A 226,371-nucleotide genomic window follows, 5' to 3' on the forward strand; every position below is an offset into this window, starting at 1 on the left:
TGACTTCTTGAGCCTCTAGAGGGCGCAATTCTTATCCGATTGGGATGACGACGTGTTTTGTTACGATATCCAACAACTGTGCCAACTATGGTTCAAATCGGTTTATAACCTGATATAGCTGCCATATAAACCGATCTTGGGTCTTGACATCTTGAGCCTCTAGAGTGCGCAATTCTTATCCGATTGGAATGAAATTTTGCACGACGTGTTTTGTTACGATATCCAACAACTGTGCCAAGTATGGTTCAAATCGGTGCATAACCTTATATAGCTGTCATATAAACAGATCTGGGGACTTGACTTCTTGAGCCTCTAGAGGGCTCAATTTCTGTCCGATTTGGCTGAAATTTCGCAAGACGTTTTTTATTGTTACTTTCAACAACTATGTCAAATAAAGTACATGTCGGTTCATAACCTGATATAGCTGCCATATAAACCGATCTGGGATCTTGACTTCTTGAGCCTCTAGAGGTCGCAATTATTATCCGATTTGCCTGAAATTTGTACGACGGATTCTCTCATGACCATTAACATACGTGTTTATTATGGTCTGAATGGGTCTATAGGCCGATACAGCTCCCATATAAATCGATCTCTCTATTTTACTTCTTGAGCCCACAAAGGGCGCAATTCTTATTCGAATTGGCTGACATTTTACACAAGTCTCCAACATATAATTTAATTGTGGCCCAAACCGGACCATATCTTGATATCGCTCTAATAGCAGAGCAAATCTTTTCTTATATCCTTTTTTTGCCTAAGAAGAGATGCCGGGAAAAGAACTCGACAAATGAGATCCATGGTGGAGGGTATAAGACTCGGCCCGGCCGAACTTAGCACGCTTTTACTTGTATTGTCTAATGTTATAGCCAGGATTCGAAGCCAGACATCATGGGCGGACACACTGGGCTTTGCTGCACCAAGGACTCCAAAACTTGACCTTGTTGGATTATTTCTGTTATAAAGGAAAAATTGCTTGCCATGGCACCCTAATATACACTCATGTTAAATATTATCAAATGAACAGGCATAAATGCAATTATTTACATAAATATTGGGTTGCCCAAAAAGTAATTGCGGATTTTTTAAAAGAAAGTAAATGCATTTTTAATAAAACTTAGAATGAACTTTAATCAAATATACTTTTTTTTACACTTTTTTTCTAAAGCAAGCTAAAAGTAACAGCTGATAACTGACAGAAGAAAGAATGCAAATACAGAGTCACAAGCTGTGAAAAAATTTTTCAGCAATTACAATTACCGCAATTACTTTTTGGGCAACCCAATATTAATGTCCATATACATACCCAGCGTATTTAGAGGTAAATAAGTATTATGGCCATTTGATACTTGAATTTAGACAAACGTTTGTCTGGTAAAAAATGAATGAAGCGCCTACACTCAGGTAAATAAGAAATCATAACAAAATAAAGGATATAACTTATGAATCAACTGCGTATATGGTGACCTTGGCGCTTAAAGCTTAACCTTCAAATTGATTAATCTAATTGGTATGCATAAGTTCTTTGACGTTTTCATTTTTTTCTTGGGGGGGAAACGAAATACATTAAAAACTCCAAGTCTCCAAAAATATTGGAAAATAAATTACAAATAAAAATATGGCAAATCCCAGCAAGACCAATAGGCCAATAATCAATAAATATTTCCATAAACTGGGTGCAACAATCTGTTTGAAACCTTTCCAAGGGCTTGTAAAGGGATTGAAAGAACTCGTGGGACGGCTGCAAACAAAAACTTTCAATGATCATAACTGCATCATCACTCACTTATCAACCTACCTGGGTTCTGGCAAAGCATTTGGAGGATTTCGTCCCAAGCCCACAGGATACAAAGAAGCCTCCTTCTCCGTCACCACCTCCAATTCCAATTCGATTTTTCCCGCCAAACCAATCTTATTGCCCATTTCAGGTATATGACCTCGAACTGGAAACCAGCCACGTACCTTTTTTTGCCGAAAAATATTCATCAACTTCACTGGGGAGTAGTTGTTGTTGTTGTTGCTGACATTTGCAGGTCTCCTACTCATTTGTGGCCCATGCGCCAACAGGGAACTCATTAAATTCTCATGTGGAGTTAATTGACATTTCTTGGCTGTCTCAAAAGGCTGTGGGAAATTGGAGAGGTTAATTTCCAACGAACCCAGAAAGTCATCCTGTGATATGATATCGTCATCCCAGATTTGTAGAAACAAAATTGGTGGCTGTTTGCTTTGGTATTCATCCATTAGGCCTGCTCTGCGTTTAACAACCATCTGTAGGGGAATGTAAATAACAGACGAAAAGAGATCAGGAGGGGAAGGGGATAAATCATCTCTTAATCATAGCTCCTTTATTTAGATGCACATGTCATTGCAAAACATTGAAAGCCGCAAATCACACACAGAAAGAAGGCATTAAGTACGGCCGGGCCGAACTTTGGATATCCCCCACTTTGGGTATATATCCCTAAAACCCCATTTCGTCACAATCCGGTGAAAATTGGATAACGTAAGCACCCAAATTCGGCAAGGACATTGAGACATTGTAGAACAAAATATTGGTCTTTTTGGCAGATATATCCTATTATAAACCGATCTGAACCATATTAAGGTCGGTAATAACGTGAGGCTCAGAAAAACTCAATGTTTTTAGCGAAATCGAGTAATAAATAAACCTTTTATAGGCTTTAGTCCCCTTATCGGCAGATCGATCTATATGGCAACTATATCTAAATATAGTCCGATCAGAACCATATTTAGAACGGATGTTGGGAGGTCTTAACCTACTCACTGTTGCAAATTTTAGCAAAATCGGGTAATAAATAAAGCTTTTATGGGCTTCAGACCCTTTGTCGGCAGATCGGTCTATATGGCAGCTATATCTAAATATAGTCCGATCTGAACCATATTTAGAACGGATGTTGGGAGGTCTTAACCTACTCACTGTTTCAAATTTTAGCGAAATCGGTTAAAAAATAAAGCTTTTTTGGGCTTCAGACCCATTGTCGGCAGATCGGTCTATATGACAGCTATATCTAAATATAGGCCAATAAGAACCATATTTAGGTCGATTATTGGCAGGTCTTAACCTACTCACTGTTTCAAATTTCATCGAAATCAGGTAATAAATAAAGCTTTTATGGATTCAGACCTCTTAGCAACAGATCGGTCTATATGGCAGCTATATCTAAATACAGTCCGATCTTTACCATACTTGGGTCAGATAGCGGGTGGCCTAAAATTACTTACTGTTTAAAATTTCAGCGAAATCGGATGAAAAATAAAGCTTTTATGGGTTTCATACTCTTCGAAAACGGCTGAATCGATTTCTTTGAAAATTACACATATTGTGGGGAGTGGTTCAAAAGGAGCAATAGGCTATATAATTTTTTGAAATCGGAAGAGGGGCAGACCTTCTCCGTTACCCGAAAAGCATTACCCAAAAATAAAAGTGTACCAATCGGCACAATGTGGGACTCAAATGAAGGATATTCAGGAGTAGAGTACAAATTTTAGATTAAAAATTGGGTCCAAGTAATTGGGGGACCGCCCCAAACCCAAAACCCCCTAAAATAGATTTATTGGATGATCATGACAATATGGTATTCAAATGAAAGGTATTCGAGAGAAATACCTTTCATTTAGGGCAGGCAGTAGGGAGGAACAGGCTTTATAATGTTTTCATATCGGAAGGGGGCGGACCCTCCCCCGATACCCCAAAATTAAAAGTGGACCGATAATGGCAATATCAGTCTCAAATGAAAGGTATTGAAGAGTAGTAGGTATTCGGGAGTAATATCTTTCATTTAGGGCAGGCAGTAGGGAGGAACAGGCTTTATAATGTTTTGATATTGGAAGGGGCGGACCCTCCCTCGATACCCCAAAATTAAAAGTGGACCGATAATGGCAATATCAGTCTCAAATAAAAGGTATTGAAGAGTAGAATGTGAATATTGTATAAAAAATTGGATCCAAGTACCCAGGAAGGCGCCCTAACCCCAAAACTCCTGCAAGCAGACAAATTGAACATTCATATCAATATGGAGCTCAAATGATAAGTATTCGGGAGTAGATTACGAATCAGGCATGCAAAATCAGGAGTCACATCAACTTCCCGAAAACGCCCCAAATGGGCACATTAACCAATTATGACTTTACGGGACTCGTTTGTTCCGTAGAATCAAAAACGTCCCTTCCCCATATCCCAAAAAAAGCACCCAAAATCAAAAGTGGGCCAACAGGCACAGTATGGGTATCAAATGACAGGTATTAGAGACTAGAAACAAATATCGTATTAAAATTTTGGCTTCAAGTACCCAGCGGGCCGCCCCAACACAGCCATGATATAGCTACTATCTTATAAATATATAAAAATGGACTTGTGTTTGTTTGTCGGTTTCTTTGTTTGTTCCATATGTAGGTGTGTGTGTAGGCGGGTCTGGAAGGAAACATAGGCTATATGATTTTTTGATATCAAGAGGGGACGGACCCTCCCCCTTACCCCAAAAGTACTACCGAAAAATAAAAGTGGAGCGATAAAGACAATATGGGATTCAAATGAAAGGTATTCAAGAGTGGAGTACGAATTTCATAACAAAAGTGGGGTCCAAGTACCTGGAGAGCCGCTCCAGCCCCAAAAACCCCTTAAAATAGGTTTATTTGACGATTATGACAATTCGGTACTCAAATGAAAGGTACTCGGGAGTAGATTACGAATATGGTCAGGGAGAAAAAATATGCTTTATAATTTGTTGATATTGGAAGGGGGCGGACCCTCCACCGTTACCCCAAAAAATACCACCCAAAATCACAAGTGGACCGATGAAGACAATATGGATATCAAATGACAGATATTGAAGAGTAGAATACGAATATGGCATTAAAAATTGGGTCCAAGTACCCAGGAAGTCGCCTTAACCCCAAAATATCTAAAAGGAGACAAATTGGTCGTCCATATCAAGCTGGGGCTTAAATGAAAGGTATTCGGCAATAGATTACGAATCTGGCATACAAAATCAGATCGAAGTGTAGGAGGTCACCCCACCCCTCAAAAACTCTTCAAATGGGTATATGACCCATCATGACTGTATAATACTAGGTTTGTTTGTTTGTTCCCTAGAATCAAAAAAAGGAAACATAGGTTATATAATTTTTATATATCGGATGGTGGCGGACCCTCCCCCTTACACCAAAAAAGCCAACCAAAAGAGAACTGATGGGCACAATGTGGGTGTCAAATGAAAGGTATTGGAGACTAGAAAATGAATATCGTATTAAATTTTGGGTCCAAGTACCCAGCGGGCCGCCCCAACCCAAAAACACCTTTAAACAGAATTATTCGACATTCCCATCAATATGGGACTTAAAGAAAAGTATCGGGCAGTAGATTACAAATATGACAAAAAAAATTAGGTCCAAGTAATGGGAGGTCGCCTCACCCCCAAATGGCCATATCAGCCGACCATGGCTATATAGGATTCAAATGAAAGATCTTTGGGAGTAGATTAAAAATATGACACTATAATTTGCGTTCAAGTCAAGGTGGCTCTTTTCCTCCTAAAAAAACGTCGAATATATTGATTGACCCATTATGGCAATATGGGACTCAAATGAAAGGTATTTGAGAGTAGAAAACGAATTTGATATACAATTTAGGGGGTACGCCCTCAATCACCCCTTAAACTCAACTTTATTTCCTACTATAGCAATATTGAGCTCAAATCAACGGTATTTGGGAGTAAAGAACGAATTTCATATCTATTTTCAGGTCAAAGTGCCGGTGGCCTCCCCAGCCCCAAAAAAACACCCTCCAAATGGTTCATACTTACCGACCATGACAAAATGGGGTTCAAAGTAAAGGGATTTGGGAGTGGACATGAATTTGATATCCATATTTGGGTCGACAAATCTCTCCTAAAAAGCACTTCTCAGAGAAGATTGGTAATGCGATTAGTTCGAAATTTGTTGCACTCTATTAATGGGGACGGGTACCTCAGGTGCCGCGGAGACCGCCCAATGCCCACTAAATGGATACATAGACCAATCACGACAATATAGAGTCATGTGTTTGGGGAGCCGTCCCACCCTAAAATACCTCCCTATTATATAAAAGCCATTTGGGGTGGAAATTTATTGATTTTCGGGAAATTTATGTTAATTTTCGGCACAAAGACCTTTATTGACCAAGTGACCACCCTTTGAATACCCCCTAAACCCGAAATATTTACCAATACGGTAATATGGGACTTAAAAAAAAGGAAATAGGGAGGAGAGTAAAAAATTGCCCTTGAACCGAACAGGGGCAAACTTTTCATACATCAATGAGCACTTCCCGATTCAAGTTGAGTTTATCAACGATAAGGGGCCTTTTTTATAGCCGAGTCCGTACGATGTGCCGCAGTGCGAAACCTCTTTGGAGAGAATTTTTTACATGACCATGCATGGCATGGTATCTCGCAAATGTCGCCAGCATTAAGAGGGGATAATCACCGCTTCAAATTTTGTCCGAAGTTCCGCCAGGATTCGAACGCAGGCGTTCAGCGTCATAGGCGGACATAGGCTACAGTAGCACGATATCCACATTGAGGGCGAAGTGTCCCCACCCTTAAAAGATATTAGAGAGTTAAAGAAGGCGCAGCGGGGCGGGCCCTGTCCAGCTAGTATAATATAAAAGAGTCATTCAAAAGAACATGTCACATGCGGTGCATGGTGGATAAGCTTCGATCCGACCGAACTTAACTTTAATTAACACTAAACGATATTTGATCCTTCCTCCCATATTCCATCATCATTATCACCCAAGATTTAATTTAATTCTTATTTTTGCGTTGCGTTAAGAATTTAGTCACCCACCAAATGACCGATTCCCCCTCGAAAACCCAAACATGGCGTTTAAGTCACAATTAAATTTAATTAGATCTCATTATTTATTGTAATTTTATCACCGCCAAGTAACCGCAAACTGTAGAAATGCCCTAAAAGCGAAAACAGGTTGCGGAATTTTCAGTTCGCACTCACCATATCTTCAATGCTGGAATACTTGAATGGAAATACCATGCGCCAATTAAATTTACCCTCGCCATCAAGGGATCGGTAATGGATATCTGTGGTTTGGGCTGCATCGGGATTAGAGCACCAACTAAGGTAGTCAATAGAAATGCGGTGGTGGGACGGGATAAAAAAAATGGGAAAACAAAATCAATCATTAAAGAAAATCAAATACGAACATTAAATAAAAATGCGTAGATTATTAAATAAGTATTTATGCAAGACATATGGGTGTTTCCGTGATAAAAAAAAGAGGAAAAGAGGAGGAGGATGCCCGTCCGTCCGTCTGTCTGTCGAAAGCACGCTAACTTACGAAGGAGTAAAGCTAGTAAAGCCCCTCGAAATATTTCTGCAATATGGCACAGATCGGTCCAGATTTGGATATAGCTGACACATAGACCGATCTCTCGATTTAAGGTTTTGGGCCCATAAAAGACGCATTTATTGTCCGATGTCGCCCAAATTTGGGACAGTGAGTTGTGTTGGGCCCTTCGAAATCCTTCTTCAATTTGGCTCAGATCGGTCCAGATTTTGATATAGCTGCCATATAGACCGATCTCTCGATTTAAAGTTTTGGGGCCATAAAAGGCACATTTATTGTCCGATTTCGCCCAAATTTGGGACAGTGCTTAGTGTTAGGCACTTCGACATTTTTCTGAAACTTGCCCAAATCGGTCCAGATTTAGATATAGCTGTCATGTAGACCGATATCTCGATTTAAAGTCTTGGCCCCATAAAAGGTGCAATTGAACAATGACTTGTACATATAAGTATTTGGTTTAAATCGGATCATATGTCTGTATAGCTGCTATGGGGCATAAAGTATGCATTTCGCACCGGATTTTGACGAAAGAATTCGGCACGGCCAAACTTAACGCCTTTTTACTTGTTTTTGCTCTATTCATGACCCTAAAAAATTTGAGTCTTTGAAACAGCAGCTATACACCCCAAGTAACATACCCGTGCATTTGTTCTAGATTTATTGAAAAATTTCGGTGAGAGCATCACAGGAAAACAAGGAAACAAGGGTCCTAATGAACATTCTCTGGATTTCTAGCGAATAGATTTTTTATAACGACAATATATTCCAGTCCTTATGAGTCGGAGCCGAAAATCCTTTGGGCGATAAAAAGTTTCGACTTCTTTAAGTCGCCAGGCCCTGATGATGTATCACCGGTTGAATTACAAGCTGTGTCTGATAGACTGGTTCCATGGCTTAGGGAGATATACGCTGCTTGTATCAGAATGTCCTATATACCTGTGGGATGGAGGGACACGAAGGTCATTTTTATTCCGAAAGCAGGAAAACCCTACCACACGAAGGCGAAAGATTTTCGTCCTATTAGTCTGTCATCCTTTATGCTGAAGACTCTTGAGAGGTTGATAGAAACATGTCTAAGGGCAAAGATCCCTGGAAATTGCCTTTCGCGGCAGCAGCATGCATATAATAAAGGCAAATCCACTTCTTATCCAACATTCGTTATGAGGCTCTGTTTTCTCTTATTCTTACTCTTACTCTTACTCTTACTCTTACTCTTACTCTTACTCTTACTCTTACTCTTACTCTTACTCTTACTCTTACTCTTACTCTTACTCTTACTCTTACTCTTACTCTTACTCTTACTCTTACTCTTACTCTTACTCTTACTCTTACTCTTACTCTTACTCTTACTCTTACTCTTACTCTTACTCTTACTCTTACTCTTACTCTTACTCTTACTCTTACTCTTACTCTTACTCTTACTCTTACTCTTACTCTTACTCTTACTCTTACTCTTACTCTTACTCTTACTCTTACTCTTACTCTTACTCTTACTCTTACTCTTTCTCTTACTCTTACTCTTACTCTTACTCTTACTCTTACTCTTACTCTTACTCTTACTCTTACTCTTACTCTTACTCTTACTCTTACTCTTACTCTTACTCTTACTCTTACTCTTACTCTTACTCTTACTCTTACTCTTACTCTTACTCTTACTCTTACTCTTACTCTTACTCTTACTCTTACTCTTACTCTTACTCTTACTCTTACTCTTACTCTTACTCTTACTCTTACTCTTACTCTTACTCTTACTCTTACTCTTACTCTTACTCTTACTCTTACTCTTACTCTTACTCTTACTCTTACTCTTACTCTTACTCTTACTCTTACTCTTACTCTTACTCTTACTCTTACTCTTACTCTTACTCTTACTCTTACTCTTGCAAATTACAAATTTTGCCCATGAACATTCCACTAAGGAACTGGGGCAAACTTCTCACATATCAATGAGTGCAGTCTGATTATTCAAGTTTAAGCTCAATGATAAGTGGCCTCCTTTTTACAGCCGAGTCCGAACGGCATGCCGCAGAGCGACACCTCTTTGGAGAAAAGCTTTACATGGCATAGTACCTCACAAATGTTGCCAGTATTAGGAGGGGAAAACCAACGCTGAACATTTTTTTCTGATGGTCTCGCCAGTATTCGAACCCAGGTGTTCATCGTCATAGGCGGACATGCCAACCTTTGTGCTACGCTGGCCTCCTGACTCTATGGAAATACCCATAATATCATCGATCAAGTGAACTAGACAAACCATTAGAAGATACTTAGTTCATAATATCTTTCTGACATAGTCAGGGTTCACATTTTTTGGAGCACCTGCAGTTGTAGCTAATATTCTGCCTCATTTTTCATTTCAATGTGCCACGTATCCCATTTCCATTCTTCAAGCACTCACCCCTTCACATAGATATCGCTCATGGCAGTGCCAAAAATGTTTCGCTCATCCAGTAGCACATCACTGACACCGAAAATAACGAGGCGTAATTCATACAATTCTGGAGGTTGTGGTGTAATATCGATGACCGGCGGCAAGTTGATGTTGTTGCCTTCGTACAATTCCAGCCACAATTGGATTTTGCCCTTTTGGGAGTTTTGATTTGATTTTTCATGCAAAGACGAAGATAGAAAGAGTAGGGGAAATGTTGACTTTATTAATTGATAATTGGTATCGATTTCCAAGGCAATGAGATGGATATTGGACAAGGTTTCCCATTACCTGTTCAATGCCAGGGCATTCAGTGCGATATAAAGACCGCGTTTCCACATGTTCGGGTACTAATTTGTAACCAAATGAAGGCAAATCTTGCAGCCTTTTGAGGGCTGTAAGACTCAAACGCTGGTGGAGATCTTCCTCTGAAGAAAAAAAACGAAATGATAGAAAACGTCCATATAAAGGAATTTGGAATTAGATTACATTATTTCTTATCACTAATTAATTGATTAATTAAATTATCGTTTATTAATTAAATTATTTATTAATATTGGGTTGCCCAAAAAGTAATTGCGGATTTTTTAAAAGAAACTAAATGCATTTTTAATAAAACTTAGAATAAACTTTAATCAAATATACTTTTTAACGCTTTTTTTCTAAAGCAAGCTAAAAGTAACAGCAACGCCGACTACATGAAAAATCCGCAATTACTTTTTGGGCAACCCAATATTACCAATATTAGTATTAAGTATTACTCAACAATCAATTTACCCAGCCAGGTGATTCGAACTTCTTTGATCATTAGTTTCGACTTAATTTCTTACCTGTTGCTATTTCCGTCTCATCTTCTATAGCCATGCCATCAATTTCGATTACATCATCGTCGAAGCGAGGCATTTTTACTCCATTTCGATGACATATTTCCTCTAAAATCTCCTTTGGCTTCCGAGAATCTCTCCATTTGTTATAGCCACAGCTAAAATAGTTCTAGTGTGAGCTTTGGTGATGATATTTTTAACTTAAGCGAATACCTGGAGAATTCCTGGGCTATACCCACTGTGGCTCTATGCTGGCTGCGCCATCTATCTTCCAAGTCAATGTAGGTGGAGCCAATTGCCTCATCACGTAAACTATGCCGATTGAATAGAGAAATCTCCAAAATATGCTCTCTAAAAGGACAATGGAAGTTGTTTATAACAATTAATCAATTTAATCGATCTGTTTCAGACCGAAATTCAATACCCGATTCCGGGAAACTTGATCTGAACCATGGGTACCTAAGAGGAAACTATGCCAATTGAAGCTCAATATCTTAATTAAAGTTTGCTCTTAAAAGGAAAATTTACATTTGCGTATTAATTTTAATAAGTAAAAGAGTGTTAAGTTCGGCTGTAGACCACCGTGGCGCAGAGGTTGGCATGTCCGCCTAACGCCTGGGTTCAAATCCCGGCACGAATATCATAAAAAAAATGTTCAGCGGTGGTTATCTCCTTACCAATGCTGGCTACATTTGTGAGGTATCATGCGGCTCGACGTTCGGACTCGCCATAAAAAAGGAGGCCCCATATCACTGAGCTTTAAACTTTATTCAGACTACACTCATTGATATGAGAGAAGTATCCCCTGTTCCTTAATGGAATGTTCATGGGAAATTTAGTAAGTTCGACCGGGCCAAATCTTGAGAACCCACTACCATGGATTCTGCTAATCGAAGGGCATAATTTTATTCTATTGACTTGCCCAAAAAGTAATTGCGGATTTTTTAAAAGAAATTTAATGCATTTTTAATAAAACTTAGAATGAACTTTAATCAAATATACTTTTTGTAAAAAATTCCGTAATTACTTTTTGGGCAACCCAATATATACCAAACTTCTGTCAAACCAGCAAATTTCTGCGAACCGAACAGGATAATCGAGAGACCGGTTTATGTGGTAACCATATCAGGTTATAGACTGATTTGTACCGTAATGGGTACAGCTGTTGGAAGTCGCAAAAGAACTCTGCATTTCAGCCCAATCGGAAAAATTGCTGCTAGCAAGGACTCAATCGGGAGATCGGTAAATATGAAAGCTATATTAGGAAGGCTAGGGTTAGCATGTCCGCCTATGACGCTCAACGACTGGGTTCGAATCCTGGTGAGATCATCAGAAGAAATATTCATCGGTGGTTTTCCCCTCCTAATGCTGCCAACATTTGTGAGGTAAAGGGTGATTTTTTTGAGGTTAGGATTTTCATGCATTAGTATTTGACAGATCACGTGGGATTTCAGACATGGTGTCAAAGAGAAAGATGCTCAGTATGCTTTGACATTTCATCATGAATAGACTTACTAACGAGCAACGCTTGCAAATCATTGAATTTTATTACCAAAATCAGTGTTCGGTTCGAAATGTGTTCATCCACCGTAACGTTGCGTCCAACAGCATCTTTGAAAAAATACGGTCCAATGATTCCACCAGCGTACAAACCACACCAAACAGTGCATTTTTCGGGATGCATGGGCAGTTCTTGAACGGCTTCTGGTTGCTCTTCACTCCAAATGCGGCAATTTTGCTTATTTACGTAGCCATTCAACCAGAAATGAGCCTCATCGCTGAACAAAATTTGTCAAAATTTGAACACATTTCGAACCGAACACTGATTTTGGTAATAAAATTCAATGATTTGCAAGCGTTGCTCGTTAGTAAGTCTATTCATGATGAAATGTCAAAGCATACTGAGCATCTTTTTCTTTGACACCATGTCTGAAATCCCACGTGATCTGTCAAATACTAATGCATGAAAATCCTAACCTCAAAAAAATCACCCTTTACTTAATGTCTGAGTTCGAACAATGCCAATCCTTACATGAATGTACAGCTCGGCTGTCGACCATAAATACCGCTGGCATTATTATCTTCGGAAGATATAACTGGAAGCACAAGCGGGTGGGAAGTGTTGGATGACCACAGCTTCTCTGATAATCGTTATATTAGTTTTAACCTTGGAGAAAATTCTGAAGTAGTGGCCCCTCAGCTAAACAGAAAAAAGGCGGAATGGGATAAATTTAGGCACAAATTCTGCACCACTTTACGTTCTAGACTAGAAAAGGAAGTGGAAACTACGGAGGATATAGACATAGTGGTCAAGCGGATCACAAAGGCCCTGAATGACTCGCGTGTGTCAGCATGCCCTAGTGCCAAGCCAAGGGGCAAACAGCGACCGCCATGGTGGACCCCAGAGCTGGTTGGTCCAAGGAAGGACTGCAGAAAACTCTTCAACAGAGCAAAAGCCACAGGAGCACCACACGATTGGGACATCTTAAAGCCTGAGCTAAGAAAATATAAGGGAGAGCTGAGAAAGGCTCAGAACAAATACTGGGTAGAATTCTGCAGCTCCGTGGAGGATACATCTGAGGCCTCTAGGCTAAGGGAGATTCTGTTCTCGAGACCTATTACGGTGGGCTATATCCAGAAGTCAGAGAATGTATGGACAATGTCTAGTGGGGAAACACTAGAACTACTCGTTGATATACATTTCCCGGGAAATTCTCCAACGGACAATGTGGCGCCAGAAGAGATTGTCACTGATATGCATTCATCGGAGGCCATTAGGGAAATTGTGTCAGAGCCAAAAATCCTTTGGGCGATAAGAAGTTTCGACTCCTTTAAGTCGCCAGGCCCTGATGATGTATCACCGGTTGAATTACAAGCTGTGTCTGATAGACTGGTTCCATGGCTTAGGAAGATATATTCTGATTGTATCAGAATGTCCTATATACCTGTGGGATGGAGGGACACAAAGGCAAATTTCATTCCGAAAGCAGGAAAACCATACCACTCGAAGGCGAAAGATTTTCGTCCTATTAATCTTTATGCTGAAGACTCTTGAGAGGTTGATAGAAACATGTTTTAGGGCAAAGATCCCTGGAAATCGCTTTTCGCGGCAGCAGCATGCATATAGGAAAGGCAAATCCACTTCTTATCCAACATTTTGGCAAGAAAGGCCACTCTTGCCCTATACACCTACAAAAGAGCCATTGCCAAAAGTTGGGGGCTTAGACCGCGTGTTATGCATTGGGTATATATGCTATATGGTGTTGTGGTCTGGTGAACGGCGCTTCAAAAATCCATCTACCGTTCAATACTTAACCGGATCCATGGGATGGCTGCCCTATACACCTACAAGAGAGCCATTGCCAAAAGTTGGGGGCTTAGACAGCGTGCTATGCATTCGGTATATATGCTATATGGTGTTGTGGTCTGGTGGACGGCGCTTCAAAAATCCATCTACCGTTCAATACTTAACCGGATCCAAAGGATGGCTTGTTTGAGCATCACAGCCGCACTGAAGACGACACCATCTGATGCACGAAATTTAATGCTACATCCTATGCCTCTGGACATTGTGGCTACCCAAATTGCAGCGACTACTGCCGTGAAGTTAAGGTAGCTTTCCCAATGGTCATGTGGCGGCTACAGACACTGTGTTATCCTTGATACAATAACCGATGTTCCAGGCAGTGTGGATTACACCCTACCTGAGCAGCTTTTTGATAAAATTACTGCACCACTATTCCTGATAGAACCGATTGGAACTACGATATCCCTGGTGACAAAAGTTACATAGACTTCTATGCGTATGGTTCCAAACTAAACGACCAGGTGGGCTTTGGGTTGTACTCTAAACATCTAGAACTGGTCATATCGAAAAGGTTACCCGACCACTGCAGTGTGTATCAAGCGGAGATCCTTGCAATAAAGGAAGTGGTGGAATGGCTACGAAACCGAAACCAAGTAGCCTCATCTAGACTTGAAGAGGTCTATTGCTTTGCTGTCATTGGTTAGAACAGATGTCTCAGTCATTGTGTCCGTCATGACAGGTCACTGTCTCATGGGAAAACATGCTGACAGACTGAAGGTTGCCAGCAACGACTTTTACAGAAGCTGTGAGGACATCGAGGAAGAAGAGACTATAGAACATCTGCTGTGTTTGTGTCCCACAGTAGCAGTTAGAAGGAGAGCCACTTAAGGTTTTCATTTCTTTGAGAACCTGTTTTAGCGGATGTGAACATTAGCAAGTTATTGGGCTTTTTAAAGCGATTTGGATGGTTCAACGTTAGGAACTAGAAGGCATCTTCCTTCTTCTTTTCCAGTGGTATCACAATGGACGAGAACGTCTAAGTGAGTCTTATGGCGGACTGCCACTTAAACCTAGCCTAACCTAACCTACGTTGAAAAGAGGGTGTATGTATAAATCCGCCCCATTTCACTATGGACATACACGTAAGCCAGTAGTCGGCTTGTTGTGAGCTCTAGAAACTAAAAAAAATTAACTTCGAAAAAGAAAATTTTAAGTTAAGAATTCCGTGCTATTGGGTTGCCCAAAAAGTAATTGCGGATTTTTCATATAGTCGGTGTTGACAAATTTTTTCACAGCTTGTGACTCTGTAATTGCATTCTTTCTTCTGTCAGTTATCAGCTGTTACTTTTAGCTTGCTTTAGAAAAAAACGTGTAAAAAAAGTATATTTGATTAAAGTTCATTCTAAGTTTTATTAAAAATGCATTTACTTTCTTTTAAAAAATCCGCAATTACTTTTTGGGCAACCCTACTTACAAAATCCTTGATTGTTTTCCATACCATTCCCCAAAGTTGGTTCATGTCTGGTATTGTGTCCCCACCTAAGTACCGGTGTCTTTTAGTCGCGAAAGCGGAGTTGATGTATTTAAATTGTGAATCTTTTGGCATACATTTGTATTGGAATTAAGTGGAGTGAAGTATTAACCGATTTTTATATCCTCCATCATAGGATGGGGGTAAACTAATTTCGTCATTCTATTTGTAACTACTCGAAATATACGTCTGAGACCCCATAAAGTATATATATTCTTGATCTAGCCATGTCCGTCCGTCTGTTCGTCCGTCCGTAGGTCCGTCCGTCCGTCCGCAGGTCCGTCCGTCTGTCTGTTGAAAGCACACTAACTCCGAAGGAGTAAAGCTAGCCGCTTGAAATTTTGCACAAATACTTCTTATAGGTGTAGATCGATTGGTATTGTAAATGGGTCATATCGGTCCATGTTTTGATACTGCTGCCATATAAACCGATCTTGGGCCTTGACTTCTTGAGGGTCTAGAGTGCGCAATTCCTATCCGATTGGAATGAAACTTTGCGCGACGTGTTTTATTATGACTTCCAACACCTGTGCTGAGTATGGTTGAAATCGGTTCATAACCTGATATAGCTGCCATATAAACCGATCTTGGGTCTTGACTTCTAGAGGGTCTAGAGTGCGCAATTCCTGTCCGATTTGGCTAAAATTTTGCACGACGTGTTTTGTTATGACTTCCAACAACTGTGTTAAGAATGGTTCAAATCGGGCCATATCCTGATATAGCTGCCATATAAACCGATCTGGGGTCTTGACTTCTTGAGCCTCTAGAGGGCACAATTCTTATCCGATTTGGCTGAAATTTAGCATTAGGTGTTTTATTATGACTTCCAACACCTGTGCTGAGTATGGTTGAAATCGGTTCATAACCTGATATAGCTGTCATATAAACCGCTCCTGGGTCTAGACTTCTTGAGCCTCTAGAGGGCGCAATTCTTATCCGATTTGGCTGAAATTTTGCATGAGGTGTTTCATTATGACTTCCAACACCTGTGCTGAGTATGGTTGAAATCGGTTCATAACCTGATATAGCTGCCATATAAACCGATCTGGGGTCTTGACTTCTTGATCCTCTAGAAGGCGCGATTATTATCCGATTTGGCTGAAATTTATCATGAGGTGGTTTGTTATAACTTCCAACAACTGTGTTAAGAATAGTTCAAATCGGTCCATAACCTGATATAGCTGCCTTATAAACCGATATGGGATCTTGACTTCTTGAGCCTGTTAAGGGCGCAATTATTATCCGATTTGGCTGAAATTTTGTACAACGGCTTCTCTCATGACTTTTAACATACGTGTCGAATATGGCATGAATCGGCTTATAGCCTAATACAGCTCCCCTATAAACCGATCTCCCTATTTTACTTCTTCAGCCCCTAAAGTGCGCAATTCTTACTAGAATTGGCTGAAATTTTACACAATGACCTCTACTATGGTCCCCAATATTCAGTTCAATTATGGTCCGAAATGAACCATAACTTGATATTGTCCAATAACATTGCAATTCTTCTCTTTTATCCTTTGTTTGCCTAAAAAGAGATACCGTGGCAAGAGCTCAACAAATGCGATCCATGGTGGAGGGTATATAAGACTCGGCCCGGCCGAACTTAGCACGCTCTTACTCGTTTCAATTAAAAGGCGTTCCATTAACCGGATTTTACTGCAATATCAATCTCTTGAAAAACTTACCTTGGCAATACCCCCTCCAATTCAAAACATTTACCAAACACCGGATTACTTTCATTGGCCACATATTCAGCACGATTCATGACTTGTTGCTGGCCCAATTGTACACGAACATAAGAGTCCGCTTGGGCATGTTTTTGGCTAGGACGCAATTGCAGACCCTGTACAACATAAACTCTAACCACCAATTTAGTCATTTCCCCCAAGCATTTCAACTCAGCCTGATAGAGAGGATTCAAAGCTGTGGCCATGGGTCTTAACAGGGATCCATCCACATTTGCACTATGATCCCATTGACAGGCAGTGATTTTTATTTTCATTTTTAAAATGGCATAAATCTCCTCCTTTGGCAGAGAGCTTCTCTTACTCCTAACCCCATGAACCATATGCAATGGCTCTGCCCAGTCATTGAGATGACTAAATTCGGCCTGTTTCTCCAATTCATTGTGATAAATGCAAAGTTTATGTTTGAAACGTGATAGTGGATGGCCAGAGGCTATCAAACCAGAGTTGTAAAACTTGGTCCACCAAGTAAAGGCCTTTTCGTCTAGAACATCACTAAGGCCATAGGGATCATTGTTAACGGGCGGTTTGGCAATGACATTTTTGGTTAATCTGCTCCAAAAGCTGGGAATATTTTCAGTGTTTTTCAACAGAGGCTCAGATTCAGAGTCCTCTTCAGGGTTTATATTGAGAGCTGTGTTGATTTCCCCATCGGATTCCTCACTCGACCCTAAGGCAATACATTTGAGTTCTTTGTGTTGCTGTAAATATTTTTTGCTATTTGCAATGAGCACAGCTCCCAGGGTGACTTCCTGATCCTTTGAGGAGGTTATAACCACATCAGTGGCTATGATAGCCGGCCAATAATCCAATTGATCAGGCAAACTCTGAATAGGAAGATATGAAAGGTTATATCACAGTTTTATAGCTGAGTTTATGATAAAGACCCACCACAACTCCTGAAGCGTAGGGTATAAGGAAATTTATGCTGTCCTTCAAACGGGTGGCTGATAAACCACTGGTCAGCAATAGATCGGCCAACATAAGTTTTACCCGATGTCTTCCCGAAAATACCGAAGATTTGGTATAATTTCGAAAGCCAGCGAAAATAACCTCCACACTAGATGATAAAAAAATGAAATTTTTTTAAATCCAAAAATTTGAAAAAAATCGTCCACTATAGGAGTTAACTCTTATACAAATTTATTTGAAAACAAGTAAAAGCGTGCTAAGTTCGGCCGGGTCGAATCTTATATACCCTGCACCATGAATCGCATATGGCGAGTTCTTTGCGCAGTATTTCTTTTAAGGCAAACAAAGAATAATGAATAAGGACGGAGAAGAAGGGGAAGGAGGAGAAGCTATATCAAGTTATAGTCTGAATCGGGGCTCAACAAGCAAAATCGGGAGATCGGTTTATATGGGAGCTGTATCAAGCTATAGATCGATTCAGACTATATTGCACACGTATGTTGAAGGCCATGGGAGAACCCGTTCTACAAAATTTGTGCCAAATCGGATGAGAATTACGCTCTCTAGAGGCTCAAGAAGTCAAGATGCCATATCGGTTTATATGGCAGCTATATCAGGTTATGAACCGATTTGCATCATACTCATCCCGATTTTTGGAAGTAATTTCAAAACACCCCATGCAAAATTTTAGCCAAATCCAATGAGAATTGTGCCCTCTAGCGGCTCAATAAGTTAAGATCCAAGATCGGTTTATATAGCACCTATATCAGGTTATGGACCGATTTGGACCATACTTCGAACAAATGTTGGAAGTGATACCAAAACATCACGTGCGAAATTACAGCCAAATCGGATAAGAATTGCGGCTTCTAACAGCTCAAGAAGTCAAGACCCATGATCGGTTTATATGACAGCTATATCAGGTTATGAACCGATTTGGACCATACTTGACACAATTGTTGGAGGAGATATCAAAGCACTACGTGCAAAATTTCAGTCAAATCGGACGAGAAATGCGCCCTCTAGAAGCTCAAGAAGTCAAGACCCAATCCCACCGGCCTACACTAATAAGGAGTATTGGTGCAAAATTTCAAGCTTCTAGCTTTACCCCTTCAAAAGTTAGCGTGCCTTCGACAGACAGACGGACGGACATTGCTAGTTCGACTTAAAACGTCACGACGATCCAGATATATATACTTTATGGGGTCTTAGACGCATATCACGAAGTCAAATCGGGAGATCGGATTATATGGAAGCTATATCTAGTTAGAGATCGGTTTGAACCGTACTTGACACAGTTGTTGGAAGTCATAACAGAACACTGCAAATCAGCCAAATCGAACAAAAATTGTGGCTTCCAGGTGCTCAAGAAGTCAAATCGGCAGATCGGTTTATATGTGAGCTAATCAAGTTATGGACCGATTTGTACCGTACTTGGGACAATTATTAGAAGTCATAACAGAACACTGTGTGCAAAATATCAACCAAATCGGACAAAAATTGTGGCTTCCATGGGCTCAAGAAGTCAAATCGGGACATCGATTTATATGGGAGCTATATCAGGTTATAGACCGATTTGAACCGTACTTGGCACAGTTGTTGGAAGTCATAATGGAACACCAAATTCAAAATTTCAGGCAAATCGAAAGAAAATTGCGACTTGTAAGGGCTCAAGAATTCACATCGGGAAATCGGCTTATATGGGAGCTATATCAAGTTATGGACCGATTTGGACCCTACTTGGCATAGTTATTAGAAGTCCTTGCAGAACACTATGTGCAAAATTTAACCAAAATTGGACAAAAATTGCGGCTTCCAAAGACTAAAAAAATCAAATCGGAAGATCGATTTATATGGGAGCTATATCTAAGACTGAGAGAAAAAGCAGGAAATCTGGTAACTGACACAGATAACATGCTGACGATATAGAGAGAACATTTTACCCAACTGCTAGTGTCCGACGTTGGCGGCGAAGAGGATACCGCAGAACCAATCCCTGATGATGGTATAGAATGTTTACCTCTTAGACAGAATGAGGTCCAAGTAGCAGTGACCCGACTAAAGAACAACAAGGCAGCAGGAGCCGATGGGTTACCCGCTGAACTATTTAAGACCGGAGGCGACACGCTGATAAGGCGTATGCATCAGCTTATCTATGCAATCTGGCTTAAAGAATGCATACCTGATGATTGGAACCTCAACATACTATGTCCCGCACACAAGAAAGGAGACAAGACGGAATGTGCCAACTACAGAGGAATAAGTCTCCTCCCCATCGCATACAAGATACTCTTGGGCGTATTGTGTGAAAGATTAAAACCTAAAGTCAATGAGATAATTGGGCCCTATCAATGCGGCTTTAGACCTGGTAAATCCACCCTGGACCAGATATTTACAATGCGCCAAATCCTGGAAAAGACCCGAGATGGATAAATCAACACCTACCATATTTTTGTTGACTACAAAGCCGCTTTCTATACCCCTTTACACTCAAAGGTATTTTAAGCCATTTCTGAGTTTGGTATCCCTGCAAAATTAATAAGACTATGCAGGATGACACTTGCTTAGGAGAGGGGGGCGGACCCTCCCCCTTACCCGAAAAGTACTACCCAAAAATAAAAGTGGACTGATCGGGACAATATGGGACTCAAATGAAAGGTATTTAAGAGTAGAGTACGAATTTCGTAATAAAAATTGGGTCCAAGTACCTGGGGGGCCGCTCCAGCCTCAAAACCCCTTAAAATAGGTTTATTTGACAATCATGACAATATGGGACTCAAATGAAAGGTATTCGGGAGTAGATTACGAATAAGGTCAGGAAGTAGGAAGAGGCTTTACAATTTATTGATATCGGAAGGGGGCAGACCCTCCCGCGTTACCCCAAAAACCACCACCCAAAATCTAAAGTTGAACGATAAGAACAATATGGGTATCAAATGAAAGGTATGCAGGAGTAGATAACGAATTTGACATACAAATTCATGTCGAAGTATAGGGGGTCACGCTACCCCCACAAAAACGCTCAAAATGGGCACATTAGCCAATAACGGATATATGGGACTCGGATTGTTTGTTCCGCATAGACTGAAAAACGGCAGAATCGATTTTCTCGAAATTTTCGCTTATTGTGTAGGTTGGTGATCTGGAAGGAAACATAGGCTATATAATTTTTCGGTATCGGAAAGGTGAAGGACCCTCCCCCTTATGCCAAAAACATAACCCAAAATCAAAAGTGGACCGATCGGGGCAATATAGGTATCAAATGAAAGGTATTGGAGAGTAGAATACGAATATGGTATTACAATTTGAGTCTAAGTACCCATCGGGCCGCCCCAACCCCAAAACTCCGCCAAAAAGACATACTGGACGTTCATTTCAATATGGGGCTCAAATGAAAGGTATTCGGGTGTAGATTTCGAATCTCGAAGTATTGGTGGTCACGCCAACCCTCAAAAACGCCAAAAGATCCATTATATGATACTTGGCTGAACCGATTTTCTTAAAATGTTCATAGATTGTGTACGTTTGTCTGCAAGGAAACATAGGCTATATAATTTTTAGATATCGGGTGAAGGCGGACCCTCCCCCTAAACCCAAAAACGTCACCCATATCCGAAAGTGGTCCGATGGGCACGAAAACGAATATGGTATTCGAATTTGGGTGCAAGTACCCAGCGGGCCCCACTCCCCCCAACCCCAAAACTCCTCTAAACAGACATTTTCAAAGTTCATGTCAATATGGGTCTCAAATGAAAAGTATTAGGCAGTAGATTACAAATATGACATAAAACATTAGGTCCAAGTAATGGAAGGTCGCCCAACCCCAAATACCCCCAAATAGTCATTTTAACCAACCATGACAATATGGGACTCTAATTAAAGGTATTAGAGAGTAGATTACGAATATGACATTAAAATTTGCGTTCAATTCTAGGTGGCGCTTTTCCTCCTAAAGATACGTCAAATGGGTTATTTGACCCATTATGACAATATGGGACTCAAATGAAAGGTATTGGGTTGCCCAAAAAGTAATTGCGGATTTTTTAAAAGAAATAAATGCATTTTTAATAAAACTTAGAATAAACTTTTATCAAATATACTTTTTTTACACTTTTTTTCTAAAGCAAGCTAAAAGTAGCAGCTGATAACTGACAGAAGAAAGAATCCAATTACAGAGTCACAAGCTGTGAACAAATTTGTCAACGCCGACTATATGAAAAATCCGCAATTACTTTTTGGGCAACCCAATATTTGAGAGTAGAAAACTAATTTGATATCCAATTTTGGAGCCAAGTGTTTTGGGGTACGTCCTAAAGCACCAACATTAAGAGGGGATAAACACCGCTTTGTCCGTTGTTTTTGCCAAAATACGAACGCGTTCAGCGTCATAGGCTATAATGGCACAAATTCGATATCCGCATTCAGGTCGAAGTGTCCCCACCCTAAAAAGATTTTAGAGAGTTAAAGAAGGCGCAGCGGAGCGGGCCCGGTTCGGCTAGTAGTATATCTTAATCTGAACCCATATGGCTCATTTACTATCCCCAAAGCACTACATCCATAGAAAGTATCTGTGCAAAATTTCAAGCGGCTAGCTTCACGAGTTCGACCGCTATCATGATTTCGACAGACGAACGGATGGACGGACGGACATGGCTAGATCGACCCAGAACGTTGAGGCGAAAATTTTAAGGTGTTACTAACGAAATGAGGAGATTAATATACCCCCATCCTATGGTGGTGGGTATAAAAAGTGAAATCTTGACAAATGCATTCCATGATGGAAGGTATTGGGTTGCCCAAAAAGTAATTGCGGATTTTTCATATAGTCGACGTTGACAAATTTTTTCACAGCTTGTGACTCTGTAATTGCATTCTTTCTTCTGTCAGTTATCAGCTGTTACTTTCAGCTTGCTTTAGAAAAAAAGTGTAAAAAAAGTATATTTGATTAAAGTTCATTCTAAGTTTTATTAAAAATGCATTTACTTTCTTTTAAAAAATCCGCAATTACTTTTTGGGCAACCCTATATAATTTCCGGCCCGAACGAACTTCATACGCTTTGGCTTGTAACTTGTTGCTCTTTGTTAATACTCACACATAATTCTTCATGACCGGCTTAATAGCAGCTGGTATACCCTCTGAAACCTGTGGTTCTGTCATCACCTTTACCATTTTATTATCATCTAACACCAACTCTACCATTTCGGCGGACATAAGAACTTCAGCTTTAGTTACACCATTCAAAGCTATAGGCACCCATTTTAAAGGAGGCGGTGACAAATTTGGCAAAGCCTTAAATGTTTCCCAAGCATTTTGAGCATCAATCCCCTTTTCCGCTGTTGGTGCATTATCCTCATACAAGCTTTGAGCTTCCAAGGAAATAACAGCAATCGCCAATGTGCCACAACCCAAATAATCATCTGCTGTTCTTCTATCGGTGTCATATAATTCTATAGCCACCAAGGGTGCATTGTACGCATCATACCATTGAATGCTGCCAGGCAGGGTGACACAATCCATAGAGATCACTGAATTCCAAATGGGTGATAGTGTGGCATAGAGCACCGGAGTTTCCGCTGAATGAGACGCGATCATTACTCTTACATAGGGATCACATAGGCCACTGCGATCAGCACCGGGACGCACCTTGGCTTGATGAATAAATATGCGACATTTGAAGGCAGTGTTTGTTGCCTTCGATATGGGACGCCAATAAAAGGGTTCAGGATTTAACCATTGAGATTTAATTTTATTTAAAAAGTCGGTATATTCTCTCTCAATGACAATACTGAGAGAGCCTAGAACTATGGCTACTATGCAACCACAATTAGGGCAAGTGTGTTGGCATTGAGTGTCCTGGAGGAGATAAACTTTAGAGACCATATTCTCACCGTTGGTTTTCGAAAACTCTCCTATCCCCTTATCTCTTACCTTAAAGATAAAATTCCGTATTCTCCCACACTGATCTGTGGGACATTCCTGGCTTCCTGTACCAAGATATTGAAAACTCTTGGCATTCAAACGACAATAGCCGATATCTTTGTTGCCAGCGCTTACAACTAAAATCAAATCGGGCCATTCATCTTGCACCCGATTCCGAGTTCCTAAGGCCTGTAATTTATGCACCATGCGTATGAGGTCTTGTAAAACGTCATCAATTGTTCGAACATTCGCCGATTTAAGGCAAGAGCGTAAATCGTTTAATTCATCCCAAAATTTTACCTAAAGGAAAGAGAGTTGTATGAGTTTTAAAGAATGAAATAAAGGGTGATTTTTTAAGTGTAGAGTTTTTGTTATTTTAAATCAATTAAATTAGTTGTAACAAAACAACATGTGCAAAATGTCAATCAAATCGGATAAGAATTGCGTCCTCTAGGGGTCAAGAATTCAAAATTTGAGATAGGTTTAAATGGCAATTATATCTGGTTATGAAGCGATTTGAACCATTATTGGCACAAAACACTTCATGCAAAACTTCAGGTAAATCCCATAAGAATTGCGCCCTCTTGAGGCTCAAGAAGTCAAGGTGCGAAATCGGTTCATATGACAGGTATATGAGGCTATGAATCGATTTAAACCATTCTTGGCATAGTGTTGGAAGTAAAAAAAAATCCTCATGCAAAATTTCAGCTAAATTGGATAGGAATTTTGCCTTCTTGAGACTCAAGAAGTCAAAATCCGGGATTGAGTTTATATGGCAACCATATCAAAACATGGATTGATATGGCCCATTTACAATCCCAACCGACTTACACTAATACATATTATTAAAAGGGTCAAGGATTTTATAAATGCGATTTTGTGGTAAATACTACTGTCAAACGACTGAATGGATTTTAATGAAATTGCCATCAATCGAAAGCGATGTGCATAATATAAATAATAATTAATTTTCCTAAAAGAAAATCCATTAAAATGAGGAAATAATTTTCAATAAAAAAAACGAAGCAAAAACACAGCAAATTGTTGTTGCTTTTTACTTGAGCATCCGTTGAAAAGCCATGGGTGGGAGTATTTGTGGTATATGTGCGAGAGAGAAAAAATATGCTTAAAGAGGTCACTATGCGTGCGGGTGTGTAATGCGTGTCGCCCTATTTGGTGTTCTTTTTGTATGAAGGCCAGTCGGCTATGGACAATGACGTTTGCGGTTTAATATGTTGGCAATGGATTGACCCGATAGAAACCTCATCGGCAAGGGCTGCCGCCTCAGTGCACGTGTTCGTCTCTTTTCGTCATGGGAGAGGCACATCCCGGAGTGCCTTTTCCGCACAATTCTGGTCCGTACCGGGATTAAAAAGAACCCCGAGCCCTGGTTCAGTTCGGTTTGCCAGAACCGCCTTCATCATCGGTCGGTGTCGGTGAGGTGTAACCGATGCAAGGAGTGAGTACATTTCCGATCTTGATCTGGACTCATTTCACTACGGGAGTATAGTCATACTGGATACGTCGCAAGTTGCTGTGCGAACATAGCCAGCAGTGGCACACAAGCGTCGTCGTCATAGCCTTCTGCGTCCTCATCGTCGGATTATGTAGCCGTCATAGGAGAAGCCGTTGTACAAAATTTCTGCCACATCGGATGAGAATTGCGCCCTCTAGAGGCTTAAGAAGTCAGGATGCCAGATCGGTTTATATGGCAGCTATATCAGGTTATGCACCTATTTGTGCCATACATACCACAGCTGTGGTAAGTCATAACGAAACATTCAATGCAAAATTTCAGCCAAATCGGATAAGAACTACGCCCTCTAGCAGCTCAAGAAGCCAGTTTCCAAGATTGGTTAATAAGGCAGCTATATCAGTTTATGAACCGATTTGAACCATACATACTTAGCACAGTTATTGAAAGTGGTCTCAAAACACCACGTGCGAAATTACAGCCAAATCGGATAATAATTGCGCACTATAAAACTTGAAGAAGTCAAGAACCAAGATCGGTTTATATGGCAGTTATATCAGGTTATGCACCGATTTCAACCTTAGCACAGTTGTTGGAAGTGATACCAAAACACCACGTGCAAAATTTCAGTCAAATCGGACGAGAATTGCGCCCCCTAGAGGCTCAAGAAGTCAATACCCAAGATCGGTTTATATAGCAGCTATATTTGTTTTTGATGGTGTCACGAATTAAGGCCCATTTCCCTCTAGGACGTATAGTTTAGGAGGTGCAGCCATTTTAAGTTTTCCAACTGAAATTTCCATTAACTTAACGCACTGTCCCAAATTACGGTGACATCGGACAATAAATGCGTCATTTATGACCCCAAAACATAAAACCGAGAAATCGGTCTATATGGCAGCTATATCCAAATCTGAACCGATCTGTGCCATATGGCAGAAGTATGCCAAGGGGCTTAATTTAACTCACTGCCCCAAATTTCGGCAACATCGGACAATAAACCAGCCTTTTATGGGCCCAAAATCTTACAACCGAAAGATCGGTCTATATGACAGCTATATCCAAATCTGCACCGATCTGGACCAAATTAACGCAGGATGTCGAGTGGCCTAACACAACTCACTGTCCCAAATTTCAGCAAAATCGAATAATAAATATACACTTTTATGGGCCTAAGACCCTAAATCGGCGGATCGGTCTATATGGGGACTATATCAAGATATAGTCCAATATAGCCCATTTTCGAATTTAACCTGTTTATGAACAAAAAAAGAATCTGTGCAAAGTTTCAGCACAATATCTCTATTTTTAAAGACTGTAGCGTGATCTCAACAGACAGACGGAGGGACATATCTAGATCGTCTTAGATTTTTTCGCTGATCAAGAACATATATATTCTTTATAGGGTCGGAAATGGATATTTCGATGTGTTGCAAACGGAATGACAAAATTAATATACCCCCATCCTTGGGTGGTGGGTATAAAAACGTTGTAACACACTATGTACTTTTATCACAGAGCACAAATTTTGTTAATAAATTTCATCGATTTGCAGTTTTTCCTCGTTTGTTGAGTTCCTCCATTATGAAATGGCAGAATATATTGAACACTCTTCACTTTCACAGATGACGTTTGAATACAATTATCAAACAGTGTTGCCACACCAAAAATCCTAACTCAAAATACTGCATTATGCTACGTTACCCTACGTTGCGTTATAGAATGCTGATTTTCGTTTAGTTGAGTAATCGCAGGCTGCAAAACTTGAGAAGTTCGTGCAACGCAAAGTTTTTTCTTTAATACTCACCAAATTATCCTGCATGTGTAGTAAACGCTTAATATCCCATTGTGTAGGCTCTTTGGGTCCCCTATACTCAAGGCGATGGGTGGTCAAGGCATTTTTCACTTCATTCATTATGCCAGAGATAATGTCACGAAAAACTTTCTGTTGTACCTGTACGTGCCCTCCTTTAAGCAACAGACGAAATTGTTGAAAATTGGCTAATTGTTGTTTTATAAATTCTCCAATTTCCCCTAAAAAGCGTTCAATCTCATATTTGTGGCTATGATCTGGCAAGGAGACACGCAATGCTATGGCCTTATAGGGAGCTTCTTGGCGAAAATATTTTAAGCTTTTGGCAATGGTGTCATGCTTTTGTGTGGGATAGGTTTTTAGAAGACATTCCAAATTATTGGATATATGTTCTAGAAAGGAACAGACTTTTAAGGTAGGGAGATTAAAATGTGATGTGGGGGGAACTTACCTGCAAATTTTATTTGAATTTTCAAATTGCTTATATTGCCATGTATGAAATCTCCCTGCAGGCTTAAGAATTCCACCACAAAGGTTTCCTCCTGCCAATAGCGTGTCTCATCTAGAGCAGTTATGGCCTTTACATACAATTGACGTTTGGGTAGAGTTTCCAGACAATCCGAAAGGATTTCTAGCAACACGCGACCCACATATTTGGTGGGATTGAGATTGTCATAGAGATGGATGAATGTGGGGCCCAAAGAAGGTTTATCTGAAAGGAAAATTTTAGAAAATTCCATTCGTTATGGTTGCCTACCATGGTCGCTGTAGGCAACCTTCAGTCTGTCAGCAAGTTTTTCCATAAGACAGTGACCTGTCATGACGGACACAATGACTGAGACGTCTTTTCTGGCCAATGACAGCAAAGCAGTAGACCTCTTCAAGTCTAGATGAGGCCACTTGGTTTTGGAATACTCACAAACCCCATCTTTGTGACCATCTATCATTCGTTGTCCTTCGGGCCTGGTCTTGAAAACTTAGCTTACATGTCGCTAGAGGCATACCCACAGATTCCAGTGTCCCTGGGGTGTGTAGAGGGTAGTTCCTAGTCTTGCAAGCTCTTCCGCTTTACAATTCCCTGGGATATCTTTGTGGCCCGGCACCCAGAACAGGCGCATTTTGAACTGTTCAGCCATCTCGTTAAGAGATCTGCGATATTCGAGGGCGGTTTTTGTGTTCAGAAATACGTTCTCCAGGGATTAAATGGCTGGCTGGCTGTCTGCCATTCCACCACTTCCAGGGATTTCTGCTTGATACACACAGCAGTGGTCGGGTAACCTTTTCGATATGATCAGTTCCAGATCTTTAGAGTACACCCCAAAGCCCACCTGGCCGTTTAGTTTGAAACCATCCGTATAGAAGTCTATGTAACTTGTGTTACCAGGAATATTGTAGTTCCAATCGGTTCTATCAGGAATAGTGGTACAGTAATTTTTATCAAAAAGCGGCTTAGGTAGGGTATAATCCACACTGCCTGGAACATCCGATATTGTATCAAGTATAACACAGTGGAGGCCACCGTAGCGCAGAGGTTAGCATGTCTGCCTATGACGCTGAACGCACGGGTTTGAATCCTGGCGAGACCATCAGAAAAATTTTCTGCGATGGTTTTCCCCTCCTAATGCTGGCAACATTTGTGAGGCACTGTGCCATGTAAAAATTTTTTCCAAAGAGGTGTCGCACTGCGGACTCGGCTATAAAGAGGACTCGGCTATAAAGAGGACTCGGCTATAAAGAGGACTCGGCTATAAAGAGGAGGCCCCTTATCATTGAGCTTAAACTTGAATCGGACTGCACTCATTGATATGTGAAAAGTTAGCCCCTGTTCCTTAGTGGAATGTTCATAGGCAAAATTTACAATAACACAGTGTCCGTAGCCGCCACGTGACCAATGAGAAAGCTCCCTTAACCTCACGCTGCAATTTGAGTAGCCACAATGTCCAGAGGCGTAGGATGTAGCATTAAATTCCGTGCATCAGATGGTGTCGTCCTCAGTGTGGCTGTGATGCACAAACAAGCCATCCTTTGAATCCGGTTAAGTATTGAACGGTAGATGGATTTTTGAAACGCCGTCCACCAGACCACAACACCATATAGCATAATAGGTCTGACAACTGCAGTATATACCCAATGCATGACACGAGGTCTAAGCCCCCAACTTTTGGCAATGGCTCTCTTGTAGGTGTATAGGGCAAGAGGGGCCTTCTTGCCCTTTCCAAAATGTTGCATAAGAAGTGGATTTGTCTTTACTATATGCATGCTGCTGCCGCGAAAAGCGATTTCCAGGAATCTTTGCCCTAAGACATGTTTCTATCAACCTCTCAAAAGTCTTCAGCATAAAGGATGACAGAGTAATAGGATGAAAATCTTTCGCCTTCGTGTGGTAGGGTTTTCCTGCTTTCGGAATGAAAATTACCTTCATGTCCCTCCATCCCACCGGTATATAGGACATTCTGATACAAGCAGAATATATCTCCCTGAGCCAGGGAACCAGTCTATCAGACACAGCTTGTAGTACAACCGGTGATACGACTGGCGACTTAAAGGAGTCGAAACTGCAGAATTCTACCCAGCATTTGTTCTGAGCCTTTCTAAGCTCGCCCTTATATTTTCTTAGCTCAGCCCTATAGATGTCCCAATCGTGTAGTACTTCTGTGGCTTTTGCTCTGTTGAAGAGTTTTCTGCAGTCCTTCCTTGGACCAACCCGCTCTGGGGTCCACCATGGCGGTCGCTGTTTGCCCCTTGGCTTGGCACTGGGGCTTTCTGACACTAGCGAGTGTCGAAATTTATCCCAATCCGCCTTTCTTCTGTTTAGCCGAGGGGCCACTACTTCAGAATTTTCTCCAAGGTTAAAACTAATATAACGATGATCAGAGAAGCTGTGGTCCTCCAACACTTCCCAGCCGCATGTGCTTCCAGTTATATCTTCCGAAGATAATAATGCTATCGATACTTATGGTCGACAGCCGAGCTGTACATTCATGTTCGATGGTTCGAACTCACACATTAAATACAAAATACAAATTTTGCCCATGAACATTCCACTAAGGAACAGGGGCAAACTTCTCACATATCAATGAGTGCAGTCCGATTCAAGTTTAAGCTCAATGATAAGGGGCCTCCTTTTTATAGCCGAGTCCGAACGGCATGCCACAGTGCGACACCTCTTTGGAGAGAAGTTTTACCTGGCATAGTACCTCACAAATGTTGCCAGCATTAGGAGGGGAAAACCACCGCTGAAAATTTTTCTGATAGTCTCGCCAGGATTCGAACCCAGGCGTTCAGCGTCATAGGCGGACATGCTAACCTCTGCGCTACGGTGGCCCCAATTTATTATTAAGCGTAGGGGACATCGATGAGTTAGTCCAAACAATGGAGAAAGGAATGATATTCGCCTACGAAATGACATCCGTATACAAGAAGAAGCACAAGATGAAGGGGTAAGGATCTTAAAAGTCTCCAGAAAAGGGCCAGTGGGTTTGGTAACAAGGAGTTATGGGAGTGCCAAAAGACAAGCTGAGATTCTTAAAGAAGGAATTAAGGAGATCCAGGAGGACTATTTTTTTAAGTTGCTCAAGGAGTTGTCGAGTGTAAGGAATACCTCAAGTTAAGAAAGGTTGATGGCCAATGACTCTCCTTATAGGGTATTTTGCAGAGGCAAGACGAGATTGTACGAAGTCACCTGACGACACATTTGTTCATCTGTTGCAGGCACACTTTCCCGTTTGGATCTAACGGGAAATTGAGGAAGGCGCTGCCATGGACGCCTTGGCGGAGGATTTGGTGATAGGGGAAATTTTTTTTTGGGTAATACACACCTTTAAGCCTTGTGAGTTTCCTAGCATCTACCACAAGATGCTGCAGGATGGCTTCGATTGCCTGGCTGACCCCAAGATATTATAAGAGTGCTTTGACTGTCTGACCGGTACGTCGCAGCATTGCATCAAGCTTGTATTAGGTACTTTTATATACCCTGATTGTGGAGGAGGGTGAAGGTTGTCTTCATACAGAAGGCAGGGAAGCTGCAATAGCGGACAGACTCTATTCTTTGCCAGAACACAAACAACAACACACACAGAGGCAACATCATTGAAACAGAGTTGATTGGTGCCCATTTCGCGAGCATTTAATTACATTGGCAACTATAATAATTGAAGCGAAGTTTGTATTGGCGCAGCGACATGTCGCTAGTATTTTGCTCATAGAAATTAGTGCCACTTCTGCGGGATGAGTTAGTATTGTCTTCGTCGCCATTTTTATACCCACCACCGAAGGATGGGGTGGGTACAAAACACATTGAAATATCCATTTACGACCCCATAAATACATATATTCTTGATGACCGTAAAAATCTAAGTCCATCTAAGATCTAGCCAAGTCCGTCCGTCTGTCCGTCTGTTTGTTGAAATCACGCTACAGTCTTTAAAAATAGAGATATTGAGCTGAAACTTTTGCAGAGATTCTTTTTTTGACCATAAGCAGGTTAAGTTCGAAGATGGATTATATCGGACTATATCTTGATTTAGCCCCCATATAGACCGATCCACCGATTGAGGGTCTTAGGCCCATAAAAGCCACATTTATTATCCGATTTTGCTGAAATTTGGGACAGTGAGTTATGTTAGTCCAATCGACATATTTCTTCAATTTGGTCCAGATTTGGATATAGCTGTCATATAGACCAATCCGCCGATTTAGGGTCTTAACCCCATAGTTGTGTGGGACAGTGAGTTGTGTTGGGCCAGTCGATATCCTTCTTTAATTTGACCCAGATCGGTACAGACTTGGATATAGCTGCCATATAGACCGGACTCTCGATTTAAGGTCTTGAGGCCATAAAAGGCGCATTTATTACCCGATGTCGCCGAAATTTGAGACCGTGAGTAATGTTAGGCCCTTCGACATCCTTTTTTGAATTTGGCCCAAATCGGTCCAGATTTAGTTATAGCTGCCATATAGACCGATCTATCGATTTAAGGTCTTGGGCCCATAAAAGGCGCATTTATTATCCGATTTTGCCAAAATTTGGGACAGTGAGTTGTGTTGAGCCAGTCGATATCCTTCTTCAATTTGGCCCAGATCGGTCAAGATTTGGATGTAGCAGCCATATAGACCGATCTCTCGATTTAAGGTTTTGGGCCCATTAAAGGCGCATTTATTATCCGTTGTCGCTGAAATTTGAGACCTTGAATTATTTTAGGCCTTTCGACATCCTTTTTTGAATATGGCCCAGATCGGTCCAGATTTGGATTTAGCTGCCATATAGACCGATCTCTCGATTTAAGGTTTTAGGCCCATAAAATCCACATTTATTATCCGATCTTGCTGAAATTTGGGACAGTGAGTTGTGTTAGGCCCTTGGTCATTCTTCTTCAATTTGGCCCAGGTTGGCCAAGATTTGGATGTAGCAGCCATATAGACCTATATCTCGATTTAAGGTTTTGAGCCCATAAAATCCACATTTATTATCCGATCTTGCCGAAATTTGGGACAGTGAGTTGTGTTAGGCCCTTGGACATCCTTCTTCGATTTGGCTCAGATCGGTCCAGATTTGGATATAGCTGTCATGTACACCTATCTCTCGATTTAAGGTTTTGGACCCATAAAAAGCGCATTTATTGTCCGATTTCGCCGAAATTTGGGACAGTGTTTGGCTCAGATCGGTTCGGATTTCGATATAGCTGCCATATAGACCAATCTATCGATTTAAGGTCTTGGGCCCATAAAAGGAGCATTTATTGTCCGATTTTGCAAAAATTTGGGACAGTGAGTTGTGTTAGGCCAGTCGACATCCTTCTTCAATTCGGCCCAGAGCGGGACAGATTTGGATACAGCTGCCATGTAGACCGATCTCTCGATTTAAAGTCTTGGACCCATAAAAGGCGCATTTATTATCCGATTTTGTTGAAATTTTGGACAGTGAGTTGTGTTGGGCCAGTCGATATCCTTCTTTAATTTGACCCAGATCGGTACAGACTTGGATATAGCTGTCATATAGACCGGACTCTCGATTTAAGGTCTTGAAGCCATAAAAGGCGCATTTATTACCCGATGTCGCTGAAATTTGGGACAGTGAGTTATGTTAGCGCCTTCGACATCTTTCTTCAATTTGGCCCAGATCGGGACAGATTTGGATATAGCTGCCATATAGTCGGATATCTCGATTTAAAGATTTGGCCCCATAAAAGGCGCATTTATTGTCCAATGTCGCCGAAATTTAAGACCATGAGTTGTGTTAGGCTCTTCGACATTTTTCTGCAACTTGCCCCAAATCGGTTCAGATTTGGATATAGCTGACATATAGACCGATAAATCGATTTAAGGTTTTGGGCCCATAAAAGGCGCATTTATTGTCCAATGTCGTTGAAATTTGGGACGGTGAGTTGTGTTAGGCTCTTCGACATCCCTTTTTAATTAAGCCCAGATCGGTTCAGATTTAGATGTAGATATAGCTGCCATATAGTCGGATCTCTCGATTTAAAGTCTTGACCCCATAAAAGGCACATTTATGATCAGATTTCGCTGAAATCTGATACAATGACTTATGTCGATACAATTTTCCTGTCGAATTCGGTCCAAATCGGATCCTATTTCGATAAAGCTGCTATGAGGGCATAAATCATGCGTTTTCACCGGATTATGACGAAAGGTGGTTTACGTATATACCCGAGGTGGTGGGTATCCAAAGTTCGGCCCGGCCGAACTTGACACTTTTTTAGTTTTTTTTTTTTTGTTAGCGTTTGGGAAGTTGTTCGGCAGAAAAGTCGCACAGTACTAGGCTTTAACGCGAAAGCTGAGGTGGATTTGACTTTCAGTGGTGAAAAGGTGGGTAGGTATGGCGGAACTATTACCCCAACATAACACGACTTATGTGCATGCATGTTCCCATGCATGCATGTTCCCCCAAATCTTCCTTATCATTAAGAGAATCATCGAATCAGGACACATTATTTGTTGAAGACAATTTTGATCAGATAGGTGATTTTGGAAGTGCTGTCCACCAGAACACAACACCATATAGCATCGAAGGTCTGACAACTGCTGTTTACAAGCAATGTATGACAAGCGGTTAAAACCCCAACTTTTGCCTTTGGTCTAGGGCAAGAGTTGTCTTTTTTCGCCCGTTCCAAAATCTCCTTTGAGTAGGCAAAACTTGTCCCGTCATAACAGACCTCAGCACGACAAATAAGATTAGATTTTGCGTTACGCAACGATACGGAATATCTTGGTATGGATATGAAGGGTCGTTAAAAAATTATCGAAGCTATCAAATGATGCTTAAGGCCGATATCGATTTTTTGGATTTGATTGGGCTTTCTGAAATTACCTACCATTGAAGGCGATTTCCTCAAAGTGTACCTCATGCTCGGCCACACATTTCCATTGGAAATGTTCATGACTCAGCAATTGTATGAGACAAGTTTGCGCCAATGAGGGGTATATCCAGGCAAATTGGATTTCCTGATTCCAAACAGGATGCTGGGTATTTTTGGCCACCAAGGTCTTGCCCCTAAAAGGATGAAATCTGAACTTGAAATAGAAAGAAAGAGGAGTGTTAAGCAAAAAATACATTTCCATAACGAAAATTAAGCAAAAAAATTTACTTGTATTAAATAATCCGATTTCTTGGCCATGACCCCCCTATAAAAGACCAAAGTGTAGCGTATATTACATCTAATATCGGAGTTAATGTTTTCCAAAAGATTTCTAGAAAAAAAGAAACATCACAACAAAGAAATTGACATTCATTACCATCTCACTTTTCAATATCATCATAGTCATGGTTAATTTGCCAAACATTTGCCATGGACTTTGACTCGTCCTTCTCTTCCGTCTCACCCCGGTAAGGACTCAATAACGTTTGTGTATTTGTAGCCTGTGAGACAATGGCCAAATCAATTTGCAAATAGCCTCGAGAATCATTGACATCTTCCCCTAGTGTCTGCTGTTCAATGGTGGCTTCCAATCTTCCCCATTTTTTAAAGTAACAACGATTCCGTTGATACCAAACGCTTTGCATGTCGATAAGTAGTTCGCCCAAAGTGGGATTTCTTTTGCATGTTGTACGTCTCTTGACCTCATACAAAATGGTCAAGCGCAACAGTTCGCCCAGAGTGCATTTGATTTCAAAAACGAAATACTGGAAAAGTGAAGGGGAAAAATAAAAGAAAATTCCCAAATCCCTTAGGACCTTTTTTGAAGAAAAAACAATACCTCATTGAAATAGGGATTTTCAGAATTTGCAAATACTTTAGTTTGTCTTGTCATCTTATCCAAAGTTACTCGCACAAATGTCTCACCTTGAAACACACCCAATTGACGGGCTTTGTGTATGGTGGTACAGACAAGAAAATCTTGAGAAATATTAGCAAAACAATTCTCATTTGGGGACAACATGTTTGCTAAAAATATTTAATATTTGAAAGTTTGGCAGTGACAGTTAAAATTTGAAAAAAAATAAAGCTTTCGATTTCAGTGGTGGTTAACGTTATTGGTGAAAGCCTGTTTGACAGCAAAAAGCTTTTTGCAAAGATGGGAAGTGCAACCACAGTCGCACAACAAATGTTTTAGGGAAAATGAGTATTTGTCACGGCCAAAAAAGAAATTTTTTAATTTTCCCGATGATGATATGATAATTAATGCTACGGCAAATGTGTGTGGTGATGTCATGCAAGGCAGTTGTTGCGCCATGCAGTCTTCGAAATCCCTGTTGATGCTCGGCGAATGGAAATTCTCCTACAAGGCTCGGGAGGAGTAATGCCTCAAATGTCTTTGCTGCTGGTGAGAGAAGGGAGATCGGTCTGTACGACTCCGCCAAACTCGAGTCCTTTCCAGCCTTTAGTAGCGGGATCACTCTGCCCATTTTCCAGACATCGGGAACTATAAGAGTGTTCAAAGACAGGTTGACGACAGTAGTGAGGTACTCAACTCCAGGTAAATCCAGATTCTTCAACATCAATGTAGAGATTCCGTTGGGGCACAAAGCCTTGGATGATTTGGCGCCACGGATGACATTCATAATTCCGCCCACGGTAAATTGTGATGGCTGTCAACAGGCTCGCAGACCACGCATACGACGAATGGCTCTTCTCCTTAACCTTTCACTATCGGGATGCACAATAAATTGACGGTTGAACAACGTAGCGCATCTCTTCGAATCACGGTTACTTCGCCAAAAGTGAGGGGTTCGAGAGTGACTTAACAGTAGACAAGAGCTTGCCTAAACCGGTCCCTAAGTTACATTGCTCCAAGTGTTCCAGCCACAAACTCCGCTGATGTTCATAGTCAATGAACTCTGTTTATTTCCAGATACCGCTCACTGATTCTGGGGTTAGTGGGGTCCCAACAACGAATCCCATCACGATCGTCTGCGAGTACCACTGCCTGCGCCGGGAAAATGGGTCGCACTTGGGGTATTCGACCGGCTGGTATAAGGCGAGCGGTTGCTATGTTAATGAAGTCTCGGAATTTCCTCTCGGCAACTAGCACATCCGAGGGGGGTGGCAGTTCATTGAAGCGGCGATTGGTATACTCTCTGGTGCCAGTCCAATCGGCCTACTTCTGATTGATAAACGTCCGCACGATTGCATTGCCAACAGTATCGATAGGAAGAATATCAATGGATATTAAAAAAAATAAAAAATCGATAGTGCCATCGAGGCCACCGTAGCGCAGAGGTTAGCAAGTCCGCCTATGACGCTGAACACTTGGGTTCGAATCCTGGCGAGACCATCAAAGAAAATTGTAAGCGGTGGTTTTCCTTCGTGGAGCGAATATAGATTCACATCATTACCTTGTTGCAGCAAAAGTTCGCACCCGTTTGAACATGGCGAGGAAAGTACGATCTGACACTGCACGGAAGCTGGACATTGAAAAGCTGCAAACAACACAAACACTCGACTGACCCAACTGCTTGATGAAAGCCCTACTTTTTCCGATGACATAATGGCGCAGTGGCAAACTATTGCCCACTTCATGGAAAATGCCGCGAAATCCGTACTTGGGGACCGGAAGCCTCCCCCAAAAAACCCATGATACGACCAAGAGTGTCGAGATGCTACTTAAGCCAAGAATGCGGCATATAGAGCAACCCTGCGTACTTGGGTACCGGAAGCCTCCTCCAAAAAACCCATGATACGGCCAAGAGTGTCGAGATGCTACTGAAGCCAAGAATGCGGTAAATAGGGCAACCCTGCAATCAGTAGCAACGCGCCAGATGAAGGAGAGGTATCGGGAGAAAAGGAGAGATGCGAAACGTTTTTTCCGCAGAAAGAAAAAGGAAATGGAAAGACGTGAGTGTGAGCGAATTAAGATGTCCAGGAATCAGAATGAAGTCCGGAAATTCTACCAAAGAATCAAACATCAAACTGATGGCTCTGGTGCAGGCTCATGCTCCTGCAGAGACAAAGAAGGAAATCTGGTAACTGACACAGATAACATGCTGAGGATATGGAAAGAGCATTTTACCCAACTGCTAGTGTCTGACGTTGGCGGCGAAGAGGATACTGCAGAACCAATCCCTGATGATGGTATAGAATGTCAGAATGAGGTCCAAGTAGCAGTGGCACGACTAAAGAACAACAAGGCAGCAGAAGCCGACGGATTACTCGCTGAACTATTTAAGACCGGAGACGACACGCTGATGAGGCGTATGCATCAGCTGATTGGAACCTCAGCATACTATGTCCCGTGAACAAGAAAGGAGACAAAACGGAATGTGCCAACTACAGAGGAATAAGTCACCTCCCCATCCCATACAAGATACTCTCGAGCGTACTGTGTGAAAGATTGAAACCTAATGTCAATGAGATAATTGGGCCCTATCAATGCGGCTTTAGACCTGGTAAATCCACCCTGGACCAGATATTCACACTGCGCCAAATCCTGGAAAAGAACCGAGAAGGAGAAATCAACACCTACCATCCCTTTGTTGACTACAAAGCCGCTTTCGACATCCCTTTACGTTCAAAGGTATTTCATGTCTGAGTTTGGTATCCCTGCAAAATTAATAAGACTCTGCAGGATGACATTTGCTGATATGCGTTCTTCAATAAGAATAGGACAGAATCTCTCCGAACCATTCAATACCAAACGAGGTTTCAGACAAGGAGACAGCCTATCGTGTGATCTCTTTAATATCCTGTTGGAGAAGATTATACGAGATGCAGATGTGAATAGATATGGCACACTAATCACACATGTTACAAGACACTGATTCTACCCGTGCTGTTATATGGTTTTGAAGCATGGGTACTTGTGAAAGCAGATGAGGTAGTGCTTGGAGTATTTGAGAGAAAGATTCTTCGTAAAATATATGGACCAGTTTGCGTTAACGAAGAATATAGGCGACGTATGAACCACGAGCTGTATGACGACGATAGCATAGTTACTCGCATCAAAATACAACGGCCGCGTTGGCTAGGTCATGTTGTCAGAATGGATGAAGAATCTCCAGCAAAGAAGCCTTTTGAAGACAGACACGGTGGTTCATACAAACCGGGAAGACCAAAAACCCGATGGAAAGATCAAGTGGTGGAAAACACCTCAAAACTTGGTGTCAGAGATTTTAGAATGAGAGCAGAAGATCGAAGCGCTTGGAACGCTATTCTACGTTCGACTAATGGAACAAATATTCTGTCATAGCCAATTAAAGTAAAAGTAAAGATTTTTCCCTCCTAATGCTGGCAACATTTGTGAGATTCTATGCCATGTAAAAACTTCTCACCCAAGAGGTGTCGTACTGCGGCACGCCGTTCGGACTCGGCTTTAAAAAGAAGGTCCCTTATCATTGAGCTTAAAATTTGAGTCGGACTTCACTCATTATTATGTGGGAGGTTTGCCCCTGTTCCTTAGTGGAATGTTCATGGGCAAAATTTGCATATTTACCATCGATATATTGCCAGCTCTATTATTAAAGGCCCAGTGTCCCGAGAACCGTCCTATCACATGGCGGCCCAGGCTGCTTCAAGCCAAGGCAAATGTGTGTGGTGATGGCCTGCAAAGCAGTTGTTGTGCTATGCGGTCTTCGAAGTCCATACTGATGCTCGGCGCATTGAAACTCTTCAACGAGGCTCGGGAGGAGTAGTCCCTCGAGCGTCTTGCCTATTGGTGAGAGACGGGAAATGGGACTGTACGTTTCCCCCTTACTCGGGTTCTTTCTGTGCTTCAGGAGCGTGATCGCTCTGCACATCGGCCAGACATCGGATACTTTAGGAGTATTCATAGACAGTTGAGGACAGTTGTAAAATATTTGACTCCAAGTTGAACCAGATTTTTCAGCATCAGTAAATTATGGGCCCAATGACCGGTTTTAGAGGCAAATATTTTTTCCAACTCATGGAGTTAAAAGGGTTCTTAAAAATCTGGACGTAAATAAATAAATCCCCGGGCCTAGATGACATATCAACACTTGTCTTACGCAAGTGTTCTTCGAAGCTCGCTCGTCCGTTAGGCAACCTTTTCAACCTTGCCTACCGTGCGGGAGTCTTCCCGGCGCGTTGAAAGGTTGCGAACGTTCAGCCAATACCCAAGAAGGGTGAGCAAACAACACTGCGAATTATCGCCCAATTGCGATATGCTCCGCTCTCTCCAAGGTCATGGAGAGCATGGTTAATCACCATATTGTGAGGTATTTAGAGTCTAATAGTCTTCTTAGCGACCAACAGTATGGGTTCGGCAGAAATCGCTCTACGGGTGACCTCATGCCACTTCTGTTGGAGTCGCTCAATCCACCAGTTTGGTGAGAGTAAGATTGTGGCTCTGGATATCTCCAAGGCATTTGATAGGGTCTGGCACGGTGCACTATTATCAAAGCTTGTCGGATTTGGTGTCGGTAATGGCTTCGTTCAATTTATTTCGAGCTTTCTCAGAGATCGCACTATTCGAGTCGTTATAGATGGGTTCTCATCCAATGAGCATAAATTGACCGCAGGTGTAACCCAGGGCTCTGTCCTTTCTCCTACTCAGTTTTGTGTGTTTTACGGGCTGGTGGCATCATGGGTCCATTTTTCTTCAAAGACGACCGAGAAAGAAACGTTACCCTCAACTGCAGTGGTGCAAAATTTGACCTTTCGATTGGACCATTTGAACCGTTGCCGCGGACTTTTAATGAAAATTTGAATATATGATGTAAATCTGATTGTTTTATTTGATTGCCAATCATCCTTCAAAAAGTATTTCAAAATCCTCAAATATCACAAAATCCTCAAATAACTGAGCTACCTTAGCAATCAGTGCAAGCCATTAAAGGAACAAGAATCGGTTCGAATTATTTAACCGCCATCGTTTAGGTTGCTCGAAGTAAGCTTTTTCGCTAATCACAGCCAATTGGAAACACTATTACCTACCTCATCGTTAATGTCAACAGCTACTTTTAACTCTCTGTTGTTAACATTTAAATGAAAGCTTTACAAAAGTTTCCATCATTTACACCACACATATGCAATTGGCTCGCTCTGCAGAAACCAAATGGAAATGAAACACAAACAAAACCAGTTACCTTATGAAGTAAAAACAACAACAAATGGACCAAACACATGGATGGCACACCTCGCATGAAATTAGCATTTCAGATGCATAAACAACCAATTGTTGCTTCATTAAATTGCCTCAATCGAATGGAATTGTGAAAATATTTGTTTTGCGTTACATTCTCTGTTCCGGTTTCAATGAGAGGGAGCAAGAGAGAGACTTTGAAATAAAATGTAATAAGATATTGAAATAAAATGTTTTTTTTTATAAATTTGGTTTTTAAATTGAATCTTCTATTTTTTTATAAATTTGATTTTGTAAATAAATCTTCTAACAAAAATTAAATGAACATAAAAATAGTTGAGCAATATTTTATTTTAATTGAAATTCCATTGAGGGTTTTGAAAAATGTACTTGGAATTAGCTTAAAAATTTTATTATTTTTCGCCAGAAATCAAATTTATGATTTTTTTTACAGAAAATTTCGCTTAACTTTTTTCTTTTAGAAAATGTCAAAACCATTTTGTCAAATAAAAAAAAATTTTGAAAAAGATTTTTTACGGAAGTTTCGCCAGATTTCGAAGTTTCGCAAAAATTTAATTAAAGCTTAACCATTTGGTAATATTTTAATATTAAACAAGTAAAAGCGTCCTAAGTTCGGCCGGACCGAATCCTATACACCCTTAACCATGGATCGCATCTGTTGAGTTCTTTGCGTCGTATCTCTTTTTAGGCAAACAAAGAATAATGAATAACGGCGGAGGAGAAGGAGCTATATCAAGTTATAGTCCGATTCGGGCTCCAGAAGCAAAATTGGGAAATCGGTTTATATGGGAGCTATATCAGTATATGAACCGATTTGAAGCACAAATGTTGGAAGTGATATCAAAACACTACGTGCAAAATTAAATAAGCCAAATCGGACGAGAATTGCGCTCTCTAGAGACTCAAGAAGTCAAGATCCCACATTAGTTTATATGGCAGCTATATCAGGTTATGTACCTATTTGCGCCCTACTCATCACAGTTTTTGAAAGTCACATCAAAACACCTCATGCAAAATTCTAGCCAAATCGGATGAGAATTGGGTCCTCTAGCGGCTCAATAAATTAAGATCCAAGATTGGTTTATATGGCACCTTTACCAGGTTATGGACCGATTTGGACCATACTTTGCACAAATGTTGGAAGTGATACCAATACACCACGTGCATAATTACAACCAAATCGGATAAGAATTGCGCCTTCAAAAAGCTCAAGAAGTCATGACCCCAGATCGGTTTATATGCAAGCTATATCAGGTAATGAACCGATTAGTATCATACTAAGCACAGTTGTTGGAAGTCATATCAACACACTATGTGCAAAATTTCAGTCAAATCGGACGAGAGTTGCGCCCTCTAGAGGCTCAAGAAGTCAAGACCCAAGATCAGTTTATATGGCAGCTATATCAAAACATGGACCGATTTGGCCCATTTACAATCCCAACCGACCTACACTAATAAGAAGTGAATGTGCAAAATTTCAAACAGCTAGCTTTACTCCTTCAAAAGTTAACGTGCTTTCGACAGACAGACGGACGGATGGATGGACGGACATGGCTAGTTCGACTTAAAATGTCACAAAGATCCAGAATATACATATGTACTTTATGGGGTCTTAGACGCATATTTCGAGGTGTTACAAACATCCCCCATCCTATGGTGGAGGGTAAAAAAAGGCATTAAGTTCGGTCGGGCCGAACTTTGGATGCCAACCACCTCGGGTAAATATGTAAACCCTCTTTCGTAACAATTCGGTGAAAATTGGATAACTTATGCACCCAAATTCGGCACGGACATTGAGTGGTCTAATAAATATAAGTCACTGTTGAATTTTGTATTTAAAATTTCAACAAAATCGGGTAATAAATAAAGCTTTATATATATATATATACGAGAGATATATCTTAATACAGTCCGATCTTTACCATATTTGGGTCAGATGGAGGGGGGCCTAAAACTGCCCACTGTTTCAAATTTCAGCGAAATCGGATAAAAAATAATGCTTTTATGGCCTTTAGACCCTTTATCGGTAGATTGGTCGATATGACAGCTATATCTAGACATAGTCCGATCTGAACCATATTTGGGTCCTATGTTGGGAGGCCTAAATCTACTCACTAATTCAAATTTCAGCTAAATCGGTTAAAAAATAATGCTTTTATGAGCTTCAGACCTTTTATCGGCAGATCGGCCGATAAGGCAGCTATAATTAAAAATAGTGTGATCTGAACCACATTTGGGTCTTATGTTGGGAGGCCTAAAGCTACTCACTATTTCAAATTTCAGGGAAATCGGTTAAAAAATAATGCTTTTATGGGCTTCAGACACTTTTTTTTGGAGATCGGTCTATATGGCAGCTATATCCATATATAGTCCAATTTAATCCATATTTAGGTCAGATATCGGGAGGGCTAAAACTACTTACCGTTTCAAATTTCAGTGAAATCGGTAAAAAAAAATAAAGCTTTTATGGGCTTAATCTATATGACAGCTATATCTAGACATAGTCCGATCTGAAATATATTTGGGTCAGCTATAGGGAGGCTTAAATTAACTCACTTTTAAAAATTTCAGCGAAATCGGGTGATAAATAAAGCTTTTATGGGCTTCAGACCCTTCATCGGCAGGTCGGTCTATATGGCAGCTATATCTAAATAGAGTCCGATCTGGACCACATTTGGGTCAGATGATGGGAGGCCTTAAGCTACTCACTGTTTCAAATTTCAGCGAAATCGGATAAAAATTAAAAGCATTTATGGGCATTAGACCCTTTATGGTCAGATCGGTCTATATAGCAGCTGTACCCAAATATGGTTCGATTTGGCTCGTTCAAGAACTTAACCAGCGTGTGCCAAATTTCAGTCAAATATCTCAATTTTTAAATCGTCTTAGAATTTTACGACAATCCGAAATATATATACTTTGTCGGGTCGGAAATTGATATTTCGATGCGTCGCAAACTAAATGACTAAATGAATATATCCCCTATCCTATCCTACCCACCACCGGGTATAAAAAATTGATGCAAATAGTTTTTGGTCGGTCCATATTTTGATATAGCTGCCAAATAAACCGATCTTGGGTCTTGACTTCTTGAGTGCGCAATTATAATCTGATTTGCATTTGGTGTTTTGGTATCACTTCCAACAATTGTGCTAACTATGGTTCAAATCGGTTCATAACCTGATATAGCTGTCATATAAACCGATCTCCCTAATTTACTTCATGAGCTTATAGTGAGCGCAACTCTTATCCGATTTGGCTGAAATTTTGCACATATCGACTTCCAACAACTGTGCCAAATAAATCAGTCCATAACCTGATATATCTTCCATATAAACCGATCTCCCTATTAAACTTCTTGGGTTTCTAGAGGGCTCAATTCTTATCCAATTTGGTTGACATTTTGCATGTGTCGTTTTAGTACGACTTCCAACAACTGTTGGTCTAAATGGTTGACAACCTGATGTAGCGGTCAAATAAACCGATCTCCCAATTTAGTTTTCTGAGCCTCTGGAGTGCGCAAATATTACTCGATTTGCCTGAAATTTGAAGGTGGTGTTTTTCTATGACTTAAGTACGGTTCATATTGGTTAATAACTTGATATAGCTCATACTTATATATATGAAAAAGTCATTCAAAAAGCTTGACAAATGCGATCCATATTGGAGGTTATATAAGATTCGGCCCGGCCGTACTTAGCGCGCTCATACTTCTTCGATTTCTTCTTACACTTCAGGCAATCACACAATCAGTCAATTCACTGTCCTACGTCGCTCAAGTGGGACAGTCGCCTTATGACCAGTTTTGCCGAAGAAACAGGACACCATTTGCTTCGAAGTGCTTCTTTCGCTAACAAATTACGTTGGATTTGGCTCGACTTCGAAGACCAACGCCATCGATTGTTGTTTTGTTTCGGGCTCGTATGCACAGATCTACGATTGACCACCTGTGATGATCTTATAAACGCATTGTGATCGTATTTTTTCAACATTTCTTCGCACTAATCGACACGAGTCTTTTTTTTTTGAGCGATTGTCAAATTGTGCAGAATCCAACGATAACCAACCCTTTTTTACGACAAGGTTCACACCACTAATTGAGCAAAGTATCGCCCAAATTTGAAATTATTTTACAATATTTTCGATTTAATTCTTAAAATATTCCCTCCTGCAAGTTCATTGGAATAGTTGTGTTCTCTTTTTCTCCTACTTATTGTAGAACTCACAAATTTTGTTGGGTGTAAACTTCGAATGCTAACTAAACATGCATGAATGTTTGCTAACGTGTGTTTGTATGGTTCACGCATGGCGTTGTCTTTTCGTTTCATTTCCATATAGTTCCTCATATGAATAGTTGGCACAACATAGCTCCGGACTCGGCGTCAACGTTGACGGCAACATTGTTTGCAGTAGCGGCATTTGTGAGGCTCTATGCTGCTGTGTGAAAGATGACTCCAAAACTACAGATAACACGAGCTTACATTCAATACGATTTCGTTGCTGGTAGACGTTGGATGTTTTAACGGGTTTACGGGTTTTTTCTGGTTTTGTTTTTCTCTTGTACGCGAACGTAATCAAACGAGTTTAGAAGACGGCGAATACTCGGTGTGTTAAATAAGCAAAACGAAAAAAGGACGTGTGAAACACGTACGAAAGTGTGAATTGTTGCAAACTTTAAAAAAATAAGGTTTCAAAAGAAGCACACATAGTGCGAGTGAAGTGAATTGCAAAGAAAAAAGAAACAAAGATCATATCAATTAAGAAATAAAGGCATTTTAAATTGAACAGCTTTGTTTTTAAAGTTCTTCAAGCGCCTGAGTGTGTAGCATAATTAAAAACAAGTGAACAAAGAACGGTTTTGCGCTTAACTAACCCATTCGCAGTAATCAAAGTGAAGTTTCAGTTGAAGCCAAATTCATTTCATCGAAACCCAACAACCCACCACCCTTCTCAGCGAGAGTAACAACATCGTCCACATTAGTTAAGGTAAAAAAATCGTCAATAAAAAAGTGAACGAGTTTTATTTGCGATATTGTTTTTGTTGTTGGCTGTATTGTGACTGCTGCTGCTGCTTTGGTTTGTTGTTGTTTCTCTCTTTTTTTTTAACGGCAACAAGTAATCATTCTTCATTTATTGTTGAGTTTTGGGTGGGTGTTGGGAGACTGAGCGGGGCTTTGTGCATGCACATTTTGCTATATGTGTGTGAATGTGTGCATTGTGGGCACTTTTTGTTAAGGCTGTCTGCCTTTTGGGTCCATTGGTTTTATAAGAATTGAGCATTCCAACAACAACAACAACAACGGTGTATTATTACCTTTGATGCTGAAGCCGAGTTGAGGTGGAGAGTTCAAAACAAGACAAAACCAAAGTCAACTCCCAAACAGAGTTGCCAAAAACTTTTTTGATATAGGAAATTGCCAAAGAAAAGGCAAAGCAAATAAAAATGTATTATGTAAAAAAATCAGCGTAAAAAGGCCCAGTTATATCGAAATATTATTTGGGTTGAACTGTATATTACGGGGTTGTTCGCAAAAAAATCTAATTTTTTGCATACCCCCTAACTTTGACTCCAGGAACCCGAATATGAAGTCCGTTTTTGAGGTTTGGACCCATGCCCTTAGGGGCCAAAAAACCCCCCTTGGGGGTTAGTAATCCAACCTATGCAATATGGGTATCAATTGAAAGATAAACTGATAAGTAGACTACTAATATGTAAACAAAGGTCCGAAATTTTTACCCGGGCCTTCCCTACGGGGTCTTGATAATATGGAACCCTCTTAAACCTAGGCAATATGAGTATCATATTAAAGGTATAAACGAGTAGATTACGAATATGCTCTAGAAGGACTATAAATAAATACAAATATATATTTACAAAAGAATTCAAAAATTTTCAAAAAAATCGCGCTTTTTTACAAAAATCTTTGGAAGGAAAATAGTTTTATATAAAATGCTTTTGTCTATTTCCCCACTGTTGGACATATGGAGAAGGAAAAAATGTCAGTCCCGACCGAAGGCCGCCAAATTTTTCCAACCTTGAAAGGCAAATAGAGTTTTATTTAAGATAACAATAACAATTTCGGAAATTTTCCAATAATGGTTCAATGTTCTCAAGATGGTTGCATATTCGTAATCTACTAATCAATACGATTCATTTGATACCCATATTGCCTAGGTTGGACTACTTCCCCCTAAGGGGGGTTTTTGACCCCTAGGGGGATCCACGGGCTCGAGCCTCAAACACGCACTTTCAAAATTAGGGGGACAGACGAAGTTTTTCTATAACCGAATTGACTTTAACATCAAAATATGGCAAAGTCACTGCTAACGTTCAACGGTGGAAGGAAAAGTTGGACAAGTACTCTAAAAATAAATTGAGTAGTTTTTTAACTTATGTTAGAAAAAGTACGTCTTATGCATAGTGTGATTATTTATAGGCCTGATGGCTTCGCATTGCATGAAATGAAATAAATAAATAAAATAAAATAGTACTTCCCCAATAAAACAGATTTGTTCGGCGCTAAGATATTCCAAACATTTAATTTTTTTGCGTGTAGTCATTCCTTAAAGTAAGATATCACATTCGTACTCTATACCAGTATATCGGGAGATCGGTCTATATGGCAGCTACATCCAAACATGGTCCAATCTGGACGATGTTCGAAACAAAGGTCTAGAGGTCTATCAAAACGCATGGTTTGAAATTTCATCCAAATCGGATGAATAATGCTGATTTTATGGGCTCTATACTCTATATTGGGAGATCGGTTTATATGGCAGCTATAACCAAATATTGTCCGATCTGGACGGTATTCAACAAAAGAGTTTAGAGGGATACCAGAACTCTTTGTGCCTAATTTCATCGAAATAGGATGAAAACTGCTCCTTTTATTGGTTCATTACACTATATCGGTAGATCGGTCTATATGTCAGCTATATCCAAATATGGTCCGATCTGGACCACATTTAACAGAAACGGGTACCAGAACACACTGCGCCGAATTTCATCGAATTGGGTAATAAATGGATCTTTTATGGCCTCAATACCCTACGTCGGGAGATCGGGCGGTCGGTCTATAGCAGCTATATCCAAGTATAGTTCTACCAGAACTCACTATGCCAAATTTCATCAAAATCGGATGAAAAATTACTAATTTATTGCCTCGAGACTTTGAGTCTAGAGATCGGTCCATTTAGCGGCTATATATAACTAAAATTCGATTTTATGAGATCAGAAGATCAGGTTTATATACAAAGAATGCGAAATCATCAAAAATTGTTTGCAAACTGTTTTTATATCCAAGATATCTGCAAAATTATAAATACCCAGATTTTGGGTATAAATGGGTAAATACCCGTGTATTTATCCAATTAACCGGGTGAATAGCTTTTGGGTATTTACCCAGCGCCCATCTTTAAACATGATATAATAACACTTTTTTTATACCCTAAACCATAGGATGGGGGTATACTAATTTCGTCATTCTGTTTGTAACTACTCGAAATATTCGTCTGAGATCCCATAAAGTATATATATTCTTGATCGTCGTGACATTTTATGTCGATCTAGCCATGTCCGTCCATCCGTCTGTCTGTCGAAATCACGCAAACTTTCGAAGGAGTAAAGCTAGCCGCTTGAAAATTTTGCACAAATACTTTTTATTAGTGTAGGTCGGTTAGAATTGTAAATGGGCCAAATCGGTTAATGTTTTGATATAGCTGCAATATAAACCGATCTTGGGTCTTGACTTCTTGAGCCTCTAGGGGGCTCAATTCTTATTCGATTGGAATGAAATTTTGCACGACGTGTTTACTTATGGTATCCAACAACGGTGCTAAGTTAGGTTCAAATCGGTCAATAACCTGATATAGCTGTCATATAAACCTATCTTGAATCTAGTCTTCTTGAGCCACTAGAGGGCGCAATTCTTATCTGATTTGAATGAAATTGTGCGCGGTGTGTTTTGTTATGATGTCCAACAACTGTGCATAGCATGGTTCAAATCGGTAAATAACCTGATATAGCTGTCATATAAACCGATCTGGTAACATGACTTCTTGAGCTACTAGAGGACGCAATTCTTATCCGATTTGGCTGAAATTTAGCATGACGTATTTTGTTATCACTTTCAACAACAAATAAGGTTCAAATCGGTTCATAACCTGATATAGCTGCCATATAAACCGTTCTGGGATCTTGACTTCTTGAGCCTCTAGAGATCGCAATTATTATCCGATTTGCCTGAAATTTTGTACGACAGATGCTCTTATGAACATCAACGTACGTTTTTATTATGGTCTAAATCGGTCTATAGCCTGATACAGCTCCCAAACAAATCGATCTCTCTTATTTACTTCTTGAGCGCCTAAATTGCGCTATTCTTATTCGAATTGGCTTACATATTACACAGGTCTCCAACATATAATTTAATTGTGGTCCGAAACGGACCATATCTTGTTTAAATTTTACAATCGGTAATATGGGAATGTCCTGCTGCATGAAATCAACGATTGGCGAATTGAGGAAAAATATCGCCTTAAAGCTAGCAAACTAGTTTTCATTGATAAAAAACAAAATTCGGCAACCCTATTGCACCACCAAAGACACACTTAAAATTGTTATTGTTATGCTTGATTAGTTATTTAGAAAATAAAAATATGCGAGACGAGAATTTTGTGGATGACTTTGTCAAAGAAATACTTTTGAGCGGTTGACTTGTAACTCGTTGCTCTCCCTTCATGAGATGCTAATGCTCTAGCATTTCTCTTGGCTCCCACACCTCACACCCCTTCATCAACAACTGTCACTTGTATTTGTTTTTGCTTCTCAAATATTAACTGCCACGTTGTTTTGTGCAATCTCTGAATGAGTGAGTATAGGTATGTACGTCGTCCATAGGAATGATCACGGCATACAGTAGGTATGTAGATAGATATGGTTAAATTGTAACAAAATTAAGATAAAATAAGACAATCAGCCAGGCAATCAAACAAACAGAAAAGATAATAAACAAATAAACTTCAGAATGAAATATATTTTATATGCAAATATAAAAAAAAAAATAAAATTGCTGAAATAAAGCCCAAAACACAAACAAATATGTAATTACATGTCTGTTTATGAAGGCATACAAAGATAACACATGCAAGTGCATTGAAGTGTATTAGAAGAGCAATTGCATATACACAAATACCTGTGTAACAACAACAACAACAATAATACAATGTGCAGCAAAAATTAAAAAAAAAAAAACAATATTAAACACGCAACTTTTTAAAAAGGAATAAATCAAACTACTTTTACTTTAAATTATTAATTCACTAGTTTTATACATTTGTTATGTTGGGGGATTATTTGTAAAAGAAAAATTACTTCAACTGTTGCAGATTAACATCATCATCATCATCATCATAGCCATTGGCAGCTGCTAGCAGACTTTCTTGACAGCATTTAAAAAGGATTACCAGAGTTGCCAGGTGGGTTGATAATGTGGTTACCCAAATATGTGTAATGGCTGGTCTATGTTCGTTTTTCACCGTTGAAAACCTTTGATTTTCGCGATTCATTTTTGAATTTCTACACAAATAAGAATGATAAATTACAATTTTATTATAGTTTTACCGTAAGCAAAATTTATTATCTAAAATAAGTAGAAGCGTGCCAAGTTCGGCCGGGCCGAATTTTATATACCCGTCATTATGGATGGCATTTGCCAATTTCTTTAAATGACTTTTTCGAATAGAAAAACACCAGTCATAAAAAAACACCACTTTCAAAATTTCATGCAAATCGAGTTAAAAGTGGGCCCTCCAGAGGCTCAAAAAGTCAAACTGGGAGATCGGTTTATATGACAGCTATATCAGGTTATATACCGATTTAGACCATACTTAGAACCGATGTTGGAAGTCATACCAAAACGTCATATGCAAAATTTCAACCATATTGGATGAGAGTTGCACCCTCTAGAAGCCCAAGAGGTCTAATCGGGAGATCGGTATATATGGCGGCTATTCTGGGATATGGACTGATTTAGACCATACTTAACACAATTGTTGGAAGTACGAATAAAACATTTCATGCAAAATTTTGGACTAATCGGATAATAAGTGCGCCCTTGAGAAGCTCAAGAAATCAAAACCCAAGATCGGTTTATATGGCAGTTATATTAGTTTATAGACCGATTTGAACCATACTTGAACACAGTTGTTGGAAGTCATAACGAAATACGTCATGCTAAATTTCAGCCAAATCGGATAGGAATTGCGCCCTCTAGAGGCTCAAGAAGTCTATTCGGGAGATCGGTGGAATGTTCATGGGCAAAAAAAAAATATATCAAATTTTGGACTGATTTATACTGTATTTGTCACATTTGTTAGGAATCATACCAGAACACTTTATGCAAAATTACAGCCGAATTGGATCGGAATTACGCCCTCTAGAGGCTCAAGAAGTCAAGACCCATGATTGGTTATGTGGCAGTTATATCATATTACCAACCGATTTAGACCATACCTGCCATAGTTGTCGGATGTGATATTAAAACACCACATGCAAAATTTCAGCTAAATCGGATAAGAATTGCGCCCTCTAGAGGCTCAAGATATCTATTCGGGAGATTGATTTATATGGCGGCTATGTCGGAATATGTGCTGATTTAAACCATACCTAACACAATTGTTGGAAATCCAAATAAAACATTTCATGCTAAATTTCGAACAAATCGGATGGGAATTGCGCTCTCTAGTGGCTCAAGAAGTCAAGATTCAAGATCGGTTTATATGGCGGCTATATAAAGTTTTGGACTGATTTATATTATACTTGGCACATTTGTTAGGAGTCATAACAGAATACTTTATGCAAAATTTCACCAAAATCGGATAGGAATTGCGCCCTCTAGAGGCTCAAGAAGTCTATTCGGGAAATCGGTTTATATGGCGGTTTGGACTGATTTATACAGGTTTTGGACTGATTTAAACAATACTTGGTACAGTTGTTAGGAGTTATACCAGAACACTTTATGCAAAATTTCAGCCGAATTGGTTCGGAATTGCGCCCTCTAGAGGCTCAAGAAGTCAAGACCGAAGATCGGTTCATATAGCAGCTATTTATATCATGTTATCAACCGATTTAGATCAAATCGAATAAGAATTGCGCCCTGTAGAAGCTCAAGACCCAAGATCGGTTTATATGACAGCTATATCAAAACATGGACTGATTTGGCCCATTTACAATCCCAACTGGCCTACACTAATAAGAAGTATTTGTGCAAAATTTCAAGCGCCTAGCCTTTCTCGTTTGAAAGTTTGCGTGCTTTCGACAGACGGACGGACAGACATGGCTAGATCGACTTAACTTAAAATGTCAAGACGATCAAGAATATACATACTTTATGGGGTCTTAGGCCACCGTAGAGCAGAGGTTAGCATGTCCGCCTATGACGCTGAACGCCTGGGTTCGAATCCTGGCGAGACTATGAGAAAAAAAATTCCACGGTGGTTTTCCCCTCCTAATGCTGGCAACATTTGTGAGGTATTATGCCATGTAAAACTTCTCTCCAAAGAGGTGTTGCTCTGCGGCACGCCGTTCAGACTCGGCTATAAAAAGAAGGCCCCTTATCAATGAGCTTGAATCGGACTGCACTCATAGATATGTGAGAAGTTTGCCCCCTGTTGCTTAGTGAAATGTTCATGGGCAAAATTTGTATTTGTTGTTGTATGGGGTCTTGACACATATTTCGAGGTGTTACAAACGGAATGACGAAATAAGTACACCTCCCATGCTATGGTGGGGGGTATAAAAAGTTATTGGCGAAAAATATCGCGAAAAGCGAATATAGTCCAGCCTTAGGTAGTAAACATTTTTTTTAAAGACAAAAAATTTTCTTTTTTTTCGAAGTTATTTCTCTCAAAGGGGAGAGAGTCGAGCAGGATTTTGTTGATAATTGAATAGAAATTGCAAATTTTTTTCTGAGACATTTTCATAGATGACAATGAGTCAAACTGGCCCCTGAAGGTGGTTTCGCTATTCCTCCTAAATCTACTATAGAGGTTATTGCCTTAGTCACTCCCCTTGCCAGCCTAGTATAGGAAAGGCTTTTGCATGTATTAAATCATCTTTTTTAAGGAATTTGCTATCAGCGTCGATCAATTAAAAACTATCTTCTATTAATTGGAATTTAAATGCCGCACATGCTTCTAGGAGTTCATAGCTAATGGCTCATAAACTAAAAACTTTATGTGGCATGGAAATGAAATGCAAAGTAATGACATGAAATAATTTATATTTGAAACTGCCACCACTCAGCGACATCTTAATGAAAGTCCGCCTGTCTGTCCGCGCTGCCATCCGTCACTCTCGCTTTTGCATTCACTTTCAAAGCAGTGGTTAAATGTCAAGCCCACGCACGCATGAGCGACGAATGAAAATGGACAGTACAACAAACATTGTCCGCATGATGAAGAGCGATGAACATGATGATGATATGGCATTGAATTAAAGCCAAACACCACAAAACCTCAGACCATGGGAAGTGTACAAACAGGAAACCACTGTAGATGTTATTACAGTGTAATCCAAATCCTTTGAAAATCTACAAATGGCAAAAGTAATTTCCCTACCCCTTTCATTTCTTGGCCCCATACCTTATGGCATGCCCATTGGCTTGCATTAATTTCTGCTCTCTGCATGCCTGCCGCAATAAAATGAAACAGGTAGGGAACGGTTGTTATCATTAATTTGCACTAACCTGTTAACTGGCAAAGTCCCGCTGCGATATGATCTTAGCATCGAAGCCGCTTTCATAGATTCTCCATAGGTATGTAAATACTTGCATCAATGGAACAAAACCTCCAGAGAAATGTTTAAGTTCCATGCAGCCATCAAAGGAAAATTAAAGTCAGTTGGGGAAATGGAATAAAAGAATAACAGACTTGAAGTCACGCATGATTTTGTAATGAGGGTACTTAGGGGGGTATAAAAAGAGTAAAAGAAGTAAAACAAGTAAAAAGGCATTAAGTTCGGCCGGGTCGAACTTTGGATACCCACCATCTAGGGTATATTTGTAAACCCCCTTTCGTCACAAAAATAAAGCTTTTATGAGCTTTAAACCCTTAATTGGGAGATCGGTCTATATGGCAGCTATATCTAAATATAGTCCGATCTGAACCATATTTGGGTCAGATGGCGGGTGACTTAAAAAAACTCACTGTTTAAAATTTCAGCGATATCGGGTTATAAATAAAGCTTTAATGGGCTTTAAACCCTTAATGGGGAGATCGGTCTATATGGCAGCTATATCTAAATATAATCCGATCTGAACCATATTTGGGTCAGATGGCGGGAAGCCTTAAACTACTCACTGTTTAAATTTCAACGCAAACGGTTAAAAAATAAAGCTTTTATGGGCTTCAGGCCCTTTATCGGGAGATCGACTTTATCTTAGTATAGTCCGATCTGAACTATATTTTGGTCAGATGCCGGGAGGTCTAAAATAACGCAGTGTTTAAAATTTCAGCGAAATCGGTTAAAAAATAAAGCTTTTATGGGCTTCAGACCCTTTATCGGCAGATCGGTCTATATGGCAGCTATATCTAAATATAGTCCGATCTGAACCATATTTGGGTCAATTGTCGGGAAGCCTTTAACTACTCACTGTTTCAAATTTCAGCGAAATCGTATAAAAAGTAAGGCTTTTAAGGGCTTCAGACCCTTTACCGTGAGATCGGCTATATCTTAGTATAGTCCGATCTGAACTATATTTTGGTCGGATGCCGGGAGGTCTAAAATAACGCAGTTATTAAAATTTCAGCGACATCGGATTAAAAATAAAGCTTTTATGGGCTTCAGACCCTTTATCGGCAGATCGGTCTATATGGCAGCTATATCTAAATATAGTCCGATCCAAACCATTTTTGGGACGGATGTCGGAAGACCTTAAATTGCTCACTGTTTCAAATTTCAACGAAATCGGTTAAAAAATAAAGCTTTTATGGGCTTCAGACCCTTTATCTGGAGATCGGTCTATATGACAGCTATATCTAAATATAGTCCGATGTGAACCATACTTGGGTCGGGTCGGTTGGAATTATAAATGGGCCATATCGGTCCATGTTTTGATATAGCTGCCATATAAACCGATCTTGAATCTTGACTTCTTGAGCTTCTAGAGGGCACAAATCATATCCGATTGGAATGAAATTTTGCATGACTTGTTTTGTTATGATATCCAACAACTGGGCCATGGTTCAAATCGGCCTAAACCTGATATAGCTGCCATATAAACCGATCTTGGGTCTTGACTTCTTGAGCCTCTAGGGGGCGCAATGTTTATCCGATTGGAATGACATTTTGCACGATGTATCTTGTTATGCTATCCAACAACTGTGCCAATTATGGTTCAAATCGGTCCATAACCTCATATAGCTGCCATATAAACCGATCTTGGGTCTTGACTTCTCAAGCCTCTAGAGGGCGCGCTATAAATCCGATTGGAATGAGCTTTTACACGACGTGTTTCACTATGAGTTCCGACAACTGTGCTAAGTGAAGCTCAAATCGGTCCATAACCTGATATAGCTGCCATATAAATCGATCTTGAATCTTGACTTCTTCAGCCACTAGAGGGCGCAATTCTTATCTGATTTGAATGAAATTTTGCACGATGTATCTTGTTATGATATCAAACAACTGTGCCAAGTATGCTTAAATCGGTGCATAACCTGATATAGCTGTCATATAAACCGATCTGGTAACTTGACTTATTGAGCCACTAGAGGGCGCAATTCTTATCTGATTTGAATGAAATTTTGCATGATGTATCGTGTTATGATATCAAAAAACTGTGCCAAGTATGCTTAAAATCGGTCAATAACCCGATATAGCTGCCATATAAACCGATCTGGTAACTTGTCTTCTTAAGCCACTAGAGGGCGCAATTCCTATCGGATGTGGCTGAAATTTTGCACGTAGTGTTTTGTTATGACTTCCAACATTTGTGCTAAGTAAGGTTGAAATCGGCCCATAACCTGATATAGCTGTCATATAAACCGATCTGGAATCCTAACTTCTTGAGCCTCTAGAGGTCGTAATTAGTATCCGATTTGCCTGAAATGTTGTACGACGGATCCCTTCATGACATGTTTATTATGGTCTGAATTAGTCTCTATAGCCTTATACAGCTCCCATATAAATCGATCTCTCTATTTTACTTCTTGAGCCCCCAAAGGGCGCAATGCTTATTCGAATTGGGTGACATTTTACACAGGTCTCCAAGATATAATTTAATTGTGGTATGAACCGGACCATGTCTTGATATCGCTCTAATATCAGAACAAATCTTTTCTTTAATCCTTTTTTTTTTTGCCTAAGAAGAGATGTCGGGAAAAGTACTTGACAAATGCGATCCATGGTGGGAGGGTATATAAGATTCGGCCCGGCCGAACTTAGCACGCTTTTACTTGTTTTTTTTATCATTCGGGCCCTATTTGGGTACATATTCTTTCGATTCCGTTTTGTTTTATTAGACACATTAAACGATAAATCTGAATTAATCTGAATTTCCAAATAAACACTTAATCGAATAGTCCAAAGATACAAATAAATTTACACCCTAGTAAGGCCCCATCCTATGGTGAGTAGAGTACAAAAACACACTTTGACTTCAAAACGCTAATTTTATTACCTCTCAATCCTGTCAAAAACTCTAACTGCCATGGTTGTAGTAACATCAACTCTCTCATTCAGCCATATTGGAGAAGAAGGAGAAGAAGGAAAAGAAGAACGAAGACGAAAAAGTGTCTGAGACATTACAAATCAGACGAGATCCCCTTTATTTCAGCACTCATTGATTGGTAATGTTGCTGTTTTTGCGTTACAAAAAAAAAAAAAGCGTTGTAACAGAGTTGCAACCGGCAAGACGCGAGCAAGCCAAGCAAGTCAAACAGCCAGTCAATCAGCCAGTCAATCAGCCATTGAGTAAGTCAACCTGGTCTGCCGGATCACCACACAAAAAACGCCAAACGGAGGCAAGGTAAAACAAGCCATATAAAGTAAAAGTAAACAATAAATGTAAAGGAAGAAGAAGCAGAAGAGAAAGAAGAAGAGGCATGGAAACAAGAAGAACATGAAACACAAACATGTAATACAGCCAAATGTACGGACAGACAGACAAAATGATACGACTGCCCCAAGAGCCAATGCAATAACAGACTTTATAGCTGTACATACACACACACACACACACACACACACTCACAAAATAAGACATCTTACAAATTCGTGTCACAAGATCAAGAATGTGACTTGATCTCTTTCTTTTCGATTACGGCTGCAAACCGTGTTTTTTGTTCAACTTGTCTCGACAGCCAACGCTCCGTATGAATGTCGAAAAAAAAGGGAAAAGTTCGCTATTAAAAATGTTTGGGAAAACAGAAAAAAGAGAAAACTGTCATGTTTACATTTAATTTTATGAACTTTTGCTGAATAAGATCTTTAACAAAATTTGGGTTAACCTGCTGTGGTGGTAATTGAATGGAGGCCAATTTTCAATTAAATGAGGTAATTGACAAGTGTTTTGTTACTCAGTGTGAAACAGCTATAATCATCGATAAAAAACTTTTATTGATATTGGTAATGGAGTTTTGATTTCCGCAGAAAATATAAACGAGGAAATAGAGTAAATTTGGGAGAAAAAAAAAGACATTTATTGATATAAAATTAAAACGTGACAGAGCATTGAAATTGGGTGGGTGGGCAGATTCTTGAGCACCCTCCACCATAGATGGCATTTGTCATAGTGTTGGACGAGTTGCCTTTACAGTCAGTAACTAAACATGGATTATGGAAGGTTATAGCAATCTCAAAGTTTTTTTTTTATAAAATTGTATGAGAATTGCTTCCTGCAGGTTTCCAAGAAGTCATAGTGTGAAATTTCAAATTGCGCCCTCTAGAGGCTCAAAAAGTAAAGCCGGGAAAACGGTTTATTTGACATCTCTATCAGCTTAGGTTGAAAAGATAGTGCAGATATTAATCCGCCCCATGGACATACACCTTAGCCAGTGATCGGCTTGTTGTGCGCTCTAAAAACCATAAAGTCACCTCTAACAAGTAAGAGCGTGCTAAGTTCGGACGGGCCGAATCTTATATACCCTCCACCATGGATCGCATTTGTCGAGTTCTTTGCGCAGTATCTTTTTTTTTGGGCAAACAAAGAATAAGGACAGAGGAGGAGCTTTATCATGTTATAATCCGATTCGGGGCTCAAGAAGCAAAATCGGGAGATCGGTTTATATGGAAGCTGTATCAAGCTATAGATCGATTCAGAACATATTGCACACGTATGTTGAAGGCCATGGTAGAAGCCGTTGGAGAAAATTTCTGCCAAATCGGATGAAAATTGCGCCCTCTAGAGGCTTAAAAAGTCAAGACCCAAGATCGGTTTATATGACAGCTATATCCGGTTATGAGCCGATTTGAACCATACTAAGCACAATTGTTGGAAGTGATGTCAAAACAATACGTGCAAGATTTCAGTCAAATCTGACGAGAATTGTGCCCTCTAGAGGCTCAAGAAGTCAAGATCCAAGATCGGTTTATAAGACAGCTATATCAACACATGGACCGATTTGGCCCATTTACAATCCCAACCAATCTACACTAATAAGAAGTATTTGTGCAAAATTTCAAGCGGCTAGCTTTACTCCTTCAAAAGTTAGCGTGCTTTCGACAGACAGACGGACGGACAGACATACGGACGGACAGACATACGGACGGACAGACAGACAGACAGACGGACAGACAGACGGACGGACGGACAGACAGACAGACGGACGGACAGACAGACGGACGGACTGACAGACGGACAGTCGGACGGACATGGCTATTTCGACATAAAATGTCACAACGATCAAGAATATATATATTGGGTAGCCCAAAAAGTAATTGCGGATTTTTTAAAAGAAAGTAAATGCATTTTTAATAAAACTTAGAATGAACTTTAATCAAATATACTTTTTTTAGACTTTTTTTTCTAAAGCAAGCTAAAAGTAACAGCTGATAACTGACAGAAGAATGAATGCGATCACAGAGTCACAAGCTGTGAAAAAAATTTTCAACGATGACTATATGAAAAATCCGCAATTACTTTTTGGGCAACCCAATACTTTTTGGGGACTTAGACGCATATTTCGAGGTGTTACAAACAGAGTGACGAAATTAGTATACCCCCATCCTATGGTGTAGGGTATAAAAAGAAAATTTTAAGTTAGGAATTCCGAGCTACTTACAAAATCCTTAATTGTTTTCAATACCACTCCCCTAAGTTGGTTCATGTCTGATATTGTGTCTCCACCTAAGTGCCAGTATCTGTACGCGAAAGCCGGGCAATGACAAAGGAAATGCTGCAACGTCTCATCATCTTCCCCGCATGCGCCCTACACACTCTATCACTTGCCCGCACCGATTTTACATAAGTGAGCTCGTAGTCCTATGTGTCTCGTTATGATACCAATAGCTATACTGACCTCCTTCTTGCTTCCTTTCAGTAATAGCCTCGTCTTCTCACGATCTGGATCCCCCCATAGGATTTTCGCCGTCCTACCGACCGTTTCCCTTTACTCGGACTGCGTCGACCCGAAAGGCTTCGGGTTAACCAAGCTTATTGACGGCAGTCCTCTGGCCTTCACCGCCGAATCGTCTGCCCTTTCATTTTCCCTCACTCCGCTATGGTCCAGCAACCAAACGAAGCGGATTTTGCCATCCTCAGAGAAGGCGGTAATCTCCTTCTTACACTGCAAGACTGTTCGTTTCCTTACCGTCCTGGTTGTTATTCCCCTTATGGCAATTTTACTGTCGGTAAAAATGTTCACACTCGACGTCCTCGCGTTAGCATCACACCACTTCACGCATTCCGTGATCGCTCGGATCTCCGCCTGCAGGACCGTATTATGGTCAGGCAGTCTAAAATAGATCTCAGTCCCTGGGTTTTCAATGTATACCCCCAGGCTAATTCTGTGCTCTAGCATGTGTAGGGCATGTGGGAAAGATGATGAGACGTTGGAGCATTTCCTTTGATATCCAAAAACGTCTATGTTTCCTTCCACAAAAACCTACACAATCTGTGACAATTTTAAGTAAATCGGTTCATCCGTTTTTGATTCTACGGAACAAGCAAACAAACCGAGTCTCATATAGCCGTAATTGGTCATGTGCCCATTTGGGAAGTTTTTGCGCGGTGGGGTGACTTCCAACACTTTGATCTGTTTTTGTATGTCAGATTCGTAATCTACTCCCGAATATCTTTCATTTGAGCACCATGTTGATATGGACGCTAAATTTGCCTGATTTTAGAAGTATTGGGGTTAGTTGGGGAGTTCCTGTACTTGGACCCAATTTTTAATGCCACATTCGTATTCTACTCTTCAATACCTTTCATTTGATATCCATATTGTCCTTATCGTTCAACTTTTGATTTTGGGTGGTGTTTTTGGGGTAACGGGGGAGGATCCGCCCCCCTTCCAATATCAACAATTTATAAAGCCTTTGCCATTCTCCTGTCTATATTTGGAATCTACTCCCGAATACCTTTCATTTGAGTCCCATGTTGTCATGCTCATCGAATAAGCCTATTTTAGGGTGTTTTGGGGTTGAGTCCCATATCGTCATGCTCGGCCAATAAACCTATTTTAGGGGTTGGGGCCGCCCCCAGTTACTTGGACTCAATTTTTAATATGAAATTCGTACTCTACTGCTAAATACCTTTCATTTGAGTACCATATTGTCCTAATCGGTAAACTTTTATTTTTGGGTACTTTTGGGGAAAGGGAAGGGTCCGCCCCTCTTCCGATATCAACAAATTATGTGGCCTATGTTTCCTTCCACACAATCGTGTACAAATTTCAAGGTAATCGGTTCAGCCGTTTTTGAGTCTATACGGAATAAACAAACAAACACAAATTCTTTTTTATAATACCGACCGCCCAATCATGGGGGTATATTCGAAGATGGGCTATATCGTCTATATCGTAATATAGCCCCCATATAGACCGATCCGCCGATTTAGGGTCTTGGGCCCATAAAAGCCACATTTATTATCCGATTTTACTGAAATTTGGGACATTGAGCTGTGTTGGGCCCTTCGAAATTTTTCTTCAATTTGGAACAGATCGGTCCAGATTTGGATTTAGCTGACATATAGACCGCTCTCGATTTAAGGTTTTGGGCCCATAAAAGGCGCATTTATTATCCGATTTTGCTGAAATTTGTGTTATACCCCTCGACATATTTCTGCAGCATGGCACAGATCGGTCCAGATTTGCATATAGCTGCCTTATAAACCCATCTCTCGATTTAAGGTTTTGGGCTCATAAAAAACGCATTTATTGTCCGATATCGCCGAAATTTAGGACATTGAGTTGTGTTGGGCCATTCGACATCCTTCTTCAATTTGGCCCAGATCGGTTCAGATTTAGATATAGCTGCCATATAGACCGATCTCTCGATTTAAGGTTTTGAGCCCATAAAAGAGGCATTTATTGTCCGATGTCGCCGAAATTGGGGACAGTGAGTTGTATTAGGTCCCTCGACATTTTTCTTGAATTTGGAACAGATCGGTCCAGATTTGGATATAGCTGCCACATAGACCGATCTCTCGATGTAAGGTTTTGGGCCCATAAAAGAGACATTTATTGTCCAATGTTGCCAAAATTTGGGACAATGAGTTGTGTTATACCCCTCGACATATTTCTGCAACATGGCACAGATCGGTCCAGATTTGCATATAGCTGCCTTATAAACCCATCTCTCGATTTAAGGTTTTGGGCCCATAAAAGGCATATGTATGATTCGATTTTGCTGAAATATGGGACAATGAGTTGTGTTATACCCCTCAACATATTTCTGCAACATGGCACAGATCGGTTCAGATTTGCATATAGCTGCCATATAGACCGATCTCTCGATTTAAGGTTTTGAGTCCATAAAATGGGGCATTTATTGTCCGATGTCGCCGAAATTTAGGACATTGAGTTGTGTTGGGCCATTCGACATCCTTCTTCAATTTGGACCAGATCGGTTCAGATTTAGATATAGCTGCCATATAGACCGATCTCTCGATTTAAGGTTTTGAGCCCATAAAAGAGGCATTTATTGTCCGATGTCGCAGAAATTGGGGACAGTGAGTTGTATTAGGTCCCTCGACATTTTTCTTCAATTTGGACCAGATCGGTTCAGATTTAGATATAGCTGCCACATAGACCGATCTTTCGATTTAAAGTTTTGGACCCATAAAAGAGACATTTATTGTCCGATGTCGCTGGAATTAGGGACAGTGAGATATGTAAATCCCTTCGACATTTTTCTGCAACTTGACCTAAATCGGTCCAGATTTGCCATATAGACCGATCTCTCGATTTAATGTCTTGGGCAATAAAAGGAGCATTTATTGTCCAATTTTGTCAAAATTTGGGACAGTGAGTTGTATTAGGTCCCTCGATATCCTTCTTCAATTTGGCCCATATCGGTCCAGATTTTTATATAGCTGCCATATAGACCGATCTCTCGATTTAAGGTTTTGAGCCCATAAAATTGGCATTTATTGTCCAATTTCGCCGAAATTTGGGACAGTGAGTTGTGTTGGGCCCTTCGACATTCTTCGTCAATCCCTCCCTCCCTCCCTCGTCAGGTCCCTCGATATCCTTCTTCAATTTGGCCCATATCGGTCAAGATTTGGATATAGCTGCCATATAGACCGATCTCTCGATTCAAGGTTTTGGGCCCATAAAAGGCGCATTTATTGTCCGATTTCGCCGGACAGTGAGTTGTGTTAGGACCTTCGCCATCCTTCTTGAATTTGACCCCGATCGGTCCAGATTTGGATATAGCTGCCATATAGACCGATATCTCGATTTAAAGTCTTGTCACCATAAAAGGCGCATTTATAATCCGATTTCACTGAAATTTGAGACAGTGACTTTTGTTAAGCTTTTCGGCATCCGCGTCGTATATGCGGTCAATAAAACCGTAAATAGGTATCCCACATCCCCTACGTCAGCCGCTACATGACATGACTTCTAAAAAAAGTACTCAGAAATTTTCCAATGAAGTTGACCCACTGCATTATATTCTTACTTTGCCTTTTACTTTAAATTTGTGACTTTTCCCATTTTTAAATTCTCCAAAGTCATGTCATAATTTCCCCACGGAATGCTGTTTTGCAATGTATTTTGTCAGCAATGCAAATTACAACTGCACTCTGTCATCTTGGGTCTCTGTGTGGCAACCATGTTAGCCATTGTTAGAGATTAGTCTGTAATTAAACACCGGCCAATGTTCGACATGCAGCCAATCTGCAAAGCCAAGGCATTGCCTTAAAGGTTTTTTTTTTGTTTTGCGAAAAACGCCAATGCTACTCCACTTGGGTGAATGAAAGCCAAAGTGGTGCCATTTACTAAAGCAAATGGAAAGGAAAACTTGGGCGAGTGCGAACTAATCTTTGAAAGATACGATTAGACAACTGATACGACACTGAGACACCAACACAAATGCAGTAAAAAACACCAATAGTCGACTCATTAGCACCACACCAGAGAAGTTAAAGGCCAAATTAGTTTGGCCCTTTGAACGTATGCGAATAGAATGTGTAGCTGGGAAAGGGGAAATGAAGTTAGTTTTTGCTACTTTAAAATTCATAAAACTTGGAGTTTATGGGTCTTCATCTTTAAGTGGAGCTACTTTAGCTTTTATGTGAATTTGGTCTTTACGAGAAGTTTTTTTTTCGTACATTGGAGTCTATTTGCCCTCCTCCACTTGGCATGCTATCAACGAAAATTAGCATAATTGTTTGCCAGGGCACACGAACTCAGCCAGCCATACAGCCATTTTTAAAGAAGGGGTTAACAGGCATACACTTTGGGCTTCTTCTGTATGTTTGGGTGTTTTTTTTTCTTTAAAGTTTTTCCATTCAAGTTGTTTGCAAAGCATTAACTTTTATTTGTTACAAAATTAGGCTGGGTTGTTGGCCTATATTTTTTTTGAGCTAATCTTGCTGTCTTGTTTATCTGCAAGTCTGTCTACTAGGTACGCTGGACATTAAGATAAATTATTTTCATAAAAGTGAAGAGTTCAGTATTAAGGCAGCAAGACATAAATAAAAGAAAATTAAAATTTGTAGCAAAATCAAATTTGGGCCAAAATTTCTACAGCTTTATTCAAATTCAAATCAAATTCCTAAATTGATATACCCTCCACCATAGGATGGGGGGTATACTAATTTCATCATTCCATTTGTAACACCTCGAAATATGCGATATATATATTCTGGAACGTCATGACATTTTAGCCATCTAGCCATGTCCGTCCGTCTGTCTGTCCGTCCGTCCGTCCGTGTGACGAAAGCACGCTAACTTTCGAAGGAGTAAAGCTAGGCGCTTGAAATTTTGCACAAATACTTCTTTTTACTGTAGGTCGGTTGGGTTTGTAAATGGGCCAAATCGGTCCATGTTTTGATATAGCTGCCATATAAACCGATCTTGGGTCTTGACTTCTTGAGCCTATAGAGGGCGCAATTCTCGTCCGATTTAACTGAAATTTTGCATGAAGTGTTCTGGTATGACTTCCAACATTTGTGCTAAGTACAGTCTATATCAGCCCATAACCTGATATAGCTGCCATATAAACCGATCTCCCGACTGGACTTCTTGAGCCTCTAGAGGGCGCAATACTTATCCGATTTGGCTGAAATTTGGCATAAAGTGTTTTAATTTGACTTCCAACAACTGTGCCAAGTATAGTCTATATCAGTTCATAAGCTGATATAGCCGCCATATAAACCGATCTCCCGAATAGACTTCTTGAGCCTCTAGAGGGCGCAATTCTTATCCGATTTGGCCGAAATTTTGCATGAAGTGTTTTATTTCGACTTTCAACAACTGTGCTTAGTATGGTTCAAATCGGTCTATGTTTTGATATAGCTGCCATATAAACCGATCTCCCGAATAGACTTCTTGAGCCTCTAGAGGGCGCAATTCTTATCCGATTTGGCTGAAATTTGGCATGAAGTGTTCTGATATGACTTCCAACATTTGTGCCAAGTATAGTCTATATCAGTCCATAACCTGATATAGCCGCCATATAAACCGATCTCCCGAATAGACTTCTTGAGCCTCTAGAGGGCGCAATTCTTATCCGATTTGGCCGAAATTTTGCATGAAGTGTTTTATTTCGACTTTCAACAACTGTGCTAAGTATGGTTCAAATCGGTCCATGTTTTGATATAGCTGCCATATAAACCGATCTCCCGAATAGACTTCTTGAGCCTCTAGAGGGCGCAATTCTTATCCGATTTGGCTGAAATTTGGCATGAAGTGTTTTGGTATGACTTTCAACATTTTTGTGCCAAGTTTAGTCTATATCAGTCCATAAACTGATATAGCCGCCATATAAACCGATCTCCCGACTGGACTTCTTGAGCCTCTAGAGGGCGCAATACTTATCCGATTTGGCTGAAATTTGGCATGAAGTGTTTTGGTATGACTTACAACAGGTGTTCTAAGTATGGTCTAAATCGGTATATAACCTGATATAGCCGCCTTATAAACCGATCTCCTGAATAGACTTCTTGAGCCTCTAGAGGGCGCAATTCTTATCCGATTTGGCTGAAATTTGGCATGAAGTGTTTTGGTATGACTTTCAACATTTTTGTGCCAAGTTTAGTCTATATCAGTCCATAAACTGATATAGCCGCCATATAAACCGATCTCCCGAATAGACTTCTAGAGCCTCTAAGGGGCAATTCTTATCCGATTTGTGCGAAATTTTGCATGAAATGTTTTATTTCGACTTCCAACAACTGTGCTAAATATGGTTCAAATCGGTCTATGTTTTGATATAGCTGCCATATAAACCGATCTTGGGTCTTGACTTCTTGAGCCTCTAGAGGGCGCAATTCTAGTCCGATTTAACTAAAATTTTGCATGAAGTGTTCTGGTATGACTTCCAACATTTGTGCCAAGTACAGTCTATATCAGTCCATAACCTGATATAGGCGCCGTATAAACCGATCTCCCGAATAGACTTCTAGAGCCTCTAGAGGGCGCAATTCTTATCAGATTTGGCCGAAATTTTGCATGAAGTGTTTTATTTCGACTTCCAACAACTGTGCTAAGTATGGTTCAAATCGGTCCAAATTTTGATATAGCTGCTATATAAACCGCTCTTGGGTCTTGACTTCTTGAGCCTCTAGAGGGCGCAATTGTTATCCAATATGGTTGAAATTTGGCATATGTCGTTTTGGTATGACTTACAACAACTGTTCTTAGTATGGTCTAAATCGGTATATAACCTGATATAGCTGCCATATGAACCGATCTCCCAGTTTGATTTTTTGAGCCTCTAGAGGCCTTAATTATTACGCGATTTGCCTGAAATTTTGGAGATGGTGTTTTTCTTTGACTAATTGCGCTTAGAGAAGAAAGCAACGTTTTGAGTCTTGTCCTCTCTTTTTGTTTTTTTGGTAGATGCGGTAATTGGTTTGTTGAAGTCCAGTGACGATGTAAACAAATTGAAATTTATATAAAGAAGAAGAAGAAGATGTATTTTTGCTTAAAATACTAGCCAGCTGTAGAATCGCGTGGAACAGCTGGCTAGTATTTTAAGCAAAAACACATCTTCTTCTTTATATATTAAATTCAATTTGTGTTTGTTTGTCGGTTTGTACCGTATAGACCCAAAAACAGAAACCTATTACCTTGAAATTTTCAACGATTGTGTAGTTTGGCTATATCATTTTTTGATGTCGGAAGGGGGCGGACCCTTTCCCTTACTCGAAAGGTACTACCCAAAAATAAAAGTGGAACGATGGGGACAATATGCGATTCAAATGAAAGGTAATCAAGAGTAGACTAGGAATTTCATAATAAAAGTTGGGTCCAAGTATGGTACCTCGCAAATGTCGCCGCTTTAAATTTTCGATTCGAACGCAGGCGTTCAGCGTCATAGGCTACAGTAGCACGATATCCACATTCAGGGCGAAGTGTCGCCATCCTAAAAAGATATTGTAGAGTTAAAGAAGGTGCAGCGGAGCGGGCCCTGTCTAGTTAGTTTGGTCTAAAAGACAATACAATTTAAATAAAATTTCCTTAACTACTTTAACATACATAGTACAGTCACTTCCTTTCTTGTTTCTTCCTACCTTTCCTAATCATTTGTTTCCCTATTGTCTTTTTACAAACTCCAGGGTTCCATAACCCCTACTAGTTAGCTGGCCACCAGACCTTCTCGGGCTTCTTTTGTTTTTTTGTTTTATTTTCATTAAAAGTTGCATGCATTGGATGCATGACTCGAATGACTTTCATTTAAGTGGTTGCACTTTTGTTATGGCCGCCATCACCTGTTGGCAAGGTTTCTTTTGCAACCTGATGCTTGTTTTTTTCCACTTCTGCCCCTTTCAAGTTGATAATTGAAGGAAATGACATTAGGTTTTTGGACTTTTTGTTTCAACAGACCATAACTGCATATTTTATCATAATAATAAGCATGCAATTTGGTAGGGAAGAAAAACTGACGAAGTTATGAAACTTGGTTTTTGGAGGAGTTTACTCATTTAAATAGAATTTATGCAATTAAATATTGCCAACAAGTTGTTGTACATTTTGACTTGCCCTTTAAAAGTTCTGCAAGCAAACTTCATCTAGGGCTTCGTCATAAATAGCTTCAAGAATTGTTTAATATATAAAATATTTTAATATAAGCGTTATAGGTAAATAGCTCAAAATGATCTAAGTCTTATGGTGATATCGATTGTGCAAAAAGTGCAACATTTATTCGACATGCAAATGCAATATGCAAATTTTGTCCATGAACATTGCACTAAGGAACGACATGTTGCACTGAAGTCGAAATTTTGTGTTCACTTTTCCAAAAAAAAAATGTAACCCCACCACCGGGTGTAGTGTTCGTCTGTAATGGCGTTGCCTACAGAGAGTGGGGAAAATTGTTGCATTTCTGACACCGTGCCAAGTCTACGGTGGAGAATCTTGAACTTGAAATCAGCGGCTATCATTTAAGCAAATTTTGTTTGAAATGAAGCAGAAGAAGACAAAATTTATTGAAAGTTTGGAAAAAATAAATAAATAAAAATTCATATATAAAAATGGAAAAAGTGAACGTGAACGTGAACGTTTTATTTAGCCAACGGCATATTAGATGTATTACTAGAAAGCTCTTCATCCTTCAAGATTATTATTTGATTGGAATGACTACACATGAACTTTTCAATTGAAAATGCAAAAAATGCAACACTATGAGAGGGTTGGGGCGACATTTGCAAAATGTTGGCCCGTATAACTGCAACATTAGTGTAATTTTTTTTTTCTGATTCAAAATCAACATTAGTCATGAGCTATGAACCCATGTACTTAAAAGAATTCTTTTAACGCTTTTTATTTATTTTTTCTTTTTTAGGGTTCCGGATTTATTCTTCAAACTTGGTAAGTTATGTAAATAAAAACTAAAATTTTTTAAGGAAAAGGCACCCGTTTATAAAGGAAAGGGAACAAAAGCTAACCTTTTTTAAAGGAATGAATACTAAAAGGCCACCGTAGCGCAGATGTTAGCATGTAAAAAAGAAAACAGTACTAAAACTAACCTTTCCTGAAGAAAGGGTATTTTCCTCAAGGAAATAGTTCTAAATCTAATCTTTCCTTAGGGAAAGGATACTAAATCTAACCTATCCTAAGGGAAAGGATACTAAATCTAATTTTCAGAAGAAAAGGGTAGTAAAACTACACTTTCCTGAAGATAAGCTACTAAAACTATGGTTTTATGAAGGAAAGGGTACTAAAACTACCTTTGCCTTAAGTAGAGGGTACTAAAACTACCCTTTTTTGAAGAAAAGCTGCTAAAACTACGGTTTTCTGAAGGAAAGGATTCTAAAACTACGCTTTTCTGAAGGAAGGTGTACTAAAACTACCTTTGCCTTAAGAAGAGGGTAGTAAAATTACGCTTTCCTGAAGGAAGAACCACCTTTTTCTGAAGGAAAGATTACTAAAACTACCCTTTCCTAAAGGAAACTACCCGTTGCTGAAGAAAGGGTTACTAAAACTACTTTTTCTTGTAGATATGGGTACTAAAATAACCGTTTCCTGAAGAATAGTATACTAAACCTACCCTTTGCTGAATGAAGGGGTTTTAAAACTACCTTTGCCTTTAGGAGAGAGTGCTAAATCTACCCTTTCCTGATGAAAAGGTTACTAAAACTACTCTTTTCTGAAAGAAAAATGACTAAAACTACCCATTCCTCAAGGAAAGGATGCTAAAACTACCCTTTCCTGAAGGAAAGATTAATAAAACTAATTTTTCCTAACTAAAAGGGTACTAAAACTACCCTCTCCTGAAGAAAAGGGTACTAAAACTACCCTTTCCTGAAGAAAGGATACTAAAAGTACGCTTTTCTGAAATGGAAATGGTAATAAAACTTCCTTTGCCTAAAAGAGAGGGTACTAAAACTAACCTTTCCTTAAGAAAAGGTACTAACACTACGCTTTCCTGAAGGAAAGAGTACTAAAACTATATTTGCCTTAAGGAAAGAGTACTAAAACTACCCTTTCCTGAAGGAAAGGTTTCTAAAACAACCCTATCCTGGGAAAAAGGGGTACTAAAACTACCTTTTCCTGAAGAAAAGGTTACTAAAACTACCCTCTCCTGAAGGAAAGATTACTGAAACTTCCCTCTCCTGAAGAAAAAGGTACTAAAACTACCATCTCTCGAAGGAAAGTGTACTAACTATCCTTGCCTTAACGAGATGGTAATAAAGCTACCCTTTCTTGAAGGAGTGGGTACTAAAACTACTCTTTTCTGAAGGAAAACCTAGTTTTAGTTGCCTTTACTTCAGGAAAGGGTTCTTAAATAACCATTTTATAAAGGAAAGTGTTCAATTACCTTTTTTAAAAGGGGATGTTACTAAACTTCCATTTTTTAAAGAAAGATATAATTGAACTACTTATTTTTTAAAGAAAGTAGCAGGAAAACAAATTTTTTTTAAGGCGTGAGTACTAGAATTACCTTTCCCTTAAGAGAAGGGTACTAAAACTAACCTCTTAACTTTGTCAAGATTGTTATTTAAAGCAAATTTTATCAAAATTTTCCATTTGCTGGAAATGTTGTCAAAATTTGCTGCTTTTAGGGAATTTTATCAGAATTTGCTATTCATATGAAATTTTGCTAGGTATTTAAAATTTTTTCAAATTTTGAAAATATTATCAAAATTTGCTACTTATAGCAAATGTTGTCAAAAGTGGTCAGTTAAAGGATTTTTTTTATAATTTGCTTTTTTTTTTGGAAATGTTTATCAAATATAGCTATTTTTATAATTCCGAGGATATTGTCCGGCTTTAGACCCTTGCTTAATGCTTTCTATTCAAAGAATAGCATAGCAAACAACAATTAAAAGTCAGCAAAAGCATGTTGTTGCTAGAAGCATTTCACTGGCTTGACGGTTTCAGCCTACTATTTTCCATTTGGCCACAGTGGGCCATTTACTGTGAAAAATGAGGCATCATATGAAAAATGACCAAATTTTGGCAAAAATGGCCAATATCTTGATTTCTTTAATACTTAGGGCTCCAAATTGAATAGATTCGGAAGCAGCATGTTCCATATTATATTTCCTGTAAACAGTTTCAGCCCACTATTTCCCATTTGGCCACAGTGGGCCATTTACTCTGAAAAATGGGGCACCATCTGAAAAAATTACCAAATTTTGCCAGAAATGGCCAATATCTTGGTTTCTTTAGTACTTAGGACTCCAAATTGAATAGATTCGGAAAGAGCGTGGTCCATATTATATTTCCTGTAAACAGATGTATCCCACTTTTTTCCAGTTGGCCACAGTGTGCCATTATCTCTGAGAAATGGATCATCATATATAAAAATGACCAAATTTTGCCAAAAATGGCCAATATCTTGGTTTCTTTAATACTTATGGCTCCAATTTGAATAGATTCGGAAGCAGCGTGTACCATATTGTATTTTCTGTAAACGGTTTCAGCCCACTATTTCCCAGTTGGCCACAGTGGGCCATTTATTTCGAAAAATTGGGCATCATATGAAAAAATTATCAAATTTTGCCAAAAATTACCAATATCTTGGTTTCTTTAATACTTAGGTCTCCAAATTAAATAGATTCGGAAAGAGCGTGGTCTATATTATATTTCCTGTAAACAGATGTATCCCACTTTTTCTCAGTTGGCCACAGTGTGCCATTATCTCTGAAAAATGGGTTATCATATATAAAAATTACCAAATTTTGCCAAAAATGGCCAATATCTTGATTTCTTTAATACTAAGGAATCCAAATTGAATAGATTCGAAAAGAGCGTGGTCCATATTATATTTCCTGTAAACAGTTGTGTCCCACTTTTTCTCAGTGCCTATTGTGCCTATTCCTTCTATTGAGTGATGAATTAAATTCGACATCCATATTTCTTTTACGACTTGTATTTTTTTTTTTATTTTTATTTGTAATTTCATTTTTCGTCATTTTTGTTTTTTTTTTTTTTTAATTGTAAATAATTTTTATTTTGATGAGAATTCATTACAATTTTTTTGAATTTCTTTTTTTATATTAGGATTTTTCCACATTTGTATTTGGGTTTAATCAGGATTTTCATTATTAGGATTTTTTGTATTGCGATTTTTTGTATTAGGTTTTCTGTATTATAATTCTAAATTTCACATATAGATGGCGCTCTATCGTGAATTTTTTGCATTTTTTTCCGTTTGCAGGATATTTTGCCGGCTTTGGACATTGTTTAATACTTTCTATTCAAAGAATAGCATAGCAAAAAATTTCTTAAAAGTCTGCAAAAGTGTGGTGTTGCTAAAAGCATTTGACTGGCTATGCTGGCAATGATGTCAGATGGATATTTGGTAATAATTTTTATTTAAAACCTGGTATGAATGATAAATCGTTTCGAAGTTTTTGTGACAATTTTCCTTTAACCCTTTAACACGCATTCTCTTTTCATTAAATTTTACCCATATCCCAAAGAAGTTACAGTTTCAAAATTGATTTTGCAGGAGCACTTTTATGTTGAACAAGCAATTAAAAAGTTTAATTAAATCCAATGATACACCCACCGCCTTTCAAAAACCAATATGAATTTCACATGGCTTGCAACAAGTACTCCTGTAACGAGTAATTCTGTATTAAAGGAACACAATGTCACCTCTACCTCCCTTGCTAGCGGTGGTAGCTGATTGCTCTTTGTGGCTTAAAAGCTTAAATGGTGCAGAAAAAAAGTGTTAATATTGAATGTTGAAACGCATTAACAAAGCAACAACAGAACCGCATTCAGTCAATAACCGTCATTTCCCACAGTTTTGGCGAATGCATGCATGTTGTGTTGGCTTCACATTTGGTTTGGCTAAGCTATCCCGACTGCCGACTGAAAATGTCTTTTGCCACAGTTTAAAAGGGATTTGTGTTGTGGTTGTTGCTGTCTGTATTTTTTTTTTCCTTTCCCAAGTAGCTGGAGCTCTTTCCCTATTGCCTTTTCTAGGGTTCTGTGTTCAAATTACTTTATAATTGTTATTTAATGCTGTACTATTTTTTTCTGGAATCCTCTTTCTCTGGCTGGTTCTGTTGGCCAAAAACCTACCAAGTGGTGGTTATGTGCTTTGGGTCTGGAGTTTGGCTGCTGCTTGTGATGTGGCTGCTGCTGGTGTTGTTGTTGTTGTTGTTGGTGATTAGGATTAAACTACTTATGGCCCTAAATATTGTGGCAACATATAAATAGCACAATGAACTTTGGAATCAGAGTTAAGTGGTTTTCGCTCTTTCATAAATGTAAAGCCATTCTGTCCTAAAAATGAGGACAGGCATTGTACTTAAAATTATGGCCAAGATAGTTGAGCGGATAATCTTAGTAAACAACTCTTGAGGGATCAATTCACTTTAGGCCATAAGAATTTATGAGGATTTGCTTTTAAACACCCATCCTCGCTCTTTAAAGTCACCTTTACATCGTTTTGGGGAAAAAGGTCCTTTTTTTTGTTTGGTTTCTACAAAAGAACTTTCAAGTGTAGTGGTAGTTGATTTTTTTTCTTTTCAAACAATATCATCGGATATTGTTCACTTTACTTTACTTCACTTCACTTTTGCTTTCATTTTTCAATCTCAAAACGACAAAGTTCATTGGCATCATTGATGTCTTTTGAGGGCAGGCACTAAGGTAGAGCAGCAAAACGACAAAGTTTTTGCTGCCTGAAAGTGTGCAAAAATACTTTCTTTTCTTGTTTACATGGCTCAAATGAAAAGTTATATTTTTTATTGGAGATTTATTTTTACCCTACACCATAGAGTGTTATGGTAAATTTCATGTTGTCGTTTGTAACAGTTTTGTCGAAAATACCTATTCAAGGTAAATTTTGTTGAAATATCTGGGAGTTTTTTTGCGGCCGGCTCCTGGGCTCCCTGTCCTATGATTTGATATCAGATTCGAAATCCTCTCCCATAGATCTCTCATTTAAGTTCTATAAATTCCCTGTCGGCATTTGATTTTGGGAGGACATGTCCCAGATACTTTCTCCCTGATATGACCTACCAAAGACCTTTCATTTAAATTCCATATTGTCCCGATTGGCCGGTCTATTGTCTTATTGGTGGATTTTTTCTTGGATCTGGGGAGGACATGTCCTAGATACTTTCTCCCTGATATGACCTGTCAAAGACTTTTCATCTAAGTTCCATATTGTCCCGATTGGCCGGCCTATCGTCTTATTGGTGGATTTTTTTCTTGAAGCTGGGGCGGCGCCAGGCTTTTCGACCAATTTTTTATACCAGTTTCAAAGTCTACTCTCCAAGATCTTTCATTTGATACCCTTTTTGTGTCGTTGCAAATTCATGGCCGTTTTGAGGATCAGGCGTCCTTACAGACAATTTGGACCAATTCTTTTTTTGGAGAAGGGGAGGCCCAGTTTCTCTCCCTTATTACTTATACCAGATTCGTAGTTTACTCCCTAAGATCTTTCATATAATACCCACTTTGTGACCCCACACACACCTTGGACCAACATTTGTATGTCCGATTTGTACTATACTTTCAAATACCTTTCAAGTGATACACATTTTGACACTGGCTGAAATGTCCTGCTTCGGATTTTGGGGAGTTGGGGTTACCCTTATTTCATTTGATACCCACATTGTCCCAGTCGGTAAATATGTCCCTGATGTGATTTTTTTGAGGGTGGAGAGGAAAACTTAAAATGGCTGTATCTCCTAAACTATGCGTCCTAGAGGGAAATCTAAAATCCATTAAAAATCGAAATTTCACTTGGTAAACTTAAAATGGCTGTATCTCCTAAACTATGCTTCCTTAAGGGAAATGGGCCTTAATTCGTGACTCCTTCAATAAATTCAAAAATCCATCGAAAGTCCATTAAAAATTGAAATTTCCCTTGGAAAACTTAAAATGGCTGCATCTCCTCAACTATGCGTCCTAAAGGGAGATGGACTTTAATTCGTGACTCCATTAAAAAATTCAAAATTTCATTGAAAATCCATTAGAAATCGAAATTTTACATGCAAAACTTAAAATGGCTGTATCTCCTAAACTAAGCGTCCTAGAGGGAAATGGGCCTTAATTCGTGACACCATCAAAAAATTAAAAATTTCATTGAAAATCCATTAGTCGAAATTTCACTTGCAAAACTTAAAATGGCTGTATCTCCTAAACTAAGCGTCCTAGAGGGAAATGGGCCTTAATTCGTGACACCTTAAAAAAATTAAAAATTTCATTGAAAATCTATTTGAAGTCAAAATTTCACTTGCAAAACTGAAAATCCATTAGAAGTCAAAATTTCACTTGCAAAACTTAAAATGGCTGTATCTCCTAAACTAAGCGTCTTAGAAGGAAATGGGCCTTAATTCGTGACACCATCAAAATATCACAAATTTCATTGAAAATCCATTAGAAGTCGAAATTTCACTTGCAAAACTTAAAATGGCTGTATCTCCTAAACTAAGCGTCCTAGAGGGAAATGGGCCTTAATTCGTGACACCATCAAAAAATTAAAAATTTCATTGAAAATCCATAAATGGCTGTATCTCCTAAACTAAGCGTCCTAAAGGGAAATGGGCCTTAATTCGTGCCACCATCAAAAAATTAAAAATTTCATTGAAAATCCATTAGAAGTCGATATTTCACTTGCAAAACTTAAAATCGTCCTAGAGGGAAATGAGCCATAAATTGTGACACCATCAAAAAATTAAAAATTTCATTGAAAATCCATTAGAAATCGAAATTTCACTTGTAAAACTTAAAATGGCTGTATCTCCTAAACTATGCGTCCTAGAGGGAAATGGGCCTTAATTCGAGACTCCATCAAAAATTGGAAAAATCCGTCGAAAGTCCATTAAAAACTGAAATTTCCCTTGAAAAACTTAAAATGGCTGTATCTCCAAAACTATGCGTCCCAAAGGGAAATGGGCTTTTATTCGTGACTCCATCAAAAAATTCAAAAATGCATCGAAAGTCCATTAAAAATCGAAATTTTCCCTTGAAACACTTAAAAGTGCTGTACCTCCTAAACTATGCGTCCTACTTTTAACTGTCTTTCATTTGATACCCATATTGTGTGTGGGACGATCCCCAATGTTTTTGGACTCCCAAGTTATATACCTGTTGCTAGTTTTTGGGTCGCCATAAGTCGCAAACAAAATTTGGCATAAATTGGTGTACCCATCTCGGGATGGGTAAGGGGGAGGGTAGTTTTCGAACCTTTCACTTTGGGAAGGGCCGTTTTAGCACCTTTTACTTTGAGAAAGTGTAGTTTTAGTACTTTATACTCTGAGAAAAACTAGTTTTAGTACATTTTACTTTGAGAAAGGACTGTTGTACTTACTTTGAGAAAAGTTGGTTTTAATACCTTTTACTTTCAGTAGGGCAAGTTTTAGTACCTTTAACTTTGAGGAAAGGTAGTTTTAGTACCTTTTACTTTGAGAAAAACTAGTTTTAGTACATTCTACTTTGAGAAAGGGCAGTTGTACTAACTTTGAGAAAGGGTAGTTTAGTACTTTTTACTTTGGGAAGGCTAATTTTCGTACCTTTTGCTTTGAGGAAGGGTAGTTTTAGTAACTTTTACTTTGAGAAGGGTGGTTTTAGTAACTTTTATTTTGGGTAATGGTAGTTTAAGTACATTTTACTTTGAGAAAGGGTAGTTTTAGTACTTTTTACTTTGAGAAAGACTTTTTTTGTCATCTTTTACTTTCAGAAAGAGTAGTTCTAGTAACTTTTACTTTAAGAAAGGGTAGTCTAGTACCTTTTACTTTGGAAAGTCTAGGTTTAGTACATTTTACTTTGAGAAAGGATAGTTTTAGTACCCTTTTTTGGAGAAAGGTTAGTTTTAGTACCTTTTATTTTGGGAAAGGGTTGTCTTAGTAGCTTTTATTTTAAGTAAGGGTAGTTTTAGTACATTTTACTTTGATAATGACTATTTTTTGGTATCTTTAATTTTGAGAAAGGGTAGTTCTAGTAACTTTTACTTTGAGAAAGAGTAGCTTAGTACCTTTTACTTTGGAAAGGCTAGTTTTAGTACATTTTAGTTTGAGAAAGGATTTTTTCTCAAAAAGGGTACTAATAAAACTACCCTTTTTCTCAAAAATGATACTAAAAGTACCTTTTTTTCATAAAAATTGTACTAAAACTACCCTTTCTTCAAGCACAGGCTACTAAATCTAACCTTTCTCCAAAAAAAAGTACTAAAACTACCCATTCTCCAAAAAGGGTACTTAAACTATCCTTTCTCCAAAAAAGGGTACTAAACCTGCCCTTCCTCCAAAAAAAGAGTACTAAAACTACCCTTTCTCCAAAAAGGGTAATAAAACTACCCTTTCCCCAAAAAGGATACTTAAATTACCCTTTCTCCAAAAAAGGGTACCCTTTATGGAGAAAGCGTAGTTTTAGTACTCCTTTTTTGGAGGAAGGGCAGGTTTAGTACCCTTTTTTGGAGAAAGGGAAGTTTTAGTACCCTTATTTGGAGAATGGTTAGTTTTAGTACCCTTTTTCGAAAAAAGGGTAGTTTAAGTACCCTTTTTTGGAGAAAGGGTAGGTTTAGTATCTTTTTGGAGAATGGTTAGTTTAAGTACCCTTTTTTGGAGAAAGGGTATTTTAGTCCTTTTGGGGAAAGGGAAGTTTGAGTACCCTTATTTGGAGAATGGTTAGTTTTAGTACCCTTTTTTGAAGAAAGGGTAGTTTTGTACCCTTTTTTAGAGAGAGGGTAGTTTTAGTACCCTTATTTGGAGAATGGTTAGTTTTAGTACCCTTTTTCGAAAAAAGGGTAGTTTAAGTACCCTTTTGTGGAGAAAGGGTAGTTTTAGTACCCTTTTGTGGAGAACGGATAATTTAAGTACCCTTTTTTGGAGAAAGGGTAGTTTAGTCCTTTTGGGGAAGGGAAGTTTGAGTACCCTTATTTGGAGAATGGTTAGTTTTAGTACTTTTTTTTGGAGAAAGGTTAGTTTTGTACCCTTTTTTGGAGAGAGGGTAGTTTTAGTACCCTTTTGTCGAGAAAGGGTAGTTTTCGTACCCTTTTTAAGAAAAAAGGGTAGTTTAAGTACCCTTTTGTGGAGAATGGGTAGTTTTAGTACTCTTTTGTGGAGAAAGGATAGTTTAAGTACCCTTTTTTGGAGAAAGGGTAGTTTAGTCCTTTTTGGGGAAAGGGAAGTTTGAGTACCCTTATTTGGAGAATGGTTAGTTTTAGTACTCTTTTTAAGAAAAAAGGGTAGTTTAAGTACCCTTTTTGAGAAAAAGGGTAGTTTTAGTACCCTTTTTGAGAAAAAGGGTAGTTTTAGTACCCTTATTGAGAAAAAGGGTAGTTTTAGTACCCTTTTTAAGAGAAAGGGTAGTTTTAGTACCCTTTTTGAGGAAAAGGGTAGTTTTAGTACCCTTTTGTGGAGAGGTTTTATTACCTTTTACTTTGAGAAAGGTTAGTTTTGGTGCGGTTTTTGGTTTTGGTTTCGTGCTGCACAGTGAAAAGAACTTCGCTAATAAAAATTTCAATTAAAAATGTAATTGACACTAAAATCGTTCTCAATTAAAAAATTAATTGATTCAATCATTTTTAATCGAATATGAATTTTTTAAATTACTGCCGTGATTAAGATTTTTGCCACTTTTAATTAAAAAATTAATTGATTAAATTAATTTTTTCATTGAATCTAGGTTTTTTCAATCAAAATCGTGATCGTGAGAATTAAAAAATTAAATGATGCAATCATTTTTTAATCGAATCTTAAAAAATTTTCAAATATGGTGTTGAAGTTAATTTAATTAAAGGCTGGTTTGTACCCTACAATATAAAGGGAGGGAAATTTCAAAAACCCATTACCTCCCACATTTCGACAAATCTATAGCAATACCATGGCAGCGGTTCTACATGCCATATTAACCCGATGAAGTCCTTCATCGGCCAAGGGCTGCCGCCTCAGTGCAGACAGACTGCTACGGTAAGAACAACAAATCTATAAGGCACCATTACGCGACACCCGAAATTTTCTGGAAAACTCTCGCGAGGGAGTTTTTTTTTATACCACGCACCACAAGTTCATGTTCCAGAAACTTGGCCCTAAAACTGGATATCAGAATCGTATTTGATGATTGTATATTTAGGATTGATCATCCTCTTGGCTGTAATCGAAATATTGAAAAAATTTAAAAAGAGAAGGTATTCTTCAGTCGTTCTCTCTCCAAATTTGTCTTGAATATGCCATTTTTGAGTATAGTCGCCTTGTCAGGGGCAACAATCCATTGTTGAGAATTCTGTATTCTACTGCATGTATCATGATCCAGTTGGACTATATTATTCAAATGCTGTTCATAGTGTTAATGCAAATTTGTCCATGAACATGGCCAAAGTGAAACTCCTTCATTTAAGACAGTAACAAACTTCTCACGTATCAATGAGTGCTGTCCGATTCAAGTGTAATCTCAATGATGAAAGGCCTCTTTTATATAGCCGAGTCCGGACGGCATGCCGCAGTGTAACACTTCTTTGGGGAGCAGTTTCTACATGGCTGCCATATCATTTTATCAAATGGCATAGGTCCTACAAATGTCGCAAGCATTGGGAGCAGATAATCACTGCTGAAAAATGTTTCTGATGTTCTCGCCAGGATTGGAACCCAGGAAACCTCTGCCATTCATAGTGTAGGCTACATAATATTCGACTCTGCTGATTTTCCAATCATTGTTACACATTTTCACCTTTTCTTTGGGCCAAAGCTTTTTTTTCCATTCACTTTAAAGCACCATGACATTCACTTCACAGCTCTTGTCTGTTGTCTTGCCAACATCCATCCATCGAAACGACCACTGTGTTTGGACAAACCAACTAAGGAAGCAAGGTGTAGTAGCTTGGCAAACATTTTTTGTTTGCCAACGACACCCCATAATCATTTCATGGCCGGAAGAACCCTTTTTCTGCAAGTGTTTCTCTTTTCCTCAAAAGGTCTTTGGATTAAAAGGAGAAACAGTGAAACAAGAAGAAGAGGGGAAAAACTGCAACAAATGTGATACAATTTCCATTGGATTTTCTCATATTTCTTCAATGCCTTCAATGCAACGGGAGTGAATGTTTTCTGATATGATTTTCTACCATCTTTGTACGACAACGACGAGTTGTTTGAACTTTTCCCAAGGAAGTGAAGTTGAAAAATGAGACCCTAATCAAAATGAATTGCACTTGAGAAATGATCTCTGAATGAAATGGGATTACGCATTTCTTTATTAAAAAACGGAGAAGGGGTGAAATGCATAAGTAAATGCAATGGCTTATGGTATTGAAAATGCAAAGATGATAAATTGGTAGAAAATTAAATGGAGATGTGGAGTTGAATGATTTTTAAGGATTATCGAGGAAAATATATCACAAAAATTCATAACTCTACATCAGAGAACTTTCAGTTATAATTTAACCAGCTGTACTAGCCACGCTAAATATAAGTTTCTTACTACCATATATAGCTCCCCAGTACAATTTGTTTATCAACTACCAAATACCTTTTATTGATCTCCATATAGCCATGATTGACATATATTCACATTTTGGAAGCTGTTTTGAGGGATAGGCAACCTCATATCACTTTAACCTAATTTTTAATGCCACATTCGTAATCTACTCCCGAATTAGTTTTTCTAGTCCCATTTTATCATGATAGTCTAATATGCCCACTTGGCACGTTTTTGGTTTTGGGGCGGCCCCCTTGGTAATTACACCCAATTTTTAATAAACGATAATCATATTCGTACTCTACTCTCAAATACCTTTCATATGAGTCCCATATTGTCCCGATCGGTCAACTTTTGTTTTTGGGCTGTACTTTTGGTGCGGTTTTGGGCTTGGGGTGACGCCCCAGGTACTTGGATTAAATTGTTGACATCATATTCGTACTCCATTCCCGAATACCTTTTATTTCAATCCCATCGTGCCCCGGTCGGGCCACTTTGATTTCGGGCGGTTTTGGGCTTGGGATGGCTCCATAGATACTTGGATCCAATTTTTAATCTTATATTCATACTCTACTCCCCAATACCTTTCATTGGAGTCCTATATTGTCCCGATCGGTCCACTTTTTATTTTGGGCGGTACTTTTGGTCGCCCTTTTGGTGCGGTTATGGGCTTGGGGCGACGCCCTAGGGGCTTGGATCCATTTTTTTACACCATATTCGTATTTTACTCCCGAATACCTTTTTTGGGCTTGGGGCGGGGCCCTAGGTACTTGGATTAAATTTTTGACATATTCCTATTCTACTCCCGAAAACCTTTAATTTGAGTCCCATATTGTCCCGGTCGGTCCAATTTGATTTTGGGCAGTACTTTTGGTGCGGTTATGGGCTTGGGGCGACGCCATAGATACATGGATCCATTTTTTGATACCATATTTGTATTATACTCCCGAATACCTCTTATTTGAGTCCCATATTGTCTCGATCGGTCCACTTTTTATTTTGGGCGGTACTTTTGGTGCGGTTATGGACTTGGGGCGGCACCCTAGGTACTTGGATCCATTTTTTCATACCATATTCGTATTATACTCCCGAAAACCTTTCATTTGAGTCCCATATTGTCTCGATCGGTCCACTTTGATTTTTGACAGTACTGTTGGGGCGGTTTTGGGCTTGGGACGGCTCCCTAGGCACATGGACCCAATCTAAAATATATTCATACTCTACTTTCATATACTTTTCATTTGAGTCCCATATTGTACCGATCAGTCCACTTTTGATTTTGGGCACTACTCTTGGATGGTTTTGGACCTGGGGAGGCCTCCTAGGTACTTGGACCCAATGTTTAATACCATATTCGTATTTAACTCCGAAATACCTCTCATTTGTGTCCCATATTGCCCCAATCGGTAAATATGTCCTGCTGGGGACTTTTGGGGTAGGGAGGCCCCTCAGATACCAAGGAATACATTTTTATGTCAGATGTGTACTCTACTTTAAAATACCTTTCATTTGATACCCATATTGCCCAAAGCGGTAAAAGTGTTCTCTTGGGTGATGTTTTTAGGGATGGAGGACCCCCCGACACATTGGGTGCCATTTTTATGCCACGTTCGCACTCTACTCTTAATTACTTTTCATTTGATACCCATATTGTCCCAATCGGTAAACATGCCCGTTCGGGTGGGTTTTGGGATGGGGCGTCCCCCCAGGTTATTTGACCCCAAAGTTGTATGCCAATTTCGTGTTTTGGGGGTACCGTAAGGTGGCATACAAAATTTTGCTTGAATCGATGCACCCTCCTCTCCAAGATCTGGTGTTTTTGAAAATTCGGGTAAGGGGGAGGTTCTTTTTTTGTTCATTAGCAGGTTAAGTTCGAAGATGGGCTATATCGGACCATAGCCCCCATATAGACCGATCTGACAATTTAGGGTCTTACGGGCCCATAAAAACCACATTTATTAACCGATTTTGCTGAAATTTGGGACAGTGAGTTAAGTAAGAACCTTCGATATCCTTCTTTAATTTGGCCCAGATCGGTTCAGATTTGGATATAGCTGCCATATAGACCGATCCGCTGATTTATGGCCTCAGGCCCATAAAAGCCACATATATTATCCGATTTTGCTGAAATTTGGGTCAGTGGATTGTGTTAGTTCCTTCGACATCCTTCTTCATTTTGGCGTAGATCGGTCCATATTTGGATATAGCTGCCATATAGACCGATCTCTCGATTTAGGGTCTCAGGCCCATAAAAGCCACATATATTGTCCGATTTTGCTGAAATTTGGGAAAGTGAGTTGAGTTAGGTCCTTCGACAACCTTCTTCAATTTGGCGCAGATCGGTCCAGATTTTGATATAGCTGCCAAACAGACCGATCCGCCGATTTGGGGTCTTAGGCCCATAAAAGCCACATTTATTATCCGATTTTGCTGAAATTTGGTCCTTCGACATTCTCCTTCAATTTGGCCCAGATCGGTTCAGATTTGGATATAGCTGTCATATAGACCTATCCTCCGATTTAGGGTTTTGGGCCCATAAAAGGCGCATTTATTATCCGACTTTGCTGAAATTTGGGACAGTGAGTTGTGTTAGGCCCATCGACATCCTTCTTCATTTTGGCATAGATCGGTCCAGATTTGGATATAGTTGCCATACAGACCAATCTCTCGATTTAAGGTCTTAGGCCCATAAAATCCACATATATTATCCGTTTTTTCTGAAATTTGAGACAGTGAGTTGTGTCAGGCCCTTCACCACCCTTCTTCATTTTGGCCCAGATCGGTTCAGATTTTGATATAGTTGCCATATAGACCGATCTCACGATTCAAGGTCTTGGGCCCATAAAAGACGCATTTATTGTGGGATTTTGCCAAAATTTGGGACATCGAGTTGTGTTAGGCCCTTCGACATCCTATTTCAATTTGGCTCAGATCGGTTCAGATTTGAATATAGCTGCCATATAGACCGATCCGCCGATTTAGGGTCTTTGGCCCATAAAAGCCACATTTATTATCCGATTTTCCTGAAATTTGGGACAGTAAGTTGTGCTAGGACCTTCGACATCCTTCTTCAATTTGGTCCAGATCGGTTGAGATTTTGATATAGCTGCCATATAGACCGATCTCTCGATTCAATGTCTTGGGCCCATAAAAGACGTATTTAGTATCCGATTTTGCTGAAATTTGGGACAGTGAGTTGTGTTAGGACCTTCGACATTCTTCTTCAATTTGGTCCAGATCGGGTCAGATTTGGATATAGCTGCCATATAGACCGATCCGCCGATTTAGGGTCCCAGGCCCATAAAAGCTACATTTATTTTCCGATTTTGCTGAAATTTGGGACAGTGAGTTGTGTTAGGCTCGTCGACATCCTTTTTCAATTTGGCCCAAATCGGTCCAGATTTGAATATAGCTGCCATATAGACCGATCCCTCGATTTAGGGTCTTAGGCCCATAAAAGCCACATTTATTATCTGATTTTGCTGAAATTTGGAACAGTTAGTTGTGTTAGGCCCTTCGACATCCTTCTTTAAATTGGCCCAGATCGGTTTAGATTTTGATATAGCTGCCATATAGACCGATCTCTCGATTTAAGGTCTTAGGCCCATAAAAGCCACATTTATTATCTGATTTTGCTGAAATTTGGGACAGTTAGTTGTGTAAGGCCCTTCGACATCCTTTTTCAATTTGGCCCAGATTGGTTTAGATTTTGATATAGCTGCCATATAGACCGATCTCTCGATTTAGGGTTTTAGGCCCATAAAAGCCACATTTATTATCTGATTTTGCTGAAATTTGGGACAGTTAGTTGTGTTAGGCCCTTCGACATCCTTTTTCAATTTGGCCCAGATTGGTTTAGATTTTGATATAGCTGCCATATAGACCGATCTGCCGATGTAGGGTCCCAGGCCCATAAAATCCACATTTATTATCCGATTTTGCTGAACTTTGGGACATCGAGTTGTGTTAGGCCCTTCGACATCATTCTTAATTTTGGCGTAGATCGGTCCAGATATGGATATAGCTGCCATATAGACCGATCTCTCGATTTAAGGTTTTAAGGACATAAAATCCACATTTATTATCCGATTTTACTGAGTATCCAAAGTTCGTCGGCCCGGCCGAACTTAATGCCTTTTTCCTTGTTTTTCTTTAAGTTTCAATAACAAAATTTACTTTCAAATGACTTCATCAAATCCTTTTAAATTGATGTCTTATTGTCTTCAATTAATTCTTCTGTGCCAATCATGATCTCACTCAATTTGAATTATATTAACAGTTGTTTTTTTGTGTGACAAAACCGGGTTTGGTTTTATGTCACACATCACTAGAAACCATTAAAAAAATATTTTTCAGTTAAACTTGTCTGGTTGTTAAATTTTTTTTTTTTTTGTGGTATTCACTTGCTGGGGGTTGCCTAATTCATATTTATAACGTTAACTGGCAGACTTATAAATATTTATGCCATAGAACAGCCAATAATTGTCTTATTCAAGTGGACAGCGGAAAAAAATCTAGTATTACGAGTTAAAGCCACATACGATGTTGGATTGTTTACGTTATGAGAAGGGGCCGAAGAAGCAGTGATGGAAGTGATAAAAGTCGCCACTATTGTGTGTTGAAGATTAAGAGTGATTTTTTTTCGAAATATCTTTGAGTGTCGGAGCTGGGGTTTGTTTTGTGGAAAAAGTAGACAAAGTTTACTTTCGTTTAAAATTAAAAAAAAATATTGACGATTTTTAGCAAGAGACGTAATGTCATTCATCAGAAGAGTAGTATAGACGACTTTGTCTTTCTCGAACTAAAAAATTGTCCAAGTGAGTCTGTTGGTGTGAGATTGCCACTCTCACCTAACCTACCATAGGGGGTAGAGACCAAGGTCTTAATGAGAAACGAAACCGGGAATCAACTCAGTCACCGGTATGGGGGCGCTCAATGCATGAAAGTTTGCCAAATTTGCTTTAAAATGGCCTCCATATACACAAGTGTTCAATGCCCCATGATGTTGCAATTATAGGGAGGAAATTAGCCATTGCAATATCTTTTATCATTTGAAGTTGATAAATGGGCGATTACGTTGCTTTTTGCGTTTATTAATTAGCGTGTGAATGGAGAAATACAAAAAAAAATAAATGTATTTATTTGGCTTGTAAATAATTAACAATGCATAAATTGTGGGTTATGCAAATAATTTTTTTTATCCTTTGCTTTGTTTTTTCCCTGAATTGGCAAAGATTTTTGGTTAATATGAAGTTTTTTTTTGTTTTATCACATTCATCGAGCTGTATAAGCCAGACAGACTAGTTTGTCCGTCTGGCTTATACAGCTTGCCTGCTGCAATAAAAGGCGTTTTTTCGAGCATTTGAATTGAAAGTGGCCATTGGCTTTTTGCCAGCTGTTTTCTATTTCCATGTTTTTTCTTTCTTTTTCTTTATGGGGCTTGCATAAAATCTTTGAATTATTTGCTTGATAATGGCAGTGGTTGGAGTTATTGCGATGCACGTGTTCAAATTTGCATAGTTTCTGCATAGTAAATACCGAAGTGGCCCAAAAATGGGCAGCAGCATATGGTTTTGGAAGTCGTTTGTGGTCAGTTTGTTTTGCATGAGATAAATCAAAAAACTTGATGAAATAACAAAAAGAAATTCATAAATTGTTGCCAGGTTAATAGGTAATCAGAATGAGAAAGCAAAATTAAGAAATTGATATGAAATTTCCTTTCGTGTGGTAAAAACTTACACCAGTATTTACAAAACTAAATATAGATTCGAAATAGATTTACGGGACAAGTTTTCTTTATAGAACTGTAAAATGCGAATGCCCGAAATCCAAAAAGGGCATGTGCCTGACTCTCTCAGTCAGAAGACTATTCAACGCAACCCCCTCCTCGTACAAGTGCAAAGGTCTCAGATCAAGTTTCGCATTCAGTGCTGCTCTAGCAGTGCTCCTCCTCGCCCACTATATCAGCACCGCCACAATACCCTCTACCTTCTCCAGGGCCTGATGACACACCAAGCAACCATACGTGAGGATCGGTCTAACCACAGCAGTGCACATCCAGTGGACTGTCTCTGATCTTAGTCCCCAACTCCGACATGCGAAGAGTGCATTCAACCAGCGTTTAACTCCAGAGAAAGCGGTTGCTCACTCCTTCCAGGACCAGTCGCCTGAATTCGCCATTCGTCCTTCTTCTGGTGGAGAACATCAGCTCTGCCTTTTTGGGGTTTGTGTTGTTGAGGGATATCCTTTCCCTTAAACAGAAATCGGGGAGGGAGTTACTTTGCCCTCCTGAAAATTTTTAACAAAATTTCCTGAAGATGGTCTTTTGGTTAAAGCGAAATTTTTACAAAAAAAAAAAAAAAAAAAAAACGAAAATGTTAGCAAAATCTTCAAAAATATGGATTTTTTTAATATACCCTGAAGTAGAACAAATTTAAAATTTCTGCAAATGGAAAATTTTGAAAAAATTTCCATAAAACTGAAAATTTTTAACAAAATTTCCTGAAGATGGTCTTTTGGTTAAAACGAAATGTTTACAAAAAAAAAAAACAATGTTGGCAAATTTTTTAAAGATATAGAATTTTTAAAATATTCCTGAAAAGTAGAAAAAATTTTAAATTTGAAAAAACATTTCGAAAAAACTGAACATTTTTAACAAAATTTCCTGAAGATGGTCTTTTGGTTAAAACGAAATTTTCACAAAGAAAGGAAAATGTTGGCAAAATCTTCAAAAATATGGAAATTTTTTTAAATACATCCTAAAAGTAGAAAAAATCTTAAATTTCTACATCCTAAAAGTAGAAAAAATCTTAAATTTCTAAATGTGAATGTAAAATTTTGAAGATTTCGGAAAAAGCTGAAAATTTTTAACTAAATTTCCTGAAGAGGGTCTTTTGGTTAAAACGAAATTTTCAAAAAAAAAAAAAAAAAAAAAAGAAAATATCGGCAAACTTTCAAAAATATAGAATTTTTAAAATATTCCCTAAAAGTAGAAAAAAATTTTAAATTTCTAAATGTGAATGTAAAATTTTGAAAAAACATTTTGAAAAAAGCTGAAAATTTTTAACAAAATTGCTGAAGATGGCCTTTTACAAAATTTTCAAAATTATCGAAAATTTTTTTTAATACATTCTAGAAATAGAAACAATTTAAAATTTCTAAAAATGTAAAATTTTTAAGAAATTTCCAAAAAACTGAACATTTTTAACAAAGTTTCCTGAAGATGGTCTTTTGGTTAAAACGAAATTTTCACAAAAAAAAAAGGAAATGTTGCAAAATTTTCAACATTATGGAAATTTGTTTAAATATTTCCTGAAAATAGATAAAATTTAAAATTTCTAAATGTAATGTAATGTCGAAAAAAATTAAATTTTTAATGAACTTTGCTGAAGACGGTTATGTGATTAAAACAAAATTTTCACAAAAAAAAAAATGTCAATATTTTCAAAAAATATGGAATTTTTTTAATATATCCAAAAAATAGAAAAAAAAAATTTTAAAATTTCCATAAAACTAAACAATTTTAACAAAATTTCCTGAAGATGGTCTTTTGCTTAAAACGAAATTTTCACAAAAAAAAAAGAAAATTTTGGCAAAATTTTCAAAATTATGGAATTTTTTTTAAATACATCCTAGAAATAGAAACAATTGAAAAATTTCCATAAAACTGAAAATTTTTAACAAAATTTCCTGAAGATGGTCTTTTGCTAAAAACGAAATTTTCACAAAAAAAGGAAAATGTTGGCAAAATTTTCAACATTATGGAAATTTTTTTAAATACATCCTAAAAATAGAAACAATTGAAAAATTTCCATAAAACTGAACATTTTTAACAAAATTTCCTGAAGATGGTCTTTTGCTTAAAACGAAATTTTCACAAAAAAAAAAGAAAATGTTGGCAAAATTTTCAAAAATATGGGAATATTTTAATGTATTCTAGAAATGAAAAAAATTTTACATTTTTAAGAAATTTTCAAAATTCTGAAAATTTTTAACAGAGTTTCCTGAAGATGGTTTTTTGGTTTAAAACGAAATTTTCACAAAGAAAGGAAAATGTTAGCAAAATTTTCAAAATTATGGAAATTTGTTTAAATACATCCTAAAAATAGAAACAATTGAAAATTTTCCATAAAACTGAAAATTTTTAACAAAATTTCCTGAAGATGGTCTTTTGCTTAAAACGAAATTTTCACAAAAAAAAAGAAAATTTTGGCAAAATTTTCAAAATTATGGAATTTTTTTTAAATACATCCTAGAAATAGAAACAATTGAAAAATTTCCATAAAACTGAAAATTTTTAACAAAATTTCCTGAAGATGGTCTTTTGCTAAAAACGAAATTTTCACAAAATAAAGGAAAATGTTGGCAAAATTTTCAACATTATGGAAATTTTTTTAAATACATCCTAAAAATAGAAACAATTGAAAAATTTCCATATAACTGAACATTTTTAACAAAATTTCCTGAAGATGGTATGGGTTAAAACGAAATTTTGACAAAAAAAAAGAAAAAGTTGGCAAAATTTGGTAAATTATGGAATTTTTTTTTTTAATATTTCCTGAAAGTAGATAAAAGTGAAAATTTCTAAATGTAATGTAATGTCGAACATTTTAAATTTTTAGTAATCTTTCCTGAAGATGGTTATATGCTTAAAACGAAATTTTCACAAAAAAAAAAAAATGTCGGCAACATTTTCAAAAAATATGGATTTTTTTAATATATCCTAAAAATAGAAAAAAAAAATTTTAAAAATTTCCATAAAACTGAAAATTTTAATCAAAATTTCCCCAAGATAGTTTTTTTGGTTAAAACGAAATTTTCACCAAAACAAAGAAAATGTTGGCAAAATTTTTAAAATTATGGGAATATGTAAATATATTCTAGAAATGGAAAACATTTTAAATTTTAAAGAAATTTTCAAAATTCTGAACTTTTTTAACAAAGTCTCCTGAAGATGGTCTTTTGGTTAAAACGAAATCTTCACAAAGAAAGAAAAATGTTAGCAAAATTTTTAAAATTATAGAAATTTGTTTAAATACATCCTAAGAATAGAAACAATTGAAAAATGTCCATAAAACTGAAAATTTTTAACAAAATTTCCTAAAGATGGTCTTTTGCTTAAAACGAAATTTTCACAAAAAAAAAGAAAATTTTGGCAAAATTTTCAAAATTATGGAATTTTTTTTAAATACATCCTAGAAATAGAAACAATTGAAAAATTTCCATAAAACTGAAAATTTTTAACAAAATTTCCTGAAGATGGTCTTTTGCTAAAAACGAAATTTTCACAAAAAAAGGAAAATGTTGGCAAAATTTTCAACATTATGGAAATTTTTTTAAATACATCCTAAAAATAGAAACAATTGAAAAATTTCCATATAACTGAACATTTTTAACAAAATTTCCTGAAGATGGTATGGGTTAAAACAAAATTTTGACAAAAAAAAAGAAAAAGTTGGCAAAATTTGGAAAATTATGGAATTTTTTTTTTAATATTTCCTGAAAGTAGATAAAAGTGAAAATTTCTAAATGTAATGTAATGTCGAACATTTTAAATTTTTAGTAATCTTTCCTGAAGATGGTTATATGCTTAAAACGAAATTTTCACAAAAAAAAAGAAATGTCGGCAACATTTTCCAAAAATATGGAATTTTTTTTAATATATCCTAAAAATAGAAAAAAAAAAATTTTAAAAATTTCAATAAACCTGAAAATTTGAATCAAAATTTCTTGAAGATGGTCTTTTGCTTAAAACGAAATTTTCACAAAAATTTTAAATTGTTTCTATTAAAAGAAAATTTTGCAAACTTTTTAAAAAATATGGAATTTTTTTTTAATGTATTTAAGGTATATTGGGAAATAACGAAAAACTTAAAATATTCTAAAAATTTTAAAATTTCGGAAAAACTGAAGATAGTCTTTTGGTTAAAACGAAATTTGTAAAAAATTTTATTCATAATTTTGGTAATAATTCAAATTTTTGTAACATCGAATTTTTGTCAAAACTTTCTAAAAATAAAGTGGCGAAGCCATCTGATGAGGTCGATGGTAAGGCCGAAATCGCGCTCATGGAAGCCTTGCTTCGCAAATAGTAGAGCTCTATGAAAATGAAAATGTGTTCAAAATTGTTACTGACAGCTTTGTAAGAAGTTATGAGCAATAGTGTTTTCTCATTTGGACTATTTTTGTCTGTTAATGATTGACTGGGTTTTTTTTTCAAAGAAAAAAACTTGAAAATCTAGACGTCAACCAAGAGAAATTTTTGATTAAATTCGTTTTGAGAAAAAAATTATAAATAGCATTTTTTCCTTTTTTGTCCCTTTTTCCCATTATTCTCTAGGTTATGGTTGTAACTTTTTAAATACATCACAATTATCTACCTCATTATCATTAAGCAGCAGCAGCGGCAGCAGTACATGCATAATTTATGTTGAAAGCGATGAATGAAAGTGATGCTGATGCGTTTGAAAGTGTCATTGCGTTGTCAGTTGTAGACAATAAAGCCATCAACATCGGCCCACATATTCTTCTTTCCACACTTACTACAGCCCGATTGTCCAGTAACCTCCATCTAAATTGTGCAACCAAACGATGTGAAACCAGAAAAGACAAGAAAAATCAATTAAACTAGATTTAACTTAAATCTTAAAATTTTAGCAATTTGTTCAATAGTTGCTATTTATAGGTAACTAGCTGAACCAAACCCGCTCCACTGCGCCTTCTTTTATTTTATATGGAACAAAATTATCTTTTGAATATTTATTAATGACAATAAAAGTGCTTTTGTTGTTATATTTTGGCTTGCAAAGAGCTCCTTTCAATAACAAATTTGTACTTTGGGTCGTTGAGATTTCAAATAAATTGTTGCAGGAAAATTAACAATTTTCGTAGTTGTTTTTTCGACCAAAGTTGTTTTTTTTTTAAAAAAAAAAAAATTTATCTGTGTAAGTTTCGATGTTAGATGTACTTCTTAAAAGACTTTAATTGACCCCGATATTTGCATGATGTGAGATTTAGACGAGTTTTCGGGTGGTGAAACACTTGGCCCTGAAAAAAATATCAGCATATATCAAATTCGTTTTCTTATCTCAAATACCTTTCATTTTAAACCCTTATTGTAAATGAAAGTCTGCAAATATGTCCGGTTTGGGGTATGGGCTTTAAAAATCTCCACTCTCTTTAAGTCCAAAATTAAAATTAAATTAAGGCCATATTGTCATAGTGAGCAAATACATCCTATTTGGGGGTGGGACGTCCCCCAGACAGTTGGTCCCGAATGTGGATATCAAATTCGTGGTCTACTCCCAATTACCTTTCATTTGAGCCCCATATTTCCAAAGTCGGCAAACATGACCGGTTTGGGGGAGTTCTGGGGAATGAGGCAGCTACTCAGTGGCTTGGCCCTGGAAATTATTATCAGATTCGTGTTCCAATCTAAAATACCTTTTATTGGAGTCCCATTATATCATGGTTAGCAAATTCGTCCTAATTGGATGGTGTTATGGGGTTAGGATGGCCCCATAGACACTTTGTCCCGAAACGTCTAATCAGATTCGTGCTGTACTCCCAAAGACCTTTCATTTGAGCTCCATATTGCTAGGGTAGTAAATTTGTCCTCGTTGGGCGGTGTTTTTGGGGTAGGGGTGGACCCCCAAACATTTGGTCCCACATTTCGATATTCGATTCGTATTCTACTAGCAAATACCTTTCATTTGAGTTCCATATTGCCATGTTCGATAAATATGTCCGATTTAGTTGATCCTATTGAAAACAGCCAATAGATGGCGCTAATCTAAATTGTAGTGCTACTCGCTTGGAGTGGATTAACGCCTATAACATTGATCATCGTGTGGTAGTTGTCTATAATTGGCTATATGATGACGTCATTTAGTATTTTTATACCCTCCACCATAGGGTAAGTCCTCAAAATATTTGTCTTAGACCCCATAAAGTATATATATTCTTGATCGTCATGACATTTTAAGTCGATCTAGCCATGTCCGTCAGTCTGCGTCTGTCGAGAGCACGCTAACTTTCGAAAGAGTAAAGCTAGCCGCTTAAAATATTTGCACAAATACTTCTTATAAGTGTAGGTCGGTTGGTATTGAAAATGGGCCAAATTGGTCCATGTTTTGATATAGCTGCCATATAAACCGATCTTGGGTCTTGACTTCTTGAGCCACTAGAGGGCGCAATTCTCATCTGATTTGGCGAAAATTTTGCATGGGGTGTTTTGTTGTGACTTCCAAAAACTGTGTCAAATATGGTTGAAATCGGTCTATAACTTGATATAGCTGCCATATAAACCGATCTTGGGTCTTGACTTCTTGAGCCTCTAGATGGCGCAATTCCTTTCCGATTTGGCTGAAATTTTGCACGTGGTGTTTTGGTATCACTTCCAACAACTGCGTTGAGTATGGTTCAAATCGGTCAATGTTTTGATATAGCTGCCATATAAACCGATCTTGGGTCTTGACTTCTTGAGCGTCTAGAGGGCACAATTCTTATCCGATTTGGCTGAGATTTTGCACGTGGTGTTTTGGTATCAACACCACAGCTGAGTTAAGTATGTTTGAAATCGGTTAATAACCTGATATAGCTGCCATATAAACCGATCTCGGATCTTGACTTCTTGAGCCACTAGAGGGCGCAATTCTCATCCGATTTGGCTGATATTATGCATGAAGTTGTTCGTTATGACTTCCAACAACTGTGCCAAATATGGTTGAAATCGTTACATAACCTGATATAGCTGCCATATATACCGATTTGGGATCTTGACTTCTTGAGCCAATAGAGGGCGCAATTCTCATCCGATTTGGCTGATATTATGCACGAAGTTGTTCGTTATGACTTCCAACAACTGTGCCAAATATGGTTGAAATCGGATCATAACATGATATAGCTGTCATATAAACCGATCCTGGGTATTGAATTCTTGAGCCACTAGAGGGCGGAATTCTCATCCGATTTGGCTGAAATTTTGCATGAAGTGTTTTGTTGTGACTTTCAACAACTGTGCTAAATATGGTTGAAATCGATTCATAACCTGATATAGCTGCCATATAGGCCGATCTTGGGTCTTGACTTCTTGAGCCACTAGAGGGCGCAAATCTCATCCGATTTGGTTGAAATTTTGCATGAAGTGTTTTGTTGTGACTTTCAACAACTGTGCCAAATATGTTTGAAATCGTTACATAACCTGATATAGCTGCCATATATACCGATCTTGGATCTTGACTTCTTGAGCCACTAGAGGGCGCAATTCTCATCCGATTTGGCTGAATTTTTGCATAAAGTTGTTCGTTATGACTTCCAACAGTTGTGCTAAATATGGTTTTAATTGGTTCACAACCTGATATAGCTGCCATATATACCGATCTTTGATCTTGACTTCTTGAGCCACTAGAGGGCGCAATTCTTATCCGATTTGGCTGAAATTTTGCGTGTAGTGTTTTGTTATGACTTTCGACAACCGATTTGGGATCTTGACTTCTGGAGCCTCTAAAGGTCGCAATTATAATCCGATCTTGTGCAATGACTTCTCCCATGACCTACAACATACGTGTCAAATGTGGTCTGAATCTGATACAGCTATATAAGATTCGGCCCGGCCGAACTTAGCACGCTTTTACTTGTTGTATATATAAATCGATGATAGGTTTTGTTAAAATTTGGAATTTATAGGAAGTTTTTAATAATTTGCTATTACAAAAATTGGTTAGAATTGGATAATGGATCTTTTTCCCTTAGGCCAACTTAATTTTCGTTTCTCCGTTTTAAAATCTCAGCTTACTTTTCAACAACTTGGGTGTTATGTTGATGTGATTTTTAATTGTTGTGTTGTTTTGGTGTTCTGGCATTTTATTCTTGTCACCAGCAAGTGTTTGCTGTCAACTCTATTCACTCACATCATAAGGCTTTGGGCATTACAACAGCATCTTCATCACCATTGCCAGCATCATGAGCAACAGCGACATCGTTGATTTGACGTTGCATTTAAGTAAAGTGCTCCAGATTTCAGCTGCTTTTGGCTTGTTCTTCTTCTTCTTCATTGCATTTTTTGGGTCATTATCGTTTTATTTATGCATAATGGCTGTTTGTTGTGTTGGCTTGGTTTTTTTTTTATCATTTTTAATGGGGGGTTGTTACTGGCATGCATTTAACTTTTGAGAAACTTTTAACCAAAACACTCGACGAAGCCAAATAAGGGAGAAAAATCAAAACAGAACAGATATCATTATAAAGACATCAAAACACAGGGGGGGGGATAAAAACCCCTTAATATCAAATAATGTTTATGGAGCAGATTTCTTTTTGGGTTATTATGTGGGAATTGTGTTAAGGAATCTGAATATGACATGTGACATTTTTTAATTTATTTTGCAATCGATAACAACAATAAAAAAACACATGGCAGAGGGAATGTTAACGAAATGAATTCTGATAAATTATTTCATATGAATTATCCATATGAGGAATAAAGTTTGAATATTTGTTGTAAAATTTTTTGGTTTAAAAGTTCATTTTTATACCCACCACCGAAGAATGGGGGTATATTCATTTTGTCATTCCGTTTGCAACACCTCGAAATATTCCTCTGAGACCCCAGAGAATATATATGTATATATACTCTATATCCCCTGTCCGTCCGTCTGTATGTCTGTCGAAAGCACGCTAACTTTCGAAGAAGCAAAGCTAGCCGCTTGAAATTTTGCACAAATACTTTTTGTTAGTGTAGGTGGGTTGGGATGGTACATGGGTCAAATCGGTCCATGTTTTGATATAGCTGTCATATAAACCGATCTTGGATCTTGACTTCTTGAGCCTCTAGAGGGCGCAATTCTCATTCGATTTGGCTGAAATTTTGGACGTGGTGTTATGGTATCATTTCCAACAACTGTGCGGTATCATTTCCAACAACTTATATAGCTGCCATATAAACCGATCTTGGATCGTGATTTCTTGAGCCGCTGGAGGGCGCAATTCTTATCCGATTTATCTGAAATTTAGCATGAAATGTTTTGTTATGGCTTCCGATAACTGTGCTAAGTATGGTTCAAATCGCTCCATGTTTTGATATAGCTGTCATATAAACCGATCTTGGGTTTTGACTTCATGAGCCTCTAGAGGGCGCAATTCTTGTCCGTTTTTACTTAAATTTTGAACGAAGTGTTTTGGTATCACTTCCAACAACTGTGCTGAATATGATTCAAATCGGTTCATAACCTTATCTAGCTGCCATATAAACCAATCTGGGATCTTGACTTCTTGAGCCTCTAGAGGGCGCAATTCTCATCCGATTTGGCAGAAATTTATTTTAATCTGAAGGAACTTTTTGGGATTTTTCCAATATATTCCAGTTCGAGATCATATTCAATGTTTGCCATTCAAAGAATAGCGTAGCAAAAAACGTGTAAAAAGCTTAGCAAGTGTGTGTTATTATTCAAACACCTTGACTGGTTTATGGATCATGATTTCGCATACGCCAAGTATCCTCATCAATGTAACCTAAATATTGGTTTTTATACAAAATTTTTTTTTTAATATTTTTTTATACCCAACACCGAAGGATGGGGCCATTTTGCAACACATCGAAATATCCATTTCTGACCCTATAAAGTATTCTTGATCAGCATAAAAATCTAGGACGATATAGCCATATCCGTCCGTCTGTCTGTTGAAATCACGCTACAGTCTTTAAAAATAGAGATATTGAGCTGAAAGTTTGCGCAGATTCTTTTTTTTTTTGTCCATAAGCAGGTTAAATTCACAGATGGGGTATATTGGACTATATCTTGATATAGCGCCAATAAAGACTGATCCGCCGATTTAGGGTCATAGGCCCATAAAAGCCACATTTATTATCCGATTTTGCTGAAATTTGGGACAGTGAGTTGTGTTAGGCCCTTCGACATCTTTCCACAATTTGGCCCAGATGGGTGCAGATTTAGATATAGCTGTCATATAGCCCGAAACGCCGATTAAGGGTCTTAGGCCCATAAGAGCCACATTTATTGTCCGATTTTGCTGAAATTTGGGACAGTGAGTTAAGTTAAGCCCCTCGACATTCTTCTGCAATATGGCACAGATCAGCCCAGATTTGGATATAGCTGCCATATAGACCGATCTCTCGATTTTAAATTGTGGACCCAAAAAAGGAACGAAATTTGGGGCTGTGAGTTAAGTTAAGCCCCTCGACATAGTTCTACAATATGGCATAGAGCGCCCCAGAATTGGATATAACTGCCATATAGACCGATCCCTCGATTAAAGGTTTGGGCCCATATAAACCACATTTATTATCCGATTTTGCTGAAATTTTGGACAGTGAGTTGTCTTAAGTCCTTCGATATCTTCCTGCATTTTGGCTCTGATCGGTTCAGATTTGGATATAGCTGCCATATAGACCGATCTCTCGATCTATGGGTTTGGGCCCATAAAAGGCGCATTTATTGTCCGATGTCGCCGAAATTTGGGACAGTGAGTTAAGTTATGCTCCTTGACATACTTCTGGAATATGGTACAGATCGGTCCAGATTTGGATATAGCTGCCATATGGACCGATCTCTCGGTTTTAGGTTTTGGGGCCATTAAAGGCGCATTTATTGTCTGATTTCGCCGAAAGTCGGGGCTGTGAGTTAAGTTAAGCCCCCGACATACTTCTACAATTTGGCCTAGATCGATCAAGATTTGGATATAGCTGCCATATAGACCGATCTCTCGATTTAAGGTTTTGAAGCCATCAAAGGCGCATTTATTGTCCGACGTCGCCAAAATTTTGGACCGTGAGTTGTGTTAGGCTTTTCGACATCTGTGTCGTATATGGTTCAGATCGGTTTATTTTTAGATATAGCTACTTAAAAGATCAGTATGTTGTTATGCACAATTTTACAATGCCTTGTGCCTATCAGTATTTGGTCCATATCGGAACATATTGCGATATAGCTGCTATGGGGCATAAGGTATGCATTTTTCACCGGATTTCGACGAAAGGTGGTTTACATATATACCCGAGGTGGTGGGTGTCCAAAGTTCGTCCAAGCCGAACTTAACGCCTTTTTTAAAAATAGAATAAAATTTTTCATGGTGATATAAGTTTGACAATTTATCAAGTTTTGTTTCGTTCATCGGGTTTTTTCTAAGTTTTTTTTTATATTCTATAATCTCCTCACTTTATTCTTATTTTCCACAGTGCACTTTGTTTCTTGAAGTCATAGTAATTTAAAGCTTTTGTTTTAAATCCTATGGACAAAATCTTGTTTTAAGCTTGAAACTGACTTCAGACTCCAAGTGATTAACAAACTATTAGAATAGGCAAAACTACTGCTTAAATATTTGAGCGTTTTATTATGAATCAAAACAAAAAATTTACATTAATAAATATTAAGAAACAAAAGACATTATTAGCATAACGGATGGATTTGGATATGGATTTTTCTTATTAATGTTCACACATTTTTTTTAATTAATTTATTTTTTTAGGTTTAAGATACTCTAGCATAGAACTGGCTTTGGAGGATATATTTCACTTATTTATTGTTTTATATATATATGCATAAATTCTAAGAGGTTTAGAAGGGTTCAAGGAAACCAACCTAATTTTGTTGGACGTCTATTTTGTACTCTTTAACATTTTGTTTTTTTTTTTTAATTTTTACATAATTCTAAAAAAATAAAATTATGGCAATAGGATTGAATATTATTTAGCATAAAGGTCAAATACAAAATGATTGCGTCAACATTTAAAATACAAAATTATGTTATGTAACGGTCTGCTTGGCTACGCCCTAAAAAGTTTTTTTTGAAAATGAAATAAGTGAAGGTTAGATAGAAAAGAGAGTGGGTATTCTAACCCGCCCCTTTGCCACTATGTGCATACACCTAAGCCTAAGTGATCAGCTCTGTGTGCGCTCTAAATCCAAAGATGTCGAGGGGCTTAACTTAACTCACTGTCCTAAATTTTAGCAAAATCGGATAATAAATGTGGCTTTTATGGACCTAAGACACTAAATCGGCGGATCGGCCTATATGGCAGCTATATCCAAATGTGGACCGATCCGTCCCAAATTGAAGGAGGATGTCGAAGGGCCTAACACAACTCACTGTCCCAAATTTCAGCAAAATCGGATAATAAATGTGGCTTTTATGGGCCTAAGACCCTTAATCGGAGGATCGGTCTATATGGCAGCTATATCTAAATCATGACCCATCTGAGCCAAATTTACGAAGGATGTCGAAAAGCCAAACACAACTCACTGTCCCAAATTTCAGCAAAATCGGTTAATAAATGTTTCTTTTATGGGCCTAAGACCCCAAATCGGAGGATCGGTCTATATGGCAGCTATATCCAAATGTGAACCAATCTGTCCCATATTGAAGGAGGATGTCGAAGGTCCAAACACAACTCACTGTCCCAAATTTCAGCAAAATCGGATAGCAAATGTGGCTTTTATGGGCCTAAGACCCTAAATCGTAGGATCTGTCTATATGGCAGCTATATCCAAATCATGACCGATCTGGGCCAAATTGGCGAAGGATGTCGAAAAGCCAAACACAACTCACTGTCCCCAATTTCAGCAAAATCGGATAATAAATGTGGATTTTATGGGCCTAAGCCCTAAATCGGGGCATCAATCTAAATAGGGGCTTTATGAATATATGGTCCGATATAGGCAATCATCGAACTTATGGACAAAAAAAAGAATCTGTGCAAAGTTTTAGCATAATTTCTCTATTTTTGTTTGCTGAAACAACAGCAATGTCTGCTTTCCCATTTTGAGCAGACAACAACTGCTGTTTTAGCAAACATTTTTGCTGTTTTGAATAACAAATTTGGTTGAGTGTTGCTCTACTTTGGGTACTTTACGTACATTCTTTACGGATTGGTACATCAAGGAACTAAAAAGTACAAAATAGTACGAAGTGGTACATTCTTTACGGATTAAGCTGGACTTTATATCTTGTGTGACGACATGGGTTTCTGTAAGTTTTACACTAAAAAAGGGGTAGCAAAGCGGCCAAGGGTTATGATAGTTCTCTTCTCAATGTGTCAATGCAAAAATGCAAATTTTGCCCATGAACATTCCACTAAGGAACAAGGGCAAACTTCGTATATATCAATGAGTGCAGTCCGATTCAAGTTTAGGCTCAATGATAAGGGGCCTACTTTTTTTAGCCGAGACTGAACGGCGTGCCGTAGTGCGACACTTCTCTTTGGAGAGAAGTTTTACATGGCATGGTACCTCACAAATGTTGTTCTGATGGTCTCGTCAGAATTCGAATCCAGACTACTTTTCCTACAAATATTGACAATTTTTGACAAATGTTGAGCAAATACTTCAATTTTTTTATCGCTCCACCTTGGCAATCAAATAGTTGGTCAATATAATCACAATAGTTAATCAATTATTATTATTATTGTTCATGTTCATATGCATACTCCATTTGTGTCAATTTCGACAGCCTTTCAAAAAAAAAAAAATCAAAATTTCCATTTTGATAAATGACACAATACCCAGATGACACAATGATGCAGTTTGTCATTCAATCTTGTTGGAAGTGTAATTTTTAAGGGCTACAAGATCATTGTGGTTGTTATGATTTTTGTTTTTTTTTTTTTGGTTAACTAAAACAAATACCCAAAAGAGGGGAGATAAAAACCCGAAGACAGACACAAAAACCATCATAAATTATTTTTATTTAATAACGCATTTAACCTTGAACATAGTATTGTCAACTCTGTTGTTTTTTTGTTGTTGTTGTTTTTTAATACGGTTAATAATAGACCAAAAACTTGATGCCGATCGTATAGGTCTAATAACCAACAAACAAAAGATCTACCATGGCTTTCAAGCATTTGCTACTAAAGTTTAATGGGTGGCTGTCTGTGTTTGTGTCTATAAGGGAATTTGTTAACACAACTCGAGCTTATTTAAATAACATGCATTTAATTAATAAATTTAATTATGTCAGCCAGCCAGCCAGCCAGCCAGCCAGCCAGCCAGCCAGCCAGCCAGCCAGCCAGCCAGCCAGCCAGCTTGGCAGGCTGGCAGCTAGGCAGCAGCAACCTAATAACCAGAAATGCCTGAGCAACGTTGATGTCTTACAACTGCTTAGTCTACATAATTTAACGTTCAATAGGCGAAGAAATAAAAACAAATTATGAATATAACACCGTTGGGAAATCTCCGTATGAAATGATCCATTTGCAACAAGTGAATGGACGCATTTTTTCCACCATCTCCAAAAAGAGGGCCAATATGATTTTTTTTTTACAAGATACAATTAATTAGGGCAGGGTATATCTTTTATTTTTTGTTTATTTTTAGCAAAGAGCTTGAAAAAACTGCCTTGTGAATCATGTGCCAGAGATAAAATGCTTGCTAGTCTTTATTGTCTTTTGCTGATTACAAAATTCTCTCAAGATTCTCATGATTTTGTGGCCAACTCTTCTTTTCGGTGATGTGAAATTGTTTATCTTAAATAAATTTTGTTGTACAATTTCCTTTTAAAAAAGAGTTGGACAAAATTTGTGAGCGATGATGGTTGCTACAGACAGTTTAATCTCCTATATGAACTTTGAAAAGATTTCCAAGCGACTCGATCTTTTGCGTTTTTATACCCTCCACCATAGGATGGGGGTATACTAATTTTGTCATTCTGTTTGTGACTTCGCGAAATATTCCTCTGAGACCCCATAAAGTGAATATATTCTCGATCGTCATGTCATTTTAAGTCGATCTAGCCTTGTCCGTTCGTCCGTCTGTCTGTCGAAAGCACGCTAACTTTCGAAGGAGTAAAGCTAGCCGCTTGATTTTGCACAAATACTTCTCATCAGTGTGTGTTATTTGGAATCCCAAATGGGCCATATCGGTCCATGTTTTGATATAGCTGCCTATAAACTGATCTTGGATCTTGACTTCTTGAGTCACTAGAGGGTGCAATTCTTATACGATTTGTCTGAAATTTCGCATAACACAACTGTGTTAAGTCCATAACCTGATATAGCTGTCATATAAACCGATCTGGGGTCTTGGCTTTTGAGCCTATAGAGGGCGCAACTCTCATCCGACTTGGCTGAAATTTGCATGACGCATTTCGTCGCAACTTCCAACAACTGTGCCGAGTATGATTCAAATCGGTACATAAATTGATAAAGCTGCCTTATAAACCGATCTGGAATATATAATAAAAATATATATATAATAAAATATATTATAAACCGATCTGGAATATATAATAAAATATATAATACGGTTGACAATAACTACGGTTGACAAATGACAACAAATTATCCAAAATCTGACGAACAAATACATGAGAGCTATATCTAAATCTGAACCGATTTCGACCAAACTTTATGGATATTGTGGAATTCGTCGAGAAAAGGGTTGTACCGAATTTTGGGAAGATTGGTCAATAAATGCGCTTGCAGTGGGTCTAGGAGTGAAAATCAGGCGATATATATATATATATATGGGAGCTATATCCAAATCTTAACCGATTTCTACGAAATTCATCAGTAATATCGAGAGTTATAAGAAAATCATTCCTGTCGATTTTCGAGAGAATCGGTTAACAAATGACCATTTTATTACTGTATTACTACAAATCGGACAAACATATATATGCCAGCTATATCCAAATCTGAACCGAATTCTATGAAATGTGCTATTAATATTGAGGGTCATAAGAGAATCCTTCCTGCCAAATTTCGAGAGAATTGGTTAACAAATGACCATTTTATTGCTGTATTACTCCAAATCGGACGAACATATATAAGGAAGCTATATCCAAATTTGAACCGATTTTAATGAAATTCACCAGTAATATTGAGAGTGACAAGAAAATCCTTCCTACAAAAATTCAAGAGAATCAGTCAACAAATGACCATTTTATTGCTGTATTACTGGAAATCGGACGAACATATATATGGAAGGTATATCCAAATCTAAACCGATTTATTCTAATTTCAATTGGCATCGTCTCTAGGCCGAAAAACATGCCCATACCAAATTTGAAGACGATCGGACGGAAATTGAGACTTGTAGTTTGTACACAAATTAACATGGACAGCAGCCAGACAGACAGACAGACGGACATAGCTAAATCGAATCAAAAAGTGATTCTGAGTCGATCAGTATACTTATCAATGGGTCTATCTCTCTTCCTTTTGGTTGTTACAAAAACAAGAAATTTTTTATTTGACCACCGTAGCGCAGAGGTAAGCATGTCGGCCTATGAATCCTGGCGAGAACATCAGAAATTTTTCAGCGGGGATAACCACCGCTGAAAAATTTGGCGACATTTGTGGGGTACTGTACCATTGGTATGACAACCATGTAAAAACTTCTTCACAAAGAGGTGTCATACTACGGCGCGTCGTTCGGACTCGGCTATAAAAAGAGGCCCCTTATCATTGAGCACATCAAGCAGCACTCTGAAATAAAGAATCCGAGATTCCTATAAGGAATCCGAGATTCCTATAAGGAATCCGAGATTCCTATAAGGAATCCTAGATTCCTATAAGGGATCCTAGATTCCTATAAGGAATCCTAGATTCCTAAAAGGAATCCTAGATTCCTATAAGGAATCCTAGATTCCTATAAGGAATCCTAGATTCCTATAAGGAATCCTAGATTCCTATAAGGAATCCGCGATTTCTATAAGGAACCCGAGATTCCTATAAGGAATCCGAGATTCCTATAAAGAATTCGCGATTTCTATAAGGAATCCGAGATTCCTATAAGGAATCCCAGATTCCTATAAGGAATCCCAGATTCCTATAAGGAATCCCAGATTCCTATAAGGAATCCAAGATTCCTATAAGGAATCCAAGATTCCTATAAGGAATCCAAGATTCCTATAAGGAATCCAAGATTCCTATAAGGAATCCGAGATTCCTATAAGGAATCCGAGATTCCTATAAGGAATCCGAGATTCCTATAAGGAATCCGAGATTCCTATAAGGAATCCGAGATTCCTATAAGTAATCCGAGATTCCTATAAGTAATCCGAGATTCCTATAAGGAATCCGAAATTTCTATAAGGAATCCGAGATTCCTATAAGAAATCCGAGATTCCTATAAGGAATCCGATATTCATATAAGGAATCCGAGATTCCTATAAGGAATCCGAGATTCCTATAAGGAATCCGAGATTCCTATAAGGAATCCGAGATTCCTATAAGGAATCCGAGATTCCTATAAGGAATCCGAGATTCCTATAAGGAATCCTAGATTCCTATAAGGAATCCTAGATTCCTATAAGGAATCCGAGATTCCTATAAGGAATCCGAGATTCCTATAAGGAATCCGAGATTCCTATAAGGAATCCTAGATTCCTATAAGGGATCCTAGATTCCTATAAGGGATCCTAGATTCCTATAAGGAATCCTAGATTCCTAGAAGGAATCCTAGATTCCTATAAGGAATCCTAGATTCCTATAAGGAATCCTAGATTCCTATAAGGAATCCTAGATTCCTATAAGGAATCCGCGATTTCTATAAGGAACCCGAGATTCCAATAAGGAATCCGAGATTCCTATAAAGAATTCGCGATTTCTATAAGGAATCCGAGATTCCTATAAGGAATCCGAGATTCCTATAAGGAATCCGAGATTCGTATAAGGAATCCGAGATTCGTATAAGGAATCCGAGATTCTTATAAGGTATCCCAGATTCCTATAAGGAATCCCAGATTCCTATAAGGAATCCAAGATTCCTATAAGGAATCCAAGATTCCTATAAGGAATCCAAGATTCCTATAAGGAATCCAAGATTCCTATAAGGAATCCGAGATTCCTATAAGGAATCCGAGATTCCTATAAGGAATCCTAGATTCCTATAAGGAATCCGAGATTCCTATAAGGAATCCGAGATTCCTATAAGGAATCCTAGATTCCTATAAGGGATCCTAGATTCCTATAAGGAATCCTAGATTCCTAGAAGGAATCCTAGATTCCTATAAGGAATCCTAGATTCCTATAAGGAATCCTAGATTCCTATAAGGAATCCTAGATTCCTATAAGGAATCCTAGATTCCTATAAGGAATCCGCGATTTCTATAAGGAACCCGAGATTCCTATAAGGAATCCGAGATTCCTATAAAGAATTCGCGATTTCTATAAGGAATCCGAGATTCCTATAAGGAATCCGAGATTCCTATAAGGAATCCGAGATTCGTATAAGGAATCCGAGATTCGTATAAGGAATCCGAGATTCTTATAAGGAATCCCAGATTCCTATAAGGAATCCCAGATTCCTATAAGGAATCCAAGATTCCTATAAGGAATCCAAGATTCCTATAAGGAATCCAAGATTCCTATAAGGAATCCAAGATTCCTATAAGGAATCCGAGATTCCTATAAGGAATCCGAGATTCCTATAAGGAATCCGAGATTCCTATAAGGAATCCGAGATTCCTATAAGGAATCCGAGATTCCTATAAGGAATCCGAGATTCCTATAAGGAATCCGAGATTCCTATAAGGAATCCGAGATTCCTATAAGTAATCCGAGATTCCTATAAGTAATCCGAGATTCCTATAAGGAATCCGAGATTCCTATAAGGAATCCGAGATTCCTATAAGGAATCCGAAATTTCTATAAGGAATCCGAGATTCCTATAAGAAATCCGAGATTCCTATAAGGAATCCGAGATTCATATAAGGAATCCGAGATTCCTATAAGGAATCCGAGATTCCTATAAGGAATCCGAGATTCCTATAAGGAATCCGAGATTCCTATAAGGAATCCGAGATTCCTATAAGGAATCCGAGATTCCTATAAGGAATCCTAGATTCCTATAAGGAATCCTAGATTCCTATAAGGAATCCGAGATTCCTATAAGGAATCCGAGATTCCTATAAGGAATCCGAGATTCCTATAAGGAATCCGAGATTCTTATATGGAATCCGAGATTCTTATATGGAATCCCTGGTTTCTTAAAGAATCCAGGATTCCTAAAAAAATCCAGGATTCCTAAAAGAATCCAGGATTCCTAAAGAAATCTCAGATTTCTAAAGGAATCCTTTAGGAATCCGGGATTCCTTTAGGAATCTGGGATTATTTTAGGAATTTGGGATTCCTTTAGGAATCTGTGACTCTTCTACGAATATGGGATTCTCTTAGGAATCCTTCCTTCAGGAAAGTGGGATTCTTTGTATCTGGGATCCTTTTATGTGTCTGGGATCCATTTATGTATCTGGCATGCTTTTATGTATCAGGGATCCTTATATGTTTTAGGATTTGTAGTGTTTTGTGCTATTGCTTTGGTTTTTTTGGGATTCCTCTATGTATTTGAAATCTGGGATTCCTCTAGGAATCATCTAGCATTCTCTTTCTGGGATTCCTTTAGAAATCTAAGACTCTCTTTCCGGGATTGCTTTTAGTGTTTTTCCTTAGTGATCTACGATTCCTTATACGAATCCGGGCTTTCTTATAAGAATCTCTGCTTCCTTGTACCTGGAATTCTTATATGATTTTTGTTATTCCTTTAAGTATTTGGTATTCCTTATACGAATCCAGGATTCTCTATAAGAATTTGAGATTTCTTATGGTAATCTTGGATTTTGTTTGTTTACTAATCGGGTGCTCCTTTTATGTAACAAGGTTTCTTAATATTCTGAGCTTTTTAGAACTACATTACTCAACATATGTCTCCCATAAAATGTTTACACTTTTGCGATGCGTAGTGCAAAAAACCAGACTATTATTCCTCTGGTATGCTAACGCGAGCACTCTGGTATTATTCTACTACTTAAACTTACTATTGCCAATATAATAGTGATCATAACTTACTCATAAAATCTTTTTAAATGATTGTTACCAATTGTCTTACAAACTTAATCAAATGATTGTCATTTTAATGATCATGATTGTTCGCAGTATTTAAAACGAATGGTTAAAATTCTTATTGATTAAAAAAAATCAAGATTTTTGGATTTTGATTTGATAAAAGAGAAATTGTTTCATAAGTGAGGCAAATATCATCACAGAATTTCAGCACCTATACAGTTACACTTGATTTGAAATGCACTCTACTGCCTCTGTACGAATGTGGGTATGTTACATGGATGCTAGTGTTGTAGATAGTAGAAGCTCAATATGTCTGTTAAACTCTCATATACATTTGTATGTGTGTATGTACGTATGTACATATTTAAGTGTCTGTTATAGTTTACATTAAAGTGATTCACAAATGCACACAACCGTATCGTCATCCAGCACCCCCAAATTCATTGAACAATAACAAAAAATACACCTTCTCTAGGAAGCAAACGCTGCAGCAAGACGACATTCAAGCGTAAAATAAAACGTAATTACGATTCATTTTTATTTATTTAATAATAAACTAGTAAATCGCCAAAGCAGGCTTAAATTATAACACTCAACTACAATTGTTTGTAACAATGCAGAACGTATAATAAAATTTGATGTATATTTATGCAAATATTAATATCTTTTATTTTCTATTGCAGGTTTTAATAACTCCACTCTGCAAGGTAAATTTTATTTATGTGAAAAATTAAAAAAAAAAATTACTTTGATATAATTTTTTTCGAACAATTTTATACCCTCTACCATAGGATGGGGGTATACTAATTTCGTCATTCTGTTTGTAACACCTTAAAATATGCGTCTGAGACCCCATAAAGTATATATCGTTATGTCATTTTAAGCCGATCTAGTCCGTCCGTCTGTCCGTCGGTCTGTCTGTTGAAATCATGCTAACTTTCGAAGGAGTTAAGCTAGCCGCTTGAAATTTTGCACAAATATTTTTTATTACTGCAGGTCGGTTGGGATTGTAAATGGGGCAAATCCGTCCATGTTTTGATATAGCTACCATATAAACGGATCTTTTGTCTTGACTTCTTGAGCCTGTAGAGGGCGCAATTCTCGTCCGATTTGACTGAAATTTTGCACGTAGTGCTTTGGTATAACTTCCAATAAATGTGCTAAATATGATTCAAATCGGTTCATAATCTGGTATAGCTGTCATATAAACCGATCTTGGATCTTGACTTCTTGAGCCAATAGAGCGCGCAATTCTCATCCGATTTGGCTGAAATTTTGCATGAGGTGTTTTGTTATGACTTCCAATAACTGTGCTAAATATGACGGAAATTGGTACATAACCTGATATAGCTGCCATATAAACCGATCTTGGGTCTTGACTTCTTGAGCCTCTAGAGGGCGCAATTCTCATCCGATTTGGAAGAAATTTTGTACAACGGCTTCTTTCATGACCTTCAACATACGTCTCTAATATGGTCTAAATCGATCAATAGCTTGATACAGCTTCCATATAAACCGATCTCCCGATTTTGCTTCTTGAGCCCCTACAAGGCGCAATTCTTATCCACATGATCTGAAAGATTACACAATGACTTCTACAATGTTCAGCATTTATTTATGGTCCGCAACGGACTATAACTTGCTATAGCTCCAATAGCATAACAGTTCTTATTCAATATTCTTTGTTTGCCTAAAAAGAGATACTGCGCATAGAACTCGACATATGCGATCCATGGTGGAGGGTATATAAGATTCGGCCCGGCCGATCTTAGCACGGTCTTTCTTGTTAAAATTCTAAGACGATTTAACGATGTCCGTGTGTCTGTCCGTCCGTCTGTTGTAATTACTCTAGAGCCTCCACAAATTGAGATATTGAACTGAAATTTGGCACAGAGACGTCTTTTTGATGCACTCTGGTTAAGTTCTTGAACGGGCCAAATTCGGCCATATTTGGATATAGCTGCTATATAGACCGATCTGACGATAAAGGGTATAATGCCCATAAATCCTTTATTTTTAATCCGATTTCGCTGAAATTTGAAACTGTGGGTTAATTTAAACCTTCCCACATCTGACCCAAATATGGTTAAGATCGGACCATATTTAGATATAGCTGCCATATAGACCGATCTCCCGATTAAGGGTCTGAAGCCCATAAAATCTTTATTTTTTAACCGATTTCGTTAAAATTTGAAAAGGTGAGTAGCTTTAGGCCTCCCAATATAAGATCCAAATATGATTCAGATCGGACTATATTTATATATTGGTGCCATATAGACCGATCTCCCGACTAAGGGTCTGGAGCCCATAAAATCTTTATTTTTTAACCGATTTCGTTGAAATGTGAAACTGTGGGTTAATTTAAGCTTTCCCACATCTGACCCAAATATGGTTCAGATCGGACCATATTTAGATATAGCTACCATATAGATCGATCTCCCGATTAAGGGTCTGAAGCCCATAAAATTTTTATTTTTTTACCGATTTCGTTGAAATGTGAAACTGTGGGTTAGTTTAAGCCTTCCCACATCTGACCGGAATATGGTTAAGATCGGACTACATTTATATATAGCTGCCATATAGACCGATCTCCCGATTAAGGGTATGAAGCCCATAAAAGCTTTATTTGTAACCCGATTTCGCTGAAATTTGAAACTGTGGGTTAATTTAAGCCTTCCCACATCTGACCGGAATATGGTAAAGATCGGATAATATTTAGATATAGCTGTCCAGTAGACCGATATGCCGATTAAGGGTTTTTTTTTACGCGATTTTGTTGAAATTTGAAATACAAAATTCAACAGCGACTTATATTTATTAGACTACTCAATGTCCGTGCCGAATTTCGGTGCATAAGTTATCCAATTTTCACCGGATTGTGACGAAAGGGGGTTTTCATATATACCCGAGGTGGTCTGTATCCAAAGTTCGGCCCGGCCGATCTTAATAATACAGATATTATCTTGCAATTAGGGCTAAAGATGACTTATCCATACAGGGTCGATTTACATAAGTATCAGATATGCCCTAAAATTTCTGTAAAAATAAAACTTCTAGTGAAATTAATATTTATTTCTCTGAAATTTTGTGTTAACATTCAACAACAATTTTCGATTCTTATGTGAATGGCATAAAAAATCACATTACGACACACACACAAAGCCCAAAAAAGAAACCCAAAAACTAATTATTCCCCACAAAGCTAACAAACCTCTTCAAAGAAATGGAAAGTAATGACTGGACATGACCTGTTGAGGGTCATTATGACCCAGGCCGATGTAAACAACAGCTTTATGATTGCTTGGCGTTTTGGGAGAAATTCAACAATGTCTGGTTGACGATTCCCCGAATTTTCCGGCACCCCAAATATCTGAATGGACAGACAAAATTGAGTAATCCAAAAAAAAAAAACAGAGACCACAATCTGGCGATGAAAGCCAATGATGATTGTGATTCATTCCATTCATTTGTGGTATGTTGGAATTCGTGTCCATGACTACACCATGCTGATGAGTTTGGCTTATGATCATTTGTTTATTTACATTTACAATAACCAATGAGGGGTGGGGGTGAAGTTAGAAAAACGATTATGGCGCAGGCGCGCCATTTAAGCTCCACAACATAGATTGCATCCAACCGCTTGCTTGCTGCGGGCTTGCAACAAGTGACGTGCCCTCACTAAACGTTCATTCCAGACAATGGCGATGGCGATGATGACAATGACTGCGGGTTCAATGAATGTAATCATCCGTAAACCCAAAGCTAAACCGAAATTTCCTTGTTCCACCAGCACAGAAAAAGAAAAATGTGAAAAACAGGTTTCCATTACAAGAGAAATGTAATGTTTGCTCGTCGGACTTTTTTTGGTGTCTGCCCACTGTTTTTTAGGTTTGCTGCAAAAGTGAAAGTGCAGCCAAAACAAGTCTCTTGGCAAAGATTTGTCAAAAAAAAAAAAAAAAAACATAAATACTGCAGAAGTAAACATTTTGCACTGCAAATTACCGTCATTTATTAATGCGAAAATCAAACTCCTTAACCAGTAACGACAAACACCAGTTTGGAGTATCTGGGAACAAAGTGGAAGGCGAATTAAATAATCCCAAAAGCTGAACCGGGCCCGCTCCGTTGCTCCTTCTTTTACTTTATATGGAACAAAATTATCCTTTGAATATTTATTTTCGACAATTAAAGAGTTCTTAGTGAAATTTAGTGGAGGCCACCGTAGCGCAGAGGTTGGCATGTCCGCCTATGACGGATATAGGATTCGTATTCTACTCCCAAATACCTTTATTTGAGCCACATATTGCGATGGTCAGCAAACAAACAGCAAGGTGGGTGTTTTTGGTGAAGGGGTTGATACCCAGAAAATTGGTCCCGAAAGTGGGTATCAATTTCGTACTCTTTTCCCCAATACCTTTCATTTGATCTTCACTTGGACATGGTCGGTAAATATGCCCGATATAGGGGTGTTTTGTGGAGTGGGGTGGTCCCCCAAACACCTAGCCCAGGAAATATATCAGCATCATGCTCTACTCTCAAATATCATTTATTTTAACCCCATATTGCCATTGGCCTCAAAATTTGATATCAAATTAGTTTTCTAATCTCAAATACCTTTCATTTAAATCCCTTATTGCAAAAGTCAGCATATATGTCCGATTGATGTATGGGCCCTAAAATCTACCAATGTCGAACTCCACTCTCTTTAAGATTCAATTTGTCATGGTGAACAAATGCGTCCCATTTGGGATTTGTTATGGGGGTGGGACGTCCCCTAGACAGTCCGTCTCGAATGTTGAAATCAGATTCGTGGCCTAGTCCCAAATGCCTTTCATTTGAGCCCCATATTTCCACATTCGGCAAACAAGTCCAATTATAGTATTTTTGGAGTGGGGCGGCCACTCAGTGACTTGGTCCTAAAAATATATATCAAATTCGTGTTCCAATCTAAAATTCCTCTTATTACAGCCCCATATTGCGATGGTCAGCAAAAACGTCCCATATGGGTGGTGTTATGGGGGTGGGGGGCCACCCCATAGACAATTTTTTCTCGAATATAGATGTCGAATTCGTGCTTTACTCCCAAAGACCTTTCATTTGATCCCCATATTGCTATGGTCATAAATTTGTGCTCTTTGGGGGGTGTTTTTGGGAGGGGCGGCCCCCAAAAACTTGGCGCACATTTGGATATCAGATTCGTATTCTGCACTCAAATACCTTTTATTTAAGCCCCATATTGCCATGATGAGTAAACAAGTCCTGTTCGGGAGGTGTTTTGGGGAAGGAGTGGACCCCCAGAAACTTAGGCCCACATTTGAATATCAGATTCGTATTCTACCCGCAAATACCTTTCATTTGAGTCCCATATTGCCATGGTCGGTAAAAACGTCAGATTTAGGGGTGTTTTGAGGATTGGGGTGGTCCCCCTAACACTTGATCCGACAATTGGATATCAGATACGTTTTCTAATCTAAAATACCTTTCATTTGAGTCCCATATTGTCGTGATTGGGGTATATATATATTTGGTAGGACTTGGGGGTGAGGCGGCCCCCTAGGTACCCCATCCAAAATTTGTATACCAAATTTTTATTTTTGGGGTACTATATGAGAGCACACAAAATTTCGCTTAAATCGCACCACCCATCTCCGAGATCTGGCGTTTCTGAAAATTAGGGTAAGGGGGAGGGTCCGCCCCCCCTTCAGATATCAAAAAATTTAATACCCTATTTTCATCACGGGAGCATTATGTAACATCTTCGTAAAATTCAAGAAAATCGGTTCAGCCGTTTCTGAGGCTGAAACAAACACAAATTTTTTTGGTATGACTTCTAACAACTGCGCTGAATATGGTTCAAATCGGTCCATGTTTTGATGGACTTGGTTTCTTGAGCCTCTAGAGGGCGTAAATCTCGTCCGATTTGACTGAAATTTTGAACGTGGTGTTTTGGCATCATTTCCAACAACTGCGCTAAGTATGGTTCAAATCGGTCCATGTTTTGATATAGCTGCCTTATAAACCGATCTTGGGTCTTGACTTCTTGAGCCTCTAGAGGGTCCAATTCTCATATGATTTGGAAGAAATTTTGTACAACGGCTTCTCCCGAATACCTTTCATTTGAGTGCCATATTGATATGTACGTCTAATATGTTTGTATGGGGAACTTTTGGGGTTGGAGTGACCCTTGGGTTCCTTGGACCATTTTCGTATTCTACTTTCCAATACCTTTCATTTGACACCCATATTGTACCGATCGGTCAACCTTAATTTTGGATGGTGTTTTGGGGGTAGCGGGGGAGGGTCCGCCCTCTTCCAAAATCAACAAATTATATAGCCTATTCCTCCGTCCTGGCCATATTCGTAATCTACTCTCCATTACATTTCTTTCGAGTCCCATATTATCATTATCGTCAAATAAACCTATTTTAAGGGGTTTTGGGGCTGGGGCGGCTCCCCAGGTACTTGGACCCAGCTTTTTTTTAATGAAATTCGTACTCTACTCTTAGATACCTTTCATTAGGATCCCATATTGACCCGATCGGTCCACTTTTATTTTTGGGTAGGTCCTTTGGGGTAAGGGGAGGGTCCGCCCCCCTTCCGATATCAACAAATTATATAGCCTATGTTTCCTTCCAGACCAACATACACAATCAGTGAAAATTTCAAAGTTATCGGTTCAGCGGTTTTTGAGTCTATACGGAACAAACAAACAAACCGACAAACACAAATTGAATTTTATATATAAGAAATTGATTGTTTGGATATGATTTTCGTGATTGCCTCGTAATCTATGCAATTTTATAAAATTCGTTTGAACATGTTACCTGTGGCAAATCAATTTTTTTAATGAAAAAACCTCAACCCATGGTTTTAGCTAAAGACACAAATTAATGCGCCGATTTGCAGGCAATTCAAAATTTTTTTATTATTTTTTTTACCTTACAAAAATTAAACCCAAAAATGTTGAAATACTATTTTTGTGAAAGTTTTCTTTAAAATAATGTTGTCTCTTGATTCGATTTATTTCTCCTCCACCCCTTGAATCTCCCCATCAAGAGTCACTGAGGGACCGCATTAACGCCTGTGACACCACCCAACCACCAAAGCGAAGCCCAATAATGAAATGCATGGCCGTTGAATGTACTTTTCTTTGGTGTTGCTTTGATTTTTGCAATGTTAACGATCTTCGTTAACGGATCAATGATCTTTGTTGCCAAATAGGCGTTGGGGTAGGTGGAAACAATGACAGGGTCACAAAAATAAGCTTAACGAAAAAAAATAAATAAATTATCGTCGCTGTAATCTTGTGGGTAGTAATTTTTCATTGATGTACCCCAAGTTGAGGGAGGTCAATGAAACCGGCTGTTAAATCATTGAAAGTCTACTGTGAAAGCTGGTGTGGTGATCACCAGAAATTATGAGTTTTGGGCGAAAAGTCGTATACAACAGGGGGCTTTTATCTATTTTCTAGAGAATTTAGTCAGAATTCCTTCATCAGAAAATCTGATCAAAATTTAGGTTTAAACAAATGTGGAGATTTTTTTCTAAGAAAAATTATATTTATGGGGCTAAGACTTTAAATCGAGATATTGGCTTATATGACAGCTATATCCAAATCTGGACCGATCTGAGCCAAACTGAAGAAGAATGTCGAAGGGCCTAACACAAATCACTGTGCCAAATTTCGGCGACATCGGACAATAAATGCGCCTTTTATGGGCCCAACATTTTAAATCGAGGGATCGGTTTATATGGCAGCTATATCCAAATCTGTACCGATCAGGACCAAATTGAAGAAAGATGTCGAAGCGCCTAAGACAACTCACTGTCCCGAATTTCAGCAAAATCGGATAATAAATGCGCCTTTTATGGACGCAAGACATTAAATAGAGAGATCGATCTATATGGCAGCTATATCCAAATCTGTACCGATCTGGGCCAAATTGAATAAAGATGTCGAAGGACCTGACACAACTCACTGTCTCAAATTTCGGCGACATCGGACAATAAATGCGCCTTTTGTGGGCGCAAGACCTTAAATCGAGAGATCGGTCTATATGGTAGCTATATCCAAATCTTGATCGATCTAGGCCAAATTGCAGAAATATGTCGATGGGCTTAACTTAACTCACTGTCCCAAATTTCGGCGAAATCGGACAATAAATGCACCTTTTGTGGGCGCAAGACCTTAAATCGAGAGATCGGTTTATATGGCAGCTATATCCAAATCTTGATCGATCTAGGCCAAATTACAGAAATATGTCGATGGGCTTAACTTAACTCACTGTCCCAAATTTCATCAAAATCGGATAATAAATGTGGCTTTTATAGGCATAAGACCCTGAATCTGAGGATCGGTCTATATGGCAGCTATATCCAACTCTGAACCGATCAGGACCAAATTGAAGAAAGATGTCGAAGGGCCTAAGACAACTCACTGTCCCAAATTTCAGCAAAATCGGATAATAAATGTGGCTTTTATAGGCGCAGGATCTTGAATCGAGAGATCGGTCTATATGGCAGCTATATCCAAATCTTGATCGATCTAGGCCAAATTGTAGAAATATGTCGATGGGGCTAACACAACTCACTGTCCCAAATTTCAGCAAAATCGGATAATAAATTTGGCTTTTATGGGCCTAAGACCCTAAATCTGAGGATGGGTCTATATGGCAGCTATACTCAAATCTGGACCGATCTGGGCCAAATTAAAGAGGGGTATCGAACGGCTGAACACAACTCACTGCCCCAAATTTCAGCGACATCGGACAATAAATGCGCCTTTAATGGTCCCAAAACCTTAAATCGAGAGATCGGTCTATATGGCAGCTATATCCAAATCTGAACCGATCTGAGCCAAATTGAAGAAGGATGTCGAAGGACCTAACATAACTCACTGTCCCAAATTTCGGCGACATCAGACAATAAATGCGCCTTTTATGGGCCCAAAATCTTAAATCGAGAGATCGGTCTATATGGCAGCTATATCCAAATCTTGATCGATCTAGGCCAAATAAAAGAAATATATCGATGGGCTTAACTTAACTCACTGTCCCAAATTTCATCAAAATCGGTTAATAAATGTGGCTTTTATGGGCCTAAGACCCTAATTTGGCGGATCGGTCTATATGACAGCTATATCCAAATCTGGACCGTTCTGAGCCAAATTAACGAAGGATGTCGAAGGACCTAACACAATTCACTGTCCCAAATTTCAGCAAAATCGGTTAATAAATGTGGCTTTTATGGGCCTTAAACCCCAAATCGGGGGATCGGTCTATATGACAGCTATATCCAAATCTTGACCGATCTGGGCCAAATTGAGTAAAGATGTCGAGGGATCTAACACAACTCACTGTCCCAAATTTCAGCAAAATCGGATAATAAATATGGCTTTTATGGGCCTAAGACCCTAAATCGGGGGATCGGTCTATATAGTCCGAGACAGCCCATCTTTGAACTTAACCTGTTTATGAACAAAAAAAGAATCTGTGCAAAGTTTCAGCTCATTATCTCTATTTTTAAAGACTGTGGCGTGATTTCAACAGACAGACGGACGGACATGTCTAGATCGTCTTAGATTTTTACGCTGATCACGAATTTATATACCTTATAGGGTCGGAAATGGAGATTTCGATGTGTTGCAAATGGAATGACAATAAGAATATACCCCCATCCTTCGGTGGTGGGTATAAAAACCAGAAGAATTCATGTTTTCATGCATTTCATACTTTTAAACTACACAAAAATAAAAGTGGCAACACCCCAGTCATTCCAGTCTGTTAACTCAACAAAATAGTCATCTAACAACAGCTGCAGCATCAGAAGCAGTCGTCTGTCTCAAGCGCATAAACGAGAGCTGACCCATATTTGGTCCACCGCATGATGGTGATGATGATGATGACGATGAGTAATTTCATGCAAATTTCACTCGACAACTAATTAAGGGGCATATTTTTGCCAGCACAACAACAACTACATTGACACATCTTCCAAAGGCTTAGAAATTCGAAATTCTGCCAGAGAATCAACAGTCCCAGAAGCATCAAAGCGTTAATGTTTAACATTAAGGGGCTCAAACGAACATTTTTTATGGCAAGTTAATGGCAAATGTCTTTAATTAACACCATGACCACCTCCAGCGCCTGCTAAACGCTGAAAGGCCGCCTCTAAAGGCAGCACAATAATCATTCTGTGGCGGCTGCTACTCCTCCTCCGTAGTCACTGTCGTCATCATCATCATCACCATCTCTAATAACATGACTCTAGATAAATATGACACAATTCCATTTGGAGCTTCTCAACTGTGGCAGATTCTGGCTGCCAGGTTGAATGTGTGCGCCGTTTTTCTTTTTCAGCTATGGGGAGTTGTCGTCGTCGTCGTCAGCGTCAGCGTTGCCGCCTTGGACTTGTTAGGGAATTAAAAATGCTTGTTTTGAAGCTCGAGTATTTGAGTTTATTTTTTTTTGTTTAAGTACATCGTACTATTAATTAAACGAGTCAGATGTTAATGTAGCTGCTGCTGTTGTTGTTGTTGTTGCGATGTCAGTGTATGGATGGCGTCTATTTGCTCCCGAGTGTCGCTTTATGTGGTAAACCGCAAAAAGTCAACGCCCCAAAAAGTGAACATTAATTTTACTATAATACGACAGTCTAGCAAGCTACTGGATGTGTAAGATCGCATGCATTCATTCACTTATGAAACGAAAGTGAATTTGGTTTCATCACACTGCAATACAAGTTTTGGGTATTACAACTTTAAATGGAGAATACATTTGACTGTGGAAAATTGTAAATTTTTGTAATCTTAAGAATTGGAACTTGAAACTCTTCGTTTTAGAAGATTTAAAAACGAACAGAAAAGCCAAAAATTTTAGTTTTCGCAGCCGTGTTTAGCTCACTGAACTAGTTCGTTCAGTTAGTTCATTAGTTCAATTGCTTTAATGAACTGTTTTGGCGTCTTTCATACTTCAGCAGCAGTGAACTGAAAATATTCAGTTCACTGAACTAGTTCGTTAAGTTAGTTCAATAGTTTATTGTCTCGTTTTCTTTTACGGTTTCATTACTTTCACTTTTTCATATCAGCTTTACTCCTTTTGCACTTATCGCATATCTTAGCATAAAAAAAAATGTATTGGGTTGCCCAAAAAGTTATTGCGGATTTTTCATATAGTTGGCGTTGACAAATTTTTTCACAGCTTGTGACTCTGTAATTGCATTCTTTCTTCTGTCAGTTATCAGCTGTTACTTTTAGCTTGCTTTAGAAAAAAAGTGTAAAAAAAGTATATTTGATTAAAGTTCATTCTAAGTTTTATTAAAAATGCATTTACTTTCTATTAAAAAATCCGCAATTACATTTTGGGCAACCCAATAATATTGGGTGATTTTTTAAGGGTAGACGTTTTGAAAAACCTATTAAACTACGTTTGGTCGAATTTTGCATCACTAGATTTGAGGGTAACGTTTCTCCACGGTCTTCTTTGAAGAAAAATAGACCCATTATGCCAACAGCCCATGAGTCACACCAAACTTTTTTTCACGTTTTCACGCCAGATACGACAGTTTTGCTTGTTAACATTTCCATTTAGCCAGACATGATAGGTTTTTTTCTTTGAAAATTCTATTAAAAAATAAAAAAATAAATAAATAAATATAAAATTCTATTTTAATTTGAGGAAAATTTGGTCGGACTTCGATTTTTAATAAATTTTATTTCAATGTTTTATTTCTATAAGAAATTAAAAAAAATTGTTGCCTTAGAAAATTTTGTATATAATTTTTATCCCATTTTTTGTAAATTTTATTAAAAAATTTTTTAACGGAAATTTTTTTTATTGAAAATTTTGTTTACATTTTCTTAAATATTTTGTCAACATTTTATTTCTATAAAAAACTTAAAAAAAAATTTTTTAAGAAAAAAATTTGTCAAATTTTATTTTTATAAAAGCTGGCTGGACGGGGCCCGCTCCGCTGCGCCTTCCTTCACTCTTTTATTTTATCTAAGCCCTATACTGGCACGGTCCTGTTTTGGGATGCTGGTATGGCCTTTCAGATATTTCGCCCAAATGTGGATATCATTTTCATGCTCCATTCCCGAAAACCTTTCCTTTAAGCCTTATATGGCTGTGGTCGGTAAATATATCCGGTATGGAAGTATTTTTGTGGGTGAGGTGGACGCCCATATATCAGATTCGTGCTCTACTTGTTTTATATTTCCATTTGGCAGGTTTTGGAGGTGGCGCGGCCCTCTAGATATCCCACCCTAAATAAGGATACCAAATTTCTGTTTTTTGAGTTATTATAAACAAACTAAATTGCCCCACCCATCTCCGAGACCTGCCGTTTTGGAAAAAAAAGGTAAGGGGAGGGTCCGCCCATTAAAGTTTTGATGTTAGATCTACTTCATTTTCTTGGTTTTGGTGGTGGATTGGAGTAGCCAAACCATTTGCCCCGAAAGTGGATATCAGATTCATACCCTTCTCCAAAAAACCACATTTGAGCTACATATTGCTATAGTCGGTATACATGTGGGGTTAAGTGGGAGTTTATGAGGTGAGACGTCCCTGAAACACTTGGCCATAAAACAGATATCAGATTTGAGCCCCGATTGCCATTGGTTTAGGATGTTGGATATCAAATTCGTTTTCTACTATCAAATACTTTTTATTTATTGCTATAGTAGGCAAACATGGCCGATTTGAAGGGAGTTTAGGGGGCGGACGCTGAGAAGGGGCGGAGAATATGTTTATTTAAGCCCCATATTGCGATGGTCAGTAAATAATTGCTATTTGTTTTGGAGCAGGGTTAGACTCCCAGAAAATTGGTCCTGAAAGTGGGTATCAATTTCATGCTCTACTCCTCAATAGCTTTCTTTTGAACCCCACACTGACCTGGTCGTAAATATGTCCGATTTAGGTGTGTTTTGGAGAGTGGGGTGGTCCCACAAACACTAAGCCCTGAAAGTAAATCAGCATCGTGTTCTACTCTCAGATATCATTTATTTGAACCCCATATAGCCATAGACCTCAAAATTGGATTATAAACTCGTTTTATTATCTCAAATACCTTTCATTTAAATCCCGAATTGCAAAAGTCAGCAAATATGTCCACTTTGGGATATGGGCCCTAAAAACTATAAATATCGAGGTCCATTGTCTTTAGGACCCAAATTGTCATGGTGAGTAAAAGCATCTAATGTGGGAGTTGTTATGGGGGTAAGACTTCACCTAGACAGTTGGTCCCGAATGTTGACTTCAGATTCGTGGTCTACTCGCAAATACCTTTCATTTGAGCCCCATATTTTCATAGTCGGCAAACATATCCAGTTGGGGGTGTTTTGGGGGTGGCAGCCACTCAGTGACATGGCCCTGAAAATTTATATCAGATTCGTGTTCTACTCTAAAATACCTCTTATTCGAGCCTCATATTGCAACGGTCAGCAAAAACGGGGGTGGGGTGGCCCCATAGACACTCTTCTCGGAATTTTGTTATCAAATTCGTGCTCTACTACTAAAGAACTTTCATTTGAGACCCATATTGCCATAGTCCTAAATTTGTCCTCTTTGGGGTGTGTTTTTGGGAGGAGCGGCCCCCCAAACACTTGGCCCAACATTTGAAATTCAGATTCTACACTCAGAACCTTTTATTTGGGACCCATATTGCCATGGTTAGTAAATTAATCCTGTTTGGGGGGTGTTTTGGAGAAAGGGAGGACCTCCAGAAACTTAGTCCCACATTTGGATATCAGATTCGTATTTTACTCGCAAATACCTTTAATTTGAGTCCCATATTGCCATGGTCGGTAAATATGCACGACTTAGGGGTGTTTTGGGTGTTGGGGTGGTTCCCCAAACACTTGGTCCGACAATTGGATATCAGATACGCTTTCTAATCTTAAATACCTTTCATTTGAGACCCATATTGTCGTGATTGGTCTAAATAAACAAACACAAGTTGATTTTTATACCCACCACCTATGGATGGGGGTATATTCATTTTGTTATTCCATTTGCAATACATCGAAATATCCATTTCCGAACCTATAAAGTATATATATTCTTGAGCAGCTTAAAAATCTAAGACGATCGAGCCATGTCCGTTGAAATCATGCTACACTCTTGAGCTGAAGAGATATTGAGCTGAAATTTCGCTCAGATTCTTTTTTTTCCATAAGCAGGTTAATTTCGAAGAGGGGCTATATCGGACCATATCTTGATATAGCCCCCATGTGGACCGATCCACCGATTTATGGTCTTAGGCCCATAAAAGCCACATTTATTTTCCGATTTTGCTAAAATTTGGGACAGTGAGTTGTGTTAGGCCACTCGATATGCCACTTCAATTTGCCCCAGATGGGTTCAGATTTAGATATAGCTGCCATATAGACCGATCCGCCGATTAAGATCCGCCGATTTATGGTCTTAGGCCCATAAAAGCCACATTTATTACACAATTTTGCTGAAATTTGGGACAGTGAGTTGTGTTAGGCCACTCGATATGCCACTTCAATTTGCCCCAGATGGGTTCAGATTTAGATATAGCTGCCATGTAGACCGATCCGCCGATTAAGGGTCTTAGCCCCATAAAAGCCATATTTATTATCCGACTTTGCTGAAATTTGGTACAGTGAGTTGTGGTAGGCCACTCGATATCCCACTTCAATTTGGCCCATATGGGTTCAGATTTAGATATAGCTGCCATATAGACCGATCTCTCGATTTAAGGCTTTGGGCCTATAAAAGGCGCATTTATTGTCCAATGTCGTCGAAATTTGGGACAGTGAGTTAAGTTAAGTCCCTCGACATATTTTTGCAATTTGACCCAGATCGGTCGAGATTTGAATATAGCTGCAATATAGACCGATATCTCGATTTAAGGTTTTGGGCCCATAAAAGGCGCATTTATTGTCGGATGTCGCCGAAATTTGGGACAGTGAGTTGTGTTAGGACCTTCGCCATCCTTTTTGAATTTGACCCCGATCGGTCCATATTTGAATATAGCTGCCATATAGACCGATATCTCGATTTAAGGTCTTGGCCACATAAAAGCCACATTTATAATCCGATTTCAATAAAATTTGACACTGACTTATATTAGGCTTTTCGACATCCATGTCGTATACAATGACTTGTACTTATTAGTTTTTGGTCCAAATCGGAACATATTTCGATTAGCTGCTATGGGGCATAAGGTATGCATTTTTCACCGGATTTTGACAAAAGGTGGTTTACATATATACCCGAGGTGGTGGGCATCCAAAGTTCGGAGTGAGAAGTTAGTTTCCCTCTAATTTGTTCCATAATGGGATGTTAGGAAAACACTGAATTGTTAAATTTTTACCAAAATTTTGTTTATTTTCTTAAAAGAAAATATCGCTTAAATCTTTCCCTATGTACCAAATATTTTATCATTTTGATTGTTGCAAACACCTTCATCGCTCCTGGCTTGGGAAAAATAGTTTTACTGAAAATAATTTTTCACAACTTTTATAAGCTTCTCAGTGGAAAGCTGTCAGTGAGATATGCAGGTCACAGGAGTATAATGATCTACAAATGGAAATCATGGGAATTTTTTTGAATCGCGGCGGTAGATCAATTAAAAAACAGACAGCAGGGGGTAGTAGTCATAAGGCCTAGCGATGAGTTATTAAATGCGCATTCCAATTACGGAACTCAATTCCCAAATCCAAGAGGGTGATCATTCATGATGCATCACTTTTGCTTGCAGTTGCTGGCTATTGATGCATAGACCTCTTGTAATGGGCCTTTAATTTGAATATGCATTTAATAAGAAATTTTTGTTGTGTAACATTGAGACCCAAAAAGTACCTCCAAACTACAAAGTGTTGAGGAGAGAAGGCAACAAAAGCCCATCAACTTTCTAAAACTTTTCAAATCATGCCAAATATGTAACAACCATTCCATCACTTGTCGAACAAATTTCAACGTCAAATCGACATTTTTCTGTAGAAAATTATTGGCAATTCAACAAATGGCTACCTTGTTGCTTTACATCATTCTGTCATAAAATTTAATGGAAAAATTCAAGAAAAAAAAGACACAAAAATAGTGAATCACCGTAACAATCAATCGATCGGTCCGTAGTTCGATGTTGAAGGTGTAGCAGCCACACTTAAATTTCGAACACTTGAAAATGTCAACCTACCACCTTCGTCATTGAGTTGTTTGCCTTGTTCACTCCTTTCTTTGTGCATTTTTAATTTGAAAAAGTTCTATGATTGTTTTGCTATTTATCTTTGTTTACACATTTGCAAAGAATTTCTGTGGTCTGTGGTTGTTTAAAAATTGTCCATTGTCATGGAGTGTTAAACAGGTTCCTAAATGAATGTTTACTAATTAACTATTAGCAGGGGCGTAGTTGGGTGGGTTCTATAAAAAAAAGTAAGAAAGTGCTAAGTTTGGCCGGGCCGATTCTTATCTTACCCTCCATCATGGATCGCATTTGTCGAGTTTTTAGCCAAACAAAGAATAATGGATAAGTATTGTTATGTTATCGGAGATATATCAAGTTATAGTCCTATTCCGACCATAAGTGAATGTTGAAGACCATAGTAGAAGTCATTGGGTAAGAAGCATAATCGGAAGATCGGTCGATATGGGACTGGTATCAGGCTAAAGATCGATGAAGACCATATTGGACACGTATGTTGAAGGTCATGAAGCCGTTGTACAAAATTTCAGCAAAATCGGATAAGAATTGCGCCATCTAGTGGCTCAATAAGTCAAGATCCAAGATCGGTATATATGGCAGCTATATCAAAACATGGACCGCTTTGCGCCATACTCAGTACAGTTGTTGGAAGTCATAACACAACACTTCGTGCAAAATTTCAGCCAAATCGAATGAGAATTGCGCCCTCTAGAGACTCAAAAAGTCAAGATCCAAGATCGGTTTATATGGCAGCTATATCAAAACATGGACCGATTTGAACCATACTTGCCACAGTTCTTGGAAGTCATAACAAAACACTACGTGCAAAATTTCAGTCAAATCGGACGAGAATTGCGCTCTCTAGAGGCTCAAGATGTCAAGGCCCAAGATCGGTTTATATGGCAGCTATATCAGGTTATGAACCGATTTGATACAAACTCAGCACATTTATTGGAAATCATAACAAGGCACTACGTGCAAAATTTCAGTCAAATCGGACGAGAATTGCGCCCTCTAGAGGCTCAAGAAGTCAAGACCCAAGATCAGTTTACATGTCAGCTATATCAGGTTATGAACCGATTTGATACAAACTCAGCACAGTGGTGTGAAGTCATGACAAAACACTTCGTGCAAAATTTCAGCTAAATCGGATAAGAATTGCGCCCTCTAGAGGCTCAAAAAGTCAAGATCCAAGATCGGTATATATGACAGCTATATCAAAACATGGACCGATTTGAACCATACTTAGCACAATTGTTGGAAGTGATACCAGAACACTACGTGCAAAATTTCAGTCAAATCAGACGAGAATTGCGCCCCCTAGAGGCTCAAGAAGTCAAGACCCAAGATCGGTTTACATGGCCACTATATCAGGTTATGAACCGATTTGATTAGCCAAATCGGATAAGAATTGCGCCCTCTAGAGGCTCAAGAAGTCAAGACCCAAGATCGGTATATATGGCAGCTATATCAAAACATGGACCGATTTTAACCATTATTAGCGCAATTGTTGGAAGTCATAACAAAACACCATGTGCAAAATTTCAGTCAAATCGGACGAGAATTGCGCTCTCTAGAGGCTCAAGATGTCAAGACCCAAGATCGGTTTATATGGCAGCTATATCAGGTTACGAACCGATTTGTTACAAACTCAGCGCAGTTATTGGAAGTCATAACAAGACACTACGTGCAAAATGTTAGCCAAATCGGATAAGAATTTCGCCCTCTAGAGGCTCAAGAAGTCAAGACCCAAAATCGGTTTATATGGCAGCTATATCAGGTTATAGACGGATTTAGACTTTTCTTGGCACATCTGTTGGAAGAACACTTCACTTCACACTTGACACTTCATGCAAAATTTCAGCCCAATCGGATTAGAATTGCGCCCTCTAGAGGCTCAAAAAGTCAAGATCCAAGATCGGTATATATGGCAGCTATATCAAAACATGGACCGATTTGAACCATACTTAGCACAATTGTTGGAAGTGATACCAAAACACTACGTGCAAAATTTCAGTCAAATCAGACGAGAATTGCGCCCTCTAGTGGCTCAAGAAGTCAAGACCCAAGATCGGTGTATATGCCAGCTATATCAAAACATGGACCGATTCGGCCCATTTACAATCCCAACCGACCTACACTAATAAGAGTTATTTGGGCAAAATTTCAAGCGTCTAGCTCTACTGCTTCGGAAGCATGCTTTCGACAGACGGACGGACATGATCGACTAGATCGCCTTAAAATGTCATGACGATCAAGAATACTTTATGAGGTCTAAGACCCATACTTCGAGGTGGAGGGTATAAAAAGGTTAGAGCGGGCACCACTTAACGAACTATTAGATCAGCAGGACCGAGTGTTATCCAACAAGGATATCGTGCAGCAAATTCTCCGCAGAATTTATTTGTATTAGTGTTTGTTTGTGTGCTGATACATGGGGTATCAGAAATCGTGATCCACCAACCAGTCAAAGTGTTTTGAAGAATAACACACACTTGCTCAACTTTTATAAGTTCTTTGTTATGCTATTCTTTCAACCAAACATTGAATATGATCTCGAGATGGAAGATGTTCGAAAAATCATGAAAAACGCCAGACAGACTACTTAAAGATTGCACGGTGAGTTGACAACATTGTTATCATGCAATACATTACAGATGGCAGTGTTGTTATTTGTGACCGTTACGTTAGTACACAATTAAAGTGCAGATGGCGTTGGTTGAAGAAAATATCAACGCGCTTCAACACAACTTAAATCTTTAAAGGAATTTGTAGAAATGTTCAACATGGACTACTGTTGCAACCTTCAACATCCATTTGAAGTGTTTCCATACGTTTTTGAAGTTCACCTTAACAAAGTTATTGTTCGGAGAAATGGGCATATCTCTTTCTCCTTACCTAGGGGGTTTTAATTCAAACTCAAGAGAACAAAAAATATGAGTAAAATTCCAATCCATCGAATAGAAACATTTCCCCAAAAGTTGAATGACATCTTTCCTATGTTTTTAGCATGCCATAGCAGAGATGTCATGTGCCTATTTTAATTTATCCCTTCCCTATTCATATTGGGTCTTCTTGGAAAGATGCTTCTTCGCATGTTAACCCATAACTGTAACGAACGAAAAAATAGCACACGTATGCTAACATTGTTAATTGGTAGAACACGTACTACGAACTTTTTCTTCACTCTTGGTTGATTGTTTTGACTTGGGTTGATTGATTCAAATGCTGCTGATAAGATAACGTCTAACAAGAAAAAGTTTTCAACTGCTGTAACTACCATGAAGTTACATGGGAATTTCATAGGAATAAAGGTTGCTGAAAGGTGACAGACAGTGAGAAATGATTGAGGTGGGAGGTGTAAAATACTAAGAATTGCAATGGGACACTTTTCTACTTGAAATGACACAGAAAAATTATCATATTTTCATTTTGGTGTAAAGTCACTTTGTTTTTTTTTTGTTTTGAGTAGTGCCATTTTCAGCAAATAATGTAGAGCAGCAACAAATTGGTGGGAGCACAGTGGTGGAAAATTTTTAAAAAATAAAGTTAAAAAAAATCTTATGATAGGAAAGGGGTGAATTCATTTTCTCATTCCCTTTGTATGCCATGGAAATATCCATTTCTGACCCTATAAATTTTATATTCTTGATCTTCATAAAATTTCAAGACAGAGCCATGTCCGTCCGTATGTCTGTTGAAATCACATTACAGTCTTTATCAAGTAAGTGCGCGTTAAGTTCGCCTGGGCCGAATCTTATATACCCTCCGCCATGGAACGCATGTAACAAGTTCTTTGAAGGATTTTTCCAAATAAATAAGAGCTATTATAAACCGATATGGACCGTATTTTGCAAGGCTGTTAGAAGAGATAGAAGAATACCGGTTTATACGAACTGATTATACTTGACACAGTTGCTGGAAGTAATAACAAAACGCTAATTTAGACCAAAACGGATAAGAAATGCGCCATACTCAGCACAGTTATTAGAAGTTATAACAAAACACCTCATGCAAAATTTCATCCAAATCGGATAAGAATTGCGCGCTCTATAGGCTCAAGAAGTCAAGATCCAAGATCGGTTTATATGGCAGCTATATAAAAACATAGACTGATTTGAACCATACTTAGCGCAGTTGTTGGATGTGATACCAAAACACCACGTGCAAAATTTCAATCAAATCGGATGAGAAATGCGCCCTCTAGAGGCTCAAGAAGTCAAGACCCAAGATTGGTTTATATGGCAGCTTTATCAGGTTATGAACCGATTTGCGTCATACTCAGCACAGTTATTGGAAGTCATAACAAAACACTACATGCAAAATTTCAGTCAAATCGGACGAGAATTGTGCTCTGTAGAAGCTCAAGAAGTCAAGACCCATGATCGGTTTATATGGCAACTATATCAAAACATGGACCAATTTAGCCCACAATAACAATACCAACCGACTTACATTCCTATAAGAAGTATTTGTGCAAATTTTGAAGCAGCTAGCTTTACTACTTCGAAAGTTAGCCTGCTTTCGACAGACAGACGGACATGGCTAGATCGACTTAAAATGTCAAATTTTCGCCAAGTATAACCCAGATAGGGCCATATTTCGATATAGCAGCACTATAGGCCGATCTTCCAATTTAAGGCCTTGGCTCCATGAAACGGGCATTTATTACTCGATATGGCTGTTATTTGGCATAGTGAGTTGTGTTAGACCCCTCGTCAACAGTGCCGGGTATGGTTCCTATCGGACCGTATTTAAATATAGCCCCGTATAGATGGATCTCCCGATTAAAGGTCTTCCAGCCATTAATGGTGCATCTATTAGCCAATTTTGTTTAAATTTGTTATGGGGAATTGCATTCGACCCTCCGACATCTCTGCCAAGTTAGACCAGATCAGACCATATTTGGATATAGCTCTGTCATATATAACGATCTCAAGATGTAAGGCCTTGGTTGTATATAATGGACGTTTATAGGCTGATTTTGCTGAATTTTAGCACAGCGTGATTTGCATATTTGGATATAACTGCCATATAGAACGATCTCCCGACTTAACGTCTTGGCTCCATAAAACGCACATTTATTGCCCGATTTCGGTGAAGATTAGTACTGAGAGTTATATTCTTCGACAACCGTGTGAAGTAGGGTCTTGATCGGTCAATAATTTGTTATAGTTGCCATATACACCGATTTCCCGATTTATTGCACGATTTCGCTGAAATTTGGCACTGAGCTTTTTAATCCCTTCGATATCAGTGACGAGTATGGTACAGATCGGGCCATATTTAGATGTAGCTGCGATATTGACAAACCTTCCGATATAAGGTCTTTAACCCATATATGGCCCGTTTATTACCCTATTTCGCAAAAACTTAAGAAGTTTAGATTGAAAAGGGGGTGCGAATTACTTTTTGAGCAACCCAATAGTTTGACAGATATTCCAGCGTGAGCTTGGTAACATTTCGTGTCAGCTACCCTCGGAACTGTGCCGCCAAAGTTGCTCTCTGGAGGAGGATCCTTGGCTCGCCCACGGTACTATCCTCTGCAACCATAAGCAAAGGGCAAAAGGCGGATGCCGATTCGAAATAGGATCATCAGTATTCGCTTTCCCGTAAGAGATTGGAAGACATATCCTGTGTGTGAGGAGGATGAGTGGTCTCATCTTCATTGCTAACTCCAAGATGGCGTTAGGTATGTCATTGGCACTCCATATCAGCTTGTCGCTAAGACTGACGGACCAGTGTAAAAAGATCTTTGCCATTTCCATAGCCTCAAATGAAATCTGGGATAGAGGTTTACCGACCTTGAAACTCAGCCTTGGATTCTAGGACAGAGACGTCGAGATGTGTATTGAAGTTTTTGGAATCCCGGTATGAACTCCAAGTTCATGTTGAAGTGCTGACTTGGGTTCCCGGAGACGGTGGTATTCCAGGAAATGAGAAGGCGGAGGAATATTCCAGGAAGAGCTTCACCAGCATAATACTGATCATCATAGATGACCAATGCAGAGTCGGAAACGAAGTGTTAATCTCACCAAACGAGGAAGAAGAAGCTACTGGCTTTTGAAAAGAGATATAGCTGGCAAAATATTGATGGTACTATCGATATTTCTTTTTTTTTTGTCTTAAAATCGTTTGATATTTTTTCTATCGATTCTATCGGAGGCCACCGTAGCGCAGACCGGTTAGCATGTCCGCCTATGACGCTGTACGCCTGGGTTCGAATCCTGGCGAGACCATCAGAAAAAATTTTCAGCTGTGGTTTTCCCCTCCTAATGCTGCCGACATTTGTGAGGTACTATGCCATGTAAAACTTCTCTCCAAAGAGGTGACGCACTGCGGAACGCCCTTCGGACTCGGCTATAAAAAGTAGGCCCCTTATCATTGAGCTTAAACTTGAATCGGACTGCATTCATTGATATGTGAGAAGTTTGCCCTTGTTCCTTAGCGGAATGTTCGTGGGCAAAATTGGCATTTTTGCATTTACTATCGGTCAAGTGATTTTTTTTTTTTTGCAAAATTTAACAAAAATATGCGGTCCGACGCGGAATTCGAAATATTCGTCTGAGACCCCATATATTCTTGATAGTCCTGACATTTTATATCGATCTAGCCAAGTCCGTCCGTCTGCCGAAAGCACGCTAACTTTTGAAGGAGTAATGCTAGCCGCTTGAAATTTTGCACATATACTTCTTATTAGTGTAGGTCGTTTGGGATTGTAAATGGGCCATATCGGTCCATATTTTGATATAGCTACCATATAAACCGATCTTGGGTCTTGACTTCTTGAGCCTCTAGGGGTCGCATTTCTTATCCGATCGGAATGAAATTTTCCACGATGTGTTTTGTTATGATATCCAACAACAGTGCCAAGTATTGTTCAAACCGGTGCATAATCTAATACAGCTGCCATATAAACCGATCTGGGGTCTTGACTTCTTGAGTCTCTAGAGGGCGCAATTCTTTTCCGATTGGAATGAAATTTTACACGACGTGTATCGCTATGACTTCCAACAACTGTGCTTAGTATGGTTCAAATCGGTCTGTAACCTGATATAGCTGCCATATTAACCGATACCACAATTTTAGATCTTGAGTAACTACAGATGGTATTTCATACTGCTGTGTAGATTTCAAAAGCAATCTTTGTTTCACTGTACTTTCTCATTAAACATCCATAAAATACTTTTTTTTTTTGCATTTCTCTCTGCTAAAAGCCCACATTCGCTTTCAATTTAAGTGTTTTTGGCCTAAATATGGTTGCAATGCAAAAAAAAAAGAAAAATAATAAACAAAAATGAAAACAAAGTAAATCGCACAGTTTTTGTAGCAAGCTCAACTTACCGCAAGAAATTCAACGCCATGGACAGACAAACAGAACAGAAGGACGGACATACAACCGGCAGTATTAGTCATTTAATCGTCATAAATGTTTTCAACTCAAAAGTAACCACCGCCACAACTTGTGCCGGGCAAATCAAAAAAATAATAACTTTCAATAAAAATTGCTGGCAACCATGAAAAATGTAGTCAACTTTACTCAGAATACAATGGCAATCTATGAGAAACTCCGCCCTGGCTCATGCCATGCAGGTGTCTAAGAAATTTTTGCTCTATGTAATTGATTCCATGATTCTAAGAATCCATGAATCAATTTAATCTCATTGTTAATATGACAGATATGTGTCGTTGGACTAAGTCTTGAGGCAAGGGTGGACAAGGGAGAGAGAATGGGAGAAGCGTATCACGTGTTTCAAATTGCCAGCTGCGGTGTTCTAGCTGCCAACCACCAATATGTCTATGTATCAAACTTCTGTGCTTTAATCTAAGACTTTTCTTTGACAAGAATTGAATGATTGAATGTTTTAAGATGCTGGAAATAGATGCCCACACATATTGGTAGATCTATAGATAGATAAAAATAGGAAAGGAAGTAATTTATATTAAGCTTAATTATTGGGTTGCCCAAAAAGTAATTTTTTTTCTAAAGCAAGCTAAAAGTAACAGCTGATAACTGACAGAAGAAAGAATGCAATTACAGAGTCGCAAGCTGTGAAAAAATTTGTCAATGCCGACTATATGAAAAATCCGCAATTACTTTTTGGGCAACCTAATAATAAAATAACCAAAAGAACTATTAATTTAAATTTAAGTTTAAGTTTAAGTTTTATTTATATTGTTTTTTTATTTTTATTTTTTTTTTCTTTTTATTTAAGATTTTATAATTTTTAAAGTTTTTTTTTTAGAAAATTTTAAATTTTTTTATTTTAAAATGTATTTTTTTTTTCTATTTTATGCCCACCACCATAGGACAGAGGGTATATTCATTTAGTCATTCCGTTTGCAACACATCGAATTAACAGTGAGGTGTTCCAAATATGGTTCAGTTCGGACTATATTTAGATACGAACCGGCCCCGCTCCGCTGCGCCTTCTTTAACTCTCTAATATCTTTTAAGGGTGGGGACACTTCGCCCTGAATGCGGATATCGAATTCGTGCCATTGTAGCCTATGACCCTGAACGCGTTCGAATCCTGGCGAGAACATCGGACAAAGCGGTGTTTATCCCCTCTTAATGTTGGCGACATTTGCGAGGCACAATGCCATGCATGGTCATTTAAAAAAATTTCCCCAAAGAGGTGTCGTACTGCGGAACGCCGTTCGGACTCGGCTATAAAAAAGGTCCCTAATCATTGAGTTTAAACTTAAATTGCAAAGCTCTCATTGATGTGTGTGAGAATTTGTCCCTTCTCGGTTCCTGGTGGTAATGTTCTCATTAGGGGAGGGATGACACCTCAGACATTTCGACTCAAATATGGATATCAAATTCGTGCTGCACTTCCAAATCCCTTTAATTTGAGCCCCATATTGCCATGGTCGGTAAATATGAACCGTTTCGAGGGTGTTTTGGGGCTGGAGCGGCCACCGGCACGTTGCTCTAAAAATATTGGGTTGCCCAAAAAGTAATTGCGGATTTTTCATATAGTCGGCGTTGAAAAATTTTTTCACAGCTTGTGACTCTGTAATTGCATTCTTTCTTCTGTCAGTTATCAGCTGTTACTTTTAGCTTGCTTTAGAAAAAAAGTGTAAAAAAAGTATATTTGATTAAAGTTCATTCTAAGTTTTATTAAAAATGCATTTACTTTCTTTTAAAAAATCCGCAATTACTTTTTGGGCAACCTAATAAAGGGTGATTTTTTTGAGGTTAGGATTTTCATGCATTAGTATTTGACAGATCACGTGGGATTTCAGACATGGTGTCAAAGAGAAAGATGCTCAGTATGCTTTGACATTTCATCATGAATAGACTTACTAACGAGCAACGCTTGCAAATCATTGAATTTTATTACCAAAATCAGTGTTCGGTTCGAAATGTGTTCATTCACCGTTCAGCGATGAGGCTCATTTCTGGTTGAATGGCTACGTAAATAAGCAAAATTGCCGCATTTGGAGTGAAGAGCAACCAGAAGCCGTTCAAGAACTGCCCATGCATCCCGAAAAATGCACTGTTTGGTGTGGTTTGTACGCTGGTGGAATCATTGGACCGTATTTTTTCAAAGATGCTGTTGGACGCAACGTTACGGTGAATGAACACATTTCGAACCGAACACTGATTTTGGTAATAAAATTCAATGATTTGCAAGCGTTGCTCGTTAGTAAGTCTATTCATGATTAAATGTCAAAGCATACTGAGCATCTTTCTCTTTGACACCATGTCTGAAATCCCACGTGATCTGTCAAATACTAATGCATGAAAATCCTAACCTCAAAAAAATCAGCCTTTAGATATCAAATTCGTTCTTTATTCGCTACGGAAATGAAGTTCAGTTTTTGGGGGTGCTTTAGGGCGAACCTCAAAACACTTGGCTCCAAAATTGGACATCACATTCGTTTTCTGCTCTCAAATACCTATCATTTGAGTCCCATATTGTCATAATGGGTCAAATAACCCATTTCAAGTATCTTTAGAAGGAAAAGCGCCATCTACACTTTAACGCAAATTTTAATGTCATATTCGTAATCTTCTCCCTAATACCTTTCATTTGAGTCCCATATAGCCATGGTCGGTTAAAATGCCCATTTGGGGGTATTTGGGGGTGTGGTGACCTCCCATTACTTGGACCTAATGTTTTAAGCCATATTTGTAATCTACTGCCCAATACTTCTCATTTGAGTCCAATATTGGCATGAACTTCGAATATATGTGTTTAGAGGAGTTTTGGGGTTGAGGGGGGACCGCTGGGAACTTGGACCCAAATTTCAATACCATGTTGGTGTTCTGATCTCAAATAGCTTTCATTTGATACCCTTGTTGTGCCCATCGGACCACCTTCGGATATGGGTGGCGTTTTTGGGGTAAGGGGGAAGGTCCGCCTCCACCCGATATCTAAAAATTATAATGCCTTCCTTCCAGAAAAACGTACACAATCTATGCAAATTTTAAGAAAATCGGTTCAGTCAAGTATCATATAGTCATAATGGGTCTAATGGCGTTTTTGAGGGGTGGCGTGACCCCCTATACTTCGATCTGATTTTATATATCGGATTCGAAATCTACTCCCGAATACCTTTCATTTGAGCCCCATATTGAAATGAACGTCTAATATGTCTGTTTGGAGAAGTTTTTGGGGTTGAGGCGCCCCGGTGGATACTTAGACTGAAATTTTAATGACATATTCCTATTCTACTCTCCAATACCTTTAATTTGATACCTACATTGTCTCGATCGGTCCACTTTTCATTTCGGGTTGTGTTTTTGACACAAGGGGGAGGGTCCGTCCCCCTTCTGATATCGAAAAATTATATAGCCTATGTTTCCTTATAGCCTATGTTTCCTTCCAGACCAACCTACACGATATGCGTAAATTTCGAGAAAATCGGTTCTGCCGTTTTTCAGTCTATACGGAACAAACAAACCGAGTCCCATATATCCGTGATTGGCTAATCTGCCCGTGATATGCTAATCTGGGGGTGGGGTGACCCCCTATACATTGACATGAATTTGTATGCCTGATTCGTTATCTACTCCAGCATACTTTTCATTTGATACCCATATTGTCCTTATCGGTCCACTTTTGATTTTGGCTAGTGTTTGTGGGGAAACGGTGTAGGGCTTGCCCCTTCCGTTTTCAATAAATTATAATGCCTATTCTTACTTCGGTACCATATTCGTAACCTTCTCCCGAATACCTTTCATTTGAGTCCCATATTGTCATGATCGTCAAATAAACCTGTTTTAAGGGGTTTTGGAGCTGGGGCGGCCCCCCAAGTACTTGGACCCAACTTTTATTATGAGATTCGTACTCTACTCTTGATTACCTTTCATTTGAAACCCATATTGTCCCGATCGGTCCGGTTTTATTTTTGGGCAGTACTTTTGGGGTAAGGGGGAGGGTCCGCCCCCCTCCCGATATCAAAAAATTATGTAGCCTATGTTTCTTTCCAGACCAACCTACCCAATCTGTGAAAATTTAAAGGTAATCGGTTCAACCGTTTTTGAGTCTATACGGAACTAACAAACAAACCGATAAACAAACATGTCCCAAATTTCGACGAAATCGAAATTTGGGACATGTGATTGTGTTAGGCCCTTCGATTTGTTTCTTCACTTTGGTTCCGATCGATCCAGATTTGGATATAGCTGCCATCTAGACTGATCTTTCGATTTAAGGTTTTGGGCCTATAAAAGACGAATTTAATGTCCGAATTCGGCGAAATTTGGAACAGTGAGTTTTGTTTGGCTTCTCGAGGTCTTTCTGCAATTTGGCTTCGAGCAATCCAGATTTTAATATAGCTGCCATATAGACTGATCGCTCGATTTAAGGCCTTGAGCCCATAAATGGTGCATTTATTGTCCGATTTCGCCGAAATTTGGAACAGTAAGTTGTGTAAGGCCCTTAAACATAATTCATCAGTTTGATTCCGATCGGTCCAGATTTGAATATAGCTGTCATATAGACCGATCTCTCGACTTAAGGTTTTGGACCCTTAAAAGGCGCATTTATGGTCTGAATTCGGCGAAATTTGGGACAGTGAGTTGCGTTAGGCTTTTCAACAACCTTCAACAATTTGGCCCAGATCGGTCCAGATTTGGATGTAGCTGCCCTATAGACCGATCCTCCGATTTAGTGTTTTGGGCCCATAAAAGGCGCATTTATTATCCGATTTCGCTGAAATTTGGGACGGTGAGTTGTGTTAGGCTCTTCAACAACCTTCTGCAATTCTGCCCAGATCGGTTCAGATTTGGATATAGCTGTCATATAGATCGATCCTCCGATTTAGGGTTTTGGGCCCATAAAAGGCGCATTTATTATTCGATTTCGCTGAAATATGGGACAGTGGGTTGTGTAAGGCCCTTCCATAACCCTCTTTAATTTGTTCCGATCGGTCCAGATTTGAATATAGCTGTCATATAGACCGATCTCTCGACTTAAGGTTTTGGACCCTTAAAAGGCGCATTTATGGTCTGAATTCGGCGAAATTTGGGACAGTGAGTTGCGTTAGGCTTTTCAACAACCTTCAACAATTTGGCCCAAATCGGTCCAGATTTGGATATAGCTGCCATATAGACCGATCTCTCGATTTAGGGTTTTGGGCCCATAGAAGGCGCATTTATTATCCGATTTCGCTGAAATTTGGGACGGTGAGTTGTGTTAGGCTCTTCAACAACCTTCTGCAATTTTGCCCAGATCGGTTCAGATTTGGATATAGCTGTCATAAAGGCCGATCCTCCGATTTAGGGTTTTGGGCCCATAAAAGGCGCATTTATTATTCGATTTCGCTGAAATATGGGACAGTGGGTTGTGTAAGGCCCTTCGATAACCCTCTTTAATTTGGTCCAGATCGGTTCAGATTTGGATATTGCTGCCATAAAGACCGATCTCTCGATTTAAAGTCTTGGACCCATAAAAGGCACATTTATGATCCATTTTCGGTGAAATTTGACACAGTGACTTATGTCAGGCTTTTTGACGTCCGTATCGTATATGGTTCAGATCGGTCTATACTTGGATATGGCTACCAAAAAGGCCAATGTTCTGTTCTGCAAAATTGAACAATGACTTGTACTTATTAGACCACTCAATATCCATGTTGAATTTGGGCCAAATCGGACCATATTTCGATAAAGTTGCTATGGGGGCATAAATTATGAATTTTTTTTTCCCGGATTCTGACGAAAGGTGGTCCGGTCGAACCATATTAAATTTTATAATATTTTTTTAATTCTTAAATTTAGTTTTAATTATTCTTTTTCGATTTTTTCTTTAATTGTAAATAAATATTTTTCTATTTTTATTATCCCCCTAGGTATAACCTTTCCGAACTTTTTTCATATTTCCAGTAGTTTATATGTATTTTCCCCTACCTACCATTTTCTTTTATTTTTTCTCAAATTTTTCAACCTTTTTCTTTCCACTCAAGGTCTTTTGTTAGATTAAAAAACTGTCTTCCATCGAAATCGTTATAACGTTTTTCTAAGCTTAAAAATGCGTTATTATTATCATCATCTGACAAAATTCTCGAGTGACTTCAAGGCATTGCATTTGACGTTAATAGACAACCCTCCAACAAAGTGCAATGGCCTGCCTTAGCTTAGTTCTCGGCCAAACATCATTGGTTTTTCTAATGGAAATTTCTCATTAGCAAGTTTTGTTTTTTACTTCGTAGTGGAAATAAAACTGCGAGAGAACCTTTTTCATGCAAAACTTTATTTAGATTACCAAACAGTGCCTTTAGCAATAAGGCGAAAAGCAGAATAATCGCGTGCACATAGTTGAATAGAGGTATATAAGGGTGGATATTACCGAGATTCACTGAACAAATCGTATATTTTTATAGTTTTATTAGACCGCAGTAGTTTGATCAAACCGGAGTAGTTTGATCCAACCACTAAATTGGTTTGATCAAACCCGAGTAGTTTCATCGAACCTAGATAGTTTGATCAAACCAAAGTAGTTTGAACAAACTCGTATAGCTTGAACAAACTCAAATAGTTTGATCAAGCCCAAGAATTTTGATCATACTGTAGAAGAAGAAGGAGTGTAATGCGGGATAGTTTATCCGACCCAGTTTGATCCACTGAACAAACTTGTTCGGTTAGGCCGAATCTTATGGGCGTCCCGGTAGCCGAGTTGGTAACGTGCTTGGGTTACCACTGCAGGGGTCGTGGGTTCGATTCCCGCCAGAAGCCTTGCTCTGTCGCTACTGTAGTATCACAATGGACTTTAAATTGTCCAAGTGAGTCTGTAAAGGACTGCCACTCTTACCTAACCTATATACCCCCCAACATGGATCGAATTTTTCAAGTTCTTTGCCCGGTATCTCTTTGTAGGCACACAAAGGATAATGGATAAAAAACGTCATGCTATGGGAGCCATATCAGGTTATGAACCGATTCGGACCATACTTGGTTTGGATATTGAAGGTCATACTAAAAGTCATTGTGCAAAATTTCAGCCAAATCGGATAAGAATTGTGTCCTATAGGTGCTCAAGAAGTAATATTGGGAGAACGGTTTATAAGGGAGCTACATAGACTGATTCTGAATATTTAATATTCGGAAGGTAATAGGACAAATCGTTGTACAAAATTTCAGACAAATTGGTATAAAAAATGGCGCCCTCTACAGGAGTAAGAAGTGTAATCGGCTTATATCCGGTTATAAACTGATTCAGACCACAGTTGTTGCAAGAGAATACAAAACACTTTACGCAAAATTTCACTCAAATCGGATAACACTTGCGCCATCTAGAGGTTCAAGAAGTCAAGATCCCAGATGGGTTAATATGGCAGCTATACCACATTACCGACCGATTTCGACCACACTTAGCACAGCTGTTGGTAGTCATTACCTCATGCCAAATTTTAGCTAACCGGATAAGAATTGCGACTACTGGTGTCTCAAGAAATCAAGATACAAGATCGGTCTATATGGCAGCTATATGAAAACATGTATCGATATGACCCATTTCCAATCCCAACCGACCTACACTTATAGGGGAGTATTGGTGCGAAATTTCATGCGCCTAGCTTTACTCCTTCGAAAGTCAGCGTGCTTTCGACAGACAACCGGACGGAGATGGCAAGATCGACTTAAAATGTCATGACGATCAAGAATTTCATGGCAATATGGGGTCTTTGACGAATATTTCGAGATGTTACAGACGGAATGAGGCGAATTTCATGGCAATATGGGGTCTTTGACGAATATTTCGAGATGTTACAAACGGAATGAGGCGATTAGTATACCCCCATCCTATGATGGAGGGAATAAAAATCAGGATAGGGAGATGTGGCGATATAAGGAGGAAGTTGACAGCGATAATCTATCCGACACGCCCACATGTATGTGGGCATTCCTGGAGAAGGTATGTACTAACAATTGGTCCTGCGCACCTACTCACACTGCACGTGTAGAGTTTAATGGAGACATTCCTTCTTGCCAACCATCTGATAAGACATTCTAGAGGTACATCTGTACTTTCACCCAGTCGTTCAAAAGATCGTCCTCCTCAAGATGGAAAACTTTTGACCCTGTAGACCCGTACATAAACAAAGGAAATTCTCTATAATCTCCTCCTCATTCTCATCTCCTTTGTTGAACTACTCTCGCCAGAGTGTACTGGCAGTTCGGGATTCATGTACAGTTTCGCACCTCGCCAACAACTACGCACCGACTATCCGCTTTACTCTGTTCACTAGTTCGACAAATGGCACATGTGCAGGATCGGCGACGGCTCTACTCGCCGTAAACGAGACGTGTGTGAAGTACTCTCCCGTTTTATGATTTCCTGGAATACCATCATACTTGGCAACATTCGAGTTAGTTCAAGCACCCTGCCACTCACCCTGACTTCACTGTTCCTGAATATGGAGACTAGAGTGCCGCCATGCTAACCACATAAAACTTGAGTTTCAAAGTCGATAAAACCCTTCCCAGAACTAAATTTGTGGCTATGGCATATACCTGAAACCCGTACACTAGTCTGGCAGTTTCAGCGACATGCCGATATCTTATGTCTCGAATTTTGAACCCCCACACAGTGGCTGACACCATCTTGGAGCCATCAATGAGGACCGAGTTTTCATATTCCTTAAACAGTGCATCTGTAGCCTAATCTTCTTCAGGTAAAGCGAATTCCAAAGATTTTATCTCGAATCAGTATCGCTGCCAGGTAGTATCAGATTCCTCAGCCGCACCGTAAGGCCACCGTAGGGTAGAGTTTAGCATGTCCGCCTATGACGCTGAACGCCTGGGTTCGAATCCTGGCGAGACCATCAGAAAAAATTTTCAGCGGTGGTTTTCCTCTCCTAATGCTGGCAACATTTGTGAGGTACTATGCCATGAAAAACTTCTCTCCAAAGAGGTGTCGCACTGCAGCACGCCATTCGGACTCGGCTATAAAAAGGAGGCCCCTTATCATTGAGCTTAAACTTGAATCAGACTGCACTCATTGATAGGTAAGAAGTTTGCCCCTATTCCTTAGTGGAATGTTCATGGGCAAAATTTGCAATTTGCATTTTACCCTCCGCATCTAGACTCTCCAGAATTGAATTTTTGTGCTCCTTCAGTAAGGCGAGCTTCTTCAGTATGCCAAGCTTAAGCGTAGCGGCACAATGGCCAAAATAGGTTTCTAACCTAACTGCGGTGTAGATCTTAACGTTTCCGTGATTTCAATGCAGATCAGTCTTTGCACCTTCTCGAACTCTCTGGTACGAGTCTTCCTTTCTTCAGCCTTCTACCTTGGCAGTGCCCATTGTTCAGCATTGGCCTCTCTATGGCTGTATGCAAATGCAAATTTGCCCACGAACATTCCATTAAGGAACAGGAGCGAACTTCTCACAAGTTTTAAACCCAATGATAAGTGGTCTCCTTGTTTTAGCCGAATTTGAACTGCATGACGTTGCGCGGCGTCCTCTTCCTCTTGTGGAGAAGTTTTTACATGGCTGCCATACCAAATGGTAATACCTCACAAATGTTGCCAGCATTAGGAGGGAATAACCACCGCTGAAAATGTTTTCAGATATTTTTGCCAGGATTCGAACCAAGTCGTTCAGCGTTAAAGGCTGACAAGCGCACCTCTGTGCTATGGTGGCCTTCGCAATGGCTGTCCACATCCAATAAATAATATTCGTATTTACTTCCCACTGCTATCGAAAATTATACTCCTCAATGGAGTGGAAGGCAGAGCTGGCAAACTATCGATAATCGCAACATTCGATATTTGCGATGGAATAAATATCGATATTATCGATACTATCGCTAATTTCCCATCACCTATATTTCAAACGAAAATGAGTAGTTAAAATCAGGAGATCGATTTATATAGACCAATGCACAGACCAAATAGAACCAAGGTTAATAAAGTCAGTTGGAAGTCGTGAGAGAAATCATTGTACAAAATGTTAGCCTAATCGGATGACAATTGCGCCCTCTATAGGCGCAAGGTATCTAAAAGGATACATTCAGTGTCGTATTGCTTATTTTTGTTTAATTTTGCTAAAATCCGAGCTCGTATATCTCCAAATGAATAGCACCAGCTTCGTATTGCTGGGGTTAGTCCTCAAGCCATTTCTCGACAGTCTTCTCAGTGACCGCCTTGGATCAGTGGCACAACATGAGAAATTCGACGAGAATTTGTTTTATTTTTTACATTTTTTTTTTTCTTCTCAAATCCGACCTACCTTACTCCATATGTCAATCATGCTTCTAGCTTTTGTGTAAACATTTTATGCTCGTTCACTAGCTCGCTATTTATTGTCATCTTATGACAATGATGGTGGTGGTGATGATGGCGATGATGATGCCGCTGTTGCCATGATGAATGACTTTGAATTCGTTATGCCTCTGAAGCTTTTCAGTTGGTTGTTGAATGCAGCTGCCAGTGATGGTGCATACTTGGCTTAAAAATACTCTTAACCAAACTCAACCTCCCTCCATTCCCTAAGGCAGCATTAATAGACTGCATTAGGAGAGACATATTTTGAGTTAAGCTATTGGTTTGGAATGAGTTACCGTTTTAAGCGGATACCTCAAAGAATATTAAAAACTGGCATAATTTTTAATGAAGTTATGGGGTATTAACCATAAAATGTCATATTAAATTTAGAAATGAAGATTGGATCCCATAACAGTCGGGGAACTCTCTGTGTTTATGTAAAGACGTTAGATTGCGATAGGGTAGTGCCACCAGATTCGATTGTACTGCAGTTTTTTCGAAACTTTTGAAATCACTGGCGCCCGATCATACACCGCTTTTTTTTTGTTAAACAACAAGGAAACTCTCTGTGTTTATGTTAAGACGTTAGATTGCGATAGGGTAGTGCCGCCAGATTCGATTGTACTGCAGTTTTTTCGAAACTTTTGAAATCGCTGGCGCCCGATCATACAACGCTTTTTTTGTTGTTAAATAACAAGGAAACTCTCTGTGTTTATGTTAAGACGTTAGATTGCGATAGGGTAGTGCCGCCAGATTAGATTATACTACAGTTTTTCGAAACTTTTGAAATCGCTGGCGCCCGATCATACACCGCTTTTCTGTAAAATAACAGCGAAACGGTCGGTAGGACGGCAGAAATCCTATGGGTAGATCCGGATCGTGAGAAAACAAGGCTATTACTGACAGGAAGTAAGAATGAGGTCAGTATGGCTTTCAGCATTGTTTAAGTTCGTCCCAGTGTGGGAGAACTTGAATAACAGAACAAAAACTCTGGTTTTTAGAACTTAATTTTTTCACTTTATTTCAAGGTAAATGGACGGATATAATACAGATGAATGGTCCATTGGATGACGGGTTTGTTCTAGTCGTATCGTTGCCACCTACTACTGTTAAGATGTTCGTATCACATCCTGCAGATGGCGTTATGGAGGAAGTTTTGTTGTTGAAGAACAGATGTCGCTTCAACAGGTAGCATAATGGGACACATAGGACTAAAAGCTCACTATTGTAAAATCGGTACGGCAAGTGGTAACACGTGTAGGGCATGTGGGGAAGATGATGAGACGTTGGAGCATTTCCTATCGCATTGCCCAGCTTTTGTGGCTAACAGACAACGGTAGTTAGGTGGGGACACAATACCAGACATGAACCAACTAAGGGGCGTGGTATGGCAAACAAGGATTTTGTAAGTTGCACGGAATTCCTAACTTTGATTTTCTTTTTTGAGGTTATGACAGAACATTTGTTCCACTAGCGGAATTAAGAGAGCGTTCCAAGCTCCTCGATCTCCTGCGCTCATTTTAAAATCTCTGACACCAAGTTTCTTTTCTGAGGTTACCTGTTAGTATTTAGAGCGCATGACAAGCCCTTACTGACTTGAGTGTATGTCCAGAGTGACATGGGGGGGACTAATACCCGAACCCTCTTTTCAAAATGAAATTTTCAAGTTGTAATTCTTTTGATTTGTAGTGGGTTTTTGTTGATTCTAGAAAAAGGTGAAATATTCTCTTTTCTTACATTTGCATCATGGCGCCCGATCACACCACGCGTTTTGCTCTTTTTGGAGTTTATGGGCATCCTCTATAATGTTACCAGGCTTGGAAAACATTCGAACAAGTGAATAATAATTCTACGTCTAGATGTAAGTAAATTTACGTTAGTGACTCAAACATGAATGAATTCTATCTAATGTAACATTCGGATCATGGCGCCCTATCATTAAGCGCTTTCTTATTGTTTGCGAAAGTTAGAAGATTTATTTTAAGATTATATTTAAATTTAAGCTGTTTGGATTTCCTTTGTAGGAATCATGAAAAAACGTACAATATTGCCATGGCGCCCGATCACACCACCCCGTTTGTTATGCTGAGGTCCATGCACATCATCCATGACTTCGGTAACCTTTGAGAACCAGAATGGTCGTGAAACATTATGAACTGTGCTCAAGGTTTATAATTTATTTAATTTTATCTTGGAGACTCGAAGAATATGGAATTAAATCTTGTATTCCACTCGAGTCGTGGCGACCGATTTTTTTTGTTATTTTAAAGGGCTACTTAGTTTAGTTAGAAGACGAGCGTATCGCAGAGGTTAGCAAGTCCGCCTTTGATGATGGCTACCTGGATTCGAATCCTGGCAAGACCATCAGAACAAAAATCTTCAGCGGTAGTTTTCCCCCCCTAATGCTGACAACATTTTTGCGTTATTATTCCATGTAAAAACTTATCTCTTAAGAGGTGTCGCACTGCGACATACCGTTCGGACTCGGCTATAAAAGGAGTCCCTTATCATTGAGCTTAAACATGAATCGGATAGCACTCATTGATATGTGGAAAGTTTTCCCTTGTCCGTTAGTGGAATGTCCATGGGGAAAATTTGCAAATTTTATTTAGTTTAGACCTTTACTTTAGCTTTTGACTTCTGGTGATATGGTGTTTTATTTGGATAATATTAAAACTACAGTTCAATACTCTGTTATTCAACATGTATGCCATGGCGCCCGATCATACCACTGCTTTTGTTTATCATAGGTGCATAGCCAGCATCATGACTTAAGCAGGTTTTAAGAACATTTAAGTTTTAAAAGTTCGAGTTAAGAACTAAGTTTTTAAGAAACATTTTTTCGAAGCCGAAAAGAAATTGAACTCTATAATTTTTAACATTCGAGTTGTGGCGCCCGATCATGCAACGAATTTGGTTGCCTTTTAAATGTGCGACGTGCTTTAAGCTTATACTTAGCCTTTTGATTTTTAATGTTATGTGATTATATCAGGAATTTTGTTATTCTAAAGACATGCCTTGCGTCACTTGATTTGTGGCGCCCGCCCGGCTGAAAATGGAACTGAAAGTGTATCGATAGGATTATATACATTTTGCGTAACATTCTGGCTGTGGCGCCCGATCATATCTCGTTTTCATTTTAATAAAACTCATAGGAGTTTTTCAAAAATTTAAATATTGAACGGAAATTTGGCACAGATGCACGCTGGTTAAGTTCTTGAACGGGCCAAATCGGACCATATTTGGATATAGCTGCCATGTATAGCAATCTGCCGATAAAGGGTCTGAAGCCCGGTTGAAAATGGAACTGAAAATGTATCGATAGGATTTTATACATTTTGCGTAACATTCTGGCTGTGGCGCCCGATCATATCTCGTTTTCATTTTAATAAAACTCATAGGAATTTTTCAAAAATGGAGATATTGAGCTGAAATTTGGCACAGATATGTCTTTTTGATGCACGCTGGCTAAGTTCTTGAACGGGCCAAATCGGACCAAATTTGGATATAGCTGCCATGTATAGGGATCTGCCGATAAACGGTCTGAAGCCCGGTTGAAAATGGAACTGAAAATGTATCGATAGGATTTTATGCATTTTGCGTAACATTCTGGCTGTGGCGCCCGATCATATCTCGTTTTCATTTTAATAAAACTCATAGGAGTTTTTCAAAAATTTAAATATTGAACGGAAATTTGGCACAAATATGTCTTTTTGATGCACGCTGGTTAAGTTCTTGAACGGGCCAAATCGGACCATATTTGGATATAGCTGCCATGTATAGCGATCTGCCGATAAAGTGTCTGAAGCCCATAAAAACTTTATTTATTACCCAATTTCACTGAAATTTGAAACAGTGGATTAATTTAAGCCTCCCGACATCTGACCTAAATATGGTTCAGATCGGGCTATATATAGACCGATCTCCCAATTAAGGGTCTAAAGCCCATAAAAGGTTTATTTTTTAACCGATTTCGATGAAATTTAAAAAATTGAGTAGTTTTAGGCCTCCCATCATAGGACACAAATATGGATCTGATCAGACTATATTTAGATATAGCCGTCATATAGACCGATCTGCCGATAAAGGGTCTGAGGCCCATAAAAGCATTATTTTTTATCCGATTTGGCTAAAATTTTAAACAGTGGGTTAATTTAAGCCTCACGACATCTGAACTAAATAAAGTTCAGATCGGACTATATTTAGATACAGCTCCCATATAGACCGATCTTCCGATTAAGGATCTAAAGCCCATAAAAGCTTTATTTTTAAACCGATTTCGCTGAAATTTAAAAAAATTGAGTAGTTTTAGGACTCCCAACATAGGACCCAAATATGGTTTAGATCGGATTATATTTAGATATAGCCGTCATATAGAGCGATCTGCCGATAAAGGGTTTGAGGCCCATAAAAGCATTAATTTTATCCGATTTGGCTAAAATTTTAAACAGTGATTAATTGTACGCCTCGCGATATCTGACCTTAATATTGATTAAATCGGACCACATTTAGATATAGCTGTTATATAGACCGATCTCCTGATTAAGGATCTAAAGCCCATAAATGCGATTTGGCGAAAATTTGAAACAGTGATTAGTTTTACGCCTGCCAACATAGGACCCAAATATGGTTTAGATCGGATTATATTGAGATATAGCCGTCATATAGACCGATCTGCCGATAAAGGGTCTGAAGCCCATAAAAGCTTTATTTTTTATGCGATTTCGCTGAAATTTGAAACAGTGATTAATTTTTCGTCTCGCACTATCTGACCTTAGTATTGATTAAATCGGACTACATTAAGATATAGCTGTTATATAGACCGATCTCCTGATTAAGGGTCTAAAGCCCATAAAAGCTTTATTTTTCAACCGATTTCGATGAAATTTGAAACAGTGGGTAGTTTTAGGTCTCCGTTCCAAATATGGTTCGGATCGGACGATTTAGTTGCCATTTGAAATGCAAAATTCAATGTCTGTGCCGAATTTGGGTGCATAAGCTATCCAATTTTCACCGAATTGCGACAAAAGGGGGCTTACATATATACCCCAGGTTGTGGGTATCCAAAGTTCGGCCCGGCCGAACTTGATTTTTTTTCCTTCTTTTGTTAATCCAAAAATTTGTCTCCCTCGCCGAAACTGACATATTCTGAATTCAGTTTTATTTTTGTATTTTTTTTTCTCTGTTTAAGATTCAAGTCATGGCGACCGATCATACCGCACTTTTATTTAACTTGACTCCAACCGTTTTCATGTAAACAATGTCACGAGCTATGGGGCGTTGGGCTATTGTGGACTTTTGAACATCTTTTCATGTTGCTTGTCATGGTGTAGCTTAGCGCACATCTTGGAGATGTGTTTAAATTTTTTTTTTGTTTTGTTTTTTACTCAACGAAATGTTATTGACAAACATGAAACTGGAGACAAAAGAATGAAACTGGAGCATGTTTTGTTTTTCAGTTTAGCCTCACTCCCAAAATGAAAAGTGGTAAAAACAAACCAACAAAGTTATGTTAAGAAAATGATGGTGATTGTGAGGAGGGGTTTTGAGTGTTGTTAAAGTCTTACCTTCATAGGGCATTTAGAGGGATGCATGGAGAGCAGCATAACATTTTTCAATTCAGTTCATCTTCAATTGGTACAATGGCCTTGTTGAGAATGGAAAAGCTTTCGATATCCATATTTTGGGAGTTTGAAGTACCGACTAAGGCGATTCCAATTATTCTATGACTTTGAAGAGGGGTAAAAGGATGCTCAATGAAGGCCAAAACTTATTAAAAAAAACCAAATTTCCTCGTAATCAAGGTTTTCGAATTCGATTTATGTTAGTCTTTATTTTTTTTGAAACCCTTGAAACTTTAAATTCCTCTTTATTGTCATTGAAAATATTCAACAAAAATCCCCATTAAAATTTGAAACAATTCCAGTTGCATAAATTTTCCCTGAAATGCAATCTTTATGCAAAACCATACATGGTCAGTAAAGTACAAACGCTGCGATAGACCAAAATCCAAAAAAAAATCATTAAAATTCAATGGATTAACAACGATTTCTATTTGCGATATGAAAAAAGCCTACCAAACTGAAGGCAGCGCCAAAAAAAAACGTGCTAGCACCCTTGCAGCACACGAAGCTCCATTCAACCTAGCATTGATTACTTAAATAAAATATTTTTTCTTATTTTTTTTTTTTTGTACAATTCAAAAAAACAATTTATTTATGCATACAATCAATTTATACGTTTCGTTTTTTTCGCCACGGCAACTATTTACAGATATCACCAAATAACGTAACGCCATAGCTCGTCACCGACGCAATCGTTTGAATTGTGGCCAATCAACAGCCATCCTAGGCAAAGTCAACTGGCAGCAGGTACAAGCCAGAGTCTACGAGACCTCGAAACACCAGGTGAAGCTCACACACAGATCCACAGGCGTAGACAACAATAGCAAAATGGGCTCCGATTGCGGCGTTTGGTTTGGCAAATATGTGCTGTGCATATTTAATTTCTTGTTTTTCGTAAGTATTCCAAAACAAAACAACCCAGCTACTAGACACCTACCAGCTAACCAAATGCAACTCCCCCGTCCCATAATATTGAACCCTATGGAATTTTCACCATCTTTAGCTTGGTGAAATAATACATCGGGTTAATACTCTCAATATTGACATCATGTAAATGTAACGATTTTTTTTTTGTACTACATTTCAAATTCAAACAAAAAGTGAAAACTTTTTGCATGATCTTTTAATAAAGCAGACAAAAAATGCTTGAAAACAATGCTGAAATTTAAATTTTCCGAGTTCAAAGACTTTACGACCACCAAAGTCATGGCAAAAAACAAATAAACATTAACCGTTTGCCATAAGCCAGAGTAGTTTGTCGGCGGCGTCAAACGTTAAACATGAACTTGGCGCTTAAATCTTTATATGGCAATAGGAATGATAATATGGAAATATGTGTCTTGGTGCGATACCAAACAACACAGAAAAGGCCACCCGACTTGACTAATAATATAAAATTTTGTTAAATGTTTAAAAGAACATATGCAAATGCGAGCCTTATAATAGAATTTTTTACCTTTAAAATAAAAAGTAAAAAAAAAAAGTTTTGTAACATGAGTGATGCTTAGAAACATGTCATAGACTTGCACAAGCCAAACTGAATGATTAGATATTGCTGTTATGCTATGCTGTAAAAATTTGAACACAGGCCCAGGCCACCACCGTTTCATATGTATGATACGGACAAGACGGACGAACATGGGCTTAGTATATCAAGACGATAAAAAATTTATATACCTTATGGGGTCGTAGATTAATATTTCGAGGTGTTACAGACGCAACGTCTTAATTAGTATATCTCCATCCTATGGAGGTATACTTATTTATACCTCCATAGGATACGGGGTATAATAATATAGTCATTCCGTTTGTAACACCTTGAAATGTTGATATGTGCTCCAAATAGTTTATATATTTTTGATCGTATTGACCAGGGCTACGTGGTTGGAGTCTTGAAGTCGGAATTGAACAATTTTTCCCAGAGTCGGAGTCGACATAGTTATTTCGACTCTGATTTCGGCCAAAGCAGAAAAATTTTCTCAGCAAAAGAATTTTAAAATTAAAATTTTTAAAATAAAAGAAGTAAAATGGCCGAACTTTGGATACCCACCACCTCGGGTATATATGTAAACCCACTTTCGTCACAATCCGGTAAAAATTGGATAACTTATGCAGCCAAATTCGCCACGGACATTGAGTGGTCTTATAAATATAAGTCACTGTTGAATTTTGTGTATCAAATTTCAACAAAATCGGATAATAAAGCTTCAGACCCTTAACCAGCATATCGGTCTATATAACAGCTATATTTAAATACAGTCCCATTTTTACCATATTTGGGTCGGGTGGCCTAAAACTACTCACTGTTTAAAATTTCAGTGAAATTGGATAAAAAAAAATGCTTCTATGGGCTTCAGACCATTTTCGGGAGATCACTCTATATGGCAGCTATATGTAAATATAGTCCGATCCAAACCATATTTAGGGCGGATGTCGGGAGACTTAAAAACTGCCCACTGTTTCAAATTTCAGCGAAATCGGGTAATAAATAAAGCTTTTATGGGCTTCAGACCCTTTATCGGCAGATCGGTCTATATGACAGCTATATCTAACTATAGTCCAATCTGATCGATACTTAGGTAAGATGTCTGGAGGATTAAAATATCACACCGTTTCAAAATTCAGCGAGACCCCTTATCGGGAGATCGGTCGATATGGCACCTATATCTAACTATAGTCCGATCTGAACCATTTTTAGGTCAGATATCAGGAGGCTTGAAATAACCTACTGTTTCAGATTTCAGCGAAATGGGTTAATAAATATAGCTTTTATGGGCTTCAGACCCTTTATCGGGAGGTCGGTCTATATGGCAGCTATATCCAAATATAGTCCGATCAGAATGGATACCCACCACCTCGGGTATATATGTGAACCACCATTCGTCATAATCCAGTGAAAAATTCATAATTTATGCCCCCATAGCAATATGGTCCGATTCGACACGGATATTGAGTGGTCGAATAAGTACAAGCCATTGTTCAATTTTGTGGAAGAAGTATTGGGTTTTTGGTAGCCATATCCAACTATAGACCGATCTGAACCATATGCGATACGGACGTCGCAAAAACTAACATAAGTCACTGTGTCAAATTTCAGCGAAATCGGTTTATAAATGTGCCTTTTATGGGACCAAGATTTTAAATCGATAGATCGGTGTATATGACAGCTATATCCGAATCTGGACCGATCTGGGCTATATTGCAGAAAGATGACAATGGGAATAACTTAACTCACTGTCCCAAATTTCGGCGAAATCGGACAATGAATCCAAATCTGAACCGATCTGGGCCAAATTAAAGAAGGATGTCGAAGGTACTAACACAACTCACTGTCCCAAATTTCGGCGACATCGGACAATAAATGCCCCTTTTGTGGGGCCAAGACTTTAAATCGAGAGATTGGTCTATATGGCAGCTATATCCAAATCTGGACCGATCTGAGCCAAATAAGAGAAGAATGTTAAAGGACCCAACACAACTCACTGTCCCAAATTTCGGCGACATCGGACAATAAATGCGCCTTTTATAGGCCCATAACCTAAAATCGAGAGATCGGTCTATATGACAGCTATATCCAAATCTGAACCGATCTGGGCCATATTGCAGAAAATGTCGAGGGGCCTAACACAACTTACTGACCCAAATTTTAGCAAAATCTGATAGCAATTGTGACTTTTATGGGCCTAACACCCTAATTCGGCGGATCGGTCTATATGAGGGCTATACCAAGATATGGTCCGATATAGCACATCTTCGAACCTGCTTATGGACGAAAAAAGAATCTTTGCAAAGTTTCAGCTCAATATCTCTATTTTTAAAGACACAACTCACTGTCCCAAATTTCGGCGACATCGGACAATAAATGCCCCTTTTGTGGGGCCAAGACCTTAAATCGAGAGATTGGTCTATATGGCAGCTATATCCGAATCTGGACCGATCTGGGCTATATTGCAGAAAGATGACAATGGGAATAACTTAACTCACTGTCCCAAATTTCGGCGAAATCGGACAATGAATGCGCCTTTTATGGGCCCATAAATCCAGAGAGATCGGTCTATATGGCAGCTATATCCAAATTTGAACCGATCTAGGCCAAATTGAAGAAGGATGTCGAAGGTCCTAATACAACTTACTGTCCCAAATTTTAGCAAAATCGGATAATAAATGTGACTTTTATGGGCCTAAGACCCTAAATCGAAAGATCGGTTCTGTATAACAGCTATATCCAAATCTGGGCCAAATTGAAGAAGAAAGTCGAAGAGCCTAACACAACACACTGTCCCAAATTTCAGCGACATCTTACATTCAATGAGCATTTTATGGGTCCAAAACCTTAAATCGAGAGATCGGTCTATATGGCAGCTTTATCCAAATCTGGACCTATCTGGACCAAATTGCAGAAAGATGTTGAGGGGCCTAACACAACTCACTGTCCCAAATTATTTAGCCCATCTTCGAACTTAGCCTGCTTACGGACGAAAAAATAATCTTTGCAAAGTTTCAGCTCAATATCTCTATTTTGAAAGACTGTCGCGTGATTTCAACAGACAGACGGAGTGACATGGCTAGATCGTCTTAGATTTTTACGCTGATCAAGAATATACATACTTTATAGGGTCGGAGATGGATATTTCGATGTGGTGCAAACGGAATGACAAAATGAATATACCCCCATCCTTCAGTGGTGGGTATAAAAAGAAAGTTTTAAGTTTGGAATTCTATGCAAAGGATTAAGGATTACAAGATCCTTGATTGCTTTCCATACTACCCCAAAGTTTGTTCATGTCTGGTATCGTGTCACCTCCTAAGTACCTCCTAAGTTGTCTGTTAGCCGCGAAAGCTTAAAATTTGGAGAGTTACTTTTTATTGATTGATGAAGGTCGTTGGGTATGGCAAAAAGGTCATATCGGTTCAGATTTGGGTACTGCTTCCATATAAAGTAGTCCTTTGATTTGATTTCTTGAGTTTCTAGAATCTGCATTTGTTACCCGATTTGGCTGCAATTTTGCAGGTGCCAAGTACGACCTCCAACATCCGTGCCAAGTACGGTCCAACTCGGTATATTATCTGATATAGCTGCCATATAAACCTACCTCCAGATTTGCCAACTTGAGCCACTGCAAGACGCAATAATTATCTGATTTGACTGAAATTTTGTACGTAGTGTACTGTTACAATTTCCAACAGTTGTGCCAAGTACCATTTGAATCGGTCTATATTCTGTCATAATTCCCATATAAATCCTGAAAGCCGCAATTGTTATCCCATTTGGCTGAAATGTTGCACGGAGTTTTTTTATACCCACCACCGTAGGATAGGGGCTATATTCATTTAGTCATTTCGTTTGCAACACATCTTAATATCAATTTTCGACCCTACAAAGTAAAGGGTGATTTTTTTGAGGTTAGGATTTTCATGCATTAGTATTTGACAGATCACGTGGGATTTCAGACATGGTGTCAAAGAGAAAGATGCTCAGTATGCTTTGACATTTCATCATGAATAGACTTACTAACGAGCAACGCTTGCAAATCATTGAATTTTATTACCAAAATCAGTGTTCGGTTCGAAATGTGTTCAAATTTTGACAAATTTTGTTCAGCGATGAGGCTCATTTCTGGTTGAATGGCTACGTAAATAAGCAAAATTGCCGCATTTGGAGTGAAGAGCAACCAGAAGCCGTTCAAGAACTGCCCATGCATCCCGAAAAATGCACTGTTTGGTGTGGTTTGTACGCTGGTGGAATCATTGGACCGTATTTTTTCAAAGATGCTGTTGGACGCAACGTTACGGTGAATGAACACATTTCGAACCGAACACTGATTTTGGTAATAAAATTCAATGATTTGCAAGCGTTGCTCGTTAGTAAGTCTATTCATGATGAAATGTCAAAGCATACTGAGCATCTTTCTCTTTGACACCATGTCTGAAATCCCACGTGATCTGTCAAATACTAATGCATGAAAATCCTAACCTCAAAAAAATCACCCTTTATATATATATTTCGGATCGTCGTAAAATTCTAAGACGATTTAACGATGTCCAGGTGTCTGTCGGTCTACCCGTCTATCCATCTATCCGTCTGTCTGTTGTAATCACTCTAGAGCCTTCAAAAATTGAGATTTTGAGCTGAAATTTGGCACAGAAACGTCTTTTTGATGCACGCTAGTTATAGTCTTGAATAGGCCAAATCGGATCATATTTGGATATAGCTGCTATATAGACCGATCTGCCGATAAAGGGTCTAATGCCCATAAAAACTTTATTTTTCATCCGATTTTGCTAAAATTTGAAACAGTGAGTTATTTTAAGCGTCCTGACACACGACCTTCATATAGTTCAGACCCGACTATATTTAGATATAGCTGCCATATAGACCGATCACCCGATAAAGGGTCTGAAGGCCATAAAAGCTTTATTTTTTAACCGATTTCACTAAAATTTGAAACAGTGAGTCACTTTTAGCCTCTCGACACCCTACCTTAATATGATTCAGATCCGACTATATTTAGATATAGCTGCCATATAGACCGATCTGCCGATTAAGGGTCTGAAGCCCATAAAAGCTCTATTTATTACCCGATATCGCTGAAATTTGAAACAGTGGGTTTTTTAAGCCTCCCGACGTCTGACCTAAATAGATTTCAGATCGGACTGTATTAAGATATAGCTACCATATAGACCGATCTCCCGATAAAGCGTCTGAAGGCCATAAAAGCTTTATTTATTACCCAATTTCGCTGAAATTGAAAACAGTGGGTTATTTGAAGCCTCCCGACATCTGACCTTAATATGGTTCAGATCGGATTATCTTTAGATATAGCTGTCATTTAGACCGATCTCCCCATAAAGGGTCTGAAGGCCATAATAGCTTTATTAATTACCCGATTTCGCTTAAATTTGAAATAGTGCACAGTTTTAAGCCTCCCAACATCCGACCTTAATATGGTATAGATCGGACTATATTTACATATAGCTACCATATAGACCGATCTTCCGATAAAGGGTCTGAAGCCCATAAAAGTTTTATTTTTTAACCGATTTCGCTAAAATTTGAAACAGTGAGTAGTTTAAGTCTTCCCGACAACTGACCCAAATATGGTTCAGATCGGACTATATTTAGATATAGCTACGATATAGACCGATCTGCCGATAAAGGGTCTGAAGGCCATAAAAGCTTTATTTTTTAACCGATTTCGCTAAAATTTGAAACAGTGAGTAGTTTAAGTCTTCCCGACATCTGACCTAAATATATTTCAGATCGGACAGTATTTAGATATAGCTACCATATAGACCGATCTCCCGATAAAGGGTCTGAAGGCCATAAAAGCTTTATTTATTACCCAATTTCTCTGAAATTCTAAACAATGGGTTATTTGAAGCCTCCCGACATCTGACCTTAATATGGTTCAGATCGGATTATCTTTAGATATAGCTGTCATATAGACTGATCTCCCGATAAAGGGTCTGAAGGCCCTAAAAGTTTTGTTTTTTAACCGATTTTGCTTAAAATTGAAATAGTGCGCAGTTTTAAGCCTCTCCACATCCGACCTTAATATGGTTTAGATCGGACTATATTTACATATAGCTACCATATAGACCGATCTCCCGATAAAGGGTCTGAAACCCATAAAAGTTTTATTTTTTAACCGATTTCGCTAAAATTTGAAACAGTGAGTAGTTTAAAACTTCCCAACAACTGACCCAGATATGGTTCAGATCGGACTATATTTAGATATAGCTACCATATAGACCGATCTCCCGATAAAGGGTCTGCAACCCATAAAAGTTTTATTTTTTATCCGATTTCGCTGAAATTTGGAATAGTGCGCAGCTTTAAGCCTCCCAACATCCGACCCAAAAATATGGAACAATATAATCCGATCTGTTACAGATATAGCAGTCATGTAGACCGATCTGCCGTTTAAGGGTCTAAAGCCCATAAAAGCTTTATTTTTTAACCGATTTTGCTAGAACTTGAAACAGATTTTTGGTGTTCTGTCAAGATTACCAACAATCGGGCCAAGTATGGTCCAAATCGGTCCAAGTACGGTCCAAAGGATATAGCTCCCCTATTAGTTTTCAACGGCCCCTGGAAATCTAAGTTTGTGGCGGATTTGTCAGTAAAGTACACAGCAGAATCCATGATGGTGATTTCCTGCGATTCGGCCTGGCCGAGCTAACCACGTTTTTACTTGTTTAAAATTTAATTCACTTAGTCCAGCATTCATCGAAATGATGGAAATGCTATTTCTCCATGCCAAACTTACCTAAGACTTCTTGAAATCATTGCTTTACAATTTTATTTTTATTTTTGCAATGCTTAGCCCCCCCAAAAAAAAGAGAAGAGACATTTTTAACCCTTTCAAGAAATATTAACGGCAAAATGTTTAAGCATATAAAGCCATTTCCCTTAAATAATAAAAATTAATGTCTATGGGAAATTAGAAAGATTAATGTCATAAAATACAAAGAATATTATTCGTTTTTTTTTTTTGTTTTAATATTTTATTGATTTTTTTCCTTTGTACATGTTTTGTTATATGTGTTGTGTTTTTCTTGTGTCCTTTTCACAGATACTTGGCACGATAGTTTTGGGCACTGGCATATGGCTAGCCGTGGACAAGGCGTCTTTAATCGCTCTATTGAAAATGGTCGAGAGTGAACACATAGATGTAAGTATGAATGTCTGTCATATGTATCGTATCTGAGCATGTGTATATAAAAATGAAAAAAACCCTCAAAAGGACATCCTGGATGTCCTTTTTGCCTTTGTTTTTATAAAGCTTGTGCTCTTTATATAACTGTGTTATAAAGTCTGACCCTTTTTTGAGCGTCGAGTTTTTTGTGTGTCATCGAACGGTGACGGTAGGTCATCGTTACCCACGTGACATGCCAGCGCAACCATTAAGCGATTGAGTGCGTGTGATGATTTCGATGACGTCTCATTGGTCATTAATTGAAACACCTATGGAGGGGTTGCGTGTGGGGCACCCTGAACAGCAAACCAAATATATAACCAAAAACCCAGGACGAGTGGTTGGTTGATTAGATTTCTTTTAAGTGTCAGTGGTGTTCCTTACGAAATCTTGCGGATATTCCTGCTCAACAACCAGACATGCGACACATAACATAAGGTCTGCGTCTACTCCTTTCACACCTGCATTTAGAGTTTTTTTTTTATTTTTATGAGACTTGAACTTTTGGTTCCTTTTCCACTTTCGGTTTGTGGCGGGAGTCAGGTAAGGAAGTCACACCTTGTGGGTAGTGCACGGGGTTAGGGTGTGAGGTCAGGAATTTTTATGTTGTGATTACGAATAGAGATTAATTTTGGATTTTGAGGGAATTTTTTTAATTTTAATTAGATTTGAAAGAAATAAAGAATTTAAGCTAAAGACGGACAACTGTATTTTAAGTTTAGAATTTGTACTAAATTTCATAAAAGTTGAAACTGAACCCATATGAAGCTCCTTTTTTTATTATTTCATAACAAATTGCAAATTTTGCCCATGAACATTCCACTAAGGAACAGGGGCAAACATCTCACATAGCAATGAGTGCAGTCCGATTCAAGTTTAAGCTCAATAACAAGGGGCCTTCTTTTTATAGCCGAGTCCGAACGGCGTACCGCAGTGCGACACCTCTTTGGAGAGAAGTTTTACATGGCATTGTACCTCACAAATGTTGCCAGCATTAGGAGGGGAAAAACACGGCTGAAATTTGTTTTATGGTCTCGCCAGGATTCGAACCCTGGCGTTCAGCGTCATAGGCGGACATGCTTACCTCGGCGCTAAGGGGGCCTCCTTTGTTCATAACAACCGGTTAAAAATCCAGCTCCGCATTGGTAAGGAACCGGTTAAAAATCCAGCTCCGCATTGGTAAGGAACGCTGTTACGAATTAAACCGCAGCTTTTACATTAACAGTTGCCTCACCCAAGACAAATCCAACTGTAAGACTGGGAGCAAAATCCCAGCGCCAGTTGGATTTGTGGATTAAACTGATCCAATTTTCTCTCAAATATTACAACCAGTAAAAAACCTTAAAAACCTTTGGTAATTGACACAGCCGACTTTAATAAGCAGCCGCCACTTAGTAGTCTGAATTCAAATTTATCGGCTAAAAGATCTACTTCTGTATTTAAAATTTATTATTTACTAGCCGAACTAGGCCCGCTCCGCTGCGCCTTCTTTAACTCTCTAATATCCGCCCTGAATGCGGATATCGAATTCGTGCCATTGTAGCCTATGACGCTGAACGCGTTCGAATCCTGGCGAGAATATCGGACAAAGCGTTGTTTATCCCCTCTTAATGTTGGCGACATTTGCGAGGTACAATGCCATGCATGGTCATTTAAAAAATGTTCCCCTAAGAGGTGTCGCACTGCGGCACGCCGTTCGGACTTGGCTATAAAAAAAGGTCCCTTATCATTGAGTCTTAACTTGAATCGAAAAGCACTCATTGGTGTGTGGGAAGTTTGCCCCTGCTCGATTCCTGGTGTTTTCAAAAATTAGGGTAATGAGAAGTGGTTTGTTGGGGGAGGGATGGCACCTCAGACATTTCGACTCAAATATGGATATCAAATTCGTGCTGCACTTCCAAATCCCTTTCATTTAAGCCCCATATTGTCATGGCCGGTATATATGAACCGTTTGTAGGGTGTTTAGGGGCTGGGGCGTCCACCGGCACTTTGCACTGATAATAGATATCAAATTCGTTCTTTATTCCCAACGGAAATGAAGTTCAGTTTAGGGGATACTTTAGGGCGTACCCCAAAACACCTGGCTCCAAAATTGGATATCAAATTCGTTTCCTACTCTCAAATACCTTTCATTTAAGTCCCATATTGTCATAATGGGTCAAATAACCCATTGGACATATATTTAGGAGGAAAAGCGCCACCTAGACTTGAACGCAAATTTTAATGTCATATTCGTAATCTACTCCCAAATACCTTTAATTTGAATCCCATATAGCCAGGGTCGGCTAATATGCCCATTTGGGGGTATTTGGGGGTGGGCGACCTCCCATTACTTGGAGTGGGATGTTTTATGCCATATTTGTAATCTACTGCCCAATACTTTTCATTTGAGTCCCATTGTGAAATGAACTTTGAATATATCTGTTGAGAGGAGTTTTGAGGTTGGGGGGTCCCGCTGGGTACTTGGACCTAAATTTTAATACCATATTCGTTTTCTGGTCTTCAATACATTTCATTTTATACCCTTATTGTGCCCATCGAACCACTTTCGAATATGGGTGACGTTTTTGGGGTAAGGGGCAGGGTCCGCCTCCACCTGATATCTAAAAATTATATAACCTATGTTTCCTTCCAGGCAAACGTACACAATCTATGAAAATTTTAAGAAAATCGGTGCAGCCAAGTATCATATAGTCATAATGAGTCTAATGGCGTTTTTGAGGAGTGGCGTGACCCCCTATACTTCGATCTGATTTTGTATTCCAGATACGAAATCTACTCCCGAATACCTTTCATTTAAGTCCCATATTGAAATGAACGTCGAATATAACTGTTTGGCGCAGTTTTGGGTTTGGGGCGGCCCAATGGGTACTTAGACTCAAATTCTAATACCATATTCGTATTCTACTCTCCAATACCTTTCATTTGATACCTATATTGTCACGATCGATACACTTTTGATTTTGGGTTGTGTTTTTGGCATACAGGGGAGGGTCCGTCCCCCTTCCGATACCGAAAAATTATATAGCCCATGTTTCCTTCAAGACCAACCTACACAATATGCGAAAATTTCGAGAAAGTCGGTTCTGCTGTTTTGCAGTCTATAAGGAACAAATAAACCGAGTCCCATGTATCCGTGATTGGCTAATATGCTAATTTTGGGCATTTTTGTGGGGGTGGGTGACCCGCTATACTTCGACATGAATTTGTATGCCAGATTCGTTATCTACTCCCGCATACTTTTCATTTAATACCCATATTGTCCATATCGGTCCACCTTAGATTTTGGGTGGTGTTTTTGGGGTAACGGTGGGGGATACGCCCCCTTCCGTTATCGATAAATTATAAAGCCTATTCCTATTTCCTGACCATATTCAGAATCTACTCCCGAATACCTTTCATTTGAGTCCCATATTGTCATGATCGTGAAATAAACCTATTTTGAGGGGTTTTGGGGCTGGGGCGGCCCCCCAGGTACCTGGACCCAACTTTTATTATGAAATTCGTACTCTACTCTTGAATACCTTTCATTTGAATTCCATATTGTCCCGATCGGTCCACTTTTATTTTTGGGTAGTACTTTTCGGATAAGGGGGAGGGTCCGCCCCCCTCCCGATATCAAAAAATTATATAGCCTATGTTTCCTTCCCGACCAACCTACACAATCTGTGAACATTTTAAGGTAATCGGTTCTGCCGTTTTTGAGTCTATACGGAACAAACAAACAAACACAAATTGATTGGCGCAGACACTTGGCCCTGAAAAAATATCAACATCGTGCTCTTCTCTCAAATACCATTTTTTTAAACCCCATATTGTCATTGGTTTTAGGGAGAGTATACAGGATGAGGCGTCTCCCAAACACATGTCCCCAAAATAGGTTATCAAATTCGTATTCTACTCGCAAATACCTTTCATTTGAGTCCCATATTGCCAGGGTGGGTAAAAATGTCCGATTTAGGGATGTTTTGGGGGTGGGGTGGTCACCCTAACACTTGGTCCGACAATTGGATATCAGATACGTTTGCTAATCTTAAACACCTTTCATTTGAGTCCCATATTGTCGTGATTGGTGTATATATATATATTTTGAAGGTTTTGGGGTGGGGCGCCCCCCCTAGGTACCCCATCCGAAATTTGAATACCAAAAATTTTGTTTGTAGTAGGTTACTATAAGAGAGCACACACAATTTCGCTTATATCGCACCACCCATCTTCGAGATCTGGGGTTTCTGAAAATTATGGTAGTAAGGGGAGGGTCCGCCCCTCCTTCAGATATCAAAAAATTTATATTTTATATATGTTTTTAATTTTATTGAATTTAATTTTATTTTACTTATTTTGTATATTCTTTCATTTAATTTTTATTTTTTTATTGTATTTTATTTTATTTAAATTTTTTTCCATTTAATTTCTTTATATTTAATGTGGTTATATTGGGTTGCCCAAAAAGTAATTGCGGATTTTTTAAAAGAAAGTAAATGCATTTTTAATAAAACTTAGAATGAACTTTAATCAAATATACTTTTTTACACTTTTTTTCTAAAGCAAGCTAAAAGTAACAGCTGATAACTGACAGAAGAAAGAATGCAATTACAGAGTCACAAGCTGTGAGAAAATTTGTCAACGCCGACTATATGAAAAATCCGCAATTACTTTTTGGGCAACCCAATATTTTATGTTTTTCCTGCATTTTTTTTTTTTTGTAATTTTTCTTTTATTATCTTTTATTTTCATAAACCAAAGAATTTGACCCAATTTTATTCAGCCCTCACTATACAATTAAAAATGTCGATATACCTCCTAGCTTATAGCGTCAATTATGTGTTTGGTGTCTATGGCAATTTTAGGCGGCTATTCTCCTTTCGATAACAATCCGTTTGGGTTGAACATTTAATAGCAAAAAAAAACTGCAGGACAACTACAACTACCAGCCTTCCCAACTGACATCCTTGCCAAATGTCAATGCACAACCATGGACAATGATTGGCCAATGACACTATGTGGCATTTACATGGCGCAGAAGAATCAAGCAAACGACAAATGTAACTCCCAATGCCTCTCAATCGAGCATAAGCTTAAAAAACATTCATAAATGCTCTCGTGTATGAACATGGAGCTTGAACAGCAGAAGAAAAAAATGCAAGTCCCCAGGATATTGTCCATGGCTGGTGCTACCTCTACTACTTTTGGATATTTTCCATAACGAAAAAAATTGCTTTGGAACACGAACATGGGCTCCAACTACAATCAATTATGGGTAGACATATCCAGAATATGTTCAAAAGTGAATAAAAAACTAATTTTGCAAAAGAAAAAATGTACACAGTGGCAGGGAATATATTTCAGTTAAGAAAATTTTCATTTCCTTATACATCCATACACATGATGTATCATTTGGATGAAACAAGTTGGCTCTAAATGGCCCATGTTTATAAAATTTAATTTGATTTATTTTAACCATTTCTCCTCGATTCTTTTGGGAGAAATTGTTTTTCTATGAACATCTTTAGTTTTCAAGCTTGCGGAAGCCTTTTTTTACGAAAAACAAATTTGAACGAAATTTTCTTTTATTGTTACATAACCCACTGTTTGGACAGAAATATGCCTCACCTAAAAAAATAAAAAAAAGCATTTGTTTTTCTCCACAACTTTGCGAAATGAACATTGACATGGACAACCATAACTCTAGACTGTATCACTAACTTTAAAATCGATAGTTCGTTTCCCCCAGCAAATCCAAATGGAAAGTAAAAAGTAAAACTTTGATAGGGAAAAATCAAAAGCCTCTTTAGGTAGTTTTTGCCTATAAGGCTACGGTTTTTTTAGGGTAGTTCAAATCACTTTAAAGTAATCCCAATTGATAGTGTCTAGACAAGTCTCAAGTGGAGCAGTAAAAGTGGGATTATAGCCATGTGAGGGAGTTTAACAAATCCTTTTCTTATATAGAACAAGTAAAAGTGTACTAAGCTCGGCCGCGCCGAATTTTATATACCCTCCACCATAGATCGCATTTGTCGAGTTGTTTGGCCGATATCTCTTTTGAAGCAAACAAAGGATAAAATAAAACAAGTTATACTCCGATTCGGACCATAAATGAACTGAATGCACAACTACGTGCAAAATTTCAGTCAAATCGAACGAGAATAGCGCCCTCTAGAGGCTCAAGAAGTCAAGACCCAAGATCGGTTTATATGGCAGCTATATCTGGTTATGGACCGATTTAAACAATACTTAGCACAGTTGTTGAAAGTGATATCAAAACACCACGCGCAAAATTTCAGTCAAATCGGACGAGTATTGCGCCCTCTTGAGGCTCAGGAAGTCAAGACCCAAGATAGGTTTATATAGCAGCTATACCAGGATATATACCGATTTGCGGCATAATAAGCACAGTTGTTGGACGTCATAACAAAACATCACGTGAAAATTAACAGCCAAATCGGACGAGAATTGCGCCCTCTAGAGGCTCAAGAAGTCAAGACCCAAGATCGGTTTATATGGCAGCTATATCAAAACCTGCACCAATTTGAACCATACTTAGCGCAGTTGTTGAAAGTGATACCAAAACACCACGTGCCAAATTTCAGTTAAATCGGACAAGAATTGCGCCCTCTAGAGGCTCAAGAAATCAAGATCTAAAATCGGTTTTTATGACAACTATATCAAATTATGAACCGATTTGAATCATGCTTGGCACAGTTGTTAGAAGTGATAACAAACCACTACGTGCAAAATTTTAGTTAAATCGGATGAAAACTGCGCCCTCTAGAGGCTCAAGAAGTCTAGACCCAAGATCGGCTTTTATGGCAGCTGTATCAAAACATGATCCGATTTGAACAATACTTAGAGCAGTTGTTGGAAGTCATAGTGAAACACGTCGTGCAAAATTTCATTCCAATCGAACGACAATTGCGCCCTCTAGAGGCTCAAGAAGTCAAGACCCAAGATCGGTATATATGGCAGCTATATCCAAACATGGACCGATTTAAACAATACTTAGCACAGTTGTTGGAAGTGATACCAAAACACGTCGCGCAAAGTTACAGTTAAATCGGACGAGAATTGCGCCCTCTAGAAGCTCAAGAAGTCAAGACCCAAGATCGGCTTATATGGCACCTATATCAAAACATGGACTGGTTTGAACCATACTTAGCGCAGTTGTTGGAAGCGATATCAAAACACCACGTGCAAAGTTTTTAGTCAAATCGGACGGGAATTGCGCCCTCTGGAGGCTCAAGAAGTCAAGACCCAAGATTTATATGGCAGCTATTCCAGGTTATATACCAATCTGCGCACATACTAAGCACAGTTGTTGGAAGTCATAACAAAACACCTCATGCAAAATTACAGCCAAATCGGATACAATTTGCGCCATTTAAAAGCTGAAGAAGTCAAGACCTCAGATCGGTTTATATGGCAGCTATATCAAAACATGGACCAATTTGAGCCATACTTAGCGCAGTTGTTGAAAGTGATACCAAAACACTGGTGCAAACTTTCAGTAAAATGGAACGAGAATTGCGCCCTCTAGAGGCTCATGAAGTCAAGATACCAGATCGGTTTATATGGCAGCTATATCAAAACATGGACCGATTTGCCCCAATTACAATCCCAACCGACCTACACTAAAAAAAAGTATTTGTGCAAAATTTCAAGCGGCTAGCTTTACTCCTTCCAAAGTTAGGGTGCTTTCGACAGACAGACGGACGGACATGGCTTGTTCGACATAAAATGTCGCGACGATCAAGAATATATATATCTTATGGGGTCTCACACGCATATTTCGCAGTGTTACCAACAAAGTGACGAAATTAATATACGCCCATCCTATGGTAGAGGGTATGAAAATAAGCCCTTTCAAAACTCATGGAAAGGGTTTTGTTATCTTATTTTAAATCTTCTTATATATAAAAATTAATTTGTGTTTGTTTGTTTGTTTGTTTGTTTGTTTGTTTGTTTGTTTGTTTATTTGTTTGTTTGTTTGTTTGTTTGTTTGTTTGTTTGTTTGTTTGTTTGTTTGTTTGTTTCTTTGTTTGTCTGTTTGTTTGATTGTTTGTTTGTTTGTGTGTTCCTTATAGACTGAGAAACGGCCGAACCGATTTTCTTGAAATTTTCACAGATGGTGCATAATGACCCCGTGGTGAAAATAAGTTACTACATTTTTTGATATCTGAAGGGGGGGCGTACCCTCCCCCTTACCCTAATTTTCAGAAACGCCATATCTCGGAGATGGATGGTGCGATTTAAGGGAAATTTTGTGTGCTCTCTTATAGTACCCTAAAATAAAAATTTTGTTTCCAAATTTTGGATGGGGTACCTAGGGGGCCGCCCCACCCTAAAACCTGTCATTCATATATTTACCTATCACGACAATATGGGACTCAAATGAAAGGTATTTAGGATAAGAAAACTTATCTGATATTCAATTGTCAGACCAAGTGTTAGGGTGACCACCCCAACCCCCAAAACATCCCTAAATCGGATATATTTACCGGCCATGGCAATATGGGAGTCAAATGAAAGGTATTTGCGAGTAGAATACGAATCTGATATCCAAATGTGGGACCACGTTTCTGGGGGTCCACCCCTTCCCCAAAACACCCCCCAAACAGGACTTATTTACTGACCATGGGAATATGGGGCTTAAATAAAAGGTATTTAAGTGTAGAATACGAATCTGATATCCAAATATGGGACCAAGTGTTTGGGGAGCCGCCCCTCCCAAAAACACCCCTCAAAGAGGATACATTTACGACCATAGCAATATGGGGCTCAAATGAAAGGTCTTTGGGAGTAAAGCACCAATTTGATGTCAATATTTGGGAAAAGTGTCTATGGGGCCTCCCTATCCCCACAACACCACCCAAATAGGAAGTATTTTCTGACTATTCTAATATGAGGCCCAAACAAGAGGGCTTTTAAAGTGGAACATGAATCCGATATATATTTTCAAGGCCAACTCACTGAGTGGCCGCCCATCCCACAAAACACCCCCCCCAGCCGGTCATGTTTGCCGACTATGGAAATATGGGGCTCAAATTAAAGGTATGTGGGAGTAGACCACGTATCTGATATCAACATTAGGGACCAACTGTCTAGGGGACATCCCACCATTATAACAACCCCCAAATAGGATGCATTTGCTCACCAAGACAATTTGGGTCTTAAATAGAGTGGAACTAAATATTTATAGTTTCTAGAGCCAATACCCCAAACCGCACATATTAGCTGACTTTTGCAATGGGGAGTTTAAATGAGATTAGAAGACGAATTTGATATCCAGTTTTGAGGCCAATGGCAATATGGGGTTCAAATAAATCATATATAGATATATGAGAATATGAGAATATAGCACGTTGCTGATATATTTTCCGGGCTTAGTGTTTGGGGGACTACCCTAAACCCCAAAACACCCCTGAATCGGGCATATTTACCGACCATGTCAATGTGGAGCTTAAATACAAGGTATTGGGGGATAGAGCAAGAATTGATACCCACTTTCGGGACCAATTTTCTGGGGGTCTACTCCTTTCCCAAAATACCCCACAAACAGCAATTTTTGAGTGACCATCGCAATATGGGGCTCAAATAAAGGTATGTGGGAGTAGAATACGAATTTGATATCCAAATGTAGGGCCATGTATTTAGGGCATCACCCCTTCCACAAAACACCCCCAAAGAGAAAAAAATTTTTCGACCATGCCTATATGTGGCTCAAATGAAAGGTATTTGAGATTAGAAAACGAATTTGATAACCTATTTTGGGGCCATGTGTTTGTTCTGTATACTCTCCATAAAACCAATGACAATATGGGGCTTACAAAAATGGTATTAGAGAGAAGAGCACGATGCTGATATTTTTTTAGGGCCAAGTGTCTGGGGGACCACCTCACCCCCGAAATCACCCCTAAATCAGCTATCATGATAATATCGCGCTGAAATAAAATATTTTAAGAATGGAGTACACCTTACATCCAAACTTAAATTCGTAGACAAATAGAGATAGAGAGACTGTTGGTCAAGCGATATACTAGTTTCGTAGCATGGTATTTCACTAAAAGCTCTTTAATTTTCGAAAATAAATATTCCAAGGAAACTTTTGTTCCATATAAAGTAAAAGAAGACGCAGCGGAGCGGGCCCGAGTCAGCTAGTATCGTAATAAACTTGAACTTTTTGTAATTTATTTTTTTCAAATATCATAAATCGTTAAAGTTCATTGGCCCCCACTCCCTTTAGTTTACAATTACATCGAGTCTCTTAATTAGAAATGGCAAAAAATATTAAATATTCGTTATGCGTGGCATGGTAGATAAGGTTTCATTTATCCATTGTTTTACTCATTTATCACAATTAAAATCTTTTGTTGCTATTGTATCATAAACGCCTCACTATAGCGCCAACATCGTCAAAATCATAATCAACAACTCGCCATGTTGGCCGGCTGAATGTCTTCAATTAATTGGTCAGAGTTTAATTATGAGAATTTCTTTTCTAAGCAACGAATAGCAGAGAATGCCGATTAATTTCATTTCATTCCCTCATCTGAGATCGCTAGAAGGGATGGGCCGCCGAACTAGTAAAAATTTAAGAATAATTCTTAAATACCCCCGAATATAAGACCACAAACTTTCACTCGCCCCTATTGGGGATATGAAACACGATTACTGCAAAAAAGAAAAAATAATATTAAATAATATCATATTATTTTCACCTAAAAGGCAAAGATTAATTTCATCATGTTGTATGGTTGGTTTCTTATTTGTCGTTTATTCTCTAGGGGGGGACAAAAAAAAAATGCATGACTTTAATTGCAATTAAATTATGGCAGCCTCGTTCAAGTTTGAGTGACTTGAAAATTTCTAGAAAAATTATACACCGATCCCCGGGGGGATTTTTGTTTATTTGTTTATTTCCCTCGTTGAGTTTTCTCTTTTAAAATTATTTTTCTTTTTCGGTTTTTCATTGTTTAAAGTCGTTTTTCTTTTCTTCTTCATTTTTACAGCAATTTACTCAACCTCAGGTTATAGAACAAATGGCGTATGTTTTAATCGCCATCGGTGGCATCATGTTTTTAATGAGTTTCCTGGGCTACTGTGGTGCCATTCGAGAATCAAGATGCATGCTTTCGACGGTAAGTAATTAATGACATTTTGCTTTTGCATTGCTCCCCCCCCTTCCCTCTTTTAAGGTCTACCCATTTCCGGTTAAAGTTTGTTTATGCGATTAAAGAATTAATAAAGAAAACTTGAAGATTTTTTGTTTTGTTGGAAAGTTGGAAAAAGGATATCCGCATACTTTTTTATGCTTATTTTAAAAGGTTTTGTGGATGACATGATTCATTAAAACTTGAGCATAAACTTTGCTATTTTGTCTTATTTCAATTAAAGTGATATAACAAGACAAAAGTCAAGCAGGCTTTAATTTCATTTAAAGCATACCAAAAAATTGGGTTATTGCAAAATAATTGGTTTGCATATATTGAAGACTAAAAGCTTGTGTGCAAAAATACTTAAACATGTTTTTTTTTGTCGAAAATTCGTGAAAGAACCAATTAGTTTTCTCGATATATATTTAAATTCATTTTAAAAGATATTTTTGAAAATTTTTCTTCAATTTAAGGAAATTTTAATTTAGTTTAATAAATTTTAATTTAATTTAGTAAATTCGTATTTAATTTTAGTTAATTATTTAATAAGTAAATAAATAATATTCCAAATGTTAAATTTTCTTCAATTTAAGAAAACATAAACTAAGTTTTTTAGATTTTTATTTGATTTTAGTAAATTATTTTATAAGAGAATTAGTAATATTCGAAATGTTAAGGAACGAAATTAGTTTAATTTTTTTTTAAGAAAACATTAATTTAGTTAATTCGATTTTTATTTGATTTTAGTAAATTATTTTATAAGAGAATTAATAATATACGAAATGTTACGAAACAAAATAAGTTTAATTTTCAAAAGATATTTCAAATTCGCAAAAAAACGGAACACTTTATGGGACTAGTAAAATGTGCATTAATTTAAGGAAATTTTAATTCAGTTTGGTTAAATTTTTTTAAATTTGAGTAAGTCTTTTTATAAGAGAATAAAAATATACAAAATGTTTAAAAGCAGGAATAAAATAAAAAATTTAATTTCTTTATTTTAAGGAATTTTTAATTTAGTTAATAAAATTTTGTTAAATTTTAGTAAATTATTCTATATAAGAATGAAAAATATTCTTATTGTTCAAGAACAAAATTAATTGAATTTTTAAGAGATATTTTAAATAATATATTTATACCCACCACCTAAAGATGGGGGTATACCAATCTATTTATTCCGTTTGTAACACTTCCAAAAATTCGTCTAAGACCCCATAAAGTGTCTATCATCTTGATCGTCTCCACGTTCTGAGTCGATCAAGCCATGTCCGTCCAATCGTCTGTCGAAATCACGATAGCGGTCGGATGCGTAAAGCTAGCCGCTTGAAATTTTGCACAGATACTTAATGTTGATGTAGGTTATTGGAAGTGCAAATGGGATTTTTCGATTTGGCTGAAAGTTTGCATATAGTGTTCCGTTACGACTTCCAACAACTGTGCCAAGTACGTTCCAAATCAGTCTATAAACTGATATAGGTCCCATATAAACCGATATTGAGCCCATGGAAGTCACAATTTTTGTCCGATTTGGCCGAAATTTTTCCACGTAGTGTTCATTTGTGACTTCCAACAACTGTGTCAAGTACGGTCGAAATCGTCTATAACATTTTTTAGCTCCCATATAAACAGATCTTCGATTTTTGTCCGATTTGTCTAAAAGTTTGCACAAAGTGTTCCCTTATGACTTCCAAGTACTGTGCCAAGTAACGTTCCAATTGGTCTATAACCTGATATAGCTCCTATATAATTACAAGCCGCAATTTTTGTCCGATAAACACTTTCAGCAGAATCCATAGTGGCGAGTTTCCAGGTTTCGGCCCTGCCGAACTTAGCAGCCTTTTACTTGTTTTCTTTAATTTGAGTAAATTTTATGTCAGTTTGGTGAAATTTTATTTAGTTTTAGTAAATCTTTTTATAAGAGTATAAAAAGTGTGGAAAACAAAAATAAATTAAAAAATAACATTTTATTCAATTTAAGAAAGCATTACCATAGTGTAGTAAGTTTTTATTTAATTTTAATAATTTTGTTTGAAAAGAATAAAAAATATTTGATATGTTAACAGAAAAAATTAATTTAATTTTTAAAAAGTGTATTAAGGAAGGGCAAAAGTCGAGCGGTGCCGACTGTATAATACCCTACACCTACCATATAAGTACAATGTGGGACCTATATACAATTCTGAACCAATTTTGATGGACCTCGGTGAGCAAATATGTTCAAACTGTAAAAACTACGGTTGACAAATGACAACATTATGGCAAATTACCCAAAAAGCTGACGAACGTATATATGGGAGCTTTATCTACATCTAAACCGATTTCGAGCAAATTCCTCAGATACTGTGGCAGTCGTCGAAGAAAGCTTTGTGAAAAATTTTCGCAAGATTGGTCAAACAATGCGCTTGCAGTGGCTTTCGAGGTGAAAATCTGGCTATATACATATATGACAGCTATATCTAAATCTGGACCGATTTCTATGAAATTTACCAGTAATATTGAGAGTCATAAGAAACTCCTTTCTGCAAAATTTCGACAGAATCGGATAACGAATGATCATTTTTTTGCAATATTTTTTAAAATCGGACGAACATATATATGGGAGCTTTATCTAAATCTGAACCGATTTCGATCGAAATTCCTCAGATACAGTGGCAGTCGTCGAGGAAAACGTTTTGCAAAATTTTGGCAAGATGGATCAATAAAAGCGCTTGCTGTGACTCTAGAAGTTAAAATCGGGCGATATATGTATATATATGAGATCTATATCTAAATCTTAACCGATTTCCATGAAATTCACCAGTAATATTGAGAGTCGAAAGAAAATCCCTCCCGCCGAATTTCGAGATAATCGGTTAACAAAAGACCATTTTATTGAAATATTACTACAAATCGGACGAACATATATATGGGAGCTATATCTAAATCTGAACCGATTTTGACCAAACTCTATGTATATTGTGGAAGTCGTCGAGGAAAGCGTTGTGCAATATTTTGGCAAGATTGGTCAATAAATGTGCTTGCAGTGGCTCTAGGACTTTTCTACTCTTCAATGTCTCTGTAGCCGTACAATCACTTTCCTAAATCTCATTTGCCCCTCTGATTCTAGATTAATTGTTTTAATTATTTTCTCTTTTTCGCTTTACATGATGAATGGCATATCGTTTTCATATAAAAAAGACACCACAATTAGACTAACACGTCTCGGCGTCATAATAATTGTTAATAATTGACCTCACGTCATATGAGTACATATCGTCGTAGCTTCAATTATGAACTACGCACTTCAAAACACACATTTAAATGAATGCCCAAAAATATCTACACTTCTGCCTGTGCCTCTATGGCCATGCCTGATAAAAATCCAAGAAAATTATGGTCATTTATTTTTATGATGACTTTTGGGAAGCAAACGTTCAAGACCTTTTAATTTTCTTCTCCATTATCAAGTTTAACTACTTTTTAAAAAAAAAAAATATTTGTCACCTTAAATTGTTTGTCAGCTTGGCTGGCTACGATCAGGGATAATATGCCAGTTTTTTTAAGATTTTTTTTTTTTTCTTATTAAAAAACACGCGCCATGATTTTTGTTGGTTAACAAAATTGTTGCCTACCTAGACATTTAGACAGTTGTAAGTGATGAGGTCTTGTTTGGTAATTTTTGTGTGGTTTGTTCATCGGTGCCTGTGCCTCTGGAGAAAGTCAGTTTTTCCCAAAACATTTATTGCGCTGACAAATGATTAGCCATTGAGCTGTTAACAAAAATTTATGTTACACCATTATGTCGAAATGTTATTTTGATGAGTGCCATAACCACTTCTCCAAACAGGAAGAATGCAATTCATTGCCAACCAATAGTGAAGGCAAACAAGAAACTGGCCACACAAAATTGGTAAAACTAGGAAAACTAAAAACTTCAATAATATTTTTTAATTAAAACAAGTAAAAAGGCGTTAAGTGCGGCCGGGACGAACTTTGGATACCCACCACCTCGGGTATATATATATAAACCACCTTTCATCAAAATCCGATGAGAATTGCATACCTTATGACCCACAGCAGATTTATTGAAATATGTTCCGATTTGGACAAAACACTTATAAGTACAGTAGTTATATCTAAAAATAAACCGATCTAAACCATATACGACACGGATGTCGAAAAGCCTAACATAAGTCACTGTGTCAAATTTCAATGAAATCGGATTATAAATGCACCTTTTATGGGGCCAAGACTTTGAATCAAGATATCGGTCTACATGGCAGCTATATCCAAATATGGACCGATTTGGGTCAAGTTGCAGAAAAATGTCGAGGAGCCTAACACAACTCACTGTCCCAAATTTCAGCAAAATCTGGTAATAAATGTGGCTTTTATGGGCCTAAGACCCTAAATCGGAGGATCGGTCTATATGGCAGCTATATCCAGATCTGGACCGAGCTGGGCCAAATTGACGAAGGATGTCGACTGACCTAGCCCAACTCACTCTCCCAAATTTCAGCAATATCTGATAATAAGTGTGGCTTTTATGGGTCTAAGACCCTAAATCGGAGGATCGGTCTATATGGGGGCTATATCAAGATAAAGTCCGATATAGCCCATCTTCGAACTTAACCTGCTTATGGACAAAACAAGAATCTGTGCAAAGTTTCAGCTCAATATCTCTATTTTTAAGACTGTAACATGATTTCAACAGACAGACAGACAGACAAGGCTAGATCGTCTTAGATTTTTACGCTGATCAAGAATATATATACTTTATAGTGTCGGAAATGGATATTTCGATGTGTTGCAAACACCGATCCGCCGATTTAGGCTCTTAGTCCTATAAATGCCACATTTATTATCCGATTTTGCTGTAATATGGGACAGTGAGTTGTGCTAGGACAGTCGACATTATTCTTCAATTCGTCACAGATCGGTCCAGATTTGGATATTATAGGGCAGCTATAATAATGACCGATCTCTCGCTTTAAGGTCTTGGGCCCATAAAAGGTACATTTATTGACCGATTAAGCCATAATTTGGGCAGGTGAGTTTCGTTGGGCCTTTCGACATTTTTCTGAAATATGGCACAGATCGGTCCAGATTTGAATATAGCTGCCATATAGACCGATCTCTCGATTTAAGGCTTTGGACCCATAAAAGGCGGACCTATATTCAAATCGGTCCAGATTTGAATATAGGTGCCATATAGGCCGATCTCTTGATTTAAGGTCTTGGGCCCATAAAAGGTGCATTTATTGTCCGATATAGCCAAAATTGGGGACAGTGAGTTGTGTTAGGCCCTTCGATCGGTCCAGATTTGGATATAGCTGCCATATAGACCGATCTCTTGATTGAAGGTCTTGGCCCCATAAAAGGCGCATTTATTGTCCAATTTCGCCGAAATTTGGGACAGTGAGTTGTGTTAGGACTCTCGACATCTTTCTGAAATATGGCACAGATCGGTTCAGATTTGGATACAGCTGCCATATAGACCGATCTCTTGATTTAAGTTCTATGGCCCATAAAAGACGTATTTATTGTCCGATTTAGTCAAAATTTGGCACAGTGAGTTGTGTTGGGCCCTTCGACATTTTTCTGCAACTTGGCTCAAATCGGTTCAGATTTTGATATAGCTGTCATATAGACCGGTATCTTGATTTAAGGTTTTGGGCCCATAAAAGGCGCATTTATTGTCTGATGTCGCTGCTATGGGTGCATGAATTATACATTTTTCACCGGAATATGACGAAAGGTGGCTTACATATATACCCGAGGTGTTGGGTATCCAAAATTCGGCCCGCCCGAACTTTTTGTAAAAATTTTATTTAATGGGGAAAATTTTTTCAATTTTTTAAAATTTAAATTTTTGTAGAAAACTTTGCCTAATTTTATTTTTATAAAAAAAAATTTATAAAATTGCATTTCTTTGAAAATTTTAAATTTTATTTCTATAGACAATTTTGTGTTTTCTTTTGTATTTTTTTCTTTTCTTTAATGAACTTTCCTACGAGTTGCAAAAGCAAACAACCGCAATGTGGGTATACAAACGACTCAAAGTACATGCCCTTTTTTTCGTTCCATATTTAAACGAAACCCTTAACTTTCGTGATGTTCGTTTCATGTGAAGCACCTTAAAAATATTCATAATTATCAAAATGATAACCATAAAAATTTTCGGCTAAGAAAATTGACTACGAAAAGTGTTAAGTTTCGGTGACCTCCAATGTGACACAACCACAAACAACCTCATCGTTCGCACGCGATATCAGAAGAAAACGAAAAATAATAGAAATGAAAGAAACAAAAAAAATTAACAAAAATAAAAGTTTCAAATTTTCATTCATTGTTGCTATTATCTGAAAGGGGCTTTGTACCTAATTGACCCACAAATGGTTGAAAACAAATCTAAATTTTACAACAAAAGATCCATAAAAATCACATTGAAGTAAATGGGGGTTGCCATAGATAGAGCGTTAGGAGGGGTCTTAAATTTATGCATGTTTGCAGCATAGCTCCTCGATTTGATTTAATATGCGAACCCTGAACTCAAATGTAATCGTAGGGGAAATGTGGCATACATTTTCAAAGAGACATGAAAAACATGTAACAGTCATTCAATTCATTGGCTGGTTGATGATAGACGGTGTCTGCTGTGTTGGTCACATAGCAGCAGCAGCAGCCATAGCTTATTGTCAAGCCATGTGACAGCAAAACCCAGACTCTGCAGACGTTGTGAGCTTGGAATTTTAACTACTTTCATTTGACTAGAGCTACAGAACAATGAAGTGATCGCTTGAAAAGGGTACACAATTAGGTCAAATATGGTAAAACATGGTAGGAAACATTGAAAATAAGGAAAATTGTAAATCGAATGTAATTTCTTATACAAAAATTAAATTTAAATTCAAAAAAAATTTTCATAAGCTCTACAATCGTCAATGAATCCGAATAATTCATAGCGCTTGATGTTTGTCTGTGAATTCGGGTTTAATAACAAATATCTTTTTTATCTCCAACTTGACGCCGCACAGTGGGAAGAAAACAAAAAAACTTGGAAATATGTCTGTTATTTTTGAACGGATTAAAAAATGTAAGAAATTTGGTATGTGAGTGGCTAACCCAAAGAGCCCAATACCCTCCACCATAGGATGGGTAACACCTCGAAATATGCGTCTAAGACCCCATAAAGTATATATATTCTTGATCGTCGCGACATTTTAAGTCGAACTAGCCATGCCCGTCCGTCTGTCTGTCGAATGCACGCTAACTTTTGAAGGAGTACAGCTAGCCGCTTGAAATTTTGCACAAATACTTCTTATTAATGTAGGTCGGTTGGGATTGTAAATGGGCCAAATCGGTCCATGTTTTGATATAGCTGCCATACAAACCGATCATGGGTCTTGACTTCTTGAGCCTCTAGGGGGCGCAATTCTCGTCCGATTTGACTGAAATTTTGCACACAGTGTTTTGATGTCACTTCCAACAACTTTGCTAAGTATGGTTCAAATCGGTTCTTAAACTGATATAGCTGCCATATAAACCGATCTTGGGTCTTGACTTCTTGAGCCTCTAGAGGGCGCAATTCTAATCCGATTTGACTGAAATTTTGCATGAGGTGTTTTTTATGACCTCCAATAACTGTGTTAAGTATGGTTTAAATCGGTCCATGTTTTGATATAGCTGCCATATAAACCGATCTTGGATCTTGACTTCTTGAGCCAATGGAGCGCGCAATTCTCATCCGATTTGACTGAAATTTTGCATGAGGTGTTTTTTTATGACTTCCAATAACTGTGCTAAGTATAGCGCACATCGGTATATAACATGATATAGCTGCCATATAAACCGATCTGTGTCTTGACTTCTCGAACCTCTAGAGGGCGCAATTCTCATCCGATTTGTCATATATGGTCTGAATCGATTATTAGCTTGATACAGCTCCCATATAAACCTATCTCCCGATTTTGCTTGAGCCCCTACAAGGCGCAATTCTTATCCGACTGAACTGAAATATTACACAATGACTTATACAATGTTCAGCATTTATTTATGGTCCGAATCGAACTATAACTCGATATAGCTCCAATAGCATAACAGTTCTTATTCAATATTCTATGTTTGTCTAAAAAGAGATGCCGCGCATAGAACTCGACAAATGCAATCAATGGTGGTGATTATATGAAAGATGATCCCGCGTTGAAAATAGGGTACTACATTTTTTGATATTTGAAGGGCGGGCGGACCCTCCCCCTTACCCTAATTTTCAGAAACTCCAGATCTCGGAAATGGGTGATTAAAACCAAATTTTGTGTGCTCTCTTATAGCAACCTAAAAACAAAAAGTTGGTATCCAAATTTCGGATGGGGTACCTAGGGGGGACGCCCCACCCAAAACTTACCAAATATATATATAGACCAATCACGACAATATGGGGCTCAAATGAAAGGTATTTTAGATTAGAAAATGTATCTGATATTCAATCGTCAGACCAAGTGTTTGGGGGACCACCCCAACCCCCAAAAGACCCCTTAACCGGACATATTTACCGACCATGGCAATATGAGACTCAAATGAAAGGTATTTGCGAGTAGAATACGAATCTGATATCCAAATGTGGGACCAAGTTTCTGGGCGTCCATCCCTTCCACAAACGCCCCCAAACAGGCAATATGGGACTCAAATAATAAGTATTTGGGTGTAGAATACGAATCTGATATCCAAATGTGGGGTCAAGTGTTTGGGGGCCTCCCCTCCCAATTGGCGAAGTCACTGGGTGGCCGCCCCATCCCCCAAAACATTCCTCCAAAGCGAACATGTTTCCCGACTATGGAAATATGGGGCTCAAATGAAAGGTATTTGGGGGTCTAATATTAACATTCGGCACCAACTGTCTGGGGGACGTTCGACCCCCGTAACGACCCCCATATAGGACGTATTTGCTCACCATGACAATTTGGGTCTTAAAGAGAGTGGAGCTCGATATTGGTTGTTTTTAGGGCCCAAATCCAATTGGACATATGCACTGACTTTTAAATGAGAGGTATTTGAGTTTAGAAAACGAATTTGATATCGAATTTTGAGGCCAAAGGCAATATAAGTAGATCACGATGCTGATATATTTTTAGAGCTAAGTCTCACATGTCAATGTGGGGCTCAAATGAAAGGTATCGGAGAGGGGATATCCATACCATATTTACCGACTATGGATATATGGATCTTTAATAAAAGGTTTTTGGGAGTAGAGCTCAAAATTGACTTTCACTTTTGAGACCAAGTCTGTGGGTGTCCACCACATTTTGGGTCTTAGGTCCATAAAAGTCACATTTATTATCCGATTTTGCTGAAATTTGGGACAGTGAGTTGTGTTAAGCCCTTCGACATATTTCTTCAATTTGGCTCAGATCGGTCCAGATTTAGATATATCTGCCATATAGACCGATCTCTTGATTTAAGGTCTTGTGCCCATAAAAGGCGCATTTGTTGTCCGAATTTTCAAATTCGGGACAGTGAATTGTGTAAGGCCCTTCGACATCCTTCTTCGATTTCGTCTACATCGGTTCAGATTTGAATATAGCTGCCATATAGATCGATCTCTCAATTTAAGGTTTTGGGCCCATAAAAGGCGCATTTATTATCCGATGATGCTGAAATTTTGGACAGTGAGTTATGTTAGGCTCTTCGATATTCTTCCTCAATTTGGCCCAGATCTGTCCAGATTTGCATATAGCTGCCATATGGACCAATCTCTCGATTTAGGGTCTTAGGCCCAAAAAAGCCTCATTTATTATTCGATTTTGCCGAAATTGGGAACAGTGAGTTGTGTTAGGCCCTTCGACATCCTTCCTCAATTTGGCCCAGATCGGTTCAGATTTGGATATAGCTGCCATATAGACCGATCTCTCGATTTAAGGTTTTGGGGCCATAAATGGCGCATTTATTGTCCGATTTTCCCAAAATTTGGGACAGTGAGTTGTGTTAGGGCCTTCGACATCTTTCTTCAATTTGGCTTAGATCGGTCCAGGTTTGGATATTCCTGCCATATAAACCGATCTCTCGATTTAAGGTTTTGGGACAATAAAAGGCACATTTATTGTCCAATTTCGCCGCAATTTGGGACAGTTATTGTGATAGGCCCTTCGACATTCTTCCTCAATTTGGCCCAGATCGGTTCAGATTTGGATATAGCTGTCATATAGACCGATCTCTCGATTTAAGGTTTTGGGGCCATATAAGACGCATTTATTGTCCGATTTTGCCAAAATTTGGGACAGTGAGTTGTGTTAGGGGCTCTTCGATATTTTTCTGCAACTTGGCTCAGATCGGTTCAGATTTGGATATAGCGGCCATATAGACCGTTCTCTTGATTTAACGTCTTGGGCCCATAAAAGGCGCATTTAATGTCCGATTTTGCCAAAATTTGGGACCGTGAGTTGTGTTAGGCCCCTCAACATCCTTCTTCAATTTTTCCCAGATCGTACCAGTTTTGGATATAGCTGCCATATGGACCAATCTCTCAATTTAAGGTTTTGGGCCCATAAAAGGAGCATTTATTTTCCGATGTCGCCGAAATTTGGGGTAGTACGTTGTGTTAGGCCCTTCGACATCCTTCTTCAATTTGGCCCAGATCGATCCAGATTTGGATATAGCTGCCATAAAGACCGATCTCTCGATTAAAGGCTTTGGGGCCATATAAAGCGCATTTATTGTCCGATTTTGACAAAATTTGGAACCGTGAGTTGTGTTAGGTCCTTCAACATCCTTCTTCAATTTAGCCCAGATCGGTTCTGGGCCCAGGATACCCACCACCCGAGGTGGTGGGTATACAAAGTTCGGCCGGGCCGAATTTAACGCCTTTTGCTTGTTTCCATTTTAATATTTTTTCCAACAATTCACAAAACGATTTCCAATTTATTTAGGTATTGTGTTTTAAATCTCAATATTTGCCTGTTCATAAGTTAAAAGAAGAAAATTTTTCGCTGCACAATCACGAAAAACGTGACAATTGTATTTCAAGCATAACGTAACGTAACACCTTATGTAGTGATAAAATTAGTACATCTCGTATGGCACCGTTGTTTTTTTTTTATCGCAACATTTAATTTTTTACCCATGTTTTTTGAAAATTTTCACTACACAACAAATTGCCAATGTTTATGTCGTTTTACGACTTGTTGTAGTAGTAGATTTTATCAATTGAGGAAGATTTGACACCATCATTGACATGGGTTCAATTTTTTTGATTGGAATTCACATGGCAAATCCCGGATGCTTGAAAGAAAACCCTAAGTGTTTTATTTTTGGTGTTGTGGTTTTGTGGGTGCCGGCTGCGATGATGAGGAGGATTATGGCCAAGTTAATGGCGATTTCTTATCATACCTGCGTGACACTTACATTGTTTGTGGCGAAAGTTTCTTATTGTCACGCCTTTACAAACTCATTCAGTGGTAGTCATAAAACTTGATTAGTTGTCTCTCTATTTTTGTCATTATTCTGAGCCTCAACAAATTTCAATTGTTGCTATGTAACAACAAAAAAAAATATTTTCATTTAAAACTCATAAAACAAAAATCATGCTTCCTTCCCTAAAATAACAAAAATAAAAATGAAAAACAAAAATAAAAATGTTTAAAACTGCTAGTCACTGTTTTTGTTTTCTTTTGAAATTATCCACCAAAACTTATAAAAAAAATCACACAAAACATGAAAGTGAAAATTGTTGACATTTGGACTTACATTCACCTACTCGCGTGTTTGTCCGATATTTTGTTTTAGTTTTTTGAAAAAATTAAAACGAGTAACCACTTTAGGTGGTGGCATTTTGTTGTTAGCAGGCGTCATACTCTTGTTTTGTTTATAATTTCCTTTTTTTATGATCATTTAATCAACAAATTATGTATTTATGTCATTTTTACGTCACTTCAATTGGAGTTGTCCCATGTGTTGAAAGTGAAAAGAAATCAATTGAAAATTGTTGCCCATTCCAAATGTTAGTAAACTCGTTACACAATCGTTAAAATACAGTGAGCTAAATAAATTTGAATTTTAAAATTACACAAATATATAATTTTGACGAAATTTTCTATAGAAATAAAATTTTGAAAAAAAATTTTTTATAAAAATAAAATGTTGAAAAAATTTTCAATAACAAAAATCTTAGCAAAATTCTAAAAAAAAAATAAATTTTAACAAAATTTTCAAAAAAAAACAACATTTTACAAAATTTTCAAAAAAAAACAACATTTTACAAAATTTTCTATAGAAATAAAAGTTTGACAAAACTTCCCAAAAAAAAAGAAATATTTAAAATAATTTCTTAAAAAATTAAATTTTGGCAAAATGTTCCATGAAAATTAAATTTTTGACAAAATTTTCTATGAAAATAAATTTTGGAAAAATCGTATATAAAAAAACAAGTAAGAGCGTGCTTAGTTTGGCCGGGCCGAATCTTATATACCCTCCACCATGGATCACATTTGTCGAGTTCTATGGCCAGTATCTCTTTTTAGGCAAACAAAAAATATTGAATAAGAACTTCTATTCTAACTATATCAAGTTATAGTCCGATTCGGACCATAAATGAATGCTGAACATTGTAGAAGCCATTGTGTAATATTTCAGTTCATTTGGATAAGAATTGCGCCTTGTAGGGACTCAAGAAGCAAAATCGGATGAAAGGTTTATATGGGAGCTGTATCAAGCTATTGATCAATTGAGACCATATTAGACACGTATGTTGAAGGTCATGATAGAAGCCGTTGTACAAAATTTCATCCAAATCGGATGAGAATTGCGCCCTCTAGAGGCTCAAGAAGTCAAGATCCAAGATCGGTTTATATGACAGCTATACCAGATTATGAACAGATTTTAAACATACTTAACACAGTTGTTAGTAGTCATAACAAAACACTACGTGCAAAAATTCAGTCAAATCGGACGAGAATCGCGCCCTCTAGAAGCTCAAGAAGTCAAGATCCAAGATCGGTTTATATGACAGCTATACCAGATTATGAACCGATTTGTATCATACTTAACACAGCTATTGGAAGTGATGCCAAAAAACTACGTGCGAAATTTCAGTAAAATCGGACGAGAATTGCGCCCTCTAGAGGCTCAAGAAGTCAAGACCCAAGATCGGTTTTTATGGCAGCTATATCAAAACATGGACCGATTTGAACCATACTTAGAGCAGTTGTTGGAAGTGATATCAAAACACTACGCGCAAAAATTCAGTAAAATCGGACGAGAATTGCACCCTCCAGAGGCTCCAGAAGTCAAGACCCAAGATCGGTTTATATGGCAACTATATCAGGTTATGGGCCGATTTGAACCATACTTAGAGCAGTTGTAGGAAGTGACACCAAAACACTACGTACGAAATTTCAGTCAAATCGGTTGAGAATTGAGCCCTCTAGAGGCTCAAGAAGTCAAGACCCAAGATCGGTTTATATTACAGCTATACCAGATTATGAACCGATTTGAATCATACTTAACACGGTTGCTGGCAGTCATAACAAAACACTACGTGCGAAATTTCAGTAAAATCGGACGAGAATTGCGCCCTCTAGAGGCTCAAGAAGTCAAGATCCAAGATCGGTTTATATGACAGCTATACCAGATTATGAACCGATTTGTATCATACTTAACACAGTTGTTGGAAGTGATACCAAAACACTACCTGCTAAATTTCAGTCAAATCGGACGTAAATTGCGCCCTCTAGAGGCTCAAGAAGTCAAGATCCAAAATCGGTTTATATGACAGCTATACCAGATTATGTACCGATTTGTATCATACTTAACACAGTTGTTGGAAGTGATACCAAAACACTACCTGCTAAATTTCAGTAAAATCGGACGAGAATTGCGCCCTCTAGAGGCTCAAGAAGTCAAGACCCAAGATCGGTTTATATGGCAGCTATATTAAAACATGGACCGATTTGAACCATATTTAGAGCAGTTGTTGGAAGTCATAGTGAAACACGTCGTGCACAATTTCATTTCAATTAGATAAGAACGGCGTCCTCTAGAGTCTCAAGAAGTCAAGACCCAAGATCGGTTTATATGGCAGCTATATCAAAACATGAACCGACTTGAACCATACTTAGAGCAGTTGTTGGAAGTGATACCAAAACACTACGTGCAAAATTTCAGTAAAATCGAACGAGAATTGGTTTGGTCTGCTCGGAAACATAAGCTATATAATTTTTTGATATCGGTAGGGGGTCCTTACCCCAAAAGTACTACCCAAATATACAAGTGGAACGATCGAGACAATATGACATTCAAATGAAAGGTATTCAAGTGTAGAGTACGAATTTCATAATAAAAGTTGGGTCCAAGTACCTAGGGGGACCGCCCCAGCGCCAAAACACCTTAAAAAAGTTTATTTGACGATCATGACAATATGGGATTCAAATGAAAGGTATTCGGGAGTAGATTACGAATATGGTCAGGAAGTAGGAATAGGATTTATAATTTATTGATAACAGAAGGGGGCGGACCCTCCACCATTACTCCAAAAGCACCACCCAAAATAAAAAGTGGACCGATAAGGACAATATAGGTATCAAATGAAAAGTATGCGGGAGTAGATAACGGGTCTGGCATTCAAATTCATGTCGAAGTGTAGGGGGTCACCCCACCCCCACAAAAACGCCCAAAATGGGCACATTAGCCCATCACGGATATATGGGTTTGTTTGTTCCGTATAGACTGAAAAACAGCAGAATAGATTTTCTCGAAAATTTCGCATATTGTATACGTTGGTATGGAAAGAAACATAGGCTATATAATTTTTCGGTATGGGAAGGGGAATGGACCCTCCCCCTTATGCCTAGATACAACCTAAAATTAAAAGTGAACCGATCGGGACAATATAAATATCAAATGAAAGGTATTGGAGAGTAGAATAGGAATATGGTATTAACATTTGAGTCGTAGTACCCATCGGGTCGCCCCAACCCCAAAACTCCCTCAAACAGACATATTGGACGTTCATTTCAATATGGGGCTCAAATGAAAGGTATTCGGGAGTAGATTTCGAATCTGGCATAAAATCAGATCGAAGTATAGGAGGTCACGCCACCCCTCAAAAACGCCATTAAAATCATTATGACTATATGATACTTGGCTTAACCGATTTTCATAGACAAACGTACACAAGTTTGTCTCGAAGGAAACATAGGCTATATAATTTTAAGATAGTGGGTGGAGGCGGACCCTCTCCCTTACCCCAAAAAACATCACCTATATCCGAAAGTGGTCCGATTGGCACAATAAGGGTATCAAATGAAAGGTACTGGAGACCAGAAAACGCATATGGTATTAAAAGTTGGGTCCAAGTACCCAGCGGTCCTCCCCAACCCCAAATTTACTGGCCATGGCAATATGGGTCTCAAATTAAAGGGATTTGGAAGTGCAGCACGAATTTGATATCCATATTTGAATCGAAATGTCTCAAGTGCAACCCTCCCCTAATGAGAACATTACCGTAAGGAAGAACCTTACTACCAGGAACCAAGAAGGGGCAAATTCTCACACATCAATGCTTTTCAATTCAAGTTTAAACTCAATGATTAGGGACCTTTTTTATAACAGAGTCCGAACGGAGTCCCGCAATGCGACACCTTTTACGGAAAATTTTTTAAATGACGATGCATGGCATTGTACCTTGCAAATGTCGCCAACATTAAGAGCGGGTAAACACCGCTTTGTCCGATGTTCTCGCCAGGATTCGAACGCGTTCAGCGTCATAGACTACAATGGCACGATTTCAATATCCGCATTCAGGGCGAAGTGTCTCCACCCTAATAAGATATTAGAGAGTTAAAGAAGGTGCAGCGGAGCGGGCCCGGTTCAGCTAGTTTTCTATAAAAATAAAATTTTGACAAAATTTTCTATAAAAATAAAATTTTGACAAAATTTTCTATAAAAATAAAATTTTGACAAAATTTTCTATAAAAATAAAATTTTGACAAAATTTTCTATCAAAATAAAATTTTGACAAAATTTACTATCAAAATAAAATTTTGACAAAATTTTCTATCAAAATAAAATTTTGACAAAATTTTCTATCAAAATAAAATTTTGACAAAATTGTCTATAAAAATAAAATTTTGACAAAATTTTCTATAAAAAGCATTTTCAAAAAATTTTCACAAAATTTTCGATAATGATAAAATTTTGACAAAATTTTCTATAAAGATAAAATTTTGTATAAAAATATAATTTTGTCAAAATTTTCTATAAAAATAAAATTTTGACAAAAAATTTTGAAAAAAAAAAATGTCAAGCTAGCCGCTTGACATTTTGCACAAATACTTCTTATTAGTGTAGGTCGGTTGGGATTGTAAATGGGCCATATCGGTCCATGTTTGATATAGCTGCCATATACCGATCTGGATCTTGACTCATTGACCCGCTAGAGGGCGCAATTCTTATCCGATTTGGTGGAAATTTTACATGACGTACCTCTTGAGCCCCTAAAGGGCGCAATTCTTATTCGATTTGGCTGAAATTTTACATAATGACTTCTACTATGGTCTCCAACATTCAATTCATTTATGCTTCAAATCGGACAATAACTTAATGCAGCTCCAATAGCATAGCAATTTGTTTCTTTTATCCTTTGTTTGCCTCAAAAGAGATACCGGGAAAAGAATTCGTCAAATTTGGTCCATGATGGAGGATATATAAGATTCGGCCCGGCCGAACTTAAAATCAATGATATAAAGTCAACAATGCTGATGCAAATTTGCCGACTGTGCTTCCTAAAAGTTTGAAAGGTCTATATTTGCAAAATGTTTGTTGTTTGCTGCAATTGCTACCTAGAACAGTGTGACTCATAGCGAAGCAAAACTACACCTAAAAAAGATTGCCTCACCTTATGGGAAACACAATATTTGCCTTAACTTGCACTCATATTAATAGTCGAAGGTTTTTTTCCGGTAAAGTGGAATATCAAATTCAACCTTAGCCCAATTTCGGCAAATTGCTTAGGTATTTATTTTCAATTTTTTTTTTAAGTAGTAGACCGACAAAAAGACAAACGAAATTATTACTGATGGATGGTATTAACTGAACGCCCAACTTTTGTTTGTTGCGAATTTTTAGTGACCAAGCTGAGGTTATTTTCAGAAGCACAACTCTATCCATACAAATTAGGGCAGTTAAGGTCCAATTCTTAAGCTATGGCTTGACTTAATACAGATCTCAAATAATATTGGCCATGATGACCTTAACAGTTTTTTTTGTAAGCTTTGGCAAACCAAATGGAAATGAAGGAAAAAAGAATACCAACATTTAATGGTGGTTTTGGTTTTGGCAATTATTATGCATGTGAGGTGGGGGCCACAATTCAATTAAATGTGGTTTAATAAATCACAATTCCCCTTAATACTCGCTGGGACTGAGGAACTTACAAGCCAAGCCGTCAGCCAGGTAGTGACCTGCTATAGTCTTTTGAAGTAAATCGCTGACTTGTTGACTTCAGCTACTCCGTGGTTTATGAAATTGAGCACGTGTTCTCAATATCGTCGTCGTTGTCGTCGTCATCGTAGTTGTCATTATTGAGCAATCCCACAACGATCAGCCGACCGACCATCTGTGTATATGGAGTTGAGTTATTGCTATGCAGGTTGCTTGCTTGGTGGCTCCAAAACCACCATCATCATATCATATGGCCAACTGGAATAAACTGAAATCTGCAGCAGCACACATATGTGAATAAGAATGGGTATTGGCAAAACAATTCATGGACTTGGAGGTGGAGGTGAAGAATGAGGTGAAGGAGGTGTGCCACAAAGCCCACAAAAGCGGTTTGTGGCACTTGCCAATTCCTTAGTAGTTAGAAATACTATTCAATTTTATCATATTGAAATTTAAATTGCTGATATATATCCAAATATAAAAAAAAAAAATTTACACAAAATTTGGTTTCTATTGAAAATTTTGTCAATATTTTATATTTAAAATTTTTTTTGTAAATTTTTTACTTTTGTAGAAAATTGAAATCTTTGTAGAAAATTGAAATCTCTTTCCAACATTTCGGCCGGTATCTCACGAATAATGCGTCAATTGAAACGGACTTGTCTGTATAGACATGAGCTTTAACATAGCTCCACAAATAATAGTCTAAAGGCGTTAAATAGCACGATCTAGTCGGCCAATTGACCGGTCCCGAACGTGAAATAAAATGTTCACCGAACCCGCCTCTCAATAAATCCATTGTTACGCTTGCTGTGGGGCATGTGGCACCGTCTTGTTTAAACCACATGTCATGCAAGTCAAGCTCTTGCATTTTGGGCAAAAAAAGTTGGATATCATATCACGAAAGGGCTCACCATTCACAGTTACCTAACGATTCGCATCATCTTTGAAGAAGTACGGTCCAATGATGCCACCAGCCCATAAACCGCACCCAAATGTGACTTTTCTCGATGCATTTGTTGCTCTTATATCGCTTCTGGCTGATTTTCACTCCAAAATCTAAAATTCTGCTTATTTGAATGGTCAGCAAATACGTCCTATATTGGTGGTGTTATAGGGGAAGGGTGGCCCCATAGACACTTTTTCCCAAACATTGATATCAAGTTCATGCTTTACTCCCAAAGACCTTTCATTTCAGCCCCATATTGCTATGCTCGTTAATTTGTCCTCTTTGAGAGGTGTTTTTGGGAGGGGCGGCCCCCCAAACCCCCACAATTGGATATCAGATTCGTATTCTACTCGCAAATACCTTTTTTAAGCCCTATATTACCATGGTCAGTAAGTAAGTCCTGTTTGGACGGTGTTTTGAGAAAGGGGTGGACGCCCATAAACTTGATCCCACATTTGGATGTCTGTATCGTATTCTACTCGTAAATACCTTTAATTTGAGTCCCATATTGCAAAATTGGAAATTCTGCTTATTTGAATGGTCAGCAAATACGTCCTATATGGATGGTGTTATGGGGGATGCGTGGCCCCATAGACACTTTTTCCCAAACATTGATCTCAAATTCGTGCTTTACTCCCAAAGACCTTTCATTTGAGCCCCATATTGCTATGGTCGTAAATTTGTCCTCTTTGAGGGGTGGTTTTTAAGAGGGGCGGCCCCCACACCGCCACATTTGGATATCAGATTCCTATTCTACGCTCAAATACCTTTTTTTAAGCCCCATATTACCATGGTCAGTAAATTAGACCTGTTTGGGGGTGTTTTTGGGGAAGGGGTGGACCCCCTGAAACTTGGTCCCACATTTGGATGTCTGATTCGTATTCTACTCGCAAATACCTTTCATTTGAGTCTCATATTGCCATGGTCGGTAAATATGTCCTATTTAGGGGTGTTTTGGGGGTTGGGGTGGTCTCCCAAAAACTTGGTCCGACAATTGAACATCAGATAAGTTTTCTTATTCTAAATACCTTTAATTTGAGTCCCATATTGTCGTGATTGGTCTAAATATATATTTTGTAGGTTTTGGGGGGTGGGGCGGGCCCCCAGGTACCCCATCCGAAATTTGGATACCAAATTTTTATTTTTGGGGTACTATATGCACACAAAATTTCGCATTAAATCGCACCATCCAGTCCCATATTGCCATGGTGGGTAAATATGTGCGATTTAAGGGTGTTTTTGAGTGTTGGGGTGGTCCCCAAAACACTTGGTCCGACAATTGAATATCAGGTAAATTTTCTTATCCTACATACCTTTCATTTGAGTCCCATATTGTCGTGATTGGTGTTAATATAAATTTTGTAGGTTTTAGGGGTAGGGCTGCCCCCCTAGGTACCCCATCCCAAACTTGGATACCAAATTGTTTTTTTTATGTTACCATAAGAGAGCACACAAAATTTCGCTTAAATCCGACCACCCATCTCCGAGATCTGGGGTTTCTGAAAATTAGGGTAAGGGGGAGGGTCCGCTCCCCCTTCAGATATCAAAAAAGGTGGTACCCTATTTTCACCACGGGATTATTATGCACCATCTGTGAAAATTTCAAGAAAATCAGTTCAGCCGCTTCTAAGCCTATAAGGAACATACAAACAAACACAAATTGATTTTTATACCCTCCACCATAGGATGGGGGTATACTTATTTCGTCATTCTGTTTGTAACACCTCGAAATATGCGTCTGAGACCCCATAAAGTATATAAATTCTTGATTGTCATGTCATTTTAAGTCGATCTAGCCATGTCCGTCCGTCTGTCCATCCGTGCGTCGTGTCTGTCGAAAGCTTGCTAACTTTCAAAGGAGTAAAGCTAGCCGCTTGAAATTGTGCACAAATACTTTTTATTAGTATAGGTCGGTTGGGATTGTAAATGGGCCAATTCGGTCCATGTTTTGATATAGCTGCCATATAAACCGATCTTGGGTCTTGACTTCTTGAGCCTCTAGAGGGCGCAATTCTCAACCGATTTGACTGAAAGTGGTATTTTGGTATCACTTCCAACAACTGTGCTAAATATGATTTAAATCGGTTTATAATCTGGTATAGCTGTCTTATAAACCGATCTTGGATCTTGACTTCTTGAGCCAATAGAGCGCGCAATTCTCATCCGATTTGGCTGAAATTTTACATGATGTGTTTTGTTATGACTTCCAATAACTGTGCCCAGTATGGCATAAATCGGTTCATAATCTGGTATAGCTGTCATATAAACCGATTTTGGATCTTGACTTCTTGTGCCAATAGAGCGCGCAATACTCATCCGATTTGACTGAAATTTTGCATGAGGTGTTTTGTTATGACTTCCAATAACTGTGCCAAGTATGGCGGAAATCGGTATAGAACCTGATATAGCTGCCATATAAACTGATCGGGGATCTTGACTTCTTGAGCCTCTAGAGGGCGCAATTCTCATCCGATTTGACTGAAATTTTGCATGAGGTGTTTTGTTATGACTTCCAATAACTCTGCCAAGTATGGCGTAAATCGGTATAGAACCTGATATAGCTGCCATATAAACCGATCTTGGAACTTGACTTCTTGAGCCTCTAGAGGGCGCAATTTTCATCCGATTTGACTGAACATTTGCATGAAGTGTTTTGTTATGACTTTCAATAACTGTGCCAAGTATGACGTAAATCGGTATAGAACCTGATATAGCTGCCATATTAACCGATCTGAGATCTTGACTTCTTGAGCCCCTACAAGGCGCAATTCTTATCCGAATGAACTGAAATATTACACAATGACTTCTACAATATTCAGCATTCATTTATGGTCCGAATCGGACTATAACTTGTTCTAGTTGAAAAGGTCATTCAAAGAACTTGACAAATGCAATCCATGGTGGAGGGTATATAAAATTCGGCCCGGCCGAACTTAACACACTTTTATTGGTTATATATATGATTTTTTTTTTTTGAAAATTTTGTCAGTCTTTTTTCTATAGAAAATGTTTTTTAAAGTTGATTTCTCTTCTTTAAAGAAATTTTTTTCTGTGTTGTAAAAAATTTATCGAATTTTTTTTTCAAGATATACTCGACCATCTCATCTCTCGATGTCGCAATCTACAAAATCGATTGCACTAAAGCCATACATAATTACAAAATTAGATACTCCACTCTAAGGCAAAATTGTATTGGAATCTGGTTGGTAAATGTTACACTTGCGCATACATAAGCCATATGGAGAACCCACCAACCACCTACCCACTTAGATTGCCCCTGCCCCACCCCGCTGCCATAGCAATGTAAAGAAAAACATTAAATGAAAATAAAAACAAAAACAAACAAATACTCCTCGAAACAAATGATAGTAATGAACAATAACACCAACACACATACATTACATACTCACATACATGCATGCACACAAGAGAAACAACATACAAACAATTGCAAGTTTCATTCATGGCAAGTAACAAGGCATTATTAATGGCAGCCCATTGCGACCGCCTGAGACAGAGGCAGTGAGGAAGAAACTCGTATCTCATAATAGGCTTGGCATTTGGCGGCGGTGTGAATGGAGCGGAACCCAACTCGCTTGGTTGGCCAATACCAGCTGCCAGACAACAGCCTCAGCTGGGCCAAAACAACAGCAAGCAAGTGGCACTAACACCAACACCGGCCATTGTCATCTCATCGCTGCACATCTAAAATCTAAATGGAGGCAAGTGAATTTGCTCATGGTCCAACGCAGAAAAACGTTTGCTACCGCATTGTTACGTCGTCTTGACGCGTTTGTCGCTATCGCCCGATGATGGACAATGTGAAAGGTTTGTTTGCTGCCTTCATAAATCTCCTCCGTTGATGGGTGTTGGAGGGATGCATGGCTGGTGATGATGATGGAGTTGGGCCATCATAACAGAAATGTTAACAAAACTTGGCTAATATGTGTGCAAATGATAAAAACAAATCATCCGCCCTATCCCGATTATAGTACAATGACCAATTTCAACTATTTCTTCGAGATTTGAACGAAGAGATAGTGTAACAAAGCATGAAGAAGCGACGACTAGGGTTTGAGTTTAGATTATGAATGCTTTATACGACCTACTTTGGCTAACAAGAAATTGTTAATAACTTTAATCAATTAAGCAGAAACTTATTTAGTTCCATTATGGGTCCAATACAATAAATTGACCTATACGAAACTTGGAATTGCATTAGGCATAAAAGGAACGGATGAATGTCCCAAAACATTTTACTGAATGACTAGACCCATTACTCCAATACAGCAACAAAAAGTAATTGCGGATTTTTTAAAAGAAAGTAAATGCATTTTTAATAAAACTTAGAATGAACTTTAATCAAATATACTTTTTTTACACTTTTTTTCTAAAGCAAGCTAAAAGTAACAGCTGATAACTGACGGAAGAAAGAATGTAATTACAGAGTCACAAGCTGTGAAAAAATTTTTCAACGCCGACTATATGAAAAATCCGCAATTACTTTTTGGGCAACCCAAATAAAGGAGCTATGGCCATATTTGCCTACTATGGCAATAAGGGTCTTAAATGATAGGTATTTGGCAGTAGAAACCTAATTTGGTATGCAATTTCGAAGCCAAGTGTTTGGTATCTGAAAAGCCGTACCAGCACTACCCAACAGACCTTTTTGTCCTGACCGTGCCAATAAAGAGCTCAGATAAAAGAGTGAAAGAAGGCGCAGCGGAGGGGGCCCTGTCCAGCCATCTTATATAAAAATCAATTTGTGTTTGTTTGTTTGGGTGTTCCTTATAGACTAAAAACCGACTGAACCAATTTCCATGAACTTTTCATTGATGGTGCATAATGAGCCCGTGGAAAATATAATTTTTTGATATCTGAAGGGGGGCGGACCCTCCCCCTTACCCTAATTTTCAGAAACGCCAGATCTCGCAGATGGGTGGTGCTATTTAAGTGAAATTTAGTATGCTCTCTTATAGTACCCTACGAATAAAAAATTGGTATCCAACTTTCGGATGGGGTACCTAGGGGGGCCGCCCCATCCTAAAACCTACCAAATATATATTTAGACCAATCGGGACAATATGGGATTCAAATGAAAGGTATTTAGGATAAGAAAACGTATGTGATATCCAATTGTCGGACCAAGTGTTAGGGGGACCACCCCCACCCCCAAAACACCCCATAAATTGGACATATTTACCGACTATGGCAATGTGGGACTCAAATGAAAGGTATTTGTGAGTAGAATACGAATCTAATATCCAAATGTGGGACCACGTTGCTGGGGGTCCACCCCTTCCCCAAAACACCCCCCAAACAGGACTTATTTACTGACCATGGGAATATGGGGCTTAAATAAAAGGTATTTGAGTGTATAATTTCAATCTGATATCCAAATATGGGACCAAGTGTTTCGGGGTCCGCTTCTCCCCAAAAACATCCCTCAAATGGGAAAAATTTACGACCATAGCAATATGGGACTGAAATGAAAGGTCTTTGGGAGTAAAGCAAGTAAATAAAAGAAGGCGCAGCGGAGCGGGCCCGAGTCAGCTAGTAAAATATAAAAATATTTTTTTTTCATATAAAATAAAATAAAATTTTTTCTATTAAAAAATTTAACTTTTAAATCAGATAAAATTGAATTTTAAAACATTTATTGTTCAAAAATTTTTTCATAGTCAATGGGTCAATGGATTGCCATAATGTGTTTAACTCATTACAAAATTCTCCATAAACTATACATCTCCTACAAAAAGGTAGCCACTGACTTTGAACATTTAATTTAAAAATACCAAACAACTCATTGATAAAACCTTAATTTAATTGTTTTTATCTTTCACATCTATTTATGGATGCAATTTAAAGACCAACTAACATTAACAATTTTATTTTTTAATGATTTCATTACAGTATGGAGTCTTTATGATTTTATTGCTGGTAGCTGAGATTGTGGCTGGCGGTTTGGCGGCTTTCTACAAAGAAACGGTAATAATTGTTGCATATTTTGCGTATGAATCGTGCAATCGCTAAAAATATGCACATTCAATTCACTATTTATTAATTTGAATTTAAATTTAAACGCATTTTCTTTTTTTTATGCAAACTTAGGCACGCAATGAAAGCAAATCCTTTTTACAATCGACCATCACGAAATTCTACAACACCGCTGAACACACCGATGCTGTAACTCTGATGTGGAATCAAATGATGACAACTTTCGGTTGTTGTGGTGTAGTGGATTATCGCGATTTTGAGGCCTCACCCTCATGGATGGCCAGCAAGGGTAATCGCACCATTCCAGAGGCATGCTGTCGGCTAAAGGATATCAAGAATTTAATACCCGAAGATGATTTCTGTGTGACAAACCCCAGTGAAGCAAACAGTTTCTTTAAAAAGGTAAGTAGGAATATAATACAAATTTTCACAGAAGCCCAAGTACCCCTTCCTTAAAAAAGGAAGTTTTAGTACCCTTTGCCAAAAAAGGGTGGTTTTAAAAAAGAATTATATTAAAAGAGTAGTTTTAGAACGCCTTAATCCAAACAAAAGGTGCTTTCAGTACCTTTTTTTAAAACAAAAGGTAGTTTCCCAACAAAAAAGTGTAAATTTAGTACCCATTCCCAAAAGCAAGGGAAGTTTTAGTACCCTTTCCCCTGGGGAAGGGTAGTTTTAGTACCTTTTCCCCAAAGCAAGTGTTGTTTTGGCAAGGAAAGGGTGCTACCCTTTCCTTTCCCAAGAAAAGGCTGTTCTCACACTTCTTTCCAAAGAAAGCGATAATTTTAGTACCATTTCCGTATAGTATTAGTTAGTATTAGTATAATTTCCCAAAACAAAAGGGGGTTTTAGCATCCTTTTCCAACACATACGGTATTTTAAGTACCTTTTCCCTTGGGTAAGGGTAGTTTGAGTTTCCCAACAAAAAAGGTTAAATTTAGTACCCATTCCCAAAAGCAAGGGTAGTTTTAGTACCCTTTCCCTTGGGGAAGGGTATTAGTACCTTTTCCCTTGGCGAAGGTTAGTTTTAATACCGTTTCCATAAGGCAAGTGTGGTTTTGGCACCTTTTTCCAAAGAAAAGAGTACTTTTAGCACCCTTTTCCCAAGAAACGGGCCGTTTTCACATTTCTTCCCAAAGAAAGAGATTAGTACCATTTCCCCAAAGAACAGGTAGTATAAGTATGATTTCCCAAAACAAAAGGTGGTTTTAGCATCCTTTTCCAACACTTACGGTATTTTTATTACCTTTTCCCTTGGGGAAGGATACTTTTGGGAAAGGTTAGTTTTAGTACTTTTTCTCTTAGATAAGGGTAGTTTGAGTACTCTTTCCCTTGGGGAAGGATAGTTTTAGTACCATTTCCGCTGGGGAGGGAAGTTTTATTACCTTTTCCCTTTGAGAAGAAAGTTTTTGTACCTTTTCCTTGGGGAACGGTAGTTTTAGCACTATTTCCCTTAGATAAGGGTAGTTTTAGTACATTTTCCCATGGAAAGAGTCGTTTTAGTACCTTTTTTCTTTGAGGAAGGGTAGTTTTAGTTCCTTTTCCCCTGGGGAAGTGTAGTTTTAGTACTTTTTCCCTTTTCCCTTGAGAAGGCTAGTTTAAGTACCTTTTCCCTTGAGAAGGCTAGTTTTAGCACATTTTCCCTTGGGGAAGACTACTTTTAGTATATTTTCCCTTAGAAAGGCTAGTTTTAGTACCTTTTCACTTGGATATGGCTAATTTTAGTACATTTTCCCTTGGGGAGGGCTTAATTAAGTACCACCTTTTTCCTTGGGGAAAGGTAGTTTTAGTACCATTTCCGCTGAGGAAGGGTAGTTTTAGTTCCTTTTCCCCTGGGCAAGTGTAGTTTTAGTACTTTTTCCCTTGGGGAAAAGTAGTTTAGAATTTTTTGCCTTGGGGAAGGCTAGTTTAAATACCTTTTCCCTTGGGAAGGGTAGTTTTAGCACCTTTTCCCTTGGGGAAGGCTTTTTTTAGTATCTTTTCCCTTGGAGAAGGCTAATTTTAGTACCTTTTTCCTTGGGGAGGGTTAAATTAAGTACCACCTTTTTCCTTGGGGAAGGGTAGTTTTATTACCATTTCCGCTGGGGAGGGAAGTTTTATTACCTTTTCCCTTTGAGAAGGAAGATTTTGTACCTTTTCCTTGGGGAACGGTAGTTTTAGCGCTAATTCCCATGGATAAGGGTAGTTTTAGTACATTTTCCCATGGGGAGAGTCGTTTTAGTACCTTTTTCCTTGAGGAAGGGTAGTTTTAGTACCATTTCCCCTGGGGAAGTGTAGTTTTAGTACTTTTTCCCTTGGGGAAAAGTAGTTTAGAATTTTTTGCCTTGGGGAAGGCTAGTTTAAATACCTTTTCCCTTGGGAAGGAGGGAAGTTTTATTACCTTTTCCCTTTGAGAAGGAAGTTTTAGTACCTTTTCCTTGGGAAACGGTAGATTTAGCACTATTTCCCTTGGAAAAGGGTAGTTTTAGTACATTTTTCCATGGGAAGAGTCGTTTAAGTACCTTTTCCCTTGAGAAGACTAGTTTTAGCACCTTTTCCCTTGAGAAGACTAATTTTAGCACCTTTTCTCTCCGGGAAGGCTATTTTTAGTATCTTTTCCCTTGGAAAGGCTAGTTTTAGTACCTTTTCCCTTGGAGATGGCTAATTTTAGTACCTTTTTCCCTTGGGGAGGGCTAAATTAAGTACCGTTTCCCAAAATAAGGGGTAGTTTTAGTACCATTTCCTAAAATAAAAGGTATTTTCAGTACCCTTTCCCAAAAAGGGTAGTTTTAGCACCCATTTCCAAAATAAAGTATAGTTTTTGTACCCTTTTCCAAAATAAAGGGTAGTTTGTGTTCCATTTCCCAAAATAAGGGTAGTTTTAGTACCCTTTCCCAAAATAAGGGGTATTTTTAGTACCTTTTCCCAAAATGAAAGGTAAGTATAGTACTTTTCCCAATATACAGGGTATTTTTAGTACCCTGTCCAAAATAAAAGGTGGTTTTAGTACCACTTCCCATAATAAAGGATAGTTTTAGTACCAAAATAAAGAATGGTATAGTACCCTGTTGCAAAATAAAATAAGGGTACTGAACACCCTATCCCAAAATAGAAGATGGTTAAGTACTTTTCCCTGGAGGAATGGTAATTTTAGTTCCAATTCACAAAATAAAGTGTAGTTTTAGTACCCCTTCCCAAAATACAGGGCAGTTTTAGTACCCTTTCCGAGATTAAAATGTAGTTTCTACCTTCTACCTTCTCACCAAAATAAGGGGTAGTTTTAGTACCCTGTTGCAAAATAAAGTGTACTTTAGTACCCTTTACCAAAAAAGGGTAGTTTTAGTACCTGTTCCCAAAATAAAGGGTAGTTTTAGTACTTTTCCCTTGGAGAAGGGTAATTTTAGTACTGATCCCAAAATAAACGGTAGTTTAAGTACTTGTTAAGTAAATGTTGATTTCTCTTTCCCAAAACAAAGGGAAGTTTTAGGACCCTTTCCCAAAATAAGGGTAGTTTGTGTACCATTTCCCAAAATGAAAGGTAGTTTTAGTACCCTTTCCCAAGAAAAGGGTAGTTTTACTACCTTCTCCTCAAAATAAAGGGTAGTTTTAGTACCCTGTTCCAAAATAAAGGTTAATTTTAGTACCCTTCCCCAAAAAAGGGTAGCTAGTTTTAGTACTTTTCCCTTGAAGAGTAATTGTAGTACTGACCCCAAAATAATGGGTAGTTTAAGCACTTGTTCCCAAAATAAAAGGGTATTTTTAGTACCCTTTCCCAAAATGAAATTTGGTTTTAGTTCTCTTTCCCAAAATAAAGGGTAGTTTTTGCTCCCTTACCGAAATAAAGGTAGTTTTTGACCATTTCCCACAATAAATGGTAGTTTTAGTACCATTTTCCAAAATACAGCGTAGTTTTAGTAACATTTCCCAAAATAAAGGGTAGTTTTAGTACCCTGTTCCAAAATAAAGGGTGGTTTTAGTACTTTTCCCTTGGGGAAGGGTAATTTAAGTACCTGTTCCCAAAATAAAGGGTAGTTTTGGTTCCCTTTCCAAAAATAAACGGTAGCTTTAGTACTTTCCCTTGGGGAAGGATATTTTTAGTACCTGGTCCAAAAATAAACGGTAGTTTAATAAAGGTTGCTTTTGGCACTCCTTTCCAAAAAGGCTAGTTTTATCACCCTTTCCCAAAATAAAGGGTGGTTTTAGTACACTTTCCCAAAATAAAGAATAGTATTAGTACCCCTTCCCAGAAAAGGGTAGTTTTAGTACCTTTTTCTCAACATAAAGGGTAGTTTTAGTACCCTTTCCCAAAAAGGGTAGTTTTAGGACCTTCTCCCTAAATAAAGGGAGAGCGGTAGTTTTAGCACCCTTTCCCTAATAAAGGGTAATTTTAGTACACTTTCCCAAACTAAACTGTAGTTTTAGTAATTTTCCCTTGGGAAAGGGAAGTTTCACTACGCTTTCCCAAAATACAGGATAGTTTTACAATCCCATGGCAGCCGGTTGTATGTACCGGATTGACCCGATGAATTCCTTCATCGGCAAGGGCTGCCGCTTCAGTGTACCACACACTGCTACTACAACAACAACAACAACAACAGGATAGTTTTAGTACCCTTTCCGAAAATAGAGTGTAGTTTTAGTACTCTTTCCGAAAAAAGGTGGTTTTAGTACATTTTCCCTAACAAAGGGTTATTTTAGTACCCTTTCCGAAAATAAAGTGTAGTTTTAGTACCCTTTCCCAAAATAAAGTGTAGTTTTAGTACCCTTTCTCAAAAAAGGGTAGATTTAGTACCTTCTCCCTAAATAAAGGGTAGTTTTAGTACCCTTTCCCAAAAAAAGGGTAGTTTTATTACCTTTTCCCAAAAGGGGCAGTTTTAGTACCTTTTCCCCAATAAAGGGTAATTTTAGTACCCTTTACCAAACTAAACGGTGATTTTAGTACTTTTCTACTGGGGAAGATTAAATTTAGTATCCTTTTCCAAAATCAAAGGTAGTTTTAGTACCCTATCCCAAAATAAGGGGAAGTTTTAGTAGCCTGTTTCAAAATAAGGGGAAGTTTTTCGTACCAGTTTCTTAAAGAAGCGATCTTTAGTACCATTTTCTTTAAGAAGGGTACTTGAATAAATTTTTCTTTATGAAGGGTACTTAAGAATCATTTCCTTCAAGAAGGATATTTTAGTGCCATTTTGTTCAAGATGGATACTTTAGTACCATTTCCCTTTTAAAGGAAACGACTGCAGTTGCAGCTATGGAGCATCTCACTATTCGAAACCTGTGGAAGCGCCCGGTAGCTCCCAACTGAGCTTCTAGTGTAGACGTTGAACATCACACAAATCGGAGCTCAGATTTCCAACCACTGTGGTGCTCTTAGTCATCCCGTGCCGAATCTTCTTTTATGGCTTTTACTATGAGTGCCAATTTTAGTTAAAATCGGTTCAGATCTTGGCCTATGCAAATGCATTTATAATCCTATATTCTCAAATTTCGATTTTCTCAGTGACTCCCACAATATATACGGATTTTGGTCAAACATTTTTATTTGAAATTTTAAAAAATTTTAATTACAACGTCTTTGCCCGCATATCGTAGAGTGGTGTAGGGTATCAAAAACTCTGCTTTGACCTGTTTTTGACCGTCCTTACTAATAATTTTTTATCTGCATCTTATTTTCTAGGGATGCTATGAAGCCTTTACCGAATGGATAATACTGCATCGTGAGATTATCATAGGCGTTCTGGCTGGCGTTGGCCTTATTCACATATTAGCCATATTCTTGGCCTTTTGCCTGTGTAAATCATTTGCCAAATATCATGGCATGAGACTGTAAACTATGCTGCGTATTTCCTTTCGAACTATTTATAAAATTTTCTAAATTGTTTTTTTAAAACTTTTGATACTTGGACTCTTTTTTTCGCCAAACTTTCTACCATTTACTTTGAAAAAAAAGCAAAATTATAGCAAAAAGGACCATTTTATAGAAAACAACAGTCAATTTATAAGTTTGAAACCTCAGTTTCTACATTAAAGCTGAGCTAAACCTTGGCAATTGAAAAAAGGTTTTAATTGTTTTATTTTATTTTAGAAACTAAATCTAAATGTTAAAATGAAAATGAATTGTTAAATATTATTTTTTTAGTTTTTATTTTTTAATATAGAAAAAAAACAGACATTGTATTTTTAAAGTTAGTTTTGATAACCAACTGTAAAACAAAGCGTCAGCAAAAAAGACAATTTTTTTTTGAGAATTTAAAATTTTTTAAAATTGTTTTAAAATGAATATCTCCTGTGCACCTCAGAGAAGGAGACAGGGAACTTCATTGTATTATTCATAATTCTTTTTCGTTAAGTTTATTGTTTTTAAGCAAACTTCTCCCAAATTCTTTAGACCTTAAAATTTTTATACAATATATGTTTTGTATTATACTTATCAATTTAAAAAACAAAACAACAACAAAAACCAACAAAACTCCACTTAAAACATCACATTATATATTATAATTTTCATATATATAATACTTATGTATATACATACATATTTTATTGCTTATAGGTATGTGTAAGAATATATGATTTTAATTAAAATATTTTTTAGTTTTTAATACATTGTGTGTGTGTGTGTTTTTGTAAAGCAAATTTTAAAATTGTTTTTTTTTTTTTTTTTTGCATAATTTTAAGATTTTTATACCCTCCACCATAGGATGGTGGATCGTATATCGATTTAGGTGTATGAAGTGGAGAAGGAAATCGGAATATCAAAAAACCGATTTTGAGGTCAGTGTTGCTATCGACCAATAAAAAAATCTCACAATTCCTATATGAATACCAACTTTTACTATTATACAGTGCAAAGTACGTGTTATCGGCTGTTATCGCTATCGATGACTATAAAGTTAAAAATTCTACTAAAATTCTGCCAGTACATATGGTCCAAACTGAACTGTGCTACAAAACTAAGAAAATTTGTAGTTCATATTCTCGATAACGTCAACATATCGCATTATCGTTAGTTCATTTACTTTATATTATCGAAAAATTTGAAATATCGTTTATCGATTTAGGTGTATGATGTGGAGAAGGAAATCGGAATATGAAAAAAGCGACTTTGAGGTCAGTGTTGCTATCGACCAATAAAAAAATCGCACAATTCCTATATGAATACCACATATTACTATTATACAGTGCAAAGTGAGTGTTATCGGCTGTTATCGCTATCGATGACTATGAAGTTTAAAATTCTAAACGACTCCTAAACGGACGTCGAATTTTACTATTTTACAGTTCAAGGTACGTGTTATCGCTATCGATAAATATATAGTGAAAAATTTTAACGAAAATTTTTCTTTTTTATTTTAGATTTCCACTGAAGGAAATCGGTTTGTGATAAAATTTTCAATAAAATTATTCGCTGTGTAGTTATCAATAGCGATAATAGACGATAACACATACCACGATATTTTGAGAAATATCGAATGCCGCGATTATCGATACTTTGCCAGCTCTACTACAAAGTTCCTATTTATTTTTAGATTTTTCGACAATCTGGGAGCAAAACTTCACTGTTGCGATCTGAAAACCGGTTATTTGATATATCGATTTTTACAATTCAGTAAATCGATTATACGAGATTTTCACGTTATCGATAATATGAAATACATAGGTTTTTATATTTGTACTACGGTTCAGTGGAAACCAAATGTACTGTAAATTTTTTAGTAAAATATATCACTGTATAGTAATCGATAGCGACAACAGCAGATTACACGAACTTTGTATTGTATTATTACTATTACTACTATTATTGGTAAAATTCAATTCGATAAATCGATTATAAGGTATTTCGATTTTATCGACAATATGAACTACAAATGTCCTATTTTATGTAAAATTCAGAGAAAATCAGATGTATTGTAAGTTATACAGTACAAATGTTTACCGCACGGTTAACGATAGCCATAACAAGTCGATAAAAAGTACTTTGCACTGCATAATAGTTAAATTCATTGGTTATTTATACAATATATGTATACACATTTTTCCAATTTTCCGACTAGTTGAGAGCAAACGTTTACAGTTCCCACTTCAAAGCTGGTAATTCGATATTTCGATTTCCTTTCGATAATATTAACTCAATTTTTTCTTTTTTAATTTCGGCACTGCTCTGGGGAAACCACTGTACTGTTATATCGATAATATCAACGTATTGCTAATCGCGGCATTCGATATTTCTTAAAATATGTGTTATCGTCTGTTATCGATATTGATTTCGGAATATCGAATAACCGGAACACTTGACTTTAACTCTCGCCCAATCGAAAAATAGCTTAATTTCAAAATGGAAACCTAATTTTCCTTCTGTTATGTACGTGTTATCGCTATCGATAACTATGCAAAAAAAATTGATTGACAATTTTACGAAACAACAAAAAAAATCACTGAATAGTGCTTAAATAAATAGGACCTTTGTAGAGCTGGAAAAGTATCTATAATCGCAGCATTCGATATATCCCAAAACATCGGGGTATATGTTATCGAAATATCGAATAACCGGAATACTAGACTTTTACTCTCGCCCAATCGAAAAATTGCTAAATTTCAAAATGGAAACCTAGTTTTCCTTCTGTTATGTACGTGTTATCGCTTTCGATAAGTATAAAAAAAATTTATTGACAATTTTACGAAACAACAGATTTCCCCTGAATAATGCTTATATAAAAAGGACCTTTGTAGTAGAGCTGGCAAATATCTAAATATCGAGGTTTGTGTTATCATCTGTTATCGCTATCGATAACTATACAAAAAAAAAAATGATTGACAATTTTACGAAACAACAGATTTCCACTGAAGAGAGCTTAAATAATCAGGACCTTTGTAGTATAGCTTGCAAAGTATCGATAATCGCAACATTCGATATTTCTCAAAATATCGAGGTATGTTTTGTCGTCTGTTATCGCTATGGATAACTATACAGTGTATAATTTTACTTAAAATTTTATCATAAAACTGATTTCCTTCAGGGGAAATCTAAACGGAAATTTTCTTTAATATTATCGATAAAGTCGATCAGGAAATTGAAATATCCGATAACCGTAACACTAGAATTTCGCTCTCGACCAATCGAAAATTGCTAAATTTCAAAATGGAAACCCAATTTTCCTTCTGTTATGTACGTGTTATCGGTGTCGATAACTATAAAAAAAAATGTTTTGACAATTTTACGAAACAACAGATTTCCACTGAAGAGAGCTTAAATAAATAGGACCTTTGTAGTAAAGCTGGCAAACTATCGATAATCGCCGTATTCGATATTTTCGATATTTCTCAATATCGATAGTATCAAGACTATCGTTAATTTCCCATCAACTATATTTCAAATGAAAATGAGAAGTAAAAATCAGGACATTGATTTATATAGCATTCGAAATTTCTTAAAATATCTAGGCATGTGTTATCGCTTTGTATAACTACACAGTGAATAATTTTACTCAAAATTTTATCATAAAACTGCTTACCACTGGTTGAAAGTTATGAGAGAAATCATTGTAAAAATTTTAGCCGAATAGGTTGAAAATTGCGTCCTCTATACGCGAAATATATGGAATAGGATGCATTCATTGTCGGATCGTTTATTTTTGTTAAATTTTGCAAAAAAATTAACTTTGCCATTAGAATCGATAGGAAAAATATCAATCGATATGCAGACAAAAAATAAAATATCGATAGTGTCGATATTTTGCCTGCTCTACTTTGTAGTTCATATTATCGATAAAGTCGAACTATTGTATAATCGATTTACGTGTAAGAAAATGACTAGGGAATCGAAATATCGATTAATGTGTTTTAAGATCAGAACAGTAAACGATTTTTCCCGACCAATCAGAAATTCGTTCTTTCTAAATGATTTATTGTTCTTATGATACAGAAATTCATTGTCTTAAGTTCGGAAGTATTAATTATCGGCTTGTAATGCCAAAATCGCCACGGAACTGAAAACCGATTAACAACCAAAACGATTAGAAAGCCAAATTTCATATCAAATCAAACTCGTGTTTGGAATTACTATTTACAAAATTATAAAGCCAATTGTGTGTGTAGGAAACTCAACTGTTTAAATGGAGCCGAAAATCGAAAATTAGGGTTTTAAATCGAAAAATTCGATTTTTTCCCTCCGAACAGTCCCAAGACAAACAATTCTAACATGAATTGTTTTCCCTGTGGCAAACATCTGAACATGACATAGACGATCATTAACGACTGCGCATTTGAGTCTTCCTCCAATTGTTAGAGTCATTCTGAACGCCTTGTGAGGAGTCTATTCATACGTTCCCTGAAGAAGATTTAGGTAGTTAAAATTATGCAAAATAATTGATTTTACAGTTTTAAACATTTTAGTAGCACACACAATGTTAACATCTTTATTTAGAATCGATTATTATTTTATTATATATTTGAGGAAAAAAAAGAGCAATTTAGTATTTCATCAACCCTTTAACCACATGGAGAAATTTTGAATTTAATACTAGCAATTTTTTGAACTCAATAGACAATTTTTTTTCAAATGTAACACAGTTTCGGATTTTTTTTTTTTGCTCCGATATTTTTAATAGTTATTGTTTATTTTATTATCGTATATTTTTTCTGTTAATCGAAATTTGAATTGCTCTAATTTTTTTTATATAAAAAAATACAAAAACCCCTGCAATATCTATACCAATTGAAAATATGTTTTTAGTTTCTTTATTATTTTAACTTGAATTATAAACATTGAAGGTTTATCAAAAGTTTTATTTTTTTTTTGTTTTATTATTACTTTTTAAAATTTAAGCGTAGTTATTGTTTTTCAAAAAAAAAAATTATATTAATAATTCATAATGATATTTTAAACACCTGAATTGAAAATGAAACCATATCACAAATGAAAGCAATTAACTCTTATTTGAATAGTTTTTATAAATATAATAATGAGACTATGTTATACCAATAGTGTAAATGTTTTTTCCCCCCAAATACTTATCCCTTAAACAACCAAACATACATGCAAACATCCCTGTCAAAATGTATAGAAACTGAAATTGATTGAAAATTTATTTAAATAAATAAAAAAGAAATTATTGAAAAACTAAAATGACAATTTTAATTTTCGGACGAGATCTGCCAGTAAAATAGAAGTAAAAACAAGTAAAAAGGCGTTAAGTTCGCCCGGACCGAACTTTGGATACCCACCACCTCGGGTAAATATGTAAACCACCTTAGTATTTTTGGTACGTATTGTATATCTAAAAACAAACCTATCTGAACCATAAACGACAAGGATGTCGAAAAGCCTAACATAAGTCACTGTGTCAAATTTCAGTGAAATCGGATTATATATGGGCCTTTTAATGGAGCCAAGACTTTACATCGAGATATCGGTCTATATGCCAGCTATATTTAAATCTGTACCGATCTAGACCAAATTTAAAGAGGATGTCGAAGGGCCTAAGACAACAAACTGTCCCAAATTTCAGCAAAATCGAATAATAAATGTGGATTTTATGGGCCCAAAACCTTTAATCGAGAGATAGGTCTATAGGCAGCAATATCCAAATCTTGATCGATTTCTGCCATATTGCAGAAGTATGTCGGGGGGCTTACCGTAACTCACTGTCCCAAATTTCGGCGACATCGGACAATGAATGCGACTTTTATGGCCACAAAACCATAAATCGAGAGATGGGTCTATATGGCTATATCCAAATCTGGACCGATCTGAGTCAAATTTAAGAAGGATGTCGGAGGGCCCAACACAACTCACTGACCCAAATTTCGGCTAAATCGGACAATAAATGCGCCTTTTATGGGCCCAAAACCTTAAATCGAGAGATCGGTCAATATGGCAGCTATATCCAAACCTGGACCGATCTGTGCCATATTGCAGAAGTATGTCGGGGAGCTTATCTTACCTCACTGTCCCAAATTTCGGCGACATCCGACAATAAATGCTCCTTTTATGGGCCCAAAACCTTTAATCGAGAGATCGGTCAATATGGCAGCTATATCCAAATCTGGACCGATCTGAGCCAAATTGAAGAAGTATGTCAAAGGGCCTAACACAACTTATTGTCTCAAATTTCTGCAAAATCGGACAATAAATGTGGTTTTAATGAACCTAAGACCCTAAATCGGCGGATCAGCGGACAATAAACGCGCCTTTAAAGGGCCCAAAACCTTAAATTGAGAGATCGGTCTATATGGCAGCTATATGCAAATCTTGATCGATCTAGACCAAATTGCAGATTTGGCAAAATCGGACAATAAATGCGACTTTTATTGGCCCAAAACCTTAAATCGTGTGATTGTTCCATATGGCAGCTATATCCAAATCTGGACCGATCTGTGCCATATTGCAGGAGGATATCGAAGAGCCTAACACAACTCACTGTCCCAAATTTCAGCAAAATCGAATAATAAATGTGGATTTTGTGGGCCCAAAACCTTTAATCGAGAGATCGGTCTATATGGCAGCTATATCCAAATCTGGACCGATCGGTACCATATTGCAGAAGTATGTCGGGGGGCTTATCTTACCTCACTGTCCCAAATTTCAGCGACAATGGACAATAAATGCGCCTTTTATGGGTCCAAAACCTTAAATCGAGAAATCGGTGTATATGGCAGCTATATCCAAACCTGGACCGATCTGAGCCAAATTGCAGAAAGATGTCAAGGAGCCGTACACAACTCCCTGTCCCAAATTTTGGCGAAATCGCAAAATAAATGCGTCTTTTATGGGCCTAAAACTTAAATCGAGAGATCGGTCTATATGGCAGCTATATTCAAACCTGGACCCATCTGGGCCAAATTGCAGAAAGATGTCAAGGAGCCTATCGCAACACACTGTCCCAAATTTTGGGCGAAATCGGAAAATAAATCTCTCGATTTAAGGGCCATAAAAGGCGCATTTATTGTCCGATTTAGCCGAAATTTGAGACAATGAGTTAAGTTAAACCTTCTTCAATTTGGCCCCGATCGGTCCAGATTTGGATATAGCCCCCATATAGACCGATCCGACGATTTAGGATCTTAGGCCCATAAAAGCCACATTTATTATCCGACTTTGCCGAAATTTGGGACAGTGAAATGTGTGAGACTCTTCGACATCCTTCTTCAATTTGGACCAGATCGGTCTAAATTTGAATATAGCTGCCATATGGACCGATCACACGATTTAAGGTTTTGGGCCAATAAAAGGCGCATTTATTGTCCGATTTTGCCAAAATCTGGGACAGTGAGTTGTGTTAGGCTCTTCGACATCCTTTTTCAATTTAGCCCAGATCGGTTCAGATTTGAATATAGCTGCCATATCGACCGATCTCCCGATAGAGGGTCTGAAGCCCATAAAAGCTTTATTAATTAGCCGATTTCGCTGAAATTTGGAATAATGCGCAGTCTTAATCCTCCCAACATCTGACCTTAATATGGAACAAATCGAACTATATTTAGATATAGCTGCCATATAGACCGATCTGCCGATAAAGGGTCTGAAGCCCATAAAAGCTTTATTTTTTAACCGATTTCGCTGAAATTTAAAACAGTGAGTTATTTTTGGCCTCCTGATATACGACATATATATGGTTCAGATCGGACTATATTTAGATATAGCTGCCATATAGACCGATCTCCCGATAGAGGGTCTGAAGCCCATAAAAACTTTATTTTTTATCCGATTTCGCTGAAATTTGAAACAGTGAGTAGTTTAAGGCTTCCTAACACAGGACCCCAACATGGTTCTGATCGGACTATATTTAGATATAGCTGCCATATAAACCGATCTGCCGATAAAGGGTCTAAAGTCCATAAAAGCTTTATTTTTTAGCCGATTTTGCTGAAATTTGAAACAGTGAGTTTTTCTGAGCCTCCCGACATCCAACCTTAATATGGTTCCGGTTGGTTTATATTTCGATATAGCGAAAGGGGGTTCACATATATACCCGAGGTGGTGGGTTCGGTCCGTCCGATCTTAATGCCTTTTTACTTGTTTTTCTATGAGTTTAATTTATTTATTAAATGCCTTGTAATACATAAAAGAATTTTGATCTCATTTTAAAACTAAGATTCGATAGGGGAATGACAAAGGCTTGCAGCTACAAGTAGCCCTCCTTAAGGTTCAGGTGTCGCAATTGCACTTTGACAATATTCAAGTTTTCTCCATCTGTTTAGGCATTTTCTCTTAACCCTGGGAGAAATCTTCAAATCACATTTGCCACAACTAAACCGAAACGACGCGTACATAATCCACTTGGAATTGTGTTTCACTCAACCACTGCTCATTATTTTCATAGGCATTGCGGAAATTCAACTTGGCTCTGGGATCTGTATTGATCCAAGGCTTTTTCTCCGTCCATAAATCGTCGTCATCAGGAAAGTCATTAAATCCTCCTACGCCCAGGCCCACACTCAAAGAGAACTCCTGATCGAATGGCGCCCAACGTGTGCCCGTCAGCAAAATATCACGATTTGGTAAATACCTATCGCCATTGAGTAGATTACGGAAAGCGGTATGCTCATTGGGCACTTCAAAGTGACAATATTCCTGGTTATCCACCAAGAAGGTTATCTGCCTGGAAGTCCACAACATTTGATAGTTGTGAAATTCTTCAGTTAATTTTTGCGCACTTGCATTGGCACACAATCTAAACGAGTGCCATTTGGAGTTGAGCAGCAGGCCGGAGAGCAATGTTTGATGTTCGCCCTCCGAGCGGGTTTGACCCAAGCGCATTTGACCCGAACGATATTCTTTGTTGCCATAACGGGGATGGGATGGTTCCAACCATAGCTGAGGATATACCCACATGGCCGCCGGCATTTTAGCCCTTATAGTCACATGGCCATATTTAAAAGAGAACTTGCCACGCGTAGAAAATCTGGCCGTTACAAAGGGAGGCAGTATGTTGACAATCTTAGGACTAAAAGCACATTCTTCACTGTCCAGGTTGCCTGTGCAAGAGGTTCCCAACATTAAGGTACTGCCTTTAAAATTGCTACCAAAATGTTTCTCTGTGGACTTGGCTCGCATGGTGGCCAGGCCATTGGTTACAGTCAGCACTTCGGGCACATCATTTAGATACAGGGAGAATTCATAGTCGGGTTCTTGAGGTATACGATGTTCCACAAACCACTTATTGGCATCCAAAGAGCGGCCATTGAAATTTTCCTCAAACACCAGCTGCTTGGCACAACGCACAGGAGCTCCATTTACCACAGTTTCTGAACTCAGACAAAAATTGCCTCCACCACTGGTGTTGCTGGCTATTGGCGGGGGTGATTTAGTTCCATCCATGGGTTTAACGCCTCCTTGATGTTGAGTAGTGTTGACATATTGCTGCACCACAAACACACCATCTTCTTCGCGATAACCCAATCCTTTATATATCACATAGGTCCAGTAGTACAAAGTATCTCCCAATTTTAATTTGGCATTGCGATCCGTAAAAGTCCAACGTCCCTCTTTGGGCTTGGCTATATCCCTGGCCCAGGTTCCCGCTTCCAGGCCTTCCATCTCCTCATTTAGTTTGCCATGGAAGGCAAAAAGGCTTATGCCATTCTCATGGGGTATGGAAACTCGAAATCCTTGGGGATAAAAGACCTCCACTAGAGCTGTGGGTGCTTCGTATGCTGAGCAGTTTAAAACTTTTATAAACCAGAAAGCAAACACCAAGTGTGCCAATTTGAGGGAATGCATAGCTGGAAATGACGTCTGCGAAACACCACAACTGGATTATGACTAAACCTTGTCAGTGGCTTGGCGATTGGTTTATAAAGAATATTCATTCATTTCCACTCATTGATAAAATGCGTAAATTTTTAGTCTTTGTTCTAAATGACTTTGTTAATGATACGTCAAAGAACAATGCAATAATCATCCCTAAATTTGTTTATGAATTGTTACAAACTTAGGTAGGTAGGTAGATTTAAATGTCTAAGCTTGGTAGAGCAACATTAAGGGTTTTCAATTTACCAACCTTAAATTGATTACAAAAACAAGTAAAAAGGCGTTAAGTTCGGCCGGGCCGAACTTTGGATACCCACCACCTCGGGTATATATGTCTACCACCTTTCGTCATTATCCGGTGAAAACGCATAATTTATGCCCCCATAGCCGCTTTATCGAAATATGGTCCAAATTCGACACGGATATGGAGTGGTCTAATAAGACCGATCTCAGACAATTTGAAGAAGTATGTCGAAGGGCCCAACACAACTCACTGTCCTAAATTTCAGCGACATCGGAAAATAAATACGTCTTTTATGGGCCCAAGACCTTAAATCGAGAGATCGGTCTTTATGGCAGCTATATCCAAATCTGGACCGATCTAGACCAAATTGAAGAAGGATGTCGAAGGGCCTTACACAACTCACTGTCCCAAATTTCGGCGTCATCTGACAACAAATGCTCCTTTTATGGGCCCAAAACCTTAAATCGAAAGATCGGTCTATATGACAGCTATATTCAAATCTGGACCGATCTGGGCCAAATTAAATAAGGATATCGAAGGGTCTAACACAACTCAATTTCCCAAATTTTGGCAAAATCGGACAATAATTTCGACTTCTATGGGCCCAAAATCTTTAATCAAGAGATCGGTCTATATGGCAGCTATATCAAAATCTGAACCGATAGGGGCATAACACAACTCACTGTCCCAAATTTCAGCAAAATCGGACAATAAATGCGTCTTTTATGGGCCCAAAACATTAAATCGAGAGATCGGTCTATATGGCAGCTATATCCAAATCTGGACCGATCGGGGCCAAATTAAAGAAGGATATCGAAGGGCCTTACATAACTGACTGTGTCAAATTTTGGCGACATCGGACAAAAAATGCGCCTTTATGGCCCCAAATCCTTAAATCGAGAGATTTGTCTATATGGCACCTATATCCAAACCTTGGCCGATCTGTGCCATATTGCAGAAATATGTCGAGGGGCTTAACTTAACTCACTGTCTCAAATTTCAGCAAAATCGGACAATAAATGCGACTTTTATGGGCTCAAAACCGTACATCGAGAGATCGGTCTATATGGCAGCTATATCCAAATCTGGATCGATCTGGCCCAAATTGAAAAAGTATATCGACTGGCCTAACACGACTCACTGTCCCAAATTTCAGCAAACTCGGATAAGAAATGTGGCTTTTATGGGCCTAATACCCTAAATCGGCGGATCGATTCATATGGAGGCTACATCAAGATATAGCCCGATATAGCCCATCTTAGAAAGAATCTGTGCAAAGTTTCAGCGCAATATCTCTATTTTTAAAGATTGTAGCGTGATTTCAACAGACAGACGGACGGACATGTCTAGATCGTCATAAATTTGTAGTGACTGACAAGTCGATAGGTATACTTAAGAGCTCCTACTCAGAGCTACATAGTTGCTCTTGTTCTTAGTTTCGCAAACAAATGCTAAACTAAAATTACTAAATTGATTTAATTTAACTGCACATTTGTGTGAATACTGGGGAGAGTTCTCTCACATCAATAAATGCAGCCCAAATAAGTTTAAGCTTAGCGAAAATTATATTTACTATGTAATAAAAATAAAAAATAAAACTTTACTATTCTAATTTAAATTTTAAAATATTGGGTTGCCCAAAAAGTAATTGCGGATTTTTTTAAAAGAAAGTAAATGCATTTTTAATAAAACTTAGAATGAATTTTAATCAAATATACTTTTTTACACTTTTTTTTCAAAAGCAAGCTAAAAGTAACAGCGGATAACTGACAGAAGAAAGAATGCAATTACAGAGTTACAAGCTGTGAAAAAATTTGTCAACGCCGACTATATGAAAAATCCGCAATTACTTTTTGGGCAACCCAATATTTATCACTTTTAATATACAATATTAAATGTTAATTAAAGCATTTTAAACACATCTCCAAATATAAAATACATGCGCCTAAAAGCATGCACTAAATTGCAAAAAGGCTTTTAAAAAGACGTTCGAAATCTCTCTATTGTGAATTATGTATTTCTTTATTGAACCAGAATTTTTGAAAATTTCGAAACGTTAAAATGTTAAAATCGGTCATAATATAAAAAAAAATTCAGTAAAAGGTGTATAAAAGTGATATAACATCCATTAAACACGAAGCGAAATTGCGTTTGATGCGAAAGCGCATTCGGTCACATAATGCGGTAAATCGGCTCCTGTATATGTAATTAAAGGTCCGTTCGCGTACTATTTCAGTAATAATTTGCACCTTTCGATTCTTGGTGGAAATCTCATCGGATATTTTTAGGTGTGAAGGCTTCAGGAGCCGTACGTTGTTTGTTTGTGTGTACCTCATAAACTCAGAAACGGCTGAACCGATTTTCTTCCAATTTTTCACAGATGGTGCATAATGACCCCGTGGTGAAAATAGGGTACTACATTTTTTGATATCTTAAGGGGAGGCGGACCCTCCCCCTTATCCTAATTTTCCGAAACGCCAGATCTCGGAGATGGGTGGTGCGATTTAAGCGAAATTTTGTGTGCTCTCTTATAGTACCCTAAAAGTAAAAATTTGGTATCCAAATTTCGGATGGGATACCTAGGGCGGCCGCCCCACCCTAAAACCTACCAAACATATATTTTGACCAATCACGACAATATGGGACTCAAATGAAAGGTATTAAGGATAAGACAAAGTATCTGATATCCAATTGTCGGACCAAGTGTTAGGGGGACCACCCCAACCCCCAAAACCCCCCTAAATCCGACATATTTACCGACCATGACAATATGGGACTCAAATGAAAGGTATTTGCGAGTAGAACACGAATCTAATATCCAAATGTGGGACCACGTTTCTGGGGGTCAACCTCTTACCCAAAACATCCCCCAAACAGAACTTATTTACTGACCATGGGATTATAAGGCTTAAATAAAAGGTATTTGAGTGTAGAATTTGAATCTGATATCCAAATATGGGATCAAGTGTTTGGGCGGCCGCCTCTCACCAAAAACATCCCCCAAAGGGGATAAATTTACGACCATAACAATATGGGGCTCAAATGAAAGGTCTTTGAGAGTAAAGCACGAAACCGATATCAATATTCTGGAAAAGTGTCTATGGGACCATCCCACCCCCACAACCACACCCAAATAGGAAGTATTTGCTGACTATTGCAATATGAGGCTCAAATAAGAGGGTTTTTAGAGTAGAACACGAATCCGATATATATTTTTTCAAGGGCAACTCACTGAGTGGCCACCTATTCCCCAAAACACCTATCCCCAAAACGCCGGTCATGTTTGCCGACTATGGAAATATGGGGCTCAAATTAAAGGTACAATATTTGGGAGTAGACCACGTATCTGATATCAACATTAGGGACCAACTGTCTAGGGGATGTCCCACCACCATAACAACCCCCAAATAGGATGCATTTGCTCACCAAGACAATTTGGGTCTTAAAGAGAGTGGAATTAAAGGTTCATAGTTTTTAGGGAGTTCAAATGAGATTAGAAAACGAATTTGATATCCAATTTTGAGGCCAATGGCAATATGGGGTTCAAATAAATGATATATAGATATATGACGTTGCTGATATATTTTCAGGGCTTAGTGTTGGGGGGACCACCCCACTCCCCAAAACACCCCTAAATCGGGCATATTTACCTACCATGTCAATGTGGAGCTTAAATGAAAGGTATTGGGGGGTAGAACAAGAATTGATACCCACTTTCGGGACCAATTTTCTGGGGGTAACCCCTCTACCTCAAAAAACCCCACAAAAAGCAATTTTTTACTGGGAGAAGAATACGAATTTGATATCCAAATGTAGGACCATGTATTTAGGGCATCATCCCTTCCCCAAAACACTTCCCAAAGGGTAAAAATTTTTCGACCATGCCAATATGTGGCTCAAATGAAAGGTAATTGGGATTAGAAAACGAATTTGATAACCTATTTTTGGGGCCATTTGTTTGGGGCACGCCTCATCCTGTAAACTCCTCTTAAGCCAATGGCGAAGAGAAGAGCACGATGTTTTTTCAGGGCCAAGTATCTGGGGGACCACCTCTCCCCCGAGAACTCCACTAAATCAGATATAATGAGAATATCGGGCTGAAAAAAAGTATTTTAAGAATGGAGTACACCTTACATCCATACTTAAATTCGTAGACCAACAAAGGTCATATGGGATTCAGATAAAGGCACTTCTATTGTTAAACTCTTAGTCAAGTTAGCATGGTATTTCACTAAAAGCTTTTCAATTTTCGAAATCAGTATACCCCCATCCTATGGTGGAGGGCATACAAATTTTGGGATTCTTTCGCTACACCTCCATAAATAAATAAACCATTAACAGAAGATAAAACATTTTCTCACACATACCGACCAATGTTAGAACCATGAGGAGGTCTAAATACATGCCTTCATAAATCTTTTAAGCCATATCACTACAATATCCGGTGCATGAGTGCATTTTAAGATAAAACTCAGTGAAGTGCTGAGAAAGTAACAAAGTAAGAGCTGGGCTATAAAAGCATTGTCCCAACTTAGAGGCCAGCATCAAAAGCAAAACTGATTTAGCAAAAGTTAGAACCAAAACTGCAACCAAATGGTAACACTTATCTATGGACCACCAATTCTCTATGAGAAAAATGTTCATTCTTCTCTTCGCTTACAGATGTTTTTGCCTATTCTTCTGTTGGCCAGTCTATCGCTCGTGGCCCATGCTGATGTCAGCCACATTGCCAGTCGAGCCTATTTGCCTCCCATAGTCAATGACGAATTAATCGCTCCTCCAGTGGTGAGAACTATTTCCCATCATCGTCCTCAAAATCATTACCATCATCAACACTTCCGTCCAAATCGTCCCATTTTTGGAGGAGGAGGCTTCTATGGTCAATATTTGCCACCAGTATTGGGAGGAGGATTATATGGTGGCGGCGGGGGATACTATGGAGCCGGAGCTGGAGCAGGAGCTGGAATTTATGGCCAAGGATATTTAGGTGGTAATACGGGACTTTATGGCGGCGGCGGTATTGGTGTATACAACAATGTCCCAGGCTATCAACCTTTGAAGCCTTTCTCCAATGATGTTGTGGCTGCTACTGTGATCGACACCGAAGATGGCTATGTCTATGGCAAAAAGTAGTGAAATGGAATACGAATATGAATAACAGCTTGGCAAAATTGGTTTATGACTCTGACATGTCACATGCATTATATAGAATTTTTTAAAATATTTAAATAAATATCTAGAGGCAAAAATTTTTCTTATGACTCGAAACCAGAATGGTCAAAGTTGCCAAAAATTTTAAGGCAGCGCATTTTATTTCAGATTCCTCAAATTTTATCGCAAAGAACATCAATGATGGAATCCATGCTGAGAATATGAATTGTCTATAATCGAACCACAGATTTAAGGAATGTTAAATCAAGTTTACATGTCGAATAAGCAACTTGTGGCATCATACAATGCTGCACAATATAACGGAGACTCATGCCCGCAGTGAAGGCCCAGCTAGTGCAGTACAACCTAGTGCTGGTGCTGCAACACTTTTATTGGGTTGCCCAAAAAGTAATTGCGGATTTTTTAAAAGAAAGTAAATGCATTTTAAATAAAACTTAGAATAAACTTTAATCAAATATACTTTTTTTACACTTTTTTTCTAAAGCAAGCTAAAAGTAACAGCTGATAACTGACAGAAGAAAGAATGCAATTACAGAGTCACAAGCTGTGAAAAAATTTGTCAACGCCGACTATATGAAAAATACGCAATTACTTTTTGGGCAACCCATACTTACTTTACTATAATTGGCTATGACAGAGTATTTGTTCCACTAGCCGAACGTAGAAAGCGATCCAAGCGCCTCGAACTTCTGCGCTCAAATCTCTGACACCAAGTTTCGAGGTGTCTCCCACCTCTTGATCTTGCCATCGGACTTTTGGTCTTCCCGGTTTGTGTGTACCACCGTGTTTGCCTTCAAAAGACTTCTTTGCTGAAGCTTCTTCATCCATTCTGACAACATGACCTAGCCAACGCAGCCATTGTATTTTGATGCGTGTAACTATGCTAGCGTCGTCATACAGCTCATACAGCTCGTGGTTCATACGTCGCCTATATTCTCCATTAACGCAAACTGGTCAATATATTTTACGAAGAATCTTTCTCTGAAATACTCCAAGCACTGCCTCATTTGCTTTCACAAGTACCCATGCTTCAGAACCATATAACAACGCAAACTGGTCCATATATTTTACGAAGAATCTTTCTCTCAAATACTCCAAGCGCTGACTCATCCGCTCTCACAACTACCCATGCATCAGAACCATATGGTCCATATATTTTACAAAGAATCTTTCTCTCAAATACTCCAAGCACTCCAAGTCTCATCTGCTTTCACAAGTACCCATGCCTCAGAACCATATAACAACGCAAACTGGTCCATATATTTTACGAAGAATCTTTCTCTCAAATACTCCAAAAACTGCCTCATCAGCTTTCACAAGTACCCATGCCTAAGAACCATATAAAAACGCCAACTGGTCCATATATTATACGAAGAATGTTTCTCTCAAATATTCCAAGAACTGCCTCATAAGCTTTCACAAGATCATCACCCATGCTTCAGAACCATATAACAGCACGGGTAGTATCAGTGTCTTGTATAGTGTAATCTTCATCTGTCGAGAGGTGGCCTTGTTTCTAAACTGCCTACTTAGTCCAAAGTAGCCAGTAGTGTGACAGTATTATTCTTCGCTTAATCTCAAAACTGGTGTCATTCGTTTCAGTTACGGCAGTGCCGAGGTAGATAAATTACTGACTGTCTTAAAGTTGTGGTTCCCTACTTGCTCCATTTTCTTTATCTGCTCGGTTGTGCAAGGCTTTTTGGGAGTTGAAACCATCCATTTCGTCTTATTTCCATTTACTGTCAGACCAATTTTCACTGACTCTCTTTCGATTCTTTCACAGGCAGCAGTCAGTTACTACTTCCGGTGACCGACCAATGATATCGATGTCGTCAGCCTAGGCGAGTAACATGTGTTCCCTTGTGATAAGTGTGCCATATCTATTCACATCTGTATCTCATATAATCTTCTCCAACAGGATATTAAAGAGATCACCCGATAGGCTGACTCCTTGTCTGAAACCTCGTTTGGTATTGAATGATTCGGAGACATTCTTTCCTATTCTTAGTGAGGAGCGCATATCAGCAAGTGTCATCCTGCAGAGTCTTATTAATTTTGCAGGGATACCAAACTCAGACATGGCTTGACATACCTTTGAAGGTATTGAGGTATCGAAAGCGGCTTTGTAGTCAACAAAGAGATGGTAGGTGTTGATTTGTCCTTTTCGGGTCTTTTTCAGGATTTGGCGCAGTGTGAATATCTGGTCCAGGGTGGATTTACCAGGTCTAAAACCGCATTGATAGGGCCCAATTTTCTCATTGACTTTAGGTTTTAATCTTTCACACAGTACGCTCGAGAGTATCTTGTATGCGATGGGGCGAAGACTTATTCCTCTTTAGTTGGCACATTCCGTCTTGTCTCCTCTCTGGTGTACGGGACTTAGCATGATGAGGTTCCAATCATCGGGTATGCATTCTTCTAGCCAGATTGCGCAGAGAAGCTGAGGCATACGCCTTATCAGCGTGTCGCCTTCGGTCTTAAATAGTTCAGCGGGTAACCCGTCGGTTCCTGCTGCCTTATTGTTCTTTAGTCGGATCACTGCTAACTGGACCTGGATTCTAACTAGGAGGTAAACATTCTATACCATCATCATTCATTGGTTCTGCGGTATCCTCTTCGCCGCCAACATCGGACACTAGCAGTTGGGTAAAATGTTCTTTCCATATAATCAGCATGCTATCTGAGTCAGTTACCAGATTTCCTTTTTTTGTCTTTGCAGGAGGATGTGCCTGCACCAATGTCATCGGTTTGATGTTTAATTCTTTGGTAGAATTTCCGGACTTCATCCCGACTCCTGTACATTTCTATAATATTCACTTTTAATATCGAGAGACATAAGAAAATCGTTCCTGCCAAATTTCGAGAGAATCGGTCAACAAATGACAATTTTATTGCAGTATTACTGCAAATCGGACGAATTCTTTAATATTCAGCAGTTATTGGTTTGCCCAAAAAGTAATTGCGGATTTTTTAAAAGAAAGTAAATGCATTTTTAATAAAACTTAGAATAAACTTTAATCAAATATACTTTTTTTACACTTTTTTTCTAAAGCAAGCTAAAAGTAACAGCTGATAACGGACAGAAGAAAGAATGCAATTACAGAGTCACAAGCTGTGAAAAAATTTGTCAACGCCGACTACATGAAAAATCCGCAATTACTTTTTGGGCAACCCATATATTGGGAGTCATAAGAAAATCGTTCCTGCCAAATTTCGAGAGAATCGGTTAACAAATGACCATTTTATTGCTGCATTACTGCAAATCGGACGAACCTATATATGGGAGCTATATCTAAATCTGAACGGATTTCTATAAAATTCACCAATAATATTTAGAGTCATAAGAAAATCGTTCCTGTCAAATTTCGAGAGAATCGGTTAACAAATTTGATTGCATTATCACTGCAAATCGGACGAACATATTTATGAAAGCTATATCCAAATCTGAACCGATTTTTTCCAATTTCAATAGGCTTCGTCTCTAGGCCGAAAAACATGCCCATACCAAATTTGAAGACGACCGGATGAAAATTGCGACCTATAGTTTGTACACAAATTAACATGGACAGACAGACGGACGGACAGACAGACAGACGGGCATAGCTAAATCGTATCAGAAAGTGATTCTGAATCGATCGGTATACTTATCAATGGGTCTATCTCTCTTCCATTTGGGTGTTACAAACAAATTCACTAACTTATAATACCCTGTACCACAGTAGTGGTGTAGGTTATAATTGATAAATTTTTGGTTGCCCAAAAAGTAATTGCGGATTTTTTTAAAAGAAATTAAATGCATTTTTAATAAAACTTAGAATGAACTTTAATCAAATATACTTTTTTTACACTTCTTTTCTAAAGCAAGCTAAAAGTAACAGCTGATAACTGACAAAAGAAAGAATGCAATTACAGAGTCACAAGCTGTGAAAAAAATTGTCAACGCCGACTATATGAAAAATCCGCAATTACTTTTTGGGCAACCCTAGTTAGGAAAAAAACTTAAATTTGCTGCTGATTACTGTATTTCTTTTTATTTCTTTTTTTTTAATTTTTTATATCATACATTTGCTTCTTCATTTCTTCTTATTGTAAATATAACCATCCTTGGTTTGAATCACTGTACCACGCACGCCACCAAGGTGACCCCTGGCTTCAAGGGAAAAGGGTTTGGCCACCTGGGCGCCCAGACCCAAGCCAATGCCTCCATAAATACCAGCATTTGATTGATATTGTCCTTGGTAGCCCGAAGATCCATAATATCCACCTCCTCCTCCACCCACTGAAGGAGTGAAATATTGAGGATAATAGCCAGCGCCATAAACAGATGAACCATATGGATAGTTGGGTTGATATTGCTGATAGTTGTAGTTGTTGTTGTAATATTGTTGATCTTGATGATGTGAGAGGGTTCTATCATCAAGTTGATCATCTTCTATACCATCGTTGGAGACAACGGGCAAGTAGCGCCGGCTTATGTGGCTGACATCAGCCCAAGTAAACAGGCATACACCGAAGACAATCAAAAATTGTAGAAATTTCTGTAAAAGTAATTTTGAAAAAAAAATTCCATAAAAAATTTTATTAAAAAATACAAAAAAAAAAAAACAAAATATTTTTTTTTTTTTGCAATTTTTAAAAATTGCTCTTACCATTTTGCTTAGCTAACTCGTTGAGGTCTTTGATGATTGTTTCTGGGGGTTTCAATGCTTTTATATTTCCACTGCATCCATCGAATTGAGATTATCTTAAAGCCTATCTTTTAACAGGAAATAACGCAGATATGCATTGGCAAGATTTATGTGTATCAAACACCGCCTAAAGATAGTCAGAGAGACTATCTACTTTTATTTATAAGTGTAGAGAAACGCTTGGAATGGTTTGCGAACTTTTATTTCAGATATACATTTTTAAAGCATGAAAACATTTTTGCACATTTAACCTTCATTGCATTTTATTCATTGGCTTAATTTGGCCAATTGTGGTTAAATTGGTAAATATTAGCTTATTAAACCAAAATGAGCCAACTTAAAAGAAGTAAAAGCGAACTAAGTTCGGCCGAAACTTATATACCCTCCACCATGGATCGTATTTCATGTTCTTTGGCCGATATCTCTTTATACACAAACAAAGGATAATATATGGGAATAGCTATGCTATGGGTTGCCCAAAAAGTAATTGCGGATTTTTCATATAGTCGGCGTTGACAAATTTTTTCACAGCTTGTGACTCTGAAATTGCATTCTTTGTTCTGTCAATTATCAGCTGCTACTTTTAGCTTGCTTTAGAAAAAAAGTGTAAAAAAAGTATATTTGATTAAAGTTCATTCTAAGTTTTATTAAAAATGCATTTACTTTCTTTCAAAAAATCCGCAATTACTTTTTGGGCAACCCAATATTTCAGCTATACCATGTTATGAACCTATTGGGGCTATTTTTAGTTTGATTGTTGGAGACCAAAGTGTAAAAAATTCATTGTGTACTATTTCAACCAAGTTGGATAAGAATTGCGTCCTATAGTGGCTCAAGAGTAAAATTGGCAGATCTGGGAGCTATATCAGGTTACGGACCGATTCAGGCCATAATTAACACATATGTTAAAGGTCATACAAGAAGTCATCCAAACCAAATCGGAAAGAATTGCTCCCTCTAGAGGCTTAAGAAGTGTAATCGGGAGCAATATGAGGCGCAGTTGTTGATGGTCAAACCAAAACACTTGGTTTAACCCAATCGAATAAGAATATCGCCTTCTAGCGTCTCAAAAAGTCAAGATCTGGAATCGGTTTATGTGGGAGCTATATCAAGTTATGAACCGATTTTCACCATACTTACAGTTGATGGAAATCAAAAAAAAAAAAAAAAACCTGGGTGCAAAATTTCAGCTAAATCGAATAAGAATTGCGCCCTCTAGAGGCTTAAGAAGCCAAAATCCAATATTGGTTTATGTGACAGCTATACCAAATCATGGACCGATTAGGCCCATTTACAACCCCAACCGACCTCCACTAATAAGAAGTATTTATACAAAATTTCAAGCACCTAGCTTTACACCTTCGAATGTGAGCGTGCTTTCGACAGACAGACGGTCGGATATGGCTAAATCGGCTAAGAATGTCAAGGCCATCAAGAATATTTATACTTTGTTGGATCTCAGATCAATATTTCGATGCTTTACAAACGGAGTGACGAAATTAATATACCCCCATTCTATGGTGGAGGGTATAAAAATATATGCCAAAAACACGAATAAAATAATACCAGCCGGTATTGGCCAAATACCGTTGTTTATTGTATCAGTGTGTATTTTCGAGTGTCTTGGACCTATATGTTGAGGTATTACAACCTGAATGGGGATATGCTAACTTCCTCATTCAGGTTGTAACACCTCAGCATATAGGTTCAAGACCCTCGAAAATACACACTGATACAATAAACAACGGTATTTGGCCAATACCGGCTGGTATTATTTTATTCGTGTTTTTGGCATATATTTTTGTCTGCATCAAAAACATGACAGTCTCTTGGGTGAGAAAGGATGCTGTTGTTGGTGCATTCATATGGAAACCACTTCGGGGAATCAATGGATATGAAATCAATTGCTGAATATAAAGAATCGAGCTTGGTCAAGGTGTAACATGATTTTTTGGTATTTTTTTTAATTGCAATTATTTACATAAATCACGCTACAGTCTTTAAAAATAGAGATATTGAGCTGAAATTTCGCAAAGATTCTTTTTTTGTCCATAAGCAGTTTAAGTTCGTAGATGGGCTATATCGGACTATATCTTGATATAGCCCCCATATAGACCGATCCGCCGATTTAGGGTCTTAGGCCCATAAAAGCCACATTTATTATCCGATTTTGATGAAATTCGGGACAGTGAATTGTGTAAGGCCCATCGACATCCTTCGTTAATTTGGCTCAGATCGGTTCAGATTTAGATATAGCTCCCATATAGATCGATCCTCCGATTTATGGTGTAAGGCCCATAATAGCCACATTCATTATCCGATTTTGCTGAAATTTGGGACAGTGAGTTGTGTTTGGCCCTTTGACATATTTCTTCAATTTGGTCCAGATCGGTTCAAATTTGGATATAGCTGCCATATAGATCGATCCTCCGATTTATGGTGTAAGGCCCATAATAGCCACATTCATTATCCGATTTTGCTGAAATTTGGGACAGTGAGTTGTCTTAGGCCCTTTGACATATTTCTTCAATTTAGTCCAGATCGGTTCAAATTTGGATATAGCTGCCATATAGACCGATCCTCCGATTTAGGGTCTTAGGCCCACAAAAGCCACATTTATTATCCGATTTTGATGAAATTCGGGACAGTGAATTGTGTAAGGCCCATCGACATGCTTCGTTAATTTGGCCCAGATCGGTTCAGATTTGGATATAGCTGCCATATAGATCGATCCTCCGATTTATGGTGTAAGGCCCATAATAGCCACATTCATTATCCGATTTTGCTGAAATTTGGGACAGTTAGGCCCTTTGACATATTTCTTCAATTTAGTCCAGATCGGTTCAAATTTGGATGTAGCTGCCATATAGACCGATTTCTGGATTTATGGTTTTGGGCCCATAAAATGCTCATTTATTGCCCGATGTCGCCGAAATTTGGAACAATGAGTTAAGTTAAGCCCCTTGACATACTTCTGCAATATCGCACAGATCGGTCCAGATTTGGATATAGCTGCCATATAGACCGATATCTAGGTTTTAGGTTTTGGGGCCATAAAAGACGCATTTATTGTCCGGTGTCGCTGAAATTTGAGACAGTGAGTTTGGTTAGGCTCTTCGACGCCCTTCTTCAATTTTGCCTAGATCGGTCCAGAATATAGAATATAGCTGCCATATAGACCGATCTCTGGATTTAAGGTTTAGGGCCCATAAAGGAGGCATTTATTGTCCGATTTCGCCGAAATTTGGGACAGTGCTTAGTGTTAGGCCCTTCGACATGTTTATGCAACTTGGCCCAAATCGGTCCAGATTTGGATATAGCTGCCATGTAGACCGATATCTCGATTTAAAGTCTTGGCCCCATAAAAGGCGCATTTATAATCCGATTTCACTGAAATTTGACACAGTGACTTATTTTCGGCTTTTCGATATCCGTGTCGTATATAGTTCAGATCGGTATGAGGTATATGAGTATAAGGTATGAAATTTTCACCGAATTTTGATGAAAGTTGGTTTACATATATACCCGAGGTGGTGGGTATCCAACGCCTTTTTACTTGTTTTTTAACGATGTATGTACAACAAGAACAACGAATGCGTACCTAAGAAAAAACGAACTGACCCCAACATAGATACCATTAAGGCGGTGTATTCACCGGTTTATTCTGTGAAAAGAGGAAATGCAAAAGTAGTCAAGCAATGGACTAAAATGACTGGTGATATTACCGATAATTTGTGTTAAAAGACACATTTAAGGCGGGTGTATTCACCGGTTTATTCTATGAAAAGAAAAATAAGCCAAAGCAACCTCGCAGTGGACTGGAATGACTGATGATATGACCGATAATTTGTGTTAATAGGGGTTAATATACCTCAAACTTCCTGCAGGGTTAGTTAAGCAGTTGTGAGTGTGTAACTCACCTCTTGATAATGGCGCTGCATGGGCATAATTTAATATGAAGTGGGAGAAAGATACCAGTTCCCTAATTGGTAGGGTTTTTTTTACATTTTTGTTTGTTTTTAATAACTAAGTCCTCAATCAATTCCCTTTACAAGAAAAGATGTTTGAATTTTAAAAACGATTTATTTTATTAAATATATAATTTTTGTTTTTACATAATTTTTTAATTTCCTTTTTTTTTTATATGCGTATATAGTTATTGTTGTTTCAAGAGAATCCTAACAACTACAATTAAAAATGATATCAATAGGAATACACATTCAATGTCATTCAACACGTATGTATGTGTATGTGTGTATGAATGTATATCTCTATATAAATGGTAATGCATAACTATCATATGAGAGTTGGTGTATGTACGTACATATGCCATTAATGTTGGTTGTTGTTGTTGTTGTAGCAGTGTATTGTACACTGATGTTGGTGATTAGATTAGGCTGCATAAGGTGAGGGACGTGATGTAAAGATACGACATTTACTCGATGAAATAGGAATGAATGAGAATAAGTATCATCTGTTGTTGCCATTAACGTTTCGTTACTTTCAAAGCTACATAAAAATTGGCAATTTCCATAGTGGATTAAGATCAGTTTCGTTTTTGTTTTTGTTTTTTTTCAAATTTATTATTAGCAGAGAAAGAGAATACTCAAGGAGTCAACTCATTATTGGGGGGTATATATCACTAAGTGTTCTTATAATACTAAAAATATTAGAAAATACATTCAGTGTCGATATTGGGGTTTTGTTTAATTAAAAAATACATAAAAAAATATTTACACAGAAAAATTATGATAATTTTATTCTTATTGGAGTTAAAAAATAATTTATTAAATTTTTTTTATTCATATTTAAGTTTTTATTATCTTTTAATTTTACTGAGCGAATTCAAACAAAAGCTTTTTGGGAATGGAGCACACAACTGACTTTCCTATTTGGGTCAAGTGTCTTTATGAAAATGGTAAGGACCCACCGTGGAATCCACCATAGTGTAGAGGTTAGCATGTCCGCCTATAGGTTCGAACCCTGGCGAGAACATAGGAAAAAAATGTAATTGATGGTTCTCCTCTCCTAATACTGACATTATTTGTAAGGTACTATGCCAAGAAAAAGCGTCTCCCTATGCACCTCTGGCAAAATTTTCGTGAAGTAAAGTAATTTGCAAATAAAAATGATTAATTACAGCACATAATGGACCTTGTCAGCCAAAAACAAGTTTTAGTCCGATTCGGACCATAAATGAATGCTGAACATTGTAGAAGTCATTGTGTAATATTTCAGTTCATTCGGATAAGAATTGCGCCTTGTAGGGGCTCAAGAAGCAAAATCGGGAGATAGGTTTATATGAGAGCTGTATCAAGCTATTGATCGATTCAGACCATATTAGACGTTGTTGGTCATGAGAAAAGCCGTTGTACAAAACTTCTGCCAAATCGGATGAGAATTCCGCCCTCTAGAGGTTCAAGAAGTGAAGATCCCAGATCGGTTTATATGGCAGCTATATTAGGTTATGGACCGATTTGCACCATACTTAGCACAGTTATTGGAAGTCATATCAAAACACTTCATGCAAAATTTCAGTCAAATCGGATGGGAATTTCTCGGTCTATTGACTCAAGAAGTCAAGATTCAAGATCGATTTATATGACAGCTATACCAGATTATGAACCGATTTGAATAATACTTAACACAGTTGTTGGAAGTTATAACAAAACACTACGTGCAAAAATTTAATCAAATCGGACGGCGCCCTCTAGGGGCTCAAGAAGTCAATACCGAATTGAATCATATTTAACACAGTTATTGGAAGTAATATCGAAACCACGTGCAAAATTTCAGTCAAACGGAACGAGAATTGCGCCCTCTAGAGGCTCAAGAAATCAAGACCCAAGATCGGTTTATATGGCGGCTATATCAAAATATGGACCGATTTGACCCATTTACAATCCCAACCGACCTACACAAATATAAAGTGTTTGTGCAAATTTTCAAGCGGCTAACTTTACTCCTTTAAAAGTTTGCGTGCTTTCGACAGACAGACGGACGGACATGGCTAGATCGACTGAAAATGACGACGATCAAGAATATGTATATACTTTATGGGGTCTCAGACGCATATTTCGAGGTGTTACAAACAGAATGACGAAATTAGTATACCCCCATCCTATGGTGAAGGGTATACTAATTAAGATTCGGCCCAAATTATAAATCAATGTTTGTGCCCCTGTTGTATTCTACACAACCATTTTTCAGTGGCGACATAAATGTTTTGGCTACAACCCAGGATGCACTTATAAGGTGAGGTCATGCGAACAGCTGTGGACAATTTTTTTTATTTTTGTTTTGATTTTGTAGTAAATCTAAATGTCAAAGGCTTGAAAATACAGCTGTAATTTTTTTCTAAAATCTTAAAAAGATGTTCTATTTGGTTCCGATATTCTACACAAGCAACAAACGATGAAAACACATTTGTAGAAGATAAGTTGTAAAACAACGTTTATTTCTAAAAACCACTTTGACATTTCAATTTACGGTATTTGTCACTCAAGGTAGTTTCGTTGGGGGTAGATTTTTGTTGTTGTGCTAATGACGTTACCTCTTAATTGTACCATGGCTGCAATCGAAAATTGCGCTGGTGTTGCATACTCAGCTTTAAGAGGTGTCGCACTGTGGCACGCCGTTCGTACTCCGTTATAAAAAGGAGGTCCCTAATCATTGAACATGGACTTGAATAGAACAGCACTCATTGAAATATGAGAAGTTTGCCCCTGTTCCTTAATTGTAATTTTATGGGCAACTTTGCATTTCCAAAGACCCAAAGCGGAAAAAATATTGAACCTCTATGATAATCAGCTTTCAAATGGAAAAAATTAATTTTAATTTTGTTTAAAAATTATTTATAGATCGATAAATGTTGTTCGATATAAAAAATTGCAAATTTTGCCCATGAACATTCCACTAAAGAACAGGGGGAAAGATTAGCATGTCCGCCTATGACGCTGAACGCCGGGGTTCGAATCCTAGCGAGACCATCAGGAAAAAATTGTTCAGCGGTGGTTTTTCTCTCCTAATGCTGGCAACATTTTTGAGGTACTATGCCATGTAAAACGTCTCTCCAAAAGGTGTCGCACTGCGGCACGTCGTTCGGAGTCGGCTATAAAAAGGAGGCCCCTTATCATAGAGCTTAAACTTGAATCGAACTGCACTCATTGATATGTGAAACGAATGCCCCTGTTCCTTAGTGGAATGTTCAAAAATTTTTTGGACGCACCGTATTGACCCAATGAAGTCAGAATGTCTACTTTTTTCCCTGGGATACATTTACCTTTTTCAAAGTTTGTTTAGAATAAGGGAAAAGAGAGTAGAGAACAAACTCCCTGTGAATTTTTATTCAGATTAGGGCAGCATTTCAAGAATGCCTTAAACGGTTATAGTTGTCCTTGTTTTTGACATCCAATGCGCAAAATTGTAAAAAACATGTAAAAAGGCATTAAGTTCGGCCGGGCCGAACTTTGAATACCCACCACCTCGGGTATATATGTAAACCCCCTTTCGTCACAATCCGGTGAAAATTGGATAACTTATGCTGTTGAATTTTGTATTTATATTTCACTGTTGAATTTGTATTTCAAATCTCAACAAAAAAAAGGTAATACATAAAACTTTTATGAGCTTCAGACCCTAAATCGGCACATCGGTCTATATGACAGCTACATCTAAATACAGTGCGATTTTCACCATATTTGGGTCAGATGGCGAGGACCTAAAACAACTTACTGCTTCAAATTTCAGCGAAATCGAATAAAATATAAAGCTTTTATTCGCTTCAGACCCTTTATCGGGAGATTGGTCTGTATGGCAGCTATATCTAAATATAGTCCGATATGAACCATATTTGGGTCAGATGTTGGGAGGCCTAACGCTACTGACTGTTTCAAATTTCAGCGAAATCGGATGAAATATAAAGCATTTATGGGCATTAGACCCTTTATCTGGATATCGGTCTGCATAGCAGCTATAACTAAATATAGTCCGATTTGATCCATATTTAGGTCAGATATCAGGAGGCTTAAATTAAGCCTCTGTTTCAAATTTCAGCAAAATTGGATAAAAAATAAAGCTTTTATGGGCTTCAGACCCTTAATTGGCAGATCGGTCTATATGGCAGCTATAACTAAATACAGTCCGATCTGAACCATATTTGGTTCAGATGTCGGGAAGCCTAAAACTACTCACTGTTTCAAATTTCAGCGAAATCGGATGAAATATAAAGCATTTATGGGCATTAGACCCTTTATCTGGATATCGGTCTGCATAGCAGCTATAACTAAATATAGTCCGATTTGATCCATATTTAGGTCAGATATCAGGAGGCTTAAATTAAGCCTCTGTTTCAAATTTCAGCAAAATCGGATAAAAAATAAAGCTTTTATGGGCTTTAGACCCATTATCTGGAGGTCGGTTTATAAGGCAGCTATAACTAAATATAGTCCGATCTGAACCATATTTGGGTCCTTTGGTAAGAGGCGTAGAACTACTCACTGTTTCAAATTTCAGCAAAATCGGATAAAAAATAAAGCTTTTATGGGCTTTAGACCCATTATCTGGAGATCGGTTTATATGGCAGCTATATCTAAATATAGTCTGATCTGAATCATATTTAGGTCAGATGTCTAGAGGCTTAAATTAACCCTCTGTTTCAAATTTCAGCAAAATCGGATAAAAAACAAAGCTGTTATGGGCTTTAGACCTTTTATCGGCAGATCGGTTTATATGACAGCTATATCTAAATTTAGTCCGATCTGAACCATATTTAGGTCCATTGTTAGGAGGCATAGAACTACTCACTGTTTCAAATTTCAGCGAAATCGGATAAAAAATAAAGCTTTTATGGGCTTTATACCCATTATCTGGAGATCGGTCTATATGGCAGCTATATTTAACTTTAGTCCGATCTGAATCATATTTGGGTCAGATGTCGGAAGGCTTAAATTAAGCCACTGTTTCAAATTTCAGCGGAATCGGGTTGTAAATAAAGCTTTTATAGGCTTCAGACCCTTTATCGGCAGATCGGTCTATATGGCAGCTATATCTAAATATAGTCCGATCTAAACCATATTTGGGTCAAATATCAGGAAGTCTTAAACTACTCACTGTTTCAAATTTCAGCGAAATCGGATAAAAAATAAACCATTTATGGGCATTAGACCCATTATCTGGAGATCGGTTTATATAGCAACTATATCCAAATATGGTCCGATTTGGCCCGTTCAAGAACTTAACCAGCGTGCATCAATTTTTAAAGCCTGTAGAGTGTTTACAACAGACGGACGGACGGAGATACGGATAGACATACAGACACACGGACATCGTTAGATCGTCTTGGAATTTTACGACGATCCGAAATATATATACTTTGTAGGGTCGGAAATTGATATTTCGATGTGTTGCAAATGGAATGACTAAATGAATATAGCCCCTATCCTACGGTGGTGGGTATTAAAATACAATCAGTATAGAGAAAAGTAATTATTGCAAAATCCGTTCGCTTTGTCCAAATCTGGTTTTTAATTCATACATAAAATTTTATTTTTTTTAATATAAATTTTTATGATTTTTGTTTTAAGGTTTATATAAGTCTTTTTGAGTAAAATTTTAATTTTCCAATCTTTTAATTTTGTTTAAGTAAATATTTTTTGAACTTAGTTAAAACAAACATGTAAGAGCTTGCAAAGTTCGGCCGGGCCGAATCTTATATACCCTCCACCATGGATCGCATTTGTCGTGTTCTTTGCGCAGTATCTCTTCTTAGGCAAAAAAAGTATAAAAGAAAAGATTTGCTCTGTTATTAGAGCGATATCAAGATATGGTCTGGTTCGGACCACAATTAAATTATATGTTGGAGACCTGTGTAAAATGTCACCCATTTCGTATAAGAATTGCGGCCTTTGGGGGCTCAAGAAGTAAAATAGAGAGATCGATTTATAAGGGGACTGTATCGGGCTATTGACCGATTCAGACCATAATAAACACGTATGTTGATGGTCATGAGAGGATCCGTTGAACAAAATTTCAGTCAAATCGCATGATAATTACGACCTCTAGAGGCTCTAGAAGTCAAGATCCCAGATCGGTTTATATGGCAGCTATATCAGCTTATGAATCGATTTGAACCTTTTTTTGGCACAGTTGTTGAAAGTCATAATAAAATACGTCGTGCAAAAAATTCAGCCAAATCGGATAAGAGGCTCAAGACCCATGATCGGTTTATATGGCAACTACATCAGCTTATGTACGGATTTGCGCCATATTTATCACAGTTTTTGGAAGTTATATCAAAACACCTCATTCAAAATTTTAACCAAATCGGATAAGAATTGCGCCCTCTAGAGGCTCAAGAAGTCAAGACCCCAGATCGGTTTATATGGCAGCTATATCAGGTTATGAACTGATTTGAACCATATTTAACACAGATGTTGGAAGTGATACCAAAACACTACGTGCAAAACTACAGCCAAATCGGATAAGAATTATGTCTTCTTAAAGCTCAAGAAGTCAAGATCCAAGATGGGTTCATATGGCAGCTATATCACCTTATGAACCGATTTGAATCATACTCATCACAGTTTTTGGAAGTTATGTCAAAACACCTCATTCAAAATTTTAGCCAAATCGGATGAAAATTGCACCCAATAGCGGCTCAAAAATTCAAGATCCAAGATCGGTTTATATGGCAGCTATAATAAAACATGGACCGATTTGAATCATATTTAACACAGTTGTTGGAAGTGATACCAAAACACCACGTACAAAATTTCAGTCAAATCGGACGAGAATTGCGCCCTCTAGGGTCTCAAGAAGTCAAGACCCAAGTTCGGTATATATGGCAGCTATATCAGGTTATAAACCGATTTGAACCATACTTAGCGCAGTTGTTGGAAGTGATACCAAAACACCACGTGCATTCATTTCAGCCAAATCGGAAGAGAATTGCGCCCTCTAGCGGTCATGCAAAATTTCAGCCAAATCGGATGAGAATTGCGCCCTCTAGAGGCTCAAGAAATCAAGACCCAAGATCGGTTTATATGGCAGCTATATCAAAACATGGATCGATTTGGCCCATTTACAATCCCAACCGACCTACACTAATAAAAAGTATTTGTGCAAAATTTTAAGCGGCTAGCTTTACTCCTTTAAAAGTTAGCGTGCTTTCGGCAGACAGACGGATGGACGGACGG

General features: G+C 38.1%; 4 protein-coding genes across 12 annotated transcripts; 1 reads left to right on the forward strand and 3 right to left on the reverse strand.

Annotated features, from left to right (window-relative positions):
- Window positions 1–1,460: 1,460 nt before the first annotated feature.
- On the reverse strand, window positions 1,461–35,720 carry LOC106092824 (otoferlin). Of its 7 annotated transcripts, none has more exons than XM_013259753.2 (18): window positions 35,538–35,720; window positions 35,084–35,463; window positions 34,928–35,030; window positions 34,655–34,853; window positions 27,775–28,035; window positions 27,318–27,715; window positions 24,046–24,336; window positions 23,210–23,970; window positions 18,096–18,264; window positions 17,145–18,031; window positions 10,832–10,969; window positions 10,625–10,776; window positions 10,086–10,222; window positions 9,765–9,949; window positions 7,015–7,135; window positions 1,799–2,271; window positions 1,609–1,741; window positions 1,461–1,544 (listed from the first exon to the last, which is right to left on the reverse strand). In XM_013259753.2, the coding sequence occupies exons 1-18, from the start codon at window positions 35,718–35,720 to the stop codon at window positions 1,476–1,478; spliced, it is 5,040 nt and encodes a 1,679-aa protein (XP_013115207.2). In that variant the 3' UTR covers window positions 1,461–1,475. The 7 variants fall into 7 exon arrangements, with proteins under 7 accessions (XP_013115207.2, XP_013115201.2, XP_013115205.2 ...); XM_013259747.2 differs by having other exon boundaries at window positions 9,765–10,015; XM_013259751.2 differs by having other exon boundaries at window positions 27,318–27,730.
- A 9,564-nt stretch (window positions 35,721–45,284) lies between these two features.
- On the forward strand, window positions 45,285–198,154 carry LOC106094432 (tetraspanin-18). 3 transcript variants are annotated; one of them, XM_059363611.1, is made up of 10 exons: window positions 45,285–45,824; window positions 50,226–50,315; window positions 68,293–68,318; window positions 106,314–106,337; window positions 145,794–146,038; window positions 153,721–153,819; window positions 164,850–164,978; window positions 189,265–189,339; window positions 189,463–189,750; window positions 194,999–198,154. In XM_059363611.1, exons 5-10 carry the CDS (start codon window positions 145,973–145,975, stop codon window positions 195,149–195,151), a joined length of 810 nt encoding a protein of 269 aa, XP_059219594.1. In that variant the 5' UTR covers window positions 45,285–45,824; window positions 50,226–50,315; window positions 68,293–68,318; window positions 106,314–106,337; window positions 145,794–145,972; the 3' UTR covers window positions 195,152–198,154. The 3 variants fall into 3 exon arrangements, with proteins under 3 accessions (XP_059219594.1, XP_059219590.1, XP_059219596.1); XM_059363607.1 differs by lacking the exon at window positions 50,226–50,315; XM_059363613.1 differs by lacking the exons at window positions 45,285–45,824; window positions 50,226–50,315; window positions 68,293–68,318 and adding an exon at window positions 106,023–106,150.
- Window positions 198,155–203,413: 5,259 nt separating this feature from the next.
- On the reverse strand, window positions 203,414–205,042 carry LOC106094297 (gram-negative bacteria-binding protein 3). The gene has a single exon (XM_013261503.2). It carries the CDS (start codon window positions 205,040–205,042, stop codon window positions 203,570–203,572), a length of 1,473 nt encoding a protein of 490 aa, XP_013116957.2. The 3' UTR covers window positions 203,414–203,569.
- Window positions 205,043–214,561: 9,519 nt separating this feature from the next.
- Window positions 214,562–215,180, reverse strand: LOC106094296 (uncharacterized). Its single transcript, XM_013261502.2, has 2 exons — window positions 215,138–215,180; window positions 214,562–215,026 (listed from the first exon to the last, which is right to left on the reverse strand). The coding sequence occupies exons 1-2, from the start codon at window positions 215,138–215,140 to the stop codon at window positions 214,562–214,564; spliced, it is 468 nt and encodes a 155-aa protein (XP_013116956.2). The 5' UTR covers window positions 215,141–215,180.
- Window positions 215,181–226,371: the final 11,191 nt, after the last annotated feature.

Source organism: Stomoxys calcitrans, chromosome 1, assembly GCF_963082655.1.
Source record: "Stomoxys calcitrans chromosome 1, idStoCalc2.1, whole genome shotgun sequence".
NCBI classification, from domain to species: Eukaryota; Metazoa; Arthropoda; class Insecta; order Diptera; family Muscidae; genus Stomoxys; species Stomoxys calcitrans.

Excerpts from the sequence above, each read along its gene's own strand:
- LOC106094432 (XM_059363611.1), top strand. The coding sequence starts at position 145,973 with ATGGGCTCCGATTGCGGCGTTTGGTTTGGCAAATATGTGCTGTGCATA. Across the intron at positions 153,820-164,849 it reads TCGAGAGTGAACACATAGAT|CAATTTACTCAACCTCAGGT; the intron begins GTAAGTATGAAT and ends TCATTTTTACAG. Across the intron at positions 189,340-189,462 it reads CGGCTTTCTACAAAGAAACG|GCACGCAATGAAAGCAAATC; the intron begins GTAATAATTGTT and ends ATGCAAACTTAG.
- LOC106094297 (XM_013261503.2), bottom strand. The coding sequence starts at position 205,042 with ATGCATTCCCTCAAATTGGCACACTTGGTGTTTGCTTTCTGGTTTATA.
- LOC106092824 (XM_013259746.2), bottom strand. The coding sequence starts at position 35,720 with ATGTTGTCCCCAAATGAGAATTGTTTTGCTAATATTTCTCAAGATTTT. Across the intron at positions 27,731-27,774 it reads AATTCAAATAAAATTTGCAG|TCTGTTCCTTTCTAGAACAT; the intron begins GTAAGTTCCCCC and ends CTACCTTAAAAG. Across the intron at positions 2,272-7,014 it reads ATTCCAGCATTGAAGATATG|ATGGTTGTTAAACGCAGAGC; the intron begins GTGAGTGCGAAC and ends ATTCCCCTACAG.